Source organism: Leuresthes tenuis, unplaced genomic scaffold, assembly GCF_036924035.1.
Source record: "Leuresthes tenuis unplaced genomic scaffold, fLeuTen1.0.hap1 SCAF_12, whole genome shotgun sequence".
Taxonomy (NCBI): Eukaryota; Metazoa; Chordata; class Actinopteri; order Atheriniformes; family Atherinopsidae; genus Leuresthes; species Leuresthes tenuis.
The window spans coordinates 32976043-33222144 of record NW_027325366.1 but is presented as its reverse complement, the minus strand read 5'-3'; the positions used below and the strand labels follow the sequence as shown (position 1 = coordinate 33222144).

Sequence of the window (246102 nt, the reverse complement as noted above, 5' to 3'; positions counted from 1 at the left end):
AAAGGTCACCCCAAGGTGAAGAAGCCCAGAGCTACATCTCAGACTCTACAGGCCTCAGTTAGCATGCTAAAGGTTAAAGGTCACCCCAAGGTGAAAAAGCCCAGAGCTACATCTCAGACTCTACAGGCCTCAGTTAGCATGCTAAAGGTTAAAGGTCACCCCAAGGTGAAAAAGCCCAGAGCTACATCTCAGACTCTACAGGCCTCAGTTAGCATGCTAAAGGTTAAAGGTCACCCCAAGGTGAAAAAGCCCAGAGCTACATCTCAGACTCTACAGGCCTCAGTTAGCATGTTAAAGGTTAAAGGTCACCCCAAGGTGAAAAAGCCCAGAGCTACATCTCAGACTCTACAGGCCTCAGTTAGCATGTTAAAGGTCACCCCAAGGTGAAGAAGCCCAGAGCTACATCTCAGACTCTACAGGCCTCAGTTAGCATGCTAAAGGTTAAAGGTCACCCCAAGGTGAAGAAGCCCAGAGCTACATCTCAGACTCTACAGGCCTCAGTTAGCATGTTAAAGGTTAAAGGTCACCCCAAGGTGAAAAAGCCCAGAGCTACATCTCAGACTCTACAGGCCTCAGTTAGCATGTTAAAGGTTAAAGGTCACCCCAAGGTGAAAAAGCCCAGAGCTACATCTCAGACTCTACAGGCCTCAGTTAGCATGTTAAAGGTTAAAGGTCACCCCAAGGTGAAAAAGCCCAGAGCTACATCTCAGACTCTACAGGCCTCAGTTAGCATGCTAAAGGTTAAAGGTCACCCCAAGGTGAAAAAGCCCAGAGCTACATCTCAGACTCTCCAGGCCTCAGTTAGCATGCTAAAGGTTAAAGGTCACCCCAAGGTGAAGAAGCCCAGAGCTACATCTCAGACTCTACAGGCCTCAGTTAGCATGCTAAAGGTTAAAGGTCACCCCAAGGTGAAAAAGCCCAGAGCTACATCTCAGACTCTACAGGCCTCAGTTAGCATGCTAAAGGTTAAAGGTCACCCCAAGGTGAAAAAGCCCAGAGCTACATCTCAGACTCTACAGGCCTCAGTTAGCATGCTAAAGGTTAAAGGTCACCCCAAGGTGAAGAAGCCCAGAGCTACATCTCAGACTCTACAGGCCTCAGTTAGCATGCTAAAGGTTAAAGGTCACCCCAAGGTGAAGAAGCCCAGAGCTACATCTCAGACTCTACAGGCCTCAGTTAGCATGCTAAAGGTTAAAGGTCACCCCAAGGTGAAAAAGCCCAGAGCTACATCTCAGACTCTACAGGCCTCAGTTAGCATGTTAAAGGTTAAAGGTCACCCCAAGGTGAAGAAGCCCAGAGCTACATCTCAGACTCTCCAGGCCTCAGTTAGCATGTTAAAGGTTAAAGGTCACCCCAAGGTGAAAAAGCCCAGAGCTACATCTCAGACTCTACAGGCCTCAGTTAGCATGCTAAAGGTTAAAGGTCATGGCAGCACAGTTAGAAAATTACTGAACAAGGATGGCTTGTTTGGAAGGGCTGCAGGAGAAAGCCTCTTCTCTCTAAAAAGAACATGGCAGCACAGCTTAGGTTTGCAAAGCTGCATCTGAACAAAGCTCAAGACTTCTGGAACAATGTCCTTTGGACAGACCAGAGCAAAGTGGAGATGTTTGGTCCTAATGCACAGCAGCACGTTTGGAGGAAACCAAACACAGCATATCAGCACCAACACCTCATACCAGCTGTCAAGCACGGTGGTGGAGGGCTGATGATCTGGGCTGGTTTTTAATGGTTTCAGTTGGTTTTTACCTCAATCAGTGAGTGTTTATTGGTTTTACTTGTGGAAATAGTTTTTTATGTCTTATATGGGAATAGATATATATATATTATATATATATAAGGGAAAAATAACAGTTTTTCTTTAAAAAAGGAGCGTCTATAAGCTGCTCCTCATTTCTACTCAAAGTAAAATCCAATCTCAGATGAACACATGATAAATTACACTGTGTCATCATCTATGGAACAAAAACTGAGAGAAACAGGGTGTGAAAAACTAAGTGAACCTTCACTGCTTCCACAGGAACTAAGAGGACAAGAAGCATCCAGGAGAAAACTTAGTTTCTCACTCTGCTGCTGAAGCTGCTGGATCAGGGGTTCACTTAGTTTTACACTCACTGCTGCTGAAGCTGCTGGATCAGGGGTTCACTTAGTTTTACACTCACTGCTGCTGGATCAGGGGTTCACTTAGTTTTACACTCACTGCTGCTGAAGCTGCTGGATCAGGGGTTCACTTAGTTTCTCACTCTGCTGCTGAAGCTGCTGGATCAGGGGTTCACTTAGTTTTACACTCACTGCTGCTGAAGCTGCTGGATCAGGGTTCACTTAGTTTTACACTCACTGCTGCTGGATCAGGGGTTCACTTAGTTTCACACTCACTACTGCTGGATCAGGGGTTCACTTAGTTTTACACTCACTGCTGCTGAAGCTGCTGGATCAGGGGTTCACTTAGTTTCACACTCACTGCTGCTGAAGCTGCTGGATCAGGGGTTCACTTAGTTTCTCACTCACTGCTGCTGGATCAGGGGTTCACTTAGTTTCACACTCACTACTGCTGGATCAGGGGTTCACTTAGTTTTACACTCACTGCTGCTGAAGCTGCTGGATCAGGGGTTCACTTAGTTTCACACTCACTGCTGCTGAAGCTGCTGGATCAGGGGTTCACTTAGTTTCTCACTCACTGCTGCTGGATCAGGGGTTCACTTAGTTTCTCACTCACTGCTGCTGGATCAGGGGTTCACTTAGTTTCTCACTCTGCTGCTGAAGCTGCTGGATCAGGGGTTCACTTAGTTTCTCAGTAAATAATGACTCAGGGAATGACTGAAGCAGCCGTACATAAAACAAAATGTGGTGTGATGAGGATATTTCACATTCTTTTTATATTTTCCATCTTTTCTTCCTCTCCCCACCCTCAGATCCAGTGCCCCCCCTCCTCCTCCCCCTCTGCCTGGCAGGGCTGTGGGGGGAAGGTGAGGCTGCTGCTGCCGTACGTCTGGCCCAGAGGCACTACGGCACTGCAGGGACTCGTGCTGCTGTGTGTGGGTTTACTCACAGCAGAGCGGCTGGTTAACGTCTTGGTGCCCATTTACTCCAAGAACATCGGTACGATCCCCAACCCTGAACCTTTACATCAGCTGGCAGGGCATCATTTTCTGTGATGCATTCAAATTTAAATGGAAAGGATGCAGCTGGAGGCGTTACTTCAGCCTCCTGCGCTCTGCTTTCAGACCTCTAGGTGGTGCTGTGGTCTCAGACCTGCGGCCCACCTCCCTGTGGAAGGTTTTAGCAGAACCTTTCAGCATGGGGGGGGGGGGGTTAACGTGTCCTCGAAAAGGCTCCATCAATGCCCTCTGATTTGTATTGCAGAAAAAGCAATAAGAAATGATCTGTTACAAAAGGTCCATTTCACATATATATGTATTTAATATAAATATATTTTAGATATTTATAAATATATAAATATATGTAATATAAATATATATTTTTAGATATTTATATAAATATAAATATATAATATTTAATATAGATAAATGTTTTTAATATAAATATAAATATATGTAATATAAATATATGTATCTAATATAAATATATATTTTTAGATATTTATATAAATATAAATATATAATATTTAATATAGATAAATGTTTTTAATATAAATATAAATATAAATATATATTTTAGATATTTATATTAATATAAATATATAAATATTTTAATATAAATATATGTATTTAATATATAAATACATATATTTAATATAAATATACCATAACTTTTGCAACATAATTTCAAGCCGCCGCAGTAAAAGTTTATGGTTCCATATGTTGAATGATGAATCCAAAAAGTCTTGTCAGTGACTGATTGAGGAAAAAGTCCAGCTTCTGGTTTTCATCATCTGCCTTTTATTAATGACGTTTCTTCTCCTGTGAGGACTTCAGCTCTTCTTTGCTCTGGTTGATGCAGTAAAACTGCAGCTTTAGTTTCCCCTGAAGCTGTTTTCTGCTGAAAAAGGACATTTTGAACCTGCTCAGAACGGCTCTTTAATCAGGATGGAGGATAATTAGCGTTCCGTGAAAACCAGCTGCAGACATTTAATGGAAGTAGGTCGGTTTGGAGAAATGCGTCCTGCTCCTGGAGCCTGCTGCTGCACACGCGCACTGCGCCGGCCTCGTTTCAGCGCTCAGATCTAATTAATAACAGCTCCCTGCGCTCAGGGTTCTGGACGGGTTCGTGGTTCGGATTCAGTGAAAATAAATGACAATTATCTTCACTTCTTTAACTCAGTTAAACACGAGCTGTGGTCCAGAGGCAGAACTTTGACTTTAACTTCATTTAACTTTAAGTTTCCGTTTCACATTCCTGGAAAAAACACTGAAATCATCTGAAGATGTTCAACCAACAACATCTGTGATCAGCTGAGGCTGATGGAGGCTGATGGAGGCTGAAGGAGGCTGATGGAGGCTGATGGAGGCTGACAGAGGCTGAAGGAGGCTGACGGAGGCTGAAGGAGGCTGATGGAGGCTGATGGAGGCAGATGGAGGCTGAAGGAGGCTGAAGGAGGCTGATGGAGGCTGATGGAGGCTGATGGAGGCTGAAGGAGGCTGAAGGAGGCTGACGGAGGCTGACGGAGGCTGATGGAGGCTGAATGAGGCTGATGGAGGCTGATGGAGGCTGATGGAGGCAGAAGGAGACTGAAGGAGGCTGATGGAGGCTGAAGGAGGCTGATGGAGGCAGAAGGAGACTGAAGGAGGCTGAAGGAGGCTGATGGAGGCTGAAGGAGGCTGATAGAGGCTGATGGAGGCTGATGGAGGCTGATGGAGGCTGAAGGAGGCTGATGGAGGCAGAAGGAGACTGAAGGAGGCTGAAGGAGGCTGATGGAGGCTGAAGGAGGCTGATGGAGGCTGATGGAGGCTGAAGGAGGCTGAAGGAGGCTGAAGGAGGCTGAAGGAGGCTGATGGAGGCTGAAGGAGGCTGAAGGAGGCTGAAGGAGACTGATGGAGGCTGATGGAGGCTGAAGGAGGCTGATGGAGGCTGATGGAGGCTGACGGAGGCTGAAGGAGGCTGATGGAGGCTGATGGAGGCTGAAGGAGGCTGAAGGAGGCTGATGGAGGCTGATGGAGGCTGATGGAGGCTGAAGGAGGCTGATGGAGGCTGAAGGAGGCTGAAGGAGGCTGATGGAGGCTGATGGAGGCTGAAGGAGGCTGATGGAGGCTGAAGGAGGCTGAAGGAGGCTGATGGAGGCTGAAGGAGGCTGAAGGAGGCTGAAGGAGACTGATGGAGGCTGATGGAGGCTGAAGGAGGCTGATGGAGGCTGATGGAGGCTGACGGAGGCTGAAGGAGGCTGATGGAGGCTGATGGAGGCTGAAGGAGGCTGAAGGAGGCTGATGGAGGCTGATGGAGGCTGATGGAGGCTGAAGGAGGCTGATGGAGGCTGATGGAGGCTGACGGAGGCTGAAGGAGGCTGAAGGAGGCTGATGGAGGCTGACGGAGGCTGAAGGAGGCTGATGGAGGCTGATGGAGGCTGAAGGAGGCTGATGGAGGCTGACGGAGGCTGAAGGAGGCTGAAGGAGGCTGAAGGAGGCTGATGGAGGCTGATGGAGGCTGAAGGAGGCTGATGGAGGCTGACGGAGGCTGACGGAGGCTGAAGGAGGCTGAAGGAGGCTGATGGAGGCTGACGGAGGCTGACGGACGCTGACGGAGGCTGACGGAGGCTGAAGGAGGCTGAAGGAGGCTGAAGGAGGCTGATGGAGGCTGACGGAGGCTGACGGACGCTGACGGAGGCTGACGGAGGCTGAAGGAGGCTGAAGGAGGCTGAAGGAGGCTGATGGAGGCTGAAGGAGGCTGAAGGAGGCTGAAGGAGGCTGATGGAGGCTGATGGAGGCTGAAGGAGGCTGAAGGAGGCTGACGGAGGCTGATGGAGGCTGATGGAGGCTGAAGGAGGCTGACGGAGGCTGAAGGAGGCTGACGGAGGCTGACGGAGGCTGATGGAGGCTGAAGGAGGCTGATGGAGGCTGATGGAGGCTGAAGGAGGCTGAAGGAGGCTGACGGAGGCTGACGGAGGCTGAAGGAGGCTGATGGAGGCTGAAGGAGGCTGAAGGAGGCTGACGGAGGCTGATGGAGGCTGATGGAGGCTGACGGAGGCTGACGGAGGCTGACGGAGGCTGATGGAGGCTGAAGGAGGCTGAAGGAGGCTGAAGGAGGCTGATGGAGGCTGAAGGAGGCTGAAGGAGGCTGAAGGAGGCTGAAGGAGGCTGATGGAGGCTGATGGAGGCTGTGGTATCTTCCTCCTGGGCCTTTCCTCTGCAGATTGAGATTTCAGTCAGTTTTTCCGTCTCATTGTTGTTTTGTGACTGGTTCAGTTCAGAAATCATAACTGAGGTCCTCCACTAAACCTGATGAATGAAACTCGGACTCCCAGCAGGAGAGGGAAAGGGTTTCATGAACATCTGAACCCAGTAAAAAGTCTTTAAATGCATCCCAGCAGACCGGGATCCAGCCCGGGTGGATGCAGGGCTCAGCTTCAGCAGGAGGGGAGGCCTTCATCTGCAGCTCCTTTGTTGCCTGTTTTGTACGCAGGTCTGCTTCCAGCACAAGGCAACGACCCAGAAGCCTCCACTTCAGAGGAAGTCAGCATCTATTTTGTCTTCAGCTGCTTTTCCTTTTCAGTAAAGCGGCCGTTTGGCTTTTGGACCGACATGAAAGGATGAGCCGGCGAGAAAGAGTCTGAGCGCCGCTTTGTGTGATGAGGAAGGCGTGGAAGAGGGTTCCAGTGAGTGTGTGTTGGTGGGATGGCTGTTGGGGGTTTTCGGGGAGGTCACCCCTCCTGCCAGTCATGCTTAGACAGCATTAGCGGCCTTTTTCCTGGAGTCAACACACCGGTACAACAGAGGTTTTGTCTCCAGGTCCGAGCCGCCTCCCACCCTCCGATCCCAAGATGTGAAGCCAAAGAGTGGAAAGCACCCCCCACTGAAATGTGAAAGAAGGCATTTCTCTTCTTCATCGTTCATTTATCTCCTTCTTTATCTCCTTCTTTATCTCATTCTTTATCTCCTTCTTCGTTCATTCTTTATCTCCTTCTTTATCTCCTTCTTTATCTCCTTCTTCGTTCATTCTTTATCTCATTCTTTATCTCCTTCTTTATCTCCTTCTTTATCTCATTCTTTATCTCCTTCTTTATCTCCTTCTTTATCTCCTTCTTTATCTCCTTCTTCGTTCATTCTTTATCTCCTTCTTTATCTCCTTCTTTATCTCCTTCTTTATCTCATTCTTTATCTCCTTCTTTATCTCCTTCTTTATCTCATTCTTTATCTCCTTCTTTATCTCCTTATTTATCTCCTTCTTTATCTCATTCTTTATCTCCTTCTTTATCTCCTTCTTTATCTCCTTCTTTATCTCATTCTTTATCTCCTTCTTCGTTCATTCTTTATCTCCTTCTTTATCTCCTTCTTTATCTCCTTCTTCGTTCATTCTTTATCTCATTCTTTATCTCCTTCTTTATCTCCTTCTTTATCTCATTCTTTATCTCCTTCTTTATCTCCTTCTTTATCTCCTTCTTTATCTCCTTCTTCGTTCATTCTTTATCTCCTTCTTTATCTCCTTCTTTATCTCCTTCTTTATCTCATTCTTTATCTCCTTCTTTATCTCCTTCTTTATCTCATTCTTTATCTCCTTCTTTATCTCCTTATTTATCTCCTTCTTTATCTCATTCTTTATCTCCTTCTTTATCTCCTTCTTTATCTCCTTCTTTATCTCCTTCTTTATCTCCTTATTTATCTCCATCTTTATCTCCTTCTTTATCTCCTTCTTTATCCCCTTCTTTATCTCATTCTTTATCTCCTTCTTTATCTCCTTCTTTATCTCCTTCTTTATCTCCTTCTTTATCTCCATCTTTATCTCCCGCTCTGTCTGGATCTCCTCTTCTTTCCTCTTTTCAATGACATCATTATTTCCTGGTCTCGTACGTGAAGCTAATGAAAGTGAACGAGGTGTGTGTGCCAGCGCCGTGAGGCGGTCAGAACCTTTTAGTTCCACTGAGTTTAAGAAGTTCTGCTGATGAAGTGGAAACTGTGTGTTTGTGTGCAGTGAACCAGCTTTCTGCAGGAGGCCTCTGGACCTCACTGGTTTCCACCGTCGGCATCTACACGCTGCTCAAGTTCCTGCAAGGAGGAGGAGCAGGTGAATATCTGTGAAAAAGGTTGTTGTTCATCTTCTGCTCATCTCTCACGCCGCTCTTTCCTGCTTTTGAAGGCACCTCCGGCTTCATCAGCAACCTCCGTCAGTTCCTGTGGATCAAAGTTCAGCAGTTCACCAGCCGAGGCGTTCAGGTACCTTTCAGTTCTCCGTCATCTGTCCTTTCATTCAATTCAGTTTTATTTATAAAGCGCCAGATTACAACAATTGTCATCTCAAGGCACTTAAATAATAAAGTCCAATTCAAGCCAATTGGAATTCAATTCATTGTAATCATAATCCAATTAATTCATATGGAGCCAATTCAAAAAATAATATCCGAGCTAAGGAAACCAACAGATTGGACCGAAACTTGTCTTCAGTCCAATCTCCCGTCCTGAGCCTGAGGGACTGTGGAAAGGAACGACTCCCTTTAACAGGAAGAAACCTCTGGCAGAACCAGAACCAGGAAGAAACCTCTGGCAGAACCAGGAAGAAACCTCTGGCAGAACCAGAACCAGGAAGAAACCTCTGGCAGAACCAGAACCAAGAAGAAACATCTGGCAGAACCAGAACCAGGAAGAAGCCTCTGGCAGAACCAGACTCAGGAAGAAACCTCTGGCAGAACCAGAACCAGGAAGAAACCTCTGGCAGAACCAGACTCAGGAAGAAACCTCTGGCAGAACCAGAACCAGGAAGAAACCTCTGGCAGAACCAGAACCAGGAAGGGAGGCCATCCGCCTCGACCAGCTGGGGTTTGAGAAGACAGAAAAGAGGGAAAAGAGGGGGGAAAAACACCATAACACCATTCAAAGAATACCTGCTGGAACAGGGAAACACAAGTTAATAACCACAATAATGTCACATGGACATAAAATCATTTGAGAAATTAAACAGGGGGGAAAAGAGAGGAAAGTGAGGAAAGGTGTGACAGATGAGGTCCCCCAGCAGGCTGGGCCTATAGCAGCAGAACTATGGGATGTTTCAGGATCACCTGAGCCATCCCTAACTATAAGCTTTATCAGAAAGGAAAGTTTCAGCCTGATCTTAAAGGTAGAGAGGGTGTCTGCTTCCTGAAGCCAAACTGGCAGCTGGTTCCACAGAGAGGGGCCTGATAACTGAAGGCTCTGCCTCCCATTCTGCTTTTAGGGGCCTGATAACTGAAGGCTCTGCCTCCCATTCTGCTTTTAGGGGCCTGATAACTGAAGGCTCTGCCTCCCATTCTGCTTTTAGGGGCCTGATAACTGAAGGCTCTGCCTCCCATTCTGCTTTTAGGGGCCTGATAACTGAAGGCTCTGCCTCCCATTCTGCTTTTAGGGGCCTGATAACTGAAGGCTCTGCCTCCCATTCTGCTTTTAGGGGCCTGATAACTGAAGGCTCTGCCTCCCATTCTGCTTTTAGGGGCCTGATAACTGAAGGCTCTGCCTCCCATTCTACTTTTAGGGGCCTGATAACTGAAGGCTCTGCCTCCCATTCTGCTTTTAGGGGCCTGATAACTGAAGGCTCTGCCTCCCATTCTGCTTTTAGGGGCCTGATAACTGAAGGCTCTGCCTCCCATTCTGCTTTTAGGGGCCTGATAACTGAAGGCTCTGCCTCCAATTCTGCTTTTAGGGGCCTGATAACTGAAGGCTCTGCCTCCCATTCTGCTTTTAGGGGCCTGATAACTGAAGGCTCTGCCTCCCATTCTGCTTTTAGGGGCCTGATAACTGAAGGCTCTGCCTCCCATTCTGCTTTTAGGGGCCTGATAACTGAAGGCTCTGCCTCCCATTCTGCTTTTAGGGGGCTGATAACTGAAGGCTCTGCCTCCCATTCTGCTTTTAGGGGCCTGATAACTGAAGGCTCTGCCTCCCATTCTGCTTTTAGGGGCCTGATAACTGAAGGCTCTGCCTCCCGTTCTACTTTTAGGGGCCTGATAACTGAAGGCTCTGCCTCCCATTCTGCTTTTAGGGGCCTGATAACTGAAGGCTCTGCCTCCCATTCTGCTTTTAGGGGCCTGATAACTGAAGGCTCTGCCTCCCATTCTGCTTTTAGGGGCCTGATAACTGAAGGCTCTGCCTCCCATTCTGCTTTTAGGGGCCTGATAACTGAAGGCTCTGCCTCCCATTCTGCTTTTAGGGGCCTGATAACTGAAGGCTCTGCCTCCCATTCTGCTTTTAGGGGCCTGATAACTGAAGGCTCTGCCTCCCATTCTGCTTTTAGGGGCCTGATAACTGAAGGCTCTGCCTCCAATTCTGCTTTTAGGGGCCTGATAACTGAAGGCTCTGCCTTCCATTCTGCTTTTAGGGGCCTGATAACTGAAGGCTCTGCCTCCAATTCTGCTTTTAGGGGCCTGATAACTGAAGGCTCTGCCTTCCATTCTGCTTTTAGGGGCCTGATAACTGAAGGCTCTGCCTCCCATTCTGCTTTTAGAAACTCTGGGAACCACAAGGAAACCTGCAGCCTGAGAGCAAAGTGCTCATTCTGGTGTCTTGTGATCTCGTGGAATTCAGGATGAATTCTGGTTTATGTTCGTGAAGAAAGGGTGTGAGGATCATTCTGTAATTTCAGTTTATTTTTAAGCATGTTCTGTGACCATCGAAAGCTCAAATGAACCAAAACAAGGGAGGTTGCTCCTTAGGTCACAGGCCAGAAATCATCTCAAAGGTGAGTCAGACACATACATTTAAACTCATTCTGAAGCTCTTTCACAGCTCCTGAATGATGAATTTTAACCGTTTAAACCCACCTGTGAACGTTGGCAGGTGGAGAAAACCAGAATAAAATCACCTGGGTTCCTCTCCGTCCTTTCCTTCTGCTCTTTAGGTGCGCTTGTTTTCCCACCTGCATGGATTGTCTTTGCGTTGGCACCTGGAGAGACACACCGGTGACGTGCTGAGGAGCATCGACCGAGGAACCTCGTCCATCAACAACCTGCTGAGGTGAGCCGGCTGGAAACCTTCAGCTCAAACCATCCGGTGCTCCTTTAACCTGAGGCTGTTTGGGTCTGCAGCTACATCCTGTTCAGTATCCTGCCCACCATCCTTGACATCATCATCGCCATCATCTACTTCGTCTCCTACTTCAGCGTCTGGTTTGGACTCATTGTTCTCACCTGCATGGTTCTGTACCTCAGTGAGTCCTGATTCTTACTAAGTTCTGGGATCTGTTTGGTCAAGTTGAAGCTTTTTGGAGAAACTACAAGCAGAGCAAACACAGCAGAGAGAAGTAGGCTTTACTTTAGCTAAATATAATGAAGTCAGGACCAGATTTACTAATCCAGATAATTGGTAGATGGTTGCAAATCGGAACCAACACCCATGGTGATCTACGAATGCCTGTTCGTGTCTCAGAGCTCAGAACTAACAGAGTCGTTGGGTTTTATAGCAGCAAGAGTTCAGCTTTTTGCTAAAGAAGAAGGTTTTTCTCTGATTCTTTACAGTTTTAAGCAGAGATTAAGCAGCTTGTCTCCTGTCCACAGCCTGCACCATCCTCATCACAGAGTGGAGAACAAAGTACCGCAGAGAGATGAACAACCAGGACAACAGGGCAAAGTCCAGAGCTGTCGACTCGCTGCTCAACTTTGAGACGGTAAAAGACACCGGGTTTCTGCCTGAAAGGGGATTATTTCATTTATTTAATGCCGTCATATCTGAACCGATTCAACACGAAACTGGCCTTCCTTTTATAAAGACTCCTCCTCAGAGATGACCTGTTGTTGAGCTAATCTTCATGATCCCAACAGGTGAAATACTACAATGCTGAAGATTACGAAGTCCGCTGCTTTGAAGAAGCCATTCTGAGATATCAGGTGAGTTTGTGCTGGATATGAAACCTGTTGGTGCAGCTTCAGGTAAATCCTCAGATGGAAAAGCTTTGCTGGTTCTGTTTGTGCAGCGCTGCGAGTGGAAGAGCTCAGCTTCTCTTGCTCTGCTGAATCAAGCCCAGAACATCATCATTGGGTCGGGGCTGCTGGCCGGGTCGCTGCTCTGCGCCTACCTGGTCTCTCTGGGACAGTTCCAGGTATGAAATCACAGGTTTCTTCACGAGCTGCAAATGTTTTGAGCAAAGATTAGATGCAGAATCCAATTGCCAGAGAAGTTAGAAGGTTTTCTAACTTGTTCGGACTTTATTAAACAGAGCAGAGCTTTTACTGAGTGTTGAAAAGAATTTAAATATGCCGCAGCTGGTCAGTAATAAAAAATAAATCCATAAATCGGATGGTAGCAGGAGCCTGAACGACCTCAGTGGCTCAGACACCTTTGTGACATAAACTTCTCTGGAAACTTCTCTGGAAAGATCACGTTACCTCGGTTGCTCGTTCAGCCGCTTTGCATTACTAAACATAAGAAAGATCAGACCATACCTGACCCAACATGCCCCCCAGCTCCTGCTGCAGGCCATGGTCATCTCCCACCTTCACTCCTGCAACGCTCTCCTAACTGGTCTCCTAACTGGTTTCCTAACTGGTTTCCTAACTGGTCTCCTAACTGGTTTCCTAACTGGTTTCCTAACTGGTCTCCTAACTGGTCTCCTAACTGGTTTCCTAACTGGTTTCCTAACTGGTCTCCTAACTGGTCTCCTAACTGGTTTCCTAACTGGTCTCCTAACTGGTCTCCTAACTGGTCTCCTAACTGGTCTCCTAACAGGTTTCCTAACTGGTCTCCTAACTGGTTTCCTAACTGGTCTCCTAACTGGTCTCCTAACTGGTCTCCTAACTGGTTTCCTAACTGGTCTCCTAACTGGTTTCCTAACTGGTTTCCTAACTGGTCTCCTAACTGCTCTCCTAACTGGTCTCCTAACTGGTTTCCTAACTGGTCTCCTAACTGGTTTCCTAACTGGTTTCCTAACTGGTCTCCTAACTGGTTTCCTAACTGGTTTCCTAACTGGTCTCCTAACTGGTCTCCTAACTGGTTTCCTAACTGGTTTCCTAACTGGTCTCCTAACTGGTCTCCTAACTGGTTTCCTAACTGGTCTCCTAACTGGTTTCCTAACTGGTCTCCTAACTGGTCTCCTAACTGGTCTCCTAACAGGTTTCCTAACTGGTCTCCTAACTGGTTTCCTAACTGGTCTCCTAACTGGTCTCCTAACTGGTCTCCTAACTGGTCTCCTAACTGGTTTCCTAACTGGTCTCCTAACTGGTTTCCTAACTGGTCTCCTAACTGCTCTCCTAACTGGTCTCCTAACTGGTTTCCTAACTGGTCTCCTAACTGGTTTCCTAACTGGTCTCCTAACTGGTCTCCTAACTGGTTTCCTAACTGGTCTCCTAACTGGTCTCCTAACTGGTCTCCTAACTGGTCTCCTAACTGGTTTCCTAACTGGTCTCCTAACTGGTTTCCTAACTGGTTTCCTAACTGGTCTCCTAACTGCTCTCCTAACTGGTCTCCTAACTGGTTTCCTAACTGGTCTCCAGCCTGTGAAACCTCTGCAGATGGTCCAGAACGCGGCGGTGCGTCTGGTCTTGGATCAGCCTAAAAGAACACGCCCCCCCTCTGTTCATTGAGCTCCTCTGGCTGCCCTTAGCATCAGATCCAAGTCCCTGATGTTAGCTACAAAGAGCTTAATGGAACGGCTCCATCTACTTGAATGCTCTTGCAAAGGCTTCTGTCCCAACTGGGTCCCTCCGTTGGTCCCAGGATTGTCGTCTAGCAGCTCCTACACCACGCCTAAGACAATCCAAACTCTGTTCATGTGTCGTCCCACGATGGTGGAATGACCTACCGAGCGCTACCAGAACAGGGGCGTCCCTGTCTATCTTCAAGAAGCTCCTGAAAACCCAGCTCTTCAGAGAGCATCTCCTATCCCAGCACTTACCTTGTACTTCCCTCCCCCCTCTATCTCTGCTCTTTATCTTTCTGCACTTCCTTCTATGCCTGCACCCTATCTCTGCTCTGTCCCCTCTGACAGAGTCGGACTCCTGGGTTCCTTCTATGTAGCTTATTGTTAGCTTTTTATATAGCTGTTATATCTTCATTTGTAAGTCGCTTTGGATAAAAGCGTCTGATAAATACAGAAACAGAAACATAAACTTTAATTCCCTGCAGGCACAAAGTTGACAGTCGTGACTCAGCTTCATAGATTTGACTCTATCTTGAGGCTGAATGGTTCCTTTATAAAACTGGAGCTGAATGTCATTTGGTCCCACAGGTTGGCGATTATGTCCTCTTTGGAACCTACATCATCCAGCTGTACACGCCTCTGAACTGGTTTGGTACCTACTACAGGTGAGAAGAAAAGATGAGAAGATGAAATAAAAACAAGGTTTTACGGCTCGGCTCAATCTACATGTTTTTGGGGCTTTGACCTTTCACCCTTTGAAGGCACAAAGCCTGAAGAACCATTTCAGGACCAACAGGACAGCATCTGTCTGACAGAGCGCTCGTTCAGTCACGTGATGAATGATTGGAACAGTTTAAAAACAGGGAGCCGTTGTTTCTGTGCTGAATGTGCTGAAGCCTGTGCATGATGCGTGTCTGCAGGCTGATTCAGAGTGCGTTCGTGGACATGGAGAACATGCTGTCACTGCTGGCAGAGCACAGAGAGGTGAGTCAGCTGTGATGTCAAAGTTCTCCTCAATACGTTTGGATTGTCCACATGTCAGCCCGATTTTTTTCAATGGAAGCCCAAGAACAAGCTGGAGAAATCGTTTATTAAATAAAGTATTTATTAGTGGTCACATAGTAAAGTATTTTGCAGCTGGACTCGGAGGAAATCCGTCAGGCCGAGCCCCGATATCCGGAAACATGTCATATTTATATTCAGCTTTATCTCTTTATATCATATTTATATTCAGCTTTATCTCACAGAGGTTGTTTTCACACTTGTCAGAGTATAATTGGCCAGTTTTTAGTGGCCTGACCAGGCCAGCTGCTGTCCTTGTTGTGTTCTTTGGATGTGATAAACTGTTTTAGGCTCGGATCTAATGTACCAGACCTATCTGCTCCAATAGAGATGTTCTGTCTGACCCAGTTGTTTATGGTCTTGGACCATCTTAAGGTCATTGATTGTGCTGCATGAGCAGAGTGGAAAAGTACCAGCTAGGACCATAGGTTATTTAGGAAAATACAGAATATGAATTTATAATGTCTAAGATCAAAGCCAATTATAACACACAGAAAATTAACAGTCTGTGCAGCTTCTCATCCGACTCACCGGCACTTTCACACAATCACACCCTCACAATGTGGCACTGACTGTTCAAGAAGCTTCAGCATGTGGAAAAGTGACAGAAGAGCTGCTTTTTCACAGGAAAGGGGCTGCTGTGGCCGATGAAGACGTTAAAATCTCACGTGTGGGAACAGCTTTATTCTCTGTGAATACAAAAGTAGGGTTTTAAACCTCGTGGGGGCTCAGATCAACCTTTAAATCACGTAGCGATGGTGCTGCGTTTTAAGAGCTCATTTAAATACAATTAAAGCTCAAACGCTCAGAATAGAAGAAAACCTGAGTTTTCAGATGTAATTCAGTGGCAGTTAAGGTTGGAAAGAGCTGAGGTAAAGATTAAATGGCACTTTTTTGGTATTTGTGGCTCATATTTATTTATATTCTGCTAGTTATTAGTTATTCACTCATATGTTCTCCATTATTCTGAACAGATCAACCGGGCCTTATGTGTCTAAAGCAGGCAGATTTAACCAGAACAAGCCAGAATCTCATATTTCAGACTGGATTATGATCATATAATGGTTGACCTTCAGTTTGACCTTCAACTCTCAGCACATTAACTCATATGTCTCTGTGTGGACGGGCAGCAGCTTGGCACCCATCAAAATTTCTTCAGAAATGTTCTAGTTATTAGTTATTAATTACAAGTTAGTAAAAAGGACTTTGGATGAAGTTTGGATTAACATGAATTTTTGAGACACTTATTCTGATTCTTTAATACAGTTTAATCTTATTGGAGTTTTACATTTAATCATAAAACAATCTTTTATTTAGTGAACATGAGAATGAGGGCCGGCAGAGTTAAAGCTACAGCTTTATAAAAAGCATAAAACAGGCTAATCCATTCTCATGTTCAGTAAACGGAGGAATGACGGCTGGAAGAAACAGAAATTAAATACATAAATTAAAGCTTCCTGCTCAGAACAAGGTTCACACAGTCAAATGTCGGCGGATTAGCAGGTCAACAAGTCTCTGTGTGTGACTTTGTGTATATTTGTGCTGAACGCTGCGACCCGGTCTGCCTGTATGTGTGCTTCTGTTTGTGTTTTGGTGGGAAAAGGCGTCCTCCGGCTGCCTCACTGAAGGCTCCTACATTCACAGGCCCTTGATATGGTAAACAGCCACATGAATGTGGACAAAAGCCCTCGAGCACCTTAAAAACACAGCGGCCCTTTTCTGCGGCTTGGGAAGCTGCAGGCGAGGGGAGGCGCTGCTGGAGGAGGAGGGTGAAGAGGGACGGCTGCAGAGCTGATGGCCATAAAATGTCAAACTGCCATCAATCTGAAGGGGGAAGACGAGAGGAAGGATGTTCGAGGAAAGGACAGGAAACATTCAATTCTATTCAATTCAGTTCAGTTTTATTTATAAAGCGCCAGATTACAACAACTGTCATCTCAAGGCACTTAAATAATAAAGTCCAATTCAAGCCAATTGTAATTAAATTCATTGTAATCATAATCCAATTAATTCATATGGAGCCAATTAAAAAATAATATCCGAGCTAAAGAAACCAACAGATTGGACCGAAACTTGTCTTCAGTCCAATCTCCCGTCCTGAGCCTGAGGGACTGTGGAAAGGAACGACTCCCTTTTAACAGGAAGAAACCTCTGGCAGAACCAGAACCAGGAAGAAACCTCTGGCAGAACCAGAACCAGGAAGAAACCTCTGGCAGAACCAGACTCAGGAAGAAACCTCTGGCAGAACCAGGAAGAAACCTCTGGCAGAACCAGAACCAGGAAGAAACCTCTGGCAGAACCAGACTCAGGAAGAAGCCTCTGGCAGAACCAGGAAGAAACCTCTGGGAGAACCAGAACCAGGAAGAAAACTCTGGGAGAACCAGAACCAGGAAGAAACCTCTGGCAGAACCAGGAAGAAACCTCTGGCAGAACCAGACTCAGGAAGAAAACTCTGGGAGAACCAGAACCAGGAAGAAACCTCTGGCAGAACCAGAACCAGGAAGGGTGTCCATCCGCCTCGACCAGCTGGGGTTTGAGAAGACAGAAAAGAGGGAAAAGAGGAGGAAAAACACCATAACACCATTCAAAGGATACCTGCTGGAACAGGGAAACACAAGTTAATAACCACAATAATGTCACATGGACATAAAATCATTTGAGAAATTAAACAGGGGGAAAAAGAGAGCAAAGTGAGGAAAGGTGAGACAGATGAGGTCCCCCAGCAGGCTGGGCCTATAGCAGCAGAACTATGGGATGTTTCAGGGTCACCTGAGCCATCCCTAACTATAAGCTTTATCAGAAAGGAAAGTTTCAGCCTGATCTTAAAGGTAGAGAGGGTGTCTGCTTCCTGAAGCCAAACTGGTTCCACAGAGAGGGGCCTGATAACTGAAGGCTCTGCCTCCCATTCTGCTTTTAGGGGTCTGATAACTGAAGGCTCTGCCTCCCATTCTGCTTTTAGGGGCCTGATAACTGAAGGCTCTGCCTCCCATTCTGCTTTTAGGGGCCTGATAACTGAAGGCTCTGCCTCCCATTCTGCTTTTAGGGGCCTGATAACTGAAGGCTCTGCCTCCCATTCTACTTTTAGGGGCCTGATAACTGAAGGCTCTGCCTCCCATTCTGCTTTTAGGGGCCTGATAACTGAAGGCTCTGCCTCCCATTCTGCTTTTAGGGGCCTGATAACTGAAGGCTCTGCCTCCCGTTCTGCTTTTAGGGGCCTGATAACTGAAGGCTCTGCCTCCCATTCTGCTTTTAGGGGCTTGATAACTGAAGGCTCTGCCTCCCATTCTGCTTTTAGGGGCCTGATAACTGAAGGCTCTGCCTCCCATTCTGCTTTTAGGGGCCTGATAACTGAAGGCTCTGCCTCCCATTCTGCTTTTAGGGGCCTGATAACTGAAGGCTCTGCCTCCCATTCTACTTTTAGGGGCCTGATAACTGAAGGCTCTGCCTCCCATTCTGCTTTTAGGGGCCTGATAACTGAAGGCTCTGCCTCCCATTCTGCTTTTAGGGGCCTGATAACTGAAGGCTCTGCCTCCCGTTCTGCTTTTAGGGGCCTGATAACTGAAGGCTCTGCCTCCCATTCTGCTTTTAGGGGCCTGATAACTGAAGGCTCTGCCTCCCATTCTGCTTTTAGGGGCTTGATAACTGAAGGCTCTGCCTCCAATTCTGCTTTTAGAAACATGTCTGAGAGGAAGAAAAGTGAGGAGGCTGAAGCAATAATAGACAATCAAACATTCTGTGACAAGCTGCTGATTTACAAAAGTATCCAAAGCACCAAATTCCACAGTCACAATATGGAATAATACACTCTGTATACAAATACAGGACTGCAAAAAAGCAGTTTGACGCGGATCTGTACTGGGACCACTTTTATTTGTTTAAATGATGCGGATCCAACTGTATGCTGATGATACGGTTACTTATTCACGTGGCTGCAAACTGATTCCAGCTGATTTATTATATTCCGTATTACAACATGACTTGTACAAGTATTTTCTTCTCAAAGCGGACAAATGAAATGATGTCAGGCACAAATTTCCAGCTGTGGTTGAGTTTAGGCAGCTGGCTGCCTCTGATCGAGTCTCCGACCGAATGGAAGTTAAGGATGAAACAAGAAACAAACAACAGGGAATAAAAATGTCAAAAACAGTCAAAATAAATAAGTGAATGAACAGATAAAGAATTCCAGTCTGTAAAAATTGGTTTTAAGAAGTGATTTAGAAGAAGTCAGTGATTCTGAGAGCCTTATTTCCTCGGGCGGGTCGCTCCAAAGTCGAGGGGTTCTGAGGTTCTGGTGGCCAGGAAGGACCTCCCAGAGGATCTAAAGCTGGGAAATAATTCCTGTTTGAATGTGACCGGACTTGGTCCGATTAATGGGTCTGATTACGTCCCCTGATCCAATCTTTATTTGATCCACTGCACCAATTGTTCTGCTCTTGGATAGCTGCAACATGATGTCATCTCCCCTCTCTCTTCCCCTGGTTTCCTCCTCTTCGTCGCAGGTGGAAGATGCTGAAGACGCGCAGGACTTGCAGCTCACAGCAGGTCAGGTGGAGTTTGACGGAGTCTGTTTCAGCTACGTTTCGGGGTGTGTAGCCAACAAAAGATCCATTTGTGTTGACTTCCACTGGATGCCAGTGAACTCTTTATAAACTCATTTTACTGCCAGCAGTCTGTTGTGCTTGTTCAGATATTGAGCTGAAAATGAGATTTTCAGAGGCAGTTCGATGCTTTAATGTACAGAACATATATTCCACATGTTCCAGCTTCACCTGCAGTATATCTGCTCTCCATCACATGGATGATGCTGACCTTTAGAAGCTGAATATTTCTGCTGGTTCAGTGTTATTTATAGTCTTATTTACAGCCTAATGGAAGCACACATGCAGAGGGGAGGAGGTCCAGAGTGGATTTATGGTGTATAAGAATGAACATTAGTCATCTCACACTGATCCTCCTTGACCAAAACTATTTCCCGTTCATGTTTTGCTGCCTGTCTGTCTTGAACTGGGACTAAATGAACTCCATTTTGATCCTGTGCAGCACTGAGGTTCTCCAGGACGTGACGTTTACAGTGAAGGCAGGACAGACTGTTGCTTTGGTATGTTTTCCTCTGAGCACCACACCTACCTCACTGCTGTCTATAGAGTCTCATCCGATGGGAAACCATCACAGATAACTTCTCATATTGACAGATTTTGTTTTAAGATGTCTGTTTGGGATAAGATGTAACATCAGTGAATGAGCAGTTTGAACCATTTCCATCTTGGAACAACCCTTTTTCTGTTTTTCTCTCCTGATTGACAAAAATTCTCTTGTGTTGACCAGCACTATGTCTTTGTTAAAGTGTCCTGATCAACAGTTCTGCAGCTTTCTGAAACCTTTAAAGTGTCCTGATCAACAGTTCTGCAGCTTTCTGAAACCTTTAAAGTGTCCTGATCAATAGTTCTGCAGCTTTCTGAAACCTTTAAAGTGTCCTGATCAACAGTTCTGCAGCTTTCTGAAACCTTTAAAGTGTCCTGATCAACAGTTCTGCAGCTTTCTGGAACCTTTAAAGTGTCCTGATCAACAGTTCTGCAGCTTTCTGAAACCTTTAAAGTGTCCTGATCAACAGTTCTGCAGCTTTCTGGAACCTTTAAAGTGTCCTGATCAACAGTTCTGCAGCTTTCTGAAACCTTTAAAGTGTCCTGATCAACAGTTCTGCAGCTTTCTGGAACCTTTAAAGTGTCCTGATCAACAGTTCTGCAGCTTTCTGAAACCTTTAAAGTGTCCTGATCAACAGTTCTGCAGCTTTCTGAAACCTTTAAAGTGTCCTGATCAACAGTTCTGCAGCTTTCTGAAACCTTTAAAGTGTCCTGATCAACAGTTCTGCAGCTTTCTGAAACCTTTAAAGTGTCCTGATCAATAGTTCTGCAGCTTTCTGAAACCTTTAAAGTGTCCTGATCAACAGTTCTGCAGCTTTCTGTAACCTTTAAAGTGTCCTGATCAATAGTTCTGCAGCTTTAAACCTTTAAAGTGTCCTGATCAACAGTTCTGCAGCTTTCTGAAACCTTTAAAGTGTCCTGATCAACAGTTCTGCAGCTTTCTGTAACCTTTAAAGTGTCCTGATCAACAGTTCTGCAGCTTTCTGAAACCTTTAAAGTGTCCTGATCAACAGTTCTGCAGCTTTCTGTAACCTTTAAAGTGTCCTGATCAACAGTTCTGCAGCTTTCTGAAACCTTTAAAGTGTCCTGATCAACAGTTCTGCAGCTTTCTGTAACCTTTAAAGTGTCCTGATCAATAGTTCTGCAGCTTTCTGTAACCTTTAAAGTGTCCTGATCAACAGTTCTGCAGCTTTCTGAAACCTTTAAAGTGTCCTGATCAACAGTTCTGCAGCTTTCTGTAACCTTTAAAGTGTCCTGATCAACAGTTCTGCAGCTTTCTGAAACCTTTAAAGTGTCCTGATCAACAGTTCTGCAGCTTTCTGTAACCTTTAAAGTGTCCTGATCAATAGTTCTGCAGCTTTCTGAAACCTTTAAAGTGTCCTGATCAATAGTTCTGCAGCTTTCTGAAACCTTTAAAGTGTCCTGATCAACAGTTCTGCAGCTTTCTGAAACCTTTAAAGTGTCCTGATCAACAGTTCTGCAGCTTTCTGAAACCTTTAAAGTGTCCTGATCAACAGTTTTGCAGCTTTCTGAAACCTTTAAAGTGTCCTGATCAACAGTTCTGCAGCTTTCTGTAACCTTTAAAGTGTCCTGATCAACAGTTCTGCAGCTTTCTGAAACCTTTAAAGTGTCCTGATCAACAGTTCTGCAGCTTTCTGTAACCTTTAAAGTGTCCTGATCAATAGTTCTGCAGCTTTCTGAAACCTTTAAAGTGTCCTGATCAATAGTTCTGCAGCTTTCTGAAACCTTTAAAGTGTCCTGATCAACAGTTCTGCAGCTTTCTGAAACCTTTAAAGTGTCCTGATCAACAGTTCTGCAGCTTTCTGAAACCTTTAAAGTGTCCTGATCAACAGTTCTGCAGCTTTCTGAAACCTTTAAAGTGTCCTGATCAATAGTTCTGCAGCTTTCTGTAACCTTTAAAGTGTCCTGATCAATAGTTCTGAAGCTTTCTGAAACCTTTAAAGTGTCCTGATCAATAGTTCTGCAGCTTTCTGAAACCTTTAAAGTGTCCTGATCAATAGTTCTGCAGCTTTCTGTAACTTTAAAGTGTCCTGATCAATAGTTCTGCAGCTTTCTGTAACCTTTAAAGTGTCCTGATCAACAGTTCTGCAGCTTTCTGAAACCTTTAAAGTGTCCTGATCAACAGTTCTGCAGCTTTCTGAAACCTTTAAAGTGTCCTGATCAACAGTTCTGCAGCTTTCTGAAACCTTTAAAGTGTCCTGATCAACAGTTCTGCAGCTTTCTGAAACCTTTAAAGTGTCCTGATCAACAGTTCTGCAGCTTTCTGAAACCTTTAAAGTGTCCTGATCAATAGTTCTGCAGCTTTCTGAAGGTCTTTCACAGTTTTTCTTTGGACATTTTCTGCTTTTTCCCTCATCTTCAGTCCTTGTTCCTGAGCATTTTCAGTGTTTTTTCTTTGTTCAGCCACTTAACTCTGACCTTTGAACCCTTCAGGCAGAAAAAAGGCTCCTAACTCAAGGGATGAACCAGTGTTGTGTCGACACAGAACAGACAACTTAGCAAAGAAGCCATTTTAAACTGGATCTTTAGGCACTTTGTTACCAGCAGCCTGTCACAAAGACACATCATTTGTTCCCATTTCTTTAGCTGCATCTATGAAAAACAGCAAAGAAAACACAGTTTGACAGACAGAAAATAGGATTTCTGCAGCAACAAGGTGATTCCCAAAGAGCTATTAGCTGAAAACTTGGCATATCTCAGCATGGTGTGCAGTGTGTCCTTAAAACATTTGAGGAAACTGGACAAGTGGAGGACAAAAGAAGAAGTGTCAGGCCTAAAAAACTATCTACAGCAGATGAACAGGATCTGAAAGTGATGTCCTTAAGAAAGAGGAAAAAATCCAGCTGTGACCTGACAGGACCTGAGAGATGCATCTGGACCTTCAGCTGATCCATCTACTGTTGGCCCAAGCCTCATCAGAAATGGTCTCCATGGAAGGGTGGCTGTCAAGAAGCCGTTCTTAAGGAAGGGAAACAGGGAGAAAAGGCTGAGCTGTGCCAAATGACACAAGAAGTGGACTGAAAATCAGTGAAAATGAAACTTTAGCTGATGGAAGAATTGTCCCAGTTAATCAAACTTATCAGCGTGGTTTTATTTCCACCAACAGTAAATGAATGTTTGATTTCAGCATTAACGGTTTAAGCAGCAGAACTGTGGCCACTAAGTGAAAGTTGTTGTGTGCAGGTTGGTCCGTCCGGATCAGGGAAAAGCTCCATCCTGCGTCTGCTGTTCAGATTCTACGATCCTCAGAGTGGCTGCATCCGCATCGATGGGCAGGACATCACCAAGGTACACACAAATGTAAATGTCATTTATTTATACAGCCCTTTACAACAGTCCATTTCGGTTTACAGCAGATAATAAATAAAGAAAAGAATAAGTACAAAACAATAAAATAACAGGAAACGCAATAAAATACAGCAAAATTGAATAAGATAATATAAAAGTGTCACCATGCTACTGGGTATTAAAAGCCATCTGAAATAAGTAGGTTTTTAGCCCTGATTTAAAGAGGCCCAGGTCAGAAATAAGATGCATCTCGGGGGGGAGCTTATTCCAGAGCCCGGGGGCAGCAAAGGAAAAGGCTCGGTCACCTTGACTTGTATCTTGACCTGAACACTTCCAGCAGAAGTTGATTTGTTGATTTGACACACAAGGGTGCATGACATGCTGCAGCAGCTGGAGTTTCCTCATTCTGGAAAGATGAAGATGAAAAAAACTTGATTGAGATTTGATGATATTTCCAGTGAGCAGTTAGCATTCGGTCATCACTGCCACCTCCCTTCTCATTGGCTCCTTGGCTACACTGAACAGCCAATCAGAGGGAGCTCTCTCACAGACACGCTGATGGTTCACACACAGAAGATGCGACAGATGTTCACAGATGTTCAGAGACAGTCCAGATGTGCCGATGGCCGATTGTCGGCCTTGGATAAAAGAGCTGATCATTTAGATTTAAATGATCGGATGTTCAGAGAGAAAGGTAGAAACTAAACAGTGTGCCGGGTGTTTTCTCATGTAGTCCACAGCCTTTAATGCACCACGAGCACAACACTGGGCAGACAGTTCAGAGGCTGCTGACGGAGCAGAGTGGAAGGTGTTTGGGGCTGTAACCTCGATCAGAAGCGGCAGAGCTGGAGAAGTCCTGAGAGTAGCAGCATTATTTTTAAAAGAATAGTTGCTCAATGGCCTTAAAGTTGGTTCAAACGCACCAACCTGGCAACACTGGTGAGAAAAAAGCTGAACATGGTTTGGTTTAATCCGCTGGGATGGGCTCCAGTATAGAAGGTAGATGGAGGGATGGATGGTTTACAGCAGATTAGTGTTAATTTGGAGTTTTGTTGGTGGAAAATGTTGAACTGTTCCTTTATCCTTCCAGTTATAGAGATACTTACAGCTGAAAGTAGGCAAAGACACGATCTAAAAGACTCCAAACATCATGTTACAGATCCCAGCTGCTGTCCTGTCTCTCACTCTGTCTGCATCACTTCTTCTTCTCCGTTCGTTTCCTTCTTCCTCGACTGCCTCAGCTACACCACCCTCCTCCATCTGCCTTTCTTCTTGTCTTCCGCTCCATCCCTCACTTCCCATCTTTTCCTTTCCCACAGAACTGGGCTGTGCTCCAGTAACACTGTGAATAAATCATAGTAAAAGGTTTCTGAATAATGCAGCAATGTGTCCAGACAGCAGATGTGTGTGTGCTTGTTTCTGTTTCTGATTTGCCAAAAGTCTCAGTAATAAGCAAACAATAGTTCACGGCACGCATACACCTGCTTGTTCAGATTAGGAGGCTGGTGATGATTATGAGGACGTTTGTTTATAATTACACAGCAGGAGGCCGTTTAATCAACCCACACACACACACACACACACACACACACACACATGCATCGCCTTTTTAATGACATTCAGACTGGTTTTGTTGTTGTTTGAACAGGAAGTGGTAAAACTCCTCAGCTTCCTCTGCTGACACATTCATTTGGCTGTTGGAGGCATCATCAGATCACTGGTCATCAGTTTTATTTTTTATGAGTTTGGCCATCAAATGCCTGCAAAGAACAGCAGGATGTGCTCACATGTGGCGTGTTTTTTGATGTCCAAAACGCTGTGTTGAAAGAAGAATCAGTGGAAAAGTTAGCAGAACAGCTGCTGGGACATTTTAAATATATTAACAAGATGAAAGGGAAGAGGATCTTTGTTTTGATTCAGGAGCACATTTCTTGCTTTTACATTCAGAGATGTTTCTGGTTGGTGGTGTAACTGGTGGATGGGAAGGTGTCTAACTTCAGTCTAACCTTTGGTGCAGAGTGAGGACGATGACTTTTACACCATCTGTTTCACACGTTGTCACTTTCAGTTTACTTTACTTTTTCAATGTGTCACTATTAAATATATCATGAAAGCATTCGAGGAACCTGGAGGAGTTTCAGTGTAAAGGACGAGGGAGCAAGCCTAAGCTGGACCCCGTGACCTCTGACCCCTCAGACGCTGCATCAGGAACCGTCATTCATCAGCAGCTGATAGAAGCACATGGACAAGGGATTACTGTGGAAACCTTTGTCCAGCACCACAATACAGAGTTCCATTCACAAGCTTTACTGTGCAGGAAAGAAGCCTGATGTTAACCTCGTCCACTTCTCTGGGCTCGGAGGCGTCTGGGATGGACCGTCACACGGTGGAAACGTGTGCTGTGGTCAGACCCATCAGTATTCCACATCTTTGCTGGAAGAAATGGAGCAAAAGCAGCATCCAGCCTGCTGTCAGCAGCCAGTCCCTGCAGCCAGGCTCTGTGATGGTATGGGGTTGGATCAGGGGGCAAAGCTCATTTCCACTTCTGTGACGGCAGCATTAATGCAGAAAAGCTCACTGAGATTTTACAGCAACATATGCTGCCTTCAAGGCCACATCTTTTCCTGGGACGTCCCAGCATTGTTCAAGCAGACCATGGAAAACCACATTCTGCCACAGTCCAAAGGCCTGGCTGAGGAAGAAGAGGTACGGGTGCTGGACTGGCTGCCTGCAGTCCTGACCTGTCCCCAGCAGAGAAACAACCACCCCCCCGCACTGCTGCACACCTTAAGACCTGTTTAAGGAGGAATGGGACAAAATAACAGCTGGAACTCTGCATCACCTGGTTTCCTCAGAGTCAGAACGGCTTTAAGTGTTGGCAGAAGGAAACAAAGTGGGAAAAGGTTCACTGACTTTATGGGATGTTGCAGGTCTGAATTTTCTTGGCTTCACATCGTCTTCTTTAGAATAAAAATATAGATAAATGTAAGAATTACTGTCTTTATATAAGAAGAGGGTACGGGTGCTGGACTGGGCTCATTGTTTGTTGCAGAGAACAAAGAGAAATACGCAGAATTAGAAAAGTGCTTCTGGTGGGACTGTTAGATGTTACACTTAGTATCTGTCCACATAGAGATCCTAGACTGTTAAAACATACCTGAATAAAAACGTATTTCCAAGACGGGGCTTCTCCCTGCGGTCTTGATCTAAATAAAGACTCATAATGCAATCTGTCTGGACTGCTTGTTCAAATTTGATGCACATGTATTCTTTTCACAGGCTAAACATGTCCAGGTATCTCATTGACAACACTTTCCAGCACCCACAAAACTTTCTTTTTTCTTAACAACACCGAGTAAATGTGCTCAATGGGATGATGTGAGTGAGCATGTGCAGTAAAGCTCCAGATCAGAACCTCTGGGTTGTATTTGGACCATGTGGCAGCCACATGAAGCTGGGATGCTGCCCCTCGGTCTGCACAGCGATGGCTGCTTACACAGATACTCTGAGTCATCTGTTTGTTAGTTTCTGAGGTTTTCTTTTTCACGTTTTATGGAACATAAAAGTTTTGTTTAGACAGATTCAGCAGATTGGTGCTGCTCACTTCTTGGGTTTTCAGCTTATTGAGATGCACCTGTGTGTGTCTCAGAAATAAGTTGCCAGATCGTATGAATGAGTGGAGAATCTTAGAGCTGTGACTACGAGCTGAATCACTGTCGGTAGGGTGGAGTGAGAAAGAGCAACACAAGGAAACTGTCCTCACATAACCTCAAGTTAAGATGAAAGGTTTCACAGAATTTAGAAAGGCTGAGCAGTGTGACCCCTTCAGTTGGAGCATACTCTGCAAAATCGCTACTATCAGGACACTTTTTACCTGCCTTGGCAACCTCTGCCCCTGGTGATGGCCACTTGAGTCATACCTGCCGGATTAGGGAGATCTTCATAGAAGTATTCCCCTCTTGAGTCGAGAATAGCCATGTAGAAATCCTTCTGCATTCCTCCCTCAGCCAAATTTTAGCTCCAGTTCCTCCCGACGCTGCAGCCTTTTTTGGATAGTCAATATCTGCCTTTGGTGACCCTCTTGGGCAACAGAACTTGAAGGGTGTCTGTCTTCAGCTGTCACCAGCATGTTTAGTAGTTGCAGCCACAACAGGCACCAGTTACCTTGTGGCCAAAGCTCCTGGAAGCTGCATCAGAAGTGGAGGCTCTGAACAGTCCCATGCAGACTCCCTCCCCTTGTATTGGTTCACCAGGTCTGTCCGGCAGCCTTCCCTGCCACCAGATCCAGGTCAGATCCAGGTCACTACCAGATGGAGATCAGTTGTCTGCTCTGCTCCTCTGTCCAAGACGTGCAGCAACAGGTCTGATGATGCAACTATAAAACTGATCAACCATCTTAAGTTTGGTACCAAGTACCGTTATGAACCACTTTATGTCAGAGTATGGTGTTTGTAATGGGCAGCCCATGACTTGCCAAGACCCCAACTTAACTTGCCGACCCCCCAAAAGCCTGGCTCCTGGATCGAACAACTCTGGTTTAAGTTGGGGAAAGACTTTTGTCAGTTTGCTGCTCTGCAGCATTCAGGTGTGTGTTAACACGATGCCAAGGAGGAAAGACATCAGCAATGATCTCAGAGAAGCAGCTGCTGCTGCCCATCAGTCTGGGAAGGGTTATAAGGCCATTTCCAGACTATCTGGAGTCCATCATTCTACAGAGAGAAAGATTATTCACAAGTGGAAAACATTCAGGACAGCTGTCAATCTTCCCAGGAGTGGACGTCCCAGCAAGTTCACCCCAAGGTGAAAAAGCCCAGAGCTACATCTCAGACTCTACAGGCCTCAGTTAGCATGTTAAAGGTTAAAGGTCACCCCAAGGTGAAGAAGCCCAGAGCTACATCTCAGACTCTACAGGCCTCAGTTAGCATGCTAAAGGTTAAAGGTCACCCCAAGGTGAAAAAGCCCAGAGCTACATCTCAGACTCTACAGGCCTCAGTTAGCATGTTAAAGGTTAAAGGTCACCCCAAGGTGAAAAAGCCCAGAGCTACATCTCAGACTCTACATGCCTCAGTTAGCATGTTAAAGGTTAAAGGTCACCCCAAGGTGAAGAAGCCCAGAGCTACATCTCAGACTCTACATGCCTCAGTTAGCATGTTAAAGGTTAAAGGTCACCCCAAGGTGAAAAAGCCCAGAGCTACATCTCAGACTCTACAGGCCTCAGTTAGCATGTTAAAGGTTAAAGGTCATACATCTCAGACTCTACAGGCCTCAGTTAGCATGCTAAAGGTTAAAGGTCACCCCAAGGTGAAGAAGCCCAGAGCTACATCTCAGACTCTACATGCCTCAGTTAGCATGTTAAAGGTTAAAGGTCACCCCAAGGTGAAAAAGCCCAGAGCTACATCTCAGACTCTACAGGCCTCAGTTAGCATGTTAAAGGTTAAAGGTCACCCCAAGGTGAAAAAGCCCAGAGCTACATCTCAGACTCTACAGGCCTCAGTTAGCATGTTAAAGGTTAAAGGTCACCCCAAGGTGAAAAAGCCCAGAGCTACATCTCAGACTCTACAGGCCTCAGTTAGCATGTTAAAGGTTAAAGGTCATGACAGCACAGCTTAGGTTTGCAAAGCTGCATCTGAACAAAGCTCAAGACTTCTGGAACAATGTCCTTTGGACAGACCAGAGCAAAGTGGAGATGTTTGGTCCTAATGCACAGCAGCACGTTTGGAGGAAACCAAACACAGCATATCAGCACAAACACCTCATACCAGCTGTCAAGCACGGTGGTGGAGGGCTGATGATCTGGGCTGGTTCTGCAGCCACAGGACCTGGGCACCTTGCAGTCATTGAGTCCACCATGAACTCCTCTGGATACCAAAGTATTCTAGAGTCAAATGTGAGGCCATCTGTCCCACAGCTAAAGCTGGGCTGAAACTGGCTCATCAACAGGACAAAGATCCCAAACACAGCAGCAGATCTACAGCAGAATGTGGGGAAAAGAAAAGAATGATCAGCAGCTCCTGGCTGCTTCTTACCCTCTTAGTTCCTGTGGAAGCAGTGAGGGTTCACTTAGTTTTTCACACACTGCTTCTGTGTTTTGTCTCAGTTTTTGTTCAGTAAATAATGACACAGTGTGATATATTGTGTCTCGTTCATCTGAGGTTGATTGTTTGATGAGGACTAGAAGTTTTTTTTAAGTCTTTGAATTAAAAGAGGATGCACTTTATTTTTCACGTGACTGTATAAAGTAAATGATTTTTATCCCTGCTCCTCCATCTGTTGGAGCTGTGCTTGCTGCCGCTATCAGAAACAGATGCTGTGTTGTGTTGCTTTTCAGTGGAAAAAAAGGAGATTAAACCGAAGGAAAGTGAGTGATTACCAGCCAAACTGAGCCGTTGCAGGAAATTTTTGTTGTTGTGGTTTCAAAGAAAATTTCTCCTCAGGAAAGTCTCAAAGCTTTCCACATAAACCAGAGATACTGAAACCCGGAAATTATTTCTGAAGACATCAAGAGACGAATTTATAAAGATGTTTCTTCTTAAAAAGTGGAGACACATTGCTGGGATATTAAAATGAATAACAGATAACGGTCTTTGGACAAAATCAAACCGTAAATAACATCTTGTCGTCTGATTTTAATCTTCACCATCGCTACACTTACACAGCAACCTGTTTTACACCAGCCTGTAGACGCCTGACAAAGGACAGAAATCCTGCAGAGCAACACATTTAAATCCACAATTCAACGATTGCTCAAACCGCTGTGAAAAAGCTGAGTTCGGCCACCAGAATTCCCATCAGGTTCTGCTGGTGGTCCACCAGTCGGCCCTCAGCTGCCCAACACGTTCTGCTGGAAAGCTCGGACCCTTTTTGATTCAAAGCTCTTTATAATATGGTGACCGGAGTGTTTACAATTATTAAAAATTCCATCAATGAGGCAAGTCACCTGCAAACCCTCTAAATGTCCCAAGTGTCCCAGTGATCCAGCTCAGATTGCTCTTGTGTCATTTCAAGTCAGCCTGCAGCTGTGCTACAACCTGTTTTTGCCTTCCTGAAAGTGAAATAGTCCATAAACAGTCGGGTGGAAACTGTGGCGTCAGGGGAGGAGATGTTTCCCTGAGTGTGAGACACAGGGAGGGATTGCATTTGAATCCGTCCTGAGTGCGTTCACATCCCTTTGGACTTATCCACCGTAGGTTTAAACCAATTGTGTAGTGGTATGATTGCCACCCTGTGGGAGATCTGGGTTCAATTCCCCTGCATGAAAGGTACTATCTCCAGTAAGGGTCCTTAGGCAAGACCCCCTTACCCTATCTGCCTAACTGTAAGTCACTTTGGATAAAAGCGTCTGCTAAATACATAAAGATGAACATCCACCCAAGACTCTGGTCTGGAACCTGAGGCCCAGGTCGCTGGGCTCTGAGGGCGACCACCTCCTCTCCAGGCTGTTGGGTTTCCTTTGGCAGCCACAGATTCCTTCACACCTCTGTTCCTCAGTCAGCAGCAACAAACTGAGCTCTATAAGTAAAGTAAGGAAAACATTTTCATGTATTCGAGCTATTCAGCCCGAATCCAAAACACACACCACATTCTGTCCGTCGTTTTTACTGAACATGTTGCTGTTATAGTTCAGAATAAGAGCACATGAGCCTACAGAGGAGCAGAAAGGAGGTGAGTTTATAATGTAGAAGCCTGGAGAAACGACAGCAGCAGGAATCAGTTCGGGACATGTGTGCCGTCTGTGACCCGGGGCAGCATGCATTATATAGTATAGACTGGATTAAACCATGCAACTTTTATGTGGATGTATGCGCCCTGGAAAGAGAAGAAGCGTTCCATCCTACTCGAGCTGTTTCTACTTCACAGGTACAACATGATCTGTGATCTGTTCTGATTTATTCCAGCCTGGCGAGTCCAGAGAAGCATTCAAGTGAAATAAACCAGGCCGAAATTAACCAGAACACAAGCCAGACGTTGTTCCAGATCTATCTGCTTCTCTTTTCCAGGTGCGTCAGTCCTCTCTGAGGTCGTTCATCGGTGTAGTTCCCCAGGACACGGTCCTTTTCAATGACACCATCGGTAACAACATCCGCTACAGCCGAGTTACCGCCAGCGACCAGGAGGTCCATAGAGCTGCCACGGCGGCCGACATCCACAGCAGGATACTGGAGCTGCCTCAGGGTCAGGCTCTGGTGTGTGTACATGATGAAGATGGCTTTGTTTTATGGAACGTTTGGTGGAAAAATGGTAAAAACTAAAGAACATGACTGTGGTCTGTCCCTGCAGGTTATGAAACAGAGGTGGGGGAGCGAGGGCTGAAGCTCAGTGGGGGGGAGAAGCAGAGAGTCGCCATCGCTCGAACAATCCTGAAGGAACCTCAGATTATCCTGCTGGACGAGGTGAGGATCCACCCACAGAGAAGCTCTGCGTACTTTTAAAACACCTTTTCATGCTTCAGGTCCCAGAGAATGGATTTAATCTATGATGTGAGCTGCCTTATTGGCAGATCGCGTAAAGCCGAGTGTTGTTGTGTCAAAGAGGGCAAAATGAATCAAATCCATTTTTAGGAAGATTCCAACAGAACAAGCTGTAGAAAACTTGAAAAGGTCTGAAAACATTTTGAATAAAACTGCAGTCACAGAATAGTTAGATCTTGTTATGTTTATGCATTTGGCAGATGCTTTTATCCAAAGCGACTTGCCTAAGGATCCCTAGTGGAGGTAATACCTTTCATGCAGGGGATTTGAACTCAAGCCTCCCACATGGAAGGTGGCAATCATACCACGACACCAGGGATGTCAAACTCCGGTCCTCGAGGGCCGCTGTCCGGCAGGTTTTAGATGTTTCCCTGCTCCAACGCACCTGAATCAGATCAAGGCCTCATTAGCTGGTTTGTGCAGAACTGAACAATCTTTTGAAGAGATCCATTTAATCTGAATCAGGTGTGTTGAAGCAGGGAAACATCTAAAACCTGCAGGACAGCGGCCCTCCAGGACCAGACTTTGACATATGTGCACTACACTATCCAGTCCTTGTTTTACATCCTCGTGCACTGGCTCCAGCCTGAGGATCCTTCTCAGCACACCCACCACAGAATCTGAAGCAGTCAGCATCAAACTCAAAGTATGAATGCTTCTTTCTGTTCTTCCTCTTCCTCAGGCCACGTCTTCACTGGACACCCACACTGAGAGGAACATCCAGGCTTCACTGGCCAAGGTCTGCACCAACAGGACGACTATCGTTATCGCTCACAGGTGACTTCACCACAGCGCCAGATCTCTCTGTTCCACCTTCACTGAAAGACGCTGTTAGCTGTTAGCAGTTAGCTGTTAGCAGCAGGGTTAGCTGTACCTTAGCGGTGCTGGCTACCAAAACAAAGACATTTCCGTGGTGCTGAGCACAGCAGCTGGGTGTCATTGCTGTATTTAAAGCACGATCCACGTCATGTAAAACTGAGTATCTGCCAAAACCCAAGTTTGTTACCAGCAGATGTCTTAGTTTTCTACAACAAAGCTGCAGATTCACCTGCTAACTCATATAAGCGAGTTAGCGTTGGGTGTTTAATGCCGTCTGACTGCCTGCTGTTTGGCACAGTCAGCTACACCAGCTCTCTTGCCATATCCTAGATATTATATTATAGATATATATAATATAATATAATAGATATACCACCCATCAGTATTGTTTTGTCAGAGTGGTTTCCACAATTTATGATGGAGCCAGTTTATGACAGTCAACATCCTGTTTACTCTGCAGAAAGCATCAGAAGCAGTTTAACTGTGAAATGAGATGAATTCAGGTGTGTCAGTTAACAGCATTTTATATCCACAACTCCAGTTCCAGGAAGATGGGATGATCAAAATAAAAACAGCAATGATGTGAAAATCTCACAAACCACAACATTTCAAATGTTGAACGTGAAAAATACAAAAAAATATGAGCTTTACTTGAATTTTATAGCAATTTAATCAATTTAAGGAGCTATTAAAACCACAAGTTAAAGCTCAGTTCTATGTGACAGCAGCATAAATGCAGATGGGGTTGTTGTTTGGTCTGGAAATAGTTGGATTAACTTCCACCTTCCAGCTGTCTGGAGCGATTACAGTAGCAGAGATGAGATGGAAACGGGCTGAAAGGAAGAAATAATGTGAGCATGAGGGATGAAAAAAAGGATTTGAGCCAACACAAAGAGAGGGATGGAGAGATTAGAGGAAAAGCTGATTGGAACATATGAGGTGACGCCTGATGGCAGGAAACTAAAGTAAGAGAAACACATTTATGATTATTGATCTGTCAGAGGAAAAGACTTCAAAGTAAAATACATCAGCAGCGAGTGTCTCCATCACTTCCATTAATTTATTATGACTCCTGTTGGAGAGCAGATCAGATTATTTGTCTCTTGTAGATATGTAGATATATATATTTGTATTTGTGTCATTTGAATGTGGAAAGACCTTTAAGGACAAACTCCTGTCAAATTAAATGCTCTTTGGTTTGTAGAAATATATTCAAAGCACCCATAAAGCCCCATGAAGTCTCTTAAATAGTAATGTTTGCAACCTCAAAATGAAGTTTATAATTAAGTATGAAGAGCTGTTCTAATAAAGCATGTGAGGATAAAACTCTCAGGATAAAAAGAGTGTTCAGAGCAGATTTTCACACCCTCCAGAGGAGAAACTTTTATTACTTTAGTAACTTTTCTTTTTTCCTGTTTGTGCAACTCTGGGTCTCAGCTAAATTCCTGTGAAACTACAACCAGGTGTTAGGAGCCTTTAAAAGTCATCATTTATGCTAAATTAAAGTCGTAAAATGACTATAAAGTCCATGGATTAATCTTCAGACCTGATCTTTTTCACCATACCAGTAACTGTAGAGAGTGAAGCTTCTGAAAGAAGGAAATTATTAAAAAGTTAAAGAGTTTGTGGGTTCGCCGTTCAATCATTGAAAAGGATGTTGGGTCCAAGTTGGATTACAAAAATCTGAGTTTTGGCTCCAAGACAACTTAATTTAATGGATTATTTCATATTTTTTATCTCATCAGCTTCATTTCATCTGTTAACAAACATCATTTCTACATCTCAGACCTGCAACATCCCATAAAGTCAGAGAATCTTTTCCCACTTTGTTTCCTTCTGCCAACACTTAAAGCCGTTCTGACTCTGAGGAAACCAGGTGATGCAGAGTTCCAGCTGTTATTTTGTCCCATTCCTCCTTAAACAGGTCTTAAGGTGTGCAGCAGTGCGGGGGGGTGGTTGTTTCTCTGCTGGGGACAGGTCAGGACTGCAGGCAGCCAGTCCAGCACCCGTACCTCTTCTTCCTCAGCCAGGCCTTTGGAATGTGGCAGAATGTGGTTTTCCATGGTCTGCTTGAACAATGCTGGGACGTCCCAGGAAAAGATGTGGCCTTGAAGGCAGCATATGTTGCTGTAAAATCTCAGGGAACTTTTCTGCATTAATGCTGCCGTCACAGAAGTGGAAATGAGCTTTGCCGAGGGCCCTGGTGTCCAGCTTAGGCTTGCTCCCTCGTCCTTTCCACTGAAACTCCTCCAGATTCCCTGAATGCTTTAATGATATTCTGCTCTGTAGAGGCAGAAATATGCAGATCCCTTCCAGTCTTTCTCTGAGGAACATTGTTTTAAACACAAACTGGAGCTCCTCTGAACATCTTTGCCCGTCATGGAGGCTGCTTTAGGACCAGATCAGGGTTAAAATCAGAACCAGTGAACTGATCAGAAGTTGCATAACACAGATTAAATATGCAGAATTCTGAAAGATGAGTGCTTTGCTGCCCATAACAGGGATTATTCATTCATTTTAAAGACCGTATGCCAGCAGTTTAGTTTCATCTCTTTTGTCTTTATGACAAGATGTTTTTCTTTATTTGAAAGGTGAGTATAAATGTTTCCATCCTTCAGATGGAACCAGTACTGAACCAGAAGACAGATAAAGAATCTGTTATTCTTTAAAGAATGATGTTTATTTACAGATCTAGTCTCTCCTTCTCAGACCGAGCTGCAGTCTCTAAATGGGATGATCCAGCAGCTTCTTAATCTCTCAATAGCATCAACAGATGGAGGCTGCTGCTCGGATCAGGGATATTTATGAGCTAAATCAGCGTTGCTTTCAATTAAATTAAAACATACACACACAAAACGTCAAGATCAAGACTTTAAATCTCCTTTTCATCCAGATACTGAATATTTTTCCATTTCTCCTGGAGATGCTGATGAACTCAGACCATAAACATCTCATCCCGTCACTTCTGCATCTCACGGCAGACTGAGATATAGCTGACAGGGATGCTTTGCTGCCATGAGGACTGTGGGGACTTTTTCTTGTCCTGACAAAGTTCATTGCTGTGGCTTTTCTCAGATGGAAATCACTGATGATGAATAAAAGTCTTCAAAGTGACCCTGAAGTTGCTTGTTTTGTTCTCAGCAGGCAGTTCAGCTCACTGATACAGACGCTATTTGTTACTCGGTAGTGGATGTGCCTAAAGATCCAGTTTAAAATGGCTTCTTTGCTAAGTTGTCTGTTCTGTGTCGACACAACACTGGTTCATCCCTTGAGTTAGGAGCCTTTTTTCTGCCTGAATGCTTCATAGCTCAGAGTTAAGTGGCTGAACAAAGAAAAAACACATTCCTCTGAAAATGCTCAGGAACAAGGACTGAAGATGAGGGAAAAAGCAGAAAATGTCCAAAAAAAACTGTGAAAGAGCTTCAGAAAGCTGCAGAACTGTTGATCAGGACACTTTAAAGGTTTCAGAAAGCTGCAGAACTGTTGATCAGGACACTTTAAAGGTTTCAGAAAGCTGCAGAACTGTTGATCAGGACACTTTAAAGGTTTCAGAAAGCAGCAGAACTGTTGATCAGGACACTTTAAAGGTTACAGAAAGCTGCAGAACTGTTGATCAGGACACTTTAAAGGTTTCAGAAAGCAGCAGAACTGTTGATCAGGACACTTTAAAGGTTACAGAAAGCTGCAGAACTGTTGATCAGGACACTTTAAAGGTTTCAGAAAGCAGCAGAACTGTTGATCAGGACACTTTAAAGGTTTCAGAAAGCAGCAGAACTGTTGATCAGGACACTTTAAAGGTTACAGAAAGCTGCAGAACTGTTGATCAGGACACTTTAAAGGTTTCAGAAAGCTGCAGAACTGTTGATCAGGACACTTTAAAGGTTTCAGAAAGCTGCAGAACTGTTGATCAGGACACTTTAAAGGTTTCAGAAAGCTGCAGAACTGTTGATCAGGACACTTTAAAGGTTACAGAAAGCTGCAGAACTATTGATCAGGACACTTTAAAGGTTCCAGGACAGTCTGGCTGCTTGGAATAAAACAGGAGGGAAAAAAAGGTTGAGATAGCTGCTTATGCTGTTTCTCTGATTTGGGATTTTGACCAAAACATGTGACAGACATTTCCACAAGACCTCAGAAAATCATATGAACTAATGAAAGGCCTTTAATGTTTGGTCTTTACAGCTTTGCAGTCATCAGTCATTTTGTTCTCAGCAGGCAGTTCAGCTCACTGATACGGACGCTATTTGTTACTCAGTAGTGGATGGAAGGCGTTTGAGATGGTTGCTATCTCCAGCTTGACCACTGGGTGGCAGTAATTGTCACACATCGTTCTTCTAACTTGGTTAACTCGTTAGTTTAACTGCCCCAGTCCGGATAAAGACCTGTGGCAGAAGGCCTGAGGCAGGAAGTGCTTCCAAAGAGGCTTCTGCAGAGGAGAGTGGGCAGGAATACAGCCGCCATCTTTGGCGTTACTGAACTCTGTAACAGATTCCTACATCAGTCTTTTAATGGTTTGTCTTTTCTTTGTTACGACTGAGTAAACACTCTGAATGTTTCCTTCTTGCTGAAAAGCCTGAATGGGCGGAGAAAGCCCCTTTGACGTGTTCAGTCTCTGGTGAGAGATATTTCTTCCTGTGACCGAGGTTTTCTATCAAATATTGAAGGAGGCCGTCCAAAGATAGCCTTCTAAGGCATTAAAGCTCAGTGGTGGTTCAGCTGAAGCTTAAAGTGACACTTATCAGTGTGGAGAGGAGTGAGCAGAGCTCTGCCTTCGTCTTCTTCTTCTTCTTTTGTTCAGCAAACTGCAGCATGTTCAAACATTTTCAAATCTCAGACTCATGGATCTATTATCTGTATCTGCAGTATTTCAGCTGTGTGACAATGTTTTCTGATTTCTTTTTAAGTCAAATGATTACGCAGGATCCAGAGCAGAGAGGGTGGGTTTAATCAGAGGCTCATCAGAGAGTGGCCATAAATATTAACTTTAATAATTTACAGACAGGTTCATTCAGAGTTCTCCAGCCCAGAGCGACGTGCTCAGCACATGTGAAACAGAAATTTCAGCTGTGAAGAGTGTTTCTGTTGATGATTACTGAGGAATGGCTGTGTATTTTACTTTTATATGACAGCTGAACATGTTTAACATGGAGCCGCACATTATGACTCACTCCCAGTCCCTTTTCCCATCTTCTTCTCACATCCGTCCACACCACAGCTTTATGCTACATTCATGAAATTACCAAGTTAAAAAGAGAAAAAACTATATTATTTCTTTATTCTAAATGAAAACAAGTCATTTCATTGGTTAACGACCTTAAATAGATTTATCTAATAAAGACCAGGGGCTCATAGTATCTTTGTTTACTAGGCAAGGCGAGTTTATTTGTACAATTCAACAACGAGAAGGTGATTCAAAGTGCTTTACAGAGACATTAAAACAGAAGAAATAAAAAGCATGATTTAAAATTTAAACAAAAGAAGGAAATAAGAACAATAGATAAAATCAGAAAAAATTATATATATGAAAGATAAGAAGTTAAAACATGATTCCGTTTTGAAACTCAAGCTTATTCAAATGCTAGGACAGGAACATTATAGTTCTTATCTGACTCTCCCTAAAACCCGTTTGTTGATGAAATACAGTCCAGTTTGACTCTTTTACCGCAGCTTTAATCCATGTATGATGTAAGCAAAGCTGTCTCTCAACCACACCTGTTGGTGAAGCAGGTCGTGGTGATAGAAGGCAGCTGTATCTCAGATGAGGGGTGAAGTCCAGCTGCTTTCCATCCAGCTCTCAGGATTCTCAGCATACGTTTATAAATCTTTAGGAATATATTGGATAACAGATGCTTTGTTTCCACTTGACCTTGCTGAGTCGTGTCTAAGTTGTGGTTAACAGTATCAGGTCCTTATCTCGTGCTGCTGGATTAGCATCCAGGTGAGCTGCTGCTTTACTTATTCCACGTTCTGCAGACTTTTGTCCAACATTTCTTCCTGTAAAATCTATGCATCATCAGATCTGATGGTGTCATTGTAAATAATGACTTATGTCACGCTTTTCTAGCCTGGCTGACCACTCGAAGCGTTTTTAGTCTATATAAACCTGTCTTTATCACATGCATTCACACACCCGTCCATCCGAGGACAATGGTGGGGCGGAGAAGCTGGGAATCGAACCACTGACCTTCCAATAAACAGCTGCTCTTCCTCCTGAGCTGCATGTTGGTTGCCTGACATGTTGTAATTGTTTTTACTCTGTAACTCTGGACTCACATGCTGCCTTTGCAGCGAGATCATTCAGTGTTTGAGCAAAAAAAACATCCCCTTTAAGTTACCATAATTCATCTTTGGTCATTCATACAGAGCAAACAGCGGGGCTTAGTGCAGTGTTGGTGTCCGCTTACAAATAGTAATCAGCTGAGTGACAGCAGACCCTCCCATTTAAGCCTTATAATAAAGACAAGATGCACCACCTTAAATGTTCTGTAACAGGCAGCCGGTAACATGTTGTAGAAACTCTACTCAGTTAATGCAAATGGATGCTTTGGACTCACTTTTACATTTTATACTGGCTTTGTTGCCCTGAGGATCTGCAGCAAACCTTACATGATAGAATCTGACCATCAACCACTCATTTTATCACTGGTTCATCTTTCAATATTAAGACAACAGCTGCAGTCTTTTGGATGTTCATTTTGTCTTATTTTGCAGGAATTCAGAATCAGATGTTTGTGGGCTGCAGTGATAATAAACATAAGCAGACAAATATAGGCAGAGATAAACAAAGAAAACTAAAAAATATGTACATAAGAGAAGAAAAATGCAGTTTGGACAGCGTGTGTTCTGCCAGGATGTAGGACGTAGGTATGAGCAGCAAAGTGAGTATCTGCACATGTTGTCTGAAGATGTGTTCTATGAATGAAAACTGTTTATGGATCTGTTTAAAACTGTCTTTACATCGAAAGGCATCTTTACTTTAAAGCGTATCCTTAACTCTGTGGTTGTTTCACCTTTTATGCACAGATTAAGTGATGAGACAACGAATAAAACCTAATCTATCGATAGCCGCCAGTAACGCAGTTTGTGCTAAAAAGCTTTAATTTCTTATGCAAAGATATGGAAACAGTTTGCATGACGTTGCAGGTTGTCCACGGTTGTCGGAGCAGACCAGATCCTGGTGCTTCAGAGGGGACAGATCGCAGAGAGAGGACGGTGAGCTCGTGTCTCTGCTTCTGTGGGTGTGTGCGTTGGTGTTACACCTGAGCGACCCAGTGTGTCCTAAGTGCCTGCAAATTTGTTATCTGTAGATCAAAACCCCAGAGTGTGTTTTTGAGTTGCTTTTAAACCTTTTGGTATTTTTCTCACAGCCAGAGGCACACACACACACATCTTGTGAGCTGCCACTTAGCTGCTGATGCATACAATCCTTTGATATAGGAGCTGGGTTTGAGGACTTCCTTTCTCAAACACTGAAGTCACACACACACACTTACAAAGGGTAACACTGAGGTATTGATAAGAGCACACCTGAGAGATGATTTGATCACACTGCAGTTTGTCCATCCTTCACTGCAGAACTCAGTTTGCCCCTGAAGGCTTGTGTGGTGAATACTGAGTGAAAACCATTCATCTTTTGATTGACACTGTGGTGTAAACATGAGACAAACCATTTAACCTCCGGTGTCAGAATACACAGTTTCTGCCCCAGAGTGTTTCATAGAATAGAGACAGGAGGAAGCCTCATTTCATCCTGAGGCTGTTCTCTACGTTGGCTCGTTTTAAAATCAGTTAAAAAACGTGGATTGTCTTTACTTTTATCACAGTAACAGACCTACATCATCTTGGCATGAGCTTAAAAGAGGAAAATAATAAAATTTGAACAACTTTAACAATCTAATCTAAGTGAATATCTGGTCTGAGCTCCTTTATTCTCCAACACAGCCCGAACCCTCTGAGACGAGCTTTCTGTCATTTCTTTAAGGAGTCTTCAGGAATAGTTCTCCAGGCTTCTTGAAGGACATCCCAAAGCTCTTCTTTGGATGTGGGCTGCCTTTTGTTCCGTTCTCTGTCAGATGATCCCACACTGCTTCAATAATGTTGAGGTCCGGGCTCTGGGGAGGATTCATCCCTCCATAAGACCTGTTGCCACTGATTTTCAGTCCACTTCTTGTGTCATTTGGCACAGCTCAGCCTTTTCTCCCTGTTTCCCTTCCTTAAGAACGGCTTCTTGACAGCCACCCTTCCATGGAGCCCATTTCTGATGAGGCTTGGGCCAACAGTAGATGGATCAGCTGAAGGTCCAGATGCATCTCTCAGGTCCTGTCAGGTCACAGCTGGATTTTTTCCTCTTTCTTAAGGACATCACTTTCAGATCCTGTTCATCTGCTGTAGATAGTTTTTTAGGCCTGACACTTCTTCTTTTGTCCTCCACTTGTCCAGTTTCCTCAAATGTTTTAAGGACACACTGCACACCATGCTGAGATATGCCAAGTTTTCAGCTAATAGCTCTTTGGGAATCACCTTGTTGCTGCAGAAATCCTATTTTCTGTCTGTCAAACTGTGTTTTCTTTGCTGTTTTTCATAGATGCAGCTAAAGAAATGGGAACAAATGATGTGTCTTTGTGACAGGCTGCTGGTAACAAAGAGCCTAAAGATCCAGTTTAAAATGGCTTCTTTGCTAAGTTGTCTGTTCTGTGTCGACACAACACTGGTTCATCCCTTGAGTTAGGAGCCTTTTTTCTGCCTGAATGCTTCATAGGTCAGAGTTAAGTGGCTGAACAAAGAAAAAACACATTCCTCTGAAAATGCTCAGGAACAAGGACTGAAAATGAGGGGAAAAAGCAGAAAATGTCCAAATAAAAACTGTGAAAGAGCTTCAGAAAGCTGGAGAACTGTTGATCAGGACACTTTAAAGGTTAGAAGAAAGTTTGGCTGCTTGGAAGAAAACAGGAGGGGAAAAAAGCTTGAGAGAGCTGCTTATGCTGTTTCTCTGATTTGGGATTTTGACCAAAACATGTGACAGACATTTCCACAAGACCTCAGAAAATCATATGAACTCATGAAAGGCCTTTAATGTTTGGTCTTTACAGCTTTGCAGTCATCAGGAGAACAAATATATCTATATATATAAGTCTATGCAAACAGCATGATAAAACATGTGGGAAGGGATGAGAAAGTCATTAAATCTCCCCTCCTGCTTTTCATTACCAAACCCATAATTTACATGTTGTTTTATCATCATTTGCATGAACATTTTATAACTGCAGTACCTGTTAATCAGATCCAAAGAGCCCTGAGGCAAAGGGCTTAATTTTCAGGTATACTGAACTTATAAAAGAACAAGAGAAAAATGTGTTTTCAAATTAGTCTGCCTCACCGCGAAAGTATTTATAGACCTAAAGTGGTCACGCATAATTTAGAGAAACCTCAGCATCACTTCCCTGCGCTTCACCTCTTGGCCCGCTCTTTCTCTCCCCTCCTGCCCCCTTTTCATCGGTTCGCCCTCTTCTTCTCTCTTAGCCTCCATCTGTCTCTTTCGCACCAACCTGTTCTGTCTCTTGCCCTCTCTCACCGTAGCCTCTATTTCTGACCCTCTCTGTCTCCGTCTGTCTGGCAGTCCAGACAGTAACACACTTGTGGTTTTATTAATTCATAGTAAAGTTGGTTAAAGTTTGCAGGAAAGATTTTAGACTGCTCAACTTTGTTCTTAAAGCATCGCTGGTGTCATAAGACATTATGAGTGACTTACCATCCCCCCTGTCTGCTCTGTTTTGTGTATTCTTTTGTATTTAATCTTTAAAATATTCATTTTTATCAGATATGGAATCTGATCCTTTTATTCATCACGTTTCATTGTCTGAACAAGTGAAGTCTGGAATGATTGAATATGTTTAAATGAAATAAAGTCATACTGCACAAAATTAGTGACAAAATAAATGCTTGATCGAGGATCATGACATGTTTCCTGCATTATGTTGTTTTGTGTTCAGACATGAGGAGCTGATGATGCAGGGAGGTCTGTATGCAGCCATGTGGAGGAAACAGCAGAAAAGTCCCGACACACAAACGGAAACACAGACCAACAACTGCACTCAAGACACTTGAACTGAATGTGAACATGTGTGATGCATTTAGTCCTTGAGCAACAACAGCAAAATGTTATGTTTCTGCCAAGACTTCCAAGCAGTGATCCTGCTGCAAGACTTTCATTCAGCTGAATTACAGCATGTGTAGTTTGTGTGTCAGGTAGTAAATATTTGCACATCTGCAGTGAGTGCGGATGTCAGAATACCAGAAACGTTTTCAATTCCACAAGATACCAAATCCAATTTCAAAGGTCATACATTAATCAAATAAAGATCATTTTTCAAAAAAGACATAAACATAGGCTTTTCTCATATTGCTTGTTCAGGAGTGTTGTTGAAATTAAGTTGATGTACGTCTGAGGTGAAGGTACACAAAGTTGAATTGAGGTCTGTGTACTAACAGGGTGAAAAACCAGCAGGTTATTTTGGGCACAAATTTGGGATGACACTACTTGGTGCTAATACAGCATGGTTTCTATGAGAAAAGGGCTGCCTTATGCTCACAGTTTCATTGTTAGAATGCTATTTGATGAAGAGACCGATGGTAATGTGCTAAATGATGAGCGCTGTGCCAGTTTAAAATCATATAAACCATCATATTTGCCTAAATAAGTTATATTAGCATCAACAAACTAGTCTTAGCCACTTCATTAGCTTATGATAAATTTATCTCCTACATCAGGTTGAACCACACAGTAACCTTATTAAATATAGGCTATCAGTCTAAGCAAGATGATATTGCAAGCTATGATAGATTAGATCTATTGAAATTATAACCACTGTGTTTGTGTTAGCATAAAGTTACAACAGCAGCCTAAATAAGTTGTGTTAGCCTAAAGTTACTATAGTAGCCAGAACATGTTGTGTTAGCCTAAAGTTACTACAGGAACCGGAACATGTTGTGTTAGCCTAAAGTTACTATAGTAGCCGTAACAAGTTGTGCTATCCTAAAGTTACTACAGTAACTAATGAACAAGTTGTGTTAGCCAAAAGTTACTACAGTATCCAGAACATGTTGTGTTAGCCTAAAGTTACTACAGTAGCCGGAACAAGTTGTGTTAGCCTAAAGTTACAACAGTAGCCAGAACAAGTTGTGTTAGCCTAAAGTTACTATAGTAGCCGTAACAAGTTGTGCTAGCCTAAAGTTACTACAGTAACTAATGAACAAATTGTGCTAGCCAAAAGTTACTACAGTATCCAGAACATGTTGTGTTAGCCTAAAGTTACAACAGTAGCCGGAACATGTTGTGTTAGCCTAAAGTTACAACGGTAGCCGGAACATGTTGTGTTAGCCTAAAGTTACTACAGTAGCCAGAACAAGTTGTGTTAGCCTAAAGTTACAACAGTAGCCGGAACATGTTGTGTTAGCCTAAAGTTACAACGGTAGCCGGAACATGTTGTGTTAGCCTAAAGTTACTACAGTAGCCAGAACAAGTTGTGTTATCCTAAAGTTACTACAGTAACTAATGAACATGTTGTGTTAGCCTAAAGTTACTACAGTAACTAATGAACATGTTGTGTTAGCCTAAAGTTACAACAGTAGCCGGAACATGTTGTGTTAGCCTAAAGTTACAACAGTAGCCGGAACATGTTGTGTTAGCCTAAAGTTACTACAGTAGCCAGAACAAGTTGTGTTAGCCTAAAGTTACTACAGGAACCGGAACATGTTGTGTTAGCCTAAAATTACTATAGTAGCCAGAACATCTTGTGTTAGCCTAAAGTTACTACAGTATGCGAGCTGATACATTAGCCAAAGAATTATTACCCAACATGTTAGCCTAAACAAGGTACAGGTACCTAAACAAGCCAAATAAGCCTAAATAAGGTAATATTAGCCTCGACAATACGTTAGCCACACACAATCAGATGCACTATCTCACACAGCAGCAGTAAATAATTGCATAATAGCTCTCAGCCAAACTTGTATAGTTTTGGTAAAAACAAGATATGCCCTCTTTTAGGACATTTTACATTTCGGGACATAATGAAAAAATCATCTGGTCCACCCCAGGTGTTAAAACTCAGTAACTCCAACCTCAGATGAACAACAACACATGACACATTACACTGTCTCATTATTTATGGAACAAAAACTGAGACAAAACACAGAAGCAGTGTGTGAAAAACTAAGTGAACCCTTCCTGCTTCCACAGGAACTAAGAGGGTAAGAAGCAGCCAGGAGCTGCTGATCAATGCTCTGATTATTGATCCTCAGTCAGTGTGAGCAGCTCTATAAAAGCAGGAGTTCTGTCAGTTTAACACGATGCCAAGGAGGAAAGACACCAGCAATGATCTTAGAGAAGCAGCTGCTGCTGCCCATCAGTCTGGGAAGGGTTATAAGGCCATTTCCAAACTATCTGGAGTCCATCATTCTACAGATCTGGATGACTTTCTTTGACCTTCTTCATCTAGAATTTGTTCCTAACAAACAACACTAAAAATCATCTTTTCTGGTCACACTTTCCCTTGTTTTTTAACTTGTCTCTCCAGTAATTTTCCTTTTTCCCCAGTTTAATCCGACACTTTTCCAAACAGAGACATTCGTGTTTTTCTCTATTTCCCATTGACAACGCTAGCTTTAAACATCATTGTTTTTGTTCAGTCGTTTTGTGTTTTCAACAAGATTTAAAGAAATGTTTCATCACAACAGCAAGAACATGTAACTTTAGCGAGCTACCTGGCAGCCATGCTGCAACAAACAATAGGGAGAGTTTCCTAATGTCAAGGTGAAACTTCCTCTGCAGCAGAGAAAGTCGTGTGAGGATTCTTCCCCTCTCATCAAAAGCTAATGTTACTCAGATTGTTTTGCTGAAAACATCCTGGATGGACTGAAAGAACTGGTGTCAAAGGTTATTGTTTGAGTAAAGCTATATGAGCAGCCTGAGGGCCCAACACCGACAGGTGGAGGCGAATGTGTCAGACAGAATTATGTCTTGTTACCAATAAAAACCTCAGAAAACGGCGATGCTCAATCTGTGCTGCAAGCCAAGACTGGACCTGCATCGGTCAAAGAGGTCAATTATGACCCATCACTTGGTCATAAGTTGCAGTTTGTAGAGACCTTTGGAGGATTCTTTTATTGCTGCATCAGGGCACCGGAGCCATTCAACACCTTAAGTTTTAACTATCACAGATCTTGGGGTAAAAGTGGATCCTGATCAGAAGCTCCACAACTGGATCAGAGCAGTTGCTAAATCAAGAGTTTCCCACTTAAGGCAGCAGGACAAAATAAAGTCAGTACAAGACAGTATTCCACACCTTAGTCCGGATTCGGCTGGAATACTGTGACAGACTCTGTGTGGAGGTGAGCTGGTCCTCCGTCTCCAGATGGTTCAGAACGATGAAGCGAGTCTTTTAACTGGCACATTTTAACTGGCCTCACTCCACTGGCTGCCTTTACATTTTAAAATCATTTAATTTGCTTTTAAATCCCTAAATGAGCTGCTACACCTTCATATTGATCAGGCCTGCAGCTCTCAGGTCAGCTGATCAGCTGCATATTGATCAGGCCTGCAGCGCTCAGGTCAGCTGATCAGCTGCTGCTGCTACATATTGATCAGGCCCGCAGCTCTCAGGTCAGCTGATCAGCTGCTGCTGCTACATATTGATCAGGCCTGCAGCTCTCAGGTCAGCTGATCAGCTGCTGCTGCTACATATTGATCAGGCCTGCAGCTCTCAGGTCAGCTGATCAGCTGCTGCTGCTGCATATTGATCAGGCCTGCAGCTCTCAGGTCAGCTGATCAGCTGCTGCTGCTGCATACTGATCAGGCCTGCAGCTCTCAGGTCAGCTGATCAGCTGCTGCTGCTACATATTGATCAGGCCTGCAGCTCTCAGGTCAGCTGATCAGCTGCTGCTGCTACATATTGATCAGGCCTGCAGCTCTCAGGTCAGCTGATCAGCTGCTGCTGATACATATTGATCAGGCTTCCAGCTCTCAGGTCAGCTGATCAGATGCTGCTGCATATTGATCAGGCTTCCAGGTCTCAGGTCAGCTGATCAGCTGCTGCTGCTGCATATTGATCAGGCCTGCAGCTCTCAGGTCAGCTGATCAACTGCTGCTGCTACATATTGATCAGGCCTGCAGCTCTCAGGTCAGCTGATCAACTGCTGCTGCTACATATTGATCAGGCTTCCAGCTCTCAGGTCAGCTGATCAGCTGCTGCTGCACATTGATCCTCCTCTCTGACAGTGTTTTAAATCTCTCCTCCATGCTGTAACTCGCTGATATTATTTTCATTTGACCTCTATTTCAGTAAATTTCATTGTTTTTCTTGTAGGGCAGCTATTTTTGCTTGTTTTATGTCTTTTAATTGGTTTATTCTGTCCAGCACTTTGCTTCACATTGCTTTATAAATAAAGTTGGATTGGATAAGTGTATCTCAGAGAAGCGGGCTGTATTTGAAGGCATGATGTAATGTACTGACTTATTGGGCTTTAGAGAAGATTCATAGGCACTGAATGATCAGCACCTTTCAAAAGATTACTGGGACTCCAAAACAGGCGTCCTCAGAATGTGTTTCACCTGTTATCATCAGGTCAGTGATTTGTAGACACAAGAGGGGCAACTGCCATAAATCTCATGTACCTTTGGTTTTCTAAAAGCACTTTATTGATTATATTTTGTGATTCACTGCATGCAGATAGAAACAGTTCAGCTAAATTACATGTCACACACTGTACAGATCGTAACACAAACTGAAAATGCACTTGGTTGGACGCACTTCTGCGCTGAACTGTCCAACATATTTGGACAGTTGCTCCTCTGGTCAACTTCCATCTTTTGAATAAACAAATTAATGCAAAATTAGTACAACAACAGTCTGTACAACACACAGCAGAAGAGGAAGCAGCTGAAAACTGGCATGTGTTTTCTGGGAAGACATTTAGACACAGTGCTGAACATACATGTTGTGGGTGCAGGAACGGCTTAACTCTGTGGTTGTTTCATGTGATTTAACACGAACAAAGCCAAAGCTAGTCTGTAGTGCTACTCTCCCCTTTGGGCTTTATGTGGACTTGATCAAACTGATAAAAGCTCCCTTTTCCTACATGTCTACATTAAAACATTTAAGCTAACTTTGCATCAATTTATTTTTAATTTCGTCACAGAGCTGTACCACATGATGGGAAACTTTAGGTCTCACTCTTAGGGTCCAGAATGTGTAGTTTAATGTGGTTTTAATGTGTTTTCAGGTTCTGTTCAGACTGACTGAGAGCTCTCTGTGACATTCAACAAAAAACGATGAAAAGCTCTTTTCTAATTTGAACTTTGAGCCAGACATCTCCATCAGTGGTGTGTTGAGGCTCTCCCCAACCCCAGCTGGTCCAGGCAGAATGACCCTTCCTGGTTCTGGTTCTGATGGAGGTTTCTTCCTGTTAAAAGGGAGTTTTTTCTCTCCACAGTCGCCTCGTGCAGCTCAGGACGGGAGTCTGTCTGTTTGGTGACATTTTTTGTAAAATTGGCTCTGTAAGAATTGGACTAATTTATAATCTAATTGATCAATGATTTGATTGGAGGATGATTGTATCACAATGAATTGGATTATAATTAGTTTGAATTGGACTGATTTGAGATGACTTTTGTTGTGATTTGGAGCTAAATTGACTGAATTGAACTGAATTGAATTGAATTAGTTTAATCAGTGGGTTTGTGGAGGAAGCGAAACCCAAAGATGATTTGGTGCTTTATAAATTAAATTGAATTAAATTGAAGAGAATTGTGGATGGAGATCCTTTATTAAAAGATTAAAAATAAAATAGTTTTTGTAAAAATGTGGACGCTTGCTCTGTTTTGCCTTTATAGACGCTGTTTTGTGCAGCTCTAACAGAGGTGGAGAGGGTATAATTAGCATGGCATGTACTGTTTTCAGCATATTTAAACAGGTTTTTTAAACATGGGTGCATACGCTTAAAAAAGCTGATTAAATTCTTTCCTTTTGTCAGAAGCAGCATGTTGACCCTCTGAGCTCTGAGAGCTGCAACAATCAAAAACCTGGAGTTACATCCACTTACTACGTCCCAGGGAACAACCCTGTAAGCTACGCCAAAAGGTGGCGTTACACTGTATCCTGCAGGATGTCTTTGACCATAGTTTCTGATGATCTTCTGAGATAATTAGACTAATCTGAGGGTACCGGGATCATCAGCCGACACACTGACAGCGAGCTGCAAGCTGGAGTAAAACTGCTCAGCTTTGTTTCCTTTTGTCCGTGAGTTGTTGTCAGTTTCAGAGTAAACGTGTGTCTGGAGATAAAAAGTGACCTGTGCCATGTTTGATTTGTGTGTTGTGTTCAATGCCGATTGTGGTCAGAGCCGATAATTACCTACAACTTCTGCAGTCATGTGACTGGGGACTGAATGCTGATTTAACGCTTAAACACTGGCTTTTTGAGCAGTATAAAAAGAGCTTTATCAGAACAAATATGGGTAAAATACCAGGCTGGAATAAGCTAGGTTTATATTTTTTACGTGTAAAGCCACCATGTGGATGGAAAGTCTATGTTTCAGTGATTTGTTGGATCTCTCAGAGGAAAGACAATAAGAAAAGGAAGGAGAGATGCAGTTTGGAGGAAGACGACAGACGGAGAAATCCAAAAAAGACTGAAGAGAGGAAGAGGAGGGAGAAGATAAGAAGAAAGGAGAGAGGACACCGGTGTAAAGACAAAAATAGAGATGGATGATTGGATCTGAAATGTTTAAGTGCCCAGGAGATGTGTTGTGCACGCTCACATGCGCACGCCCAAAGCACAAACTAGTGTTACCCTCCGAGATTATCTGCCCTCCCGCTGAACTCTGAAACACTCACACTGAGATGAACTGCCGTCACCGAGGAGTTACGTCATAAAACACACTGAAACTGAAGTCTCACACACACAGAGCAGCAAATACGAAGGCATACAGTGTAAACACTCGTGTGTCCTTTGTGTGTGTGTCTGATTTGTCCTCTGTCCGCCTCCTGAAGGTCTCCCTCAGTTGGTCCTCCGGTGTTTCTGGTGCCAGAGGGCGGTCGGCAGGTTCTGGCAGCCCTGGTACTCTCGCCGCATCTCGCTTTCCGTCAGAGGCGGCGTGGCGTTGCAGGGCGCACCCGCCAACGTCACGTTTAAAAGGCCGGCCCACGGCTCCAGGAGACGAGCTGCCCCAGCACCCTGAAAACACGGTCAGGGGAGGTCAGGGGAGGTCAGGGGAGGTCAGGGGAGGTCAGGGCAGCGTTCACAGAGCAAGAATGAAACGTCTGAGGGGAGACTTACCTTTCCCAGGTGGTCCAGCAGGCAGGTGGCCGGGATGATCAAAGACCAGCTGCTGTCATCCCAGCTCGGGCTCAGCTTCTGGGTCTGGTAGGCATAGCTCTGCCAGGCCTGGCTCTGGATCAGAACCACATTGATGTGTTTCTGGGACCCTCGTAGCCTCTTTGACAGGACACCACTGTAGCTCTGATCCACGAACAGCAGGACTCGAGTGGCTCTGCAGCCGGCCAGGTCCGCCAGCAGCTCGTTCACAGAGTACCGCTCCTTTAGATCGGCCTGAACAGAGAGCACCGAGGACATTTACATTTAGGCGCTAAAAGACTTGGATTCCATCACGAAACCAACTCGAGCCTCACAGGATATAAGATCCCAGAGAAAAAACTGACTGTTTTAACACGTTAAATCTTTCAGTGCAGAGGAGAGAATGTAAGAATAAGTATTTGTCTTTGATTCTGGTGTGGGGCAGTTTCTGGTTACAGTCTGCTATAGAAGTTTATGTTATGTCACAGTCTGCTACAGAAGTTTATGTTATGTCACAGTTTGTTTAATCATGGTTTCAGTTATGTTCTAGTCCTGTTTTTCCCCTGCCACCTCGGTTCACTCAAGTCACCTGGTTTATTGTTCACAGCTGCACCTCATTCACTGATCACTCCCTCCACAGTATTTAGTCTTCTGGTTTCCTTTCAGTCACTGCAGAATCCTTACCTCACTATCCCTCCATGCTTTGTTGCACTAAAGATAAGTCCGGTTTCATGCCTCATAGCCATAGTCCTAGTGTTTTTCATAGCCTTGTTTTGTTATAGCCTCGTTTTGTTTGTCATAGTTCTTTTTGTAGTCAAGTCATTTTGATGATCCGGCTTTGTCGCGCCCTTTGTTCATGCTCCCTGTCTTGTTTTGCGAATAAACCTTGTTTTTTTATCTAAAAGAGAACTGCATCTGGGTCCTACCTATCCGAACCGTGACAGTTTCTGGTTACACCAGGAACTGTCGGCTCTGGTGTGGGGAAATACCTTCTTTTTACATTAACTGGCAACTGTGTGCAAGGCTGTGAGGACGCGGGAATAAAGAAGCTGTGGTTCTGGACCAAAACATGTCACAGAAATCTCTTTTAGACCTGAAAAAAGGTCAAACGGGTCCAGATCTGCTCCTGTCCTCCAACCAGTTTTATGACATTTCATCATTTCCCATCACGGTTCTTTTTAAGGTTTTTGTGTGCGTATTAAACATCTTTCTCATAGACGCACGCTGTTAGGGCGGCATCTCGTTCAATCTCGTAGGTGTGCTTCTTACAATTCCATTGAGGTTGGCGTCCCACAGCAGCATGGTGCCGTCGTTGCGTGTTGGCGAGTTCAGGTACAGAACCAGAGTGTCAGCGCAGTGCTGCTTCCTGCAGACGTATGACACGTGGTTACGGATCACCGCTTTCTCCGTTGCAGGATACACGCCCTCCAGATCATCTGTACGGGAACGAGATGGAGGACGGGAGTCAGAGAGGTTCGACACCTGATCGGATGGTCAGTGTCACAAACAGAGAGCTCCTCTGTGAGGCAAATCTTTTTCCCAACAATCCATAAAAAATACCATCATTTTGACAGATATTTACTTTTATTTCATGTCAGTCGATATAAAGTAAATATATTTAATATTTTATCTCATCAGCTTCATTTAATCTGTGAACAAACATCATTTCTACACCTCAGACCTGCAGCATCCCATAAAGTCAGTGAACCTTTTCCCACTTTGTTTCCTTCTGCCAACACTTAAAGCCGTTCTGACTCTGAGGAAACCAGGTGATGCAGAGTTCCAGCTGTTATTTTGTCCCATTCCTCCTTAAACAGGTCTTAAGGTGAGCAGCAGTGCGGGGGGGGTGGTTGTTTCTCTGCTGGGGACAGGTCAGGACTGCAGGCAGCCAGTCCAGCACCCGTACCTCTTCTTCCTCAGCCAGGCCTTTGGACTGTGGCAGAATGTGGTTTTCCATGGTCTGCTTGAACAATGCTGGGACGTCCCTGGAAAAGATGTGGCCTTGAAGGCAGCATATGTTGCTGTAAAATCTCAGTGAGCTTTTCTGCATTAATGCTGCCGTCACAGAAGTGGAAATGAGCTTTGCCCCCTGATCCAACCCCATACCATCACAGAGCCTGGCTGCAGGGACTGGTTGCTGACAGCAGGCTGGATGCTGCTTTTGCTCTTTGCTCCATTTCTTCCAACAAAGATGTGGAATACTGATGGGTCTGACCACAGCACACGTTTCCACCGTGTGACGGTCCATCCCAGACGCCTCCGAGCCCAGAGAAGTGGACGAGGTTAACATCAGGCTTCTTTCCTGCACAGTAAAGCTTGTGAATGGAACTCTGTATTGTGGTGCTTGACAAAGGTTTCCACAGTAATCCCTTGTCCAGGTGCTTCTATCAGCTGCTGATGAATGACGGTTCTTGATGCAGCGTCTGAGGGGTCAGAGGTCACGGGGTCCAGCTTAGGCTTGCTCCCTCGTCCTTTACACTGAAACTCCTCCAGGTTCCTTGAATGCTTTAATGATATTCTGCTCTGTAGAGGCAGAAATATGCAGATCCCTTCCAGTCTGTCTCTGAGGAACATTGTTTTAAACTCAAACTGGAGCTCCTCTGAACATCTTTGCTGCTCAGACTGTCATGGACACAGTTTATATCACCTGCTTAATATGTTATAATTAATGAATTATTTACTAGCTATAAACTGCCCCTTGCCCAACGTTTTTGGCACATGCTCCAGGCCTGAAATGTCATAATAACAAATCAAATGATGCTTACGAGACAACATTTTAAATAGCTTGGGTCCATATTGTTTGCAATGAAATACAATTATTTATTCTTTTTTACCAGGAAGCTGTCCACTGCTGGCGAAGAAGGTCTTGATGTGATCTTTATGGAAGCCGTTGTTTCGGAGCATTTTGTAGAACTTCTGGAGATTTTGTGCATGACGCTGGAACATCATCTGCTGCTGCCAGCCGCCTGAAAACACGAGTCTTCATCTGTTATTGTTTCATGGATTTAAAAAATTACAACAGAAATGTTCAAAACCTTCAAAATGTTGCCTTCTTAACATGAATGAACAGGCGTGGGATTTTTGAGCTCATTGACCGAAACACTTTCTGATGTCTGAATAACTGAACCCAAGAATCAGTTTTATTCATTAACTTCATCTTAAATAGATGAAAGTGTTTCACTGAATGCAAACTAGTGTCTGGTGCCATCTCTGTGATGAGGTCCATCTGACTGAAGTCATTTCCACCTCTTTGTCTCCTCAGCGCCGCCCTGCTGGCAGCAGCCTGCTGCAGCAGCTCTGGACAGACTGAGTCTTTCTTTGCTTCTTCTTCAGATTTTCTACTGGGCTGTTTTCTGTGAACCACATTTCTGAGCTGGTTTGGATGCTGCTGGAAGGACTTCTGCTGGGAACAACTGTTATGATGCGTAACTATGACAACGGGAAAGTTGTCAACTTGTTGGAGAAGCTAACTGAGCTTATTTAAGCCCACGTATTGCCTGGAATAAGACCCCAAATCAAGATGACTTGAAGAGAAGAAATTTAGGATGCAGAGCAGGAACAAAATGGAGGAAAAGGAGGAAGTTTAAACCATTTCCTCCTTTAATCATCAGGGGAAATGTGAGATCTCTGGTGGATAAAATGGACGAGCTCGGAGCCCTGATGAGGACACAGCAGGAATATCAGGCAGAGACCTGGCTGCAGGAACAGCTCTAACAGCTCTCTGCTCAGCTTTAAGACTATCCGGGCAGACAGAGACTGCAGACAGAGCGCTAACAGTAAAGGAGGAGGATCACAGAGCTGGTTAGCAACAGATGGTGGAATCCTGGACCTGGCTGCAGGAACAACTCTAACAGCTCTCTGCTCAGCTTTAAGACTATCCGGGCAGACAGAGACTGCAGACAGAGCGCTAACAGTAAAGGAGGAGGATCACAGAGCTGGTTAACAACAGATGGTGGAATCCTGGACCTGGCTGCAGGAACAGCTCTAACAGCTCTCTGCTCAGCTTTAAGACTGTACTAGACGATATTGAGAGAGTTCACCTGAGTTACCTGCTGACGCTGTGTGACATCATCAGCTGAGTTGTTGCTAAGCTACAGAAACAGCAGCCCAACCCCCTGATGGAGACCTCTGAAGGTTTCTACCTTCCTCTCTGCTGCACTTCAGCTGGTTTATATTTTATTTTATCTGTAACAACAGCTGATCTTTAATAAAAGTTAAGCTTGCAGCAGGAGTAATAAAGTAGAATTTAATTTAAGTGCACTCTGTCACAAACACATTTAATCTGCTCAGCAGCAGCACCGATTCTCAGAAAACTAAGTTTGGGCAGAAGTTTACTGATAACTTATAAAATATGTCTTATTGTTTGTTTCTTTTGTTGCTTTTCTCTTGGAGATACTTAAGTTTTGAGTAAACTGAGGTGTGTTTGTGTCTCAGGTTGTCATTTATTTTCTCTGATGCTGGTTTGTTTGAATCACTTGGAGAACATGGCAGAAAGAAAAGTCCAACCTGAGATGAGCACAGCGTGGTCACAGGTCTGGTAGAGACGGCAGGACAGGTGAGTGGCCAGCGGCTGCTGGTGGCAGCGGCGGGTGTTTTTATTCAGCTCGCAGCTTGAGACGGGCAGACTGGGAGAGCTCATGGGCAGCGGCTGAGGACACCTGGCGAACTCTGCGTGGTCTGTCAGACGAGGAAAAGTTCGGGTCAGATCAGCCTGAGAATGCAGGTGTCTAAACTAACAATTAAAGATTTCTTAATCTCCAGATAGCTGCAGCCTGCCAGGTGAGGGTTTGTGGTTTTATGCAGGGATTTCCTGTGTTTGTCGGAACAGAAAATGAACATTTTCCCAGCAGTCGTTCCCACAAAGTGCAGCTCGGAGGCAGAGCTGCAGGTGTGGGTGGTCTCAGCTTCACATGAGAACTACTGAACAATTCACCACAACCAGGATCTTTACCCCTGCAGAGGACTGCAGTGAAGCTGAAGAGTAAAATTAGATTTTTATCGTCTCCAGAGTATCCTGACAACTGATGTCCACAGCAGGTTTCACCTCTGTGGAGCCGTCTTGATGCAGTTGTTGGGTAGAAACACTGAAACTCCTCTCAGGATGATCTGTCATGTTACATCAGCATCCTCATCATTAGCTCTGACTTTAAACTGACCTGCAGAACTGGTGAGATTCAGCTGACTAACACATATGAGCTGATATGAGCAGCAAAAGAGAAGAAAAAATGTCTGCCAAGAGCTGCACGTTTGGTACAAAACAACAAAACCCCGACAGCTTCGAAGACACATCAACCAAACAGGAAAGAGCATTTAGAAAACACAAAGAGACGAGAAAAACAACCCAACAGAAAGAATCCAACGAAAACAAAAGAGAAAAACCAACGAAAAACAGCCAAAAAGGACATTTTAAAACAGCAAAAACTGAAAAATCAACAAAAAACCGCCAAAAAGGACATTTTAAAACAGCAAAAACAGAAAAACCAACAAAAACCAACGAAAATCAGCCAAAAAGGACATTTTAAAACAGCAAAAACAGAAAAACCAAACAAAAACCAGCCAAAAAGGACATTTTAAAACAGCAAAAACAGAAAAACCAATGAAAACCAGCCAAAAAGGACATTTTAAAACAGCAAAAACAGATAAATCAACAAAAAACCAGCCAAAAAGGACATTTTAAAACAGCAAAAACAGAAAAATCAACAAAAAACAGCCAAAAAGGACATTTTAAAACAACAAAAACAGAAAAACCAACGAAAACCAGCCAAAAAGGACATTTTAAAAGAGCAAAAACAGACAAACCAACGAAAACCAGCCAAAAAGGACATTTTAAAACAGCAAAAACAGAAAAATCAACCAAAACCAGCCAAAAAGGACATTTTAAAACAGCAAAAACAGAAAAACCAACAAAAACCAACGAAAATCAGCCAAAAAGGACATTTTAAAACAGCAAAAACAGAAAAACCAAACAAAAACCAGCCAAAAAGGACATTTTAAAACAGCAAAAACAGATAAATCAACAAAAAAACAGCCAAAAAGGACATTTTAAAACAGCAAAAACAGAAAAATCAACAAAAAACAGCCAAAAAGGACATTTTAAAACAACAAAAACAGAAAAACCAACGAAAACCAGCCAAAAAGGACATTTTAAAACAGCAAAAACAGACAAACCAACGAAAACCAGCCAAAAAGGACATTTTAAAACAGAAAAACCAACCAAAACCAGCCAAAAAGGACATTTTAAAACAGCAAAAACAGAAAAATCGATGAGAAAATGAAAAATGTTTTTTAAAACGTGGGCCTCAACAGATTCCTACCAACACATCTCAGTCTCTGTGTCCGGTTGCTGTCTCCCACGGCGACCACCAACGGCAGGAAGTGGACCTCACAGAACCCTCCGATGGCTCGCTCCAGCAGACGGCTGCCGCCGGCGCCACCGCGCAGCGCCCCGGCTGCCAGGCGACTGTTTCCAAAGAGCCTCTCGGGTCCCGCCTGGCGACGCTTCAGCTGGTTCTGACACCGACCCTTCAGCGCCAGAGTCAGGCAGTCCTCACCTGAAGACACAACAGAAGACAGGGTGACGCAGGTCCAGAATAAACTCCTGGAACAAGAAAAGAAAACGTGAAGCCTGAGGAGGTGAAAATGGACTAAATCCTCCAGAGTATGACCACGAAATGTCTCGGTCCTTCCATCCATCATTTATTGAAACGTGTGCAAATATAAACGCAGTTTATGAGGAAAAACAAAGTTTGTATTATTCATTTTAAGTAAAACACATTTCATTAAAATTTGAATAAAATTTGATAAAAAGTATTTTTGCAGGTTGGTTTGATTGAGCTAAAGCCAAGTGAGGTGAAATTAGCAGGTTGATCTCCATGTTCTCGCTTTACTTTGTGAAGCTGAGAGGTTCAGGTTCCTTCAGCTTATTTTGATGCCATTTTCAATCAATCCATCCACTAATCAATCAATCAATCAATCTATCTATCTATCTATCTATCTATCTATCTATCTATCTATCTATCTATCCATCTATCCATCCATCCATCCATCATCCATCCATCCATCCATCCATCCATCCATCCATCCATCCATCCATCTATCTATCTATCTATCTATCTATCTATCCATCCATCTATCCATCTATCCATCTATCCATCTATCCATCCATCCATCCATCCATCCATCCATCCATCCATCCATCCCTCCATCCATCTATCTATCCATCTATCTATCTATCTATCTATCTATCCATCCATCCATCCATCCATCCATCCATCCATCCATCCATCCATCCATCCATCCATCCATCCATCCATCCATCCATCTATCTATCTATCTATCTATCTATCTATCTATCTATCTATCTATCTATCTATCTATCTATCTATCTATCTATCTATCTATCTATCTATCTATCTATCTATCTATCTATCTATCTATCTATCTATCTATCTATCCATCCATCCATCCCTCCATCTTCTATATGTGATTAATCCATTTCAGGGCCATGGGGGCTCGACTCTCTCCCTGGAAACGCTTCTCTTCCACTCACATTTAGAAATCTCACATCTTTCACCTCTAAATGACCTCAGACTCTCCTTAAAAACTGCGAAATGGAAATGGACAACACCCAAAGAGTTCTCCGAGCAGGCCCACAACTTTGTTCCCTTTTTGCCCCATTTGTTCTTCAGCCCCAGCCTCTGTTTGGTCTCTCCCTCCGTTCCCCAGCAGGTTTAAATGAGGTCGAAGGAAACCGAAGCCTGTGCAAACCCATCTGTGGGCCCCAGCAGGTGGCTCAGAGCTGCGTGAGCAGGTATGAATAATTCACAGGTGAGTCCGTGTGACATCGGCCCAAAGTCGCCTCAACATCTGGCTCTTTCACAGCAGGAGGTCAGAAAGTTGCTCTCACACTGAAAGGACTCGCACTTTTCTGTCCCTTCAGATCATTTCTTCTTCATCTCTTCCTCCTGCCTTTCCTTCTCAGTGATGGAACCTTAGAAATGTTGCTTTGCTCCAGAACTGCTGTGGCTCTCCTGATTTGATCTATGCATGTTTCCTCTGCTTCATATTCACACCACAAACAGACACAGATACGTGGATGAAGACGCTCAGAAACAGGCCAAATGTTTGCTTTACTTGTGCCTTCTATTCGAGCCTCTTTTATCCGTCCAAATGAGTCCAATTAAGAGGTGAATCTGATGCAAATTTCTGAAGCATCTCTTGTCAGATGTTCATCAGACACCAGCTGGTTCTGAGCAGCCTGGAAGCTGGAAACAGCACAGATTCACCAAAGCTGGGTTCAGATTGAGCCACATGGGTTTAATCAACCCTCGAGGGCTCCTTATTACACTGACATGATGATTTTTAGCTGCTTTCTTCCTCCAATATGTTTTGCTCATAAGAGAGGGGATAAAAATGGTGAGAAACTGTGAAGACTTGTTCTCCATCCCTCATGCTGTCACATTGTGGCTCTCCATTGGTCTGCTGAGCGAAGCCGTGAGGAAATGGGACCCGTATCTGAATGTTTGCTGCGACATTAACACATCATTACGTCTCTCATGTCTGAAAAGAGTCCTGATTCATCAGCATTAAGGGACAGAACTGTGTTCTTGGTCTTTTTTACGTTAATATTCTTCACCTCCAGATGTTTTTGGTCATTTCCAAAACAGAAACGTCCAAATTGTGCGGCCAAAACTAACCTTGTTCTCTATGTGTTTTAGATATTTAACCACAACCAATACTGACATTTGTGCCTCTGCCTAATAAAAGCCCAAACCTATAAACTACACCTCTGCCAAATCTGATGCAGCAGAACTCCATCTATGCCAGCAGCACCTTCAGCTCAGGTACCAGCTGGAGCCTGGTGGTGACCCCATGGGTCAGTTGTAGGCACATAACTAAACTTTTGAAGAACATCTGACCTCTTGTGGTTGTTAGAACAACTGAATGTTGTGAATTTATTAGCATATGTGATGGTGGTTCAGAAGAAAGAATGTATTTAAGCCCAAACCACAATCATGTTCTTTCCAAGTAGTTTTGAACTTTAGTTTAGTTTGTTAACTGTGAAGAAGTTTGTTTTTCTGTCCCTAAATGAGTCATATTATTGCCTAAATTCAGCTGAGAAGAGCTGAAACTGTTGCAGTGGTTCCTTCCTTCCTTCCTTCCTTCCTTCCTTCCTTCCTTCCTTCCTTCCTTCCTTCCTTCCTTCCTTCCTTCCTTCCTTCAGTGGCCTTTTGTGGCTTGTTTACAGAAATACTTAAAGATGGCGTTTGCATCACGATGGAAATGCTCATATTAGTCGTGTTTAAAGAGGATAAATATTACCTGTGTGGTCATTTACTTCTGAGATATGCAGTACCTCGTGGCGCCTGCATGGGGCGCTAGTTTAGACGATGCTTTAGTGGGTCACATTTGAGGATATGAAGGAACTATCTATGAGTTGTTACAGGGTTAAAATGTGACTGAGAGGAAAGACTGAATTAGAAAGACGGAGTGAACAAAAGCGCATCGTCTGCATAGAAAAATCCCATTTGAATATAGTGAGAAATCATTTCTGTAACATATCAAAGTCAAAAAGTTCTGCTTATTACGTCAAATATGACGAGCTGGAAACTTTACATTTTATTCAGATGCACCTCAACAGAAAAGAACAAATCGGTCATTTAGCTGAAACAGAGCGTCCGGCTCACCCAGGTAAATGCCGTCCAGGTGTGAGCACTTCTTCTTCGTCACATTCACATCCACGTAGAAGAGGACCACAGGGTGCCCGAAGTTCTCCCCCGGGCTCGGATCGAGCACCAACACGGCGTCGTGGGCGGTGAAGCCGGGTAAGGCCTGCTGGTGGCGGTGTGGTCCCTCCCCTCTGTTCAGCATCCGCCCAACGCTGAATCCTCCCCGCAGCTTGGAGCTCAGCAGCCCGCCCGAGGAGTCCGGCAGGACGGCCAGAACCTTGCCTGACGGACCTGGACGGATGGAGGAAGACAAGTGGAGCTAAAAGAAGTTCTGGATGCTCAAAGGAAGAGCTGGAAGCACTTTGAAAAGTCCACAGATGTCTGTGCAGAACCAGTGCAGGTTATAATCTGGGCTTTATCACGTAAATATGAGTTTATGGCATCTTTTATTAATTATTTAATTCACAGATCGATATTAGATCAATAAATAACTTAGAATTTAAGCTGTGAAACAAACCTGAAATAAGTTAGTGAAGTTAATATAAATTTATATGAATATATAGTATGATTTAATGAAAATAAATGTGTGCATAAGTGATGTAACGTTACAAAATATAAGAAGCTAAAATAAATAGACATTAGTAGACAATAACGAATAGATATTAAACAATATTAACTCTCTTTTACATTTGTATTTACTTTACTGGTTAAACTATATTAATTTAGACTTAAATGTTCTTCCATGAGCTGGAAAACAGATGCATTATCTGCTTTTTCTCTTTCTGTGGTCAGTTTAATGCGATAAACGCAGTTTTACATCAGCTGGTGTTTGCGGGTGCGTCAGCTGACGTCCTACCTGCAGCGGCGCGCGGCTCCGACACGTACACGGCCACAGAGGACAGGGGCAGGTGGGCGAGCCGCCGGCATTCGGCCTCAGACACAGCGGACAGGCGGAGGCAGCGGTCCAGCTGGTCCCACTGCAGAGACTGCAGACCCGAGCGGACCCAGCGCTCCAGCCGCCCCGGGGCCAGGCTGCCCGCGGGGGCCACGGACAGCGCGTGGAGGATGGAGAGGAGAGCCGCAGGAGGCATCAGGAGCTGCATCCTCACCTTTGTGTTTCTGGGTTTGATGTCGATGGGATTTTCCTCTTCCTTCTTCTTCTGTTGTTTTGTTTTTCTACTCTTGCTTTTCCTCTTGGCTCATAATTTCTGCCTTTTTGCTCTTTTTCTGCTCAAACATTCCTCTTCCAGGTCCTGTTTTCTTACCTTCCTTTAAGATATTTTCTCTCTTTATCCTTTCTATTCCTTCACCTTTGACTTGTTTCCTTTGAATTTCTTTAGTTGGCCCTTGAACTCCCTCACGTCTTCTTCTTCTGTTCTTTTCCTCCTTGATGAAATCTGGAGGGAGAAATAAATGAAGATGATATCAGCCTTCCGTCTCTTTATTGCTTTGCTTCCTTTCTTCTTCAGCTGGACTTGAAATTGGAAGAAAAACTGAGTCCTACAGCATCATGAGGAGGAAAAACACCGTCCTTCGTTTGCGATTCAGCTTTTTTCTGTTTGTTTTATGCTAAACAAAACCACTTTTCTTCTGTCACAGCCTCTGTTTTCATCTTTTCTTGTTCTTTAATTCTTCTTCTCTTTCCCTCTGAGCGGCGGCATCAGACACCAACATCCTCCTTTAGCTCCAATCTGCCCACGCTTCACTTTTTCCTCTTTATCCCTTGTTCTTTTGGATCTTTGAAAAGAAAATATATGTATCCAGTATCCTCAAAAGGTGGCAGTTGAAACTTTCTTTGATCAGATGATGGACTTTCTCCTCCCCCTCTTCTTCTTTTCTTCCTTTATTCCTCTTGTGAGCCGGAGCAGCTTCAGGCTCGGTGTCGGTTTGGAAGGTGAAAGATCCGGTTTGTCCTGCAGGTCGTCTGCAGCTCTGAGGAAAGAAGCTGCTGCTGCTCTCTTTATCTGTGACACTCACACTCACACTCACACTCACACTCACACTCACACACACACTCACACTCACACTCACACTCACACTCACACTCACACTCACACACACACTCACACTCACACTCACACTCACACTCACACTCACACTCACACACATAGTCTGCAAGCTCTGACATGCCAGAGAGGGAGGGAAGGGATGGAAAGGATAAGTGAGGATGAAATGAGAGTACAGGGTAGGACGGCAGAGGGGATAAAAGAGAGGATGAAGGAGGGAGAGGGGAGGAAAAGTTAGACAAGAGGAGGAAGTTAAAAGAAAGACCACATGACACATTAAAGAAATTAATAAGATTTGGAAAAGGGATAAAAAGTTCAAGAGAAAGAGAGAGAGTGAAAGTGGAGAAACAGAAAGTTAAACTAAAGGAAAGAGAACATGATTTGGAAAGAAGAAGAGAACAAAGAAGGAGAGTTAAAAAAGAGGAAATAAGGAGGAAGTCAGAAGGAAGGAGAGGAGGGAGGAAAAGATAAGAAAAGGAGAAAGTAGGAAAGGAGAAGAAATAGAGCTTCATCTGGGGAAAGAGGAAGCAAATGAGAGGAAAAGAAGAAGAGATGGGACAAAGACATAGGAAAGGAAAGACTGAGAGGAAGCAAGGGAAGATGGAGAGAAATAAATAAAATGAGAGGAAACAGGAACACAAAAGGAGTGAGAAGAGGAGCAATGGTGGGATTAAGGTTTACCTCCTGCGGGGCCCTCTGCTGGTGGAAAGTAGGAACTACAAAAGATTTATTCTTTATTTTGGACTAAAACCAACTTTATCTCTTATTTTCTGAAAATCAGGAACTTTAATCTGCTAATGGACCGTAAAATATCAAATAAATCCAGTTACAACAAAGTTAAACAACTATTTTATTCATCTGATGAAGTTTTGGTCACAGAAATGCTTTAAAATGACACCAGTGAAGTCAAGTTCAAATGTGGAACCATTTTAATGTTTATAGCAACAGAAATTAGCCCATTCTTCTTCTCATGATTTCCTTTTGATTTATTCCACTATAAACAGATACACCTACATGTTTAGACTTCATACAACCATCAGTTTGTCCCACACGGATCCGCAGATGAACATCAGCTTGTTGGTTTCAGACAGAAGTCAGATTTTCAGTCATTAGCAACACAAATCTGAGGGTTTTTCTTCTAAAACGTTGTAAAAAGCTTCCATTAACTGGTTTGAAGGCTCTGCAGCGTCATCAGAAGGGTGTGTGGTGTGGGGTGAGTGGTTAGTGGTCGTAAGTCGGTAAAATAAGTAATTATTCTAACAGGAAACAAACCACGAGGAGGAAAAAACAACAGCTGTGGTGGACATCCACAAGAGGAAAATGGAGAGAGCTCTTCTTCAGGAATATCTTCTTCAGGAATATCTTCTGGGAATATCTGGGATGTGATATAATATCTGGGAATATCTGGGATGTGATATAATATCTGGGAATATCTGGGATGTGATATAATATCTGGGAAGACGCCGGTCAGTCACAGAGTTCATTGTTTATAGACCCAGATCAGAAACAGCTGGTGAGTCAGATGATTTTCAATGTGGTTTCCATTCCCCCAAATGTGCATCAAGTCTTCCTTAAAGACAGAAAGAAAGACGTCACCCCAAGTAAACTTTGATCAGTTTTCATTCAACCCACAATTTGAACAGTTTTAACTCAAAGTATGTGTGTATTGAAAAGTAAAGATAAATATGAAGGAGCTGCTGCCAGAGAACATAACAGAAGTTAAAGTTAAAGTCATTTAAAGGTTGATCAGCTAGAACAGGCTTTTATGCTTTAATGCTCAGAAAACACAGGTTTTTCTCATACTGTACACTATTTCAGCTGGTCTTTATCCTCTCTTATGCACACAGTTTTAGCTTTGGTAGCAAAGAGTTTCACAGGAACAGAAAAGCAACAGAAAAAGGTGTTTTCTGCTTGTTTTTTCAGATAATTCGTTATGTTCCATGCTGTATAACTCGTCAGGACCACCAACAAAAATAATGATGATTTGACATTAGAACATTTTACAAACTGTGAAATAATCTGAAACCAGATAAAAAGCCTCAGCGAGGATGTTTCAGAAATGTTTAGATATATCATTTATTTGATATATGGTTAATTTAATTTAATTTAATTTAATTTAATTTAATTTAATTTAATTTAATTTAATTTAATTTAATTTAATTTAATTTTTAATTAAAATTTTTGACCAATAATAGACACACAACCACCAGCTGGTGGCGACATTGTACCAACAAACCTAAAGAAGCAGAAGAAGAAGCAGAAGAAAAAGAGGAAGAAGAAGAAGAAGCTTTATCTCATAGACGATCTTCACATATGATGTGTCACTCGGACTCTTCAGCTCGCTTCTTGAATGTAAGAAACTCAAGCGACTAACCGATCATCTGATCAACTGAAAATGAGGCGGGCAGCACCGCTGGGGATGAGGGTGGTAAGAACGTAATTTTCTAAACTGATAGCTTGTCTGTTTCTTTACTGTTGACACTTCCAGTGAACCCAGCGGTTTTTTTGAACACCCGGCGACAGTTTGTGTTGAACTGTTGCTAAGCTAACGCTCTCTGATCGGCGAGGCGGTAAACAGAAGCAGATATGGGTTGGTTAAACTGGCGGCGGGTAGTGGCTAACTAGTCCAGTCGATGTACAAGCTGAAGGGTGAGTGTGACACTTCTGTGTGGTTTGAAATAACGTTTTCATTTCAGTGAAGTGGGGGCTTGTATTGGGGCTAATCTGAAGCTAGGGGTGAGGTGTCCACGTGAAGAGGCGCTCGTTCCAGGGACATCCGCCGGTCTGACAGTTGAAAGAAAACAACCAGGTCTCAGACTGGGAGGTAGAGGGATTTAACTCGTTATCTGGGAAGGTGGTGTCCCCCGGGTTAGCTCCCCTTTCACAAACCGGCTGTGCTCCGCGGTTTCTGCGCGGTTAGAGGAAGGTCCTGATTCAAAGTGCCTCTGCAGCAGCCTGTAAATGCCCCTGAAAATGGCCTTAAAACCGAAGCAGTTTCAGCCTAAAGCTCACAATCTGCAGCCGTGCTGCTGCCACGTCCTTTTAAATGATAAAAGTTAGAATTAGTAGTTTTAGCAGTGAACCGGTCACTGTGAGCTTCTGCTCAATAAACAAAGAAAGTGTTTTTCTTTCTGTACAAAAGCTGATGCTGAATAATGATGAGGGGGATCAGACATGGGTGGATTACTAAACAATGGGGCCCCCGGGCGCAGTGAAAGCCCCCCTGACAGAGAACAACTCTGTACTTTTTCTCTTTGGGCTGCTGTAGCTCTGATGTACAGATGGGCCGAGCCACAGCTGTGCATGTGCTTAAAATGTTAAAGTTTAGATCAGTTGGTTCTCTTTCATGACCAAAGCTGGAACTTTAAGATGGAGGTGATGCATTTAAGATGCCGCTCCTCGTCCTCGTTATCTGCAGACTGACTCTGCTTCTCTTCCTGTGCCGTTGGCAGCTCTGAGGACACCTGAGATGTGAGCGGCCCTGAAGTCCCGACAGACGAAGGAGAAGTGGCTTCCTGCTCCTCCTGCTCCACCTGCTCCACCTGCTCCACCTGCTCCACCTGCTGTTTGCCGGAGCCTCTGTGGAGCTCCTGCAGCTGATCTTCCTGCTGCTGTCTTTGAGTCTGTGGCAGCAGTTATGAGCGCCGTTGGGCAGGATTTATCCAGAACTTGTTCACGCAGCCAGAGCTGACATCTCTGAATCCTCTGAGCAGGACCCAGCGGGAGGATCGACTGTTCACCCCCCCGACGGCAGGAGAAGCTGCACCTCTCAGGCTCTGCCATGCCCACCAACCAGTCCTCCCCCTGGGGCGGGGGGAAGCTCCGGGCTCGCTCCAACACAGAAAGCCCCCCCTCTGCTGCCTCTCTTTGTGCACAAGACAAAACCGCTGCAGTTTCTAAAGTGCCTTTCAGCCGGAGCTCAGCAGCCTTACCTGCAGGGGACGGCTTCACAGCCCCGCCCCCCCACCTGCTGCCTCCATCAGGGCCGAAGCAACCGGGGGCCCAGCAGAAAAAATGTGCGCCGCGCCAAAGCTTCGAGGCAGGCGAGGCCCCGCCGTCCGATGGTCACCAGGAGGCGTTCATCAGAGGGCAGCCCAGCAGCCAGCTGACAGTGAGTCCAGATGTTTTTATTGTACAGCTGACAGTGAGTCCAGATGTTTTTATTCCACAGCTGACAGTGAGTCCAGATGTTTTTATTGCACAGCTGACAGTGAGTCCAGATGTTTTTATTGCACAGCTGACAGTGAGTCCAGATGTTTTTATTGTACAGCTGACAGTGAGTCCAGATGTTTTATTGCACAGCTGACAGTGAGTCCAGATGTTTTTATTGCACAGCTGACAGTGAGTCCAGATGTTTTTATTGCACAGCTGACAGTGAGTCCAGATGTTTTCATTCCACAGCTGACAGTGAGTCCAGATGTTTTTATTGCACAGCTGACAGTGGGTGCAGATGTTTTTATTCCACAGCTGACAGTGAGTCCAGATGTTTTCATTCCACAGCTGACAGTGAGTCCAGATGTTTTCACCCCACAGCTGACAGTGAGTCCAGATGTTTTATTGCACAGCTGACAGTGAGTCCAGATGTTTTTATTGCACAGCTGACAGTGAGTCCAGATGTTTTTATTGCACAGCTGACAGTGAGTCCAGATGTTTTCATTCCACAGCTGACAGTGAGTCCAGATGTTTTTATTGCACAGCTGACAGTGGGTGCAGATGTTTTCATTCCACAGCTGACAGTGAGTCCAGATGTTTTCACCCCACAGCTGACAGTGAGTCCAGATGTTTTTATTGCACAGCTGACAGTGAGTCCAGATGTTTTATTGCACAGCTGACAGTGAGTCCAGATGTTTTCACCCCACAGCTGGAATGAGCCCAGAATCTATTCCTTCTGCCACCTTATTGGAGACAAACTCAGATTGTGAGCGTTGTACAGAGCTGCTGCGTAATTTGGTCGAACACAAAGTGCCGCCCAGCCAGGAAAAACCTCGTGAATTAGCCACATGTGGAGGCTCTGATCCAAACAGGTTCCATTAAAACATCTGGACCCACTGTCAGCTGTGGGGTGAAAACATCTGGACACACTCTCAGCTGTGGAATAAAACATCTGGACTCACTGTCAGCTGTGGGGTGAAAACATCTGGACCCACTGTCAGCTGTGCAATAAAACATCTGCACTCACTGTCAGCTGTGGGGTGAAAACATCTGGACCCACTGTCAGCTGTGGGGTGAAAACATCTGGACCCACTGTCAGCTGGGGGGCGTTGGCTCTCCTGGTTCTTTTGCTTTGTACTGAAACACTGGTCCCCTCCACAGTTTGAACACCGGCTGTAAAGCAGACTTTGGGACAGAACATCAGCCCTTAACACCCACCTGTAATCCTGTCAGCTGGTGTTCTGGTGTCACAGGGTCCGTTCCCTTTGTTTTATCTCCTCAGCCCGAGGCTGCAGACTCGCCACCAGTGCCTCATCTGTGCCTTACCAAACACCCGGGGGGGGCGTTGGGGAAGTCTGCCTCCGGCCATTACAGCACAAAACTGGAGATGAGAAGCACACGGAGACACATGAGTGGTCCCCGGAGGAGTCATTCGGCCAAAACTGCAGCCAGACGCAGCCCCACGCAGAACGGCTGCCCAACGCCGGCGTCTCTGAGCGGGCAGCTGCTGGTGAGGGGGGGCCCTCCGGCTGTCCTGGGGCCAGCTACGAGCAGCGGGCCCCCGGCTGTGGCACCGCTGGGTGCAACCAAGCAGGCCCCGGAGAGCCGGGGTGTTCTGACCCAGTCTGCAGGCAGCGGTTCCGGCCCATCGCCTCACAGCTTCATGCCAGCTGTGCTCAGAGCCGCTCGGCCGGAGGTCCTCGCAGGTGATTCTCAGTTTCTTTCCTTTTAAATCCCAAACCTGAGGATGTTCTGAAGACTTTTTACAGTCCGTTAAACCTTGAATCCTCTGCTGATGTCAAACAAACACGAGCTGTTTAAGAGGAATTAATGTGAACGTTTAAGGTCTGAGTGACGCAGAACCAGGTGTTTACATCAGAACACGTATCACACGTCCCGATGCTTCCTGATTCATGTTGAAATGATGTCACAGCGCCGGCTCTCCGGCTCCCGTGTGACGCTTTGATCAGACTTCCTGCTGGGAGCGTGATCCCTGTTGAGATGTTGCTTCTTCTCTCGCAGACGAGGCCTCGCATCCTGCTGGAGCTCTGGTGGGTTCTGTGACCTCTCAGATCTCAGCCATCCACCTCACCAGGCAGGGCCAGCCGTCCTCCGTGTCCTCGCCGTCCCTCTCCTCCTCCTCCTCCTCCTCGCCCTCGCCCACGGACGAGTGTGTGGTCGGAGAGGCTCAGCTGTCGGGGTGAGAAGCAGCTCCTCGCGTCTCGTGTCTTTCTCCCGTCTTCATCCTGAGTGTTTAACTTTGCTTTTCCAGCTCAGAGAGCGTGATGCAGGTGGATGGAGCTGAGGAGGAGCTGCCCGATGAGCTGGAGAACGCCTGCAGCGACGACGGTAAGACGATGAAACACTCGCCGCCACTCGGCTGTCACGTTGCTCTGATGGTTCGCTGTCGTTTTCAGATGACTCCGACTGCTCCTCCATCATCGGCACCTCGTCCACGGCCTCCGGCACTCTGCTGTCAAGGTGAGAAACGTGCACAAACCATTCTTTCTGCTGGCTGATTCCTCACCAGCCATGTGGAGTTCTTACCTACTTATTATCTCCATGTGGAGTTCTTACCTACTTATTATCTCCATGTGGAGTTCTTACCTACTTATTGTCTCCATGTGGAGTTCTTACCTACTTATTATCTCCACGTGGAGTTCTTACCTACTTATTATCTCCATGTGGAGTTCTTACCTACTTATTATCTCCATGTGGAGTTCTTACCTACTTATTATCTCCATGTGGAGTTCTTACCTACTTATTATCTCCATGTGGAGTTCTTACCTACTTATTATCTCCACGTGGAGTTCTTACTTACTTATTATCTCCATGTGGAGTTCTTACTTACTTCTTATCTCCATGTGGAGTTCTTACTTACTTCTTATCTCCATGTGGAGTTCTTACCTACTTATTATCTCCATGTGGAGTTCTTACCTACTTATTATCTCCATGTGGAGTTCTTACCTACTTATTATCTCCATGTGGAGTTCTTACCTACTTATTATCTCCATGTGGAGTTCTTACTTACTTATTATCTCCGTGTGGAGTTCTTACCTACTTATTATCTCCATGTGGAGTTCTTACCTACTTATTATCTCCATGTGGAGTTCTTACCTACTTATTATCTCCATGTGGAGTTCTTACCTACTTATTATCTCCATGTGGAGTTCTTACCTACTTATTATCTCCGTGTGGAGTTCTTACCTACTTATTATCTCCATGTGGAGTTCTTACTTACTTATTATCTCCACGTGGAGTTCTTTCTTACTTCTTATCTCCATGTGGAGTTCTTACCTACTTATTATCTCCATGTGGAGTTCTTACCTACTTATTATCTCCATGTGGAGTTCTTACCTACTTATTATCTCCATGTGGAGTTCTTACCTACTTATTATCTCCATGTGGAGTTCTTACTTACTTATTATCTCCGTGTGGAGTTCTTACCTACTTATTATCTCCGTGTGGAGTTCTTACCTACTTATTATCTCCATGTGGAGTTCTTACTTACTTATTATCTCCATGTGGAGTTCTTACTTACTTATTATCTCCGTGTGGAGTTCTTACTTACTTATTATCTCCGTGTGGAGTTCTTACCTACTTATTATCTCCATGTGGAGTTCTTACCTACTTATTATCTCCATGTGGAGTTCTTACCTACTTATTATCTCCACGTGGAGTTCTTACTTACTTATTATCTCCACGTGGAGTTCTTTCTTACTTATTATCTCCACGTGGAGTTCTTACCTACTTATTATCTCCACGTGGAGTTCTTACCTACTTATTATCTCCACGTGGAGTTCTTACCTACTTATTATCTCCACGTGGAGTTCTTACCTACTTATTATCTCCACGTGGAGTTCTTACCTACTTATTATTTCCACGTGGAGTTCTTACCTACTTATTATCTCCACGTGGAGTTCTTACCTACTTATTATCTCCACGTGGAGTTCTTACCTACTTATTATCTCCACGTGGAGTTCTTACTTACTTATTATCTCCACGTGGAGTTCTTACCTACTTATTATCTCCGTGTGGAGTTCTTACCTACTTATTATCTCCATGTGGAGTTCTTACCTACTTATTATCTCCATGTGGAGTTCTTACCTACTTATTATCTCCATGTGGAGTTCTTACCTACTTATTATCTCCATGTGGAGTTCTTACTTACTTATTATCTCCATGTGGAGTTCTTACTTACTTATTATCTCCATGTGGAGTTCTTACTTACTTATTATCTCCATGTGGAGTTCTTACTTACTTCTTATCTCCATGTGGAGTTCTTACTTACTTCTTATCTCCACGTGGAGTTCTTACTTACTTATTATCTCCACGTGGAGTTCTTACCTACTTATTATCTCCACGTGGAGTTCTTACCTACTTATTATTTCCACGTGGAGTTCTTACCTACTTATTATCTCCACGTGGAGTTCTTACCTACTTATTATCTCCATGTGGAGTTCTTACTTACTTATTATCTCCATGTGGAGTTCTTACTTACTTATTATCTCCATGTGGAGTTCTTACTTACTTATTATCTCCATGTGGAGTTCTTACTTACTTATTATCTCCATGTGGAGTTCTTACTTACTTCTTATCTCCATGTGGAGTTCTTACTTACTTCTTATCTCCATGTGGAGTTCTTACTTACTTCTTATCTCCATGTGGAGTTCTTACCTACTTATTATCTCCATGTGGAGTTCTTACCTACTTATTATCTCCATGTGGAGTTCTTACCTACTTATTATCTCCATGTGGAGTTCTTCCGTACTTATTATCTCCATGTGGAGTTCTTACCTACTTATTATCTCCATGTGGAGTTCTTACCTACTTATTATCTCCATGTGGAGTTCTTACCTACTTATTATCTCCATGTGGAGTTCTTACCTACTTATTATCTCCATGTGGAGTTCTTACCTACTTATTATCTCCATGTGGAGTTCTTCCGTACTTATTATATCTTATCACAGGTTTTTAGTAGTTAAATCAATGAGTTGGTGAACAGTACAACTGAACTTATTCCCTAAAAGCCCAGAAGAAGAAAGAGGTAACACAGCTTTTAGGTCAAAGAAGAAGAGAAGCTGAACTTTTGACCACTTGTGGACATTAAAAAGTACGTTCACATACTTTAGACCTGACAGCGCCTCTCAGGTGAATTTGGGCTCCTGTTTGTGTTCAGAGCTCTGAACCTAGCGGTGGGGGGGGCTGTGATGCTGTGATTGGTCAACCACGGTTTCTCTGGCATGAAGCAAGCCTTGTGATTGGCTGAGAAGAATAAAAGAAGGTGCTCTGTCGATGGATTCATCGTATTCACCATCTAATTCTGTCTCATGGCCCAAACCTACTTCCTCACCTCCACCTGAGACTGATCATCAGTCATGGCTTCCAGTCTCCTGCCTCTCCTTTTCACAAACCTTTAGCTCATTCAAGAAACCTTTTTCCTTTTCTGAAACTCAGACTCTCATTGGAGCAGCTGCCGCCCCAGCTTGCTCTCTGATTGGCCCTCTAATATCCGAGGGTCAGATGGCGTGGGCGCTCTGTCATTCTCTGTCAGAGCATTGTTGAAAGAGGCTGAAAGCAGCAGAGCGTGGTGGAAAGCTCTGCTGCTTTGTTGTGGGCTGCGATGGCCTCAAATGTAGAACTCCCCACCAAAGACTCGCAGCTGATTCTCTGCTAAAACAGCCTGGAAAGGAGCTGCTATTGTGGCCTTTTCCCCCAACCAGCTGATTTGTTTGTGTGTTAATTTGCATACACTGACACACACACACACCTTCAGCTAAAGCCAGAGCTCCCGCACGCCTCGTGCACGGATTCACCCGAGGCTGTCGGTGGTGGAAGGATTCTTTTTCACAACCGAGATCTGGAAACTTTCCTTTATGACTGTCATGTGAGTGTTTTTGATGTGTTCTGATGCAGCTAAAGATGGTTTAATGTGCTCCGATCACATTGAAGTGTCAGAAAGCCGCCGTGCGACGCCTTCAGCACCAAATCCTCCCCAGCATCGAGTTACCGGCGCGTGGAACGTCCTGACTTGTGTTACGGAGTCCAGCGGTGACTGAGTGCAGCTTTCTGTTGATTACAAGTCAGCGAGTGGAGCTGAAGCCGCATTACTTTTTAATCCGTTCAGGTTGCACTTTGCTGGTTTAATTGTTACAAGCTGCCGTGTCGCTTACTGAGGAAACAGGAACGCTGTCAGCCAGTTCTTCTTCTCTGTGGAACATGTAGAACAAGCAGAAGCAGAGACTCTGTGAGATTCTGCCCCTGTTCTTCCTGTTGTTTACTCCTTTTTCTGTCGCCTACCCTCTTAGTTCCTGTGGAAGCAGTGGGGGTTCACTTAGTTTTTAACTCACTGCTTCTGTGTTTTGTCTCAGTTTTTGTTCAGTTATTCCTGACACAGTGTAATATATCATGTGTTCATCTGAGGTTGGATTCACTGAGTTTTCACACCTGCTGAGGAGCAGATGAATCTGTCAACCAATCACAGGCTGGTTCACAAACTGTGGACCAATCAGAGTCTGTTCTTATGCTGCAGCTGTTGTAATCTCAGGATAATGGAACATCAAGCAGGTTAAAAATGTTCCCGTAAGTTTGACTGAGTTCCTGAAAACAAAGCAGAAATAATCAGACTTGCGTTACGGAGTCCAGCGGTGACTGAGTGCAGCTTTCTGTTGATTACAAGTCAGCGAGTGGAGCTGAAGCCGCATTACTTTTTAATCCGTTCAGGTTGCACTTTGCTGGTTTAATTGTTACAAGCTGCCGTGTCGCTTACTGAGGAAACAGGAACGCTGTCAGCCAGATCTTCTTCTCTGTGGAACATGTAGAAGCAGAGACTCTGTGAGATTCTGCCCCCTGTTCTTCCTGTTTTTTACTCCTTTTTCTGCCGCTCTCAGTGTCGAGGAGCCGATGGTGCTGGAAGCTGAGGACAGCCGAGAAGAGCGACCGGCGCTGGTTCCCAGTTTGTTCCCCCTCTTCGCTCCAACTCTGTATTTCAGCACCGCCAATGAAAAAGGTCAGATTCACTCGTGTGATGCGTAAAGGTTTGATGAACCATCTGATCCTCAGCAGGCGTTAGCATCGGGTAAACCCACCAACACATGACCTTCGACACATTGGCTAATGGTGTGGAAATGGCCTTATAACCCTTCCCAGACTGATGGGCAGCAGCAGCTGCTTCTCTGAGATCATTGCTGGTGTCTTTCCTCCTTGGCATCCTGTTAACACACACCTGAAAACTGACAGAACTCCTGCTTTTATAGAGCTGCTCACACTGACTGAGGATCAGTTAATCAGAGCATTGATCAGCAGCTGCTGGCTGCTTCTTACCCTCTTAGTTCCTGTGGAAGCAGTGAGGGTTCACTTAGTTTTTCACACTCTGCTTCTGTGTTTTGTCTCAGTTTTTGTTCAGTAATTCCTGACACAGTGTAATATATCATGTGCTCATCTGAGGTTGGATTCACTGAGTTTTCACACCTGCTGAGGAGCAGATGAATCTGTCAACCAATCACAGGCTGGTTCACAAACTGTGGACCAATCAGAGTCTGTTCTTATGCTGCAGCTGTTGTAATCTCAGGATAATGGAACATCAAGCAGGTTAAAAATGTTCCCGTAAGTTTGACTGAGTTCCTGAAAACAAAGCAGAGATAATCAGATGACAAAAAGCAGCAGGATGTGACCACGAAAGTGAGGAGAATGACTCGCACGCAGGTGTGAATAAAGCTTATTTCAGGGCTTATAATATGGGATGGATGGTAATTATTCATGTTCCATGTTTACAGTATTTTTAAAGAATAATAAAAAAGAAGAAGCTGATAAATACAGATTAGTTCGGAACTCATCAATAAGTTTTACAGCAGAAAAAGCAGTGCTGGTCTGCAGTGCTGTGATGCTCCAGATGTTTTTAATCGTTCAGCTTTACCGTCTTTAAACATGAACAAATTACCAAGAAGCTTCCTGACATGCAGTTTGTGTCCAAGTCTTTTTCTCTTCACGGCCAAACTGAACTGAAGTGTCAGCTTGTGGCGCCGCTGCAGACTCGGTTTGATCCACGGATCCCAGCAGGCTGCAGCGCCTCCTTCCACCGGCAGGCGCTGCTGAGGCCGGCGCCAGCCTGGCTGCGGTCTGTGATGTCACGGTTTTTTTGTGTCTGCAGTGGAGCTGCTGCCGGCGGAGCAGAGGCGCCTGCTGAAGTGGAAGCTGAGCGCCGTCACCCCCAACGTTGTGAAGCTCATCGTGGACAGGTCACACTTCAAACTGACCAAGAGTGAGTCGCTTGTTTCTGTCGCCCGAACGCTTCAGCAGGGATTCACGATAAATGCATTGTTTCCTCTTTTCGTGACCCTGGATGATGGGATTCTGTTCTTGAAGCAGAAAGCCACGACTGGCTGGGCTGCTGGGGGCACCACATGAGGTCTTCTGGCTTCAAGTCGCTCGGCGAGCACCAGAAGGTGAGAACCTGCTGCTGCATCCCGGCTGGTTTAACACGGTTTAACCTGGTTTAACACGGCTGTTCTGTTTGTTTTTGCAGCTGAACCACTTCCCGGGAACCTTTCAGATCGGCAGGAAGGACCGGCTGTGGAGGAATCTGTCCAAGATGCGGCATCGCTTCGGCAAACAGGACTTCAGCTTTTTCCCGCGAACCTTCATCCTTCCTCAGGACATCAAGCTGCTCCGTAAGACCTGGGAGGACAGCGGCTCCAAGCAAAAGTGGATCATCAAACCTGTAAGTTCTGCTCATGGATGATTTTAATGCTTGTGATTGGTTCCTGATCCTTATTTTCCTTTCTTCTCTTCCTCAGCCTGCGTCAGCCAGAGGACTCGGCATCCAGGTTATCCACAAGTGGAGTCAGATGCCTCGTAAGAGACCGCTACTTGTCCAGAAGTAAGTAGCTCAGAACTGAGCCGAACACCCCCCACGATCCCCAGCCTGCCCCCACATTTCTGGACTCAAACATGGTTTGTTCTCAGGTACCTTCACAAGCCCTACCTCATCAGCGGTAACAAGTTTGACCTGCGGATCTACGTCTACGTGACGTCCTACGACCCGCTCAGAATTTACATCTTCTCCGACGGACTGGTTCGGTTTGCCAGCTGCAAGTGAGATTCCTCCTCCTCCTCCTCCTCCTCCTCCTCCTCCTCCTCCTCCTCCTCCTCCTCCTCCTCCTCCACAGACGGACAACACGAATATTAACCCTGTTTTTTCTCTTCAGGTATTCGTCTTCCATGAAGACTCTGAGCAACAAGTTCATGCACCTGACCAACTACAGCGTCAACAAGAAAAACTCTGAGTACCAGACAAACAGCGACGACAAGGCCTGCCAGGGACACAAATGGTAACAGGGAGCCAAACATTTTCAAACGTCCGTTTAGGCTTTTCTGCTTGTAATAAGTTAACTTGTGTGTTTTCAGGGCTTTGAAGGCCTTGTGGCAGTATCTGGGCTCCAAGGGCGTCAACACCACCCTGATATGGGAGAAGATTAAAGACATTGTGATCAAAACTATCATAGCGTAAGTCTACCACCGACCGGCTGCAGCACAGATTCAGCTGGATAATGTTCTGTTTGTCATGATTTACGGAGCAGATCGTTGCAGACTGTCTCAGCAGGTGCTGAAGTCCTGAAATGTTCTTCTCCTGGATGTTTTTCAGCTCAGAGCCGTACGTTAACAGCCTGTTGAAGATGCACGTTAAAACGCCGTACAGCTGCCACGAGCTGTTTGGCTTCGACATCATGCTGGATGAGAACCTAAAGCCCTGGATCCTCGAGGTTAACATATCGCCAAGGTAACACACCCATATATCTGTTTAATACCCTAAACCTCACCAACCTGATTCTACCCCTGACCCTTAAACCAAATCTACACCCTCAACATCCCTTTGTACCTGCTGGGACGACATAGCTGTCCCCACTTCCACAGGAAGTCCCCCATCAGTCGGTGTGCAGTCAGATTTTTGTCCCCATCATGTTGGAAAACAAGAACACACTCGTAAAATCACACACTGGCTTTCAAAGCTCAACTTTAAGCGCCGTCTCTCCTTCAGCCTTCATTCCAACTCGGCGCTGGATGTTTCCGTCAAAGGACAGATGATCAGAGATCTCCTGAACCTGGCCGGCTTCCGCATTCCTCCAAGAGAAGAAGTGTCTTCCTCCTGCAGCAGCGCCTCCAGCTCCACCAGCAGGTGAGGAGGAGGTACTGCACCTCCGAGGCTGTCAAACTGCAGCTTGTACTCACCTGAATGTGTGTGTGCTTGTAGCTTGTCTGGAGGAACCAGGGAGAGGACCAAACCTGATCTGTCACCGGATGAGAAGGTCAAACGAGCCTTTTACCTGACGCAGCGGGATGCCAATCGGGTAAAAACCCACACAGGTGTACTGATGAAACGGGGTGCATTCAGTCAGAGAAACTTTAGAGACTTTCTTTAAAGATTTGATTGGAAGAGCTGAGATTTTTGGTGTTTCACTCTTCTTCTGCTTCTGTCTGTCAGGACTTCCTGTCTTCAGTGCTGGACGTTTTGACTCCAGAGGACGTTCGCGTTCTGGCAGAGAGCGAAGACGAACTGAGTCGCTGCGGGGAGTTCGAGCGCCTTTTCCCGTCGCCGTCGTCCACCCGCTACCTTCGCTTCTTTGAGACTCCCAGATACCTGAACATCCTGCTGGATCAGTGGGAGCAGAAGTACTGGAACAACAGGCCGAAAGGTGCGTGTCAGACGCCTCGGTGCTGCTGGTTTATTCATGCGTGGTGCATGTTTACGCTGAGTCAGCGCTTCAGCTTCTCACAGCACCAGAACTTCTCCTGACCTGCTTTTTATCAGTCAGCCAAGTGTTTTGTGTTCATTGGGCTGCGTTATGCTGTCAAATAGTGAGTTAAGAAGAGATTAGCTTCAGAATGACCTCACAGTCCACAGAAGAGTTTTTATGGCCATTTAAAATCCTTCCTGTGCCTCTTTCTGTTGATAACACACTCGCTTCGGAAGCCAAACTGCACATCTCCTCCTGTTCAGAGGATCCTTTCAGCTGACAGTCGACTGAAGTCCGTATCCAACAGCATAAAAGCGTAGAGCATTGATCGGCTGTGAAGCGGCTGAACAAGCAGAAAGTAGATCCCGCTGTCTGCAGGAAGCATTTCTACATGCAGAATCAGTCATTTACAGGAACTCTTCTTGAAGTTGTGGTTGAGAAGCAGTTAGAGGAGGGATGCTAACGCTGCTCAAGTCTTTTGTGAAGCAGATTAACTCATTTTAAGGGATTTCTTCAGATTTCTTTAATTCTTAAGTGAACCCTTAACAAAAGCCTTAAAGAAAAGGTTAAAAATCCAAACTCGGGGTGTTTTGTGCAGCTGCTTTTCTTAGAAACCTCTGAATCTGCATGTGAGAAGGAGACCCAGGAAGCTCCTGAAACTGCTGAGATTCTGTTTCATGTGCAGGTATCAGCTTGCTGGGGGAGCTCTGTCAGAAAGGAGTCCATCTGGGAACCAGCGACCCAGCTCACATGGTGAGAAACATTTAAATCATTTAAATCCCTCTCATATGTGTGCGAGCAGAGCGGAACCGTCCAGTTTTAACTGAACGGACCGGAGCTCGCTGCCCTCCGGCTTCATCATCTGTCGTAGTCAGTTTCGGGTTAAACTCTCATCCTCTTGTTATGTAGTTCTGGTGGGAGTTGGCCCGGCCCACTGTTCACCTTGATGAACAGACCCTTAATGAGGGCAGAACAGTGGAAAGCGGCTCGTGTTCTGTTCTGTTCTGTGTAAACGTGGACAGAGAGCGGTTCTCTGATCAGCTGTTGCTGTGTCTTTGTGTCTGTCCAGTGGTCGAAGTGCAGCTACGTCTCCAGGTTTGAGCCCCAGAGGCCGGATGTGACGGTCCCATCCAGATCCAGGTACCACCAACGGTTCTGCTGCGGATCGCTGTGCAGCTGTAGGAGTGAAACCGGGTTCATGTTGTTCCTCTCGTCTTCCTGCAGGGTGGTGGTCAGCCACCAGAAGCGCTGGCATCGTAGGATCTCCGATGGGGACTGTTCGGACGCAGAGGTGGCGCCGCAGAGTCCCGGATCCAGTGTGGCCAGCAGTGCCTGTGCGAGCCCTCAGCCCGGCCTGACCCAGAACCTGCTGTCCCCTCAGCCCGGCCTGACCCAGAACCTGCTGTCCCCTCAGCCCGGCCTGACCCAGAACCTGCTGTCCCCGCCGTTTTCCCCGCTCTGACCCAGAACCGACACAAAGGTCCACTCTGCACAAACCCTCCCCTGCTCAGCCTCCAGAACACTTCCTGCAGAGGGAGGCGGGCTTTCTCTCGGTGAAGGAAGCAGCTCAGCAGCTCCTGTTCATTGATGTCATTTTGGGCCAAAAACGGCTCTTAACAAATGATTTGAATGTTGTGCTGAAATCTTCCAGCTTCTCTCTGTGGGTTTCGTTTCTCATGTTGCCTCAAACAGGACGGCAGCCATCTCCCCGCGGGGGTCAAAGGTCCTGAGGACCACCGAGATGCCCAGAATAAGTGGGCTGTAGCCTGAAGTGTTGCCATGGTTTCTATGAGTGTTTCCTGCTTCTCTCACCTGAGCTCCGGCAGGTGATGGTTGTCTCTTAGACTTCTGACAGAGTGTGGATGCTGTGTCGTCCCGGCGCTGAACGCAGACGGGACCGTTGCTGGACTGGAGGTCGGCTGGAGGTCGGCTGGAGGTCGGCTGGTTAAAGCGTGTCTCGTGCACAGAATGAAACGGACTCAGACTCAGAGGTGACGCCTCAACACTGTGATTCATCTGATGTCTTAAACCCTGCTGCTGCTGCGGCGTTAACCAAGCTGTTCACATTCCTACAAGCCTTATGGAGTCTGTTTACGCACCGCTCTCACGTGCACGTGCACGTGCACGCCGACAGAGGGAAGCGATCATCAGTTTGAGCTCAGAGCAGCTCACCTGACTTTTAAAGGGCTTCACGTTTTCTTTTCTTCTGTGGTGTCAAAGTTTTTAAGAGCTGCCAAAGTTTTCTTTTCAGTTCCCGTGTTTCCCTTTGATGTGCGAGCGGCGGGCGGGCGAGCGGGCGGCGTGGAACGCAGCAAACGCCACCCTGAGGTCTCCGATGCTGGAAGGAAACAGGAATCTGCCTAAAAAAAAAGGATTTTCTCAAACATTTTAAATGGAGACGCGCTGAAAGGAACATTTTCCTGAGGCGAACCTCTTAGATTGGATCAGATTTCAGAGAGAAGGCTCATTTCTACTCCTCTCCGTGGACTTGTCCTTCCATCTTGCAGAGGGAAGGTGTCCCTTCTGTCTTTCAGCCCTTCACCTGAGGCGCTGGGGGCCTGTTGGGTGGTTCAATGACCGCTCATCTCTGTAAAATGGGGGGTTTTGGATTGGGCTGTAGTGTTGTTGCTCAGGAAGAAAGTGTTTCTGACATCTTTGTGGACATTTTGATTACAGTGTCTTGAATGTTTTGGTCTTTTAAAGCCGACAAATTGACGGCAGGGCTGGCTGTCACAGACCTTTAGCCTCCCGTTTGCAAACAGATGCTAAAGGTCAAAAAGAGGATTAATTGGTTCATCTTAATCACAGGAACAAAACCGGATGTGATGTGGAGGCTCAGTCATGTGATCAGAGGAACCGAACGTCCTGCAGGGACATGGAGCGGCCACCAGGGGGCTCTGACACTCAGTAAAACCACTGAGGGGTTTAATAAATGACTGAATAATTAGCTTGTGATGAAACTTGAAGCTTGTTCCAGTTGGTGATCAGGACTGTTTGTTAGTCTGAGGTCAGACTCGAATTCCAGTCACCACCAAAACGGGCAGTTTAGTTAGTTTTTAGTCATTAGATTGTGTTTCCTGTACAGCTCAGACATGAAAACAGCTGGTTGTGTGATGTGATGCGACGCTGCCGCCATGTTTGTTGGTTTAACATCTGAGACACATCTGGATTTATTCACTCAGAGCTGCTGTAAATGCTCAGGATGACGGTTTTAAAATAAAAGCTATTTGTGGTGAAAATGTCTTGATGTTATTTTTTTTTTTTTACAGTGTTTTAAGGCTTTAAACGAGTTATTACCTGTTTTTCTCTGGTGTTGAGTCTGTTAAAGTGTTATAAACGTTTCCCTTCTGCAGGAGTCCTTCTCAGACGTCACAGGAAGAGGTTTGAGATGATTTTCAGCATCTTCACTGTAGAAAATATGGATGGAGTTTGGCACAAAGCGGTGAGCCACGACCCAAACTTGTTGGAGAGGCTGAACCTTTGGTGGAAGCTGCTTTTATACCCAATCCTGACACCCTCACCTGTCAGCAGGTAACCTGCTGGTTGGAGAAGCTCCAGAAGCTGTTGCTGTAGATTCTATAAACTTTCAGTCTTTCTTTGGCTCCAGAACAACTTTCACTGAGTGATTTTCTAAAAAGAAAGCAGTTTATCAGTAAAGAAACTGAACATTTTGGTCATTTTTTTGGTCTTGTGTCTGTTAAATAAAGGTTCAAACTGATAAACTAATGACATATTTAGTTTTTTGCAGGTAACCTGCTGCTTGGAGAAGCTTCCAGAAGCTGTTGCTGTAGATTCTATAAACTTTCTGTCTTTCTTTGGCTCCAGAACAGCTTTCACTGAGTGTTGCTGCTTCAGATTCTGGATTTGGTTCCGATGGTCAGTGAAGACGTGTTTAAACCAGTTAACTGATTACAGTTTTTAGTCCTAACTCCTGGAGGCAGGTGTTCTGTCAGCGGTACGACAGGAGATGAGCGTTCCTCACTTGTTTTAATAGTTTAATTTGTAATAAAAGAAGAGGAACTCGTGCACTAAATGGATCAATCGGCTGTTTTACACTCGCAGACAGGGGTTCAGGTTCATTCCAGACTCTGACCTCTGATGTTAAACTTGACTCGTAAAGATCTGTTTTGTGGACACAGTTACGGCAGATTCTCAGCATTAAGCTGCTGCTGCTTCCTCACAACACAAATGCAAACGGCTGAGGACAGAGAGACATCTTGGATACTCTGAATGTGTGTCAGGACTCTGGAAATAGTAGTAAACTATTAATATCTGAGCTCTGCTCTGAGAGCAGCAGACGTTTGGCTCCCTGCAGTTGTTACTGATACGAAGAATCCAGCTGTTGGCTGCAGGTGTTTTTAGACTTCTGGACAGAAAGTCGTCTGCTGGAGTTTGACGGTTTGAGCACATTAACCGGCTTTAAAGGAGCTGGATGTGCAGTATTCCAGTGAAAGTAAATGCAGATCAACTGTGTGGGTTGGAGGCTGAATGCCAGCTGAGAGCTGCTCCCTGCGTCTATAAATAGTTAAACTCGGTGAAACCTGAACGTCTCACACAGCCACCAAGCCTTAAAGCCGCACCGCTCCTTCACTTTCAAAGCTCTGCGTTGATTGTTCTTTAAAGAGAGTTAATCTGAGGAGCCTCTGATTCTGATCTTTATCACCTGGATCACATGTCTGCTGTTGGGTTCATTTGACTTATTTATTGGTTTAGAAACAAACTTCCATGAAATAAATTGGGAATGAGGCCCTGAGATGGACCGGCCTGTATTTCTACAGCAATAACTCTGCTAAATGACAGGTTTACTGATCTGTTTCACTTATTTTCTGTGGTTCAGTTTTTGGTTTCCATGTTATAGTTTTTATTTATGCAGAATCCGTCCTTAAAATACAACAAATGTTTCCTAACTTGTGTTTAAGTACATCTGAACCACTTTATGTGGAAACTTACTGTCTGTTGCCCCAGACTCACACTCTGGGGCAACAGCAGGAGGGCAGAAAGCCTCTTTTCCATCAACATTAAATGTTGATTCACCACTGACTCTGAACAACTGGAAACATGGCCGACTAACGACTCAGAAAACTCGCTGGTTTGATGGCGTTCTCTACGTGTGAACGGTGCATATTAAAGGATGAGTTCAGTTTTTAGCACAAACGCAGCTAAAAGCAAAGCAGCTACATCCACATTGTTAAAGTTTCTGTGTCAGATCTCAAAAAGTGGCACGATGTTTACTTTTTAAACCTTTTTAATACGGATTCTTTGTGGGACGTTGTGGTGCTGAAGATCCTGAGCTTCAGGTTCTGGTTCTGGTTCTGTTCCCCGGCCGTCCATCGCAGACTGAACACCACCGACTCACGGCTTTCTGGTGGTATTTAGTGGAATAATGTGCTCCGTCATATTAGATAAAGTTTTGTTTTTGATTCTAAAAACTAAGAAACAGCATTAAATTCCATTATTTACCTCAGATTTGGGCTTTAAACATAGAAATGCTGCTTTCTCCACAGCGTTTCATATTTTTGGAGACTTTGTTTGTTTGTTTGTTTGTGGTCACCGCTGCCACACTGCCCCCTGCTGGCCTCCTGCAGGCGTACGGGGCAGCGCCGCTCCGTGCTCATCACCATTACTTCCCTTTGGCTCGGGAAGGCGCTCTGTTTGTGGTGTCCGTCACATGGTCTCTGTCGGCCCCTCCCCCTCTTCCTCTCGCTGTAAATGCCAAAGGCCTCTCACCCCTCAGTCCAGATTTAGACCTCTCTCGGAGCCAGCTGTCCGAGGCTGGCCACTGGTTCACAGATCTCCTCCGGTCCTTCCTCACCATGTCCAGACTCCTTCATCTTCTCCACCTCTTCATCTGACGTGGTGGCAGATCCCCGCCGGCCTCCGTGTGCGTGTCATCTTTGATGCTCCTCTTCCTCAGTCATGGAGGCGTTTGCAGAGGTAAGGCTGACCCGGCACGCCGGATCTGTCTGTGAACGCCGGCATGTTTGTAACTGAGAGGCTGCAGAGGAAAAACCCCTCAGGTACTCCTTCCCTGCAGGTCATGAATGCCACTTCTTCTTCTTCTTCTGCACCTTTTCTGATGAAGCAGCGTGAAGGAAGGACTGACCGGGGGGGGGGGGGTTGCTCAGCTGTTCTAAACTCACACTGAAAAATGCTGCTTTTTGACTCTGTTTCTGTGGATTTGCAAACTTTTTGACTGAAAATCCAGCCAGTTGAAACTAATCAAACTGCAGATGGTGCGAAACTGAAAGACTTCAGCACCCGTCCTCTGAATGCGTTTGCAGTGAAATCGATCCGGTTCTTGTTTAACGTGTGAAATGTGGATCAGGTTTAACTCTGCTCTGAGGTTCCACCACTGAAGCCGTTTCATCTGTTCGGCGTCTCGATGCTTCGGCTCATTGTGTCGACATGAAACGCATCCTGACCCGAGGCCGGTATCCTGCTGCTGCATGTCTTTAATGGCAGTTTTACCTGGTTTGTCTCTTTTAAAGCACACAATGATTTAAAGACTCAAACATTTAGTAAAACCAGGTTTCCGTCGCTGTTTCTGAAGAAAAGTTGATTAACAGGTGCTCATTATTCATTTTGAGGAAGACTTTTATACATAAAACAGATGTCCGGCTCAAAGTCCGGCCTTAGGAACAACCTGTGCAGATTCATGATGGGATGGATGCTGATGGACGTTTCTACTATAAAACGCGCTTTTCTCTGCTTCACAGCCATGTTCCACCTGCAGCAGAGATGTCTGTCGGTGGCTATTTAACCTGAAGGAAGAGCTGACATATGGAGTAAAGTCGTTCGATCTGATTCAGTTCTTAAGATCTGTTTCGATGTTTCACTCGAGATGAAAACGAGTCATTTCTATAAACGCGTCATTGGTCAGATACTTCTAACGAAAAAAGAATTAAAAACAGACCCGCTGAAGCACAAGTATGTGATTGTGACTCCATAACAGTGTCAGATATACACTTTGACCACAGCTCTGACGTAGGCATCATGTGACCACCGCAGTCGCTCTGAAAGACGATAAAAGTTTAGCATTGATGCTGTAATGACCTTTGACCTCTCTGAGTTGAGGTTGGGAAAAGTCTTCAGTGTCTGTTGGTGTTGTCGAATATTTGTTCACAAACCTTCCAAACTCAGTGAAATGACCCGGAAATGTCTGTGCAGCAGAGTTTTGTTCTTAATATTCAACCAGAATCTGTTTCCCTTGTTTTCACCAGCTGACAGTTCAGTTTCTTGTTCTGCAGATGAGTTTCTGAAGCCTGAGGCTAAAGTTTAGAAGGCAAAGATCATGAATATGTTTAATCTTATGAACTCTTAAGATGACCACATGTATCTGGTATGTATGACACACATCAAAAACCTCACAGTCCTCCTCTGATTCCCTAAAACTGGGATCTCTCACATTATTTCTTACAGAATCCAGCTGTTAGCTTTGATGTTGCAGTGTAAACCCTGCTGTTAGCTTTGATGTTGCAGTGCAAACCCAGCTGTTAGCTTTGATGTTGAAGCGTAAACCCTGCTGTTAGCTTTGATGTTGCAGTGCAAACCCAGCTGTTAGCTTTGATGTTGCAGTATAAACCCTGCTGTTAGCTTTGATGTTGCAGTGTAAACCCTGCTGTTAGCTTTGATGTTGCAGTGCAAACCCAGCTGTTAGCTTTGATGTTGCAGTATAAACCCTGCTGTTAGCTTTGATGTTGCAGTGTAAACCCAGCTGTTAGCTTTGATGTTGCAGTGTAAACCCTGCTGTTAGCTTTGGTGTTGAAGCGTAAACCCTGCTGTTAGCTTTGATGTTGCAGTGCAAACCCAGCTGTTAGCTTTGATGTTGCAGTGTAAACCCTGCTGTTAGCTTTGATGTTGCAGTGTAAACCCTGCTGTTAGCTTTGGTGTTGAAGCGTAAACCCTGCTGTTAGCTTTGATGTTGCAGTGCAAACCCAGCTGTTAGCTTTGATGTTACAGTGTAAACCCAGCTGTTAGCTTTGATGTTGCAGTGCAAACCCAGCTGTTAGCTTTGATGTTGCAGTGCAAACCCTGCTGTTAGCTTTGATGTTGCAGTGTAAACCCTGCTGTTAGCTTTGGTGTTGAAGCGTAAACCCTGCTGTTAGCTGATGTTGCAGTGTAAACCCAGCTGTTAGCTTTGATGTTGCAGTGTAAACCCAGCTGTTAGCTGATGTTGCAGTGTAAACCCAGCTGTTAGCTTTGATGTTGCAGTGTAAACCCTGCTGTTAGCTTTGATGTTGCAGTGTAAACCCTGCTGTTAGCTTTGATGTTGCAGTGTAAACCCTGCTGTTAGCTTTGATGTTGCAGTGTAAACCCAGCTGTTAGCTTTGATGTTGCAGTGCAAACCCAGTTGTTAGCTTTGATGTTGCAGTGTAAACCCTGCTGTTAGCTTTGATGTTACAGTGTAAACCCAGCTGTTAGCTTTGATGTTGCAGTGGAAACCCAGTTGTTAGCTTTGATGTTGCAGTGTAAACCCTGCTGTTAGCTTTGATGTTGCAGTGTAAACCCTGCTGTTAGCTTTGATGTTGCAGTGCAAACCCTGCTGTTAGCTTTGATGTTGCAGTGTAAACCCTGCTGTTAGCTTTGATGTTGCAGTGTAAACCCTGCTGTTAGCTTTGATGTTGCAGTGTAAACCCTGCTGTTAGCTTTGATGTTGCAGTGTAAACCCTGCTGTTAGCTTTGATGTTGCAGTGTAAACCCTGCTGTTAGCTTTGATGTTGCAGTGTAAACCCTGCTGTTAGCTTTGATGTTGCAGTGTAAACCCTGCTGTTAGCTTTGATGTTGCAGTGTAAACCCTGCTGTTAGCTTTGATGTTGCAGTGTAAACCCAGCTGTTAGCTTTGATGTTGCAGTGTAAACCCTGCTGTTAGCTTTGATGTTGCAGTGTAAACCCTGCTGTTAGCTTTGATGTTGCAGTGTAAACCCTGCTGTTAGCTTTGATGTTGCAGTGTAAACCCTGCTGTTAGCTTTGATGTTGCAGTGTAAACCCAGCTGTTAGCTTTGATGTTGCAGTGTAAACCCAGCTGTTAGCTTTGATGTTGCAGTGCAAACCCAGCTGTTAGCTTTGATGTTGCAGTGTAAACCCTGCTGTTAGCTTTGATGTTGCAGTGTAAACCCTGCTGTTAGCTTTGATGTTGCAGTGTAAACCCAGCTGTTAGCTTTGATGTTGCAGTGTAAACCCTGCTGTTAGCTTTGATGTTGCAGTGCAAACCCAGCTGTTAGCTTTGATGTTGCAGTGTAAACCCTGCTGTTAGCTTTGCTGTTGCAGTGTAAACCCTGCTGTTAGCTTAATTTGTTTATCTTCACACTGATCTGCAGTCTGTAAGTCAGGATTCATTCAGTCACTTGTTTGTGTAAAACTTAACAACAGTGGATGGAAACAGATGAACATCTCACGCTTCTACACATTAGAAAGAACTCTGATTGGCTTCTTCCTCTCGGGGGCTGTTGTTGCTTTGAGCATCTCAGCTGTCAGCTGAGTGTAAGAAGAAGCCCAAACACAGTCTAGTCTCTTAATTCAGCTCAGGAGCTTCTCTGAAACGACTCCATGTCTTTATCTTTGTCCGCACCTCCTGCTGTCGGCCGTGAATGCCACAGCGGCTCCGAGCTGATGTCCACCAGCAGGTTCTTGGCCTCCTGCCACTATCTGCTCCCTAAATGCTTTAAACACAGTCTGTGCCAACAGCACGTTTCCACAGGCTGCCTGTGGACCAATGAAAGTGTGGAAGTTCTGTCAGCAGGTCGGACCCTCAGCTCTCTTCTCCCTCTCTCAGGTCCCCTTGTTTGAGTTGGACGAGTATGAGGAAGAGGATGTTCTGTCCGTGAAGAGCAAAGGTAATTACACCTGCTGTCACCTACATGTGCAAAAAAGCTCATAATGTCACAGTTTGGGGGTTCTAATTCAATTCAAATCAGTTCAGTTTTATTTATAAAGCAACAAATCACAACAAAAGTCAGGGCGCTTCCAAGTTTCAGTCCGATTCAAGCCAGTTAGGATCCAATTCATTCAGAGTTAAAACAGTTCATTCCCATTAAAACAGTGGCCGAAACCAACAGATTGCACTGAAACTTTGATCCAATCCCCGTCCTGAGAACAGGACGATGCCTCCATCAGAACCCGAGCCCGGATCAGCCAGTGAACATGTTTATACTGTACTGTCCGCCTCAGGCGGCTCGTCCACAGCTGGTTCTGAACGCTCTCAGCTGTGATCCGACTGAAAGCGCCTGAACCTGTTTGCATTTCTGACGCTGCTTTTCGCCGTTTTTTAGGCGTGTACACGTATGCAACGCACCCCGTGGCGCCCCCGGCAGACGCAGACCCCGACACCTTCATTTACATGAACTTCATGAAGAGTCACACCTGCTACGACGCCATCCCCACCAGCTCCAAACTGGTCATCTTTGACACGACACTGGAGGTAAGATCTTCTGCAGCCCGACTGCAGGAGCTGCGGATTTGGGCCGTGATGACTGAGTTTTTTCTTTCTTCAGGTGAAGAAGGCCTTCTTTGCGCTGGTGGCGAACGGCGTGAGGGCGGCGCCGCTGTGGGACAACAAGCTGCAGTGTTTTGTAGGTGAGACGAGCTTAAACTTCAAGACTCAAAAAGCACAGTTTTTCAGATGACTCTGAACAGTATTCACCCCTGTTGGTGTTTTTTCTGCCCGAGCTGATTTAAAGCAGAAATCACGCCTCTGGTCCTGCCAGCTCTGGCTGTGGGATCAGGTCCTGGAGCCTGGTCCCACAGCCGGATCGCCTCCTGGCTCTTGCTGGACTTTCTTTGGTGCCCTGAAACCTTCTCAACAGCTGAACCGCTCCTTGAAGCTCTCGCTGATCCTAAATAGTCTTTCTAGCTGTCTGTGAAGCCCTTTTTATGCAAAGCAGCGACGCCTGGACATCTTTCCCTGCAGGTAACCATGGTTACCAGAGGAAGAACAATGATTTCAAGCACCACCCTCAGTTTTAAAGCATCCGGTCTGCTGTTCTGACTCCATCAGCAGGCCCTTCAGTTGATCATTACATTTGATCCAGTTATCCACATCCTGATGTAATTTCATCTTAAATGTTAAAATCAGACTCCAGTTTAGGTGGATTAATCTTTACACCCCTAATGCTGGGGAAGAAGGAAGTCTCACCTGTCCAGTATGTGGATGCTGGAACAAAAAAACGATAAAAAGGAAGTAATGGATCAGTCTTAAATTTCTTGAGGAGCTCTTTTCTGTGTTTTTTTTCCTTTTTGATGTTAAACGAAAGACATTTTCTCAGCAAATTTAAGAAGGAACTTGCTCAGGTGAGACTAGAACTTGAGAAAAAGTCGCAGCACGAACCCATGAGCGTGAGAGCACCATCCCTACAGTGAAGCGTGGCGGCGGATGGTACAAAATAAACGAGGAGAAGCCGTTTCAGGCTTCCAGAGAGCAGGACGGACGTTGATCTCTCAGCTGTAACACAACTTTAAACTTCTTTTATTTTCCACCTTCAAAGTAATCGACCCTGAGGAGAGAACATTTAATTCCAGGTTGTACAGCAACAGAACATCAGAGGGGGTGAATACTTTCTGCCTCATTTCCTGCTAAATACACCTGATGCTGTCTTTGTCCCAACTAATGAACTGTTTGGACCTTTTACTGGGTGTGATGAATAAAAACTATCAGCCATAACGCGACAAAGCCTTGGGCTGTTCTGGATCTCTGAGAGTCTGCTGCTGTGTCTGACACCCATCCATCTGCAGCAGAACCTTTAGGTCCTGTACGTTTTCAGGTGGGCCTCCATGGATGGGACCGGTTCAGGCTCCATTAGATCTTCTGTTTATCTGAGCAGAGGCAGCAGGTCCAGGAGGAAACCAGCCACCCCCCTCCTGGGTGACCCTCTCCAGCGGAGAAGGGTGCCCCAGGGCCTCGTCTCCCCCCCAAAGGGCAACCAGGAGGCCTCCTGGTCAGATGTCTGAACCACAGCGCCTCATCCATCCGCTGCTTCGTTGTCCACCTGTCGGCGGCTACACGACACACCTGTGGCGAAGTGTGTGTTCTGACCCCTTTCCATCAGAACCGGCAGCGACTCCTTCAGCAGTGTCAGTTTCAGCTGCCCTACAACTGACCCCAGCGCCGGGTTTCTTTGCTCGAACACTTTGTAGGTCGAACAGCAACGTTCCACAGAGCCGACCCAAATCTGGGCCTTTTAGACGTGGCTCAAATCCTTCGGCTTGTCGAGTTTATTCAGCTTCCAGCAGCTCAGCTGCCTGATATGTCCTCTGCTGTGTGCTGCTGTAACGAGATGATCAGCGTTTCCCACCTCAGCTGTCAGTGATGTCCTGGATGTGTGCACAGCCCAGCTGCACAGCCCAGCTGCTCAGCCCAGGTCCTCGGTGCATGAATCATCTGGACCGGTCATCTATCCGAACCACTTCTTCAATCAGAAGACGCTCAAACGGCAGTAATTCTTGTGATATTTCCGTGCACAGTGCAGCGAACGGCCCCCGCGCTGAGCTCATGTTTCCAGGCTGGTTTCGTGTGTTTGTGAGGAAAGCAGGTCAGCGGTGAGGCTTGGTGTTGGATTACAAACAGCTCAGCTCCTCATCACCGCGCTTTACAACACGCTGCTTTAAAAATGCATGTTAACTGCATGTTCTTGGGCCTCTCAGAGCTCCCAGGCTAAGTGCCACCTGTCAGGTTAAACCCAGCATCTCTGTTTCGCTGCCAGCATCCTCTGAGGTCGCTCAGTTTCTAATGCATGAGGCGCATCGCTCTCAAGTTACCTCAGAAAAAGAGCTGATGTGTGGAGGAGTTGCTTCGGTTTTAAAGGTTCAGCCCGTGGCCTCCCAGTGGCTGTGGGGGGGGCACAAAGTAACTAAAGTTTAACTGGCTTCAGAACCTTTGTCGGAACAAGAGAAGACTTTGGTCCAGTTCCAGTTCCCACCCTTGGCTCCTTTCCTCCGTTCTGCAGAGATTAGGTGTCCCTTTAGTTGTTTATTTACCGTTCAGCTGAGGCTTTAAGGGCTGTTCTGATGGCCCGATGACTCCTGAATACTTTATGTTATGTTATGTTTATGCATTTAGCAGACGCTTTTATCCAAAGCGACTTACAGGTAGGCAGATAGGGTAAGGGGGTCTTGCCTAAGGACCCCTACTGGAGGTAATACCTTTCATGCAGGGGAACCCAGATGTTTATGTTTATGTTTATGTTTCTGTTTATGCATTTATCAGACGCTTTTATCCAAAGAAACTTACAAATCAAGCTATAACAGCTTTATAAAAAGCTAACAATAAGCTACATAGAAGGAACCCAGGAGTCCGACTCTGTCAGAGGGGACAGAGTAGAGATAGGGTGCAGGCATAGAAGGAAGAGCAGAAAGATAAAGTGCAGAGATAGAGGGGGGAGGGAAGTACAAGGTAAGTGCTGGGATAGGAGATGCTCTCTGAAGAGCTGGGTTTTCAGGAGCTTCTTGAAGATAGACAGGGACGCCCCTGTTCTGGTAGCGCTCGGTAGGTCATTCCACCATCGTGGGACGACACATGAACAGAGTTTGGATTGTCTTAGGCGTGGTGTAGGAGCTGCTAGACGACAATCCTGGGACCAACGGAGGGACCCAGTTGGGACAGAAGCCTTTGCAAGAGCATTCAAGTAGATGGAGCCGTTCCATTAAGCTCTTTGTAGCTAACATCAGGGACTTGGATCTGATGCGGGCGGCTAAGGGCAGCCAGATCTCCCACATGAAAGGTGGCAATAATACCACTACACTATCCAGTCCCTATCCCTTTAGGATAAAGGGGAATTTACAGAGGGTTAGGACAAAAGAGAGGAAGTGGGATTAGGCCTCAGTGTTCCTGTAAGTCTGAGTCTTAAAACCATCGATTTGTGAACGCTCCTCCTGACTGACCTGCTGGAGATGTGAAGAGGAAGCTCCGTTTTTTGTTCTCCTTCGGATGAAAACGACTCGACCCTTCGCTGGCTCTGGGTTTTAATTATGGCTCAGGAATTACCTCTGGAAGAGCACTGTTGGTCCGTTTCTGTCGTCATTCTGCATAAAGGCAAAAGCTAAATCTGCAGGAGTTTGGTCAGAGCTGGCTTGCACCCTGCCTGATGCCAGCGGTTCAGACTCCTGCTGCTGCTGCAGTGATCTGAGGAAGGTTTTCACATTATAACCTCATGTTATGGTTTGTGTGTGCAGGCATGCTGACCATCACTGACTTCATCAACATTCTCCATCGTTACTACAAGTCTCCTCTGGTGAGCTGAGCTGCTGCAGCACCCCTGTGGTCCTAATCCGATCATCCAGTGACTCAAAGAGAAGCAGCATCCTGACGGGTGGCTGCCTGCTCACAGCTGAGATGTGTGTTTTGTCTGCAGGTTCAGATCTACGAGCTGGAAGAACACAAGATCGAGACGTGGAGAGGTCTGATCGATTAAGCTGTGCCGAGTGTTCGATTCTTTCCACATTTCTTTAAGGAATCCTTCTCCTCTACATGTCAGGTTTCTAACTCGTGTTTCTCCCTCTGCAGAAATCTATCTGCAGTACTCCATAAACAGACTCATCAGCATCACCCCTGAGTCCAGGTGAAGCCTGCTTCTGTACATTTTCACTTTTCCTGTAAAAACAGCTTGAGCTTCACATTAAATTTCATGGAGAGTTGTTTCTCCTGCTGACCTCAGATCAGAGTTCAGGGCTTCAGCTCGCTCCAAAGTACCCTGAAAACCAAATTCAGTCTTTTATAATCCTGCTCCATAGCTAAGGATGAAGAAAGACGTAGTTGGAGAAGCTGGTGAAGTGCTGACCACCACATGAAGTTGTTCCACCTCTGATCACGAGTTACTTTTGTCTTCTCAGTCTGTTTGATGCCATCTACTCCCTGTTAAAGAATAAGATCCACCGGCTGCCGGTCATCGACCCGGCGTCCGGAAACGTCCTCCACATCCTCACTCACAAGCGCATCCTGAAGTTCCTCCACATCTTTGTGAGTACACGCTCCTTTTGTGATCTCAGTTAAGTGTCCCGGGCTCCATCAGGACTTATGTGTGCTGCTCCAGGGATCCATGATCCCTAAACCCAGGTTTCTTCAAAAGCGGATCAGCGAGGTGCCGATCGGTACCTTCAGGCATATCGCAACCGTTCAGGAATCTGCCTCCGTGTACGACGCTCTGACCATCTTTGTGGAGAGAAGAGTGTCGGCGCTGCCTGTGATCAATGAGCAAGGTACCCACCGCCATGCAACCCTGCAGCTCATCCCAGATCCTCTCAGCTGAAGGTGGAGGCCGGTCATGTGATGCAGCTCCATCACCCTTTACTCGTTTTGTCTCTCTGCAGGTAAAGTGGTGGCGCTCTACTCCAGGTTTGATGTCATTGTAAGTACATTTTGTGATTCCTCCTCTCCCTTTTTGTGCTGAATCTAATGTGTGTGCCACCCTTCTCCTCAAATACAAACACTTTGAAAAAATCAACCCTGAAAATTCAGTTTAGCTCTAAACTGATCAGAAAAGGTGAATCGCTTACAGCTGCCATTAAAAAGTGGAGCATCTGCAGACCATGATTCAGAATAAACAGGAATAACCTTCTCCTTTCTGTCCTTCAGAACCTTGCTGCAAAGAAAACCTACAACCACTTAAATATGACGATGCGGGAGGCCATTGCATCCAGGTCCTGCTGGATGGAGGGAGTCCTCAAGTGTTACCCTTATGAAACACTGGAGACCATCATCGACCGCATAGCGAAGGCTGAGGTAACACGCCTCCACTAACCTGGGTCCATTTAGACACTGGTTGACCCATTGGTTGCAGAATGGACCTTACACTGGGTTTATGGAGCAGAAAAAGGGACAAAGTTCAAACAGCTGAGAGGCTATAACCTCCAGCTACTGACATAAAGTCTGAAAAACACCACAAGAAGTTGGGTTAAGAGGTTAAAGCTGACAGATAAATTCAGTTACATTTAGTTTATTTATGGATAGAAATCTTCTCAAGGCACCACAGAATCATTTTCTTTCATTTGAAATGCAGAAACACTTATTGGTTACATCATTAACTGGCTTCAACCAGCCTCTACTGGCTTATTTGTAGAAAATGGTCCACAGTTTATAGAGCAACTTATAGAGCTTCTCACCCACTCACTGTAGCTTCTTGTTATACAGTAAGCTGCTCCTCCTCTTCCTCTCTGACATATTGAGTTCCTTCTAGCTGGAGGACGAGCACTGAGCCACAGCCACCTTAAATTTGTCCTTTTTTATCACCGTTATGGGTCTATTTTGACTTAAAACCAGTCGAGCAATCGACAACACACTGGTCAAATACAGTTTGAGTTCATCTCTGTCTGCTGATCACAGCTGAAAACCTGGTTCAGCTTCTCAGTGGCGACCATTTGAAGCACGATAACCCGAGCGTGTTGTGTTTCCCCTCAGGTGCATCGGCTGGTGTTGGTTGACAGTGATGATGTGGTGAGAGGGATCGTCTCTCTGTCTGACCTTCTGCAAGCCCTCATTCTCACTCCCGCAGGTATTGATGCTCTGTACTCCTAACGCCAACCCTTCCATACACTCCCTCCTCCCTCAGTCTTCTGGCTACCCATCCACCTCTCTGCCTTCCAATCTTCTAAAGCTTCCTGCTGATTGTGGTAAAATTCTACAGGCAACCGGGCTCTTTGTTCTCATGTTTCAAACCCTGATACGCTCCTGCTTCTGTGAAATCTACTAATCCTTTCAGACAGCATATCTCCTACAACAACATGGTCTAAAAGCATCTGATCAACTAACCATCTTTTCCTAAAACCTTCCACTCCGGCCTCCTCATCAGAGACTTTACCCGGAACATAACTTGTGCTCTAACCACCTGCCTTAAAGTTCTTATCTGCGAAAGACGGCAAAGATACCTCCTGAAAAAAATCAAGAAAAACCTCTAAAAGAAAAACCTTCTTCTCTAAAACTTACTGATCCAATACTTTATCCTCCAATCGAACAAAATGTGTCGGTTCCTGCACCTCTACCAGTTTCCTGTCATCCCACCAAACAGCAAAGCAAATCCTCTGAACCTCGCACCAATCAGCCTCTTCAGTCTGTCATCAACCCTCCTCATCTTCTCCCCAACGTCCCTCTTTCCTTCATACAACCAGCGTCTTCCTCTTCCTCTTCCACTTCCTCCTCTGAAACCACCAGCACCTCCCAGGTAGGAAGCCTGCCTCAGCTGTAGGCAGCTGTCTGTCTGAGCTTGCATCTCCAGTTTTCTTTACACAGCAGCCTATTTTGGTCCTGCAAAAGGATAGTAACAGAAGAACCGGTACCCGACATGGCGTTTATTTTCCATTACACTTAGATTAAGTGAACGTCTTTTCCGAAGCATCACATTAATGAGGTTTGTGTAGACAAAGTGTCCTCATTAATGTGGAATAAAAGCATGTGACAGAAAGTTTCAGGCAGTTCCTCTCCTAACATCCAGCTCCAAACATACATGAATGTTGTCATGTCTGTTGCCTGTCTTCTGAGGATGTATACGAAGCCACATGTCTGTCTGAAAAAAGGCCTCTGCTAGCCCAACATGTCAGATCAGGTATTTCTCCTCCAAATGACACCAAGTTGTATTGAGAAAACAAGCTCACCAGTGTCCAGTAAATGATAATCCTCTGCTTTCATACATATTGCACAAATTAAAGGCCGTAAAACAGCAGCTGCTGCAGCCTGACCTCACAACAGGGGGTAGAAACTACATTATTCCACAGCACAACATGTTGAAGTTCCATTAAAAAAGGCGTAATGTGTGATGTATTCAGTAAAATCCCTTCTTCCTGCTCCTGGGAGCATATATCAGGGCAGGTGTAAAACTCCCCAAAAACACAACCCTGGTATTTATTTAGTTCCCCTTAGTTTGAAAGTTCCTCATTTAACGAGTCGTTCTGATTTTCATTTCTAAAGTACGTCACTCCTTAAGTTGGCTCCGCCTCCTCTGCTAAGCCCCGCCCACTCACATCCACCCTGCTGGCCGGATGAAGCCAGCTTCTGGTGGAAATGTTCTGCTGTCAGCTGCACTGAGGAGCATGCATCTTCCATCCAGCAGCAGCCTCAGAGGATATAAGAGCCCAGTGGATAAACTATATCTGAGGCTAATGTTCCAGCAGAGTTAGCTAAAGACTGTGAATGTGCAGCAAACACTTTTCATCCCACTGTTTTAACAACTTGGTCCAGTTCAACGCTGGACTGAAGGAACTGAGCCACAAAGAGGATCAGTTCCAACTCTCAGAGCCTGAACTTCAGAGCAGGGAAATGGAAGCATCTGAGAAATAACTCCTCATGGTTTATTTACTGATTTATTTAGTAGCAGCTAACGCTAACAGCTTAGCTAATAAAGATGACGTACACCAACTTCTAAGGAGTTACTGCTGTTCCTTTCTGAAAGATGAACATTATTGTTCCCACATTACTTTGTTAGCTGAAGCTTTCTAGCTGAACGGTTCCGTTCTGTAACTCAGACAACCTGCAGCTGTGTTTAAGGTGTGTTTCCAACACAACACCGGTCCTCTCCTCACTCTCGGTGTGTTAACGTTACATTATCGGCATGTTTCTGATAAAGATGGAGGTCTCCAGGTAATTGTTTAATGAGGTTAATATATCCAAAATGTTTAAACGCAGTAATTAACGGTGCACATGCATTACTACGAGTTACGCTGTGCACATCTCCGGCTTGGTCCATTACTGTTGATGACAAAGCATTGTTTGCTAGCATCTGCTGCTAACTTACAGCTACATGCTAAACTGTTTCCCTCTGGGATCCATAGAGTAACTATCTGTATCTATATAAAGAGATGGATTGTTTCTGGTCTGACTGGAGGAACAGATTCTTTATGTCTGTGTTACTGCATTAAATCACACAGCAGGGTTTGTAGCTTGTAGGTTTGTAGCTTGCTCAGTCAGCAGATCTGTTTCAGTAGGGGTCAGACATGGGCCACTGTGCTTAAACCAACAGGTATTTTGAGCTAAGTCCAGTTTTTGGAAAAAGATTGCTGTGTGTGACAGGAAGTTGGATGCTCAAAGTGATGAAGAGGCTAACAAGTCACAGCCTGAGAGGCAATCTGATCACTACAGTCCAGTAAAAACTTTCTTAGTGTATTAAGCCAGAACTGGTTCTGAAATGATGGGAACATGAGTTACTGATGGGTCTCATATGCAGCCGTTACACGTCCTTTAACATTGTTCACGTAGACCAACTCTTTCAAACCTTACTCTCTCTCATCTATTATTAATATTGATATGTTGTGTTGCTTCCATGCACACATACTATATAACAGCCTTTCCCATTGCTGCGGTGCAGTTTTCATCCATTCAAAAAGAAATGCATTTTCTCACGTGGAATACCGGCTGTTATAGTTTGTATGTCAGACATACAGGTGTAGAAAAGTCTCAGCTCCAATAACACAGATCATAAGTTCAAAACCCACCCTTTTCTACAACCTCCACTGTTCTTTCCCTTCTTTGGTCTCACCTGAGAATGGTTTCAGTTTCACACATTTTGCCGTTCATGGGTTGGGGTTCAGTGCAGGGAAGAGTTACCACGACATGATATAAATCTACTACTAAACGTTCCTGTTACATGTTCCTGGACCGACACCAAAGCAGCAACCTGTGTGAGATGTTTTCTTGAATGCAAACATTAACTGACATGTACGGCTGAAAGAGCACACAAACCACGCCTGATCTGTCAGCATGTCACACTGCAGCCTCTTCATACCAGATTTACCTGAATCAAAGCTGCCATCTTTTAGGAGCTTCTGGGTAAAAGCTTCGACTTTCGGTTAGTTCATTAAATGACCAAAAAGATTTGCTGTTGTGAACCACATAATCTGCCCTGTTATTGAGGCTTTAAGGTTAATCTGGTATGATGTAAACACAGCTTTGAGGTCCAGGCTTGATGAGACAGTCTGCAGCATTACACTGTGTGCTTCAGTGCTTGTTTCTGTTTCCAAACAGGAAAATAATGAATATACTGTCTGCTTTGTCTTATTAAACACGGAACTTTTTCACTTTATACTGTGTTGCAGATTTAATTCAAAGTAGATTTAATATTTCTTACTTAATTAAAAAAAATACATCTGAAAAAATGTGACTTATGGGTGTAATTAAGTGGAAAAAATTGCAATTTATCCAATAAAAAGCAACACCTCAGTTTCCACTTGAGTCTCAGAAAGTTTGCTTACAGCCAAATGATGATGTGGTATCAGGATGAAATCTCAGGCAGATGTTGTGCTCTCGTTAATTGTTGTGATTCCATCTTTTTCAGATATTTATGAGCGGCCATCCTTTTGAGACTGAAGATAACACGATGGGGGCTGATGATGTGAAACAGAAGTATGAGGTGACAAAGTAAACCTATAATTCAGCGGAGCACAGTTGTGGCTGGTTTCAGTCCAAGCCAAGAGACAGAAAATGCAGAAAAGCAGAAACATGTTGACCCTCCTCCACCTACAACTGTCCTTTATTAAAACGCTTGGTTCCCAAAGTGAAGCTTCCTGTTGGTCGGCAGCAGAGGAGCTGCGATGCCCGTCCAGACGTTTCTAAACTGACTCTAATTTTAAAAGAACTTTTGAGTTTAATTTGCAAATGACTTGTTGATGCAACATGGTGAAAGAAGACATTTGTTATTCATGTATTCACATACATGCACTTATTATCCTGTCACTGTGAAAAATAAATGTTGTGCTGTGTTTAAGTCACATAAACAGAAACATTGTAGTTTTATACTGCTTTAATTCACTTTCAGCTTAACTTACGATACGCGAAGGCTTCTTTATTCTGACAATATTCAGTCTTCCATTCATTGTGAACAGCCTGAGCTTAACCCAACCATTACCAGCATGCAGAACACCTGACTTTAACACAACCTCAATTCATAACTTGGCTCTCAAATCAACCAGGACTTCAGAAATGGGCTTTGGTCCCCATAAGGACTGTTGATCCCAGCAAGGTCAGTGATTCTACCTGCAAAGGTCCCCATTAGGTAACAAAAACAAGAACGGTTCAAAGTCTTTTTAACATCAGATTTCATGTTTAAAAAGAAAAAGAAATACTTTTCTTAGACTTTTTGGGTTAAGGTTGGGGCTGCTACTGCTGCCTGTTGGTGCTATCATACACTAGAAATCAATTGCAAATCTAACTGCCAAAGCTCTGGCTCCAGCCCTGTAAAGCTGCTGCTACAGCAGCACCAACTCTTTCCTAAAACCAAAGAACCACTTATGCCAGGAGCTGGGGTTATGGAGACCAACCAGAGCAACTCCAGTTTAGTGTTTAATCTGCTTAATTCAGGAGAGAGATGTGAAAACTGAGCTGCATCATGGATGAAGGTGAGCTTAGTGTTCTGATTTACTGCCTACTTACTACCTTTCCACCCAGAGCAGCATTTACAAAGGTTGAATCAGGCGGGTTTTGTGCTATTATCAGTTGACGTTTATGCATCCAGATCGAAACGACCTGCTGTTAATCCACTCTGTTCACGGTTCACAAACTAGATCGTGTAGAACGGCTTTTATAAACTGGATTGATGCTATTACGACACCAGTTAGCAGAGAAAACGCGAGTCGCAGCCCTTTAACAAACAACAGGAACATCAGAGTGAAGGTGTTCAGTGGACTGATTCACTTTGGACTGCTCTCTGTTTGGTTCTGTTGGAGCAGTTCTGCAGGTCCGATCCCTGCCCTGTTTGCTGCTGCTCCTCTGCAGCGGGTAAACGGACACATCAGCTCACCAGGCAGGGTGCTTTTCTAATGTTTTCTGTTTTTTTTTTACTAAATGTTGTTATTGTTACTGTTTTTATGTGCTTCTCTTTCATAGCTTTCAGTTTGTAAAGTACGCTAACGGCTAATAAAAACTGCTAATAAGTGCTGATCCTCTGTCTCCTGGTGAATTTCTGATTTTTATTCTCCTCATCTCCTCAGGGAGAATTTAATTGATTAAAGCCTTTAGTTTGTCAGACGTCTGTCCAGCCGACTGTGATCCATCATCCTGCTGAAATCCTCCAGTGGCAGGGCGTGAGCTGCTCTGTTTACCAGGGGAGGGTTTGTTAACTGCCAGTTTCATACATCCTGGTCAGAAGAGTGCCAGCACACACATGCAGAATAAACAGCCCTCCTGTCCCAGCACACATGTGAAAATGCATTTATAACATGTTATCTTGGCAGTGACCACACAGAGCAAAGAGTCACTCAGTTTCTGAATTATTACATTATGAAAATACAATAAAATGACCAGAAAAAAGATGAAGAAGCAGCCGGGCAGTTGAACCGACCGTGAAGGAGAACTCGTAGAGGACCTGGGCTCCGGCAGCTCTGCATCATCCTCATCCTAAACAAACAGTTGCTCTGGCTGTTACTCATCTCTTTACTTGACTCTCACGCTGAGGCAGCACTTGCAGGCGGGATGCGACGGTCCTTATCCAGCTGCTAAAAGTGCCGAGAACCTCTGAAGAGCAATGGACTCCAAACCGAGGTAGGAGACCCGCTTCACCTGTTCGGCTCATTCAGGCTTAAAATTCATTTATCGAGTGTTTTAGGTCTGTGTTATACGATGGAATTTAGTTTTTTCACTCATTTAGTTGTCAGTATGCTGAGAGACAGACAGATATTTGAAAGTTTAACCTGTCTGTGTGTAACAATCTCTGATATTTTACTGATAAATCACCTGTCGAGGAGAAAATTAGCAACTTTTGATTTTCCTCTGGGAAAAGACGACAAAGATTAACAGGAAAATCCTTGTTTTCAGCCTTTATCCATGTTTTTCTTCTTTAACTCTGTTAATTCAGGCACCACTGTCTGTTTTTGAATAATGAGTAAGATCCTTCATACTCAAAAGCAGAATAAAGTACAGTAAATAGCAACATGAACATGCTCCAGTGTAGAAGAAACCGATGCACTCAAAGTGCAACAAAGCAATAAAAAAACAGGGCAAAACCTCAAATAACATTAATTTAATCTTTTGATTCACGTCGCAGATATAATTTCTACTTTATTTTTACTAAATCACAGAAAAATAACTAAAGTATTTTGTGAAATAGTCAGAGGATGAAGCTGCACACCAGAATAACAAGTGGGAGAGTCCAGACTGAATCCTCTCACGACCGCTTTTTACTTTGTTTGGTGGCTGTTTACACGTGACAAACTACTCGGTTAAGGTTGGGAAAACATCACAAAATGGACTGATTGGGGTTAAAATGGAGGCTGTTGAGTCTGGCCTGTTGTGCAGACTGAAGTGAGTCTGCATTTGGTTTGTTTTGGACTGAGATTCTGGAGTGAAACAGATGCTTTAACTGGCTTAAAAACACAGAACCAGTGGTTGATTTTGGTTTAAAACACAAATACAAGATATTAGTTAGTTTTTCTTCTTTTTTTAAATGCTTTGATTTGAATTTAAATATTTAAAAGTTGAATAAAATATCTGCAAAACGGAAACAGTTAATAAAGATCTTCTCAGAGGCGGACAGAGGACGTTACATTTAGTGCTGAGATTCAGTTTGTACAGAATCTGCTCAGCAGAGCAGCTTTTCACTCTGCAACACCACAGAAAAGTCAGGTTTTCAGGTGAGATTGTGTCTTATTAAGAGAGGACACATTTCCTCTCGTGTCTGTCTCAGATTTTAAAGCAAAAATCCTTTTGATTGTTAATGTCTGTGGCTGAAAAACAGTTCCAATGACTGAAAGGTCCAACACTGACAGCCAGATAAATAGATAAATAGATTTCCTTGGAGTACGTGAGCCTTGAATTAACTGGTAAAGCTAAACATTTACAGCTAAAATAGTCTTTATTATGAAGTTATTTCACTCAAACAATGATTCTGATTGTAAAGATTCTGATAGAAATTAAATATATTCTTTGCTTCCTTTGAAAAGATCAGAGGAAGTCAGAACATTTGGACTAAAGCTGAAATACTGAACAGTAACTGCAGTTCAACATATAAAAACAGGTGAAAGCCTCAGTCAGTCCTTCAGGCTCTGTGTTCCACATGTTCTGTTAGAGGAGCTGGTGGAGCTGGTTATTGGGTGATTATCAGCTGTGTGTAAAAACTGAACTAAAGGAAACATCATTCTGGGCGAGAGTCGGTCCTTCCACAGAAACCACGAACTAACACCTCCTGAGAGACATGAAGCCTCAGCTGGTTACTCAGCAGGTTACTCAGCAGGTTACTCAGCAGGTTACTCAGCCGGTTACACGGCTGGTTACTCGGCTGGTTACTCAGCTGGTTACTCAGCAGGTTACACAGCAGGTTACACAGCTGGTTACTCAGCTGGTTACGCAGCTGGTTACTCAGCTGGTTACACAGCAGGTTACACAGCTGGTTACTCAGCTGGTTACTCAGCTGGTTACTCAGCAGGTTACGCAGCTGGTTACTCAGCTGGTTACTCAGCTGGTTATTCAGCTGGTTACACAGCAGGTTACACAGCTGGTTACTCAGCTGGTTATTCAGCTGGTTACACAGCAGGTTACACAGCTGGTTACTCAGCTGGTTACGCAGCTGGTTACTCAGCTGGTTACACAGCAGGTTACACAGCTGGTTACTCAGCTGGTTACGCAGCTGGTTACTCAGCTGGTTACACAGCAGGTTACACAGCTGGTTACTCAGCTGGTTACGCAGCTGGTTACTCAGCTGGTTACACAGCAGGTTACACAGCTGGTTACTCAGCTGGTTACTCAGCTGGTTACTCAGCAGGTTACGCAGCTGGTTACTCGGCTGGTTACTCAGCTGGTTACTCAGCTGGTTACACAGCTGGTTACTCAGCTGGTTACACAGCAGGTTACACAGCAGGTTACACAGCTGGTTACTCAGCTGGTTACTCAGCTGGTTACACAGCAGGTTACGCAGCTGGTTACTCAGCTGGTTACTCAGCTGGTTATTCAGCTGGTTACACAGCAGGTTACACAGCTGGTTACTCAGCTGGTTATTCAGCTGGTTACACAGCAGGTTACACAGCTGGTTACTCAGCTGGTTACGCAGCTGGTTACTCAGCTGGTTACACAGCAGGTTACACAGCTGGTTACTCAGCTGGTTACGCAGCTGGTTACTCAGCTGGTTACACAGCAGGTTACACAGCTGGTTACTCAGCTGGTTACGCAGCTGGTTACTCAGCTGGTTACACAGCAGGTTACACAGCTGGTTACTCAGCTGGTTACTCAGCTGGTTACTCAGCTGGTTACTCAGCTGGTTACACAGCTGGTTACTCAGCTGGTTACACAGCAGGTTACACAGCTGGTTACTCAGCTGGTTACGCAGCTGGTTACTCAGCTGGTTACACAGCAGGTTACACAGCTGGTTACTCAGCTGGTTACGCAGCTGGTAACGCAGCTGGTTACTCAGCAGGTTACGCAGCTGGTTACTCAGCTGGTCACTCAGCAGGTTACTCAGCTGGTTACGCAGCAGGTTACGCAGCTGGTTACTCAGCTGGTAACGCAGCTGGTTACTCAGCAGGTTACGCAGCAGGTTACGCAGCTGGTCACTCAGCAGGTTACTCAGCTGGTTACGCAGCAGGTTACGCAGCTGGTTACTCAGCTGGTTACTCAGCTGGTTATTCAGCTGGTGTGACCTGCTGTGTCATCGCTGCATAATCATCAAACTTCTGTAACCTTTCATATTTTTCTGTAGGAACAGTTGTGGGCAGAGGCCTTATGCCTTCCAGTTAGCCCTTATTTTACGTCATAAGTCGATAACGCGGGAGGAGGAGGAAGGAGACGCAGATGTAAACGGTACCTTGGGATGGTCATTCCAGCTGATTCAACTGAATTTAAAGTCATTTACAGTCATTTTTATGGCTATTTTAGACGAAACATCTCCAAAGACTGAAAATCTAAACTCAGATGCAAACATTTCCAGAAATTTAAGTATAAATCTTAACAAAATAATAACTGAATACATTTTATTTATTATCAAAAACTAAAGCAAAGTAAAGCTGCCTGTGGTCAGTTTTCTGTTAACATGTGATGAGATGTTAAAGACTCAGAGGGAGGTTTGCTTTGTATGAAGAACGGTTGATCCCACAAACTAAAATAAAGACATTTTCTTCTTCTTTTTATCTGGAAATAAAAATCCTTCAGCTGTTCTGATGAAGCTGAACTTTTAATTGAATCCGATCACATGAAAGTTGATTTAATTTGTTCAAGATGAGGAAGGTTTTTTCTTAAGGAGCATTTAAAGTGTTGCATAGGAAAAGGTTGATGTGGGATTGAGACATTGGACAGGCCAGCAGTCTGAATACGCTGTACTGTGGCCTAAAAACACCACAGCAACACGCTCACTGATTTAAGGAGATGAAAACAAACAGAGCAGCCGAGTTGGATCAGAAATCTGATTTCAAGCTCGTTCCAGTCAGTATTTTCCTACTGGAGGCTTTTCAATGTCTGAGTTCAGATGAAATACAACAAAATGTGGCTGAAACTCCCCGATGATGATGTGAGAACGTTTTCTTGCTTATTAGACTGAAAATAATTCACCAAACTTTCATTTTGTTTTGATTGGAGAGCGATTTGTCCGACCCACTGACAGCCCACGGGTTATTATATGATCATTCAGGTCAGGATGATTCAACAAACACTTAAATATTATATAAAAAGGATAATCAATAATAATTCCAAACCCCTTCTTTGCACTAACTGGTTGAATGTAGTTACATCTCAGGTACTTACTGCTGAAGATAAGTTTTGACTGAATGAAAAACTTTCTCCTCTCTGAGCAGAAAGGAGAAGAAGAAGATATTTGGCCTGAAAGTGAAAAAGAAGAAGAAGCCAGCTGACTCAGACCTGGTCCTGGCAAACAAAGGAGCTGTGGGTAAGGCCTCCAAAGCAAACACACACTGTCTCTGACTCTGTGGACGAACCCTTGTCAAACAGTCTGTGATGATGGGTAATTTACCTTCTGGGACAACAGATCATCCTTCACATTAAACCGATGTGCTGATAAAAGGCCTATGAAAAGATTTTATCGTCTCCTGATGAGGCTGGAAGTGCCTCAGCAGGATGTGGGAGTGTCACTGATTCAGGCTCACAGAAGGGCCACATGATGAAGAATTCAAGTCCCTGATGTTAGCTACAAAGAGCTTAATGGAACGGCTCCATCTACTTGAAGGCTCTTGCAAAGACTTCTGTCCCAACTGGGTCCCTCCGTTGGTCCCAGGATTGTCGTCTAGCAGCTCCTACACCACGCCTAAGACAATCCAAACTCTGTTCATGTGTCGTCCCACGATGGTGGAATGACCTACCGAGCGCTACCAGAACAGGGGCGTCCCTGTCTATCTTCAAGAAGCTCCTGAAAACCCAGCTCTTCAGAGAGCATCTCCTATCCCAGCACTTACCTTGTACTTCCCTCCCCCCTCTATCTCTGCACTTTATCTTTCTGCTCTTCCTTCTATGCCTGCACCCTATCTCTACTCTGTCCCCTCTGACAGAGTCGGACTCCTGGGTTCCTTCTATGTAGCTTATTGTTAGCTTTTTATAAAGCTGTTATATCTTCATTTGTAAGTCGCTTTGGATAAAAGCGTCTGATAAATACAGAAACATAACATGAAGCCAGGTTAATGATGTTTGTTTGGGGTTATTTTTGTGTTTGTGTGCAGATAACGAGGCTGAAGTGTCTCCTGAAGTGTCTCCTCCGCAGGATGGAGAAAATGCTGAGGATCAGCTTGTAGTTAGAACCAGAATGATACCGAACAGTAAGAGGTCAGAAATATTAACACCCTGCTGAATACGACATCTGAGTGACAGTATATTTATGCACTCCTTAATCTCTCATTAAAGGGGAACTCCAGTGTTTTTAAATCTTATTTCTGGCATGAAATACGTTCATCTGCTCACTGAAAACAGTTTGGTGAAAGTCTGCGTCCTTCAGAAGATATTTAGATAACTGGAGATCCATATAACGGAGTGAACGGGGCTTAGAGGATGCAGCCTCTAAATAAGGCATTATCTGTCTTTATTTCACCAATTCTTTAAGAAGAATGAATGAATGAACGTGTGCTATAGCTCTGTTAGCTCATAGCTCTGTTAGCTCATAGCTGCTGTTAGCTCATAGCTCTGTTAGCTCATAGCTGCTGTTATGTGGCTACTTGCAGCTATAGGAGAGCTAACGGAGGGATTTCTACACAGGCACTCTACTGGGACCCCTTCATCCACACGCCCCCCTGCAGCACAGTTTATTCACTCCGTGCTCTGTGACAGTCGGCTAACTTCACACAGAGTTTGCTGCTGATAGTTTTGTGCAACATGGCAGGATATTGATCAGATTTTGACAACGTGAACGACGACTTTGAGTAAAATGGACGTTCTTACCGGAGTGAATAAACTGTGCTGCAGGGGGGCGTGTGGATGAAGTGGTCCCAGTAGAGTGCCTGTGTAGAAATCCCTCACAGAATAAAAAAGTGAAAAGTTTCAGTGATTGTTGGAGAAAATTGTAATTTATTGCTGAATTTCCTAAATAAGATAAATCATCTTTGGACAACAGTTTCCTGAGATTTTCCCAAAATCTCTGACATGCTTTGGTCGTGGAGGTCCGGGTTAACGCCTGTGGAGTGGCAGCCTGGGGTGGTGGTCCCCAGTTTTAGAAAAGGGGGCCGGAGAGTGTTTTCTAACTGTCAGGGATCACATTTATCAGTTTCCCAGGAAAGTTTACTTCAGGCTGTTGAAAAGGAGGCCGACTGATATTCAAACCCTGGATTTAGGAGGAACAGTGGAGCAGATCTTTACCCTCGGGGAGCTTCTGAAGGGGTCATGCGAGTTTCACCATCCTGTCTACATGTGTTTTGTGGACTTGTCTTGCAACAATGCCTCTCAGGAGGTTCTGTGGGAGGACGGGGTACCGGAGCTGCTGTTATGGGCTATTTGGTCCCTACATAACCAAAGTAAGAGCTGGAGCTCGGAATAGAGCCGCTGCTCCTCCACATCAGCTGAGGTGGTTCCTCTGGTTAGGATGCCTCCTGGGAGGAGGCCCCGGGTCAGAACCAGAACTCATTGGAGGGATTATATATCCCATCTGGCCTGGGAACACCTCGGGACCCCCAGGAGGAGCTGGAGAGGAGGGCTGGGGAGAGGGATGTCTGGGTTTCCCTGCTGGACCTGTTGGTTCTGTGATCTAACCTCAGATAAACAGGAAATAGTGGCTGGATGGATGCTTTGGTCAGAATTCCACATGGAGACAGTAAAACAGCTCTTTTTCAGCCATGTCTTTACAGCTCTGTTCACGGCAGCCAGTTTTAGGGGAAAAACCCTGCTGCTTCATTCTTCTTCATGTTTCCAACGACTAGTGTTAAGAACTGATGTTTCAGGTTTGTTTTCTCACAGCAGGCTCCACTGCTGCACTTGTACATCTCTGTTGATGCTGCATTTGATAAGAAATGTTTGCTTGGTCTGCTAAAAATCAATGAAAACGCCACAAAGAAGTCAGATTTATTATTTTAAAGTAAAGTATTTTAAGGTAAAGCGATTGTCCCTCAATCAGAAAGTTGCTTTATCAATCCCCAACAAACTCTTTCACATGTTGAATTTGATCTTAAATACTTGTTTCTTCCTTTAGTTGAATGGATTATGGAACTGCTGTGTTTGCTCCACTGCTTTTGGATTAATGGATAACATTAACGCTTCTCCTCAGTCAGTTTGGAAATGGAGGAGCATGTCTTTGTTTTTCTGAGTTCGTTCACACTGACCTGTGATGTGAAACTTCCACAGAGCCAAACTGAAAACTAACATCCAGGACAGTGAAGGGAAACCACAGAGCTTCCAGGTAACAGCACACATATCACATATGATTCATGTGGGACAGTGGAAAGAGCGACTTATCCTTCGTGTGTCTCTCAGATCGCCATCAACATCACAGAAGCCAGACAGCTCGTGGGAGAAAACATCGACCCCAGCGTGGTGATAGAGATCGGTGATGAGAAGAAGCAGACGACAGTCAAAGAAGGAACGAATGCTCCTTTTTACAACGAGGTGAGAACCTGTGAAATCTGGCCAAATGTCAGTGATGGGAGGTCATTTGTGAGCTCCGCCTCTTTTCTCTCCATCAGTATTTCGTGTTTGACTTCTTTGCCCATAAAGAGGTCTTCTTCGACAAAGTCATCAAGCTGACGGTGGGTAAAAACTGTCATCTGGAGGTTATCAGACCTGAAAGCATTTCTAAGCATGTCTTTCTCTCACCAGGTGGTTCACTCAAAGATGCTGAGGACTTCCTTTGTTGGATCCTTTAAGCTGGACGTGTGGACAGTCTACAGACAGCCAGGTTCACCTTATTTTGGCTTCTGATTATCATAGAGCAGAGCTGTGCTCTATGGGGGGGGGGTTAGCTTAGAATTAGCTTACTTACAAACATATGAAATCAAACTCTCTCACATTCTATGCTGAAAGCCTTACACAGATAGGGAAGCTCCGTGTTTGGTATAAAATGTCTGCAGACTCCACCGGTTTTCTCTGATCACTTCTTGAAGATCTGACTTTGATGATTAGACGACCCCAAGGGTCACATTTCCCTCCCGTTGCCCATCGGCTGTGTCATCGCTGCTTAATCATCAAACTTCTGGAACCTTTCATATTTTTCTGTAGGAACAGTTGTGGGCAGAGGCCTTATGCCTTCCAGTTAGCCCTTATTTAACGTTATAAGTCGATAACGCGGGAGGAGGAAGGAGACGCAGATGTAAACGGCACCTTGGGATGGTCATTCCAGCTGATTCAACTGAATTTAAAGTCATTTACAGTCATTTTTATGGCTATTTTAGACAAAACATCACCAAAGACTGAAAATCTAAACTCAGATGCAAACATTTCCAGAAATTTAAGTATAAATCTTAACAAAATAATAAGTAAATACATTTTATTTATTATCAAAAACTAAAGCAAAGTAAAGCTGCCTGTGGTCAGTTTTCTGCTAACATGTGATGAGATGTTAAAGACTCAGAGGGAGGTTTGCTTTGTATGAAGAACGGTTGATCCCACAAACTAAAATAAAGACATTTTCTTCTTCTTTTTATCTGGAAATAAAAATCTAATCCTTCAGCTGTTCTGATGAAGCTGAACTTTTCATTTCATCCGATCACATGAAAGTTGATTTAATTTGTTCAAGATGAGGAAGGTTGTTTCTTAAAGAGCATTTAAAGTGTTGCATAGGAAAAGGTTGATGTGGGATTGACACACAGATAGGGAAGCTCCGTGTTTGGTATAAAATGTCTGCAGACTCCACCGGTTTTCTCTGATCACTTCTTAAAGAGCTGACTTTGATGATTAGACGACCCCAAAGGGTCACATTTCCCTCCCGTTGCCCATCGGGTCGTATCTAAGGGTTTAAGACTTTCTGGATGATAATATCTCCGTCCTGCTCCCTCAGGTCACCAGTTCGTCAATAAGTGGGCGATGCTGACCAGTCCTGGGGACATCAGCACAGGAGTCAAAGGTTATGTGAAATGTGACATCAGCGTCTCTGCGAAGGGAGACGCCGTGCAGCCCGGCCCGAAAGCAAGCGATGCTGAAGAGCAAATAGACAAGTATGACACTTTGTGATGATGTTCGGGAGCAGCTCTGTGATCCGACATCGTTGCAGGTCATTAGAAGACGGGTTGAACTTGCTGTAACGGCTCCTCTCTGATTGATTATCAGGAACCTGCTGATCCCAGACGGCTTTCCCTCCGAGCGGCCATGGGCTCGCTTCTTTGTGAAGGTGTTCCGAGCTGAGGGCCTCCCCCGAAACAACTCCAGCATCATGGCCAACGTCACGAAGGCCTTCATAGGAGACAACACGGCACTCATAGACCCGTATGTCGTGGTCAGCTTCTTCAAACAAGTGGTGGGTGGAGTATCGCCTATAATCTAGAGTTAATCAGGAAGCTGCCCTGCAGCAGATCTGAAAAAGCGCCTGTTTGACATCAGACCGTGAGGTTAAAGAGGGGAAAGAAGCGAGCTCCAGCTTTCTGTCGTCCAGTAAAAGTGACTGAATTAGAAGCACGTTTGATCTGACGCTGGTTAGGGTTAGTCATTATTATTTGGTCACTGGTTATCTCTGGTTTTTGTTTCTATTTTTGTTCTGTTTCCTCTTCTTTCCTCTTCTTCTTTCCTTGTCCCCCAGTCCGGTTCAGCTCTATTACATGCAAGGGCGTAACCATGGTTTAGACATTGGGGGGGTCCAAGAAAAACAAAATTGTTGAGTGCATTATCTACAATTCTTTATTTATATATGAAAAATTGGACATTTAGAACATAGTTTAGAGGACTACATTGACCATGTAAGTTCACATCTAAAGGAATAGTGTAATTTCTCCGAGACAGTGACTGCCCCCCCACTTTGTTTTGGTTAGTTGCTTCCTGTTTACTGACCTTAAACACACCTACCAATTACAGTTATGCTCTTCCAGTAGTTCTGTAGCAAATAGGACAGCTTCCAATGGAAAACGACCAAATACCCAAAGCATGTTTATGGAAATATTTTAATAACTAATGATGTAACAAATTACAGACTTTTCCTTTAACAAAAAATGTGCTGAGGACTTTTAAGTCCAGGTTCATTTCTATTGTGTCAGTGTCTCAAAATGTGCATTAACAATGAAAAGTCTAATAGTCTAATGTTATTTTTGTTTTAAGTTTTTTTATTTTGAAAGGGGGCGGAAGTTTATTTTGTTGATTCTGTGTTGGATTTCCTGTTCTGGTACAATCTGCTCTGTTGAGCAGCGGCTCCGTCAAAAGTTGGGTCACTCTCATTGGCTGTTAGCATCAACAACGGTAACCGCGGCGCAGCCGTTACGTTCCCATGGTAACACACGGAAATAAACTGAAAATAAATACTACATAACAAGAGACCGATCCCCTGACAGGGTTCATAAAAGGAGAACATGTATATTTCATATTTTCTTCTGTATATTGGGGGGGACACGACCCCCCAAAGAATGCGTGGTTACGCCATAGATTACATGTTAAATATTGTAAACAAAAATAAATAAATGGGCATCAAGGGGCGCTTTACATTTATAAAACTTCCCTTGGCAAAGCAAATATGTTTGCCATAAAAGGTATTCAGACTACAGTTCTGCTGCCATAAAGCTGAACAGGACAAGGGAATAAAAAAAGGAAAGAAGCGAGCTCCAGCTCTCTGTCGTCCAGTAAAAGTGACTGAATTAGAAGCACGTTTGATCTGATGCTGACACTCATTCAAACCAAAGAAATAAAGAAAGATTTTCTCCGTTTGATGGGAAGGAAAGTTCATCTGGTCATTAGCTCACCCAACGTACCGAGCAGGAAACCTGGCATCTGGTGGCGTTTATTTGATTATTCCAGCTGTTATCTGATGAAACCCAACTTGGTTTGGGACTCTGGTAACAGGTTTTAAACATATTATGCTGTTAATCATATTTCCCTGGAATGTTTTTGCTGCTGAATGTTCTTAACTCCGTAATTTAAAAGTGAAACATATTCAGATATTTCTGCTAGCATTAAATCAGCTGAATCAGCTGAATCTGGTGAAAATGACCTTTCATATCAGCTCACTCTGCCTTGCGATGGTGTAATTATTATTATTATTATTATTATTATAAAAGGATGTTTGTGCATGAAAGTCACATTTCTTAGCTAGGATATTATTTTTTGAATTGGCTCTGTATGAATTAATTGGATTATAATTACAATAAATTGAATTCCAGTTGGCTTGAATTGGACTTTATTACTTAAGTGCCTTGAGATGACAATTGTTGTAATCTGAATTGAATTGAATTTGTAGGAATTGTGGACATTTTCTTGAAGAAATAACCTCCAAACGGCTGCAGAAATTAGCTTAAAAAGGTTTCACGTAGAGCAGCTACTCGGTTATTTCCGTCTTTAGTACAAGTTTCGGTTTGTGCCTCTCAGGGCCGGACGGCCACTCAGAGGTCCACAGCAGACCCAGTGTGGAACGAGCAGATCGTCTTCACTGAGATGTTTCCTCCTTTGTGTCAGAGGCTGAAGATTCAGGTCTGACTGCTTCTCCTGAACATTTTCAAACAGTTTACACACAACATAAAACTGCAGTTACATGCATGATCCGGCCTTCTCGTAGGTCTGGGATGAAGGAAGCATGAGCGACGTTGCCATAGGAACCCACTACTTTGACCTGAGACGCATCTCTAATGAGCAGGATGGAGATAAAGGTGAGGAGAGATGAAGGTGGAGAAGGAGCTGCTGAGATGGGGGGGCAGAATGACTTTAATCCTGCTTTTCTTCAGGGTTTTTACCAACATTTGGGCCTGCGTGGATCAACCTGTACGGCTCGGCCCGAAACTTCTCTTTGGGTGACGACACAGTGGAGCTTAATGAGGGCATTGGAGAGGGCGTGTCCTACAGGTTAAAGCAGTACTTTTACATTTTAATCAAGAGAAAACGCCCCGTTTTATAGGAGATGAACATGTGTGTGACTGTGGTGTCAGGGGCCGAGTCTACCTGGAGCTGGCAGTGGAGATCCTGTCAGGGGGGGCGGGCTCAGAGTCCAAAATCAGCCGCATGATCAAACCTGTGAAAGACGCTAAAGGAGGCAAAGCTGGAGGGAAGGATGGTAAGACTCCTGCAGGAGGAGGAGGAGCAGGAGGAGGAGCAGGAGGCGCCGCTGAGGAGGACAAAGGCAGAGCTGCAGCACCAGAGGTCCTGCCGGTGGAGTCTCCTCCTGCGGTGAGAACCCACAGAAATATGGGGAAATAAGGGATCAATGCCACATTTAAATGGCTTTTTTTTAAAGATTACATTTAAGTACAAATTAAACGATTGCTGGAGAGTCCCCGCCTACGCAGAACCAGTTCAGTTCAGTTTCTGAATCTATTTTAGAGAAAAACTATTCATATATATCTATATATACATAGATAGATACCTATCTATATATATATATCCATAGATATATATATATGTGTGTGTTCACCCAGTTTCAGCCCAGCTTTAGCTGTGGGACAGATGGCCTCACATTCGACTCTGGAATACTTTTGTATCCAGAGGAGAAAATTCTTAATTAGACAAAAACAAGGTCAAGTTTCATCCAGCTGCCATCAACATGCTGCTTTGGGCTGTTATCAGGTGATACTTGGACTTAAATGACGTGATTAAACACAATGAAACGGTGTCTCTGTGTCCAGCTGACTGAAGACAACAGTGAGAGCTTCCTGCTGTTCGGTGTGCTGTTTGAAGCTACGATGATCGACAGGAAGATCGGAGACAAACCAATCAGCTTTGAGTTCTCCCTGGGTGAGGCGCTGCTGCTGCTTTGCTTTCCTCCCATTGAACAGCTGCAGCCTCGCTGGTGTTCAGTTTATTCCCCATCAAGGCTGAAGATAAAGTCCGGGTTATCCTTTACGACTACTCACGAAACACAAAGAGCCCTCCTTACACTCTGTTTCCTCTTTCAGGTAACTATGGTAACGTGTTGGAGTCACCAGCCCAGCCCAGCACCGCCAGCCCTGCTGTGACCCGGAGGAGAAGAGTTCTGGACGTCCCAGACAGCAGCAACTTGTTCGGCTCCTCCCCTCTGACCTCCTCCCCCCACAGCCCTTCCTCCCCTCTCTTACCCAGAGAACCTGTGGACACCAGCGTGGGCCCGAAGTCCACCACCCCTCCAGAGAAGCCGCTCATCGTTGAAGGAAACAGGTTGATGATGCTCCAGCGGAGCTTGATGTTGTCTTCTGTACCTCCTCCTCCTGCTGGATGCAGCAAACAGAACATGTCTCCTGATTAGTGTGTCTAACTGTGTGTGATTGCATTCAGGCACTACATGTATTTGCCTCTGGAGAAGCAGAAGCCGTGTGTTAATGTGCTGAGTCACTGGGAGGACCGAACCTACAGGCTGTACAACTCAAACATGCTGGAGAATATAGCAGTGCTGTTTGTAAGTACACACGAAGTTGGGGCTTCCTCCGTTCTAAGCTCTCACAAACGGCCTTAATGACCACATCCATCTGTTGGAGTGACAGCATCCAGCCATTCAGACATGTCTCCAACAGTGATGTAGAGCAGGGATGTCGAACTCCGGTCCTGGAGGGCCGCTGTCCTGCAGGTTTTAGATGCTTCCCTGCTTCAATGCACCTGATCCAGATTAAATGGATCTCTTGTTCAGTTCTGCAGCAGCCTGCTAATGATGCATTGATCTGAATCAGGTGCGTTGAAGCAGGGAAACATCTAAAACCTGCAGGACAGCGGCCCTCCAGGACCGGAGTTTGACATCCCTGCTGTAGAGCTTCAGGGCGTGTTGTCCACAGGTAAAGCACAAAGTTCCCAGAGTCTGAACCTTTTTACGACATCCTGCAGCCGTGATGAATTTTATTAGTCAGAAAAGTCAGCAGAGGTTGTATAAAACACACTGAAGCTGGAAATGAAACTTTTTCTCCAACAGCTGTCGCTCACAGAGGTGTCAGCTGCTTTGGTTTGGAGTGTAGCTCATAACAGAGATGATGTCACGGCGTGCTTAGATGCCTCAAACTGTAAAATCATTCCTCATTTCTACTCCTCATAACCTACTGCAAGCTGAAAAAAGACATTTCTGTTTCGTTTTTCAGAATAAAACACATCTTCATTATCAATTTATTAACTTATAAAACCCGCTGCGTGTCACTTAATAAGATAAACACATTGCAGAATGTTTTTCAAAGTATGATAATTAGTTTGCTTTGATAAATTGGCCAAAAACAGAGATTTCAGAAGAATAATTCAATTAGTTTCAGCTAGTCTCCATCTCTTCCTTCTCCACCTGATTTGGAAGTTTTACTTAAATTAAACTAAATCTAACCAGACAAATATGGCATCAAACGGAGGTTAGAGGAGCGCTCCCATCCCAGAATGCAACACTTTCGCCGGCATTCTCAGTGCTCTGAGGGGAGCCCTCTGACACGAGCACATCCAGGCCAGCAAAAAGCAGACCGAGGTCCTTCTTTTTCTCTTCTTTTCACACATCTTTGCAGCTCAAAGTGTGACAAAAACAAACCCGTCAAAAGGCTCACAGATCCCTGCTGAGCCCCCCTTATAAAACATTAAAAACTGCCTGTTTTATAGTGCTTTGAAATGACTTTTCATGACTTCAGCCCACATCAATAAACCAGCTGAGTGACATTTCTTCGGCAGGAGGAGGGTGTGTCCAGTGCGGCTGAGCTTCACAGGAAGTCAAACCCAGCAGCCGAACCCACGCTCAAAATCGTCCTGAGAGATTTCTGTTTGGACGCCAGGTACAAACAACCAGCCTTTCACTGCTCTTCTGTGAGAAAACAGACTTTTTACTGGAAAACTTTCAATCTAATCTGCAGCAGAACAGAAGTTAGTCAGAGGCACAAATTGTGGAAAAATTTGATGTATTTTAACGTGACGAAATCTTCCTGATATCAGCTTTGGATAAAGTGTACCTGGGGGCGATCATGTATGTTTTAAAGGGTTAAAGCAGGGATGTCGAACTCCGGTCCTTGAGGGCCGCTGTCCTGCAGGTTTTAGATGTTTCAACACACCTGATCCAGATTAAATGGATCTCTTGTTCAGTTCTGCAGCAGCCTGCTAATGATGCATTGATCTGAATCAGATGCGTTGAAGCAGGGAAGCATCTAAAACTTGCAGGACAGCGGCCCTCCAGGACCGGAGTTTGACATCCCTGGGTTAAAGTGAAGAACCAGAGCTTGGGATGCATTTTTCACTGCCTGTCGAAGGTTGTTAAAGAATCAAACCTCGCACATTGGTGGCTGCAAACCCCGTCAGGCTGTAGATGTTGAGAGTTGTGCGTCTGTGTTGTTCTGCAGGAGTTTCATTGCTGCTGCAGAGGCCAAGTTGAAGGCTGCGCTGAAGTCCAGCTACCTGACGCAGCTGGACAAGAAACGCCTGACCATGTGCAAGCAGGAGCTGGTGGGAAAATCACACACAAATGAACATGATTAGAATTGGGTTCATAAATAAACTGCATGTTTTTTAGGCTGCATTTCATATCATCACTGAAACAAGCCGTCAGCATCACGACCAAAAATGTTCATCTCTGAAATGTAACTTCAAGAAACCTCTGCAGTCGAGGTGAAGTGTGATCGAGGTTTATCTGATGCTAGAATTCAGCGGAACATGTTCAGCTGTGTGTACTTTACTGCCAGTCTCTACTGTTGTTTTGCTCTTTCTCTGCGCTGACTGTGATCATCTGCATCAGTCAGCTGTGTGTCTGCAAACATCACCGACTCGCTCCATGTGTGTTCAAGATAATCTGAAATATTTAATGGTTTGTTTAGTTCTGTTCTCAAAGCTCAGAGTCACATATAAAAGGACTGCTGCATGCTGGTCCAGATTAAAGGAAAAGTCCCAGCTCAACGATGAGTTTTAACTGGACCACAGCAGATCACTGAAGAACAATCAAAGGGATGAGAAGACAACATGTATGTGTGTGTTATTGCAGGAAAGTATGATCGGAGAGGCTCAGTCTGTGGGAGAGAGGAAGAGGAAAGCAGGTGGAATGAAGGAAATGCTGCAGGATGCAACCAAACTAGCAAAGAAACTACGTTTCCTTGTGAAGGAGGTACGAAACACATCTAGAGAGCATGTCTTTGTGTACATGGGGACCTTTGTTACTCACCATCACGTCCTCTGCAGCCTCAGCACACGGTGCCAGACATGTTTGTGTGGCTGCTGAGCAACAACAAGCGTGTTGCGTACGCTCGACTTCGGACCAGAGACCTGCTGTTCTCCAGCGACCAGGAGGCTCGAGGAATCCTCTGTGGCAAGATAATCACACTGTTTCTGAAGGTAAACGCACAAACACGGCTGAATATTTCCAGTGTGGCAGGTGAAGGAAAACCTGTGTGTGTGTGTGCAGCCTCCAGGAAAACGTGTTGCAGGCTTGACGGTCCAAGCCAAGCTGGATGTGTATCTGTGGTTTGGAGCTTGTTCGGACTCCCGCCACATGCTGGATGACCTGCCTCCAGGCTTTAGTCTGCCCACAGGGGGCGCTGACACGAGCAGTCTCCCCCCATACCTGCAGTGCACCGGTGAGAAACAAACACCTGTTCACCACAACTGCACGTGTTCAGCAAAGTTCAGAAGTCCAGATCAGCCCTCATGTCTTTCTGTTTCATGAAAACAGGAAGCAGCTGCAGAGATTCACTGAAACATGATCAAACATGAACATAAACCCAGAATCTGAGGCAGAAACAGAGTTTTTTATCAGTTCTCAGCAGCTTTAAAGTGAATATCTGGTCTGAGCTCCTTTATTCTCCAACACAGCCTGAACCCTCAGAGTTAAGTGGCTTAGCAAAGAAAAAACACTCCTCTGAAAGGACTGGACTGAAAGCTGGAGAGCTATTGATCAGGACCACTTTAAAGATTACACGAAAGTCAGAAAACTTCGGGCTGGATCAGGATTAAATAAGTTTACGGACATTAAATGAATAATTTTTAGCTGGAACAGAAATCGGTGAAGCTTCCTGGTTCGGTGCAGACTCTCAGAGTCTGTGTTTGTGTCTGCAGAGCAGCATCAGTTCCAGCTGAGGTGCCACATGTATCAGGCTCGCGGGCTGATTGCTGCTGATAACACCGGCCTGTCGGACCCTTTCGCCCGAGTCACCTTCCTCTCACACAGCCAGACCACCCATGTAAGCTCGTTTAGTTTCTCCTCTTCATGTCAGTGTGATTAGGAAACATCTGTTCAGTGTCACTGCGCCTCCGTCCAGCTGTGATCTGCTTAGTTTCGTCCTGGTTCTGTGTGTCAGATCATCAGTCAGACTCTCAGTCCTACATGGAATCAGTGTTTGCTAATGAGCTGCCTGCTGCTGAGTGGAGACCTCCAGTACATCCAGGAGGAGCCGCCACGCCTCGTCATAGAGGTGTACGACGACGACGCTCTGGTAAGCCCAGCCGCAGACAGACGATCAGCGTTTCAGGTGAGTTTGTGCTGCCCCTGAACTCCACCTGTTCCATGCTGTGTGCAGGGAAAGGCTGAGTACCTGGGAGCCACCGTGGCGGTCCCTGAGATCCGGCTGTCCTACGAGGCCTACACCCCCCCCACGCTGCAGTACAGCCCTCTGCACTGTGGCAGCCAATCAGGAGGAGACCTGCTGGCTGCTTTCGAGCTGCTGCAGGTAAGTCCCACCCCATGTTTCCGATCACAACAACGCAGGATGGAGACTAATTATGACGACTGTGCAGATCCCAGAGTCTGACCTGCAGGGCCTCCCGGGTTTAGAGGAGCAGGAAGGAGGCATCTTCACAGTTCCTGCCAACATCAGACCTGTCCTCAGCACCTACAGGCTGGAGGTTGGACTGCGGCACCCAGCGATCAATCAAACTGCCAGTCGTCTTCAACCGTTCCCATAAAACCTCTTTGTGTCTCCACCAGGTGTTGTTCTGGGGTCTGAGGGAGCTGAAGAAGGTTCAGCTGCTGTCTGTCGACCGGCCGCAGGTGAGACAAAGTTTCAGGGCTGGATTACAGGTTTCATTCCGTTGCATTACTGTGAAACCTGGAAGAAGCACCTGGACAACACCAATCTCTTTTTCTCCAGGTGTTCATAGAGTGCGCAGGGAAAACTCTGCGTTCCTCCGTCATTCAGAAGTACAAGTCCAACCCAAACTTCACCACCCTGGTCGATGTCATAGAGCTCGTAAGTCCAACATGTACTAAAACACAGGCACAGCGGGATCTGAGCTGGAAAACAGCTGCTCTGACATCATCAACGTGTGAAAACTGTGATCTTAAAGTGGCTTTTTTTCTGTTTTTGATGCTAACTCTAACATTTTGATCCTGCATCTTCAGATAATTATTGTATTGATCGCTTTCTCTCTCAGCTCTCCTGAAGTTCGTTAATCTCTGACTGACTGACAGTAAAACTCTCTGTTTTGGTGTTTCCTTTTGAGGAGAAGGTAGTTTGTCTGGTTCTCTGTGTGGTTTCATTACAACAAAGTCCACAGCAGTGGTGCAGTGTTGGACTGATTTCTGATGGTTCAGGGACCAGTTTAAAACATTCACCACTTCTTATGAGATGATTAAAAATGGGACTTTACATATCTCTGACATGGTATTGAACGATGCAACCTGAGCTGATTCCTCTGATGTGCTGCAGGAGCTGCCAGAGAACGAACACCTCCATCCTCCTCTCAGTATCACAGTTGTTGACTGGCGGGCTTTTGGCCGCAGCACGCTGGTTGGAAACCACATCATCAACAACCTCCAGGCCTTCAAATACTCTCCTCCTTCAGTCCCTCCCGTTGCTGTTCAGATACACAAACCGCCGCAGGACACAGACGCCTCCAGACTTGACCTGCCGCCGCAACCGCAAGCCGCTGAAGGTAACGAGTGCATGTGTCACTGTGTGGTGGATTTGAACAGCTGTACGTGAACTCATTTTCACTTCCAGCTGTTTTCAAACATTAGCAGAATCGGTCTGATGTGTTTGGGCTGAAAAGATGAGATGTGTTTCACATTAAAGCAGTCGGGGACAGAAAAACAGACCTGACTCCCTGAAGACTGTTAAAACCACCACAAAAATAGGCTGAAAGTCTACAAAAGATCAGCGAGCAACCACAGATCAGACTCAGATCAGACACAAAGGTCCCAAAAACAACATCACAATAGAAATATAAAGACGCACAAACATGCTAACTGACCACCATAAGGCACAGGACCCTAAAACCACAGCAGAGACGCAAAAAATAGGGCTGCAAACACAAAACTGGCAAAGACACACAAATAAGACAAAGAGCAACGACAAAAACATGATACTTTTCAGAACAGAGACCCAAAAAACAAGAAAAGCACAACAGGGAGGCAGAAAAGATCAACAGGAGACACAAAAGCAAAAGAAACGATTATTAAGCAACACAAAGAGAAGTGAAACTGCTGCAGAGACGCAAAATTAGCAAAACTGCTGCACAGAACACAGAGGTGCAAACACACAACTGATTTAAAGACACGCCCAAAAACCCGATCTGAGACATCATCAGAAGCAGCTTTCCTGTCGTCATCCTGCAGCTCCGTCGCTGTACCCCGGAGAAAGCAGTTCAACTGTGACGCTGACGCGGCAGGACTTCCTCATCACTGTGGAGGAAGAAGCTCCGCCTCCAGCTCCACCCTCACCGCAGCCGAAGCCTGGCAAGAAGAAGGTGAACTTGATGCACGGCTGCATGTTTCAAAGAGTCACGTGCACCACTTTCTACTCATTTCATATGTTGCATCCAGGAGAGCAGCAAGAGGAGCAGCCGCTCCACCAAGAGACGGAGGCGGACCATTGCTGACGAATCGGCTGAGAGCGTCATCGACTGGTGGTCCAAATACTACGCATCTGTAGAGAAACAGGTAGAAACAGGTGGTGTTGAGCTCAGTTCAAAGAGCCTGATGGAATATTTAACATGTGAACATGTGTTTGTGTTCCAGGCCAAGCAGAGAGACGGATCTCCTTTCCCACATGTGTTTGAGAAAGGTGAGAAACACGATTATAATAATAACACAACTAACCTGATCCGTCAGTTTATACAAGCACCTTTACCAGCAATACACTTAGGGAGTTATGGACCATTCAGGCAGAAAAAAGGCTCCTAACTCAAGGGATGAACCAGTGTTGTGTCGACACAGAACAGACAACTTAGCAAAGAAGCCATTTTAAACTGGATCTTTAGGCACTTTGTTACCAGCAGCCTGTCACAAAGACACATCATTTGTTCCCATTTCTTTAGCTGCATCTATGAAAAACAGCAAAGAAAACACAGTTTGACAGACAGAAAATAGGATTTCTGCAGCAACAAGGTGATTCCCAAAGAGCTATTAGCTGAAAACTTGGCATATCTCAGCATGGTGTGCAGTGTGTCCTTAAAACATTTGAGGAAACTGGACAAGTGGAGGACAAAAGAAGAAGTGTCAGGCCTAAAAAACTATCTACAGCAGATGAACAGGATCTGAAAGTGATGTCCTTAAGAAAGAGGAAAAAATCCAGCTGTGACCTGACAGGACCTGAGAGATGCATCTGGACCTTCAGCTGATCCATCTACTGTTGGCCCAAGCCTCATCAGAAATGGTCTCCATGGAAGGGTGGCTGTCAAGAAGCCGTTCTTAAGGAAGGGAAACAGGGAGAAAAGGCTGAGCTGTGCCAAATGACACAAGAAGTGGACTGAAAATCAGTGGCAACAGGTCTTATGGAGGGATGAATCCTCCCCAGAGCCCGGACCTCAACATTATTGAAGCAGTGTGGGATCATCTGACAGAGAACGGAACAAAAGGCAGCCCACATCCAAAGAAGAGCTTTGGGATGTCCTTCAAGAAGCCTGGAGAACTATTCCTGAAGACTCCTTAAAGAAATGACAGAAAGCTTGTCTCAGAGGGTTCAGGCTGTGTTGGAGAATAAAGGAGCTCAGACCAGAGATTCACTTTAAAGCTGCTGAGAACTGAGAAAAAACTCTGTTTCTGCCTCAGATTCTGGGTTTATGTTAATGTTTTAACATGTTTCAGTGAATCTCTGCAGCTGGTTCCTTGTTTTCATGTAAATGTATAAAAAATGAGGAGGCTGGTCATTATCCAGTAATTGTCACCTGACTTCCACACACTGTTGTGCATTTCAGCTTCACCGTACGACAGCTTGCTCAGCGATGGAATAGACACTTTGGGTAAGGATTCACACATTCAGCTGAGGTCACTCTTTCAGGAACACCTTCAGGCTCGGAGGACTGACGCCATCTTCCTGGTTTCGGTGGCACAGCTGCACACAGACAGCTGGAGATTGTTGCCTTCTTTTAAGCGCTGTCTCTTCACATTGTATATTGTTTTTTTTGCCTTTCTCTGATCTTTGAGTCTATGTTTCCCTGTTGCCTCATCAGTCAGCAGCCAGTCGGATGGAGAGAAGAAGAAGAAGCAGAAGGGAAAGGGAACCCCAGAGCCGAGCGCTGGTCTGCGTACTAAATTAGCCACACTCAAGGTATTCCATTTACAAAACTGCATGGCAGAAAGATCACAAAACAGCTAAATAATGGGGAGTATTACTGCCTCCACAGGAGAAGTTTTGAAGCTGAACTTGGCTGCTTTTTCACACCTGAGTGAACATGAATAATCTTTAAAAACAACAACTTACAGTAAAAGCTGAAGGTTTAAGGTCTGAAATGGCTTTTATTTAATATCTTTAGCTTCTTTAGAGGCTGAAAAAGGAAAGGTTTTAGGTCTCGGAGGGTTTTTTTTAAACCTATCCTCTAATTGAGTTAAAGGGATACTCTATTTTCATTTGTGTTCATATAAGAGGGGCTGGGTGAAGGTCTTGTCTTTAATGGACAGTGGTCAGAGCACTCAGAACTGACCGATGAGTCCAGCTGAAAGGGGGCCATGAGAATAATGATTCTCTGAGCTGATAAATTTCCTGGTGGATCATCATCTTTGAATCAATCTTCCCTTTGAAATCTAAAGTCGAACCACTGCTGTGGTTAACTGTTATCAGGCCTAACTTGGGTGCTTTTTCACACCTGAGGGAACATGAATAATCTTTAAAAACAACAACTTACAGTAAAAGCTGAAGGTTTAAGGTCTGAAATGGCTTTTATTTAATATCTTTAGCTTCTTTAGTGGCTGAAAAAGGAAAGGTTTTAGGTCTCGGAGGGTTTTTTTTTAAACATATCTTCTAATTGAGTTAAAGGGATACTCTTTCTTCCCTTTGAAATCTAAAGTCAAACCTCTGCTGTGGTTGACTTTTATCAGGCCTAACTTTGGTTGACCTGGGGACACATCTCGGGCCAACAGACACGGGTCCAAACATCCTGTTTCTGATCTTCTGTGCAGGTGTACGACAAAGAGCTGGAGGCAGAGTTTGGGCCGTTCGATGACTGGGTGAAAACATACGAGCTGTTCAGGGGAAAAGCCAATGAGGAGGAGGGAACATCTGAGGAGAGGTTTGTGGGGAAGTTTAAGGTGAGACGGTACATTTGAATATCCTCTGTAGGCTGCTGTAGTATCTGCTGAAGCATGATACATTTTTGCTGGTCCTCAGGGGCGGTTCTGCCTCTACAAGCTGAGTGAAGATGACTCAGAGGACTGGGATGAAGTCCCAGACACGAGTCAGTTCAGGGTCACCAGAGGAATCCCTCCCAACAGCCCTGTTCAAGTCCTCATTCGGGTTTATATCGTCTCTGTGAGTCCTGCTCGGTTCTTCCCCTCATATCATGCAATCACACGGGTTTTAAATCCCATTTGCTCTGTTTTTCCCTCAGGCGTCTAACCTTCACCCGGCTGACCCTGACGGGAAGGCTGACCCTTACATCGTTCTTCGACTTGGCAAAAATGAAATCAAAGACAGAGACAACTACATTCCTAAACAGCTTAACCCGGTTTTCGGAAGGTAAATATTCCCAGTGAGATATTCCCAGTGTAGGTAGACCTGTCCCAGGGGTCTCATGTTTCAAACCTGACCCTGCTTCCAGATCTTTTGAGATCCAGGCCACATTTCCTCAGGAATCTCTGCTGTCTGTGCTGATCTACGACTTTGACCTGGTGGGAGGGGACGACCTGATTGGACAGACTTGCATCGACTTGGAGAACAGATTTTACAGCCGACACAGAGCCACCTGCGGACTCCCAACTGAGTACAGTCTGTAAGTCCAGGTCCTCTTCTTCAGATGGAAAACCCTACAATCCAGGAATGCACCAACCTAACAGTACCATCTCTGTTTGTCTGCCAGAGAGGGTTATAACGCCTGGAGAGACTGTCTGAAGCCATCAGAGCTGCTGTCAAAGATGTGCAGAGAAAACGCCGTGGATGGTCCTCACTTCAGTCCAGGACGCATCATTGTGGCGGACAAAGTCTTCGTCGGCAAGACGCTCTTCATGCTTGAAGGTAAAGCCGAGTCCCTCTGAGACGTCGCCTGTTTACCAGCTCAGCATTTAAACGACATTTTATCAGTGGATGCAGTTGCAGATTCTGTTTTCTGATCAGCTGGAGGAGGGTTTAACTTGTGTCAGTGGATTATGGGATACGTCTCTCTTCAGATCTGAGAAAACTACTGTTATTATTGGCCTAGTTTCAGTGTTTTACCTGAGGTTCAAGGCAAAGGTTGTGGACTGACCCGCAGACCTTAGCCTGGCCACACCCTCCCAGTTCTGTGGAGCCAAACTGAGACCATGATGGCTGTTAATGTGAAAATATACATACATTTGGAAACTCAAAGTCTGATTTTGAACTTAGGAAAACAAAACAAAAAATGCATTCAAAATATAAATAAAGTGAAGCAAAAGTTTATTATTATTTATTTATCAGTATTAATTTTTTTATTCATTTCAGTTTCACTTTTACATCATTTTACATTTTTTTTGGGACAGCCCAATAATAAAGAATTACAGTTTCTCTGCATCGAGACAGGATGTTCCTGATTTTAACAATATCACGAAGGTGAAAGAAGGCAGAAACCTGTTTTATATGTGATTCAGAGGACAGATTCAGGTCAGAAATAACTCCAAGGTTCCTCACTGTAGGGCCAGAAGCCAAAGAAATACCATCTAGAGTAACTACTACGTTTTGTCTGAATTTAGAAGCAGAAAGTTCTGAGTCATCCAGGTCTTTATGTCTTTAAGACAGGCTTTTATTCTGACCAACCTGTTGGTTTCATCTCGTTTCATAGATAAGTACAGCTGAATATCATCAGCATAGCAAAGGAACTTTATGCCATGCTGTCTGATAATGTTACCTAATGGAAGCATGTATAAAGTAAAAATAATTGGTCCAAGCACAGAACCCTGAGGAACTCCATGACTTACTCCAATGTGTGAGGAAGATTCTTCATTTACAAGAACAAACTGGAATCTATCAGATAAATATGACTTAAACCAGCCTAATGCAGTTCCTTTAATCCCAATAACATGTTCAAGTCTCTGTAACAGAATGCTGTGATCGATCGTATCAAACTTTTCAAGACTTCACAGGAACCCTGTTAACGAGCTCTGTTGCACCAGCGTTTTATAGCGTTGGAGTTCCATCAGACATGGAACAGTAGTGATAATTGTGTGTATATATATATGTGTTTATGTGTGTGTTCACTTCTCAGACCAGCCGGTGGAGTGCTACGAACATCTGTCTTTGAAGGTCCTGCACCGCTGGGCCGAGATACAAGCTGTCGGATGCAAACTGGTACCAGAACACATTGAGACCAGAACTCTGTTCAACAAGGCTCGGCCTGGAATGGACCAGGTATTCAGACTTTTTTATATTCAACTGTACTTTATATGTTATCAAACATTATTACTGTTAGATGAATGGATGCATGTTTGTTGAAGCTGCTGCTTTAAGGCAACTCCACTCAGGCCCACATGCTGCTCATGTTTAGGGCCCGTCTGTTTACAGTCAGGTTATGAAAGTCCCCACAGTGAAAATCCTTACCTGTAAAGGTAAAGTCATATTTTCAGGTTAAGAGTTTGGCTGCAGGGAGTCGATGTGAGAAAATGCAACGTTCTTTGAGTTCATGAAAACACAATGTGTTGAAGGGCCAGGTTCAGATGTGGGTCGACATGTTCCCTGTGGATTTGCCACATCCAGGACCCTCAGTGGACATTTCGCCTCGAAAACCAAAAGGGTGAGAAAACTTTCTCTTAATGCCTGGCCGAGCAGCAAGTTTCATATTTAGTTAATTGGAAAAGAGGCAACTGATGAGTAAACGTGTTCAGGTACGAGCTGCGTATCATCATCTGGAACACGGAGGATGTCATTCTGGAGGACAGCAACTTCCTGACGGGTCAACAGTCCAGTGATATCTACGTGAAGGGGTAATTACGCTATAAATAACCAGTGGTGCAGTGCAGAGTATATTTTCAGTCAGCATAGAGTGTATCTACATCCCATCTGAGGTGTGTTACGCTCCAGTTTTCTCAGGGTGGTGGAGGGATGACCCCCCTGCTCTGCTGCTTAGGTTTAAACACGATGTATGATAATTACGGTAAACTTTTTAAACTTTACAACATCATGATACTGACACAAAAACATGGAAACTCACAGAATGTGTCATACGGACGGATGGAATCACTCAGAGGGCATAATTACAGTTTGTAGTTTCACTTTACAAGCTGTTGGTCAGCATTAATTGTAGAATAAATCAGTTTCTCTTTTGTGATTAATTAAGAGTGACATTACATCACATTAAGGCACACACACTGCGTCTTCTTCCTCTGTTTCCACCACTTTTTGTACTGTGGCTCATCTCATTACTTTGAGGAAAAGCTCTTAATGACCGAGCTCCATCATACCTTAAAGATCTCATAGCTGGATATTTCCCCAACAGAGCACTTTGCTCTCAGGCTGCAGGTTTCCTTGTGGTTCCCAGAGTTTCTAAAAGCAGAATGGGAGGCAGAGCCTTCAGTTATCAGGCCCCTAAAAGCAGAATGGGAGGCAGAGCCTTCAGTTATCAGGCCCCTCTCTGTGGAACCAGCTGCCAGTTTGGCTTCAGGAAGCCTCTCTACCTTTAAGATCAGGCTTCAGCCTTAAATGAAAAGCACCAATCAATGCTGCTGTTCTGTTTCTCTGAAGCTGGCTCAAAGGGTTGGAAGATGACCGCCAGGAGACCGACGTGCACTACAACTCTCTGACTGGAGAAGGAAACTTCAACTGGCGCTTTGTGTTCCCCATCAGCTATCTGCCTGCTGAAAAGGTAAAATAAACCTGAACAATGCTGCCAGAAATCTTTAATCCAAGGAGCTCCAGAAACTCTGATGCAGCCTGGACCTCTTCCTCTCACAGGTGGTCGTGGTGAGGAAAAGGGAGAGTATTTTCTCTCTGGATAAAACGGAACAGAAACTTCCTGCTATCCTTATCCTGCAGGTCTGGGACTTCGAGACGCTCTCCTCAGACGACTTCCTCGGTGGGTGTTTATCGCTGCTACGCCACATGTATCTGTGTGTCTGTATATATGTATTTGTCTCTGTCTGCAGGCACGCTGGAGTTGGACCTTCATGGATTCCCTCATGGAGCAAAATCAGCCAAGTCCTGTAAGGCGGACATGTTAATAGATGCGAAGGACAGAATCTCCATCTTCCAGCAGAAGAGAGCGCGAGGCTGGTGGCCTTTTAGCAAGTCAGGAGAGCTGACGGTACGCACATCCAAACACAGTATGCTGTTGAAACCACCACACAAAGTCAGATACAGATCAGCAAACACTTGTTAAATCTTCAGGGGAAAGTGGAAGCAGAGTTCCATCTCGTCACAGCCGAAGAAGCTGAAAAGATTCCTGTTGGCCGAGCGCGGAAGGAGCCAGATCCACTGCCGAAACCAAAGTAAGATCAAAGAGTCCAACTGTTATTCCAGTGGTACAAAATCAATAGCTTGTATATATATATATATAAATATGCATGTTTTTTCATACATTTTTATACCTTTTTTTTATTTACATACGCTTTAATGTTTTTTCACGTTTTTTATCATACGTTGGTATGCATGTTTGCACGCATTTTTGTTTGTTTGTTTGTGTGAGCATTTTTTTATACATTTGTATGCACTTTTTTTCATACTTTCATGTTTGTATAAGAAATTTTTCATGCGTTTGTATGCGCATTCTTTTTTTTATAATTTCGTATGTTTGCGTTTTGTGCACTCTTTTATTCATACGTTTGTATGCGAGTTTGAATCTGCGTTTTTTCCATACATTTGTATGCGAGTTTGAATCTGCGTTTTTTCCATACGTTTGTATGCGAGTTTGAATCTGCGTTTTTTCCATACATTTGTATGCGAGTTTGAATCTGCGTTTTTTCCATACGTTTGTATGCGAGTTTGAATCTGCATTTTTTCCATACATTTGTATGCGAGTTTGAATCCGCGTTTTTCCATACGTTTGTATGCGAGTTTGAATCCGCGTTTTTTCCATACGTTTGTATGCGAGTTTGAATCTGCGTTTTTTTCATACGTTTGTCTGCGAGTTTGAATCTGCGTTTTTCCATACGTTTGTATGCGAGTTTGAATCTGCGTTTTTTCCATACGTTTGTATGCGAGTTTGAATCTGCGTTTTTTCCATACGTTTGTATGCGAGTTTGAATCTGCGTTTTTTCCATACATTTGTATGCGAGTTTGAATCTGCGTTTTTTCCATACGTTTGTATGCGAGTTTGAATCTGCGTTTTTTCCATACATTTGTATGCGAGTTTGAATCTGCGTTTTTTCCATACCTTTGTATGCGAGTTTGAATCTGCGTTTTTTCCATACGTTTGTATGCGAGTTTGAATCCGCGTTTTTTCCTACGTTTGTATGCGAGTTTGAATCTGCGTTTTTTCCTACGTTTGTATGCGAGTTTGAATCTGCGTTTTTCCATACGTTTGTATGCGAGTTTGAATCTGCGTTTTTTCCATACCTTTGTATGCGAGTTTGAATCTGCGTTTTTTCCATACGTTTGTATGCGAGTTTGAATCTGCGTTTTTTCCATACCTTTGTATGCGAGTTTGAATCTGCGTTTTTTCCATACGTTTGTATGCGAGTTTGAATCTGCGTTTTTTCCATACCTTTGTATGCGAGTTTGAATCTGCGTTTTTTCCATACCTTTGTATGCGAGTTTGAATCTGCGTTTTCTCCATTCGTTTGTATGAGAGTTTGAATCTGCGTTTTTTCCTACGTTTGTATGCGAGTTTGAATCCGCGTTTTTTCATACGTTTGTATGCCAGTTTGAATCCGCGTTTTTTCCATACGTTTGATGCGAGTTTGAATCTGCGTTTTTTCCATATGTTTGTATGTGAGTTTGAATCTGCGTTTTTTTCATACGTTTGTCTGCGAGTTTGAATCTGCGTTTTTTTCATATGTTTGTCTGCGAGTTTGAATCTGCGTTTTTTTCATACGTTTGTCTGCGAGTTTGAATCTGCGTTTTTTTCATACGTTTGTCTGCGAGTTTGAATCTGCGTTTTTTCCATACGTTTGTCTGCGAGTTTGAATATGCGTTTTTTCCATACCTTTGTATGCGAGTTTGAATCTGCGTTTTTTTCCATACCTTTGTATGCGAGTTTGAATCTGCGTTTTTTCCTACGTTTGTATGCGAGTTTGAATCCGCGTTTTTTCATACGTTTGTATGCGAGTTTGAATCTGCGTTTTTTCCATACGTTTGTATGCGAGTTTGAATCCGCGTTTTTTCATACGTTTGTATGCGAGTTTGAATATGCGTTTTTTCCATACGTTTGTATGCGAGAGTTTGAATCTGCGTTTTTTTCATATGTTTGTCTGCGAGTTTGAATCTGTTTTTTCCATACCTTTGTATGCGAGTTTGAATCTGCGTTTTTTTCATACATTTGTCTGCGAGTTTGAATCTGCGTTTTTTTCATACGTTTGTAAGCGAGTTTGAATCCGCGTTTTTTTTCATTAGTTTGTATGCGAGTTTGAATCTGCGTTTTTTCCTACGTTTGTATGCGAGTTTGAATCTGCGTTTTTTCCTACGTTTGTCTGCGAGTTTGAATCTGCGTTTTTTCCATACCTTTGTATGCGAGTTTGAATCTGCGTTTTTCCATACGTTTGTATGCGAGTTTGAATCCGAGTTTTTTCCATACCTTTGTATGCGAGTTTGAATCTGTGTTTTTTCCATACCTTTGTATGCGAGTTTGAATCTGCGTTTTTTTCATACATTTGTCTGCGAGTTTGAATCTGCGTTTTTTTCATACGTTTGTAAGCGAGTTTGAATCCGCGTTTTTTTTCATTAGTTTGTATGCGAGTTTGAATCTGCGTTTTTCCATACGTTTGTATGCGAGTTTGAATCCGAGTTTTTTCCATACCTTTGTATGCGAGTTTGAATCTGTGTTTTTTCCATACCTTTGTATGCGAGTTTGAATCTGCGTTTTTTCCTACGTTTGTATGCGAGTTTGAATCTGCGTTTTTTCCTACGTTTGTATGCGAGTTTGAATCTGCGTTTTTTTAATACGTTTGTATGCGAGTTTGAATCTGTGTTTTTTCCATACGTTTGTATGCGAGTTTGAATCTGCGTTTTTTCCATACCTTTGTATGCGAGTTTGAATCTGCGTTTTTTCCATACCTTTGTATGCGAGTTTGAATCTGCGTTTTTTCATACGTTTGTATGCGAGTTCTAATCCGCGTTTTTTCATACGTTTGTATGCAAGTTCTAATCCGCGTTTTTTCATACGTTTGTATGCGAGTTTGAATCTGCGGTTTTTCATACGTTTGTATGCGAGTTTGAATCTGCGTTTTTTCCATACCTTTGTATGCGAGTTTGAATATGCCTTTTTACCATACGTTTGTATGCGAGTTCTAATCCGCGTTTTTTCATACGTTTGTATGCGAGTTCTAATCCGCGTTTTTTCATACGTTTGTATGCGAGTTCTAATCCGCGTTTTTTCATACGTTTGTATGCGAGTTCTAATCCGCGTTTTTTCATACGTTTGTATGCGAGTTTGAATCTGCGTTTTTTCCATACGTTTGTCTGCGAGTTTGAATCTGCGTTTTTTTCATACGTTTGTCTGCGAGTTTGAATCCGCGTTTTTTTCATACATTTGTCTGCGAGTTTGAATCTGCGTTTTTTCATACGTTTGTCTGCGAGTTTGAATCTGCGTTTTTTTCATACGTTTGTAAGCGAGTTTGAATCCGCGTTTTTTTTCATTAGTTTGTATGCGAGTTTGAATCTGCGTTTTTCCATACGTTTGTATGCGAGTTTGAATCCGAGTTTTTTCCATACCTTTGTATGCGAGTTTGAATCTGTTTTTTCCATACGTTTGTATGCGAGTTTGAATCTGCGTTTTTTCCTACGTTTGTATGCGAGTTTGAATCTGCGTTTTTCCATACGTTTGTATGCGAGTTTGAATCTGCGTTTTTTTAATACGCTTGTATGCGAGTTTGAATCTGCGTTTTTTTCATACATTTGTCTGCGAGTTTGAATCTGCGTTTTTTTCATACGTTTGTAAGCGAGTTTGAATCCGCGTTTTTTTTCATTAGTTTGTATGTGAGTTTGAATCTGTGTTTTTTCCATACCTTTGTATGCGAGTTTGAATCCGCGTTTTTTCCATACGTTTGTATGCGAGTTTGAATCTGCGTTTTTTCCATACCTTTGTATGCGAGTTTGAATCTGCGTTTTTTCCATACCTTTGTATGCGAGTTTGAATCTGCGTTTTTTCCATACCTTTGTATGCGAGTTTGAATCTGCGTTTTTTCCATACATTTGTCTGCGAGTTTGAATCTGCGTTTTTTTCATACATTTGTCTGCGAGTTTGAATCTGCGTTTTTTTCATACATTTGTCTGCGAGTTTGAATCTGCGTTTTTTTCATACATTTGTCTGCGAGTTTGAATCTGCGTTTTTTTCATACGTTTGTAAGCGAGTTTGAATCTGCGGTTTTTTCATTAGTTTGTATGCGAGTTTGAATCTGCGTTTTTCCATACCTTTGTATGCGAGTTTGAATCTGCGTTTTTTCCTACCTTTGTATGCGAGTTTGAATCTGCGTTTTTTTTAATATGTTTGTATGCGAGTTTGAATCTGCGTTTTTTCCATACGTTTGTATGCGAGTTTGAATCTGCGTTTTTTTCATACATTTGTCTGCGAGTTTGAATCTGCGTTTTTTCCATACATTTGTCTGCGAGTTTGAATATGCGTTTTTTTCATACGTTTGTAAGCGAGTTTGAATCCGCGGTTTTTTTCATTAGTTTGTATGCGAGTTTGAATCTGCGTTTTTCCATACGTTTGTATGCGAGTTTGAATCTGTGTTTTTTCCATACCTTTGTATGCGAGTTTGAATCTGTGTTTTTTCCATACCTTTGTATGCGAGTTTGAATCTGCGTTTTTTCCATACCTTTGTATGCGAGTTTGAATCTGCGTTTTTTTCATACATTTGTCTGCGAGTTTGAATCTGCGTTTTTTTCATACATTTGTCTGCGAGTTTGAATCTGCGTTTTTTTCATACGTTTGTAAGCGAGTTTGAATCTGCGGTTTTTTCATTAGTTTGTATGCGAGTTTGAATCCGCGTTTTTTTTCATTAGTTTGTATGCGAGTTTGAATCCGCGTTTTTTTTCATTAGTTTGTATGCGAGTTTGAATCTGCGTTTTTTTCATACATTTGTCTGCGAGTTTGAATCTGCGTTTTTTCCTACCTTTGTATGCGAGTTTGAATCTGCGTTTTTTTTAATATGTTTGTATGCGAGTTTGAATCTGCGTTTTTTCCATACGTTTGTATGCGAGTTTGAATCTGCGTTTTTTTCATACATTTGTCTGCGAGTTTGAATCTGCGTTTTTTCCATACATTTGTCTGCGAGTTTGAATATGCGTTTTTTTCATACGTTTGTAAGCGAGTTTGAATCCGCGGTTTTTTTCATTAGTTTGTATGCGAGTTTGAATCTGCGTTTTTCCATACGTTTGTATGCGAGTTTGAATCTGTGTTTTTTCCATACCTTTGTATGCGAGTTTGAATCTGTGTTTTTTCCATACCTTTGTATGCGAGTTTGAATCTGCGTTTTTTCCATACCTTTGTATGCGAGTTTGAATCTGCGTTTTTTTCATACATTTGTCTGCGAGTTTGAATCTGCGTTTTTTTCATACGTTTGTAAGCGAGTTTGAATCTGCGTTTTTTCCATACCTTTGTATGCGAGTTTGAATCTGCGTTTTTTTCATACATTTGTCTGCGAGTTTGAATCTGCGTTTTTTTCATACGTTTGTAAGCGAGTTTGAATCTGCGGTTTTTTCATTAGTTTGTATGCGAGTTTGAATCCGCGTTTTTTTTCATTAGTTTGTATGCGAGTTTGAATCTGCGTTTTTCCATACGTTTGTATGCGAGTTCTAATCCGCGTTTTTTCCATACGTTTGTATGCGAGTTCTAATCCGCGTTTTTTCATACGTTTGTATGCGAGTTTGAATCTGCGTTTTTTCCATACGTTTGTCTGCGAGTTTGAATCTGCGTTTTTTTCATACGTTTGTCTGCGAGTTTGAATCCGCGTTTTTTTCATACATTTGTCTGCGAGTTTGAATCTGCGTTTTTTTCATACGTTTGTCTGCGAGTTTGAATCTGCGTTTTTTTCATACGTTTGTAAGCGAGTTTGAATCCGCGTTTTTTTTCATTAGTTTGTATGCGAGTTTGAATCTGCGTTTTTCCATACGTTTGTATGCGAGTTTGAATCCGAGTTTTTTCCATACCTTTGTATGCGAGTTTGAATCTGTTTTTTCCATACATTTGTATGCGAGTTTGAATCTGCGTTTTTTCCTACGTTTGTATGCGAGTTTGAATCTGCGTTTTTCCATACGTTTGTATGCGAGTTTGAATCTGCGTTTTTCCATACGTTTGTATGCGAGTTTGAATCCGCGTTTTTTTAATACGCTTGTATGCGAGTTTGAATCTGCGTTTTTTTCATACGTTTGTAAGCGAGTTTGAATCCGCGTTTTTTTCCATTAGTTTGTATGTGAGTTTGAATCTGTGTTTTTTCCATACCTTTGTATGCGAGTTTGAATCCGCGTTTTTTCCATACGTTTGTATGCGAGTTTGAATCTGCGTTTTTTCCATACATTTGTCTGCGAGTTTGAATCTGCGTTTTTTTCATACGTTTGTAAGCGAGTTTGAATCCGCGTTTTTTTCCATTAGTTTGTATGTGAGTTTGAATCTGTGTTTTTTCCATACCTTTGTATGCGAGTTTGAATCCGCGTTTTTTCCATACGTTTGTATGCGAGTTTGAATCTGCGTTTTTTCCATACCTTTGTATGCGAGTTTGAATCTGCGTTTTTTTCATACATTTGTCTGCGAGTTTGAATCTGCGTTTTTTTCATACATTTGTCTGCGAGTTTGAATCTGCGTTTTTTTCATACGTTTGTAAGCGAGTTTGAATCCGCGTTTTTTTTCATTAGTTTGTATGTGAGTTTGAATGTGTTTTTTCCATACCTTTGTATGCGAGTTTGAATCTGCGTTTTTTCCATACCTTTGTATGCGAGTTTGAATCTGCGTTTTTTTCATACATTTGTCTGCGAGTTTGAATCTGCGTTTTTTTCATACGTTTGTATGCGAGTTTGAATCTGCGTTTTTTTCATACGTTTGTAAGCGAGTTTGAATCCGCGTTTTTTTTCATTAGTTTGTATGTGAGTTTGAATGTGTTTTTTCCATACCTTTGTATGCGAGTTTGAATCTGCGTTTTTTCCATACATTTGTCTGCGAGTTTGAATCTGCGTTTTTTTCATACATTTGTCTGCGAGTTTGAATCTGCGTTTTTTTCATACATTTGTCTGCGAGTTTGAATCTGCGTTTTTTTCATACGTTTGTAAGCGAGTTTGAATCCGCGGTTTTTTCATTAGTTTGTATGCGAGTTTGAATCCGCGTTTTTTCCTACCTTTGTATGCGAGTTTGAATCCGCGTTTTTTCATACGTTTGTAAGCGAGTTTGAATCCGCGGTTTTTTTCATTAGTTTGTATGCGAGTTTGAATCTGCGTTTTTCCATACGTTTGTATGCGAGTTTGAATCTGTGTTTTTTCCATACCTTTGTATGCGAGTTTGAGTCTGCGTTTTTCCATACGTTTGTATGCGAGTTTGAATCTGCGCTTTTTCCATACGTTTGTATGCGAGTTTGAATCTGCGTTTTTTCCATACGTTTGTATGCGAGTTTGAATCTGCGTTTTTTCCATAGGTTTGTATGCGAGTTTGAATCTGCGTTTTTTCCATACGTTTGTATGCGAGTTTGAATCCGCGTTTTTTCCATACGTTTGTATGCGAGTTTGAGTCTGCGTTTTTCCATACGTTTGTATGCGAGTTTGAATCTGCGCTTTTTCCATACGTTTGTATGCGAGTTTGAATCTGCGTTTTTCCATACGTTTTTATGCGTGTTTGAATCTGCGTTTTTCCATACGTTTGTATGCGAGTTTGAATCTGCGGTTTTTTTCAATACGTTTGTATGCGAGTTTGAATCTGCGTTTTTCCATACGTTTGTATGCGAGTTTGAATCTGCGTTTTTTTTCCATACGTTTGTATGCGAGTTTGAATCTGCGTTTTTTCCATACCTTTGTATGCGAGTTTTAGTCTGCGTTTTTCCATACGTTTGTATGCGAGTTTGAATCTGCGCTTTTTCCATACGTTTGTATGCGAGTTTGAATCTGCGTTTTTTCCATACGTTTGTATGCGAGTTTGAATCTGCGTTTTTTCCATAGGTTTGTATGCGAGTTTGAATCTGCGTTTTTTCCATACGTTTGTATGCGAGTTTGAATCCGCGTTTTTTCCATACGTTTGTATGCGAGTTTGAGTCTGCGTTTTTCCATACGTTTGTATGCGAGTTTGAATCTGCGCTTTTTCCATACGTTTGTATGCGAGTTTGAATCTGCGTTTTTCCATACGTTTTTATGCGTGTTTGAATCTGCGTTTTTCCATACGTTTGTATGCGAGTTTGAATCTGCGGTTTTTTTCAATACGTTTGTATGCGAGTTTGAATCTGCGTTTTTCCATACGTTTGTATGCGAGTTTGAATCTGCGTTTTTTTTCCATACGTTTGTATGCAAGGTTTTTTCACTCTCGCCACTAAGAAAGATTGGTGATCTGAGAGCTGGAGGGGTGGCTGTCCACCACCTGCCCTTGAGCAAGGCACTGTACCCCAATGCTCCCTGGGCGCTGTGAATGGCATAGAAATGCACATAGAAATGTATGGAAAGAAAAAAGTAAGCATCCAAACACGCTTACTGACGTATGAAAAACAAAAACAAAGTTTGGAAAAAAACAATGTATAAAAAAATGCACAAACAAACGTATGGGGGAAAAAAAAAGAGGCATTCAGACATACAAACGTATGAAAAACAAAAATATACATGTATGCACGTAGATGTATATACCTGCATATAGTACAATCATATGTACATGTATAAAAAGAATAGACGTAAATATATGTATGTACATCTATTAAAAATACGCAAACAAACCTGCATACGAAAGTATGAAAAAAAAAACCAAATACAAAACGTTTGAACAAAAACACGCATTAAAAAGTATGTAAAAATAAATTAATAAAAACACGCATAGAAACAACAAAAAAATGCGCTAACAAATGTATGAAAAAAAACGCAAAAACCAAACCTTCAGAAAGCGAGAATTGTTGATCAGGACACTAAAGATTACAGGACAGTCATGAATGAGGCAGATCAGGAGTTTAAACAGGACTGTATTTGATGCAAAGGAAAGTTTATTTTCTGTGAGATAATCAACAGAAAACTTTAAAGATTACAGGAAAGTCTGGCTGCTTGGAAGGAAACAGGAAGAAATCACAGTTACAGCAAAGCTTATCAGCTAATGTGGCACCTGGATTAATCCTCACTCTGCCTAACTCATGCCTTCAGGTGCCACATTCAGTAAATTATACATGTACCTTATTTAGAAAACTATTTGGTGTTTATGATGAAAGCCACAAGCTCAGACGCACACAAACACACATATAGATTTATATATCTGTGCATATGTATGTAAATAAATAGATACATACATGTAGACATGATTTCTAATCTGAGTGCATACTTACCAACTTGCAAACACACAACTCCATGCAAACACTGTACCTAATACTGTTCAGAGCTGATTACAGACCTAAATAAATAATATGTCACCTCTCTCCTTCTCCTCCAGCCGTCCAGACACGTCCTTCTCCTGGTTTGTGAATCCATTCAAGTGTTTCTTCCATTTGATTTGGCGAAACTATAAGAAGTACATCATCATCGCACTGCTGCTGCTCATCACCGTGCTCTTCCTCGCCTTGTTCTTCTACACTCTGCCAGGAGCGCTCTCTCAGAGGATTATCAATGGAAAACAATAACTACGAACAGTTTAACTGTTAGTTATAAAGTTTAACTCGATGTGTATCTTCATGTTTCGTCTTTTAATGGAAACTACTGACAAAACATCAGCAGCCTTCTCATGTCTGAGAGCAAACTGACCGGTTAGACATACATTTCTCTAAAGATATTTAAAGTACAGTTGATTTTTTTTTCTCTTTACATTTCTGCCCATTTGCATTGTTACTCTCATGTAAATTAAAAGTTAAATCCAGGCTGGATTCACACAGATGTGTCACTTTAAATGGGGCGATTGCCAAAGCTTATACTAAATCTGTTGCTTTATCTGCTGTGGAGGTTTGAGAACAAACAAAGGAGCAGGTTCCAGCCAATAAAATCAGAATATAACAAGAATCCTGCCAACTGTTGACTCCAAACACACGAAGCTGCAGTTTGACTCTGTATTCAGATGCTTTACTTATTAACCCAAAGAATAAATCAACATTTCAGATCTTGCAAAGTTGTCGGAATAAAAACTCAACAGTCCTTATTTTAGCTACTTTTATTATCACTCAGCAGAATGTTGGAATTCATGAGAAAGGAAAGTAGGATTTCTGTATATATTATAACTCCACAACAAAGTGCACAAATGGCCGTATTAAAATAAGCTACATGCACACCAACAAAGAAAATAGACATCGATATTTAACTGAATTATAACAAGTTTCAGGATTATTACAGTATTTTCCATAGAAATTGGTTAAAAATGATGCAGATGTGGGGCTGTAAGGTGCTTGAAAGTCTGACCTGATGAAGATGTGCTCATTAAAGCCGATTCTTTAGCGCAGTTTGTGTTCACTGTAATAACGCTGCGTCTGTCAGCGAGATGCTCTGCTGTGGCGTGCTGACCTGGGGATAGGAGGATGAGGAGGACGTGACGGTGTGCTCATGTGGAGCCTTGTGGGGGCCTTGCAGGATGAGGGAGGAGGAGGAGGAGGGAATATGGGGCAGGATGGCAGAGAGGCTGTTTGCTGACATGTTGCTGAGGAAGCTGATGGAGCGAGGAGCTGCTGAGGTCTGCTGAGGCCTCTGATCGCTGCTGGAAGCTGAAACAAAAGAGGAAAACGATGGTTAGCATCTTAACTTTCCACCAGAAGATTAACCTTAGGTTTAATTTCTGTGACTAAGTGCTGACATCCATCTAAAACTCAATATTTCTTCATTACTTTTCTCTGACTCACAGTTTGAGGATGATATTTATGACCAACCATCGAAATTTAAGAAATGGCATCGAGTATAATTCCACTAATGGGCACTCGGCCCCGATGAACCCCCCTTAAAAAATGTAAATGATTGGATAAATCAATAATTTCATCATTAAAGAAGCATTTTTGAGCACAATCAGGTTTCCCATCAACTCTCCACCTTTAGCTTTGTGTCCAAAAACGATCACTTCTGGCTCCAGGAAACCAAAGGAGCATCCAAAACATTGCTTCCTCCTGCAGTTGTGACCTAAAACTCCCTGAAATTCTTTGGAAAAAACGACGACACTTAACGAGAATTTGCAGCAGTGAAACTACAGATGTTAAAAAAAAATATCCATCAAAATCTACATCAAATGCTTTTACTCATTTAGTTTCACAGCTGCAAACTGTTTACATGGCAGTAAATAAAGAGATGATGTTACTTCAGCTGCTCTGGTCCATGCTGATGTTCAGAAAACTTCCTGGAAACTGAGGGGAGACAGACTTTAAAAAGATCTCATCTTACCACAAGGTGCTCTGAGCTGCTGCTGCTGCTGCTGCTGCTGTTGTTGGCTGTTGGCTGGAAAAGCAGTTTTAGGAAGTCCTGCAGCGCCTCCGTGAGTCTGGAAGTGAACAAGACAGAAATGATGCTACTGGAAGGTCCTGATTTTACCATCAACTCTGCTGCAGCACGAGTGAAGCTGACCTGCATGAATACATTGGTCCTTCTGTGAAGTATTACATGAATCTCTGTTAATAAACAGTGTTTTTCATTCAGAAATGACCAAGCAGACATCTCTGAGATAATGAGACTAAATGTGAAGTGAAACCGGCTGCTGCTGGTCTCATTTTTAAGGATGGACACACTCAGAAGTGAGAGACCTCATCAACACAGAATGAAGCGAGAAGAATCTCAGAAGCAAACCTGAAAACATCAGTTTCCCACAGAGAGATGCCTGTTAAAGAGTAACAATGAGAATAAAGCTCTTTTCTCTCTGAGGAAGGGACAGAGTGAGTTACCGGGCGCTCACAAGCTGCCGCCTCTGCTGCCGAAGCAGCCAAAGGGGCGGGGCTTTCAGAAAGCTAATCCATCTATACATCGGTTCCTGCAATAATAAGTTTCTCCTCCATGGTTTTTCCTCTCACTCTGTCCTTTTCTGACTTTTTTCCACCTTCGGAATCCAGAGCGGCAGTGTTATGCTAAAACATGCTATTCTAACCTTTGTCATGTTATTAGAGAAGCTCATTTGCATAAAGTTGAGCCTCCCTCAACTTTCAAAGCTTTTCGACGCCGGCTTACATTGAAAATAAATGGCAGCTGGCTGCCTCGGCCGCTCAAGACGCTTTTGGTCTATTTAACCCCTTTAATATCACAAAATGTGTGATAAATGTATCAAAGGTTTTCTCAAAGAGGAAAGTTTATTAAGGGATTTGATGTAAGTTGGTGTATCTGACCGCAATGAGCAGAATTCCATGAAAACGGGAGCTCTGATGGAAAAAATCCTGATCTGCCTTTAGCCGGATCGTATTGGAGGGAACATACCAGCTCAGTAGCTCTAAGACGCGCTCGTTTCAATATGAACGCGGTGATGCGTTCACGCCTTGTTGTCATGAGTAGCTGCAACAGGAAGTTCTGCAGCTGATAGAAATTATTTTGGGCTGGAAAAACAAGGCTGAACAACATGTTTGACTTAAGCATCCAAACTGAGGTTAGTATTAAGTATTAGCCTTAGAGTCTTAGCAGTGAGGTGCTAACGGTTAGATTTACGCAGCCGTCTTCACTGTAAAAAAAGGTAAAGAGGGCCAAGGACGGAGCCCTGTGGGACACCACAGGTTGGCTGAGCCACTGAGTAGGTAAAGTTATTCAGAATGACTGAAAAGGTTTTAATAAACTGGTATAAAGTGTCAGAAACTAAGAGGAGAGTCCGTAATCAACAGGCTAAACTGTTCATCACCGACCTGAGCTTGGTTCAGACAGGCCTGGAGTTTCCTCCTCGCCCTCCATCTGGCCACCCTCAGTCTGGTCTTCTCTCGACGTTCACGCACCTTCAACACAACATCCTCGTCAGAATCCATCGGCGCGGTTATTACCACATGTTTCTCAGAGACTCACCAGATCTGCCAGCAGCGGCTGAGGCAACGCTTTCTCCAGCTCCCGGCGCCTGTTGAGGTTTCGCCGCCGGAGCTCGTTCCTGCGCAGCTTGTATTCTTCATAAAGGCTGAGGTCTTTGGGCCAGGTCCGCACCACCTGGTGGGGCACAACACCGGATGGCAAGGCTGCAGCGGAGAGCAGGGAGGCAGCAAACTGAGGCGGTGCATCTGAGAAAGACATGCAGGGACTTCTTTAACTACATGAGATGGAAGAAACTGCTGCTGCCCTCCATTCACTCGACATGTGTCCACATTCTGCTGTAAGAGTTTTTACTTTATCGCTGTTATTACTTTAAAAATGCAGCTGTGGCTAAAAGCTGCTTATCGGCCGACTCCATTGTTCACTGCAAGAGTTTCCACCAGGTGCATGATGGGAAATAATGTGAGAAAAATCGACTGTGGTCTTAAAAAGTGACTCAGCAAGATTTGGAGTGTTTGTAAAATCTTTGGTCGAGACTTAAAACTCGGAGAGTTTGTTTTTAGATGTGAGAAGGTGAAGGTGAAGGTCCGGTTTTTTATTTATTTATGGTTTTTCCCACCAAAGAGGAAGTCATTTTGTTCCACACATCTCTCAGATTCATGCACAGCCCCACCTGCACACAGATCTACTCACAGCTGCTCGGTCCCGCTGAGCTGAAAGCTGAATTTGGGTTCATCTGACTTGCTGCAGGTCTCAACCTCTCCGTCACCGACCTTTGACCCTGGAGGAACACGTGAAAACATTTATTCTCCTCAGTAGCTGTGCGACACTTTTTCAGAACAACTTTCTTTCCTGAACCAGAACTTATTCTGTCCGGCAACTGCACAAATAAGCACTGGTGCATCGGCCGTTTGATCGTTGTAAGAAAACTTAAATCATATCCTTCAGTTTTCTATCTCTCTACATCAATATGATCTAAAACATCACATTTTCAAATAGAATAGAACAAATAGGACAAAAATTCAACACTTGGTCAATAAATGATCCAAATGTACATATCAGTGAGTAATCAATGATTATGAGCCTTTTCTTTGGCAGAATGACTTGATGCATTTCTTTTTAGGTTTACTCCAGAGAGATGATACAACCACCAAGTTTCATTGATGGTCAAAGTGAGTTCAGAGGTTTGCTTAAAAGCTGTTGATGGGTCACTCATGGGGATAAAAGTAAACAGATCTGATCTGAAAACAACACTTTATGCTCAGTCTGACCTCACCTCGGACTCAGCAGGACGGCCCTGCTGCACCTGGCAGTCCAGCACCAGGGTGGCCATCACCTCCTGCTCCTCCTCCGGCTCCTCTTTGATGCAGATCACCTCCTCCTCCGGGTGCCGTGACTGGACCTCCTGCTTCACCTGCAGACCGTCAGGATGGGTTTAAATTTACTGCTGAAGCTGTCAAAGTCCCATCTGAGACTGCGATGTCTGGTTTTAGTTTATTCATATAAACACTGAAGCTTTTAAACACTGTAACTTAAATAATGTCATCTTCTTTGAATCCATTCAGTTGTATTTAGCCTGCTTAGTTTTCTTTTCGTGTGCATTTTCTTTAGCCCTCGTCACTCAGCTGATTCCACGATGAAGCCTGATATGAGCACACGTTGATGTGCAGCCAAGTCGGACCCATAAGGTGCAACAGATGATTACTGCTGTTTACTCACTGTAACGTGCAGCTTAATGATGAAAAATGGATCCAAAACACAGACATTTATGATCTTCAATCACTATAAATAAAGTGCAGATTTGACTTTTTACAGTTATATATGAAGTAATATATGAAGTAACACAAAAGAGCCGTTCTGAAATCCTTTTTCAAGGCGTAGTCAAGCAGAGGAGGATGTCTGGTTTGGGACCCTCAGGCCCTCCAGGACACCTTCAGATGCTCTTTGACTACAGCTTAACTGCTCAGAGCTCGATGAGGAGAGCACACTCCATATTAGGCAGGTGGTCATAATGTTATGGCCACTAAATCACCTCTAAAGCTGAAGAGGGCAGCATGGAGCTATCAGCCTGGGTAGAGACACGTGGCGACAGTGAGACGGATGCTGAGTGCTGCCCTGCATCCACACCCAGGGGCTGAAAAGGGGGAGGGGCCACAGCAGCGTCCATGCTGACTGTCGGCGCCCGCACGGTGACGCTCCACTTGCACTCGTCCTCCTGATTATCATCTTTCCTCTGAGCTGCATCACGCTGTGTAGGACAAAACAAGACTGCACAAAAGTAGCTGTTTAGTCTCAACAGTTCTGGGTCTAAAAAGCTTCTTCCAGCTATGATGGAGAAAAAAAGCACAATAATGAAAGTTTAGACAAATAAACACGCAGCAGGACAGCAGACGCCACCTGACACAACCCCCAGAAACACCTCCATGCACATCTCACTGACTGATGAGCAAAACACGTTCATGTTTAATGGATCAGAGTCCAGATCAGGATTTGTATGAAGCTTTTCTCTATGTGGAGACGCGCTGCTTCTAACGGGATCTATAAAGACCAGCTGGAGATAATTCACAGCTACCAACAGATTCAGACGACACCAATACCAAAGTGTTAATAAACGTGGCTGCAAACACAATGTGGTTCACGGACATGACTGGAAACATTAAGCTTTACATTAACAGCTTCACTGCTCAGGTTCAGCAGACTAAACACGACACTGGCAACATTTCAGCTGGTCTCCACAAACCCCGACACGAGCAGCTCTTTGCTGCTGCAGCAACACATTTTCAGGGATGGAGTTGGTTCTTTTGTGGTTGAAACAGAACAGAAAGAACAGGTGCCAAGTTAAGAACTGGCTCTGAACCAGCACTGGAGCCACATTGGTGGAAAAACCCATCAGTTTACTCGGTCCTCTGGATTGTTCCCACTCCATGGAAGGGATCTGAAAGGAGGCACTATACAGGAGTAAAAGACTGAACTACTGTAATTCTTTATTATTGGGCTGTCCCACAGATTCTCTGAAAAGCCTCCAGCTGATCCAAAACCCTGCAGCCAGAGTTCTGATGAGATCTAACAGCAGAGATCATGTTTCTCCAGTTTCAGCTTCTCTTCATTGGCTCCCTGTTAAATTCAGAATAGAATTTAAGATTCTTCTCCTCACATATAAAGCTCTTAATGACCGAGCTCCATCACATCTTAAAGATCTCACAGTTGGATATTTCCCCAACAGAGCACTTTGCTCTCAGGCTGCAGGTTTCCTTGTGGTTCCCAGAGTTTCTAAAAGCAGAATGGGAGGCAGAGCCTTCAGTTATCAGGCCCCTAAAAGCAGAATGGGAGGCAGAGCCTTCAGTTATCAGGCCCCTAAAAGCAGAATGGGAGGCAGAGCCTTCAGTTATCAGGCCCCTAAAAGCAGAATGGGAGGCAGAGCCTTCAGTTATCAGGCCCCTAAAAGCAGAATGGGAGGCAGAGCCTTCAGTTATCAGGCCCCTCTCTGTGGAACCAGCTGCCAGTTTGGCTTCAGGAAGCCTCTCTACCTTTAAGATCAGGCTTCAGCCTTAAATGAAAAGCACCAATCAATGCTGCTGTTCTGTTTCTCTGAAGCTGGCTCAAAGGGTTGGAAGATGACCGCCAGGAGACCGATGTACACTACAACTCTCTGACTGGAGAAGGAAACTTCAACTGGCGCTTTGTGTTCCCCATCAGCTATCTGCCTGCTGAGAAGGTAAAATAAACCTGAACAATGCTGCCAGAAATCTTTAATCCAAGGAGCTCCAGAAACTCTGATGCAGCCTGGAACTCTTCCTCTCACAGGTGGTCGTGGTGAGGAAAAGGGAGAGTATTTTTTCTCTGGATAAAACGGAAAAGAAACTTCCTGCTATCCTTATCCTGCAGGTCTGGGACTTCGAGACGCTCTCCTCAGACTTCCTCGGTGGGAGTTTATCGCTGCTACTGAACTGAATCTATGAGGAAGGTTGTGTACAGGTGGGTGTAACTGGAGGTTTTGACAGGTGACCGTGGCGTGTATATTATGGCCGTCACAGTGCACGCACACACATGCACACACACACACACACACCTGTACATGCGCTGCTGTCCACAGAATCTGCTGCTGGGTTCACAGCGAGCGTGACGGGCAGCAGCAGGGCCGAGGAGTCCGACTCAGCCACGTCTGAAGGACAGCGCACTCTGACTGCTCGCCTGCTCGGGCTCTTTGAAGAGGTGCATTCTGGGACTGCAAACACAGGACGGAGTGTGAGTTGATGAAGAGGAGAAGAGAGCGGCAGTCAGACAGCTGAGTTCCTTACCCTCACTGTTTCTCATCAGCGCTGCCCCCGCAGTCCTCTGAGCGGAGCATGAGGGCTCAGCGGGGGAGACGCCGGCCTCGCCTCTCTGCATCCTGCTGAGGGCTGGTGGGTGGATGCGGACCAGAGTGGAGGTGGAGGCTCTCTGCTGCAGCTCTTCCTCCACCCCCTGCCTGTAGTACTTGAGCTTCAGCTCGGTGTAGCGCAGCTTTGCTCGAATGTTGTCGTTCTCCTTCTCTTTCAGGGTCTTTTCCCTCTGCAGCGCCACCATGTCCCTCTTCATCATCACCAGCTGAGCTTTCAGCTCCTCAAATTTGACTCCAACCACTTTGAGCATCTCGGCCAACACCGTCTCCACCGCTACGTTCACTGCTCGCTCCACCACGGTGCCCATCTGGCCCCGAATCAGTGACACAGCAATGCTAACGTCCATGACATGAAACCTCTGGTCCAATCGACGGTTCTTCAAACAGACCTACAGAAACAACAACACTTCAGTAAACTTAAATCCATCCAGCGGTGAGAATTACAAGTTAGAAGTTCCACAATCATCATGCAAAAATGATGGTGGCATGTTGAAGATGGAGGAGATATTTAAGAACTGAAGTTCTGTAGATTATCTCACAGGTTTCAAAGAAAATAAACTTGTCTTTGCATCAAATACAGTCCTGTTTAAACTCCTGATCAGCCTCTTTTCTTTATAACTCTCCTGTAACCTTTAAAGTGTCCTGATCAACAGTTCTGCAGCTTTCTGAAGCTCTTTCAGAGTTTTTCTTTGGACATTTTCTGCTTTTTCTCTCATTTTCAGTCCTTGTACCTGAGCATTTTCAGAGGAATGTGTTTTTTCTTTGTTCAGCCACTTAACTCTGAGCTATGAAGCATTCAGGCAGAAAAAAGGCTCCTAACTCAAGGGATGAACCAGTGTTGTGTCGACACAGAACAGACAACTTAGCAAAGAAGCCATTTTAAACTGGATCTTTAGGCACTTTGTCACAAAGACACATCATTTGTTCCCATTTCTTTAGCTGCATCTATGAAAAACAGCAAAGAAAACACAGTTTGACAGACAGAAAATAGGATTTCTGCAGCAACAAGGTGATTCCCAAAGAGCTGTTAGCTGAAAACTTGGCATATCTCAGCACGGTGTGCAGCGTGTCCTTAAAACATTTGAGGAAGGCTAAAACCTAACTCAGTCTATGTGAGCTTATTTCTGTCTGCTCATTACTACAACTGACGACAGAAACACATTAAAGGCAAACTATGGACGATGTCAACACTGCACTCACCGTTTATGCTAGCCGTTAGCCAGCTAGCTTCCGCCTTGGCTGGGAGAATCTTCTAACGGGAAATTAAAATGAAGCTCTAATGACACTTTAACCACACAGACGTAAATACTCCTGTCACAAAAATCAAACTATTACTGGGAGACAGCTAGCTGGCTAATTTTCCACATATTGCTGAAGGCATTTCCGACTTTGGGTCATTGTAGCGTCACAACTGAAATGTTTCCGAGGTCAAAGTAAAAACTGATTTCTTCTTCGCTGGTATGCTGGTTTATTTGCGTTTCAGATGCAATAGTTCGCCCCCTATCGGTTCGGCGGAATAACGACACAGTTAAAAAGGGGTTTCAGACAATTGTCATCGGAATAATTTATTAAAACCTACTTTTTGAAACTCTTTTTTAAAATCTTAGAAGTCTACATTTTCCACCCATGTTTAGTTCATTGTGAACCTGCTGGCAGGTCGGGGGACTTTCAATTAACGGCAAAATTACTTCAGAAGAGCACGTGAGTTTACGACAGTTCAAAATGTTTCACGGCAACGTCAAGTAGAGCAGTCGAAGTAAACATGTGGAGAGTTCAGTAGCATAAAAAAGGTACAATAACACACTTATATTTTTCATGTATTAGCTAATATGCTATCATAATAATCCTATGATTTATAACGACTTTCTGTTTTAACTCGCAGCTCGTTTCGGAGAAGTTAGCTTCCGGCGTAGCCGCTTTCGCTCCTGTTCGGTTAATCATCTGAATACTGACTGTACAATCATGGAGAAATGATCATAACAGCAAGCTCAGTAACAACGACCACCTCGAAGGGCAGATACAGTTGATTCTGTAGCTTTAGTGCTGATGATAGCGGCAGAGACGACATGACACAAGTGTCAAAGCTGAAATTAAATGCAAATATTTTTAGAATCATTTCCGGACATTCTTTTAGCCGAATATGTGACAGGATACAAAGTCTTGCTGTAAAACGTCAATACCTGCCGAAGCTCAACAGTGTGGGTTATTTGGACAGAATGGTGTGTTTTTTGTTCGGGGTTTGGTGTGTATGACGTCATTATTCCTCGAAAGTCAGTTAAAATATTCACATTGCTGTTGTTTTCAGTCCAGTAGTTGTGTCCTCATTGTGTTGAACGTAACTTGCCGATATTTCTGCTTAAGAAGCTGTATGTAGGCTACTTTTGCTGGTGATTTTTTTTCTCGTTAATAATCTGTTTCGCCGCCATAAAAAGACATCCACAGAAGATCCACCCCAGCATCCTCCTCACAGCTCCTCCTGCAGCCTCCAGGTGACTTTTAGGAACTCAGATGTCCTTCAGAATATTTTCCCGAGATCGATTTTGGCTCCCACGTAGGAAGACGGAGGAGGAGGCTCACATGAGACAAATGAGATGAAGGTGGTGCAAATGAGAGGGCTGAGAGGAGCTCATCTGCAGTTTGAAGATCTCTGATTCACGGATTTGGCGCCCTCTTGTGGCAGATGTAGGAATCGTGTAATCAACAGGTGGAGAAAGATGGGAAGAAAACTACAGTTAATCACACTTTGAGCTGTAAAGCACAGAAGTATTGTACTTCAACCCCATCTGAAATCAATCAAAATATTTAATTATTTTACTATTTTACCCTTGAAATGCTACAAACTAGTAAAAGTTCTAATTCACAACATTCCAGTTTGGTGGAAGTTTCACTCCAGAGTCTTGGTTTAGAAATAGCAGAAATCCTCAGATTTTAGAGGCTCAAATGTTGGTAAATTTGCTTGAAAAATGTAAAAAAGCATTAAATCAGCTCTTTAAATAAATGCTGCTTGTCCCTGTGTTCGCAGATGGAGAACTACAGTAAAGCTCGGACCGCGGAGCAGCCGGCGCCGTGTCCGTTTACCGGCCTCTCCACCGACACGCCCGAAGTCCGCGTCAAAGATGGCAGCAAGATCCGCAACCTGCTGCGCTTCGTCCTGAGCCGCATGGAGGCCAAAGCCCGAGGGGCCGAGGAGGAGGGACGGCCCACGGCTGAGGAAGGCGAGCAGGGGGGACAACAGGAAGCGCCGGGCCGGCCGCTCTGCAAACAGATCGTCTTCACTGCGAGCGGTAAGGGCGTCTCCAAGGCCATCACCTGTGCAGAGATTGTGAAGCGGCGCCTGAAGGGGCTGCACCAGCTCACACGGCTGCTGTACAGCACTGTGGTGGAGGTGTGGGAGCCGCTGGAGCCCGCCGCTGGCCTCGACAGCCTGACCGTGAGCAGGAAGCTGCCTGCCATCTGGATCCTCCTCTCCAGGGAGCCGCTGGACTGCAGCCAGTCGGGATACCAGGCGCCGGGCCGCTACGACGCCCTGTGGGCTCAGTCTGCCAACCGGGAGGAGGGCGGAGGCCTGGCCGGGCAGAGACCCGGGCACAGGAGGAAGCGAGGGGGCGGGGGTGGAGGCAGAGGGAAGGGGCCCGGCCGGCAGAGCGGACGCTCCAGAGAACCGTCGAAGGGACAGAGCTGATGCAGATGTTCACGAAGCGCTTTGAAGCAGCAGGAGTGGACCCTTTAAACTGGTTTCAGCTCGTTTCAGTGTGAACAGAAACCTGCTGCTGAGGCAGAGTGACTCAGCTGTTTCCGTTTAAATCCAAGTATTTAATGTGACTTTAAAGGTTTACGGGCAGAGTCTGAGCCTCAGCTGAATGTTTCCAAGGAGGAAGAGTTTCTGTTGTGCTGCTTCTGAGGAAGCTGATTATTTTGAGCTGTTTAGCAGGAAAATGCATCTCAGTCAACACTGCTGAGAACCAGCAGCATCACATGTGAATAAAAGTTTTCTGTTTCACTGAAACCGTTTTGTCTCTGAGGACAAATTCATTTGTTTTGCCTACATTGTGTTGAAGATTATCTCACAGGTTTCAAAGAAAATAAACTTGTCTTTGCATCAAATACAGTCCTGTTTAAACTCCTGATTCAGCCTCATTTCTTCCTGTTTCCTGGAACCTTTAAAGTGTCCTGATCAACAGTTCTGCAGCTTTCTGAAACCTTTAAAGTGTCCTGATCAACAGTTCTGCAGCTTTCTGAAACCTTTAAAGTGTCCTGATCAACAGTTCTGCAGCTTTCTGAAACCTTTAAAGTGTCCTGATCAACAGTTCTGCAGCTTTCTGAAACCTTTAAAGTGTCCTGATCAACAGTTCTGCAGCTTTCTGAGACCTTTAAAGTGTCCTGATCAACAGTTCTGCAGCTTTCTGAAACCTTTAAAGTGTCCTGATCAACAGTTCTGCAGCTTTCTGAAACCTTTAAAGTGTCCTGATCAACAGTTCTGCAGCTTTCTGAAACCTTTAAAGTGTCCTGATCAATAGTTCTGCAGCTTTCTGAGACCTTTAAAGTGTCCTGATCAATAGTTCTGCAGCTTTCTGAAACCTTTAAAGTGTCCTGATCAATAGTTCTGCAGCTTTCTGAAACCTTTAAAGTGTCCTGATCAACAGTTCTGCAGCTTTCTGAAACCTTTAAAGTGTCCTGATCAACAGTTCTGCAGCTTTCTGAAACCTTTAAAGTGTCCTGATCAACAGTTCTGCAGCTTTCTGAAACCTTTAAAGTGTCCTGATCAACAGTTCTGCAGCTTTCTGAAACCTTTAAAGTGTCCTGATCAACAGTTCTGCAGCTTTCTGAAACCTTTAAAGTGTCCTGATCAACAGTTCTGCAGCTTTCTGAGACCTTTAAAGTGTCCTGATCAACAGTTCTGCAGCTTTCTGAAACCTTTAAAGTGTCCTGATCAACAGTTCTGCAGCTTTCTGAAACCTTTAAAGTGTCCTGATCAACAGTTCTGCAGCTTTCTGAAACCTTTAAAGTGTCCTGATCAATAGTTCTGCAGCTTTCTGAGACCTTTAAAGTGTCCTGATCAATAGTTCTGCAGCTTTCTGAAACCTTTAAAGTGTCCTGATCAATAGTTCTGCAGCTTTCTGAAACCTTTAAAGTGTCCTGATCAATAGTTCTGCAGCTTTCTGTAACCTTTAAAGTGTCCTGATCAACAGTTCTGCAGCTTTCTGAAACCTTTAAAGTGTCCTGATCAACAGTTCTGCAGCTTTCTGAAGCCTTTAAAGTGTCCTGATCAACAGTTCTGCAGCTTTCTGTAACCTTTAAAGTGTCCTGATCAACAGTTCTGCAGCTTTCTGAAACCTTTAAAGTGTCCTGATCAACAGTTCTGCAGCTTTCTGAAGCCTTTAAAGTGTCCTGATCAACAGTTCTGCAGCTTTCTGAAACCTTTAAAGTGTCCTGATCAACAGTTCTGCAGCTTTCTGAAGCCTTTAAAGTGTCCTGATCAATAGTTCTGCAGCTTTCTGTAACCTTTAAAGTGTCCTGATCAACAGTTCTGCAGCTTTCTGAAACCTTTAAAGTGTCCTGATCAACAGTTCTGCAGCTTTCTGTAACCTTTAAAGTGTCCTGATCAACAGTTCTGCAGCTTTCTGAAACCTTTAAAGTGTCCTGATCAACAGTTCTGCAGCTTTCTGAAGCCTTTAAAGTGTCCTGATCAACAGTTCTGCAGCTTTCTGAAGCTCTTTCACAGTTTTTCTTTGGACATTTTCTGCGAGTTTATTAAATTCATCAGTCTGTGATGTTTTAAAGTTAAACTCAGAAGTTATAAATAAAATCCCAATAAAAAGTCTTTCTAAAAATGTAGCATTTCAAAGTTTCTGCCCTGATAAAAACTGAAGGTGGAGCCTTGGTTTGGGCATCAAATACAGTTTAAACCTGTTTAAACTCCTGATTCAGTCTCATTTCTTCCTGTTTCCTGGAACCTTTAAAGTGTCCTGATCAACAGTTCTGCAGCTTTCCGAAGCTCTTTCACAGTTTTTCTTTGGACATTTTCTGCTTTTTCCCCTCATCTTCAGTCCTTGTTCCTGAGCATTTTCAGTTTTTTTTCTTTGTTCAGCCACTTAACTCTGACCTTTGAACCCTTCAGGCAGAAAAAAGGCTCCTAACTCAAGGGATGAACCAGTGTTGTGTCGACACAGAACAGACAACTTAGCAAAGAAGCCATTTTAAACTGGATCTTTAGGCACTTTGTCACAAAGACACATCATTTGTTCCCATTTCTTTAGCTGCATCTATGAAAAACAGCAAAGAAAACACAGTTTGACAGACAGAAAATAGGATTTCTGCAGCAACAAGGTGATTCCCAAAGAGCTATTAGCTGAAAACTTGGCATATCTCAGCATGGTGTGCAGTGTGTCCTTAAAACATTTGAGGAAACTGGACAAGTGGAGGACAAAAGAAGAAGTGTCAGGCCTAAAAAACTATCTCCAGCAGATGAACAGGATCTGAAAGTGACGTCCTTAAGAAAGAGGAAAAAATCCAGCTGTGACCTGACAGGACCTGAGAGATGCATCTGGACCTTCAGCTGATCCATCTACTGTTGGCCCAAGCCTCATCAGAAATGGGCTCCATGGAAGGGTGGCTGTCAAGAAGCCGTTCTTAAGGAAGGGAAACAGGGAGAAAAGGCTGAGCTGTGCCAAATGACACAAGAAGTGGACTGAAAATCAGTGGCAACAGGTCTTATGGAGGGATGAATCCTCCCCAGAGCCCGGACCTCAACATTATTGAAGCAGTGTGGGATCATCTGACAGAGAACGGAACAAAAGGCAGACCACATCCAAAGAAGAGCTTTGGGATGTCCTTCAAGAAGCCTGGAGAACTATTCCTGAAGACTCCTTAAAGAAATGACAGAAAGCTTGTCTCAGAGGGTTCAGGCTGTGTTGGAGAATAAAGGAGCTCAGACCAGAGATTCACTTTAAAGCTGCTGAGAACTGATAAAAACTCTGTTTGTGACGATATTAAATGATAGTCTTTGCTTTGAAGCCTCTTCACACTCAGCTCTGTGTTGAACAGTCTGTGGATCCTGGTGGCATCTGCTGTTACTGATCCTTTTATCTCCTCAGTTGCTCTCAGCCGCTTACAAATCAAGAGGATTATTCAGAGTCTGCAGCAGATGGATCAGAGCTGAGCAGCAGAGGTCTGCCGCCCAAGCAGCCGATGGACCGGTGCGGACGGCTGCAGGAGGCGTTCGGGCTGCTGCTGGTCAGCTGGCTGGCAGTCGGGCCGGTGCTGGCTCAGGTCCGGCACCCTCTGCCCATACTGTGGATGATGCCGTTCAGCTCTGGATCAGGGAACCTGACAGCCGGGGTGGATCCAGCAGTAAGACTGGCTCTGCAGGACCTGGAGAAGCAGCCGCCGCCGCTGGGGAGCTATGAGATCCAGCTCCAGCTGCTGGACTCACAGGTTGGTCTCAAATTTGATCTAATCTGGACTAATTATAGGCTGAAAGACTCAGAACTTTACTTCCCAGGAGTTCTGGACAATAACCATGGAAAAACAGAAAAGAAATGCTGGTTATTCCACATTTAAGAAATATAATTACAAGTTTTTACAGAGAAAACCATCACAGCTGCTGGTGAAAATCAGCGTTTTAACCATTTTAACAGAGTTTAAATGGGTTTCCCACACAAAGACTGATCTTTGCTCAGGAAAAGATGAATTCAAATGAAGTAAATGTCATTTATTTATAACCTTTGCCCTTTACAACAATCCATTTCGGTACCAAAGTGCTTTACAGCAGATAATAAATAAAGAAAAGAATAAGTACAGAACAATAAAATACAGCAAAATTGAATAAGATAATATAAGTTAAGTGTCTGAAGTGTCATTTACTGTCAGCTTTTTCAGATTTATGAATGTTTCATCAGTTTTGTAACATCATCACATGGAATTACAGGCAGGAATGCCTGAAAAAGCAAAGATCCAGGGGAAAATATCTGGGTAAATGTGATGAATTCACCGTGTTTCGCAGTGCGACCCAGGAAACGCTCTCAGAGCCCTGTTTGACGCCATGTGGGCGGGGCCCAGACCCCTGCTGGTGCTTGGAGGGGCGTGTCCACCTGTGACGGCGCTCATCGGTCGCTCTCTGCCAGCTCTCGGCCTGGTGCAGGTACGCTCCGCCTCATCGGTGTCACATGGTTACCATGGTTACCTGCAGGTGCTGTGACGTGGTTTCGTTTCCTCTCAGGTGTCTTTCGCGGCCTCAGCCCCCAGCCTGTCCAACAGGAGGTGGTTTGGGAACCTGTTCAGCACCGTGCCGTCAGACCGGGCTCTGAACCAGGCCGCAGTGAAGCTGCTGCAGCGCCACAGGTGGAGCAGAGTGGGCGTCATCGCTCAGGAAGGACCCCAGCTGTCTGAGGTGACTCCAACAAAGTTAAAGCTGAAACAGCTGATTGATGAGTCTACAGTCGGGTGAAAAACAAAGAACCTAAAAAGTAATAAAAAAGTAATAAAAAGGGGCCTAAAACTCCAACCTCAGCTGAGAAACTAAGTGAACCCCTGATCCAGCAGCTTGCAGCAGCAGTGAGTGTAAAACTAAGTGAACCCCTGATCCAGCAGCAGTGAGTGTAAAACTAAGTGAACCCCTGATCCAGCAGCAGTGAGTGTAAAACTAAGTGAACCCCTGATCCAGCAGCTTGCAGCAGTGAGTGAGTAAAACTAAGTGAACCCCTGATCCAGCAGCAGTGAGTGTAAAACTAAGTGAACCCCTGATCCAGCAGCTTCAGCAGCAGTGAGCGAGAAACTAAGTGAACCCTTGATCCAGCAGCAGTGAGTGTAAAACTAAGTGAACCCCTGATCCAGCAGCTTGTAGCAGTGAGTGAGTAAAACTAAGTGAACCCCTGATCCAGCAGCAGTGAGTGTAAAACTAAGTGAACCCCTGATCCAGCAGCTTCAGCAGCAGTGAGTGAGAAACTAAGTGAACCCCTGATCCAGCAGCTTCAGCAGCAGTGAGTAAAACTAAGTGAACCCCTGATCCAGCAGCTTCAGCAGCAGTGAGCTGCAGTGATGGTTTCCTGTGGGACGTTATCAGTCTCTCTCATGGTTCTGGAGGAATCTCGGCCCTCTTCTCTCCAGCGTTGCTTCAGGCCTTTGACCTTTAACCTTTAACATGCTAACTGAGGCCTGTAGAGTCTGAGATGTAGCTCTGGGCTTCTTCACCTTGGGGTGACCTTGCTGGGACGTCCACTCCTGGGAAGATGCATTGATCAGCAGCTCCTGGCTGCTACTTATTCTCTTAATTCCTGTGGAAGCAGTGAGGGTTCACTTAGTTTTTCCACACAGAGAGTGAACTTTCTCTCTCACATGTCTGAAGATGGTCACTTTTACCCTTTTATTCAATAAACATGTGCAAACTGAACAGAATCTCCCATTAATCCAAAGTGAAAAATATCCGTGTAGCTGAAACCATTCAAACTTTTCTCTGAAGCGCAGCTCCTTTCCTGCTTTCCCTGCAGATGAAGAAGGATCTGATCCGGCAGCTGCAGAAGGCTGAGATTCACCTCGCTGCCACAGAAAGCTTCTCTGCAGACGCCTGCAGCAGCCTGAGGAAGCTGAAGGTGCTGAAGGGTGGAGACGCCCAGGACTCTTTCTGTTTTGGTTCCAGACTGAATAACCTGGTTCTGTTCTTCCTTTGCAGGACCAAGATGTTCGCATCATAATCGGACTGATTGAAGAAGAGTCTGCGTCAGAGGTTTTCTGCTGCGTAAGTGCTGTGGTTCTGTCTCACAGCTTCCTAAAGTCCCGGTGAAAGCAGACGATGATAACTGCGGTTCTGTGTCAGGCGTACAGGCTGAACCTGTTCGGAGCCCGGTACCAGTGGGTCGTAGCTGGTGGAAGAACAGCTGGGTGGAGGCTGGGCTGGCGGCCGTCAGGCTGCACAGCCAGCAGTCTGCTGACGGCTGCAGACGGATCCTTCAGGCTGCAGCTCAGACTGCTCAGCAGCACCAACACGCCGGGTGTCTCTGGACGGGTCAGAAACCTTCCTCTCTGTTCCAGAAACAGGAAATAAGTTCGTTTTATCAAGATCATGACTTATAGAGACAGATTGTTAGGAAATAAGTGATTATAATGAGCCTTTAACAGAGATCTCGTCCCATAGACTCCGCAGGAATACCAGGACTCCTACCTCAGACAGCTGACCCAGCACGGGTCAGAGGTCAGCAGCCTCCACGCCTTCGCCTACGATGCTGTTTGGGTTGCTGCCAGAGCTCTGGGTCAGGTGATGGAGACGGTGAAACACAGAGAGAAATACAGCGCCCAGAGGAACGGAGTCAGCGAGGAGGAGGTGGTGGAGATGCTGCTGGAGGCTGTGAGGAGCTCACAGTTTGAAGGAGTCACTGTGAGCAGATCTGACGCACACATCTGGAACACAGCTGTTAGAGCAACCACACTCTGTTTTACTTTCAGGCCTTCAGAGGAACACGTTCAGCTTCAGTTCAGGGAGAAAACCTGTCTGAACAGGGAAGTTAGGGTAGGTTCGGTGGGTTAGATGCATGAGGAGAGGAAGTGCTGCCTTAGCTCAGCTGAAGTCTAACTGAAACCAATCAAGTTTAAGGATTCTTCTCTTTTAAAGATGTTTGATCAAACCGTGACACCAAAGAGAAACCAAAGAGAAACCAAAGAGAAACCAAAGAGAAACTAAAGAGAAACTAAAGAGAAACTAAAGAGAAACCAAAGAGAAACCAAAGAGAAACCAAAGAGAAACCAAAGAGAAACTAAAGAGAAACTAAAGAGAAACTAAAGAGAAACCAAAGAGAAACCAAAGAGAAACCAAAGAGAAACCAAAGAGAAACCAAAGAGAAACCAAAGAGAAACCAAAGAGAAACCAAAGAGAAACCAAAGAGAAACCAAAGAGAAACCAAAGAGAAACTAAAGAGAAACTAAAGAGAAACTAAAGAGAAACCAAAGAGAAACCAAAGAGAAAGACAGAACTCAGAAAAGCAGATAAAGATGAAGGAAAGTGTGATGCTGGTCCCTGCTCTGATAGCATCTGGAAGCTGTTCAGGACGGGCAGGACTGAGGCTGCCTTCTTTGTAGGGCTGGCAGAACCAGACAAGGTTCCTGGGAGGCTCACAGGGGCCCAGAAGCATAGATTTATATGAGTCTAACAGTTATGTGTCTGTTCAGGGTCCAGTTTCCTTTCGAAACGGGGAGAGAATGTCGTCGATTGAGCTGATCCAGTTTCAAGGTGAAGAGAATCAGCACCTGTCAAACTGTTTCTGGTATCCGACACATGTGCTGTAAGTGTGTGTGTGTGTGTGTGTCCTCAGGCAGCAGCGGTGTGTTGGTGGGAGAGTTTAACACCAGTAACCTGCAGCTGCGACTGATGAACCATCTGCTGAAGTTTAAAGGTCAGAAACCAAACGTCTCCTGATGCAGTAATCCCTTGTCCATGTGCTTCTATCAGCTTGTGAATGGAACTCTGTATTGTGGTGCTTGACAAAGGTTTCCACAGTAATCCCTTGTCCAGGTGCTTCTATCAGCTGCTGATGAATGACGGTTCTTGATGCAGCGTCTGAGGGGTCAGAGGTCACGGGGTCCAGCTTAGGCTTGCTCCCTCGTCCTTTACACTGAAACTCCTCCAGATTCCCTGAATGCTTTAATGATATTCTGCTCTGTAGAGGCAGAAATATGCAGATCCCTTCCAGTCTTTCTCTGAGGAACATTGTTTTAAACACAAACTGGAGCTCCTCTGAACATCTTTGCTGCTCACAGACTGTCATGGAGGCTGCTTTAGGACCAGATCATCATTACATTCATAAGGACACGTGTTCTTACCAGCCCTAAACTATCCCCATCCCATCTCTTTTGGAATGTGTTGCAGGACTGAAACGTAAAAGTAGCTCAACTCGAGTGAATCTGAGGAGGTTCATACTGTCTCTAATTAAATCAGCTCCATGATTTCCTGATAAATCCAACTGATCAGATGTATTAACACTGCAGGTTCAGGGCCAGCTAAAGACCGAACTCTGGTGCGTCTGCAGCACCGTCAGGTCAGCCTCCTTCTGTACTCCATCCTGTCAGCAGCAGCTGCTGTAACCATCTCCATCATCCTAACCGTCCTCTGCTTCATCATCATCTTCCACAAACGCTGGTACAGCTTCTGTAGATTCGGCTGCATGTTCGAGCTCAGCCGGTCACACACTGAGGTGTCCATCTGCCTGCAGGCTGCTGAGCTCCGGCAGCGCCTCCCGGGACGAGCTGCTCCTGCTGGGCATGCTGCTCTCCTGCGCCTCGGTCCCACTCTCTGGCCTGGATGAGGCTTCGCTGTCTGACCGGATGTTTGACATCATGTGCTCCGTGAGTTCAACACCTTCACCAAGAATAATGAGAAAAATACATCTTTACTGTCCAAAACATACGATCTGTCTATAAGTGCAGGAAAGATTTATCTTGATTGCCTTAAAAATGGCTTCCAAGCAATGTTGAGCTTTTTAAAAAAGCCTTCTGAAGCCACCCAAGACCTTTAATCCTCATCTTTTACTCAACATCCAAGCAATGTTGAGCTTTTTATTGCTAAGTCATGAAGTCCATGAGCTGCTAAACTGATGCTGCCCATAAAGACAGAACTGATTTTTACTGACGAGCCCTTAAAAAAGCCTTCTAAAGCCACCCAAGAACTTTAATCCTCATCTTTTACTCAACATCCAAGCAATGTTGAGCTTTTTATTGCTAAGTCATGAAGTCCATGAGCTGCTAAACTGATGCTGCCCATAAAGACAGAACTGATTTTTACTGACGAGCCCTTAAAAAAGCCTTCTAAAGCCACCCAAGAACTTTAATCCTCATCTTTTACTCAACATCTTCCCTTTGTGTTCATCAACATTTATTTTTATTAACTTCTTTGTATTTAGAAAACAGAACCAAAAGTAGAATCTGCAGCATCAGAAGTTGTTCTGGAGCCAAAGAAAGACAGAAAGTTTATAGAATCTACAGCAACAGCTTCTGGAGCTTCTCCAACCAGCAGGTTACCTGCTGACAGGTGAGGGTGTCAGGATTGGGTATAAAAGCAGCTTCCACCAAAGGTTCAGTCTCTCTCAGAGTCAGACTGTAAAGAACTTTGGTCTTTCAGCATCAGTTTGGTTCTAAATCCAGTGAAGCTGGTCAGAGAAGATGCTGGAAATCAGTTCTTTGTACGCGTGTGTTTCAGATAAAGGTTTAAACCAGTTTAAAGTCGTGTTTCTCTTTATTTTCTTACTGGAGGAATGAAACGGTTGGTTATTGTGAGCTGAATCCATGTGTGACTGTCCATGAACTGATGAGTTTCAGGCTCAGGACTGTTTTCCGTCTCATATTTTAATCTTTGTGGTGATGAGGTATTTTCTGTGAAGGCTCATCTCTGGACCCTCTCAGTGGGACACGCTGTGGGCTTCATCGAGCTGTTCGCCAAAACATGGCGGCTCTATTCGCTCTGCACCTTCCAGCAGAAGGTAAACCTCAGACGACGTGCCGAATAAAAGGCTTTTTGCTGCTGGTGGTTTCAGTTCATTCGTTTCTGTCAGCAGACTCGTCGTCAGCACACCGGCTGCTTCCTGCTCTGGATCTTCCTTCTGGATGTGCTGCTTCTGACCTTCTGGCAAATCCTGGACCCCCTCAAATGGGTGAAGCTCCAGCACAGCCCAGAGGTGATGATAATCTGAGCAATAAAGCAATAAAAATCTCCTCTTTTTGAGAGACAGGGATGGGAAATGTTGTCTTTATGTGGAGACAACTGGAGAAAACAGGGCAGCAACGCCTCAGCTGCTGGAGCGGTCGACAGATCGATTCCCAGAGGCATTCAGTGTGTGATCAGAGAGAAAAAAGCTCTGTTTTCTGTGTATAAAGTACACGGATATGATAGGGGAGCGTCTGTGTGACAGAAACATGTAAAGTGCTCTGTACGCCTGGCAAAGTTAACAAGGCATCATAACTATATTGGATAGTGTAGTGGCATGATTGCCACCTTCCAGGAGACCTGGGTTCAAATCCCCTGCATGAAAGGTATTACCTCCAGTAGGGGTCCTTAGGCAAGACCCCCCTTATCTGCCTACCTGTAAGTCGCTTTGGATAAAATGCAAAATAAATGAATAAACATAAACAAACTATGGGCTACTTGTGCTGATCATCAATACAGATGATTGATGCAACGCTTTACACCAAAAAAAGGGAAACAGGAGTTGTGGTCTGTCCTCAGACCTCCTGAGCTGCAAAAAACTGACCCGGCGGGGAAGTTTAGATCCGCATTTCAAACTGAAATGAGGTGTTCTGGCCTCAAAGGAGCAGCAGCATGTTGAGTCTTGGCTAACAGGGAGGAAACCCCAGCATGTGCTTGATGACTCTGTTCACCCGGTGCTCCCCACAGACTCTGACTGTGTGTTTCAGGGCGATCCTGCCGATCAGGACGTCATCATCCGAGCTCACTCTGAACGCTGCAGCAGCACCAACATGGAGACGTGGCTCACGGCTGTCTACGGATACAAAGCCCCTCAGCTGGTCAGCACACACAAACACAGCCGGAGCTTTTAATTACAGGAAGTTAGAGAGCTCAGAAAAGAAGAATCAGAGGTACCTTAAAGTCATCTGCCTCTAAAAACCTGCTGACAAGGGAGAAAGCTGGTTAACATGTGAGTTTCAGGAGAAATCAGCCATCAGAGCTGTGGTTGTTCCAGGCAGAACGTTAAAGGAACCAGGCCTTTGCAGCCATTTTACAGCAATGTGTGAAATGTGGAACTAGCACAAGCTACGACTTAGAAAAATTATATAGTTATACTATGAGAAAAGCTGCAAGAATAAGAGTTTCTGTGATGGGGGGGGGGGGGGGGGGGGGGGCTCCTCCTGTCTTTTGGTTCTCATAATACTATGAAGCAAGCAAAAGTGTCTGAACTCGTCTTCCCATAACATTAAATGGGTAGTAATGTCCTTTTCCCATAACATTGTGTGGCCAGCAAACATAAATAAATATAAATATAAATATCATCATTTAGTTAGCAGATAACTCTGAGCAGCTTCCTGACAGGTTGTGCCGACTCGTCTCTTTCTTGCAAGAAATAAATGTTTTGTTTTATTCGTATCCAGCGACTCTGAGCCTGATTTAGACAGAATTTTTCAGACATTTAGAGAAACAGGAATAAACCTTTACTTGTGAAAACATGCAGGCAACATTAGACATAAGTCTGTGAAGCTTTCCTCTCCAGCAAAATGAACCAAGACCAAGACCTAATTCCAAATCAGAAACCAGGAACTGAACTTCCTGCGGGGAACCAGATCAAGTCAGAATATTTCACCCAAAACTCTCACTTATTAGAGTTTTTCTGCTGGTTTTGGCTTTTATTTCACAGATTTTTCTGGTTTTGTGAGATGAACTTTCAGAGAAAAACATCTTTATATGTGTGTTAGTTAGGGAATAAGTAACAGAAGCTGATGGATGAATCAGATAAATGCTGCTGTGACTGGGCTGGGAAACTCCTGAAACCCCCCCAACCCGGACCCGTCTGAGTGTGATAAGATGCTGTGTCTGGTCCTCAGGGTCTCGGATGTTTTCTGGCCTGGAACGTCAGAACGGCAGAAGCCAGCGGTAAACTTCTCTCTCTCAGCATGTTCGGTGTGGCGGTGTTCAGCCTGTCAGGAGTGCTGGGATCACAGCTGGCGTCCCACAATCCTCCGGCTCAGTTCTGTCTGAGCAGCATCTTCATCCTCAGCTGTAACGTCTTCCTCCTGAGCAGCCTGTTCGCGCCGCAGGTTAGTGGAACGGGTTGGATTTTGGTCATTACAGAGTTAGAGGTAAAGAGGAAGAGACGGCATCAACAGAAGAAGTTTCCTGAGTTACAAGATGATCGCTTCATGTTGAGCAAACAAACAAAAAGGGATTTTAGGAGGAATAAACCAAACAGGCTCCGTCCTCGGAGAAGATGTGAAGGAATGTAAACACCTGGGAGTTTATCTGGATAGCAGACTGGGAACTGGACAGACCAGACCAGACTGGGAAGGGAACAGACTAGACCAGACTGGGAAGGGAACAGACTAGACCAGACTGGGAAGGGAACAGACCAGACCAGACTGGGAAGGGAACAGACCAGACCAGACTGGGAACCGGACAGACCAGACTGGGAACCGGACAGACCAGACTGGGAACCGGACAGACCAGACTGGGAACCGGACAGACCAGACTGGGAACCGGACAGACCAGACTGGGAAGGGAACCGACTAGACTGGGAAGGGAACCGACCAGACTGGGAACCGAACAGACCAGACTGGGAACCGAACAGACCAGACTGGGAACCGAACAGACCAGACTGGGAAGGGAACCGACTAGACTGGGAAGGGAACCGACCAGACTGGGAACCGAACAGACCAGACTGGGAACCGAACAGACCAGACTGGGAACCGAACAGACCAGACTGGGAACCGGACAGACCAGACTGGGAACCGGACAGACTAGACTGGGAACCGACAGACTGGACTGGGAACGAAGGTTCCTTACATTACATTTTCCTTACATTTAGGATCTCTTTCGGTTAACTAAAGCATTTTTTCACGTCATTCGTTTTAGTTTTGGAACTTAACGAGTTTGTTCCTAAATGATAACCTGAATGCGATTTGTTTCCTCGGTTAAAGGTCATCAGAGGGCATAAAATGCAGCATCATGGTCAGTTTTCTGCAGCATTTAACCCTTTGTTTGTGCACAGATGGTTCGTGTGCTGCGGAGCAGCAGTGAGCTGCAGGATGAAGCTCCACACCAGGAAGATGAGGACGAGCCGAGCAGGTTAAATCTGCAGCTGAAGAGTCAAAGTTCACAGGTGAAGGAGCCTGAAGGCGTCACAGCATCACTGATGTCATCCTGCAGCTTCAGGCTTCTTTGAACACTGCAGATCTGTTGTTTCTTGCAGCTGGACCTCCAGATAGAGACCATCACCATGCAGCTATCTGAGATGTCAGAGCAGCACGTGGCAGGAGGAAAACACGGTACCCTCGAACATCACGGCATACTTTAACAGGAGCAAAGAAGCTTGTTGTTGTCATCATAACCGTTTTCTCACCTTTCGATTGTTTTTCTGGAACAGCTGGAGTCAGTTCTCTGACTCACGAGGCTCAGGTGTGTTCTCACAGAGACTCGGAGGGAAAAGCTTCAAGTCCAGACAACATCAACTCTCCTGAACAGTGGGTGGAGACCATCACATTTGTACAATTTGCAAGTAGCGTCCACACAGTGGCAGCAGAGCTGCTTTTAGCTGCTTTTATGGCACTTTTATAGGAAAAGGAATAGATAAAGATGCAGAATATGTGTTTAATGAGATTTAACTCATTTAAAACCTGGTGAGAACCAGATGATTATGTCCTGATATCTAAAAGTGTAGCGCTGAAAGAGGATGTTCTTTCTTTCTCACAAACAAAGCAGAAGTTGTCCTGTTTAAAGGAGACATGATGTTCTCTCTGATTTCTGTCAGTGTGCGGCGCCGGCTGTCCTTCCAGCTGCCCATCCTCCATCATTCCTACCTGCCCGCCATCGGCGGCATCAGCTCCAGCAGCTCCAGCCTGTTCAGCAGGCCTCACTCGCCATCCTCACAACTTCCCATACACCAGATGGAAGGAAGCTGCAGCGTTGCCTCAGTAGACACAGCTTAAGTTTGGATTAGTCCACATGTCCAGGTGGCTCACGCCTGTCAGGAGGAGGGAAGGTTTGGCAGAAGGCATTCATTCACAGACCTTTGTGACATTTATATCAGATTCTTCATGAAAAACTCCCCCTTTGCAATGTTTTAAACAGTTCATTTTGCATATTTCTACATCCTTTTGTTTTCCTTCATCTAATAAAAACACTTCACTTTGGTGCATCGTCCCATTTCCGTCCTTTTCTTTTAAACTCTCAGGTTTTAAGAACATACGATTAGGTCTACATGTTGCACAGTGGGCTGAAATGTCTTCGTGGCTGTGGAGCACACATTTTTATCTTCTTGTGCTCAATTCACATCCTGTCACAGAAATGCTGACAGAATGCACCCCCCCCATACCATCAGAGATGCAGGCTTTGACCTGAGAGCTGATAACCAGCCTCTCCTCTTTAGTCTGGAGGCTGCAGCATCAGGTTCTGATCCATCTGACCACAGAACAGTTTCCCAGAGCTTTGGTCCAGCGAAGATGGCAGAGTTTCTGGATTCACATGTGGCTTCTTCTCTGCCTGGTGGAGCTTTAACCTGGATCTGTGAATGTTACGCTGAGCTGTGCCCACAGATGGTTCCTGGAAGTGTTCCTGAGCCCAGGCAGGGATTCCTGGGAGTGTTCCTGAGCCCAGGCAGTGATTTCCAGGACAGAATCAGGTCTGTTTCTAATGCAGAGCTGCCTGAGGGCCTGAAAGGTCACAGACATCCAGGACTGATGTTCAGGAGTGTCTCTGTTCTCACATGTATCCAGATTGTCTGAATCTCTTTGATTATGTTATATTCTGTGTATCACGAAACATTCAAAGTCTTCAAAATTTCACTTTGATGGCCCTGATTCTGAATTTGCTTCACAATTTGTAAACTGCTTTTTGCAGATTGCTGAATCCTGTCCAGCCTTACGTCTGAGTGACTCTGCCTCCATAAGGTGCTCTTTTTTTATACCTGATCATGTTACCGACTTGTTGGCCCTGTGATGGCCTTCCAGCGTTAACCCCCCACCCCACAGTTTGTACCAGGTCGACTTTTGAGTCTGAAATACTCAGATGAAACGACCTTTCTGATTCTCTGATTCTCTGCCAGCTGCCTGGTTGCAGATCAGTGATTTCCACTGGAAGCTGACAGAGAAACAGAGTTCTTGAACCAGATTCAGTGGACAAACAAAGGCTCTATCCTCCAGGGATCTTTACCATCTGTAAATATTTCAGCGACAAAACGAATCATGATATTTTATTGTCTGACAAAGTATCTGTGAAGCACAGCTGTCTTTGTGTTTATTGCCAGTTCAATCAGAGAAAGGAAGAAACTGTTGACATCACTCAGGGTTGCACACACAAGCTTTTTCAGTTGCACCTCCAACAATTTCATTTATGTGAAAAAGCTTTTCTCCCCCAATATGACGACAGTTTGTGGCTGCAGCTCCTCCTGAGCTTCAGAGCAAAACATTTACATGATTACTGTTCATAACTCTCGTTTTGATCATTTTTTTTTTCATGAATTTCTTCTATCTTTGCCCCTCTATTATAAAATAAAGTCATTTTGAAGCTTTATTTAAAGAAAGTTTCAAATAAAACATGATTTATGCATAATTTATTAGAACCACATTGATTAAAATGTGTTTTTTGTAATATGGGAAATTAAACCACAACATGCTTGACTTTTTAATCTCAAAATACAATAAAATCCTAATAATTTGCAGCTGAATTGATTCAACTTATTAGACTGTCAGAGAAAGAGCTAAAATCTTACACTTTTGTGATGGAAAATGCATTGCTCTTCCTTTAAGAATATGCTGGGGGTTGTTTTTCTCTCTTACAAACAACAGGGTGCCTCATCCTGTGTGTTTCACATGTTTTAAACATGTTTTTCTATGAGTAAAGTTTCCATCGGTTGCGCAGCTGAAGTGAGTAAATCAGCAATAATCTTCTCTGTCCCATGCAGATTGTGTGTATAAATGTAAATTCAAACTTCTTCAGAGTTCTTCAGACTCTTCTTCATGGAGCAGAATAAACTTTGTTAACAGAAATGTCCACACTTTTCAGGTCTTTTAAATTCAACTCTCATCACGGTGATAAATGTTGATTTTGACAGTTTTCTCACATTTATAAAATCTGCACAACATGGGTAAACATTAGTGATGAAACAGCAGGCTGGAATATTATCAAAGGTATCATCATTATTGCACACGTTCCATTGTTTCTGGTTATTTCATCTTTGTTCCTGAGCTTCACATTTAATCAGACTGTTTGTTTTTTATGTCACAGTTTGTTTTTTATGTCACAGTTTGTTTTGATCTTCATGTTTTCAGCTTATGTTCTCGCCATGTTTCTCACGTTAGTCTCACTCATGACACCCGTTTCATTGGCATCAGCTGCACATCATCACTAATCACTCCCTCCACAGCGTTTAGTCTCATTAACCCTTCATGCTGCAGCCCATGAAAGATAAGTCTGGTTTCCTGCCTCATAGTCACAGTATTTATTTCATGCCACAGTCTTGTCTCGTTTAAGTTTAAGTATTTTTGAGCTCTGCCGCGCTCTTTGTTTCTTGCCTTGCTCCCTGTTTTGCATTTATTGGAATAAACCTTTTGATTTAGAAAAGAACTGCATCTGGGTCTCTCCATCCTGACAAACTGGTTCATTCTTAGTTCTTTAAGAGTTTAAAAGATGCAAATTAAACCATCATCTGTGATCTCATTAAAGTGGGACTTTATTTACGATGCGATTCAAATTGGACAGCACAGACGAACATTTCACCCTCCACACTTAACTGTGGTGCAGGATCTTAGCGTCACGGGAGCCCGGCTGCAGTATCTGAAGTGTCAGAATGTGCTTCATAGATTTTCTGAACCAGGGGTAGAAAAAGGCATAGATAACAGGGTTCAAACAGGAGTTAAAATGCGCCAACCAGATCTCAAAGGCTGCAGAGGAGGCATTGACTGAAGTGTCTTCTCCCTCCAGGGTGGGGAAATAGTACGGACAGAAGCAAAACAAAAACACAACTACAACAATACCAAGAGTCCTGGCTGCCTTCAACTCATTTGTCCTCACAGCTGCAGGCCCGGAGCGGTGGGGCATAACAGCTGTAATTTGAGACCGCAACAGTCGACCCTGAGCCAGAGCCACGAGGAATATTCTGATGTACAGAACTATGATGATAGAGATGGGGATGATGAAGGTGAAAACCATGTCAACAACTCCTGCAATGTAACCGATGACAACCACACACTCTCCAAAGCAAGAGTTAGACCTGCCTGGTTTTTCCATGTGATCGTGTAGAAGAAGAAGCCTGTAAACAACCGAGAAAATCCAACACAAGCACACGCCGATCTTCGCTGTGCTCGTGGTCACTTTGGTGGGGTAACGCAGGGGGTCACAGATAGCTATGTAACGGTCAAGTGAGATGAGAACCATGTTCACAACAGAGGCAGAGGTGATGATGTAGTCTATAAAGTAATACAGAGTGCACACAAAGTCACCAAGAAACCAGCAGACCTCGATGTAGATGATTTCAACGGGCATCAGCAGGAGGCCCACGAAGAGGTCAGAGACAGCCAGAGAGAGGAGGAGGAGGTTGGTGGGAGTGTGGAGCTGCCTGGGGGGAGAGAAGGCCGTCAGTATACATGCCGTGAGTTAAATTATAAAGGCAACAGCACAGTCATTACACACAAACAACCACAGCGAGTCTCAAGATTAAGACAGTGTCGTCCTACAGGTCAATAACCAACGTAAACACAAGGAGTTTAGATCAGTGTATGTGCCTGAAGTGGGTGATGGAGATGATGACCAGCAGGTTAAGAGCCACGGTGATGAAAGAAACGGTGGAAAGCAGAACATAAATCAGCATAACTGCAGTTTGAGGGTGAGTCGGCTTCTTGCAGGAGGAGTTCAGGTGTGGAACGCAGAATTCAGCTTCCTCCAGTGTTTCCATCATCAGAGAGGAAAGGCTGCTGAGCTCCTGCAGCCCCCCCACATGCAGCTCTTTTATCCTCGGTACAGACGCTCCCTCCTCCCTCAAAATGACCTGTACGTCATGTTTTTTGCTGCACAGTGTACACACCCTCTGTGTTTGTACTGTTCTTACCAGTAAACTTCAGAGTTTAAAGTGCCCTTTTGTCTTATTTCCAAAGTGTTTCTTTAATGTTCAGATGTTTTAACATTTTGTTATTCTCAAAGCGATGCTGGAAACCCTGCCTTTGCATTTAAAGTGTAACAAAAAAGTCTCATTCAGACAGCGAGTGGGTCAGGTACTGCAACAAATGATGAGTGAAAGTTTTCTCAGTCGCTCATACGTTTACCTCAGAGGAAGGTTTAGCTGCCATTTACTGCCCCCTTAAAGTAACACAAGAGAATTTGGGTTATTTTTGCTCATTTTTACCCCTACAGTTGTGGGATTTAACACCGCTGTCGTAAAAACTAAATTCTGCATGAACCCTGCACATGTACAGCTATACACAGGGATTTGTTGTCATGTTGAGGAGTTCAAAGAGAGTTAGAGTCAGTTTTAAAGTCCTACATACCCAAAATGCTCACTGATGGTTTGGAGCTGCTCTTGTTGTCCATCGTCTCACTAATGGTCTCACATAGAGTTACTCACACAAGCAGTCATAGGGTCAAGTGTTAGCTTAATAACTTAAAGGGGAACTCCGGTATTTTTTAACTGAGACCTTATTCCTGGCATGAAATACGTTCATCTACTCACCGAGAACAGTTTGGTGAAAGTCGGCGTCCTTCAGAAGATATTTAGATAACTGGAGATCCATATAACGGAGTGAACGGGGCTTAGAGGATGCAGCCTCTAAATAAGGCATTATCTGTCTTTATTTCACCAATACTTTAAGAAGAATGAATGAATGAACGTGTGCTATAGCTCTGTTAGCTCATAGCTGCTGTTATGTGGCTACTTGCAGCTATAGGAGAGCTAACGGAGGGATTTCTACACAGGCACTCTACTGGGACCACTTCATCCACACGCCCCCCTGCAGCACAGCTCATTCACTCCGGTAAGAACGTCCATCTTACTCAAAGTCGTCGTTCACGTTGTCAAAATCTGATAAATATCCTGCCATGTTGCACAAAACTATCAGCAGCAAACTCTGAAGTTAGCCGACAGTCACAGAGCACGGAGTAATGAGATGTGGGGGAAGCCTATAACAGCTGACATTGGGCGAGAAGCGGGTACAACCTGGACATCAGAGGGCCGACAGAGAGAAGCAACCATGCATGCTCAAGGTCATATTTCAATCACCAATTGAGCTAACATGCATGTTTTTGGGCTGTGGGAGGAAGCCGATGTAGCCAAAGAGAAACTCCACACAGAAACAACCAGCTGGGGTTGGAACCAGGAGCTTTCTTCATTTGAGGTGTGGTGCATGAAGGAGGGTCGCCTTCAAACAGTCGATGTGTGGAGAGTACAGGAAGAACTCTGCTGACACAGACCGAGTCGAACACAGAAACCTTTTATTGCCAACCAGGTTGTTTGACGACGTGTCTCTCTTTTCGGGTCACACTGTACCTGAACTCTTCGCACAGCTGGTAAATATCAGACACTATAGAGGCAGCAGCGCTAACACCAAACCACCATCCTAAAGCAATGTTCCATCTGAATAAACTTTACTTCCTACTTGTCCACTTGAAGCAATCTGAGATCCAGAAAAACACAGAAGGAAACATTAAAGACCGTCTCAGAAAGAAAGTTAAATTATATGAATTGTACTGATATCTGACAACAAAGCCAAGCTTGAACCAAACCAACTGAACTTTACAAAAGTTTGATTTTATGACGGCAACTGAAAATAAAAATTCAGCTAACTTACAGTTGTTTGCTTCTCGAGTAATCATTGCATCATGCAGAAGTTTTCTTTGCTCGATGTCATCATCTCACACTAATGAGAGCAGGTGTGAAACTGTGAGATCATTAGCAGCAACTCTCTGAAGGTTGTTTGTGTGAGTTTGTTGGATCTGTGTCTGCAAAACTTATAGAATAAACTTATAGGGTAAACTTTAGTGAACATCTGAAAGAAAAATTCTTTCTTCACATGAAGATGTCACAAGAACTTTGGAACTTGGCTTCTATAAACTACATCATTGTGACGTATACATCTGGAGAAGTAATTATACAGAATCAGAATCACCAGCAAACACCAACAAATAAGTAAACAAACTCCACTAAGTGCTCAGTGGAATGTTGTTCAGGATGTGTTTAATCTGTAAAAAGGAAAACTTCTACTCAGATCCAGCATCTTGTTCCTTTATGATGATTAAAGACAGATCCACCAGCAGCAATGCTTCACATACACACTAGCATGAGCTAATATGCTAACATGAGCAAACATTAGCTTATGCTAGTGCATTTAGGCACCCTGTGATAGACGGGCGACCTGTCCAGGGTGTCCCCTGCCTCTCGCCCAATGACCGCTGGGATAGGCTCCAGCCCCCCCGCAACCCGACCGACGGATTAAGCGGGTATAGAAAATGGATGGAGGGATAGTTCGTTTAGGTTAATGTGGTGGCTATCATTAGCTTGTTTTAGCTAATAGCTCAAGAGATTTGATGATGATTTCACCGTTTCATAAAATCTTGAAAAACACGTTCGGTTTGGGTATCTGAACATTTTCAGCAAAATACTGTAAACTGTAAGAATTGCATGAGTTTGTTATCATAAAAAATGTTTATATATCTTCTTCTGGGTTGTTATTTGTGTAAAAAACAAAGAATTTTAGAATTTCAGTGTTATTGACACCGAATACCAAATTTTTGGTACGCTGACATCTCCTGCTTTAAACAACTAAATAAATGTAACTTTTAAAAGCAGCAACACAGACTTTCTGAGCATGTAAGACACCTCTTTCATGTCTCACCACAGTAACTGCAGAAAACAAAACAAGTAGGTTTTAAATTTCCAGTAAATCTACTGTTCTTGCAGGATATTACAGTTCTGTGTCCCACTAAAGGGTGTAAAACTGTGTTAGCTTAACTGGGTGTTAGCAAAAAAGAGGGATCCAGCTTTATTCTCATTTTGTGGGGCAAGTTTAAGTTTCACTTATTTGTTTTTCCCCTCCAACATTACACCTTAATATTTAAGACTGTAAGAAAGCATGAAGCAAAGATTAAGCTATATGCTGATGTTCAAAAAGAAAAGTTACTCTTAAAACAGCACGTTTACTGATAACTTTCTTGGTCTACTTGTTGCATCATGGTTGTCACCAATGTTGCAGCTTGTTTTGCCTCAGAGGAAACATCTGATCGCAGTGATGTCATCATCTGACATTAATGAGAACAGGTGTGAAAACTTCAGAGCCACACAGTCATTAGGAGCAGCTAATGGGCTTCACACATTGAGTTGTCCAGAGCCCAGTGTGTGTTTATGTTATACAATAAGTTCTTTAAAGTAGATGAATACTTTTTAAACTTAAACATTGATACATATGAAGATGCATCCTTTCAGTCCAATCCCACGACAAAACATAAAATACATGCATTTGTCCACAGTTGTCCAACATGTTGTACTTTCAGGCTCAAAAATTGTACAATTACTACATTTTTCTTTGTGCGTTTCCTCCATAATTACAGTTTGCTCTGATTTCTTTTACATATTTATCAGCACACTGATGTCTTCCACCTGTTCCAACACGATTTATGTGATTATTTGTCCATAAACACTTATAAGGAGGGAGAGATCTGCCTGATAAAGCTAAATTATGGGCTTTTGAGTCACTCGATTTATTTAATCTGATTTAATTTAATCTGAAAGCTGCTCTGATTTGGTTATTTATTCCACTCAAGAACTCTGGTGAAGTGATTACTTGGCAAAAGTTAAACAAGTGATTCTAAGTTAGAAAAAGGGTTTTAATGGCTTATTTTGTGATTAACTGTACTTAAATGGAAAAGAAGGGGCAACAGGAAACTTTCTCTTTCATCATTCGTGTTAAAAAACACATTTTGCATTGTTTGGCTTGTCATTACACACCATGTGCTGTGAAGGGATGACCTCCATTAGCTGCAGCCGGGACAACAGCTGTGACAATATGTGGCCTTCATTTGAGAAGTGAAATATTCAGAATGAAAACTGACAGCAGGTATTGTGTTGCAGGGCAGTTTCCCATATATAGTTTAATATATTTACTTCCCAGAAAAGTATCCAATTTTCTAACCGTCTAACAGTTTATGTCATGTTCACTCTGTCCTTCTCTTTCAAACACACAAACTTTAACATCTGTGAGACATTAAAAACCCCAAAAGCCTCAGGGGGCTGGACCACATCTTCAAGGTCCCACATATGAACTTGGAAGACCACTGAGTTCTGCTTTAGGGGAGCTGGATCTCAGTACAAAAACAAACAAAAGCAAGTTAAAAACTCAATGAAACCTGGCTTTGAGTTCTTCATGCAGCTTGTAAATCTCTGTTTTGGGAAAACTACAGAAATTCTAACTGCTTTGAAGGTAGTCTGGCCTCGACTCGGGCGAAGGGTCGGGCCTCTGGCCTCGACTCGGGCCGGCCTCTGGCCTCGACTCGGGCCGGCCTCTGGCCTCGACTCGGGCCGGGCCTCTGGCCTCGACTCGGGCCGGGCCTCTGGCCTCGACTCGGGCCGGGCCTCTGGCCTCGACTCGGGCCGGGCCTCTGGCCTCGACTCGGGCCGGGCCTCTGGCCTCGACTCGGGCCGGGCCTCTGGCCTCGACTCGGGCCGGGCCTCTGGCCTCGACTCGGGCCGGGCCTCTGGCCTCGACTCGGGCCGGCCTCTGGCCTCGACTCGGGCCGGGCCTCTGGCCTCGACTCGGGCGAAGGGCCGGTTTAGAAAATCTTATTGTTTCAGAGATTCAGCTTCCCACTTCTGAGGTACATGAATGCAGCAACATCTAAAGCTGAAGAAGTGCAGATATGAAGGACGAGGCTGGAAAACCTTGTAGAGTGACCTATGTATCTGCAAACTAAACAGCTCGCTGAATGTCATGTTCTCAGATATGTAGTTTTTGAGTTGGTGGTGAAATCAGACACCAACATATAATATGTTCACTTCAAAAGGAGCTATTTCTGTTTTTTAAAGGCTTAAGAGCGGCATACATTTTTAAGACGCCACATTTTCAACCACATGCTGTAACGTCCATCCTGAGTGATAAATAAAACTGTATTTGGCAACATAAGAGGGGAGGGATCTTTGTTTCTTAGATACATGCAAAGTTAGGAGTAAAAGACTCTATATAAAAACAGTGATGTGTGGAAAACGCTGCCAGTGATGATCAGCTCTTTCCTTCGGGCCCTCGTGATGGAAGGAGCTGAACTCTGCTTTCCACAACTCCTCAACTCCTCCTGCAGGAAGACCAAACGTCCTCAGTCAGTTTCCATCATCATTTACGCCACACTGTCCTGCATCTCTCTGCTCACCGTGACTCTTAACCTGCTGGTCATCATCTCCATCTCACACTTCAGGTAAACCCTTGTACAGCCACTGTAACAGGAAGTTATTCTGAATGCTTTTGACTTTCAGATCTGTTGCTTTTTACTCATTTCCACTGAAACTTGTGTTTCTGTGTCGTCTCCAGGCAGCTCCACACACCCACCAACCTCCTCCTCCTCTCTCTGGCTGTCTCAGATTTTATCGTGGGTTTTTTCATGTTCAGTCAGATCATGTTTATAGACGATTGTTGGCATCTTGGGGACCTGGTGTGTTTTATGTATTGTGTTCTGAACTTAACAATCACATCTGTGTCAGTAGGAACCATGGTGCTCATATCAGTGGATCGTTATGTAGCGATTTGTGATCCCCTTCATTATCCGACCAAAGTCACCTCAGCAAGAGTTCACACCTGTGTTTCTCTCTGTTGGATCTCTTCTTTCATCCACGTTGTTGTGCTGTTGAGAGACAACCTCAAACAACCAGGCAGGTTTAATTCCTGCTCTGGAGAATGTGTGATTGATGTGGGCTTCATTGAAAATGTTGCAGATCTAATCATAACCTTCATCACTCCCATTTCCATCATCATATTTCTGTATTTGAGAGTATTTGTGGTGGTCGTGTCTCAGGTTCGGACCATGCGGTCTCACACTGGAGCTGCTGGAGTAATCATTAAGAAATCTGAGATGAAAGCAGCCGTGACTCTGGGGATTGTTGTTCTTGTTTTCCTGTCATGTGTCTTCCCATATTACTGTGTCACAATTACCAGTAAAACTACCTCCATCAAGGCTTCATCTATGTCTTTTATGGTGTGCATGTTCTACATGAACTCTTGTGTCAATCCTCTGATTTATGCACTTTTCTACCCCTGGTTTAGAAAATCTATTAAACTTATTGTCACATTTCGAATATTGAAGCATGGCTCCCGTGACTCCAACCTACGCCGAAGGGACACTAAGGAGGAACAGCAATAAAACCTGTAGGTTGAACTTCAATAACACCGTTTGAGACGCTCATTTCTTTCACTAAGCATGTCCAGCTATATTAAAGTTCATGTCACTCAGCTAAGTTTGTTCTGTGTCCTCATAATGACACGGAGATCAGCTCTCTGTGGATCTCTGTTATGGAAGAAGGTGTTTTTCCAGTCATGGAGACTCTTTGATAGTCAGATTATTTACTGTGATTGAGTGGAAGCATCAGAAACCTGCTGCTTTAAAAACTTACAGATACAAAGTTGATCTTAATAAATGTCTGTGACAGTAAAAGTGTTGTAGAAATTATAACTGTGGTGCGACTCGTACTATTTAATAAAATGTACAAATTAGTGTGATTCTCATCTCCAGCTGGTCTCTTAACATTATTACAGTTATTAGGACTTAAACAGCTCACAGCTACAGACACTTTTGAGTGTTCACTGAACAGCAATTCAATGTATTTTCTACAGATATGATTCATATCTCTGCCCCTGGAAGGTTTTAACATGAAACATCTGTAGAGAAAACAGTCAACATATTTAATTGTATTAAATGTTTGTGCAGAAGTTTAAATGAAGAGAACCAGGAGACAGAGACAGATGATTTAGTGAAGGTTCAGGGATTTATTTACCAAGATGCTAGTAAAGGTAAATGTCCTTGTTTCTGGAATTGCTCCTGTGGAGCTTTGCTTGTACGAGAAACCAGTGAAACAGAATCTCTTGAGTTTGGATATGAGCTGGAATGAAGGAAGGTTGCACTGACTATTTACTGGTTTACTTGTGATATCCAGAAGGTTAGATGAATGGGATTGTGTTCGATGTGCAGAGTGGCTTCTCTGTTCTAAAGTCTCTCTTAATGAAGCCGAGAGTCGCTGGAGTTAATTAACAAAACATTTACTCTTGCAGCAAGGAGACAAGTCTAATCTAAGACAACATATCAGGAAGCTGACAGATTTGATCACTGATTATGAGACATTCAGTCAAGCTGAAATAAGACAGATAGGATCCTTGACCCTGTAACACCATAAAACATTCTCAAACTGTGCTGAGTTGCTTTCATTTCTGTGTACTTATTCATGCAGAAGTTTCCTAGCATGCTAACTCTGTTGCTAAGTGTCTTTTGTATTTCAGATAATATGTTCTGTAACACCATAAAACATTCTCACACATGGTATTTGCTTTTCTCATAGTATCACTTCACAATCTTTTTCTAACAGCCATGAACACCAAGCACCAGTAAAACTGGCTGCTGATCAGAAGAGGAACTGGAGCTTAAATACTGAAGCCAGGAAACGAGCCACAGGTGGAGAATATCAGGATTGATCAGGAGTCAGCAGCTGCCGAGCCCATGGAGCCTGGTGCTCCTGATATGACCCAAAACAGAACAAAAATACAGATTCTAACAGGAGTCAAGCAACCAGTGCTGTGGTTTCAAACTTTTAAGGGTTGTCATGTGTCATTGGATGTATTTGCTCCCCGGATTTTGACTTCATCGACACTAATTTCACATGAAAACTGAAAGACGTGTGCTGGTCTAAATAAGTGACTGCAATTAATCCAAAATACTGAAACTCAAACCTTCTGTAACTCAAAGTCAAAGTTAAGTTTATTTGAAATAAATGTGTATGTAAAAGTTCATCAAATAAAAGCATTGCAGCAGGGAGCAGAAAAAGCATTAAAAATATGTAAAAGAATATAAAGAGAAAGGAATAAAATAATTAAAATGAATAAAAACAGTCTGGACAAGTTAAAAGATATCCTGCAGATTTCATGCAGAGACACATGAGAAAAGAAATGTTTTTAACCTGGATTTAAAAATGTGGTGACAGTTTAATCTCTGGGTTAATCTAACCTAACCCTAACCCTATCCCTGGCAGTTTGTTCCACTTGTTTGCAGCATAGCAGCTAAATGCTGCTTCTCCTGGTTTAGTCTGGACTCTGGACTGGACCAGCTGACCCGAGTCCTTGGATCTAAGAGCTCTGCTGGGTTTATATTCTCTGAACATATCACAGATTCTGGGATTTATAAACCATCAGCAGGCTTTTAAAATCTATTCTGTGACTGACTGGAAGCCAGAGTGAAGACTTTAAAGCTGGTGTGATGTGTTCAGATCTCTTAGTCCTGGTTAAAACTCCAAGGTTCCTCTTTGGTGTCCTCCCTTTGGATTTGGGCTGAACTGAACTTCCACAAATCTGAAGCAGTTAGAACCCACTTCATGCTATATTTCTGCTAAGTTATTTTCTCTAATAACACGTGATTACAAGTGAAAACTAGCGTTACTTTAATTAGCTGGCAGGAGAAGTATTATATCTCAAATTTTTACTCGTTTCGCCACATGGTCAAACAGAGAAAACAGATTCTTCTTTTCGGTGCAAACAAACAAGAAACGTTGAAGTTGCACCGTGTCGAGTGACGCTGAGATAAACGAGCTCCTGGGCAGCTGATCGTAGTTTTACACATAATGTAACAAAGTTATATTTAAACAATGTTTATCATGGCAGGGGCGGCCATCTTGTTTTACAAGCGTCTTTAAACGTCACTTTGACCATCACTACAGGCTGAAAAAGGAATGATTACCTTCATTCCAGCTAAACTCCAGGCCTGATGTCCTGCCCGTGACCCGGGAAGTGGAACGTCTTCCTGCCTCAGAGAACAGATACAGCCCAAAGATCAGGTTGTTTTACTCTGATTCTTTACTTTTGTGTCTGTAAACTGTGCTGAGAAGTTTCCTAGCATGCTAACTCTGTCTCTTTTGTATTCCAGATAATATTTTCTGTCTCAGCAGTAGACTCGTGCACTCGTGCAGCCCAGTTTGGCTTTGCAGATGAAGACAAGAGAACCAGACAAGCGGGTTAGAGAATCACAGAAGTGATTAAAGCTGAGAGTAAAGGCAACGATCAGAGCTGCGACAGATTGACAACAGGTGAGTGTGGAGCTGAGGACAAAGACTGGTGAGGATGGGAAACAGAAACTAAACTGAGACCAGGACACAACACAGAACTGAAGGCAGACAAATGTGAAATTAAAGCAAGAACAGCAACAAAGACAAACCAGGATCAGACTGATACAAGCGGAGAAAACGATCTTCTTCAGGGAGGCAAAATGTCCTTTTATGTTGCTGCCATCGTTATAAGATGAGCGGATATAGTCCATGAATCTCACTTTTAACATCTGGTATATTTTCTGTGATTCTTCATGATTGTTTTATTGGATAATAAGGTTTAAAAATCACTGCGTTATGTTTTTTTTATTAACAAAGCATCCAACTTTTAGGGAATTTAGTTCATACATTACAAGAAAAAGACTAAACGACACATGATTGTGGGATAAATGTATTCTCATTATCAGCTGCATGCAGGTTACATATAATACAGTCATCAGAAAGATAGATTCAGAATATAAGAGTCGGGACGCAGACCGAAGGCTTCAGGTTTAATTTCGAGCAACTTCAAACCTGGTCTGAAGCAGAGAAGACTTTATAAATCTAAATCTATGATAGTGTTTGTACCCTGTTTCCCTGTAAATCACCGAAGAAGACCCAGATTTAACCATTTTAAAACCTTTGAATGACCCTTCAGTGGGACAAATCCCAGACAGGAACCATCTCGATCACGGTCAGCCTGAGTCTCCATGGAAACCTAGAGAGATAACCAAATGTGAGCTCCAGTTACTTAAAATGTGTCTTCAAACTGTATGAAAGGAATCATCTGTTTTGTGATGATATGCTGCTTATAAATACCAATTTGTCTTTAACCAGAACCAGTAGCTTCTTTAAAGAAATAGATATTTCGTGTCTGTGTTGTTGAACAGAACATGTTGGTTATTTGTTAGGACTTGTCAGCTGTTATAAACTATTAGAATTAGGCTTAAATATACATGAATATGTGTATTTTTGAGGCTTTTGTCCTTCGGTTGTCCCCCAAAGAAGAATCAAAAACATCCCGTCCACATGGAAACACGAGTCTGCCATCGCCATGGAGATTAAGGGCAGATTGATGCACATTGTGATGTAAAGCGAGGACAAAATGTCCCGTAATCTGACATTTTTACACCTGATGTGTTCAGAATAAAAATCTCATCATCATCTGAAGTAGAAAAGAAGACCAACTAAACTCCTTTGTGACTGATCTTTTCCTGGTTAATGGTTTTTAGCCTTTGGTTTAGTTACTTCTTCTTGTCCCTTTTAAAGTTTCTTGGTTTTTCTCATGTTTCTTGCTTTAGTTTTGTATTTATCCCACTTTGTTAATCCTTCCATTGCTTGTCTGCACCATGATGATCTACTCTGTGTTGATTGGTTCCACCTTTGTCTCGTCAGCCCCTGAGTGGTAGTTCTGTTTCTCCCTCTTCTTTTCTCAGTCCATCGCTTCATATCTTTTTCCTTTTCGTTTGTCAGTCATGTGCATTTTAAATTACCTTTCTGGACCACTGATGTTCCTTTGTCAGCTTTATAAAAGTACTTTGCTTCCACCCCTGCCTCCTGTGCTTGGGTCCTATCCTTCATAGCAGATCTATGGGACATCCCATCCAATCAGTCTACTTGATACTATCAATAAGAATAAAATGAGCTCATTAACTCTTTCATTTCATTAACCAATGGTTAACCCAACTATTGGTGCAGGCCATGGTTCTCTTTCACCGTGACTTCTGCAGAACTCAGCTGTTTCGGGGAGTCGTGGGGCAGTGGTTCAGGGAACAGCAGCAAGAGAAACTAATTACAAATCTACTGCAGCTGCAGGTCTCTGTTTCCACATATGCAGAATATATGCTGGGACCCAAGCTGGGACCCAAGCCGGGACCCAAGCAGGGACCCAAGCAGGGACCCAAGCAGGGACCCAAGCAGGGACCCAAGCTGGGACCCAAGCAGGGACCCAAGCTGGGACCCAAGCAGGGACCCAAGCAGGGACCCAAGCAGGGACCCAAGCTGGGACCCAAGCTGGGACCCAAGCAGGGACCCAAGCCGGGACCCAAGCAGGGACCCAAGCCGGGACCCAAGCAGGGACCCAAGCAGGGACCCAAACAGGGACCCAAGCAGGGACCCAAGCTGGGACCCAAGCAGGGACCCAAGCTGGGACCCAAGCTGGGACCCAAGCAGGGACCCAAGCCGGGACCCAAGCAGGGACCCAAGCCGGGACCCAAACAGGGACCCAAGCAGGGACCCAAGCTGGGACCCAAGCAGGGACCCAAACAGGGACCCAAGCTGGGACCCAAGCTGGGACCCAAGCAGGGACCCAAACAGGGACCCAAGCAGGGACCCAAGCAGGGACCCAAGCAGGGACCCAAGCTGGGACCCAAGCAGGGACCCAAGCTGGGACCCAAGCAGGGACCCAAGCAGGGACCCAAGCAGGGACCCAAGCTGGGACCCAAGCTGGGACCCAAGCAGGGACCCAAGCCGGGACCCAAGCAGGGACCCAAGCCGGGACCCAAGCAGGGACCCAAGCTGGGACCCAAACAGGGACCCAAGCTGGGACCCAAGCAGGGACGCCATCTGCCGCTGCCAGCTGTTTTTATCCAAAGCGACTTACAGGTAGGCAGGTAAGGGGGCCTTGCCTAAGGACCCCTACTGGAGGTAGTAGTACCTGCCTTTCATGCAAGGGATTTGAACCCAAGTCACCCCCATGAAAGGTGGCAATCCTACCACTACACTATCCAGTATCCATTATAGGTGTACTTCTGAAAAAGAGGATTTGCTTATATGTTGTGCTGGAAGAAAACTCCCTGAAAGGACGATCACTCCCTGAAAGGAAGATCACTGCTAAAGGTCCAGAATGTGCTGAAGAGCCGGGCCGACATCCTGCCTGTTTTTCATAGATCAAAAACAATGACAAACAATTCAGCTTGCAGCAACACTAATCCTATTTGGTGCAGCTGATCGGATGTATTTACAGCTGAGTACATTTCAGAAGTATTGCACGTTTCTCCTGGGAAAGTCTCGAGCTTTTCTGCGATCCTGCTCTGGATTATTTAGGTAGAGAACGGATGGATGGATGTTTCCCTTTGTGGTTATTCTTAGTTGTTACTGAATTTCCTGGAAAGGGAACTGAGGGTCATTTGCAGAGCACCTGAGACAGTTTGAGCCTTGTTGAGTCCACACATGCAGGAGTATTTTACCTTATTATTCCAGCTTTGAGAGCTTTGATTTGATATAATTTTACTCAGGTTAACATGTTTTTATGATTTTTAAAGTCGCTGCTTGTGACACAATCATTTGTTTTCCTTTTATGTCATTAAAACATGCAGACTGACCTCTTCTGGCTACCCATGGCTGCCTGAACCAAACATGCTGCCTACAGACTGACTTCTCTAACTCAGTCATGCAGGTTTATGCTCCTTCTGGACCACTGTGTTCTCCTCAGGAACCTCTGCTGGTTCTGCCATCCCTAGAAACAAGGCGGCCCCCGTCCAGAGTGCACAGCTATCCCAACACCTCCAACGCCCTAAAAGGCTTCACTCTCACTTCGTTCTTGTACTCTTGAGCTGTCGTTTACACCAGCTTCTCACAAGATAAAAAGCATGTGAAAATCTGCAGTGTCACTTTCACATGGATGCTTCACACCTACCAAAACATTGGAAATGATCAAGCAAGTCTCTCCTGTAAGTGCAACAGATACTTTCACATGTTTCCATCATAGATTAAGACTTTCACATTCATTAGAAAGATGATTTTTGGGGGTTAAATATTCTTCGGTGTTAACCAGGTGCTTTGAACTTACCTAATAAGTCCAGGTCATTGTGATGAAGGCGGGGTGGTCATCCTCCTGTTCTGGCTTGGCAGACCTGCGCTCTCTCAGACTCTGACTACATCTCTAGAAGAAAAGACTTAGTTTTAGGTTTTTAGGTTTGTCTGGGATTAGCTTCTGAGGCCCAGCAGTGATCCAAAATATGACATCATCAGTTAGACAGATTGCTCTTTTGTTGCCGGTGTTAGATTAGAGGTTGAACGTGATTATTGGGGCTTTTATGTTCAGGTTTTACCTGGATGCAGTTATCGCTCTGCCTGATGCACAACTCCACTTTGCAGTGCAAGTAGACGTTGCTGTTCTCTCCGGAGAACTGGAACGTGTTGAACGAGAAGTAGTTCGAGGTTCCCAGTCCATTTCCCTCCACCTTCACCGTGTGATCATCAGGGTTCGGGCAGCTGGTCAGACACAGTAAAGCAGGCATGCTAGAGATTGGACAGCAGCAAGCAACCCGGGTCTGATCGATTAGCATCGCCGTGAGTCTCACCCATTGATGATGAGGTTGTATCTCAGGCTTCCATCTGGTGAAGGCCGATTGGTTGCCCAACACGAGTCGGTTACCACAGCAACGATGCTTTCATCCAGTCCACCTGCCTTCAGCTCAACCCAGAGCTTTTCATTCAGCAGGATTTCGGTATTTGAGTCGATAGACTGCCTTCGGTTGGGGTCGGTGTAGGCCTCCATGGTCAGAGTGTAATTCCACTCTCCGGAGGAAATGTGCTGAATCACAGAGCTGGAAAGCAGAGGCACATTTCCACACTAAAAGCTTCCTTTTGCACAGTAAGTCAGTCCTCTCTGAAAACAAACCCTTAATACTTTACTCCACTACACACCTGTGTCTCAGTTTGATGGCCAGGCTCTTCACATCTGGCTGAGCATAATAACAGGAGAAGTCCATTTTAACCACGTCGTGACGGCTGATTTCTCCAGATGTTGAGATGTTCTGTGTCATGATGGTGTTCTTGTGGATGATATGGCTGGTGTTTGCCTGCAGGATCATATGCACACATTAATAATGCACCTTCATGCCTGCCTGCTGTGAATGTTTCATTCCATATTCAACGGTTCCTTCTTTCTTTTTAGTTTAAGCCTTTTTGTTTTGGGTTTTTATCTTAAACAACATTTCCTTTTGTTCTTTTCAGCCAGTCTTGCTGTCTGGGTTTGGTTGCTCCACACCTGTGTCTTGTTTGATTACCCATCACCTGTTTTTAATTTGAGGATCCAAAGAGGATACCCACCATTATCACTGTCCCACAGGTGTTGTCACTGTTGAAGCCAAACGTCACCATGTGGGTGACATTGTCCATTTCACCTGTACAGCTCTGGTCATTGAGGTGTAACAAAGAATAGTCGATGCCTTTGTTCTCTAACAGACAGTTCGCCATAGTTAAAGAAGCCGACTTCTTCCCACAGACCACCGGCTCACCTAAACATCCAGAAGAGAACATTAAAGTCTCTCATCGTTAGTACAGGTGAATTAAGACAGTAATATGTGTCAATGTGGTGGTTATGGTACTCTGCAAATGTCTGGATCTTTATTTTTTACATATTTACATGAAAACAGGAAGAGATTCTCTGAAACATGTTCAAACATGAACATAAATCCAGAATCTGAGGCAGAAACAGAGTTTTTTCTCAGTTCTCAGCAGCTTTAAAGTGAATCTCTGGTCTGAGCTCCTTTATTCTCCAACACAGCCTGAACCCTCTGAGACAAGCTTTCTGTCATTTCTTTAAGGAGTCTTCAGGAATAGTTCTCCAGGCTTCTTGAAGGACATCCCAAAGCTCTTCTTTGGATGTGGGCTGCCTTTTGTTCCGTTCTCTGTCAGATGATCCCACACTGCTTCAATAATGTTGAGGTCCGGGCTCTGGGGAGGATTCATCCCTCCATAAGACCTGTTGCCACTGATTTTCAGTCCACTTCTTGTGTCATTTGGCACAGCTCAGCCTTTTCTCCCTGTTTCCCTTCCTTAAGAACGGCTTCTTGACAGCCACCCTTCCATGGAGACCATTTCTGATGAGGCTTGGGCCAACAGTAGATGGATCAGCTGAAGGTCCAGATGCATCTCTCAGGTCCTGTCAGGTCACAGCTGGATTTTTTCCTCTTTCTTAAGGACATCACTTTCAGATCCTGTTCATCTGCTGTAGATAGTTTTTTAGGCCTGACACTTCTTCTTTTGTCCTCCACTTGTCCAGTTTCCTCAAATGTTTTAAGGACACACTGCACACCATGCTGAGATATGCCAAGTTTTCAGCTAATAGCTCTTTGGGAATCACCTTGTTGCTGCAGAAATCCTATTTTCTGTCTGTCAAACTGTGTTTTCTTTGCTGTTTTTCATAGATGCAGCTAAAGAAATGGGAACAAATGATGTGTCTTTGTGACAGGCTGCTGGTAACAAAGTGCCTAAAGATCCAGTTTAAAATGGCTTCTTTGCTAAGTTGTCTGTTCTGTGTCGACACAACACTGGTTCATCCCTTGAGTTAGGAGCCTTTTTTCTGCCTGAATGGTTCAAAGGTCAGAGTTAAGTGGCTGAACAAAGAAAAAACACTGAAAATGCTCAGGAACAAGGACTGAAGATGAGGGAAAAAGCAGAAAATGTCCAAATAAAAACTTCAGAAAGCTTCAGAAAGCTGCAGAACTGTTGATCAGGACACTTTAAAGGTTACAGGAAAGTCTGGAATAAATGAGGCTCAAGTCAAGACTTTTTCAGAGTAATATCGACTATTAAACATTGATTTCTGTCTGAGAAGTTTACCGAAGCTGTCCATCGGTTTGTACTTTGAGGCAAAGATAGCTCTGCAGAGGCAGCGGGTTTCTCTGCTGACGCCGTCCTCGCCACAGAACTCATGATCACTGCAGAACTTTTCCCGACACACTGCCTGAGGAATAATGGCTGTCAACACACATGCAAGAAGAAATTATTACCTTGACATGAGAAAATAGATTTTTACAGAGATGCTCTGCTGATATCCAGCAGCTTCACAGCAGCTAGAGAAGGAACATTTACAATATTCCTTGAATTCAGACTACAGCATTGAACTGGAGCCCATCTGCAGATGTTTCCTGGACATCTCATGTGTTTAACAAACATCACATTTATATCTTATCACATGTAATTAGATGGTTATAAACAGTTTAAACAGTCTACAAGGTGTGGATATGCCAATATGTTTATTTAAAAGCCACCTTGAAATACCAAGTTGGCTAAAAGTAAAATAAAGAATTTTCTTTCTCAATTATAACTTCATATCAGTTTGTGGAAAAGTCTTACAGCAGCCAGTCGTTGACCTCCAGCCCTCCGCTGTCACGTTGCTGTAGATCCTGCAGGTCTTGGTGTAGGCCTCCAGAAAATGGCATTTGAGACCATCTGTTGGAGGGTATTTGCACAAAGTCTGTGTGCAGGCATCAATGAAAGGCTGCGGGTCAACATAGGAGCTGCATGCAGTGAAAGGAGCCTCCTGCAGGCGATTACACCTGTTTCAACAATACAGTGGAGAAAAACTGGCCATCAAAGACTATTTGTTACAGGGAAAGTGCAGCCAGTAGTTACGAAAGTATCGTGCTCAGGTTTTTTTCTGTGAAATCTGCCGTCACCATTCAGTGGAGGAGTTGCAGTTTATTGCACTGTCAGCAGGTTCAGCATATTTGGTCTCACAGCTGTGGAGCAAAAATGACATAAAACAAAGAAATGGCCGTTAATTTTGCACAAAAGCAGCAGTTTTTCCCCTTAAACAATGTGCATGAGGTCTTACTCTGTGGCACTGTGTTTAGAAACTCTTTCCTGGCTCAGACTTGTGCTTGAATCACCACAGAAACCATCCAAAGTTGCTCCACTCGACCCTAGAGTGAGGAGAGAACATCTAAAGCATCAAACTTTTGAATTATTCTGAAAAACATCACTTAGTTAGTGTTAGAAATACATTATACGCATGTTATTTTGATATAAACCTGTTGTCCTGTGGAGTCACTTTCCACCAATAAGGGAAGGGGATGGAAGCCACAGCCTGGATGACCTTCAGCCTGAGATTTCTCACCTGTTACGTGGATTATTGTGGTGTCGCCATCAAAGAGGACAGTCACGGTGTGGTTGGAGGCTGTCATCCTCGCAGTCACACCTGTCTGGTCTTTGGAAAGCTCCACGCCGTGGACCAGCTGAGCCGTGGCGCTGAGTGTCAGCACTTCGTCGTCCAGCTTCATCGCAGCAGAGGAACAGAGTGAAGGACACATAGATGCTTAAGATGTTTGGCACAAGAGAAACGAGCAATTCCAGACTTCATCAGATGTGTCTGAAGGCAGCAACAAGGGTCATCATGCGTCTGCTGGACAGACAGAGTGCTGCCGTCTGGAAGCAGAGACTCAGCTCTGAGGATGGCATCCCATCCTCAGTCCTTACCAGGAAAGGTGGCCTTCAGCATGTGATGTGAACCATTTAACAGCCAGGAATCTTCTGTGTCTGCTTGCAAAATGTCTGACTTTGACATCATTATTCATCTTAATTTTGTTCATTTCTGTTGGTATTTGTACTAATTATCTCCTATAAAGATATAACTGATTTATAACCTCTTCGTATGTCTGTGTTCTGTTTTATCTTATTAAGCAAAGTCCATCTGAGCTTTGGTTATTGTGGCTGTTGTCACTATAGTAAGTTCTGGGTGTTGTTGGCTCAGTACCCATAGGGTCTGGATAGTGTAGTGGTATGATATCCATCTTTCGTTTGGGGGACCTGGGTTCAAATCCCCTGCATGAAAGGTATTACCTCCAGTAGGGGTCCTTAGGCAAGACCCCCTTACCCTATCTGCCTACCTGTAAGTCGCTTTGGATAAAAGCGTCTGCTAAATGCATAAACATAACATAACATACCGATGCAACACTCTGTTTGCACAGGGTTATACGGTCAGTCCAAACATGAGTGACAAGCTTTTTGTGTTTAGCTTAATCTTGGATACATGCAGTAAAAGGGAAGTTATTCAATGCACTGCCTGCATTCATCAGCTGCTGCAAGTGTAAAAACACCTGGTGGTTTCTGCATGAAAGGTTAGTTAGTTAGTTAAGATGGTAAGAAACACGTCAGAAAAGCTTGTTGAAGCCAGTAAATCACCTGAACTATGCTGCCCTGATTCAGAGAAATCTCTACGCCTTCTCTGTCCAGCTGTAGAATCACACTGTCCAGCAAACCCGTGTCTCTGCGGCGCCTTTCCTTAAAAACCCCCACCACCTGCAGGCCTGGGAGGGACGGGGACCTCAGCAGACGGTACCCACAGCGATCAGGGACGGACCGGCCTCTGCCAGCGAAGTCGATGACCGTGGAGCCGGTCACGGTGCACACGGTGTTCAAGGCACAGCTGCAGCAGGTGAGGAAGGACAGACGGTTACACCACAAACCAGATCAAACGCAGGATTTTACCCCGACGTGTTTACCTGTCGTTGCCCTGGCAACGCTGCATGGGACCACAATCGCTGACAGCTGTTGCGACTCCGCTCACATCACAGGTCACAGTCGAGCAGATGCTCGGGTCGTGCACGGTCGTGTTTGTCTGATAAACCCTCCCTACGAGTTGGGAAAAGCAGCTGAGTTCAGAAAAAGCATTTTAGAATGTGACGATTTTACCTTTTTGGGGCATTAAATCACACCTGAGAGCCTGCATCCGCTCACGTCTGTGACGACACCTCTGTTGGTCTCAGACGTTTGGAATGTCTGTGCTGAAACTGTGAGACCATTAACGAGGGCGTCAGCCTCCTGGAAAGTACCAGAAAGGTCAGGATTAAAACACAAACTCCCCTCCGCGGCCGATTCACGGGATTCACAGCTTTATGTGCTTTATGAACACCAACATCTCATCCTGTTGAAGTGTGAACTATGACGAGTTTGGCTTCATGAGTGAAAAGTTTCAGTTGGAATTCAAAGAGCAGATAAAAATGGCTGACTCAGAGTGATTGAGTGCTCAGTTCGAACACTTTCTAAATGGTAAATGGACTTGTACAGCCCTTTTCTGGTCGAACTGACCACTCAAAGCACTTCTAACACTACATTCTCATACAGCACTTCTTAGGATACACATAACTACGTGCTTTCTAATCACTCACACACACATTCATACCCTGATGGAAGCATCAGGAGGCAATGTGGGGCTCAGTGTCTTGCCCAGAGGCGAAGAGGGGAAGCCAGAGTTGAACCACTGACCTTCCGATTGGTGGGCGACTGCTGACTGCTCTTCCTCCTGAGCTACAGGCTAAGGCAGCTAAGGCTTTAAAGTTTTCTCATGACTGTCTGCAAACACAATCATCCTTTCCCCTCTGCAGCAGTTTAACAGTAAACCAGAAACATTCTACTCTATTTCCTGCAGATTTACTCTCTGAAGCACACCCACAGCTCCACAGACCCCCTTTTCTCTGTTAATGGCTTTACTAAAGTTTATGTTTTTATGCATTTAACAGACGCTTTTATCCAAAGCGACTTACTGATAGACAGATAGGGTAAGGGGGTCTTGCCTAAGGACCCCTACTGGAGATAGTACCTTTCATGCAGGGGATTTGAACCCAGATCTCCCACAAGAAAGGTGGAAATCATACCACTACACTGGATAGTGTAGATGATTGTGGCCACTTAGAAGTGACGGTTTCATGCATGAATCCTCTCTGGTATTTGTTGTATGTTCTCATTCTCACACTGATACGTACCACATTGGTGCTCGTGTAGCCAGAATACGTCTTGATTGCCAGAATTGACTGCTGGTGAAAGTTGCCGAGTTCAACTTGTCCAATCTGGCAACGGGAAATGACTTGTTATTGAGTCCTTTGTGTCTGTATATTTCTTTAATAGCAGCAACACTCACTTCTGACTGCTGACTGTCTCTCAGAGGGATCACATTGACACATTTCCCAGCATACTTGAGGTTTGGCAGGAGTTTGTGAACCCCAGATCCGGTTGGTATTTCTCTCGTGAGTACCGACAGGTTGCCTCTGTCGGCCGTCCCTCCGGACATCAAAATGCAGTCGTTTTGGACTCCAGGTGTGTAGGAGCCTCTGAAGCAAACTGCAAACCTGTTTGCACTGAAGCCCACCTGTTCAGCAGCGGCAGGGACAATAACTGCAAGTCAGAAACTTGAATCTTGAACATAATTACTTGAAATGATTAAATATGATTGTTACCAAATGTATGTATTGATCATTTTTAAAATGAGGCGGCTCATTGGTCACACCGGAGAGGCATAAACAGCATCCTGTTCTGATTCTGCCCAGGAAATGTTTTCCAGAGGGCAAAGGCTGTGGAACCGGGAGCAAATGAGACTGGGACCTAACGAGTCTAATGAGGCGAGCTCTGAAGGCTGCTTATCTGAGAAGGCGGGGCCTAAATATCCTATCCCACTGCCAAAAGGTGGGACGAGCAAAATGTTTGACATTTCCAGGTAGGAGGACGGCCATCCACTGCCTGGAAGACCAGAGCTGGCATCCTCTGGAAGCTGCAAAGCTGACAGATAACAGTAGTTCTGGGAGGGAGCTGAATTCAGGTGAAGAAGCCGGTCCTTCTGGAACCGACCGTCCCATGCGAAGGAGGCTGTAATGAGGCCTATGAGAGGAGATGTGGAGGGAAAGGTTTGCTGCTCTCTGTTAAACTGGAATGCAGACAGTTCCCAGCTCAGTTTGTGAGGACAGTTTCCACTGTACAGGGTGTACAAGCTGTTCTCAGGGCTGGCAGCAGAGGGAGCCTCCGCTTGGCTCTGAGATAAACAGGAGGCGGAGCAGATAATTCACCACCACTGTTAACCTGCCGACTGGATGCTGTCGCAGTTAAGTGCTGAAGCACCAGGTGACGACCTCCAGACTGAAGGCCTCTTCTTAGACGTATTAAAGCACAGTGCAGTGCAAAGGAAATGCATCTAAAAGTCAAAGACCCCTAAGCCAACCCGACACAGAGTATAAATAAACCAAAAAGGCTTTTCTCCTACATCCTGGATCCTGCAGCTGGAAATAAATTGCAGAACATTGCAGAACCGTTTCAAGGGAATAAACTTCTCTTAGTGCGTCTCTAAGTTACGCACAGCGTGTCTTTAGGCTAGAAAGAACAGACCGAGCGAGTGTTTCCTTATGAACAAGGTCCCCATAAGGTGGCTGGAGCCATTCTGCCTGGTTACCAGAGGGAAGACTAGCAGCCCGGGTGGTGGTGACAGTAACCAGCAGATTTAACCAGAGCAGAGCACAAAATCGGTCAAATCTTTTTCCTTTTGCAGACACACTTTTGCCTGTTTTATATATTGTTGGATAATCAGCATTGGATGCAAAAGGATTATTAAAAGAAGGTCCGACTCACATATAGTTTGTCATATTTCTTTCCATAGTAGGTGATGGGGCAGGAAGTGATGTTCATCTCTCCAGAGCTGGTAAAAGTCTGGTATGCTGCAGCTGCCTCTGAAGATAGGAAGATATATATGTTGAGCTTTACTCATTAATGGTCTAAAGTCACTGTCTGACATGGATATATTCAATAATGTGTCACTTAGGAACCAACCAAGTTCAACCTCTTCAACAAGTAACATCAAATGTTTGTTAGGAAGTTAAAAAGTTATGGTGAACAACTGCAAGGTTTATGTAAAGCAAACAGTTACGAACAAATCTATCTCACTGGTTCTAGTGCTGGACCTGCACATGAAAATCAAGCTTTGGGGGTTTATTTCACATCACAATGACCTCCTTAATACCCGGTGGGTTAAATTAAGAGTGAATCGAACCACTGAGGATGTTTGAAGTCATCTTACCTGCCAGCAGGCTGAAAGCAGCCAGACGCAGCATGAAGCAGAACATGTCGGGCGTCTGCTCACAGCCTGAAACAGTCTTCAGAATTTATTTATTTTAGATCTGGAAGGAAGCAGCAGGAGAATGACACCAAGACAAAGTCTAATCTCATCATTTTAACCTTTTAAAGTTGGTTTTTAAAGCTCTTAACGGCCTCACCCCATCGTATTTATCTGAGCTTTTAACTGTAACCCTGGCAGAGCTCTGAGGTCAACAAATCAACTTTTACTGGAAGTGTTCAGGTTAAAATACAAGCCCTGGGGTGACCGAGCCTTTTCTGCTGCTGCCCCCAGGCTCTGGAATAAGCCCCCCCCCCCCCGAGATGCGTCTTATTTCTGACCTGGGCTTCTTTAAATCTAAGATAAAAACATATTTATTTCAGATGGCTTTTAATACCCAGTAGTATGGTGACACTTTTATATTATCTTATTCAATGTTGCTGTATTTTATTTTATTGCGTTTACTGTTATTTTATTGTTTTGTACTTATTCTTTTCTTTATTTATTATCTGCTGTAAAGCACTTTGGTACCGAAATGGATTGTTGTAAAGGGCTGTAGAAATAAATTACATTTACATAATTTATCCAGCAACAATATTTTTCTTTAAATTGATCTGCTCAGCCGCCAAAGCTCAGTAAATTCTCCCGTCTTTGTTGCTCATCTGCATTTCAGGCCTGTCAGATAAAGGCTGGCGAGCTCTGGGCTTCTCAAACCTCCGGAGCGTTTCTCTGGCAGTCTGAGCTTCAGGTCATAATCAACCAACTTGGCCCACCTGGACATTTAGATCTCAGGCTTCAGTTTTTTAAATACATCTTCTCCCAACCCAGAGAAGTCTCCTTCCCAGTTATTCAGTACAAAAAACACAGGATATAGCTGCATTATTCATGTCAGAATGAAACAGTGACTCAAAAAGTAGGTTAATTAATTAGGATTAACCAGCATAACCTCAGGAGTTAGCATGTTAACTGTTAATCTACATGTAAATGTAGTAGTAATGTAGTAATTATAGTCATAAATCACAGCAGTTTGGTAGTTTACACAAAGCAAAAGTTCCACTGCAATACAAAGACACCAGAATCACCTAAATTAAAATATCAGTGTATGCACAGCTGCATATCGCCTCCTTAGAAGGAACCATTAATGTGTCAGACAAAGCAATCCTGCATGTTTATGATGTTCCAAATCTGTTGTACGTTCAGTAAAGGTTCGCTCTGTAGATGCTCAGATCTGTGAGAGTCATGGTGATAATGAAGATCGATTTAAAAAGCATTTCGAGGGCAACACTGAGCCAAAAGCTTGTTTCTTACCCTGTGGAGGAACTGTGGGACAGCAGGGCAGTCGAACCGCTCTAAGTCTGAGAAGAAGCTCCTGTGGAGTGTTTTTCTGCTGGATATGAATCCACAAATGAGTCAGCAGAGTGAACACAGTCTCACAGACTGTTGTTTTACCCTTTTGTTCTCCCAGGCTGACTTCTGTCAGGGAACATTCCTGTTTCAAAGGACTGTAATCCAACGAGAATATTTCAGGTGTCAGATTCGTCAATCACGTACAAGTCTGTGTTTGTGCTGCTCGTTTGCATCTCCAGGCTGCCGTGAACGTGTCTTCATAACTGGTGAAGAGGTGCAGAGTGAAAGGCCACAAAGATCCACAATAGCCATGCAATATATTCATGAATGAATAAGGAATTTTTATGTTTTTTAGGGTTTTTACTGTTTGTTTAACTTATTTGGTGATTTTGCTTTTATATTGCACAAATGGGAGAAGCTCTGGTGAATTTTGTTGATTTGGAAGTGATCCAGATCACAGAATAAGTGTTTTTTCTGTTTGAAATGATTGTTCCAGGATCTCTTAGCTCTTCTACAGACTCGTGGTTTCCTTTGGTCAATCAGTCACTGAAATAACTTGTTTATCAGCTCCAGTGCACTCTCATCAGCCCTCCACCACCGTGCTTGACAGCTGGTATGAGGTGTTTGTGCTGATATGCTGTGTTTGGTTTCCTCCAAACGTGCTGCTGTGCATTAGGACCAAACATCTCCACTTTGCTCTGGTCTGTCCAAAGGACATTGTTCCAGAAGTCTTGAGCTTTGTTCAGATGCAGCTTTGCAAACCTAAGCTGTGCTGCCATGTTCTTTTTAGAGAGAAGAGGCTTTCTCCTGCAGCCCTTCCAAACAAGCCATCCTTGTTCAGTCTTTTTCTAACTGTGCTGTCATGACCTTTAACCTTTAACCTGCTAACTGAGGCCTGTAGAGTCTGAGATGTAGCTCTGGGCTTCTTCACCTTGGGGTGACCTTTAACCTTTAGCATGCTAACTGAGGCCTGTAGAGTCTGAGATGTAGCTCTGGGCTTTTTCACCTTGGGGTGACCTTTAACCTTTAACATGCTAACTGAGGCCTGTAGAGTCTGAGATGTATGACCTTTAACCTTTAACATGCTAACTGAGGCCTGTAGAGTCTGAGATGTAGCTCTGGGCTTTTTCACCTTGGGGTGACCTTTGACCTTTAACATGCTAACTGAGGCCTGTAGAGTCTGAGATGTAGCTCTGGGCTTCTTCACCTTGGGGTGAACTTGCTGGGACGTCCACTCCTGGGAAGATTGACAGCTGTCCTGAATGTTTTCCACTTGTGAATAATCTTTCTCTCTGTAGAATGATGGACTCCAGATAGTTTGGAAATGGCCTTATAACCCTTCCCAGACTGATGGGCAGCAGCAGCTGCTTCTCTGAGATCATTGCTGGTGTCTTTCCTCCTTGGCATCATGTTAACACACACCTGAAAACTGACAGAACTCCTGCTTTTATAGAGCTGCTCACACTGACTGATGATCAATAATCAGAGCATTGATCAGCAGCTCCTGGCTGATTCTTACCCTCTTAGTTCCTGTGGAAGCAGGAAGGGTTCACTTAGTTTTTCACACACTGCTTCTGTGTTTTTTGTTCAGTAAATCATGACACAGTGTAATATGTCATGTGTCGTTCATCCGAGGTCGTTTTAACACCTGATTAGAACCGGATTTTTTGTGTACTTTCTATTTTTACACGACAGAAGATAACTGGCTGGACAATAGAGAAAACATCCCATAGCAGAAATGTTCAGGCTGTCTAAAGACAGATGTGCTCTGGAATGTTACAAGGCAGGAATGAGTTTGACAGACTCTTTGTAAATCGTGTGACTGATTATTTCTTTTACCTTTCCGGAGGGACAGATGGAAAGCTCAGGTGTGGCCAATCACTAACAGGCTGAGCACAAAGAAAAGTAACAAAGCATCACATTAGGTAACACAGCAGAGTATCTGAAGCCATTTGTGACTCAGCAGGTTGAATTTTTCATGTTTTCAACAATTCTTCTGAAATGTTTCTGCGTGTCAGAACTGGCAGAACAACGGTTTAATCTTTCCTAAACAGTAAATCCAGTCTGACTTCCAGCTGTTCATTATGTATCATGTTATTGGCACATATAAGGCGTTCAAACTATCTCCTGAAAAGAGTTAAATGTAGTGTGAGGCCTTTCTACTTTTAGATAAAGAAATCTCTCCTAAAATGCACTTGGAGGAAACTCCAAGTCCTGCATGAGCGTTTCAACAAAGTAGAAAAGTGCTCCGTAGGAAGAGACTATTTACAGTCCATTTACTTCTGCCTGCTAACGTGAATACAGCCACGTAGTAAATGCAACAGCAACAAACGAAGATAAGGCTGTTTTCTACTTTAAACACAGCAGCTGTCTTACTCCACAACAACAAATCTGTGGCCTCACCTGCTAACCTGCCCCCTGTTTCACCCCCTCAGCCACAGCATGACCTTAATGCACTGCTTTGCAGATAATATATCACAGTATTGTTTTGTAAGAGTGATTTCAGGACCCTGCAGCTTGGGGTTGGACTGCATTTAAATGCATTTGAAGAATTGTTTGACTGACTCATTTGAACACATTAAGTTTTGATTTTCAAAGCAGCAGGTAAATAAAATAGGTTTATATTTCTCGTTATTTTACGTTCATAAGAAATATACTGTGATGCATGAATGCTTGAAACATTTATTTTGACTCTCATCTGACTGTTAACAGAGTACATATAGTGAAGATGGTGTATACAACACAAAGTTAAAGGATTAAAGAGAGAAAACTAACGTCATTTTAACACATATATGCACTTAAAAATAAAGCGATAAAAGTAAAATCAAAACCTTCGGATGAATGTTTCCATCCTCACAGAAAGGCTCTCGTCTCTTTACAGTATGTTGCACTTAGAGGAGCCATGCTGAAGTATCTTCAGTGTAACAATGAGCTTAACAGACTTTCTGAACCAGGGATAGAAAAAAGCATAGATCAACGGGTTCAGGCAAGAATTTATATGTAAAAGCCAGATTTCTATTGGCAAAGATGCGGTGCTTAGTGAGTTTTCCTTTTGAACAAAATACGAGCAGTGCATTGGAGAGTAACACGTCAGAAATGTAATAACAACTATACCGAGAGTTCTGGCAGCTTTTATCTCAGATTTCATGACGTGCATTAGCCCTCCTGTGTTGGAACCTTCCTGAAGACGTGTCTTTGAGGGCTTGAGTGTTACAGCTGCAATATGACACCTCATTGCACGAGCCTGAGACACAGCCACCACAAAAACTCTCACATGCAAAACTATGATGACAGTAACAGGGGCAACAAAGAGCAGAATAAAGTCAATGATTCCCTCAATGTAGTTAAACACAATGACACACTCTCCATAGCAGGAATTGTACCTGCGTGGCTGTTTGAATTCATCCCGAAACATCACAGAGATGTATAACATGGAACAGGTCCAACACAGGACACTAATGACTGAAACTCTTCTTACAGTGATTTTCTGGTGGTAATTCAGAGGGTTACAAATAGCCACATAGCGGTCGGCTGATATGAGCACCATTGTTCCCACTGCAGCAAAGGTAACGATGTAGCTTACGCTGCCATAGAGGGTACATATGGGGTCACCGAGAAACCAGCAGCCGTCTGTGAGGATGATCAGAAAGGACATGAGGAGCCCGACAAAGAAATCTGAGACAGCCAGAGAGAGGAGGAGGAGGTTGGTGGGGGTGTGAAGCTGCCTGGATTAAAACAGGAGCATCACATATTATGTTGTTTTTACAGTCCACAATGAAAGGCAATAACATTTAGCACATAGCATCCACAGGTAAACAGTAAAAGCAGCGTAAAAAGTCAAATATATCACGAAATGTTTGTTTTCTTCTATAAAACACATTAATCACTTTATATGGACAAGTTAAATAAATGTGTTAGTACTTGAAGTGGGAGATGGAGATGATGACGAGCAGGTTGAGAGTTGTAGTAAGAAGAGAGATGAAGGACAATAAGGTGAAAGTGAGCACAGCCTCAGTGTATGAGCGCTTCTGCTTCCTGCAGGAGGAGTTGATATGTGGGAAGCAGAGTTCAGTGTCTTCCATCGTTAGAGAAGCTGAGAGCTCAAGCAGCTTTGAGGCCAAACCCCTCCTTCATCCAGCTGTTACTACATTTATTTGCTCTGTTGCCATGCAACACGTTTTTTCTCCTAATGATTCTGTCGGCCAAAAGTAATCTCAGTAATCAACAACTTCTTCATCAACTTATGATGTTTTTGGGGCCATAGCTATAATATGGCAGAAAATTTTGATTTGTAGGACAGTTTCCAGTCTTCTTGGATAATTTGTTGTTCACCAGGCTCTTGTTTTCCATGTTAAAGGAGATGTTAGTGGACCCCAATGCAGACAGACCGGCAGCTAACTGGTGGTGAACCAAAGAAATGATTCAATCAAACCAAAGATGCTGCAGAACAGCTCATTCACAAACTCCAAATGAACAAAAAGCAAAGCAGAAAGAGGGTGAAGGACCTGAAAATTGTAGGTTTTAAACTACAACAAACTAGCAAACATGAAGAGAAATGGAGCGATATATATGTACAGGGGGGATTGATGAGTGGAGAAACAGCAGGTGAGGCTTGAACAGGTGTGCGTGGAGACCAGAGGAGACCAAGACAGTCCAGGAGATACAGAGACAATGGCAGGAAGTGAAAGAAATTAAACTAAACCAAAGACCGAAAACTGTCCACCGGGTTGGCCTGAAAAGTGCCACCTCAGCTGACTTATTTCACTGTGGGGGAGCAGGAGCTTCTCTCAGGCTGAGCCCAGCTGCTCTAAAACCAAACTGAGTTAACTTCCCAAGGAAACTGCGATGCCTCCACAGCTGGAGTGCACCCTCTGTTTTATCCCTTATAAAAATGGTTCAGTCTGACTTCCAGCTGTCTCCCACCACCAGATGGTGGTAAGTTGACAGCAGAGAACCACATTTAATGGGCTTGTGTTTTTGTTCTGTTAGATTTTTTTATCTTAATATGTATGAGATTTCCTGATTTGCTCCTCTTGTGGTTATTCATTTGTTGTTGAGGTTTGTGCTGTCACTTTACAGCCAGAGGGTTCCTGTTCTGTGGGCAGTTTTCATTTTCTCCCCATGCATGCCTGGGTTCTTTCTGGGTGTTTTGGCTTACTCTCAGTTAAAATACATACATATTTTGGTAAATTAACATTTCTAAATTGACCGTAGAGGTGAGTGTGCATGGTTGTTTTCCTCTGTGATGGACAAGCGATCTCTCCAGGAACACCCTGCTGCTCATCAAATGGCAGCTGAGATTGCCTCCAGCTCCACCACAGTACTGAATTGGATTAAGTGGGTATAGATAAATGGAGATGATTTGTGCAAAAGCAGTCATTCTGAGGTTTTCGGGGAGTGGGAGCAGGTTACAAAGCATTCAACCCTGGGTTGTCATGGTTTGTTTATGTTTCTGTTTCTGTATTTATCAGACGCTTTTATCCAAAGCGACTTACAAATGAAGATATAACAGCTTTATAAAAGCTAACAATAAGCTACATAGAAGGAACCCAGGAGTCCGACTCTGTCAGAGGGGACAGAGTAGAGATAGGGTGCAGGCATAGAAGGAAGTGCAGAAAGATAAAGTGCAGAGATAGAGGGGGGAGGGAAGTACAAGGTAAGTGCTGGGATAGGAGATGCTCTCTGAAGAGCTGGGTTTTCAGGAGCTTCTTGAAGATAGACAGGGACGCCCCTGTTCTGGTAGCGCTCGGTAGGTCATTCCACCATCGTGGGACGACACATGAACAGAGTTTGGATTGTCTTAGGCGTGGTGTAGGAGCTGCTAGACGACCATCCTGGGACCAACGGAGGGACCCAGTTGGGACAGAAGCCTTTGCAAGAGCATTCAAGTAGATGGAGCCGCTCCATTAAGCTCTTTGTAGCTAACATCAGGGACTTGAACCTGATGCGGGCGGCTAAGGGCAGCCAGAGGAGCTCAATGAACAGAGGGGGGACGTGTTCTTTTTGGCTGAATGTTTGGATGACAAATACATTCAGCCATATTTCTAGAAATGAGAGCTGCCCCATCCAAAGTAGGATATAAATATCGGCATATTGTTGGCGAACCACAGTCTTGAGGTGAGGGCGGAGCCTCCTCTTCCTGACCATCACCCAGTCAGCCAGGGTTCCCAACTGGCCGGGGTCCGCTGAGGGATTTCAGGATTAGCTATGCTAGTTTAGTTCCACACTTACTAATTCAGCTAGCTAGCATGTTCATTTCAATGGTGCCAAGTTTCCAGTTCAGAAACTACAAATTGATTTGGTGGGAGAACAAGAGAGACAGTATGATTTGTTCTTGTTTTCATTAGGATAAATTATCTCCCTATACTGTGGTCCTCGTTCTCAATGCATTTTTGCCATTGGGAATTGGCCCGCTTTTTCCCAATTTTCCGGAATTCCGGTCGAGTAATGAGAGAGGAAAAATACAAGCACACTTCTCCCGATCGGCGCGCACGCAGCGATGTGTTTTTTATTCCGGTCGGACCATCGCTGAGGGAGGAGTAGCGCGCCGAAAAACAGGGCCGAAACGGGAGAATAATAAGTATGCACAATAGTAATATGTGTGCCTTGCCTTTGGCATTGGCACCCATAATCACATTTATATCAAACCTTTTTAATTTTGTAGGAACCCATGGCAACATAACCTCATGAACTCAGCACAGTTACTTTAGTTAGTTACTTTCAATTAAGGACTTTCCTCTTTTCTACTGACAGTTCAGCTGCAGCACAACTGAAGTTCAGTCAGTTCGACTGCAGTCACCTGCGTGCTCGAGTAAAGCAGAAATGAGTTCACTCACAGTTCCTGGAAGGCGCTGCAGCTGAAGTCCTGGTTGGCGAGCTGGATTAGGAGGCCTTCGTTGACAAATGGCAGAAGAGGAGCCATCTTCAGTGAGAACCACAGCGTGATGGACTCAGGGTCGCTGTAGTTAAGCAGACATAGGCTCTCCTGGACTCCAAATACATCCAGAACATTCATTCTGGATTCATTGGTGCCCTGTGGTGAAACAAAAAACTGTAAATCTCGGATACAATACAGCGCATTTATTTATTTTCTTATTAATCAATTTTAAAAAATTTGGTAAACAAAGTGGCACCTCATATGATTCCTGGACTAAAGCCACAGTAATAATTCTGATAATTTATTCATCTTAAAAAACTTTCTCACTTTCATTAAATTGAATTGCTGTAACTATGTGTTTCACATATGTGTTTAAGAAGATAGAAATGATAACAGAAACAGAAACAGAAATTCAGACGACACTTGATGGGGAGATTTAAAGAGATGTCAGTTAATTGCTCTGTGGATGCCCTCTAGCTGTGGAAAATTTAAAAGGCTTCTCATACCACTGCTATGATGATGATACCCAGCTCTATCTGTCATTCCCACCTGACGACCACACGGTCTCACCAGACTATCTCTCTGAGATACTGACATGGATGAAAGCCCATCACCTCCAACTAAACCTCTCTAAAACTGAGCTGCTCATCTTCCCAGCCAAACCAACCCTACACCACAGCATCTGCATCCAAACTGAATCTCTATCTCTTGCTCCATCAAAGGTAGCTAGAAACTTGGGTGTCATGATGGGTGACAGCTGACCTTTAAAGATCATGTTGCCTCCATCGCTCGATGGTGGCCACACCTAACCCAACACGCCACCGAGCTCCTGGTGCAGTCTATGGTCATCTCCCGCCTTGACTACTGCAACGCCATCCTAACTGGTCTCCCAGCCTGTGCTGTGAAACCTCTGCAGATGGTCCCAATGCAACAGCTTCCATCTACCTGAACTACTTACCCTATACTTCCCTCTATGCCTGCACTCTATCTCTACCCTGTTTCCTCTAACAGAGCCTGACCAGTGGTTTCCTTCCATGTAGCTAATTGTTAGCTTTGATGTTAGCTGTAATGTTATATCCTCGCTTTGAATAAAAACATCTGCCAATGCATAAACATAAACAGATTTCCTCAACCCTCAAACTCAGCACCAGCTCCCCTAAGGGCTGTGTGCTTATCGCTCTACTCTACATCCTTCAAACCCATGACTGCATCCCTGTCCTCTCTATCAACAGCACGGTGGGGTTCATCTCTATGGGGATGGGGGTGAGTCTGCATACCAGGATGAGGTGGAACGGGTGTCAGAATGGTGTATATATGACAACCTGGTATTAAACACCACTAAGACTAAAGAGCTGATCATAGACTTCAGAAGGAAGGAAACAGACATTCAACCCCTGTTCATGAGAGGCAACTGTATGGAGAAGGTCTCAGAAATTCAGTTTCTGGGTCCACATGCAGGAAAACCCATCCTGGAGTATTAACACCACAACCATCATCAATAAGGCACAGCAGAGTTCCTGAGAGTGCCCAGGAACAACCACCTCCCACAGAGACTGCTTGTGTCCTTCTACCGTTGCCCCATTGGGAGCATAATAACTCACTGTCTGTTTGTGGTTCTCCAGCTGCAGGAGACAGGAAAGCACCCCAGAAGGTCATGACTACGGCACAGAAGGTCATCAGCTCCCCTCTCCCCTCCCTGGAGGATCAGGACGACAACTTTTATGCCAGAAGGGCATCAAACAATGTGCAATTTCACCTCCTGCTGCAGTCGTATGTGTGCTCAATGTTCACAAATGGTGACTCTTGTTTTTTAGGCTTTTATTTATTCACTTAGTATTTTGGAGGTTTCAGATGCCCTTTTTCATTGTTTTGCACCAATAACTGCATTTGGATGGCATGGTATCCTAGGTGGACTAGGGATACTCCTGGGCTACTCATAGGGACCGGCGGGTGTCAGTCTCCTAGGTGTGGTACCAAAGTAAACATTTGATATTGACAGAGAGTAACTGATTGGGTTTTTATGATACTCCTAGCTTATGTAAAAGAACCACACAAGAGATTAAGTGAATTTCAACCTGTGCAAAGGGGTAGAGTTGTTTCAGCTGTGGCACACAGATGTGAGTCCAAGCCACTCCGACTCTCCACCTGCAGCAGCTTTGTTTTTATTGAGCAGGGGAAGGAGAAGGGGTTACAAGAAGTTGACAAGGATGTGCAAAGTTTCCTGTTTTCTGTACATTCATATGAGGTCAAATGTCACAACAAGCAGAAGCGGAAACGTACAGTATGCAAATCACAAGATAACTATTAAAAACTCTAACAGTAACCAATTCTGTGTGAGTTGTAGGGTAATTATTCGTGAATTGGTGCACAACAAACAAGACGGTCCAACGTGATATTGAATTGAATTTCTTATGTTTTAAACTGCATTACAAAAAAATGGTTCTTTTGATTTTGAATGACTTGACAGTTTTTATGGCCACTAAGATACATTCAAAGTATTTGGTTTTATATTATTTCCATCATGTCACCACAGTTTTAGCACTGAGCTTCAAAAGCCCCAAAACTTCATTGTTTGGTTTTTGCAAAAAGTCTACAAATCACATCTATCATTATGCCTTATGTATTGGAGATGGATGGATAAATGCTATTTTCTCAATTTTCTACATTAATAAAAAAAAAATACCATACATTTCTCTAAAAGTGAAGGTGTTTGAAATCTTTCTGAATGTTGTGTGTCGCAATTATCCCAACTTCAAATGTCCAGTTGTTAATAGCCTATCAGGGCACCACAATTACCCTGAAATTACTTAATAAAAAACAAAGAATGAGAATTTCTGCAACAGGCACTTGATTAAATAAAAACAGCAAATTTGTGTGTCCAGATTCAGGCAGTGACGGTTTAACTCTAGATTACATCTGTCAGTTGTCAGTGGAGCAATCTGTAATGTTTCATAAATGCTGAAAACATTTATTTTGACCCTATCCTCTGTCTATCCAACAAGATCTGTTGCTCACATCATACAGAGCCTCAGGCCACGAACACAGCAGCAGCATTATAGTGAAGGCAGGGTATACAACCCCAAGTCAAAGGATTATAGAGATATTATAGAGAAGAGGAAACTTATATTAATTTTGTGCATTTAAATGCATGTATTGACAGACTCTTGGATGTCTCTGGATTATTTCTTCTCTCTTCACACAAAAGAGCTCATGCCAGTGACAGAACACTATCTCTTTACAGTATGTTGGCCTTAGAGGAGCCATGCTGAAATATCTTCAGTGTAACAATGAGTTTAACAGATCTGCGGAACCAGGGATAGAAAAAAGCATAGATCAGAGGGTTCAGACAAGAATTGAAATAGAAGATCCAGATTTCTATTGCCACTGATGTAAAACCAAACAAAAAATTCTGTTCTGCAAAGGAAGAAAAGTAATATGGACAGTAACACGTCAGAAATGTAATAACAACTATACCGAGAGTTCTGGCAGCTTTTATCTCAGATTTCATGACGTGCATTAGCCCTCCTGTGTTGGAACCTTCCTGAAGACGTGTCTTTGAGGGCTTGATTGTTACAGCTGCAATATGACACCTCATTGCACGAGCCTGAGACACAGCCACCACAAAAACTCTCAGATAGAGAACTATGATGACAGTAACAGGTGCAACAAAGACCAAAATAAAGTCAATGATTCCCTCAATGTAATCAAAGGCAATGACACACTCTCCATAGCAGGAATTGTACCTGCCTGGCTGTTTGAATACATCACTCAATAAGACAGCGATGTATATAATACTACAGGTCCAACACAGGACATTAAAGACTGAAACTCTTCTTACAGTGATTTTCTGGTGGTAATGCAGAGGATCACAAATAGCTACATAGCGGTCGACTGATATGAGCACCATTGTTCCTACTGGGGCAGTGACGATTGTGGAATCTAAAAAACTATATACAGCACATATTTGATCACCGAGATACCAGCAGCCGTCTGTGAAGATTATCAGAAAGGACATGAGCAGGCCAACGAAGAAATCTGAGACAGCCAGAGAGAGGAGGAGGAGGTTGGAGGGAGTGTGGAGCTGCCTGGAGTAAAATAGAAATAGTAAAATAGAAGCATCACATCAAATCGTTTGTTCAACAGTTTTTGAAAAGCCACAATAACAATTAGCACATATGATTAAAAAGTAAACAGTAAAAGCAGCGTAAAATGACAAATAATCACATCCAGAAACAATATTTTCTCCAATTAAACATATTAATATCTGCTACTTGGATGAGTGAATAAATGTGTTGGTACTTGAAGTGGGAGATGGAGATGATGACGAGCAGGTTGAGAGACGTAGTAAGCAGAGAGATGAAGGACAATAAGGTGTAAGAAAGCACAGCCTCAGTGTATGAGGGCTTCTGCTTCCTGCAGGAGGAGTTGATATGTGGGAAGCAGAGTTCAGTTTCTTCCATCGTTAGAGAAGCTGAGAGCTCAAGCAGCTTTGTGACCAAACCTGTCTGTGATCAAGCTCATTTATCCCTTTTCTCCATGTCATCTGTTTTTTCAGTTGTCATGCAACATGTTATTTTCGGTCACACTGTAGCCAGGTCACGCCTTGTCTCATAGGGCTCTGCCTGGAAACGCCACAGATTGACACCTTCACATGAGCCCACCATCCGCGGGGAGGAAATTTCAGGTCCTGTGCGGTGTGAGCTGGGCAGGGGGCAATAGGAGCAATAGGGGCCTGGGCAAGACGATTTCTGGATTAAAAAATGTCTCTAAGGATGTAGGATATTATGCCACTGGTGGGGAAGAGCAATACCAACCCGATGAAGTATGGCTTGCCTCCACATACAGAGTAGATTTTGGGGGGATGAAGTGATGAAATGGTCAGAATGGTGTACACATAACAGGCTGGTCTTAAACACACCCATGTCTAAAGAGCTGATCATAGACTTCAGAAGGGTGGAAATAGACAGATTGCTGTCATGGCTACAGAAGCCGCTAAGGAGGGATCCAAGAGCAGACACAGAGAGATGGGGAAAAAGAAACTGATTTATTAGTTGTAATGGTGCAAGGTAGGTCCACAGATAGTTTATGCATTTGGCAGATGCTTTTATCCAAAGCGACTTACACTGGTAGGCAGGTAGGGTAAGGAGGCAGTACCTTTCATGCAGGAGATTTGAATTCAGGTCACCCACATGAAAGGTGGCAATCTTTCCACTACACTATCCAGTCCCATCTCTAGGAAGAAAGGAGGAACGAATAAATGGGTCCAAGAAGTAATCAAATAGAGATAGCCGTTTGCTCAGTGAGGGCTTACTGTGTCTTCAGGAAGGTTCCAACACAGGAGGGGCAATGATTGATGCTGGTTGTAGTGTAGTGTAGGCTTCCACTGGTGGGCCTGATTGCCAACAGCGACTGTAAAACAATCTGGCAAAGACTGGAGCTCCTGCAGATCCTTAAGAGGCAAGCTCTAATGAGCGCAGGCGAGCAGCAGGTGTGCCGGCAGGAACAGTCCAGACTCCGTTCTGGACTTCCTGGATACCTGCTCAGCCCCTCCTGGAACTCAGAACAAAACCACAATACCACAGCCAAGTGCAATAATGGCAGTACCCCACCTTCAATGGCTGCCTCCAAGCAAGCCGGAAGACTCACGCCTCCTGGAACGGTTGTAGTCAGCAATAAGGGATGGATCCAGTCTGTAGTGGCGAGGAACCCAGGCTCATCTTTGGCTGACAACTATACCCGCTGACTGGGCAAATACTGAGGAGCAGGATAGCGATGAAGGTCAGCCAGGCGACTGTTGCATTCAGCAGAGCGAAGAAGGGCCTCTTTAGTTTGGGTCCAAACTCATTATGCTCTCTGTAAGTGGTGTTGGACTGAGAGTATCTCAAGATCCCTTTCCTCCTCCGGGAATAACTGAGGCTGGTAACCAAGGGAGGCCTTGTAGAGGGATAGACCAGTAGCTGAGCAGTTCAGGGAATTATGAGCATATTCCACCCAGCACGGTTGTTGGCTCCAGGTGGATGGATTATTCTATACTACACAACAGAGTGCAGCACAGGCTCCTGATTTAGCCGCTCCGTCTGGCCATTGGACTGGGGATAGCATCCGAAGTTTAATGAAACCTTGGCCCCGAGAGCCGTGCAGAATGATTTCCAAAACTGAGATATGAACTGGGGACCCCGGTCAGAGACTATATCTGAGGGGATGCCATGGAGTTGGAAGACATGGTTGGTGAGGAGATCTGCAGTCTTGGCGGATTATGGTAATTCTAAGGGAATGAAATGGACAGCTTTAGAAAAACTGTCAATTATGGTGAGAATAGTAATTCTACCTTGTGATGGAGGTGGTCCAGTAACAAAATCTAATGGAATATGGGACATGGGCTGACCAGGGACCTCAAGGGGTTACAGAAGACCAGGCGGAGGGCAGTTGTTGCTCTTGTTCCTGGTGCAGATTCCAGTGAGGGCCACCAGAAGTAGTATTGTAGCACAATGATAGTCCGATGGATGCTGGGATGACAGGCCAATTTGGAGGAGTGGGCCCACTGGATGACAGCAAAACAAGCGGTTAATACAACATAACAACGACTGGGAGGTCCGCAGCCCTGGATGGGATCGGTAGTTAATCCTTGACAGATCTGGGTATCCCAGCACTTACCTTGTACTTACCTACCCCCTCTATCTCTGCACTTTATCTTTCTGCTCTTCCTTCTATGCCTGCACCCTATCTCTACTCTGTCACCTCTGACAGAGTCGGACTCCTGGGTTCCTTCTATGGAGTTTATTGTTAGCTTTTATATAGCTGTTATATCTTTATTTGTAAGTTGCTTTGGATAAAAGTAATAAAAACAATATTTTCTCCAATTAAACACATTAATATCTGCTACTTGGATGAGTGAATAAATGTGTTGGTACTTGAAGTGGGAGATGGAGATGATGACGAGCAAGCCCAATGGCCTCCTTTGGCTTCCCTCACCACTGCTGTCCATCAGCAAGTCCTGCGGTTAATGCCATGATAGGCACCGACAACCTTCAGGCCACAGCTCTTAGAAACCAAATCTGCAATGAAAATCCTGAACATGGTCCATGCGGATTCTGTGTTTCTAGGCTCCACCTGTATGTGAGAAGATTTTTTCTGGAGGTGCGAATTGAAGAACTTGTGGACAGGATCCTACCGGACGTTCCCAGTTCACCCTCACTACCCTTTTGGGCTTACCACATCTAGCAGTCTTTCCTTTTAATGGATCCAACTCAATAACAGGTGGTGATCGTTTGACAGCTCTGTTCCTCTTCAAGACATCTGGCTGCAGGCCTTTACAGGACAAAGCTGATCATATGCCTTTGACCTGAGGTGACCTGGCACCAGGTACACTTATGCTCAAAAATGGTGTTTGTAATGAACAATCCATGTCTTGCACAGAAATCCAAAAACAATGCAAAAACAACTTGGGTTCAGATCAGGGAGGCTGTTTCTCCCAATCACGCCTCTCCAGGTCACCCCATCATTGCCAACATGGGCATTGAAGCTCCCCAGAAGAACAATGGAATCCCCAGGAGACATCCCCTCTAGGGCACCACCCAGAGACTCCAAGAAGGCCAGGAAATCTGAACTGGTGCATACGTCAGAATCTTCCCTTCCTGCAGCTGCAGTGAGGTGATCCTCTCACTCACCGGGGAGAACTCCAGCATGGAGGCAATCAGCAGGGTGCTTGTGAATATCACTGCTCCAGCCCAATGCTTCTAACCCTGGGCAGCTCCAGAGTATGAGGGTCCAGCCCCTCTCCAGGAGTTTGGTTCCAGAGCCCACGCTGTGAATGGAGGTACCAACTATATCTGGTTGGTATCACCCAACAGCTCTGGCTCTTTTCCCACTAGTGAACTGAAAAAAACATGTTGCATGGAAACGAAACAAACAGATGACATGGAGAAAAGGGATAAATGAGCTAGATCACAGTCAGGTTTGGTCACAAAGCTGCTTGAGCTCTCAGCTTCTCTAACGATGGAAGAAACTGAACTCTGCTTCCCACATATCAACTCCTCCTGCAGGAAGCAGAAGCCCTCATACACTGAGGCTGTGCTTTCTTACACCTTATTGTCCTTCATCTCTCTGCTTACTACGTCTCTCAACCTGCTCGTCATCATCTCCATCTCCCACTTCAAGTACCAACACATTTATTCACTCATCCAAGTAGCAGATATTAATGTGTTTAATTGGAGAAAATATTGTTTCTGGATGTGATTATTTGCCTTTTTACGCTGCTTTTACTGTTTACTTGTTAATCATATGTGCTAATTGTTATTGTGGCTTTTCAAAAACTGTTGAACAAACGATTTGATGTGATGCTTCTATTTTACTCCAGGCAGCTCCACACTCCCTCCAACCTCCTCCTCCTCTCTCTGGCTGTCTCAGATTTCTTCGTTGGCCTGCTCATGTCCTTTCTGATAATCTTCACAGACGGTTGCTGGTATCTCGGTGATCAAATATGTGCTGTATATAGTTTTATAGATTCCACAATCATCACTGCCCCAGTAGGAACAATGGTGCTCATATCAGTCGACCGCTATGTAGCTATTTGTGATCCTCTGCATTACCACCAGAAAATCACTGTAAGAAGAGTTTCAGTCTTTAATGTCCTGTGTTGGACCTGTAGTATTATATACATCGCTGTCTTATTGAGTGATGTATTCAAACAGCCAGGCAGGTACAATTCCTGCTATGGAGAGTGTGTCATTGCTTTTGATTACATTGAGGGAATCATTGACTTTATTTTGGTCTTTGTTGCACCTGTTACTGTCATCATAGTTCTGTATCTGAGAGTTTTTGTGGTGGCTGTGTCTCAGGCTCGTGCAATGAGGTGTCATATTGCAGCTGTAACAATCAAGCCCTCAAAGACACGTCTTCAGGAAGGTTCCAACACAGGAGGGCTAATGCACGTCATGAAATCTGAGATAAAAGCTGCCAGAACTCTCGGTATAGTTGTTATTACATTTCTGACGTGTTACTCTCCATATTTCTGTTCCTCTTTCTTAGGCCAGAATTTTTTGTTTGGTTCTACATCAGTGACAATAGAAATCTGGCTCTTCTATTTCAATTCTTGTCTGAACCCTCTGATCTATGCTTTTTTCTATCCCTGGTTCCGCAGATCTGTTAAACTCATTGTTACACTGAAGATATTTCAGCATGGCTCCTCTGGGGCCAACATACTGTAAAGAGATGTTCTGTCACTGGCATGAGCTCTTTTGTGTGAAGAGAGAAGAAATAATCCAGAGACATCCCAGAGTCTGTCAATACATGCATTTAAATGCACAAAATGAATATAAGTTTCCTCTTCTCTATAATATCTCTCTATAATATCTCTATAATCCTTTGACTTGGGGTTGTATACCCTGCCTTCACTATAATGCTGCTGCTGTGTTCGTGGCCTGAGGCTCTGTATGATGTGAGCAACAGATCTTGTTGGATAGACAGAGGATAGGGTCAAAATAAATGTTTTCAGCATTTATGAAACATTACGCTGCTTATCAAAGTTAAACAGCAATTAACTCCGATTTAAAAGCTGTGTTTTTCATTTTTGCCATGAAGACATCAGTTCAACCTTGTTAATACTATTCGTCATTTCAGTTCAAATGAGAACATGTGAAGCAAAGGCAGCATATTTGTGTACTTGCAAATTGCATTTGTTACAATTTGTCTTTTAATTGAAAATAACTTAAACCAACTGGTTTTTAAATATTTATACTTGTTGTTACTCTACTCATTAACCCTACCAGCATTTATAGCTCTCCGGTCACCTCAGGCATTTGCCAAATTATCATAGTTTCAAACTTGTGGGTCAAGGTCAGTCTATTCATCCTCTGGTTTCTGTCAGTAAATTCTGTCCTTTGTTGTCTGTCCTGCATCATCTCACAAATTTGCTGTTTTTATTTAATCAAGTGCCTGTTGCAGAAATTCTCATTCTTTGTTTTTTATTAAGTCATTTCAGGGTAATTGTGGTGCCCTGATAGGTTATTAACAACTGGACATTTGACCAACTTCACTTTTAGAGAAATGTATGGTAATTTTTATGATTAATGTAGAAAATTGAGAAAAAAGCTTTTATCCACCCATCTACAATACATAAGGCATAATGATACATGTAGACTTTTGCAAATATAAAAAAAACATTTTATAGACTAAAGTGTTCAGACCCTTTGTGTTTCTAAATTGTGGACAGATACATCCTGTTTCTTTTTTATTGTATCCTTTATTTCTACTGTATTGTCCTTTAACATATGCCATTAATGTGACCTTAATCATTGTAGAAAACTGAGTAGATTTAACTAGCTTTAGAAATAAATAATGTCCATAAAATCCAAAGGTTTACACCATGCAGTCCAAATGCAGTCTGAATGCAGTTATTGGTGCAAAACAATAAAAAAGGGCATCTGAAACCTCCAAAATAGTAAGTGAATAAATAAAAGCCTAAAAAACAACAGTCACCATTTGTGAACATTGAGCACACATACGACTGCAGCAGGAGGTGAAATTGCACATTGTTTGATGCCCTTCTGGCGCTGGCATAAAAGTTGTCATCCTGATTCTCCAGGGAGGGGAGAGGGTAGCTGATGACCTTCTGAGCCGTCGTCATGACCTTGGAGTGCTTTCCTCTCTCCTGCAGCTGGAGAACCACAAACAGAGACAGTGAGTTATTATGCTCCCAATGGGGCAACGGTAGAAGGACACAAGCAGTCTTTGTAGGAGGTGTTTTTTCCCATAGACATTATAAAGAGTGGTTAACTGTCCTGATCACCCAAAAGACACAAAGACCTTCTTCCTCTGCTCACTCTTCCTGTCACCACTTTATGTGGGAGAACGACAAACAATCTCCGGGCGCTCGTGGATTCTGGAGCAGAACAAAATCTAATCGATCCCAGTGTGGCTAACAAACTAAACCTTCCCTTGGTTTCCTTGACCACTCCCATCTCAGTCCCAGCCCTGGATGGGAAAGTATTGACCATCTTTACCTATTAAACCAGTCCAGTCACGTTAATTGTGTCTGGCAATACCCCTGGTTAGCGCTACACAACCCCCACATCCATTGGACTAACAACAGTTTAGAAGGTTGTTTGTCTAACTGCCTGAAATCTGTCAGTACCGGAGAGGGATTCAGGACGCAGATGCAGGGTCTTATGGTTCGAGATGGTTTTATTATAATTAACACAGGACAACAGATGACGGCACTGCAGGGCGATCTCCCGCAGCGCAAATGAAGAGGGCTATAAACGCCTAAACGCTCTCCTCCGTATCTACGGGGGAGGAGGAGCGGCTATGAAAGTTTGCAAAACATAAAGTCTCTCCAAAACGGGAGGAAAACCAAAAGCTATGAAAACTTAACAAAGCAAAGTCACGCTCTCAAAGTGAGGCGGAATAAAACAAAGGCGCACTCTTTCAAAACAGAGGCTCTATAAAACTTTAACTTTAACTTAAAGGCTCTCCTTTAACGGAGGCGACTATGACAAGAAACAACGAAAAATCACTCTGTTATGAGGTGCGAATGGCGATCGCCCTCTTCATCACGGGCCCAGGTGTTTGCTGTCCGCCACTCCACCTCCCGGTGACCGGGTTCAGCGTCACCGGAATAACTCACAGACTGTTTCTTGCTGGTTTCTTGGTGGAGCTATTTATTGTGCCCCCTTTTCTCCCCACATGTGTGTTCAGTCCCAAAAATTACTACAGTCTGTACATATCTTTTTTACCAATCAAGCCCACATCAGCTCCAGCTTTTACATCATTCCCAGCCATTTTTCGCCCCTTTCTCCACCCGTCTTTCTCCATTTAAAGGGCTCCCTCTCTTAATTGAATTCCTCCCCCATAATCATCAACCTCCGGGTAATAGGTGCTCCTTATCACCTGCAGCCGACACAGATTCCCCCCGATACACAAAAATACTCATACACAACCACCAACATTACAGATTTTAGATTAGCACCCATCAGTGCCAGTGATGTCCCAGTCTCCATACTGATCCAACCCCAAACCCACAGACTAGTAGGTGTGCACCGCTAATAGCCTGCAGACTACAGATCAGGTCCTGGAAAATAAGGGACGGGGTCACTCCGTCACACACTCCGTGAAAATGGAGGAAAAACAAGGCTATGAAACTTACCGTTCAATAAATAAACTAAGGCTATGGTACAAGGATAAATTATAAAACAAGACCGCACTGCAGGAGAGTCGCTCGCTGCAGGCTCGTGGAAACTGTGGGATCTAGACAAGGCAAGGACAGTGGCTGGTAATGACGCTCGAACAGAGACAACATACTGGCACAAGACAAGGGAAACGCAGACTATTTGAACACACGAGGGACCAATGGGAACAGGTTAAAACACTTGGAATCAGGGAAGACAATCAGACGCTTGACACGGGAGGAAGGGCAAGTCACCTGAAACGAGAGGACAAGATTAGTGATCTTTCAAAATAAAACTGGAAATGACGAGACAAGACATGGAACAGAGAATAAACCGTGACAAAATCTTTTCTCCAGTCTTCCAGTAGCTCCCCTGCAGTGTTACCTGAACCACCAGCTGATCTGTCTTCCATACCCCCTGAATACCACCACCTTGACACAGTCTTCAGTAAGGAGAAAGCCCTGTCTTTGCCATCTCACCATCCCTATGACTGTTCCATTGATCTTCTCCCTGGAGCCCCGTTACCAGGAAGACAAATCTTCATTCTAGCTATACCTGAACGAGAAGCCATGGAGAGTTACATCTGGGTAAGCCTCATCAGAACCTCCTCCTCTCCAGTGGGTGTGTGATTTTTCTTTGTGCAGAAGAAAGATCAGACTCTTCGCCTCTGCATCAACTATCAACATTTGAACCAAATCACAGTGAAAAACAAATACCCTCTGACCCCCATCACTTCTGCTTTTGAACCCAAACAGGGGGCCTCGATCCTCACTAAATTAGATCTCCACAATGCCTACCATCTGGTAAGAATTTGTGAAAGTGATGAGTGGAAGGCGGCCTTCAACACTCCACTCGACCATTTCGAACACTTAGTAAAACCATTCTGCTCCAGCTGTGTTCCAGGCACTTATAAATGATGTCCTCCGTGATTACCTCAACCTTTTTGTCTCTATCTACTTAGATGACATACTTATCATCTCCAAATCTTCCACAGAGCATCACCAGCAAGTCCAGTTGGTCCTTCAGCAGCATTTGGAGAATCGCCTTTACATCAAGGCTGAGAAATGCAAGTTTCACATCCCTCCGTCACCTTCCTTGGTTATATCTTCCAGGATGGGTAGGTGAAGACGGATCTGGACATGATCCAAGCTGTGGCTGAATGGCCAGCCCCTACTAATCGGAAACATCTCCAAGGGTTCCTGGGTTTCGCCAACTTCTATTGTCGATTCATACAAAACTATAGAATAGTTGCAGCACCCCTCACCAGGCAAACTTCTGTCTAGATCGTTTCCTCTCAGAATCTGGAGGTGGACCCGGCTTTCCGTTAATTAAAGGAGAGATTTGCCTCGGCACCTTTCCTAATCTAACCAGATCCTGAGCGTCAATTCATTCTGGAGGTGGATGCTTCAGACTCTGGTGTTGGGGCAGTCCTCTCGCAGTGTTTAGAGAAGGAAGGTAAGCTGCAACACCTTCTTCTTGAGATTGGTTGTCTCCCACTGAACGAAATTATGATGTCGGAAATCGAAAGCTTTTGTCCATTAAACTCACTCTTGAGGAATGGAGACACTGGTTAGAGGTCCCAAAGCAACCTTTTTTAATATGGGCAGACCATAAGAATCTCTCTTACCTACAAAACACGAAGAGGTTAAATTCTCGTCAAGCTCGTTGTTCTCTGTGTTTTGGTCATTTTTCCATATCCTATTGTCCAGGTTCCCGTAACATAAAACCAGATACCTTGTCTCGACAATTTTCCTCAGAGGAGGACTCAACCGAACCGACACGTATCCTGCCATCTACCAGCCAAGTGGGAGGAGTTACCTGACAGGAAGATACCCAGATCTGTCAAGGATTAACTACCGATCCCATCCAGGGCTGCGGACCTCCCAATCGTCATTATGTTCTTCTAACCGCTTGTTTTGCTGTCATCCAGTGGGCCCACTCCTCCAAATTGGCCTGTCATCCCAGCATCCATCGGACTATCATTGTGCTACTATACTACTTCTGGTGGCCCTCACTGGAATCTGCACCAGGAACAAGAGCAACAACTGCCCTCCGTTAGGTCTTCTGTAACCCCTTGAGGTCCCTGATCAGCCCATGTCCCATATTCCATTAGATTTTGTTACTGGACCACCTCCATCACAAGGTAGAATTACTATTCTCTCCATAATTGACAGTTTTTCTAAAGCTGTCCATTTCATTCCCTTAGAATTACTATAATCCGCCAAGACTGCCGATCTCCTCACCAACCATGTCTTCCAACTCCATGGCATCCCCTCAGATATAGTCTCTGACCGGGGTCCCCAGTTCATATCTCAGGTTTGGAAATCATTCTGCACGGCTCTCGGGGCCAAGGTTTCATTAAACTTCGGATGCTATCCCCAGTCCAATGGCCAGACGGAGCGGCTAAATCAGGAGCCTGAGGCTGCACTCTGTTGTGTAGTATAGAATAATCCATCCACCTGGAGCCAACAACCGTGCTGGGTGGCATATGCTCATAATTCCCTGAACTGCTCAGCTACTGGTCTATCCCTCTACAAGGCCTCCCTTGGTTACCAGCCTCAGTTATTCCCGGAGGAGGAAAGGGATCTTGAGATACTCTCAGTCCAACACCACTTACAGAGAGCATAATGAGTTTGGACCCAAACTAAAGAGGCCCTTCTTCGCTCTGCTGAATGCAACAGTCGCCTGGCTGACCTTCATCGCTATCCTGCTCCTCAGTATTTGCCCAGTCAGCGGGTATAGTTGTCAGCCAAAGATGAGCCTTGGTTCCTCGCCACTACAGACTGGATCCATCCCTTATTGCTGACTACAACCATTCCTGGAGGCGTGAGTCTTCCGGCTTGCTTGGAGGCAGCCGTTGAAGGGGGGTACTGCCATTATTGCAGTTGGCTGTGGTATTGTGGTTTTGTTCTGAGTTCCGGGAGGGGCTGAGCAGGTATCCAGGAAGTCCAGAACGGAGTCTGGACTGTTCCTGCCGGCACACCTGCTGCTCGCCTGCGCTCATTAGAGCTTGCCCCTTAAGGATCTGCAGGAGCTCCAGTCTTTGCCAGATTGTTTTACAGTCGCTGTTGGCAATCAGGCCCACCAGTGGAAGCCTACACTACACTACAACCAGCATCAATCATTGCCCCTCCTGTGTTGGAACCTTCCTGAAGACACAGTAAGCCCTCACTGAGCAAACGGCTATCTCTATTTGATTACTCCTTGGACCCATTTATTCGTTCCTCCTCTCTTCCTAGAGATGGGACTGGATAGTGTAGTGGAAAGATTGCCACCTTTCATGTTGATGACCTGAATTCAAATCTCCTGCATTAAAGGTACTACCTCCTTACCCTACCTGCCTACCAGTGTAAGTCGCTTTGGATAAAAGCATCTGCCAAATGCATAAACTATCTGTGGACCTACCTTGCACCATTACAACTAATAAATCAGTTTCTTTTTCCCCATCTCTCTGTGTCTGCTCTTGGATCCCTCCTTAGCGGCTTCTGTAGCCATGACAGCAATCTGTCTATTTCCACCCTTCTGAAGTCTATGATCAGCTCTTTAGACATGGGTGTGTTTAAGACCAGCCTGTTATGTGTACACCATTCTGACCATTTCATCACTTCATCCCCCCAAAATCTACTCTGTATGTGGAGGCAAGCCATACTTCATCGGGTTGGTATTGCTCTTCCCCACCAGTGGCATAATATCCTACATCCTTAGAGACATTTTTTAATCCAGAAATTGTCTTGCCCAGGCCCCTATTGCCCCTATTGCCCCCTGCCCAGCTCACACTGCACAGGACCTGAAATTTCCTCCCCGCGGATGGTGGGCTCATGTGAAGGTGTCAATCTGTGGCGTTTCCAGGCAGAGCCCTATGACACAAGGCGTGACCTGGCTACAGTGTGACCGAAAATAACATGTTGCATGACAACTGAAAAAACAGATGACATGGAGAAAAGGGATAAATGAGCTTGATCACAGACAGGTTTGGTCACAAAGCTGCTTGAGCTCTGCAGCTTCTCTAACGATGGAAGAAACTGAACTCTGCTTCCCACATACCAACTCCTATCAGGGATAACCTGAAGAAGTTGACAGGAACAGACTGGCTAAAATATTGCTGAAGCAAAAACTTAGGTGTGTGAAGATTCCGGTGACGCCATGGCCTCAAGAATCTGCTAACTCAGAGAGTAAAAGCATCCCAGGTTGTGGTTGGCTGGGGAGGAGAACTGCTGACCCCAACTGAGGATATTGTTAGGTAGTAGAAGGGCCCTTTGAGGCTCTCCTCAATTGGGCTAGCATTGTATCCACTGAGGAGGCATAGTCTGAGGACTTTGGGGGAGAAAACTCATCCATCACCTTGGTGGAAGTCAACAGGGATGCTGACTTGCTAAAGGCTCTGGACATGGTGGGGCTGTCTTGGCTGAGATTCCGCTTTAGTGTCACATGTGCAGTCTGGGCCTTTGAAGCAGCAGACCATGGTGGTGGTTCCCATTTTTAAGAAAAGGGACCAGAGAGTGTGTTCCAACTGCAGAGGGATGACACCACTCGGTCTCCTGGGGAAAGTTTACTCCAGGGTGTGGGAGAAGAGGACTGTTGAACTTCAAATTCAGTAAGAGCAGTGTTTTTGCCCACAAGATCTTTACCCTCAGAGGTACTGAAGGTAACTCATGGCAGTTTGATCATCCAGTCGACATGTGTTTTATGGACATGGAAAAGGCTTACAACCCTGTTCCCCCGAGGGCTTCTGTGGGGAGTGCTGCGGGAGTACAGGGTACGAAAATTGCTTTTACAAACTATTTGGTCCTTGTATAAGTAAAACAAGAGCTCTGTCTGAATGCCTAGCACTTGGTCTAGTTTGTTTACAGTCAATACATTACACTGTTGTACACCCTGATGTGTGTTCTCTGTACTGTCGCCACCTGCTGACTGTGTTTGGTGTAGAGCAGCAGGTACACATCATCCCTGCTGCTTACATACTCTGGTCTGACCTCCACTCAATACCAGATCGTTATATAAGTGGTACAACTGGCCTCCTTGTATCCTTTTCTGGAAAGCTGTTGCAGAGAAGCCAAGAGATCCTGAACCAGCCCTTTGTGAGAGATCCTCTGCAGCCACACTTGAACCAGAAGCCCGGTGCACTCACCTTATGGAAACCTACATGAAAATTGTTCAGATCCCCTGTACCTGGAAACCAACTGGGACATTTCTGGACGCTCCACCTTGGAGGCGCTGCCTTGGAGTCACCTACTTGGCTCCCTCTGACCCCTCGACCCTTCACGAGCCTTCCAACCCGTGGAACCCACCAGTCCCATCCCATGATCTCTCCAACAAACCAGCGATCGCTCAGTGAAATAAACCCTCTTTCCAGCATCATTAATAAATCTCCTCTATGGGTTCAAAACTCTCCACCTTGTGACAGAAAGTCACCCATAATCAATGTCTGACTCCATCAACGTCTTTATTTCAGATGACAGACGTCATGTCTGCCAGTGAAAGAGCTCATTCTGAAATTCTCAAATGGCTACCTTAAAACAATCTCTTTCAACTCGTCATCTACGTTTCTCCGAAATAAGCAATGCCTTCACAAAGTTGTCATGTGGTGTGAATAAAGTGAAGATCAAGATAAAAACACCCCAACTCAGTGATGTTGACCTCTGATTTCTACCACATCAGCTTCTCTGCTACACTTCAATGTTCTATGTGTTTGTCATCAGATTTTATTATATTTGATCATCTGGCCATAGCAGTAGTGTGTCCTTAATAATTGACACTGCCGCTATAAGATTTCCCCTCAGGATTTTGGTTAGCTGTCTTTTTTTGAGAGATGTTTTGTCTTTTCAGATGCTGTTTAAAAGAGAGGAGCCAACAAAGGCCTCTGGTTGGCACTCTTTCTTCACATTCGTTTGGTGTAAAGAGACCCAATGCAGGATTTCTTACCCACATCGGGTTAACCACTGGTAAAATAAGATTGTTTGTGGCCTTGTGTTTGCAGGCTGTCGCTGTGACAACTGTTGTCAAGTGTAGGAGGAGCGATGGGGAAGCTGAGGAGGAATAAATTTGTTATGTGACAAACAGTTTCCGACAGAACACTGTCAGATCTCCTCTTTCTAAAGATGCAAACCGAAGAATCTGAGTTCTGCTTTCCAGAACTTCTGAACTCATCCTGCAGGAAGAGCAAACGTCCTCGCTCAGTTTCCATCATCATTTACACCACACTGCCCTCCATCTCTGTGCTCACCGTGACTCTTAACCTGCTGGTCATCATCTCCATCTCACACTTTAAGTAATCAAATGTTTTCAGGTGTTTTGCATATGCTACACTTCACGAAGGCAAACGTGTTTTTGATTTGTGTTTTAGGTTGATGTCATGTGCTTTCTGTGAGTGTGAAATAATACAACTGTTTCCTCTCCAGGCAGCTCCACACTCCCACCAACCTCCTCCTCCTCTCTCTGGCTTTCTCAGACTTCTTCGTCGGCTTCCTTATAGTCTTTCAGATTTTCCTCATAGACGGCTGCTGGTATCTCGGTGACTTAATGTGCATTCTGTATTATATTGTGGACTATGCTGTTACCTGTGTCTCAATAGAAACCATGATGCTCATATCAATTGACCGTTATGTGGCTATTTGTTACCCTCTCCACTACCATGGCAAAGTTACTCTTAAAAGAGTTAAAATCTGTGTTTCAGTGTGTTGGAGCTTTTCCTTCCTCTTTACCTTTTGTCTGATAAATAACGTGGAAATATCAAGCAGAGCAAATGTCTGCTATGGAAAGTGTGCGATTGTTTTAGATTATTTCATAGGAGTTTTGGACATATTGTTGATCTTCGCTGTCCCTGTTTCCATCCTCATAGTTTTGTACCTGAGGGTGTTTGTGGTGGCTGTATCTCAGGCTCGTGCCATGCGCTCTCACCTTGCAGCTGTCACACTTCAGAGCTCAGGTGGAGTAAATGTTAAGAAATCTGAACTGAAAGCAGCCAGGACTCTCGGAGTCATTGTTGCTGTGTTTCTAACATGTCTGTTGCCTTATTTTTGTATTTCACTAAATGAAACACAGCTCAGTGCTGCAGCAGCTGATTTTTTTATGTGTTTGTTCTATTTCAACTCCTGCTTTAACCCTCTGATCTATGCCCTGCTTTATCCGTGGTTCAGGAAATCTGTTAAACTAATTCTTACCCTTCAGATACTGAAGATCGGCTCCTGTCAGTACAACATCCTGTAAAGAGTGAGTGTTTGCTTTAACTTGTATAAGAAAGCCACTGACAGACCCCTGAGTTCTCCAGAAATCTGAAATAAAAGCAGCCATAGCTCTATGTTGTTGCAGTGTTTTTACTGTCTCATTATATCCATATATTGCACTTAAAGGAGAAAAAGAAACTGCCTGATGTTTGCTAGATTGTGTTTCTAATTTGCATTATTAATTTTACTCCTGTTCAAACCTATTTTTCATACCTTGTTTCACCCCATGTTCTGAAAATTAGTAAAACTAGTAAAGTCACAGAAACCTGCGAGGTCAACATAATGAAAAAAGAACAGAGTCACCGAGAGAAAATCTTAAAGTACATCTAATAACTCAAATAAGTCGGTGATATTACATGTATTTTATTGCTGTGACAAAAAAGAACAAGTTACCTCTGATCTGATCATTTAATGGATTATAATGTTTATTGAATCATTAAGCAAGAGTTTGAATAGAGTACACTTATTTGAATTTAAACATACAGTAAATAATTTGCACATCACTGTGGAGGAGATTATTCATTTTGGAATAATAACTGGTGGGTACTCATCTTAATCTCAAATACTTACTTACAGATTGCTGAATTTGATCAATTTTGATATGATCATTTGGCTTTTTTTTCAAACAAAAGAGACGATACGTATGGGATATAACAAATTAGATCAATTTCTAATCAGTTTTAGTAAACTGATTTATGCTGTGTATGTGCATGACCTTTTTATTCTGTTTGTATAATAAAACAGCTTCTTATAACTCATTAAAGGTTTATTATTTAAAGAAAACTGTAACAAAACAACAAGCGCTTTCCGTGAAACACCGTATAAAGGTGCAGAAGGAGTTACCAGAAAAGTCACACGTTTTACACCTTTCTTTTAAGGGAAGCTGAATGTGATTTACTGGAAGTTTTAAGAGAATGTTTCAGTGTATTTTACTCCTGGATCAGCCTTTTCTATTGAAGGTATGGTCTAGTTAGCAGTTAAGTTTTAAGTAGATTAAGACAGATTATTTATTCAAACAGTAACAAAAGGGACACATGTTTTAAGTTGTGTTTACGTCCTGCAAATGATAGAATTGAGATATTCAACCTGTCAACCTATCTTCTCCTACTATCTGAGGAACAACACATTTATAATCTCTAGAAACTCAGAGGCAAGGCCGGCATCACCAATTTATTCCATTCTTCGCTCAAGTTCATTTCTCACATTGTGTTATATACAGGTGGTTCCAACAAAGACCGTAGTAGCTGAAGCATTCAGGTACCAACTAACCTTTCCTGGCCTGTCCAGCTGTATTTCAGGTGAATTAATTAAATTAAATTCTTTTTTTTTTATTTAGCGCCAAATTACAGCAAATGTAATCTTAAGGCACTTCAATATTTCAAGCATCGTAATCCAATAAAATCCAGTTAATCAGATTCAAAATTAGTCCAGTTCATCCATCCATTATCTGCCGCTTCTCCGGGGGTCGGGTCGGGGTCCCTATCCCGGCCACTTCCTCCAGCTCTTCTGAGGGGGACCCCGAGGCGTACCCAGGCCAGCCGAGAGACATAGTCTCTCCAATGTGTCCCGGGTCTTCCCCGGTGTCTCCTCCCAGTGGGACGGGCCAGAACACCTCCCCAGGGAGGCGTCCAGGAGGCATCCTAACCAGATGCCACCTCATCTGACTCCTCTCAATGCAGAGGAGCAGCGGTTCTACTCTGACCCCTCCCGGATGACTGAGCTTCTCACCCTATCTCTAAGGGAGGCCCAGGCACCCTGCGGAGGAAACCCATTTCACCCGCTTGTATTCGCGATCTCGTTCTTTCGTCACTACCCACAACTCTTGACCATAGATGAAGGCAGGAAGTAGATTGACCAGTAAATAGAGAGCTTTGCCTTCCGGCACAACATGGGACATATCCCTGTGATGGGGTGCAGCTGTAACACCAAACAGGTGACTTGAGTGAACCTAACGACGGGAAAAACATGACAAGAAATTAACCTAAAACCTGAAAACAAGACAAAAACAAAACGAGAGTTACGAATGTAACTACGGCTCTATTTCATTCCTCCTGATCGCCAGAGGCGGTGCTTTAGCACTGGATATTTCCATCTCACATATGTGCAGGTCGAGTTATTATACCAACAAAGTCACCTGTGACCATGTGATGAGGTAGGGTGCACGCCCCAGTATAAGAGCCCCACGTCATCACGCAATCTGTTCCTATAGAATCTTCTCACCCAGATTCTGAGTGACAGACTGCTCTGGCGGTCATCCAGAATTCATAGAACCTTTAGCACTTTGCTTTAGCACTGGATGACTCATACCAACAAGGTCCCGAGGAATGCTTACCGCATTAAGGCATGGAAGCGGTTGATAGAACCGCCGTTGCCACAGCAGGTAGAGCAGCCACATTGACGAGATAATAGCGAGCAAAGGTACATGAGGATTCCCAGGTCGCTGCAGTACAGATGTCCTGCAGAGAGACCCCCTTCATGGCTGCCCATGATGTGGATGCACTCCGAATAGAGTGGCACCGCACGTTACTAGGCGCAGGTAGGCCCTGCGAACTATAAGCATGTAGAATCACATCTAAAATCCACTTGGAAAGCCTCTGTTTTGACAGAGGTTGACCTCTACTACAACCCCCATAGCACACAAACAGTTTGTGAGATTTACGAAAATTGGCTGTAGCCCCCACATACGCCTTGAGTGCCCGAACAGGGCAAAGCTGCTCTGACAGCTCCATTGCTTGCTGTGATGAGCTTGGTGGACTGAATGCTGCCAACTCCATGGCTGTGTTTGCATGTGAGGGAGGTACTCTCTTCGGTAGGAAAGAGGGATTGGGTAGGAGAGTAACCCCTGACCCATCCGGATACCAACGCATACACATCCGGCTCACTGATAGGGCGTGGAGTTCACCCACTCGCTTTGCCGATGTGATTGCCAGCAGAAAGGCGGTCTTTGCAAACAGCCACTTGAGTTCTGCTTCTTTTATGGGTTTGAATGGGGGCAGACACACTGACCTCAAAACCAATGTCAAGTCCCATGATGGTACCACAGTGACCCCTGATGGCCTACGCCTCTGTGCGCCCCTCAAGAACTGACTAACCAGATAGTGTGATCCCACTGATTGGCTGTTTATTCTGGCATGTCACATATACATTTAAGGTTGATGCACATCTGCCTGCGTCCAATAATGACTGCAGGAAACGCAGAATGATGGCCACTGAGCAGTTCTCAGGCATCTCACCCTGTGTCTGGCACCACTTGGAGAAAAGCTTCCACCGATTAGCATAGAGCGACCTAGGGGAGGGAGCCCTGGAACTTAACACCGTGTTGATGACTGACTGGTCACAGGATCCCAATCAGTTATTATTTCATGATGAAAATGTAAATGCACAAAAGAATAAGCACATAAGATATTATGCCTTCAAATTGTTTTTGTGTTTTATGTTTGAAGCGAGCTAATGTTTGCTGAGGGTTTTTTTTCTCGGCCCCACATTGTTCTCCCTCAGGAGCACAGTCTGGATCAGGGACGTCAAACTCCGGTCCTCGAGGGCCGCTGTCCTGCAGGTTTTAGACGTTTCCCTGCTTCAACCCACCTGATTCAGATTAAATTAATCTTTTAAAAAGATTGTTACATTCTGCACTAAACAGCTAATGAGGCATTGATCTCAATGGACCGGAGTTTGACATCCCTGGTCTGGATGCTTTTTCTTTTTTGTTCCTTTTTCTTTCAAGTTGTTTTTGTGTTTTATGTTTGAAGCGAGCTAATGTTTGCTGAGGTTTTTTTTCCCGGCCCCACATTGTTCTCCGTAAGGAGTCTGGATGCTTTTTTTTCCCCTTCCCCTCTCCCTTTGTTTTCCTCCCCTTTCTCCCCCCTCCCGCCTTTCTCCAAGCTGCCGGGCTGATTTCGTTTTACTCCTGGATAATGACAATAAAAAGATTTCAGATCATATAAGGTTACATTTACTGTTCATTAGATTATTTCTAATTAGAATTATGAAAAGAATGAGGAACAGAGCAGAAATCTCTTATATTCTTCTTTTCTTACTTATCCCCTTTTTACAAACATTTTTACTGTTGTGACATATTCGTTCGTCCGTTTAATGTCGAGAAAATGTGTATTTTGATGTATTTGTTGCACTTCACTGGAAGCGGGATTCAGAACAGCTTTTATGTTTTCTAAGAAATGCTCGTCTGTTTAACTCAGGTGAAGCAACATGTTCATCTCAGGTTGCACGATAATAATTAACTTAGTTTCCATAACATAAAATACATCTGCAGGACAGTGACCTTTAACAATTAGAACATTTTTCAGATGTCAGTTTACTGCCATTTTCTAAATTTTAAAGATTAAAGATATCAGCACGTTAAATCTCCCATTTTAATCAGAATATCTCAAACATGACAACGGATTTCTCCCATAAGTTTTCCTCTGATTTAAATGTAGCTGAATGAGTTCAGCTCGATTCTCTTTACACTACACTGATGTCACAGGAGCCAGGCTTAAATATCTGAAGAGTCACAATTAGTTTAACAGATTTTCTAAACCAGGGATAAAACAGCGAGTAGATCAGAGGGTTTAAGCAGGAATTGAAATAAAACAGACATATGACAAAGGCAATAAACGAAGCATTGAGCGACACATCGTAGCCTGTGAGTATAACACAAAAATATGGGAAGAGACATGTAAGGAACACAGCTACAACAACTCCAAGACTCTTGGCTGCTTTCATTTCAGATTTCTTGGGAGTTGTTGAGGTCTTAAGAGTGACAGATGCAATATGAGAGCGCATGGTCCGAGCCTGAGACACAGCCACCACAAACACTCTCAGATACAGAACTACGATCACAGTAACGGGGCCAATAAAAAACAAAATTAGATCAGCAACACTTGCTATGTCATTTAAAACAACCACACACTCTCCAGAGCAGGAGTTATACCTGCCCGGTTGCTGAATGTTATCCTGCAGCAGCAGACAGGAACAAAGAACAGAAAACATCCAACACAGCGAAACACTCATCTTTGCTCTGTCTGGAGTGACTTTGATGGTGTAATGTAAAGGGTAACAAATGGCCACATAACGGTCAATTGATATAATCACCATGATTCCTATGGAGGCAGATGTGACGGTGTAGTCTGCAACCATATACAGAACACACATGAGGTCACTGAGATACCAGCAGCCATCTGTGAGCATGATTTGAACGAACATGAGGAAGCCCACCATGCAGTCTGAGACAGCCAGAGAGAGGAGGAGGAGGTTGGTGGGGGTCTGGAGCTGTCTGTGGAGGAAAGAGAGCAATACATGCAGCTTCATTTGGAGAGACGTTTGTGTTTCCATCAGATAAATGCATAACTGAAACAGAATATTCAACATTTCATTTCCCCAAATAAGCACATATTTGATTACTTAAAGTGTGAGATGGAGATGATGACCAGCAGGTTGAGAGTCACGGTGAGCAGAGAGATGGAGGACAGTGTGATGTAAATGATGATGGAAACTGAGTGAGGACGTGTCGGCTTCCTGCAGGAGGAGTTGAGGAGTTGTGGAAAGCAGAGTTCAGCTTCTTCAACAGCTTTCATCATGAAAAAGAGGAGGAGACGAGAAGCTGCTGAGATCTGACAGCTTTCTTCCATACACCCGATTTATTCCTTTTCTTCCCCCACGTTGCTCCTCCCTCTCCCCAAGGTGATGTAGAGGCTGACCTGGTGGCTCGGCCTACTCGAGAAAAAAAAAAAAAAGGGTCCAACAAGAATCAGGAAGAGTAAAGATGATATGGTGGATGTGAGCAGAGAGGCACGGTTGGGAGTGAAAATCAAGTTCATATGAGAAAATCCGTGCTCACATTCAGCATTCGCAACAGGAATTCTGTTGACAGCAACAAGTGACTCCATCAACTGCCGCGGTACCGCGCCTCCTGCCCCGGCCTCCTGCCCCGGCCTCCTGCCCCGGCCTCCTGCCCCGGCCTCCTGCCCCGGCCTGCTGCCCCGGCCTCCAGCCCTGGCCTCCTGCCTTGGCCTCCAGCCCCGGCCTCCAGCCCCGGCCTCCTGCCCCGGCCTCCTGGCCCGGCCTCCTGCCCTCCAAACGTGCTGCTGTGCATTATGACCAAACATCTCCACTTTGCTCTGGTCTGTCCAAAGGACATTGTTCCAGAAGTCTTGTGCTTTGTTCAGATGCAGCTTTGCAAACCTAAGCTGTGCTGCCATGTTCTTTTTAGAGAGAAGAGGCTTTCTCCTGCAGCCCTTCCAAACAAGCCATCCTTGTTCAATCTTTTTCTAACTGTGCTGTCATGATCTTTAACCTTTAACATGCCAACTGAGGCCTGTAGAGTCTGAGATGTAGCTCTTGGCTTTGCTTGCAGGGACGTCCACTCCTGGGTTCTCCAGTTGTGGCTCATTGATCTGCGACCCTTCCCCGGCACCATGAAAATAAGACTCCAGCCCAGTCTGACTACATCTTGTGACATGTGAGAATTTGTTCTTCTGTTCTCCCATTCTGAGTAGCTGTTAGCTACGTTTCCTATCAGAATTCCTGCCTGATTCTACAAACTCAAGCTCAAATTCAAAATTAGTCCAGTTCATCCATCCATTATCTGCCGCTTCTCCGTTGGTCGGGTCGGGGTCCCTATCCCGGCCACTTCCTCCAGCTCTTCCAGGGGGACCCCGAGGCGTACCCAGGCCAGCCGAGAGACATAGTCTCTCCAAAGTGTCCTGGGTCTTCCCCGGGGTCTCCTCCCAGTGGGACGTGCCCAGAACACCTCACCAGGGAGGCGTCCAGGGGGCATCCTAACCAGATGCCACCTCATCTGACTCCTCTCAATTTGGAGGAGCAGCGGTTCTACTCCGAGCCCCTTCCGGATGACTGAGCTTCTCACCCTATCTCTAAGGGAGGCCCAGACACCCTGCGGAGGAAACCCATTTCACCCGCTTGTATTCGCAATCTCGTTCTTTCGTCACTACCCACAACTCTTGACCATAGATGAAGGCAGTAAGTAGATTGACCAGTAAATAGAGAGCTTTGCCTTCCGGCACATTATGGGACATATCCCTGTGATGGGGTGCAGCTGTGGAAAGAGGCCATACCTCAACACTCTGCCTGTCTGGAAGCAACCTAGGAGTTGCAAAATATTCTCCACCCTTTTCTGAGAAAGGAAGGCTCTTATCGACAGTGAGTTGAGAGTCATGCCCAGGTAATTTACCTTCTGACTGGGTATAAGACTGCTTTTGGAGTAATTGACTGTGATGCCCAACCGGTTCACAAGTCCAAGGAGCCAAGCAGTGTCTCTGACTGCCTGCTCTGCAGTTGGGGAAACAATTAGCCAATCGTCCAGTTATGGCAAGATCGTCAACCCTCTGGCTTGTATGGGAGCAAGGGCCGCTGCCACACACCTCGTAAATATGCGAGGGGCAAGTGAGAGACCGAACGGCATCACCTTGAATTGGTAAGCCTGGCCCTGAAAGGCGAATCTCATGAACTGCCTGTGGTGTGGAGCAATAGGCACATGAAAATAGGCATCTTTGAGATCTATCGATACAAACCAGGCCCCTTGTGCCACTGACTGGAGAACGTCTGCCATCCGCAACATTCGGAATGGCCGGACCTTCAAAAACCTGTTCAGCTCCCGCAGATCCAGGATCGGGCGGAACCCGCCATCCTTCTTCGGAATCAAAAAATACACTGAATAAAACCCATTGAGCCGTGTATGCCACTCGATAGGCTCGATGGCATCTTTGTCTAAGAGAATTTCCAGCTCCCTGCTGAGGGCGAGGGATTTTGCGGAATCTTTGACCACAGACATTCTGATCCCGCAGAAAGTTGGTGGCCGGCGTCGGAACTGCAGCGTGTATCCCTTGGATATCGTGGATATCACCCAAGGGTCCGTGGTCTCCCTTTCCCAGTAGCTGATGTGCTGCTGAGAGAAGCGCCCGACACCGGTCCTTTGAGCTTCAGGTCTGACCCCCCCGGCTCCTAGAGCCTTTGGGGGGGCGACCACTGGGGGCTGGTCCTCTTGGCACCTGAAAGACTGGCTGGGGGGAACCCACCGGCGCTGATCATAATGCCCCGAATAGTGAGAGGACCTCAGCTGTGCACCTGGGCGAGCAGGTGGATGAGAGCGGCTGGGACCAGATGGTAAAAGCCCCCTCTGCCTTGGGGCCTGAGCCGGGCCCCGACGCAGGCCTGCAAACCGCTGCCTGGCCTGGTCCACTTGGGCACTGCGCTCTAGTGCCTGCTGAGCAGCTGGCCCAAACATGTGACCTGGAACCACTGGAAGAGAACGGAGAGTATGGCGACACCCTTCCGACAGAGAGGACTGTGCCAATCAGACTTGGCGACGTGCCAGTGTTACTGTTGACATCAACCTTCCCAGCTCCCTAGACATGAATGCAAAAGTCTGAAGGGATGCGTCACTGAGGGTCTGAGCAGAGGAATCTACACCAGATTCCTGCAAGAGAGAAAATAGGATCCCTTCGATCAAACTCTTTTTGACAGGTGACCCTTGACCTCTTATCGATCAATCAAATTAATATGACAGGTGACTTTTGTTTGACATCCGTTTGCTGACATCTGGGGATATGACTTTTGACCTCTTATCGATCGATCAAGCTATTTTGACGTGTGACCTTTGTTTGACATAGATCAGCCATCTGTTGAGGAGGCCTTTGACATCTAAGGAAGGGGGAGTTTATGGCTAGGGTTAAGAATGATTACAGCTAAGGTCAGGAGGTTGTGAGAAATATATTAGTTTAATGTTTAGATAAGAGAAAGGGTTAGGGTTAATAGAAAAGGTTAAGTTGTAGAAGCTGTCAACATTTTAACAGCTTCAAAGACCGGTCCCTGTAAGGTAAAGATGAGAAAATAATTACATGTGTGGGGGGTCACAACAATGCAGCACTGCAAGGATTTGGGTGTGGGTGGGGAGTAACAGACATTTGGCTCTCTCTGACCGATCAACTCATACCATGAGACTGAACGTGTGAGGGGGGTCACAACAATGCAGCACTGCAAGGATTTGGGTGTGGGTGGGGGGTAACAGACATTTGGCGCTCTCTGACCGATCAACTCATACCATGAGACTGAACGTGTGAGGGGGGTCACAAGAATGCACCATACTGTGACACTGAATGGAGGATGGGGTGTTTATAGCAAATAGAGGTAGGTTTAAATTACACAAAAAGGTTTCCCTCTTAGTTTGCACTCATGGTGCATATGGTATCAAGGGTTGATCTACAGAGAATTCACTAATAGACCAGGTTGCCCATAAATTTTACATCATCTCTGGTCATCTCTCTGACTGACCAACTCATACCATGAGACTGAACTGCAGGGGGTCGCAAGAATGCATCATACTGGGTGAGAAACAGCCTGTGTCTCAGTCCACACGTAAACAGTTTCAATACATCTGTTTCTAAACGTAGGATGGGTGTAGACTAAGTGTGAAGAACAAATTAGTTGAAATTACCACTTCAAGAAATTTTTAAAACACTCCCTTATTTCTATGGAGGGGGATGTAAGACTATATAAAATGGTTCAGGCATTGATGATTCTAATGGGGACTCAACCATGTCAGGACTGGAATCATGGATTCTGGTACACAAAAGTCTCCTCTAAATCTTTTAAATATTTAAATCTCTTAGGTCAGTACTTGTAATAGTAAAAAAACAACTTTTTTAGGACGGAAAACAAGAGTTGACATCCATACACAACCACCCGGTGGTTCTTTGGGATTTGAAATAAAATTGGACAGCCCCGAACCCCTCGATAATCAGCCTGATCTGCGGGGTAAGTTAAAAAAAAACCCTCATCATTCTTTGTTTTTGTTTTCTCACGTGTGCGTGTAAGCGTCATACATCATCAACACGGATGTGACGAATAGGGAGAGAGTGAGGGTGGGAGGGGTAGTGGTTAAAATCGCGCAGCCTTTTTCAGTAGAAGTCATGTGAAGTGCCTGTAAAACAAGCCAGTTGATATATTATTACTGCTCTGTCCACCTTTCCGTGCTGCTTTCAACAGGAGCATTACATGGTAACATCTATGCAAATTTCACATAGTGTATACTTAAGCAAGGTTTTTTATTTATTTATCTATTTTTATGCTATCAAACTGTGTTTCAATTTGACAGAATCTGATGTTATAGTTCCTGTGAGGTCCGTGATAAAGAATCAACGGAGCATTAGAGTGCGCTCAAGGCTATCGCTTGTCCGAGGGTTAAGAGGTGCAGTTTCTTTCTCTACTTTTTTTTTTTTATTATTTATTTATTTATTTTTTAAACATTCACAATCACGGAACCAGGTATATTTAAAATACTTTTACGGTTATTTCTCCTTCATCCACAGAGGCCGACCTGTCAGTTGAACGGTTAAGTCCTACAATCCGGCCAGGCCCTCGTCTGTGGAGGAAAAGAAATGCCACCATCCGACGTGAAAAATCGGGCATTCATGAGAAGTAGTGAGATTCTTATACAGAAAATGAACCGTGACTTGAAGGTGATTTCGAAGTAAAGTAAATGTGTATATATATATATATATATATATATAAAAGTAAATATCTTATCCCCTCTTAGCCATTGTCAATTCTGTGTAAAGATGGATAATAAAGCAGGCAGAGCTGTGCCGGCTGAAATATCCGAGGCTGTGGAAAATTTGGAAAACATTCCCATACCGGTTCATGTGTGGAATTACTTTACACCGCTGGAGTATGCGCTCCTTAATGTCGATTATCAGTCATCTCCTACGAATATTGAAGAAGATGAAAATGATGAAATTGGCGTGTTACACGAATTAGAATCATCAATCCTGAATTTAAACGGGCCTCCGCCAACCGCCATGAGTTTGCAAAATGAGTCACCGAATATTGTCTCACCAAATCCAGCTCCTTGTGTCACATCACTAGATACAGCCTCAGCGAATAGTGCTTCTCAAACTTCAGCATCAGATACTGTCTCACCAAATCTTATTTCTTTACCTTCTCCAGCTGCAGCAGAACAAACTCGGCAGCATGGTAGGGGCTTGAATCAGGAGAATGTAGCCGTCCCTGAACAGAATCAGAGAGATACACCTCCACCGATTGGGGGCTTGAATCAGGAGAATGTAGCCGTCCCTGAACAGAATCAGAGAGATACACCTCCACCGATTGGGGGCTTGAATCAGGAGAATGTAGCCGTCCCTGAACAGAATCAGAGAGATACACCTCCACCGATTGGGGGCTTGAATCAGGAGAATGTAGCCGTCCCTGAACAGAATCAGAGAGATACACCTCCACAGACTGGGGGCTTGAATCAGGAGAATGTAGCCGTCCCTGAACAGAATCAGAGAGATACACCTCCACAGACTGGGGGCTTGAATCAGGAGAATGTAGCCGTCCCTGAACAGAATCAGCGACAAACATAAAATACATCTGAAAGACAGTGACCCTTAACAATTAGAAAATTTTTCAGTTGTCAGTTTACTGCCATTTTCTAATATTTTTACACAGTGGCAAGATTAAAGATATCATCACGTAAAATCTCCCATTTTAATCAGAATATCTCAATCATTTCCTCATAAGTTTTCCTCTGATTTAAATGTAGCTGAATGAGTTCAGCTCGATTCTCTTTACACTACACTGATGTCACAGGAGCCAGGCTTAAATATCTGAAGAGTGACAATTAGTTTAACAGATTTTCTAAACCAGGGATAAAACAGCGAGTAGATCAGAGGGTTTAAGCAGGAATTGAAATAAAACAGACATATGACAAAGGCAATAAACGAAGCATTGAGCGACACATCGTAGCCTGTGAGTATAACACAAAAATATGGGAAGAGACATGTAAGGAACACAGCTACAACAACTCCAAGACTCTTGGCTGCTTTCATTTCAGATTTCTTGGGAGTTGTTGAGGTCTTAAGAGTGACAGATGCAATATGAGAGCGCATGGTCCGAGCCTGAGACACAGCCACCACAAACACTCTCAGATACAGAACTACGATCACAGTAACGGGGCCAATAAAAGACAAAATTAGATCAGCAACACTTGCTATGTCATTTAAAACAACCACACACTCTCCAGAGCAGGAGTTATACCTGCCCGGTTGCTGAATGTTATCCTGCAGCAGCAGACAGGACCAAAGAACAGAAAACATCCAACACAGCGAAACACAAAGCTTTGCTCTGTCTGGAGTGACTTTGATGGTGTAATGTAAAGGGTAACAAATGGCCACATAACGGTCAATTGATATAATCACCATGATTCCTATGGAGGCAGATGTGACGGTGTAGTCTGCAACCATATACAGAACACACATGAGGTCACTGAGATACCAGCAGCCATCTGTGAGCATGATTTGAAAGAACATGAGGAAGCCCACCATGCAGTCTGAGACAGCCAGAGAGAGGAGGAGGAGGTTGGTGGGGGTCTGGAGCTGTCTGTGGAGGAAAGAGAGCAATACATGCAGCTTCATTTGGAGAGACGTTTGTGTTTCCATCAGATAAATGCAAAACTGAAACAGAATATTCAACATTTCATTTCCCAAAATAAGCACATATCTGATTACTTAAAGTGTGAGATGGAGATGATGACCAGCAGGTTGAGAGTCACGGTGAGCAGAGAGATGGAGGACAGTGTGATGTAAATGATGATGGAAACTGAGTGAGGACGTGTCGGCTTCCTGCAGGAGGAGTTGAGGAGTTGTGGAAAGCAGAGTTCAGCTTCTTCAACAGCTTTCATCATGAAAAAGAGGAGGAGACGAGAAGCTGCTGAGATCTGACAGCTTTCTTCCATACACCCGTTTTATTCCTTTTCTTCCCCCACGTTGCTCCTCCCTCTCCCCAAGGTGATGTAGAGGCTGACCTGGTGGCTCGGCCTACTCGAGAAAAAGAGTTTATACGAGAGTTTATATCTGTTTATACGTTTATGGCCCACTCAAAGTAAACCAAGAGCCTTTCAAAACCACATGAAGTACATTTTTATGTTTTTCAGTTGATCTTGGCTCAGAAAGGGAAAGTATGGTCATGTTGGGACTGGAGACATCGTTCACCTGGACAGAGGTCGATGAGGAAGTTAAAAGCTTCTTGGAGATGGATGAGATTCTGTCCGAGATGCGGATAGACAGTATGCTCACGATATCCGGGGGTTATTGCGCAGTCTGTGGCAGTTCTGTGTCCTCTGGTCACCCATGCCCTCAGGTACGGGTCTGGATTGAATTTAGCCATGGGGGGTCCAACAAGATTCAGGAAGAGTAAAGATGATATGGTGGATGTGAGCAGAGAGGCACGGTTGGGAGTAAAAATCAAGTTCATATGAGAAAATCCGAATTCTGTTGACAGTTGACAGCCGCGGTACCGGCCTCCTGCCCCGGCCTCCTGCCCCGGCCTCCTGCCCCGGCCTCCTGCCCCGGCCTCCTGCCCCGGCCTCCTGCCTCGGCCTCCTGCCTCGGCCTCCTGCCCCGGCCTCCTGCCTCGGCCTCCTGCCCCGGCCTCCTGCCCCGGCCTCCTGCCTCGGCCTCCTGCCTCGGCCTCCTGCCCCGGCCTCCTGCCCCGGCCTCCTGCCTCGGCCTCCTGCCCCGGCCTCTTGCCCCGGCCTCCTGCCCCGGCCTCCTGCCCCGGCCTCCTGTCCCGGCCTCCTGCCCCGGCCTCTTGCCCCGGCCTCTTGCCCCGGCCTCCTGCCTCGGCCTCCTGCCCCGGCCTCCTGCCCCGGCCTCCTGCCTCGGCCTCCTGCCTCGGCCTCCTGCCCTGGCCTCCTGCCCCGGCCTCCTGCCCCGGCCTCCTGCCCCGGCCTCTTGTCCCGGCCTCTTGTATCAGGACATAATATAACAAATAATCTGGTCTTCATCAGGTTTAAAAATGAGATAAAAACAACCTCAGCTTTAGCTGTGGGACAGATGGCCTCACATTTAACTCTAGAATACTTTGGTATCCAGAGGAGTTCATGGTGGACTCAATGACTGCAAGGTGCCCAGGTCCTGTGGCTGCAGAACCAGCCCAGATCATCAGCCCTCCACCACCGTGCTTGACAGCTGGTATGAGGTGTTTGTGCTGATATGCTGTGTTTGGTTTCCTCCAAACGTGCTGCTGTGCATTAGGACCAAACATCTCCACTTTGCTCTGGTCTGTCCAAAGGACATTGTTCCAGAAGTCTTGAGCTTTGTTCAGATGCAGCTTTGCAAACCTAAGCTGTGCTGCCATGTTCTTTTTAGAGAGAAGAGGCTTTCTCCTGCAGCCCTTCCAAACAAGCCATCCTTGTTCAGCCTTTTTCTAACTGTGCTGTCATGACCTTTAACCTTTAACATGCTAACTGAGGCCTGTAGAGTCTGAGATGTAGCTCTTGGCTTTGCTTGCAGGGACGTCCACTCCCGGCTTCTCCAGTTGTGGCTCATTGATCTGCGACCCACCATGAAAATAAGACTCCAGTCCAGTCTGACTACATCTTGTGACACGTGAGAATTTGTTCTTCTGTTCTCCCATTCTGAGTAGCTGTTAGCTACGTTTCCTATCAGAATTCCTGCCTGATTCTACAAACTGAGAGCACTCTGAGTGCTGTCTGCTGCGGGTAAGATGCTGACCATTTCTAAGTATTTCAAACAGCCCTATTTCACAATCAGTAGTCAGTCCTCTAGTTCATAGATGTCAAACTCAGGCCCGTGGGCCAAATCTGGCCTGCAGTGTTATTACATTTGGCCCGCAAGATAATACCAAATATCTACTACAAGTCCCAGAATGCTCTGCTGGTGCATCGATCAGGATCCACAAACGCCCCCTCCTCTATTGACATCCATTAGCGACCTCATGCTACCCGTCACATCTGGCCACACCTCCCAAAACTGGCCAAACGAAAGGTGGAAAGAGGAGAAAAGAGGACAGGTGCGAAGCAGAATATCTGTTCACAAAACAATCATTGTTCTTCTTATTATTGTTGTTAGCCTGCAAAAAAAAGGTTACCGTTGAAATTTGCCTCAGAAGGCTGCAAACCGATAAAGAGACAGAAGATTTTTTTTTAATGAATGCCACAGATGTGTCTTTTATTTGACATTTGATTTCACGTGTTTACAGTTTTAAACGTTTCTTGTTACAGATTCAATGTTTAAGCAAAACTCAAGTTTGTTTTCAGGTGAAAAGGTTCATCGTTATATCTGAAGAGAAGGAAAAACTTCTCTTTTTTCAGTGAATATCAAGGCTGGTTCAAGTTTTTACTGTGTATTTGAGTTTGACCTCCCTGGTCTACTGGCAGAGATGAAAAGACTAAAACTAATCCGAGGCGACTCTGGATAGTAGAGGTAATAGGTAAGCAGCATGAAAGGTGCTACCTCCAGTAGGGACTTTAGGCAGCCTTGAACAACCAGGCAGGTATAACTCCTGCTCAGGAGAGTGTGCGGTCGTTCTTGACTATATTGGAGGATTATTTGACATTTGTTTTTCCTTTATTGGTCCTGTTACTGTCATCATAATTCTGTATCTGGGAGTGTTTGTGGTGGTTGTGCATCAGGCTCAGGCTCTGCTCATATTGCAGCTGTCGCACTTCAGAGGTCAGTCAGTGTTAATGGATCTGAAATTAAAGCAGCACGGACTCTTAATGTTGTTGTAATAGTGTTTCTCATATGCACATATTTCTGTTTTACTTGCAGCCCAGGATGCTGGGGTCAGTGCTGCTTCTGTGACCGTTCTTCTGTTCCATATTAATTCTACTCTAAACCCTCCGATCTACACCCTCTTCTACCCCTGGTTTAGGAAATCTGTTTGTTACACTTCAGGTACTGAAGCCTGGCTCCTGTGATGCCAACATACTTTAAAGAGAACGATTACTGATATCACACTGAATTGAGACTTTATCGAGAGTCAAGGTTCACCAATATAATGTAAATTGAGTCGAGCATCTTAATGACAAACACTGAGACACATTCAAGTCTGTGGGAAATATTTGGACATGGTCAAACACATAAGAGGCTGTCTGACTTGTCTCTGTTGGACCTGTGGAGCACCTGATGAGCGTTTACCCTCCACCCCTAAACAGGAGTAAAGCAGGTATTACTGAGTGAATGAAAACACTTGAGGCTAAACTGCTTTAAAATGACTAAACTGCTTTTAGTAAAATTACTAAACTTACTAAAGGCTAAACTGCTTTAAAATTACTATAATGAGATCAGTCTGATTATCTGATTTATTGAATTTTTAAATCTGTTTTTAACTGAAAACAGAAATGTGTCCCACATATTTTTTGTGGTACATGCTCTATTAATATCACAGGCACATGAGTACTTTAATATAATAATTTGTCCTTGTTCAATAAATGATGACTCAGTGCAATATGTCACGTGTTGCTGTTTGTCTGAGGGTGGAGGTGCTTCACTTTAACAACTAATAACAACCAAATGATTTCTTATTGTGCCATTACTTTGGAGGGTGCACTTTCTTTTCAACCCAACTACAAATCCATTTTTCTGTAACATGCTGCAGACCAACCGGTTTCCAATCAGCTGCAGTGAAAACAAACGTATGGTGTCAGTGACTTCAGATTGTCTGAAGGGATCCACAGCTGTCAAAGACAGACAGTTATTAACAGATCAAGCGGCTGACTTCCTGCAGCTGTTTGATAATTACCAGCTTAGCATTCCATGGTAATTGAGAGGCTCGTTGGGAGTCTATTTTTGGGAGTTTAAAACCTGCTTTTCAGGCTGGTCTGACATTAAAACCCTGCATATGACGGGAGGGCAGCACTGGGACTTATTAAGCCTGGGAATGTCAGAGCACACACATACAAGGTTCCAGACTAACTTTTGCATTAGCTGCAGCTTACCCTGCTACAACAAGCATGTTGCAGACTATCTCGTTCCCAATCAAAGCGAAGGGAAGCTCTGATGGAGTGAAATCAATCAATTTGAAACAGGCTTTTACTCCTGATGTTCAAGGTCAGTAGCAAAGGACAAGCACAAATGCTTTAATAGTGTCCCACAATAGAGAGATATCATTCTACAGGGGAATAAACATTCATCATAATGCCAAAGGTAATGTGACAGATGATGAAGGGCTCTTTAATAAGATTTGGAGTGTCAGACCTGATCAGCTGAGAAATGCAAAGAGTTGTTGCATTTAAAAGTCCAACTGGAAAATTATTGTTTTACCAATTACTTTCACTTATAACCCAGACAGTGCTCTGATGCAGATACCTTCCAGATGTTTTTTGGGATAGACTGATGATTGCAGCTCCATCTCTTCGTTATCACAGCTGGTGTCATTTTACAGGCTTTTTTGTAGTTTGTGACATATATGTCTTTACCCCTGAAAAAGCCATTTGACCTGGTAAAATACCAGTTACTATCTGACTATGGACTGCACAGTATATCTTAGAGAATATCAAGACTATATGTAAGATACACAGAGACTCATGTGTCATCCAGATGTTTCCTTGCGTTGCTTTATTTGCCAACACAGTCGAGAACATGATCATCCACTACAGCAGGTTGGTGCTGCAGGAGTCGGACTTCAGTATCTGAAGCATGACAATTACCTTAATTGATTTTCTGAACCAGGGGTAAAAAAAGGCATAGATTATGGGGTTTAGGCAGGAGTTAAAGTAGAACAAACATATGATAAAGTCACCAGTTGGAGTATTGAGCAAATCCCCCTGATCTGTAAGAGAAACACAATAATAAGGACAAAAACATATTATGAACACGACCACAACAACACCGAGAGCCCTGGCTGCTTTCAGCTCAGATTTCTTAGTAATTACTGAATGTTTGAGATTGGTGGCGGTGATATGAGAGCGCATGGCCCGAGCCTGAGAGACAGCCACCACAAATACTCTGAGATACAGAACTACGATCACAGTGATGGGAACGATGAAGGAAACAATAGTATCTGCTAAACCAGCAATATAACTAACGAATACTACGCATTGCCCAATGCAGGAGTCGTACCTGCCTGATAGATTCAGACCATCCTTTAGAATCAGACTCTGAACTATCACTGAAAACATCCAACACACACAGACACAGATCTTCACTCTTTTCTGTGTGATTTGGATGGAGTAATGCATAGGGTAACAAATAGCCACATATCGGTCGATGGATATCATTATAGTTGTTCCTAATGAGGCCATAGTAACAAAATATGCAATACACTGATACATGATACACATCAGGTCACCAAGCAGCCAGCAGCCATTTATGAGCATTATCTGAAAGAACATGAGGAGACCCACGAATAAGTCTGATACAGCCAGAGAGAGGAGGAGGAGGTTGGTGGGAGTGTGGAGCTGCCTGTGGAGGAACAACAGAAGCACATTTTATGACATTTCTGCTTCTTCAGATATCATTCACAGAGGAGCAGAGACAATAACCTGAAATACAAGAAGACAAACATGGAAAAAGATGCTTTTTTTCTTCACACTTTCATGAACTGATCTAGGATATTCTCAATGATTTTAAACCTGAAGTGTGAGATGGAGATGATAACCAGCAGGTTGAGAATCACAGTCAGCACAGAGATGGAGGACACTATGATGTAAGTCAACAAGACCTCAAAGTGAGGACGCTGTGTCCTCCTGCAGGAGGCGTTGAGCTGTGGAAAGCAGAGTTCAGTTTCCTTCATCACCACAGGAGGACGAAGCTGCTGAGCTCCAACAGCTCTCTGATCTGTGCTTTTTTATCTTCTTCCTCTGTTCCCTTCCTCACCTCTGTGCTGTTGTTTTTGTCTCTATGGAAACTGATATTGTATAATCAGGGACAATCAAGATTAATAAAGTTGCATTCTTGCTTTTCACAATTCACAAACCTTATATGTTTTCACTGTCACCGAGTAATTTTGATAATATCATAAGTAATAGCAGTGGCTTTTGCTTCAAGCTCCCCAAACACAGAAAGCAATAGTAGAAATTGACTAGTTATATAGTCCAAACTGAGGTGGATTATAAAGTCCAAGACCCGGGCAGAAACCCAGCTCAACAGAACTGGAACTAAAAAAAAGAGCCTGAGTTACATTCCCAGCTCAGGAACACAGGTGATCTAAGATGGTCGGTCTGGTATTAGCCCAGTGGCACGAAGACTCAAGCCCTGGTGAGTGTTCCTGCAGAAAGGGTGAATTTTGCACACTTCAGGACCAGAGGCAAAACTTGGCAAATTCAATTCAATTCAATTCAGTTCAGTTTTATTTATATAGCGCCAGATTACAACAATTGTCATCTCAAGGCACTTAAGTAATATAGTCCAATTCAAGCCAATTGGAATTCAATTCATTGTAATCATAATCCAATTAATTCACATGGAGCCAATTCAAAAATAATATCCGAGCTAAGGAAACCAACAGATTGGACCGAAACTTGTCTTCAGTCCAATCTCCCGTCCTGAGCCTGAGGGACTGTGGAAAGGAACGACTCCCTTTAACAGGAAGAAACCTCTGGCAGAACCAGAACCAGGAAGAAACCTCTGGCAGAACCAGACTCAGGAAGAAACCTCTGGCAGAACCAGGAAGAAACCTCTGGCAGAACCAGAACCAGGAAGAAACCTCTGGCAGAACCAGAACCAGGAAGAAACGTCTGGCAGAACCAGAACCAGGAAGAAACCTCTGGCAGAACCAGAACCAGGAAGAAACGTCTGGCAGAACCAGACTCAGGAAGAAACCTCTGGCAGAACCAGGAAGAAACCTCTGGCAGAACCAGAACCAGGAAGAAACCTCTGGCAGAACCAGAACCAGGAAGGGTGGCCATCCGCCTCGACCAGCTGGGGTTTGAGAAGACAGAAAAGAGGGAAAAGAGGGGGAAAAACACCATAACACCATTCAAAGGATACCTGCTGGAACAGGGAAACACAAGTTAATAACCACAATAATGTGTCTGTTGCTTACATATTTTGAATGGCAATGGTTTCTCCAAGCCAAGGAACTAGAAACCAAGACCAATGGAAGGCAAAAGCATAGATAGGAGCTTTAGTACATGGTTCAAACCGAGGTGGGTTGAGGGTGTTGAAAGGAGGAAAATAAAGTTCACAACCCTGGCAAAAGTCTAGCTCAAACAAACATGAAACAGAGGTGAGGCTTGGTATCTGTCTGAGATTATGCCTTCGCTGTAGCTCCGCTTTTGACAGATAAATAAAGTTGGAACAAAATTAAGTTTCCACAAATCCTTCAGATCTTGAAACACTTTTATTCCCAAATAAACAATTCCAGACACCGAAGGAAAATCATCCCAGATCTATGTGTTTTCCATGGATCCTAAAGCCATGGCTTCAAATTTGCTAGAATCGATCTTGTGACCAGATATGTTGTTAAAGTCAATGCTGCCGGGATTGTAGGAATGGATTGTTTGGGGAAGGATAAAAACAAAAGAATATTGTCTGGATACAAGGAAATTTTATGCTCCACATTTCCAAATGTAATTCCTCTTAATTCTGTATGTAAACACATAGTTTCTGCCAGTGGTTCTAATACCAAGGCAAAGAGGAGGGGGCTAAGTGGGGACCCTTGATGGACTCCTCTTGCTATAGAAAAAGGTTCTGAGCAGTGTCCGCTGATAATGACTGCGGCTAATGGTGGATGACATACAGTTTGTGTCCATTACAGGAACAGGGAGCCTCAGTCGACCCTATCAAAGGTCTTTTCTCCATCTAATGACGCCACAAAAGCCTTCTGCTTCTTCTCAAAGGAAAACTATACAATGCTCAAAAGCCTTCTCACATTACTGAGAAACGACTGCGAACAAAGCCTTTTTTGTCTGGGTTTCTAAGGTATTGAGGCAAGTTCTCCAACCGTGTGGTTAGAGGTTTTGAAAGTAATTTACTGTGGATTGAAATGAGACTGATAGGTCTATAAGGGTCTGGAGGGTTACCACTTTTCAGTGTCAGAAACTGCCTCTGTTAAAGGGGAATTCCGGTATTTTTAAACCTTATTTCTGGCATGAAATACGTTCATCTACTCACCGAGAACAGTTTGGTGAAAGTCAGCGTCCTTCAGAAGCTAGCGGCGGGCGTCGATGACGTCACCCGAGTAGACGAGTGTGTAGAAAGCCGGCTATAAGCCCCCCGATAGCTGCCAATAACAACAACACAGCAGCTATGAGCTAACAGAGCTATAGCACACGTTCATTCATTCATTCTTCTTAAAGTATTGGTGAAATAAAGACAGATAAAGCCTTATTTAGAGGCTGCATCCTCTAAGCCCCGTTCACTCCGTTATATGGATCTCCAGTTATCTAAATATCTTCCGAAGGACGCCGACTTTCACCAAACTTTTCAATTCAACTCCTATGCATTCCTGTCAGGTCTGGTGCTCTTAATGTGCAAATAACCAGTTCAGAGTAGTGTTCTCAGTCTGATCACATTGACTGTCCAGGCGTCACACCTGTGTTCGGTTTCAGAGCGACAGTCAGCTGGAAAACCTTGGTTTGATTCTGCTGCTGTCATTGTTTCAGTGTAGTTTTTATGATGAGGTGTGGTCAAACAGGATCATCATTGTTTCAGTTCATAGTTTGAACATGACAAAGACATTTTGTTGTTTTAAATTGGTTTATTTTTGTGTTTTTATTTTACAGCATGCAGGAATAACATCCTGTCCTGAACACATTTTTTAATGTACTGATACGTAGTAATTTCTATAAAATGAGGGATTACATTTTCATCAGTGTTGTTCGTGTACATGTGGAGTGTCTCATATGAAGTCTTAATGTGCATAAAGGAAGGAAAGATGTGGGAAAGATGGATGTGTTCCAGTCACACTGGATATGGGTGGTAAACTGTCAGGAACTTGGAAAGGTAGGACCCAGATGCAGCTCTCTTAGTTCCAAAAAAAAGGTTTATTCCAAGACACAAAACATGAACAGGGAGCAACGGCAAAAAACAAAGCGCGGCAGAGCCGAATCAAAAGTACTTAATGATGAGAACAAAAATCAGAACTATGAAATACAAAGGCTATGGTAACAGACTGTGGCTATGATTATATAAACAAGGCTATGAGGCAGGAAAACCAGCCTCATCTTGGTGCAGCGAAGCATGGAGGGATAGTGAGGATTCTGCAGTGACTGAAAGTAAACCAGGAAGCTAAATACTGTGAGTGGAGTGATCAGTGACATGAGGTGCAGCTGTGAACAATTAGACAGGTGAGGTGAGTGAACTGAACGTGAACAGGGGAAAAACATGGCTAGAACAAAACATGGGGAAAAACATGAGTAACATAAACTGAGACAGGGCAGACTGTGACATAATGTCCTCTGTTGTTTACTGATACCTTACTCAGCTGAACACATATTCATGATGTCTGTAACTATGGCAGATAATGAAAAGATTTAATGTTGATACATAATCTCTTTCTGCAAAGTTTAAGGCTTTTTTTGCAGCACATTTTAAGAGTATTGAGCAGTTTCTTTTATAGCGATTTTCATGTTATTCAAATGATAACGAAAGAGAGCTCCAACATCATGAATATTTCATACATCATCTGTTTCTCTGTTATTACACTCGTCTGTCTGGGACATTAAATGATGTATTACATCCTTATACTTCCACCTGTATGTCTGCTGTATAACTGCAGTTTTCTTTAGAATATCTGCACAACTAATCTATCATTTTTCTTGTTATCTTTACTCGGTTTGATTAAAACCCACCTTTAAATCTCAATGTCTGAGAATGTAATAAAATATCTGTAATAAAACATTTAACATTTGAATTTAAAGATATTCCAGATTCAGCTCCATTCAGCAATAAAAATGTAACTGATTAGTAGAATCAATCATTTGAATGACAGCTGATCTGAGACATTCTGTGAAAGTGGTTCAGTTACATTTGGACTACCTCATTATTTCATGTGTAAACACTTTCTAACTCCAACTCTGACTTTATTTATTTGAATTCCAACAATTCTTCTTCTAATCTGGATATAAAACATGTCAAATTAGAGCAAAAAAGTTCAGAGACAAACAGAGAACACTGAGCAGAAATGTGTGGCAGATTACTAAATGCTCAGAATATGCTCATACAGAATATTGCTGTGACCAGCATATAAAATTGTTTATACAAAGAGCTTTTTTCACTTTACACAGAGACTTCCATCCTTCATGCATTTTTGCATGCAGTGTCTCTACATCATGTTGATGTCACAGGAGTCAGGCTGCTGTATCTGAAGTGTGACTATGAGCAGAATGGATTTTCTAAACCAGGAGTAAACAAAGGTATATATGATAGGGTTTAGACAGGAGTTGAAATAAATTAAGAATATTACAAATGTTGCAGAGGAAGCATTAAGCAAGTGATCTTGGCCTGTGACAGCTATGCAAAAATATGGGCACATACACAGCAGAAACACAAGCACAACAACCCCGAGAGTCCTGGCTGCTTTCAGCTCAGATTTCTTAGCAGTTACTGAACGCTGGAGAGCGGCAGCTGTAATTTGAGAGCGCATGGCCCGAGCCTGAGACACAGCCACCACAAATATTCTGAAATACAGAACTATAATAACAGCAATGGGAACGATGAAGGAAAAGGTCATATCAATATATCCAACGATGTAGTTAACCACAATGATACACTCTCCGTAGCAGGAGTTATACCTGCCTGGTTGTTTCAGGTCATCCTTCAGGATCAGACTCTGAACTATTGCAGAACAGATCCAACACACACAGACACAGATCTTCACTCTTTTCTGTGTGATTTTGGAGGAGTAATGCATAGGGTAACAAATAGCCACATAGCGATCGATAGATATGATCACCATGTTTCCTGTTGAGGCTGCAGTAATAGTATATGCTAGATACTGATACATGACACACAGGATATCGCCGAGGTACCAGCAGCCGTCAATGAGCATAATCTGAAAGAACATCAAGAGACCCACAAAGAAGTCTGACACAGCCAGAGAGAGGAGGAGGAGGTTGGTGGGAGTGTGGAGCTTCCTGTGGAGGAACAACATTTATCATCAGGTGACTGCTTCAACAACTATCAAAGAAAATAAAACCAAGAATCTTAGTACATCTAATATGTTTCTGTAACATGGAACATGTTTCTACCTGAAGTGTGAGATGGAGATGATGACGAGCAGGTTGAGAGTCACAGTCAGCACAGAAATACAGGACAGCACAACGTAAATCAACATGGTCTCAAAGTGAGGACGCTTTGGCCTCCTGCAGGAGGTGTTGAGCTGTGGAAAGCAGAGTTCAGTTTCCTCCATCATCACAGGATGGAGAAGCCGCTGAACTCTGACAGCTCTCTGACTGAAACCCTTTTATATGCTCCCTCTCCTCCTTCTTTCTCACCTTTTCACTGCTGCTTTGGTCCCTATAGAAACTGATGCTCTATAACTTCCATGCTCGTTGTCAAGTGTGATTAAAGGTTGTGGATTGGTGTTTTTCAGGCTGCTATGTATGTTTCTAACCTTAACGCAGGACTTTTTGGTCGTTGTCGTTGATTGCCTAAATTTATCCAACCAGAAAAGCTGTGTTCGATGAGATCGTCTTCCTCCCAAAAACATTTCTACGTGTCATGTCTTTATCCAAAATTACACGAAACATATGATTCTGAATAGTCATAAACATATGACTAAACCTAACCACCTCACTGGGCCAGATGATCTGATTACTTTGCTTCTCATGCCACTGCAATGATTACGATACCCAGCTCTATCTGTCATTCCCACCTGACGACCACACGGTCTCAGCACGAATCTCAGACTATCTCTCTGAGATACTGACATGGATGAAAGCCCATCACCTCCAACTAAACCTCTCTAAAACTGAGCTGCTCATCTTCCCAGCCAAACCAACCGTACACCACAGCATCTGCATCCAAACTGAATCCCTACCTGGAGGTAGCTGGAAACCTGGGTGTCATGATTGATGACCAACTAACCTTCAACCTTCACACGTTACCTCGGTTGCTTGTTCGTGCCGCTTTGCATTACTAAACATAAGAAAGATCAGACCATACCTGACCCAACATGCCCCCGAGCTCCTGGTGCAGGCCATGGTCATCTCCCGCCTTGACTACTGCAACGCTCTCCTAACTGGTCTCCTAACTGGTCTCCTAACTGGTTTCCTAACTGGTTTCCTAACTGGTCTCCTAACTGGTCTCCTAACTGCTCTCCTAACTGGTCTCCTAACTGGTCTCCAGCCTGTGAAACCTCTGCAGATGGTCCAGAACGCGGCGGTGCGTCTGGTCTTGGATCAGCCTAAAAGAACACGCCCCCCCTCTGTTCATTGAGCTCCTCTGGCTGCCCTTAGCCGCCTGCATCAGATCCAAGTCCCTGATGTTAGCTACAAAGAGCTTAATGGAACGGCTCCATCTACTTGAATGCTCTTGCAAAGGCTTCTGTCCCAACTGGGTCCCTCCGTTGGTCCCAGGATTGTCGTCTAGCAGCTCCTACACCACGCCTAAGACAATCCAAACTCTGTTCATGTGTCGTCCCACGATGGTGGAATGACCTACCGAGCGCTACCAGAACAGGGGCGTCCCTGTCTATCTTCAGGAAGCTCCTGAAAACCCAGCTCTTCAGAGAGCATCTCCTATCCCAGCACTTACCTTGTACTTCCCTACCCCCTCTATCTCTGCACTTTATCTTTCTGCACTTCCTTCTATGTCTGCACCCTATCTCTACTCTGTCCCCTCTGACAGAGTCGGACTCCTGGGTTCCTTCTATGTAGCTTATTGTTAGCTTTTTATATAGCTGTTATATCTTCATTTGTAAGTCGCTTTGGATAAAAGCGTCTGATAAATACAGAAACATAAACATATATACTGACCGTGTGCGTTTCAGGTGCCTGATGAAGTTGGACGTAGCTGAGCTGGCATAATCTATCCTGATACCACACACTTTGCAAGTGGCTGTTCGCTTGTTTTCTGTCTGTGTGAACGCTTTCTAACCAAGGATTGGGAAATGTGTCTTTAGCCTGTTGTTAAGGGGCAGCATCTATGTGACATGTTGGGAGCCCCTAACCATGAATAGCAGAATGTGTTGCCAATAACCAATCTATAAGTTTCAACCCTAAGTAGGTATTTTTAACATCTCATCTGAGACATTTTAGTTTAACCTTTAACCCCAACCAATTACAAGTGAGAGCAAAGCAAACTGAAGGGAGTGCGGAAAACATGTGGGTCCTGAAGTGGGTCTCGAACATGACAACCTGAATCACTGGAATGACCCCATTGGGCAATCTTTCAGCTTTCATTGTGAAATTGCTGCATTTCAAAATGTGGACCAACATAGCTTCACACATTTTGTCGTAAGATGGTGTGTCTCCGGTACAGGCAAGATATTTGCAGGCTCTAGTGCCAGAGGGGAAGAGGCATCTGCAGAATCTAGGGCTGAAGATGTGTCACTCATCTATGGTGGAGGCCTGAAATTGTCATTGACATGTTGAAGGATGGGAGGATGGGGTGCAGAGCAGCTCAGCAGTCTGACGCTAGCAGGAAGCTAATTTCTTATTACAGAGTTTGTCATTTTCTCATCTGCTACATGCATGCTGACAAAGTATTGTATTATGTTCGTAACAATAGCTAATTGTCATTCCATTGTAGTTGCAGCAATCTTCAAATCATTTTCAGCCAAACTTCATAGATCTAAAAATGGCCCTGAGGTCAGCCCTGATAGTAAAGTTTGTTTACAGCTCATGTTTATTGGGATGCTTGTGAATAAATGTGATACAAGGAAAACAGAGGAGAAACTGTTCAGTGAAAGCAGTGATTATAACATGTTTACATGGAGTTAGGAAAGATAGAATTATTGTGTTGGTCCAACTAAAGCTGGACTTTTAAAATATATCTAATAATGTTAGAATAAGCACAGTAACATTACACTGGAAAGAAACTAGTCATTGTCATTAATGTTGACCGAAACTGGACTGTTAAGATACATGTATTATGGATAGACTAATGTGTTTTTTTCAGGGCCGATACCAATTATTAGTTGTCAAGGAGTTCGATAACCGATATTTCGAGCTGATATTCATTTGCAGTAAAAGTGAAAATATTGGCGTCAAAATTTTAAATAATACAAACTCGACCTCTTAAATTTGTGTAAATGCCTTTAATAATATGTTTATTAAACCGATTTTCAGATAACAGAATATATTAAAGTTTTTTTTTTCTCAGAATTTTACAACACAGATGTGCATTGTCTAACAAAAATTAGATCCTTCCCCCAGTGGAGGAGTTCAAGTATCTCGGGGTCTTGTTCACAGTGAGGGACGAATGGAGCGGGATATTGACGGGCGGATCGGTGCAGCGTCTGCAGTGTTGCAGGCTCTGCACCCGTCGATGTGAAGAAGAAACTGAGTCAGAACGGGAAGCTCTCGATTTCCTGGTCAGTCTATGTTCCCATCCTCACCTATGGTCACGAGTTGTGGGTAGTGACGAAAGAACGAGATCGCAGATACAAGCGGCCGAAATGGGTTTCCTCCGCAGGGTGTCTGGGCCTCCCTTAGAGATAGGGTGAGAAGCTCAGTCATCTGGGAGGGGCTCGGAGTAGAACCGCTGCTCCTCTGCATTGAGAGGAGTCAGATGAGGTGGCATCTGGTTAGGATGCCCCCTGGACGCCTCCCTGGTGAGGTGTTCCGGGTACATCCCACTGGGAGGAGACCCCGGGGAAGACCCAGGACACGTTGGAGAGACTATGTCTCTCGGCTGGCCTGGGAACGCCTCGGGGTCCCCCCGGAAGAGCTGGAGGAAGTGGCCGGGGACAGGGACGTCTGGGTTTCTCTGTTAAAGCTGCTGCCCCCGCCTGGACGTGAAAGTGTGTGTGGTAATGATTGGGCCTGGATCTGGGACTTGCTGTCGCCTGGCCTGCCTGTGCTTCTCCCGATGGGGGGGCGGCGTTGCCTCTCCCCGCTGCTCGCGACTTCACCCACCTGTGGGCACGTCTTGACTCCAAGAGCACTTGGCCAGGGGCGCTGTGGCAGGCGCTGACCCACTGTGTGGCTGTCTGGGGCGCTTGGCCCTCCCGGGTATTGGGTGGGGCCTCTGCCGGGGGTTTTGGGGGCGCTCAGGCTCCTGCGGCCCGGGTCCAGTGCACGGCCCATGTCTGGGTGGTTGGGGCTTGGCGGGGTCGGTGGGCTGTTGCCCCTGGCTCCCGGAGGGCCTCTGCCCTATGCTTATGGGGGCTCTTTCTGGGGGCTTCCTCTGCAGTCTTCTGGGTGGATGCCTGGTTGTCCCTGCGGTGGGCTTCCTGGTTGCTTGGGGGGAGCTGTGGATTGTGGCCCTGTACGCTTATACACTCATAACTAAGCACGGTTATCATGTAGGTCCTGTGCATGTTCTCACACACACACATTCATTAGCCCAGTAGCATGCTCGCTAAGCAGTTGATGTATTATCATGTCGTCTCAGGTCATCTATATCCACAGCTGTGTTGTATGTGATTGCCGCTTCTTGTGCTTGTTTTTGTTTGTTTGTGTGTTTGTTTTTTCTCTGCTTGTCTGCTTTCAGGTGCTCCTGGTGGTGCTCCTAAGGCTGGATTCACAACAGAGACCATGGATTGTTGTCTGTTTTGTTTTTTACAGGTGTAGCAGCTGGTTGTCTGGTTTTTGTTTCTATTTTTGTTCTGTTTCTTCTTCTTTCCTCTTCTTCTTTCCTTGTCCCCCGGTCCGGTTCAGTTCTATTACATGTCATATATTGTAAACAGAAATAAATAAATGAGCTTTACATTTATAAAACTTCCCTTGGCAAAGCAAATCTGTTTGGCATCAAAGGTATTCAGACTACAATTCTGCTGCCATAATGCTGAACAGGACAAGGGGGAAAAAAAAAAGCTGCTGGCCCCGCGACCCCCGGAGAAGCGGCAGATAATGGATGGATGGATGGATGGATGTCTAACAAAAAGTGCAGGGAGCTCCAAGGCTCAGCAGCATCTCTTATAAAGTTAACTGAAAATGTAAATAAATAAATAAATGAATAAATAAATAAATAGCTTCCTGAAGTTTTATAAAGCTAGGCTGCTACATTAATAACGGATAATGTTACTATATCTGAAAAAAATAGTACAATAGCAATAGGAGAGACTCACACTATTCTCTATTCGCCATCCCCTCAATCGGCGCTGATAATCGGCCGATCCCTAACATGCATACATGTCAGTCTGAATGAAATCATATGAAATCGGGCCTCTCAAAACCGGACCAATACTTACAGATAATCCTCTTGATGTTCAAATCCCCCCTGGATGTAAACACTCACCCAGACTTGAATGTTATTAGGTGATCTGTTAATGCTCCATCTTTTAGAAAAAAACTGTAAAATGTATATTAAACCAGTTGAATTCCCAATAAAACATAATTTTCTGTTTGATTAACAGAAACTGGGACTGAAAATCAGCCCTTAAAGACTACTGTCAGCTCACTTTTCCAGACTGTAGTTCTGCTCCAATAAAATCCTGATTTTAAAACCAAAGCCTCATCTTACAGAATCACCGTTCAAGTGACTTAAAGACAACCTCTGTGCAGTGAATTCAGCTGTACTTACAGGGACCAGGATCTCCCACAGAGGAGGCAAGAAGCAGCAGAATATCTCCAACCTTTTCTCACACATTCCACAACGCTGTCGTGTCTGAAAAGCTTAAGTCAAAAACCTGATTCCTGTACATGTAAACATTTCATGTGAGGCCTTTGAAAAGATGACCAGGGAAGATACAAACTGAACTGACACAGAGAGATGTAACTTTAAAAAGATTTATACATGTTTGCATGTAATTTTAGTCCTAATTTAAGAATTGTTACACCTCAGTGATTACAGGCATTAATCTGGTGTCACAGTAATAATACTGCAGTGTTGATATGCTCCTCTGAAAGTGAGAAAACATCCTCTTACCTACATTTAAATATAATCGAAATGGTTGAAGAAACATGTTAAATTGAACACAACAGCCCTCAGAACAGGCATCCTCCTTTAATGCCAATTATGTATTGCACAGTTTTAACAAAAGTAAACCCACACACTTGAACTTGATGTAACTGATGATGTGTTTGTGGAAACAGAGGAACTCAAACTATCTTCACATCGAAATACTATTATCTGTGCTGAGCTCAAGTATCATGAAGTGTCTTTACATCATGTTGATGTCACAGGAGTCAGGCTTCAGTATCTGAAGTGTAACAATGAGCTGAATGGCTTTCCTGAACCAGGGGTAAAAAAAGGCATAGATTATGGGATTTAGACAGGAGTTAAAGGCATACAAACATGCTACAAAAGCAGCAGATGCACTGAGAGAGCTATCTTGGCCTGAGAGAGCAACACAATAAAATGGGCACAAACACAGTAGAAACACAACCACAACAACACCGAGAGTCCTGGCTGCTTTCAGCTCAGATTTCTTAGCAGTTACTGAATGTTTGAGATTGGTGGCGGTGATATGAGAGCGCATGGCCCGAGCCTGAGACACAGCCACCACAAATACTCTGAGATACAGAACTATAATTACAGCAATGGGAACAATGAAGGAAAAAGTCAGATCTGCATATCCTGCAATGCCGTTCATAACAAAGGCACATTCTCCAACGCAGGAGTTATACCTGCCTGGTTGTTTCAGGTTATCCATCAGAATCAGACTCTGAAATGTTAATGAACAGATCCAACACACACAGACACAGATCTTCATTCGTTTCTGTGTGATTTTGGATGTGTAATGCATAGGGTAACAAATAGCCACATAGCGATCAATAGATATAATCACCATGTTTCCTGTGGATGCAGAAGTGATGATATATGCTAAATACTGATAAAAAATACACATGAGGTCACCGAGGAACCAGCAGCCGTCTATGAGCACGATATCAAAGAACAACAAGATGCTGACAGAGAAGTCTGACACAGCCAGAGAGAGGAGGAGGAGGTTGGTGGGAGTGTGGAGCTTCCTGTGGAGGAACAACAGAAACATTTCAACTCTTTTTGTCCCTTATATCAGTTATCACTCATGAGAAAGCAGATACAGCACAGAGTTAAACATGAAAACATTAAAATATAGTGTGTTGCTACCTGAAATGTGAGATGGAGATGATGACGAGCAAGTTGAGAACAGCAGACAGCACAGAGATACAGGACAGCAGAACGTAAATCAACATGGTCTCAAAGTGAGGAAGCTGTATCCTCCTGCAGGAGGTGTTGAGCTGTGGAAAGCAGAGTTCAGTTTCCTCCATCATCACAGGATAGAGAAGCTGCTGAACTCTGACAGCTCTCTGACTGAAACACTTTTATATGCTTCCTTTCCTCCTTCTTTCTCACCTTTTCACTACGGCTTTGGTCCCTATAGAAACTAATGTTCTGTAACTTCTATGATTGTTGTCAAGTGTGATTAAAGGTTGTGGATTGTTGTTTTTCATGTTGCCCAAACTTTGACTTTTTCCTCACCTTAACACACTACTTTTTGGTTGCAGTTGTTTGCATAAATATATCCAAACTAAAAAAAAACTTTATGAGACTGTCTACCTCACTTAAACATTTTTTATGGTATTTGTTGACATAAAATTACACTCAAAACATATGTGACCTCTAGTGGTCATGAGAGTGGTGACCAATAGAAGTTGCACATTTATGGTGTTCCACAAGGTTCTGGACTGGGATGAATTTCAAGTCTGCTGTGAGCTTTTGGGGATTGAAAAAGCCAAAAGCACATCTTTCCACCCACAATTAGACACGTGAACTGCTTTAGCACCACATTGACAAAAGATTCTGGTCACTATGGCAGAGCGCTGCCAGTAGGACTGAGATCTAATGATCCCATTTGCAGTCAAGGTGGATTGTACAACAAAACATGGCTCCACTGGCATCATGCCTAATATGATGCCGTTTGGGCGGGAAATAACTGAACCAGTTGACTTGGTTGCAGGTCCCACCACCAAACAATGACTGAATTAATGACCCTCCACTGTACTACAGCTTTCCCACCAGTGGGCCAGAGAGGTTATAGGAAAATCAGTGCAGTGTGTAAAGAGACAGTAAAACAAGAACATCCGCCAAGTGCAGTATCAAGTTGGTGCTGCAGTGTGGCACTCTGCCACTAAATGCTACGTGGTACGAAAAAGAAACCTGAAACTGAGTCAGGGTGTTGGTGGATTGCTGCCCTGCTCAGGTATTGTTGTGTTGAAGTTTTGATTTTTAATTGTTGTTTACTCAGAGGCCTGTTCAGGTAAGATAAGACAAGACTTTATTGTCATTGTCACTTTTGCAAAGTTACAATTAAATGGTGCTCGACTCATTTAAAGTTAAAACAAACAAAGTATAAAAATAATTAGTGAGATAGTAAAAGTAAAAAACTTCCAGAATTGACACAGGCATTTACAAGAATTGCACAGGTGTAATAGTATAAGCAGAATAGAATATAGACAGACAAAGTTGTGTTGATGTAAACTGAATTGTATTGGTA

The 246102-nt window shown here is 44.2% G+C and overlaps 17 protein-coding genes across 21 annotated transcripts; 9 read left to right on the top strand and 8 right to left on the bottom strand.

Annotated features, from left to right (window-relative positions):
- Nucleotides 1-2834: 2834 nt before the first annotated feature.
- Nucleotides 2835-45814, top strand: abcb6b (ATP binding cassette subfamily B member 6 (LAN blood group) b). Of its 2 annotated transcripts, XM_072397580.1 has the most exons (18): nucleotides 2835-3096; nucleotides 8077-8169; nucleotides 8242-8318; nucleotides 10966-11081; nucleotides 11153-11274; nucleotides 11621-11730; nucleotides 11885-11950; nucleotides 12037-12162; nucleotides 14287-14363; nucleotides 14619-14682; nucleotides 19260-19345; nucleotides 19801-19858; nucleotides 23106-23210; nucleotides 31208-31382; nucleotides 31488-31600; nucleotides 32361-32455; nucleotides 39641-39709; nucleotides 42487-45814. In XM_072397580.1, the coding sequence occupies exons 1-18, from the start codon at nucleotides 2850-2852 to the stop codon at nucleotides 42599-42601; spliced, it is 1914 nt and encodes a 637-aa protein (XP_072253681.1). In that variant the 5' UTR covers nucleotides 2835-2849; the 3' UTR covers nucleotides 42602-45814. The 2 variants fall into 2 exon arrangements, with proteins under 2 accessions (XP_072253681.1, XP_072253680.1); XM_072397579.1 differs by lacking the exons at nucleotides 32361-32455; nucleotides 39641-39709; nucleotides 42487-45814 and having other exon boundaries at nucleotides 31208-31393; nucleotides 31488-31595.
- A 1355-nt stretch (nucleotides 45815-47169) lies between these two features.
- LOC140319793 (uncharacterized) lies at nucleotides 47170-61613 on the bottom strand. The gene is made up of 8 exons (XM_072397578.1): nucleotides 60373-61613; nucleotides 59535-59807; nucleotides 56163-56399; nucleotides 54355-54525; nucleotides 52683-52814; nucleotides 51118-51284; nucleotides 49831-50103; nucleotides 47170-49728 (listed from the first exon to the last, which is right to left on the bottom strand). Exons 1-8 carry the CDS (start codon nucleotides 60617-60619, stop codon nucleotides 49552-49554), a joined length of 1677 nt encoding a protein of 558 aa, XP_072253679.1. The 5' UTR covers nucleotides 60620-61613; the 3' UTR covers nucleotides 47170-49551.
- A 3482-nt stretch (nucleotides 61614-65095) lies between these two features.
- Nucleotides 65096-79636, top strand: ttll4 (tubulin tyrosine ligase-like family, member 4). Its single transcript, XM_072397577.1, has 20 exons — nucleotides 65096-65633; nucleotides 66957-67380; nucleotides 67697-67874; nucleotides 67947-68023; nucleotides 68092-68155; nucleotides 72565-72683; nucleotides 73824-73934; nucleotides 74042-74118; nucleotides 74199-74393; nucleotides 74470-74552; nucleotides 74639-74767; nucleotides 74881-75003; nucleotides 75080-75178; nucleotides 75318-75452; nucleotides 75711-75848; nucleotides 75924-76020; nucleotides 76155-76365; nucleotides 77093-77160; nucleotides 77477-77547; nucleotides 77632-79636. The coding sequence occupies exons 1-20, from the start codon at nucleotides 65304-65306 to the stop codon at nucleotides 77867-77869; spliced, it is 2967 nt and encodes a 988-aa protein (XP_072253678.1). The 5' UTR covers nucleotides 65096-65303; the 3' UTR covers nucleotides 77870-79636.
- A 2524-nt stretch (nucleotides 79637-82160) lies between these two features.
- prkag3b (protein kinase, AMP-activated, gamma 3b non-catalytic subunit) lies at nucleotides 82161-97781 on the top strand. 2 transcript variants are annotated; one of them, XR_011917996.1, is made up of 14 exons: nucleotides 82161-82341; nucleotides 86180-86240; nucleotides 86676-86824; nucleotides 86898-86979; nucleotides 90571-90629; nucleotides 90750-90795; nucleotides 90902-90956; nucleotides 91228-91354; nucleotides 91428-91593; nucleotides 91705-91742; nucleotides 91970-92116; nucleotides 92792-92885; nucleotides 93399-93551; nucleotides 96654-97781. XR_011917996.1 is itself a non-coding variant. In XM_072397772.1 (13 exons), the coding sequence occupies exons 1-13, from the start codon at nucleotides 82324-82326 to the stop codon at nucleotides 96677-96679; spliced, it is 1068 nt and encodes a 355-aa protein (XP_072253873.1). In that variant the 5' UTR covers nucleotides 82161-82323; the 3' UTR covers nucleotides 96680-97781. The 2 variants fall into 2 exon arrangements, 1 of the variants encoding a protein (XP_072253873.1); XM_072397772.1 differs by lacking the exon at nucleotides 93399-93551.
- Nucleotides 97782-98748: 967 nt separating this feature from the next.
- Nucleotides 98749-135006, top strand: fer1l6 (fer-1 like family member 6). Its single transcript, XM_072397576.1, has 46 exons — nucleotides 98749-98854; nucleotides 103084-103178; nucleotides 103963-104065; nucleotides 106067-106121; nucleotides 106196-106327; nucleotides 106405-106467; nucleotides 106538-106616; nucleotides 107715-107871; nucleotides 107984-108170; nucleotides 110219-110320; nucleotides 110406-110496; nucleotides 110572-110689; nucleotides 110773-111010; nucleotides 111466-111574; nucleotides 111736-111973; nucleotides 112091-112211; nucleotides 113441-113541; nucleotides 114100-114202; nucleotides 114735-114854; nucleotides 114929-115081; nucleotides 115152-115323; nucleotides 115802-115926; nucleotides 116044-116178; nucleotides 116263-116412; nucleotides 116480-116587; nucleotides 116670-116732; nucleotides 116833-116931; nucleotides 117391-117616; nucleotides 118299-118429; nucleotides 118464-118622; nucleotides 118701-118746; nucleotides 119879-119923; nucleotides 120134-120231; nucleotides 121080-121208; nucleotides 121288-121428; nucleotides 121508-121635; nucleotides 121718-121888; nucleotides 121976-122130; nucleotides 123335-123477; nucleotides 123771-123859; nucleotides 123951-124049; nucleotides 124807-124927; nucleotides 125017-125137; nucleotides 125208-125365; nucleotides 125449-125549; nucleotides 134813-135006. The coding sequence occupies exons 1-46, from the start codon at nucleotides 98838-98840 to the stop codon at nucleotides 134997-134999; spliced, it is 5682 nt and encodes a 1893-aa protein (XP_072253677.1). The 5' UTR covers nucleotides 98749-98837; the 3' UTR covers nucleotides 135000-135006.
- Nucleotides 135007-135485: 479 nt separating this feature from the next.
- LOC140319789 (uncharacterized) lies at nucleotides 135486-144107 on the bottom strand. 2 transcript variants are annotated; one of them, XM_072397575.1, is made up of 10 exons: nucleotides 143855-144107; nucleotides 142572-143043; nucleotides 142343-142498; nucleotides 140306-140541; nucleotides 139550-139687; nucleotides 138967-139054; nucleotides 138316-138479; nucleotides 138162-138248; nucleotides 136729-136825; nucleotides 135486-136064 (listed from the first exon to the last, which is right to left on the bottom strand). In XM_072397575.1, the coding sequence occupies exons 2-10, from the start codon at nucleotides 142999-143001 to the stop codon at nucleotides 135814-135816; spliced, it is 1647 nt and encodes a 548-aa protein (XP_072253676.1). In that variant the 5' UTR covers nucleotides 143002-143043; nucleotides 143855-144107; the 3' UTR covers nucleotides 135486-135813. The 2 variants fall into 2 exon arrangements, with proteins under 2 accessions (XP_072253676.1, XP_072253675.1); XM_072397574.1 differs by having other exon boundaries at nucleotides 135488-136064; nucleotides 138316-138521; nucleotides 143855-144106.
- Nucleotides 144108-144360: 253 nt separating this feature from the next.
- On the top strand, nucleotides 144361-146718 carry rpp25l (ribonuclease P/MRP 25 subunit-like). Of its 2 annotated transcripts, none has more exons than XM_072397770.1 (2): nucleotides 144361-144444; nucleotides 145677-146718. In XM_072397770.1, exon 2 carries the CDS (start codon nucleotides 145677-145679, stop codon nucleotides 146334-146336), a length of 660 nt encoding a protein of 219 aa, XP_072253871.1. In that variant the 5' UTR covers nucleotides 144361-144444; the 3' UTR covers nucleotides 146337-146718. The 2 variants fall into 2 exon arrangements, with proteins under 2 accessions (XP_072253871.1, XP_072253872.1); XM_072397771.1 differs by lacking the exon at nucleotides 144361-144444 and adding an exon at nucleotides 144496-145358.
- A 2971-nt stretch (nucleotides 146719-149689) lies between these two features.
- On the top strand, nucleotides 149690-160457 carry LOC140320009 (gamma-aminobutyric acid type B receptor subunit 2-like). Its single transcript, XM_072397769.1, has 19 exons — nucleotides 149690-150088; nucleotides 150657-150794; nucleotides 150873-151043; nucleotides 152140-152241; nucleotides 152322-152387; nucleotides 152466-152654; nucleotides 152784-153023; nucleotides 153812-153872; nucleotides 153955-154035; nucleotides 154628-154778; nucleotides 154852-154984; nucleotides 156016-156114; nucleotides 156187-156309; nucleotides 157046-157156; nucleotides 158189-158401; nucleotides 159349-159459; nucleotides 159550-159634; nucleotides 159709-159820; nucleotides 160108-160457. The coding sequence occupies exons 1-19, from the start codon at nucleotides 149843-149845 to the stop codon at nucleotides 160283-160285; spliced, it is 2610 nt and encodes an 869-aa protein (XP_072253870.1). The 5' UTR covers nucleotides 149690-149842; the 3' UTR covers nucleotides 160286-160457.
- Nucleotides 160458-163082: 2625 nt separating this feature from the next.
- LOC140319286 (trace amine-associated receptor 13c-like) lies at nucleotides 163083-164247 on the bottom strand. Its single transcript, XM_072396873.1, has 2 exons — nucleotides 164078-164247; nucleotides 163083-163911 (listed from the first exon to the last, which is right to left on the bottom strand). Exons 1-2 carry the CDS (start codon nucleotides 164245-164247, stop codon nucleotides 163083-163085), a joined length of 999 nt encoding a protein of 332 aa, XP_072252974.1.
- Nucleotides 164248-169548: 5301 nt separating this feature from the next.
- Nucleotides 169549-170681, top strand: LOC140319285 (trace amine-associated receptor 13c-like). The gene is made up of 2 exons (XM_072396872.1): nucleotides 169549-169742; nucleotides 169856-170681. The coding sequence occupies exons 1-2, from the start codon at nucleotides 169549-169551 to the stop codon at nucleotides 170679-170681; spliced, it is 1020 nt and encodes a 339-aa protein (XP_072252973.1).
- A 6710-nt stretch (nucleotides 170682-177391) lies between these two features.
- On the bottom strand, nucleotides 177392-182721 carry LOC140319283 (alpha-tectorin-like; the record flags this gene model as incomplete). The annotated part of the gene is made up of 11 exons (XM_072396871.1): nucleotides 177392-177484; nucleotides 177654-177816; nucleotides 177906-178151; nucleotides 178252-178406; nucleotides 178657-178844; nucleotides 180172-180309; nucleotides 180688-180890; nucleotides 181011-181073; nucleotides 181169-181256; nucleotides 181451-181607; nucleotides 182515-182721. Coding segments are annotated over 11 exons (1701 nt in total), but the record flags the coding sequence as incomplete, so codon positions are not given.
- A 1021-nt stretch (nucleotides 182722-183742) lies between these two features.
- On the bottom strand, nucleotides 183743-198889 carry LOC140319282 (uncharacterized). The gene is made up of 13 exons (XM_072396870.1): nucleotides 198729-198889; nucleotides 198268-198514; nucleotides 197669-198033; nucleotides 195629-195698; nucleotides 194389-194585; nucleotides 191474-191587; nucleotides 191031-191277; nucleotides 190667-190796; nucleotides 186170-186235; nucleotides 185725-185822; nucleotides 184250-184477; nucleotides 184095-184178; nucleotides 183743-183769 (listed from the first exon to the last, which is right to left on the bottom strand). The coding sequence occupies exons 1-13, from the start codon at nucleotides 198887-198889 to the stop codon at nucleotides 183743-183745; spliced, it is 2034 nt and encodes a 677-aa protein (XP_072252971.1).
- A 3535-nt stretch (nucleotides 198890-202424) lies between these two features.
- On the top strand, nucleotides 202425-203635 carry LOC140319281 (trace amine-associated receptor 13c-like). The gene is made up of 2 exons (XM_072396869.1): nucleotides 202425-202585; nucleotides 202786-203635. The coding sequence occupies exons 1-2, from the start codon at nucleotides 202425-202427 to the stop codon at nucleotides 203633-203635; spliced, it is 1011 nt and encodes a 336-aa protein (XP_072252970.1).
- A 7635-nt stretch (nucleotides 203636-211270) lies between these two features.
- LOC140319280 (trace amine-associated receptor 13c-like) lies at nucleotides 211271-213799 on the top strand. The gene is made up of 4 exons (XM_072396868.1): nucleotides 211271-211349; nucleotides 212571-212598; nucleotides 212748-212861; nucleotides 212992-213799. The coding sequence occupies exons 1-4, from the start codon at nucleotides 211271-211273 to the stop codon at nucleotides 213797-213799; spliced, it is 1029 nt and encodes a 342-aa protein (XP_072252969.1).
- Nucleotides 213800-218277: 4478 nt separating this feature from the next.
- Nucleotides 218278-219907, bottom strand: LOC140319279 (trace amine-associated receptor 13c-like). The gene is made up of 3 exons (XM_072396867.1): nucleotides 219717-219907; nucleotides 219217-219330; nucleotides 218278-219088 (listed from the first exon to the last, which is right to left on the bottom strand). Exons 1-3 carry the CDS (start codon nucleotides 219905-219907, stop codon nucleotides 218278-218280), a joined length of 1116 nt encoding a protein of 371 aa, XP_072252968.1.
- An 11464-nt stretch (nucleotides 219908-231371) lies between these two features.
- On the bottom strand, nucleotides 231372-237927 carry LOC140319278 (trace amine-associated receptor 13c-like). The gene is made up of 5 exons (XM_072396866.1): nucleotides 237767-237927; nucleotides 237124-237652; nucleotides 232208-232362; nucleotides 231450-232037; nucleotides 231372-231405 (listed from the first exon to the last, which is right to left on the bottom strand). Exons 1-5 carry the CDS (start codon nucleotides 237925-237927, stop codon nucleotides 231372-231374), a joined length of 1467 nt encoding a protein of 488 aa, XP_072252967.1.
- A 5859-nt stretch (nucleotides 237928-243786) lies between these two features.
- LOC140320008 (trace amine-associated receptor 13c-like) lies at nucleotides 243787-244879 on the bottom strand. Its single transcript, XM_072397768.1, has 2 exons — nucleotides 244716-244879; nucleotides 243787-244594 (listed from the first exon to the last, which is right to left on the bottom strand). The coding sequence occupies exons 1-2, from the start codon at nucleotides 244877-244879 to the stop codon at nucleotides 243787-243789; spliced, it is 972 nt and encodes a 323-aa protein (XP_072253869.1).
- Nucleotides 244880-246102: the final 1223 nt, after the last annotated feature.

What these genes read in the sequence shown, in the direction of transcription:
- abcb6b (XM_072397580.1), top strand. Translation starts at nt 2,850, where the DNA reads ATGAGGATATTTCACATTCTTTTTATATTTTCCATCTTTTCTTCCTCT. An exon ending in CGCTGCTCAACTTTGAGACG is followed by an intron (nt 11,731 to 11,884) that starts GTAAAAGACACC and finishes TGATCCCAACAG; the next exon opens with GTGAAATACTACAATGCTGA. An exon ending in AGATTATCCTGCTGGACGAG is followed by an intron (nt 31,601 to 32,360) that starts GTGAGGATCCAC and finishes CCTCTTCCTCAG; the next exon opens with GCCACGTCTTCACTGGACAC.
- LOC140319793 (XM_072397578.1), bottom strand. Translation starts at nt 60,619, where the DNA reads ATGCAGCTCCTGATGCCTCCTGCGGCTCTCCTCTCCATCCTCCACGCG. An exon ending in CCTGGACGGCATTTACCTGG is followed by an intron (nt 56,400 to 59,534) that starts GTGAGCCGGACG and finishes TTGTGTCTTCAG; the next exon opens with GTGAGGACTGCCTGACTCTG. An exon ending in TGCTGGACCACCTGGGAAAG is followed by an intron (nt 49,729 to 49,830) that starts GTAAGTCTCCCC and finishes CCGTGTTTTCAG; the next exon opens with GGTGCTGGGGCAGCTCGTCT.
- ttll4 (XM_072397577.1), top strand. Translation starts at nt 65,304, where the DNA reads ATGCCCACCAACCAGTCCTCCCCCTGGGGCGGGGGGAAGCTCCGGGCT. An exon ending in GTTCGGTTTGCCAGCTGCAA is followed by an intron (nt 74,768 to 74,880) that starts GTGAGATTCCTC and finishes TTTTCTCTTCAG; the next exon opens with GTATTCGTCTTCCATGAAGA. An exon ending in CTGGAACAACAGGCCGAAAG is followed by an intron (nt 76,366 to 77,092) that starts GTGCGTGTCAGA and finishes TTTCATGTGCAG; the next exon opens with GTATCAGCTTGCTGGGGGAG.
- prkag3b (XM_072397772.1), top strand. An exon ending in CAAGCTGCAGTGTTTTGTAG is followed by an intron (nt 86,980 to 90,570) that starts GTGAGACGAGCT and finishes TTGTGTGTGCAG; the next exon opens with GCATGCTGACCATCACTGAC. An exon ending in TGAAGTTCCTCCACATCTTT is followed by an intron (nt 91,355 to 91,427) that starts GTGAGTACACGC and finishes GTGCTGCTCCAG; the next exon opens with GGATCCATGATCCCTAAACC.
- fer1l6 (XM_072397576.1), top strand. An exon ending in TCAGCTTCTTCAAACAAGTG is followed by an intron (nt 108,171 to 110,218) that starts GTGGGTGGAGTA and finishes TGTGCCTCTCAG; the next exon opens with GGCCGGACGGCCACTCAGAG. An exon ending in CGGTGGAGTCTCCTCCTGCG is followed by an intron (nt 111,011 to 111,465) that starts GTGAGAACCCAC and finishes CTCTGTGTCCAG; the next exon opens with CTGACTGAAGACAACAGTGA.
- LOC140319789 (XM_072397574.1), bottom strand. Translation starts at nt 143,001, where the DNA reads ATGGACGTTAGCATTGCTGTGTCACTGATTCGGGGCCAGATGGGCACC. An exon ending in GCTGATGAGAAACAGTGAGG is followed by an intron (nt 142,499 to 142,571) that starts GTAAGGAACTCA and finishes CTGTGTTTGCAG; the next exon opens with TCCCAGAATGCACCTCTTCA. An exon ending in AGCCGCTGCTGGCAGATCTG is followed by an intron (nt 138,249 to 138,315) that starts GTGAGTCTCTGA and finishes GTTGTGTTGAAG; the next exon opens with GTGCGTGAACGTCGAGAGAA.
- rpp25l (XM_072397770.1), top strand. Translation starts at nt 145,677, where the DNA reads ATGGAGAACTACAGTAAAGCTCGGACCGCGGAGCAGCCGGCGCCGTGT.
- LOC140320009 (XM_072397769.1), top strand. Translation starts at nt 149,843, where the DNA reads ATGGACCGGTGCGGACGGCTGCAGGAGGCGTTCGGGCTGCTGCTGGTC. An exon ending in AAGGACCCCAGCTGTCTGAG is followed by an intron (nt 151,044 to 152,139) that starts GTGACTCCAACA and finishes CTTTCCCTGCAG; the next exon opens with ATGAAGAAGGATCTGATCCG. An exon ending in TCTGCACCTTCCAGCAGAAG is followed by an intron (nt 156,115 to 156,186) that starts GTAAACCTCAGA and finishes CGTTTCTGTCAG; the next exon opens with CAGACTCGTCGTCAGCACAC.
- LOC140319286 (XM_072396873.1), bottom strand. Translation starts at nt 164,247, where the DNA reads ATGGAAACACTGGAGGAAGCTGAATTCTGCGTTCCACACCTGAACTCC. An exon ending in ATCTCCATCACCCACTTCAG is followed by an intron (nt 163,912 to 164,077) that starts GCACATACACTG and finishes CTCTCCCCCCAG; the next exon opens with GCAGCTCCACACTCCCACCA.
- LOC140319285 (XM_072396872.1), top strand. Translation starts at nt 169,549, where the DNA reads ATGATCAGCTCTTTCCTTCGGGCCCTCGTGATGGAAGGAGCTGAACTC. An exon ending in ATCTCCATCTCACACTTCAG is followed by an intron (nt 169,743 to 169,855) that starts GTAAACCCTTGT and finishes TGTCGTCTCCAG; the next exon opens with GCAGCTCCACACACCCACCA.
- LOC140319282 (XM_072396870.1), bottom strand. Translation starts at nt 198,889, where the DNA reads ATGGAAGAAACTGAACTCTGCTTCCCACATATCAACTCCTCCTGCAGG. An exon ending in ATCTCCATCTCCCACTTCAA is followed by an intron (nt 191,278 to 191,473) that starts GTACTAACACAT and finishes GTTTTAATCCAG; the next exon opens with GCAGCTTCACACCCCCACCA. An exon ending in AAAAGCTGCCAGAACTCTCG is followed by an intron (nt 186,236 to 190,666) that starts GTATAGTTGTTA and finishes AGACTGTTTCAG; the next exon opens with GCTGTGAGCAGACGCCCGAC.
- LOC140319281 (XM_072396869.1), top strand. Translation starts at nt 202,425, where the DNA reads ATGGAAGAAACTGAACTCTGCTTCCCACATATCAACTCCTCCTGCAGG. An exon ending in ATCTCCATCTCCCACTTCAA is followed by an intron (nt 202,586 to 202,785) that starts GTACCAACACAT and finishes ATTTTACTCCAG; the next exon opens with GCAGCTCCACACTCCCTCCA.
- LOC140319280 (XM_072396868.1), top strand. Translation starts at nt 211,271, where the DNA reads ATGTGTTTTATGGACATGGAAAAGGCTTACAACCCTGTTCCCCCGAGG. An exon ending in GAGTGCTGCGGGAGTACAGG is followed by an intron (nt 211,350 to 212,570) that starts GTACGAAAATTG and finishes TTGTGTTTGCAG; the next exon opens with GCTGTCGCTGTGACAACTGT. An exon ending in TGTGACAACTGTTGTCAAGT is followed by an intron (nt 212,599 to 212,747) that starts GTAGGAGGAGCG and finishes CTCATCCTGCAG; the next exon opens with GAAGAGCAAACGTCCTCGCT.
- LOC140319279 (XM_072396867.1), bottom strand. Translation starts at nt 219,907, where the DNA reads ATGCACAGCAGCACGTTTGGAGGGCAGGAGGCCGGGCCAGGAGGCCGG. An exon ending in AGGCCGGGGCAGGAGGCGCG is followed by an intron (nt 219,331 to 219,716) that starts GTACCGCGGCAG and finishes CTCCTCCTGCAG; the next exon opens with GAAGCCGACACGTCCTCACT. An exon ending in ATCTCCATCTCACACTTTAA is followed by an intron (nt 219,089 to 219,216) that starts GTAATCAAATAT and finishes TTTCCTCCACAG; the next exon opens with ACAGCTCCAGACCCCCACCA.
- LOC140319278 (XM_072396866.1), bottom strand. Translation starts at nt 237,927, where the DNA reads ATGGAGGAAACTGAACTCTGCTTTCCACAGCTCAACACCTCCTGCAGG. An exon ending in ATCTCCATCTCACACTTCAG is followed by an intron (nt 237,653 to 237,766) that starts GTAGAAACATGT and finishes GTTCCTCCACAG; the next exon opens with GAAGCTCCACACTCCCACCA. An exon ending in CTCGGTGTTGTTGTGGTCGT is followed by an intron (nt 231,406 to 231,449) that starts GTTCATAATATG and finishes TTTCTCTTACAG; the next exon opens with ATCAGGGGGATTTGCTCAAT.
- LOC140320008 (XM_072397768.1), bottom strand. Translation starts at nt 244,879, where the DNA reads ATGATGGAGGAAACTGAACTCTGCTTTCCACAGCTCAACACCTCCTGC. An exon ending in ATCTCCATCTCACATTTCAG is followed by an intron (nt 244,595 to 244,715) that starts GTAGCAACACAC and finishes GTTCCTCCACAG; the next exon opens with GAAGCTCCACACTCCCACCA.